The sequence below is a fragment of the Balearica regulorum genome, chromosome 2, assembly GCF_011004875.1.
Source record: "Balearica regulorum gibbericeps isolate bBalReg1 chromosome 2, bBalReg1.pri, whole genome shotgun sequence".
Taxonomy (NCBI): domain Eukaryota; kingdom Metazoa; phylum Chordata; class Aves; order Gruiformes; family Gruidae; genus Balearica; species Balearica regulorum.
Window position 1 is genome coordinate 119686300 of NC_046185.1, and position 287747 is coordinate 119974046.

Sequence of the window (287747 nt, forward strand, 5' to 3'; positions counted from 1 at the left end):
AATGCAAAGTGGCTAATGATAAGCAAAGGAAGTTCCATTAAGCCAAGCGCCTGGCGCGAAGGGGCATCATTGACCCTGCGAAGGATATTTGCTGGGAATGGTCAGGTGGCAGAAACAGGTGCAGAAATAAAAGCAAGCCAACGGCTCATTTTAAACTCCCCAATCTGCAATGTTAATGAACACGAGGGCCAGGGACCACCAAAGAGACTAAAGTGGCCAGGGCATAATTTTTTGTACCCATTAAGTCACAGGCATGCTCAAAACCAGAGGAAAATCAGGAAACGGCTTGCCTGGCGCTGGCCGTTCATTAGCCCCGCACGGCAGTACGCTGGACCGAGAGCTTGCCAAGGTTATTTGGGGTGGGGTGGAGGGCAGGGAAGGAGCACGGGGAAAATTTCCCCGCAGCACCAAGCACCCGCCAAGCTGCGACGCGGTCAGTGGGGAAAGGGACTCTCGTCGGGCTGATAATGAGCCGTCCTCATTATAAGATTAGATGCCAGAGTGAACAACACCCTCTTAATAATGCACACATCACTATGACAACCACGGAGTTTGATACCCGAGGACAACTTTATTGTGCTTGTGAAATTTCCTTATTTTAAAACCACTATTTATAGTTATCAGACATCGATTCGCCATATCCACCCTCCTCCTTGTCTCTTCGCCTGCCTTGTTTCCAAGGCAGGATCGGCCAAAGTGTTTATGTGCCGCTCCTAAGGTTAGCAAACTGCTGTCAAGTATCAGCGCCAGAGTCTGCTGACATAATTATCCTGCTAGCCCATACATAATTAGTAAAGCTAAGCCCAAACTATATTAATACCAGGATTAATTACGGTGGAAGCATAAACAAGGATATTAATGCTATGAAAGTAGCAGTACGGATATTCGACAGCCCATATGCTTGTCTGTAGGACCACTAGGGATTGTGTTGAATCGGTAGCTGTGCGGTGCCCTGACTGTAATGAGAAATGAGAAAACTGCTGAAAAATTGATGCCGCCTGCAGATTGCACAATCCGCTGAACAGCAGGGGGTCGGCTTCTTACATCTCCCACTCTCGGTACAATATGCTAATTTCTGCATGCGTACGAGTGTAAAAGGAAAGAAGAAAAGATTTCACAAAAGGAAAAAAATGCAAATGACAACCACAAAGATCACTGCAGAGAAATCCATGAGCTTTATATGGATTAACTGTGTTGGAGCTAGTGCTCGCCTGAGTTTAACCCTTTCTGTCCTAGATCCTTTGGCAGGTCCTTTTTGTGGTACGGAGGAATACTTACGGCTCCTTTGCGGGGAGGGGGGGAAGGAGGGGAGGGCAGCGGGGAGCTGAAAGGATGGAAAGGATCTTTTTTGCTCTTTTCCATGGCTGCACTTCTCTTGCTTTAACATTGACAAGGAGGCAAGGGTCTGGAAAGGAGATAAAAAGGGGACTGGGAGGGCAGTTTAGAAAAGGAGGCTCACCAAATGTTGGTAGCATTTGAGAGAAGACCACTACGGCCCAGCCCAGTCCAGCTTTAACTGGGGGGACTGGCAACAGACCCTCCCTTGTCCTGCAAGAGCTGCTCCGACTCCCTTTGCCCTTTGCAGCATGTGGCCAGCAAGGTCCTCCTAATAACATGGTACAAAATCCTCATCAAGAAAACAATTACCCCGTGATTATTTTCTACTCCCGATTCACCACGTCTCCCTCCCAGGCGAAAGAAGCAGATGTGCTGCCTTGATGACAAGCCCATCTCTTCGCTGGAGACAGTCGATGCGCCGGCGGTCCTGTGGTTCCCTGGCGCACCCAGAACGTGCAGCATGCCTGCAGACAAGCGGGCTCCAGCAGCGCCCAGACAATCCCGCTGCCATTTGCATTCACCTTGCTCCCAGAGAGAGCCTAACGCTTGCCCTCAGCCTTCCCACCCTCTGCCACCCATGGGACCCAAGAGAACCGCTTCTACCACAGCTCCAGGGAGCAAACCAGCCCCTCTGCCTTGCACGTAGCGCTGCCGGTGTGGGATAAAACCCACGCTCGCCAACTCCCGTACAGATAACGGAGGGATGGGTGTACAACCCCACCCTTCCTTCGGGTGCTGCCGGCGGGGGCCACCCACCCAACAGTTTAAGCCCCTCTTGCAGCAGAACAAGAAGGCAAAAAGCATCTCCTCCCCAGCCTGCAGGGGGGAAATACCTATGTTTCTGCAATAAGACAAATCAAAGCCTTAATTCTTCTCCAATAATTAAAGAGATTAGTTGCTCTCTCTTTAGTAGCAGCAGGAGCAGCAGCAGGTGCTGTTATGCTTGGTCCGATGTATGCATAATGCAGCTTCTGTATGCAATTGCTGTGTCCAAGCATGAACAGAAACCTTAGGAAATATTTGTCATTAAAAAGTTGCCGCTGGGCCTGTGTAATAGAGTAAGTGCTTAGCAAAAAGAAATTGTTTGCTTGTTTATTTTAAATAGTTTTGGAAAGAATGTAGCATTCCCGGAAAAAATATTACTGCTCTGGCAGCCCAGAGCACAAAGACTGGAAATGTCTCTCCCGTGCCTGGCAGGGAGCAAGACGTGCATCCTGGAAATGCAGCTTTGCCCCAACCTGGACAGACACTTGGAGTGAACAGGAGAGGTGGCAGAGGAGAAAAATACGAAGTCTGTCCTGTCTCGCCCTCTGACTATGGCAGAGACTGTGAGAAAGAAGGAGGACAAATGTTTTGGGGGTTTTTGTGGCATAAATTTACCACCAGAAACTGGGACAACAACCAATGACCACCCTGCAGATTTCAGTACCTACGTGAATCTTCAACCTACAGGTGAAAAAAATTTGTATCCCACTGGAAAATCTCCAATCACCTTCCGAATGTCCTCCCATCCACCAACCTTCTTCTTCAATACATCATCTCATCTCCTCCTCCAAGCCTGTTTTACCCCTAGCGCTGCTTACACTAATTGCTGATTTTTTTCAGGGTTTTTTTTTTCCTGATTATGACTTATTAATTTTTATCTGTGATTGCTTGTACACACTTGTATATGGCCAGGTTTGGAGGGGGACACTACAGGGGTGGCTTCTGTGAGAAGATGCCAGAAGTACATGTACAATAGAGCCAATGCCAGCCAAGACGGACCTGCCGCTGGCCAAGGCCGAGCCCATCAACGATGGTGGCAGTGCCTCTGGGGTAACAGAGTTAAGAAGGGGGGAAAAAACTGCTGAGGCAACAGCAACTGGAGAGAGGAGTGAGAATACGTGAGAGGAACAGCTCTGCAGACACCCAGGTCAGTGCAGAAGGAGGGGCAGGAGGTGCTCCAGGCACTGGAGTAGAGATCCCCCTGCAGCCCCTGGAGAAGACCATGGTGAGGCAGGCTGTCCCCCTGCAGCCCATGGAGGTCGATGGTGGAGCAGATATCCACCTGCAGCCCATGGAAGACCCCACACCACAGCAGGTGGAGGCACCTGAAGGAGGCTGTCGCCCATAAGAAGCCCATGCAGGAGCAGGCTCCTGGCAGGACCTGTGGCCCCATGGAGAGAGGAGCCGAGGCTGGAGAGCAGGTTTGCTGGCAGGACTTGTGACCCCATGGGGGACCCACACTGGAGCAGTTCATGAAGAATTGCAGCCTATGGGAAGGACTCATGCTGGAGAAGTTCCTGAAGGACTGTCTCCTGTGGGAGGGACCCCACGCTGGAGCAGGGGAAGAGCGTGAGGAGTCCTCCCCCTGAGGAGGAAGGAGCGGCAGAGGCACCATGTGATGAACTGACCACAGGCCCCATTCCCCGTCCCCCTGTGCTGCTGGCGGGAAGGAGGTAGAGAAATTGGGAGTGAAGTAGAGCCTGGGAAGACGGAGGTGGGGGGGAGGTGGTTTAAGATTTGATTTTATTTCTCATTATCCTACTCTGATTTGATTGGTAATGAATTACACTATTTTCCCCAAGTGAACTCTGTTTTGCCCATGACAGTAACTGGTGAATGATCTCTCCCTGCCCTTATCTCAACCCACGAGCTTTTCATTAAATTTTCTCTCCCCTGCCCAGCTGAGGAGGGGAGTGATGGAGCAGTTTTGGTGGGCACCTGGCCACAACGCTCTTCTCCTACCAAGTAGTCTTCCCACAAAATGGTACTGAGTCTCTTCCCTGGTCTGATGCTAATATTTGTGCAAGAGAAGTCCCTTTAGGTAGATGTTCAAATAGCAAACAAATAAGTAAACAAAATATGAGTTGTTGTTGAGTAAAGTCATCATTTGGAATAGCAATGAATATTTGAAAACAACCTTTAGTGGAAAGTACTATTTAGTATTTGATCAGCTCTACCATTACAATACCCTTCCTGAAGTTACATGGAAAGTCTAGGGTGGCACTAAAATTTCTTCTTTTTCTACTGTTCTGTTTGCACCAGCCTGACAGACTAAGAATATAAATGCCATGCTTTAACCTTGTTGGAGTTAAAAGGTGTTTGGGGGAAGGGGGAAGCAGTGTGTTTATGGCTGTCCCCCTAAACGACAGAGTAGCACAAGAAGACACTGTTATGAATATCATAGGAGGAAAAACCCACGGCTCAGGTGAAAGAATATCTTGTTGGTAGTAATTTAGAGCTGCTATGTTTCAGCAATAAGCTGCCCACTCCTGAAACCCCTCTATCCAAAGCTGTTAGCCAGAGCCACCCAGCTGGAGAAAACGTGGAGAATGGAGAGAGCAGAGAAAAACACCAATCAAACGGGGCAAGTGAGAACCGCCCCACACATCCAGGCATCCTTGCAGCGACCGTGGGGAACGCACCCACACAAGACACCAGCACCCAGGGGCGCACAGGTGCTGCGGGGGTGTGTGTGTGTATGTGTGTGTGTACAGCATGCTGCCAGGGATGGTCCCCCAGGCAGCACGGCAGTGCCCGTGCCAAATTCACCACAATCAGTCGAATTACGTCAGATTAAACCAGCTCATTAAAGTGGCCTCTCAGATTTATAATGAAGGCTTCTCCTTTACATAAGCTAAAGCAGCACCCCTGGTCTATGCACGCATTTGATTTGAAACAGAAACAACGCCTAATTCTCCTCGTCTGCATTGCCTTGGCTGATGAGCAGTTTAATTTTTGACTCCTGCTGCAATTTAACACTATGGTGGCAAATTTCAGTTTAAATCATATTTACCCCTCCTCTCTCTGCTTTTTTGCGTCCCTACATCATCTCTGGGTAAAATCGTTTGCACTGTAAAACCAGCCCTGCCTGATTTATTATTTAAACCTGGATCAGCTCATTGATACAGTCAGAAGCGCAGAGCCACAAGCAATCAGATCGGCTCTGCTGAGGGAGAAGCACAGGGGCAGAAGCCCTTATGCCAGGATCGTCGCTGAGGAGAAAGAGAGAGGAGCCACACACCATCAGAGACTTCTAGAAACACCAAATGCTGTTTCCACTAGGGAAACTAGTATTTTGAAATCTATAGCAGGACAACGCAGGACATATTTTCACCAGGGCATGTCCATTTGAATTTGTGCTGAGCTCAGGAGGACCAGGTGAGTTTGCATAATTAACAACCTGACCTTGCAAACTGAATGCAAATGCAGCTCCCAGTGAAGTCAACAGGAGATTGCTGTGTGTGAAGACAGCAAGGCTCATATATGAGCTTCATATATGGCAGTAATGAATTCAGCCATAAAAATGTTTATGTGACAGTGATATTTCTTTCCTTTTTTTTTTTTTTTTTAAGAGAACTTCTAAGGAATTTGTAGTGGCAGCAAAGTACAGAAAGACTGTGACCATTCCCGTGACAACACTTTGTTGCTGGTGCAAAAAACCCCACATAAATTAGGTTTTACAGAGCACTTGTGGGAGAGGATCTTGCTGCCACAAGCCCCACTGAAGACTCCGAAGAGGGGGATAGCTAAGGAGAAAAGTAGCGAGGCAATGGCGAGATCCCCTTCCGGAGGCTGTGGCAAACAACTCAAGCCACATGAAGATTCACGAGCCCTACCTCAGATGTGCTAATGCTCTGGCTCCCGTCCAGGGAAGCCATCGCACAGCCGAGCATCCCCTACCCTCTCTCTTGCCCGGAAAGTTGTGTAGTGCTGCTGCGTGCGCTGTTAGACAGATGCCCCTCGCCGCTCCAGACCAGGGGAGCCCCGTGCGACATGGGGATGCGTCGATGTGCACAATATGCTTCTGACTGCTGCTTGGTTGTGGCAGCGCTTTGAGTTGTGGAGGGTTTGTTGGTTTTTTTTCTGGATAAAAGGGGATGCGTGAACATAAGTCCTGATTGCTACCCCGGGTTGCGCGCAAGCCCTCTGAGCGGGACTGATCTGTCACGGTGGGCAGTTCTCTGTCTGATGTGACCTGAAGTAATTAAAAGTGGCCCAGCAGGCTGGTGCCTCCCTCCCCCATCTCTCCTCTCGCTCGGTTTGCTGGCATTTACCCAAAACAACAGTGACTGACGGCTCTGAGAGGGCTGTCGCTGCTTTCCCTGCCATGATACGGCCATTGATCCGGCAGCATCTGCCAACTCATCACTGCTTACTCTAATTCCTTGCCTCCAGGTTTGGCATGGTTGGTTTTGTGGGGTTTTTTTTTTTCTCTTTCCCCCCCCAGGTGATAATTGCTATGAAGGAGAACTCCCTTTTGACCAGCCTGATGAGATCTGCCAATTACCACTATGTCAGCACTCAACCTCGGGAGTGCTCATGACCACACACTGATGTTAATCGAGGATGTTCAGCTGGCTGTCAGGACAAAGGGCTGATGGCAGAGTAGAGGGGCGGTTGTTTAGCTCAGCCCCCGACACTGAGCTAAATGACCGCCCCTCTACTTTGGGTCCTTGATGTTAAATCACAGTACGGCCCAAAATAGAGGTGCCTGTTTTGTGTTTCTCCTCTTTCTCCCCAACTCTCCCATCTATGAGGCACGGAGAAAAAGCACATCAACCACCAAGGTGGAGTTATATTCTGGAATTGCAATAATTGCACCAGAAGTCTATTATCAAGAGCCTTGACGTGGCCTTTTTGCAAAGCATGAATGAACTCCAGAGCAAGGAGCATCTGCTGTGAAGTGGGTCTGCTCTGGGTCAGCCCAAGGTGTGCAAGGAAGCGTGAGCAATTCCCCGCAAAGCAATATTCCCCATCGGAGCCAAAAGAACAACCGCCACCATTGATAGGTTGCCTTTCATGCGGCGGGTTCATTATAAATGAAACCTTAGATCTGCAAGTTACATGAGTGGTATGAAAAACTTGGTATGACTTGGCTTGACTCCAAAGGACTCGAGGCAGTTCCGTGGGAATCATTGCAGCTTCTATGGACCAACAGTACCTGGGGGATGCAGGACCTGCAGACAACACCAGTAGGGATGTCAGCCGATTTTCGATGGTGTCCAAGAGTATTTTTTTCCTCTCTTCCCTATTAATGCATGATGTAACTATTACTGCCCACGAATAATGAATATTTCACCATGGTTTTAAATTCAGCACAGGGCCACACTAACCGGAAACCTCATAACACTGTTTTCTTTTTTTTTTTTTTTTTAATTCCTTTTTTTTTTTTCCTCTTGGCTTCTATTTTCAGATGGAGGTGTGCACACACAAAGCAAAATGATACCTCTTTCACATTGTGTAGGTACACGTGTGACGGCTCTACCAGGCACTTGCATGTCCTGGGATGCAACCTGCAGGCTCACTAGCAGGCTGATCCTCTTACACACCGCAGCATGTCAGCCTGCCCAAACCAGGCTTACATGCTGCCACACACCCACCACTGGTAATTGCATCCCTGAGCTCCTCTGCCCTAGGGAGAGGCAAAGACTTTTAAAGCAAGACAAACTTTTTTGGTCCAGGTCTTTCTTTGCTCAGTCCCCACTCACCTGTATGATCAACCTATCAACTTCAGCTGAAAACATCTGACCTTTCTGACCACAGGCATTCAAATATCACCAACCAGATACTCAACAATCTTGAGAGTGCCTTAAATGTGCTGGGATTTTGGAGAAATATTGCAACACGGGTTTGCTACCTGTAGGGAGCTCCTTTTTTCCAGTGGGGAGGAGAATAGGGGTGCTTGGTGATGTCTCTTCTGCTGCTTTCAGCCCTTGCTCCTGAGAGGGAGGGAGGCGAGGACACATCTGGCTGCCGCGCTTCGACCTCGCTAGGGGTTTTCACCAAGTACCACACGCAGCGGCACCAGACGTGCTCGGGACCCACATGTGGTCCGTCGGCTGCACTTTTGTCACCCCGTGGGGCGGCTCGCATTGAAAGGAAACGTCAGCCGTGCCATTTTATCTTGGGCCCGAGAACACTCTGAGAAATCCGAAACTCATGTTTCATCCAGATGCTAGGCTGCTGCGGCAAACGTGGCGGACGCAACCCCGGGAGGCTGACGTGAGGCCACAGGCATCCTGCCCGGCTCCAGCCCGGCCACCACATGCAGACCTGAACGGCAGTTCACTGACTGGGACCGTGGAGCGGGCTGAGCACAGATGACTTGGAAAGGCAGACTGCTCTTCAAGTCCAACATGGAGGTCTTGGGCAGCAGGCAGGAGGACTTCAGACCAGCACCACCCTATGATCAGTTTTTGATGAAATTTTGAAGCAAACATACAGAGATATGCTTACAGGAGATGCAGGAGACAAATGGATTTTTTTGCCCATTTTTGCTGCAGGATAATGAGACATGAAAGAGCCTTTCCTCTGCTTGTGGGTTGGGGTTTTTTTATCCTAATGTCAGGATGGTCCAACACACTGCCATGCCAGTAGGACTTTTGGAGGTCTAAGAAGCATAGTGCTTTCAGGTTATTCAGCCTTCGGTCAAAACATTGACCAAATTTTGTCAAATCTTTATGACCACTTTCTCCTTGCAGTGTGTTTTGGCTGACCTACATGCAGACAGCCACCAAGAGGTGGAGGATCCTGCTCTTAGCCCAGTGTCCGTGTTGCCTCCCTTCTGCTAGCACACGTGGCAGCGAGGTCACCTGGAGCGAGGAGCTAATCCACCTGGACACTACTCCTACCAAAAAAATAGTGATGGCTTTTCAAGTGGATCAGTCCTCTCCTTGGGCAAACCGCACTGGCCGAGAAAGTGCACACAGCCCGTTTCTCAGCTGTCAGAGAGAAGTACACCATAACATCAGCGGCAGTGTCGGTGTCACTCTCACCAAGGAAAACTCCACGTGCCGGGAAATAAAATTAGAGCGAGCAGTTTGGCAGCAACGTTTCTTCTTCATCCCGAATGAATATTGTCATCAAGGTGCAGAGATGGGGGAGGGCAGCAAAATCTTTCACACACACAACTTGGAAGAAGGAGAAGCAAAGACCTTTTAAATAAGTCTAGGCCTACTTACCTTAATTTTTCCTTTTTTAATTACCACCCTTTTGGAATTTAATCTCTCAAGTGGTAAATGTGTTTGTTAGGATTAATTGTGAGCTCCCCTTATTTAGGGATCACCAGCGTGATGGTATCAGTTTCACCTAGGGGAGAAAAAAAATCTTTAATTTATTTTCTAGCACTGGGGCAGAGGCTGCATATTTTATAAAGTTCCCAAAGAGTATTTGGAGACATCCTCAGCCTGGTGAGATTACAAGGCAAACACTTTGTTCAGAGCCACAAGAAGAACTCTGCTGACTCCCAAAAAATAATGTGGTAATAATGAATAGCAAATGTGGGTCAGATGCTCAGCTGAGAAAAATGGGCATCGCTCATCAGTCTTTGGCAGAGCTCAAGTGGTTTACACCAGCGAAGGACCAGGGTTTCTCACTCTACCTGAGGATATCTGCAGAGGATTCCTTATTTGCTGGGGTGGCATAAAGCTGTTATTGACATGAAGCTGGAATGCCTGCTCCACTCATGATTAATGAGGCCACAAGTGAGTTATATTAGTCACCCTGGCATGACTGACACTTGGATTTTCACTGTGCCACACCACTGCCTCTTGTTTATGCCAAAGGATTTACAGACACAAGCCCTAACTCTGAGACTTTATTAACGTCTGCTTTCTTAATCCCTCTACCTATACTGCTAATTTGCCTTAGCAGAGACCTAGGAGGGAAAATAAATATAAATGGTGCATTTTAAAATGTCTAAGCAACTCCCTAAAATGGCAGTCCTGTCAGTCAGTGTCATGATTTTAAAATCTTGTATTTCCAATCTGCCATGGTTGGAAACACTTGCTGTATTCCTCTGGAAGGGAGGATTTCTCAGCCATCCAGTAGCAGAAAGCCTTCCTTTGAAGCACTGATAATGATATATATTGATATTTGTTTCTTACAACTGCCACTGTTTAAGGAACTGAATATCTTACATATAGCAAAACCAGCTAGCAGACTAATTGATTGATTGGTTGGTTGATTTTTGAGTGGAAGCAGGATTTTGTATTTGAAAAGGAAATTTTTGCTGTTGGTCAATGTGGAGAAGCTTAAAGTAAATTGGCTGAGGTATGAAATCTCAGATATACATTCTCATTTACAAACAGATAAATTTGTTTTAATTGGAGTTGAGATTTCCAGCTACATAATCCCAAGGGAATTTGCAGCCAAGACGTTCTCAAGGCAAAAATCTTCCTAAGCAACTAAGGCCAAAGACTGAGGTGATCAAAGGTGAAAGTTAGATTAAGTACAATTTAGCACCTGCTTTGGCAGCTTACCACGTGGGTATATGATCACCTCATAGGGTATAAATACATGCATGCATGCGTATTAAAGACAGATATAAATCTGGGAATAAATTCACTTTAATATTTAAAAGCTTGTCTCTACAGCAAAATTACACTGCTATATACCAAAGTGTGAATCTAAACTCAAATAACTATTAGGGCACTGTACTCTGTGGATATCCTTACCCTGGAGTTGGCCAGGGTAAGGTGTTGCAAGCAGCTGGTAAGACTTTCTGCCGCAGTCAGTTCCTAACTCTTTACCTCAGCTGCAAAAGACAGCTTAAGCGATCTAAACCGCAGGCACAAAACATCTGTTTATTTACACCAGCTGCTTTGTTTCCACCACTGAGTGGAGTTAGTTAAGGCTGAATTGAAAAAGCGACCACTGGTATCTATGGAGATAGTTCAATAAACGTATACTGCACCCACAGCCACAAACCCATTTTCGCTCGGGAGGTGAATGTGCCCAGGCGAGTGGGTCTAAGAGCAGTCTTGACATTTTCATTATGTTTAATAACGGGAAAGGCTGAAGAGAGAGGTCGAAAAGCCTGAGGAGGTAGAAGTCATGTAAAAGCTGCTTCCAACTGTGTGTAAAATGGTTAGCAACTCCGGTGTCATAACAGTTCGACACTGAGCTGGCAGCGTATGCTCTCCTGTATGCCAGTTTCTCGTGGGGCAAAGGACAGCTTTCCTTGAATTGCCAAGCCTGCTCCAGCGATCAGATATTATTGGAGAGGTGACAGGGGCTGGGACTGGCAGGGCTGGTTTGTTTTCAGAGGTATTAGAGGTATTATATTCAGTTTCACGTTAGTGACATCTGCTTGGACTCAGATCCTCATGAGGCTCTTACTCCTGTATATTATTTACAGCGTACTTCTTTTCCAGGGGCAAATGTCTAAAGATTTTGTAGTTGGCTTTTTTTGCAGAGAAACAGCTCTAGCATATAGAATAATCTCAGTGAAATGAAGGATGGAAATGGAGGCAGGAAGGGTTAGAAGGAGAGCAGCTAGCAAAAGATCAAACTTAGCTAATAATAAAACAAAGTGTCCAGATGATTTCTTTTCTTTCTTTCACTGGTGCCTTTTGCCAACAGTTAAATATCAAAAGAGGAGATGGACCAAAACCTGTAGTATTAACAGTTCCTCCCTGCTCCTCTACTAAACTTCAGGGAAGTTCAGCTCCAAACTTTATAGCTTTCTCCTGTTTGATATTAAATAAAAAAATCCTAGCATTTGCCAATGATTACGTTCCTCAGCAAATCCATCTGCTGTTGTGCTGCTTCCATGGAGGTTGAGCTCATCAGCTTTTGCACTTTTTTGATGCCCGTAGGATGTTTTCAGCCAACTTGAAGGCATACCTGAGAAACTGTAAAGTCCCTTTCTTCGGAAATCTTTTGTAGCTCGGTACCTGCAACCTACAAGGCTCACTGCAAGGCTGGTACCAAATCAGTAACTTCAGCTAGAGAAGAAGGGCTGTGCCAAGTTGGAAAGAGTTTAGCTAAGGACTCTATCCTTTGTTATCATGCAAGCACATCATGAACGTGGGAATGAAACTCTAAATTTGTATACTTCCTACTTACTCTCATTACCAGGAAAGGACAAAAGTCTCAGGATACCAAAAAATTGATGTGGGCTGTCCCTCCCCAGGTTTGTTTATTGTGCGCTTTAGGGAATGGTCAGCCTGCTGTCCTGGCCACTGGCACCCCTGTGTTTCTTTGCTCAGCCCCCTCCAGAGCTCATTTCCCTCTCAATTTTGTCAGCATAATTGCACATGAAAGGGCTCTCTAACCCAACTGTTGAAGTGATGAGAGCTACAAAAATAAACGTAGTACTGGAAGTGTTGAGGCTGACCCAGATTACTGTGACAGAATTGGGTTAGGGAGCACCTCCATCCTGCAGTTATGCTGCCAGATACGAAGTGGGGATAACATTTAGCAGGGTGGAAAAGGACAGCTGGGTTATGGGGGTGCTTTGAAACTGGGTTCATCTGAGGCCAGAAGAGCACATTAACCCCTGCTTTAAACAGCACCTGCTGCCGAGAGAGCATCTCGTTTCTTAGCTATGTGAACTCTTCCCTACAGTACAAGCACTCAGGAGGCCTTTCAGTGACGATGGCAGTGAAGCTAAAAGAAGCAATGAAGAGAAAGAGGGACAGCGTATGAAGCTGTTAAGACGTGAAGGTTGTCCTTGCTGTAGGGTCTAGGCAAAAGACTCTCCCGAATTACACACAAGTAAGAGAAAAGCCCTCTTCTTTTGCCAAAACTTTAGTAGGGGATGGGTTTTTTTCAAACCAACAGAAGCTCCAGGCTAGAGGTGAACTCTGACATCTCAGTGAACACCTCTGAACTGAAGTCCATCCCTCACTCAACATTAGCATTTCCCTCTCTCCTAGCACTTGCTACAGCAGCCACTCGAGTCAGTGAATGTCAGACCCTTTCACGTCTCTGCAGCCTAACTCTGGTCACGTGTTAGAAAAGATTATTACAAAGACAGGAACAATTATTACAAAGAAAATAAAGCCCCAGTTTCTTGGAAGCCCTCTTCTGTGGCAGGTTGTTAATCAAATGGCATTAGAAGTAAACATTTTTTTCACAGAAATGGAGAAAAGGACAAACCCTCTGCACTTCTCACTTGGGACTGGGCTGGGTGAAGAGCAGGAAAACTGGGAATGGAAAGTAACCAGCCATCCACCAAGGTGAAACTATACATCTTTGTAGAGAGAGGGTATATGCCAGATCCATTCCACAAGGTCAAGCTCAGGAGAGGAAGAGAAGGTATGGAAAAAAAGGCAGAAAGGCTAGCTCTGTTCTTCAAGACTACCTGGAAGTTTCCTGGCAGGGTGCCTCTGGTGAGAGAGGTGTCCTGCTCAGAGAGCCCCATTCAAGGGAAGTCACCACAGGCAGGCGATGAGGCCAGGGAAAAATCTTCCTCAGCACTGGAACAGAATTAAGACATGATATTAAGTGGAAGCTATTTGCATTTGGTAAACAAGTTGTATTAGCTTAACAAAACCCTGCAATTATGCTACATATTCCGGACATCACCTACTGACCTCTCTGCTGTTCCTCATGAATAATGTGTATATATGGTGATACAAAGCACTCCTTTAACAGCAACTTGAGAACAGTTTGAGGGTGTTGGTTTTGTAGCAACCCCTGGAGAGACTGGGCTCTGGGTCATATTGTAACAGTGCCACTACCTTGTAACTGATAAAAGGACCTCTTATTCTTAGCAGCGCTCCCTCAGGTCTCAACTTTACAATATGATTCAGGTAATGAGAGCAAGGTGATCAGAGACATTAATAGACATCACATCCAGCTGGAAGATGGGAAGCTGAGCGTGAACGTGAACGCCTCCCTTAAGTGAGTTTTGTCTGTGAGCTTGGTGAAAGGACTGAAGTGCAAGGGAGACAGAGTCATTCTCATTTCCAGTAATATTTTATTGATTTACTTCACATAATGCAGTTCAATAACTCATCCCGCAAATAGATGAAACTTCAGCTCCATCTAAATAGATATTAATCTCAAGTAAATTACTGATGAGTCTTAATTAAGCAATAAGATGGAACAGCCCATATAGTCGGGCTGATTAATGGCACACCTTGGACATGTACAGAGGCACAGGGAGGCACAGGGCAAAGTAAAGTGCTTCCAGTCCACTCGTGGCATGAAATTAATCAGCAGAACAGTAACTCCAAACCCACCCTCAGGGTATCGGTACAGTCAAGGGCTTGACTGTTGCTCCAGCCATGATCATGCAACTTCCAACTGTTTGTTTAGAAGAAAATATGGCAGAAACCAAGTCCTTCCAATTCTTCCAAAGCAGCAGACCATGTGATTGCATCGCTGTTTGCATCTCTGTTATGTATCCAAATAAAACACGCCACTAAGAGCAGCAGAAGCACGGGAGAAGGTGTACAATGCAAGAAACTCACCAAGTAGAGAGATGCCTTTGCAAATTCCTGAAATATGCCATGTTCTTCAGCGTAAGCCAAAAACAATTCTGCACATTTCAGAGGGCATCATTCTGATTTTGTTTATGGCGCTGTAAATTAGGAGGGACTCCATGGAGGTCAACAGAACTAAAAGAGTGTGAAATTGATGCGAGGGAGAGAAGAAGGGGAAAAAAAGCTCTGTATGTTTCTCTCCTTGCCCACTAGCATCAGAGTCTGCTTCCTGGTTTATCAAAGCATGCTATAGCCCTTTCTATTTCCCGCTAGAGAAGTAGACTATTAGCATACAGCTGCACCTCTTAGGAGAGCAAAACAGAAAGAACTGGAGTTTTGGTGGAGTGTTTTTCTGGGGTTTTTTTTTTGTTTCTTTTTTTTTTTTTTCCCCCACAACAGGCAATATAAAGCACACAGAAGAGGGAGATACGACAAAGCAGGTTCTCAGCTACACTAATTCAGTGTGGCTTCATTGTAGTCAGTGGAGTTATACTGATTTACACTAGATGGTTAATTTACATCAGTCTCCCCCCACCCCTTCTCTCCCCCTGGGTCCACAGAGGTTGAAAGCAAGCACTGAAGAGAAAACAACATATAAGGCCAAAGAAATTCAAGTGGTAGAGAACCCTGCGGAATGAGAATGCATCAATATTTAACAATGCAAAGACTATGTGCCAGAGGGGGAAAAGGGAGACAGAGGACATTCCCAGGAAACTGGGAGAAGTTTCCAGTGGAAAAAGCATTGCACCTGGACAGCCCTGAACTGCTAGCACCACCTCTGAGCTTCTTCTGAGAAGGGGGAAAAATACATTTAAGAAGGGAGTAAATGAGGGACCCCCACTCTACTCTACATGCTGAGCTTATGGGTTCATAATTATGGGAGCCCACTGGTTGCAGGTTCCCATTCCCTCCTTGCTCAGGGTCTTCCTAGTCTCCTGCATGCTGGGGCTCTGCATGCCTCCATTCCCCCTGTTCTCCCTCTGCCTTACCTGGATCCCTCCCTCCCTCCCACCACCACAGGACCTGCCGGGCTTCTTCTTATGTGTTTTTTCCTCCTTTCCTCCTATGTTCCTTCACCACTGATTTTATGAGCTCTGCTTTCATTAAGGCGGGAGGTAGATGAAGAAAAGAGCCATTGGCCGTTGATTATTAGGCCTAAAGACTTCAGCCCCAAGGACAACTGTCCCTGCTGATTCAAGTGCTGACTGTGGCTATCAAATCACTTCCTACCTTAACAGTACTCTTCCTGTGTGCTCTGTCCACCCTTCCAATCCAACTGGAAAAGTCCAGAGCAGGCTGGAAGCTTTGACAATGAAAACTGTATCTTTTACAGGACTGTTACGAACAAAGCCTTTGTTGGGAACAATTTCTTTGAATCAAATTAATATGGTAGGTTGTTACTTTGGGGCAGCTGAGGAACAACCCGGCCAGTTGTTCTATCATGGCCTGCTTCTGAGAGCAATAAGCTCTGGCTGAGGTGAGGTGAGCAGGCAGAAGGCAGCAACCTCTTCAGCCACATCCACTGAATCCGACTTTCAATGTGAGTCAGCTGGTCTTGAACATGACCGGATGCCCTGCTAATTTTTTTCCAAACTTCAGCACTTTGGGTTGTTTTTTTTTTTTTTACTCAAACACCCAGAACAACAGATTGTATATTTGAACTCTTTTTTTTTTTTCTTTCTTTCAGTATTCACTCTGCACTTCAACTACTCTCCGTGCACACATGCACAGACACACCCACCCACCCCATTTGAGCTACTGGCAGTCCAGCTATGTCTGTCCTAGCAAAGCCCTCTAGGGCAGATGTAAGTAATACCAGCCAAAAGTGCTTTAGGTAATGCACCTTTTAGTCTGGTTCACTGATGTAAATGAACTCTGCCAGGGGAAAAAAAATGTTTGTTTTTATGCTTGATGTTGGTTTAACTGCAGCTGCCATAAAAATCTAGCTGGAAATGTCACAGCAGAATCACACCCTGACTGACAATGAAATACCAGCCAACGTTTCTAGCATAAATCTTGCATAAAGAAAGTACCAAGGTTTAATTTCTAGGGCAAAGGGAAGCAGGCAGACCCAGCAGGCAAGAATTTAAAAGAAAGAAAAGAAGAAAGGCACCGTAGGAGGAAACAATTATATTATTAAATAGATATTCATTCATGTACATTAGCAGATAGTGCTGCATCCCATTAGCAGTCACTCTTACAACAGTAAGAATTTTTCTGTCTGTTTAAGGCCTCTGGATAAAGCTGCCAATTGTTGAATGGAAAAAGCTCCAATGAAAATATTTAGTTTTGGCGGAGACAAGGCCACCTACGAGGCTTTCCATTTCCCTTTTTTCTCATCGTTCTCCTTCTCCCAACCCCCTTGCAGCCATTAATTTAGTAGCAGCAGCTGTGATTGTCTGAGATATGCAGAGGAGCATAAGAAGACCATCCTGCGCCTCATGCCAATGTTGTTAGTTCAGGAATATTATGGGATTATTTTTTAAGATGTTCCTCCTGTTGTATGCAAGGCTGGAACTGAAAAAAAGGAACTTAAGAGGATTTTCATGCAGTGTGTTTGCTATTCATTTTTTTGTTGCCACAGCATGTGGGATTTGTGTGCATTTAAGATACCAACTTAACTATGTTCCCTTCATTACTTGTGTTTGCCAGCTGATGAGATGCCAAGGTGAAGTAACTGAATCAAAGAAGATTTAAAGTAAATACCATTTAGAATATGGGGCAAACAATGTAATACTAGTGAGGTGGCTAGCGAAAGGGGAGAGGAGGGGAGGAAAAGGGGTATCATGTGCCTCTTTAATAGGGGGTGCCTCTCCAAAAGACTAATGAGAGGAGAAACCAGCTGTCCTGACAAAAATCATCTCAAATGTTGCCAAAGACTTCTGTTGTCATCATTCCCTTCTTTCAAAGGACTGCTGCACTCAGGTTTTATTTGGCGATGTCCTTTCCTGTGTTCTGAAAGGGGTCCCAATCATTAGTTATCCTTAGGAGGATAACTACAAATAAACTACAGCATTGTGCAGCAGATAATTTTGTCCCATTTGCACTGCTGCTTTACCAGATAGTGGTACTGCCCTTATCAGTGTATGCTCAACAGATTTTGCCTTTCATCTTCTCGTTCTCAGAGTTTTCTTTGCGTACCAGGTGCCAAGAAGGTAAAGACTGAAAACTAGATGCTTGGGGTATAAGCACTGGCTACATACTCTGTGGCCTACCTCCTTTTTTTTTTTTTTTTTTTTTTTTTGAGACTCCTGTTGAGTTGGATTGTGTGTTATTCACACATTAGAGCTCTACCCAAGGGGCAAGCATCTGACATTACCCTCACTGTTTTCTAGTTGAGAAGGTAAAATCTACTATCACACACCTATCTAAAATTTCATTTGTGGAGGAGACTGACAGTAGCAAATGTTTTAGAGAAAGGAATGAGACATCCTGTTCTTGAAAATAATGAAATAACTTGGATCTTGAACACCTGACTTCTATCAGGAACTCTTACTACCTGCACTTAAGGCACTTTGAAGGTAGGGTCACTCATTTTCAATCTTTTAAACAACAAAACAATATTTTGGGTAGGGAATACACTAGTGTGGAGAATTCAGAAAAAAATCTCTCTATATACCTCTCTCTCCTCCATCCAGATTTTGGAAATGAGAATATTTATTAACAGTGGCAAATTGGAAAAGATATGGCCCAGTGAAGGGGAAAAGTCATTGTTACTCCTTGCAAAAATCTTTTTCTAACAGCTTCAAAACTCATGGACCTGCCAAGACAGCCTTCATTTGAAAGGAAAGGAATGGCTGCTTCTGGGATCACATAAATGTCACGTAAAGGATGAAGAGCCAATAGCTGAGTTACCGTGCAAATGCCTGATTTCAAAACAGCTCACTCAGCGCCCTCCAAGCCTTGCTGCCTTCCGCGTAGCTGCCTTTAATAATGGATTTAGCCTCAAAATGGCATCGGGAAACCGAGACCTCTGACTCCCATTTTACAGCTCGGGAGGGGGTAGCACAGAGACCCAGAGCAGGGCAGGAGATGGATGCAGATCTCCCAAGTGTTTAGCTGGTGTCTCATCCGCAAGCGATACCCCATCCCCTAGACCCCTTTGAGCAGCACATGCCACCCGACAGTCCCAGCTGTCACCGTGCCAGCACGCCGCCGCCGGCTGTGCCCACACAGCCGATTCCAACTGTGCCCATAGCATGTGCCAATATACCTGCCTTTCTGCCGGCAAGGGTAACGATGGCGGGGAAAACGGGGGGCAGCGGGGGCTTTGGCATATATTAGGAATCAAACCACATAGCCAGGATCCCTGGAGTGTTTGTATGTTGGTTGCTAGCAAATGTTAGAGCCCTGGCAGTAACGCAGGCACAGCTGCTGTCACCCACACTACTCAGAGTAATGTAGGACATGATATAATCACACCTTTGCTCTGCTCTGAGGCTTTTGGTCATCGCTCTTGAGTCACAGCCCGGGAGCACCGGACAAGATGTTAGGAGACCTGACTGCACATGGCTTGAGACAGGTCATTCCACTTTTGCGCCTCTGTTTCTCAAGGGCTTACAGCCCTAATGATTAATCCCACATTATCATTGAATCTTTTTGTTCTCCTGTTTACAGTTTACAGCTTACAAGGATGCTGTGTAGTGCTCTCAAGTAGTTTTACTTTTTTTAACCTCTTGTTTACAAAACCCCACTTAAAATGCTGAAAATAAAATTTCTCTATTGATTTCTTTTCTTTTTCCATTTGGCAAGCATTGATTTTTTTTCCTTGTGTTTTTAATGGAGCTTGAAATTAACATGAATCTGTTTGTTCAGATCCTTGTTTGAATTAGTGCAGTTTTAGTAATAAAGTTAGGTAGCAGTTACCTTGGAAACAGAGCTCTGTTTTTACCAAACATTTTAACAAACATTAGGGCCTACACAAACAGAAATAGTAAAACCAAACTCCTCAATAAGAGATTGGTAGATGTTGGTATCAGCCAGTACCTTCAGCCCGGAACATGCTGCCTGCCTGATGACAATCGCGTAAAAAGTGCGTTAACTTGGGAGCTTTGGCTGTTTCACAATGCTCAAGTTTTTTCCCCTTTTCATTGAGCAGTGCCATGTTGTCAGTCAGCATTAAGGATCCACCGCTTTTCACTATCCCTTAATTGCCAAGCTAATCTGAACTACTTGGCTTAGCTGTGTGATCCTGTAAATGTGCAGGCGTACTGTGTGTACCTCTGATTTCACAGCAGTGTCATATCCAAGGTACTGGGCACGATTGTCACGGCAAGATGGCCACAGGGAGCTGACGATTAGTTGCAGGGATATACTATGCTGCTACAAATACGCAGGCTTGAACAGTAGCCCACATACTCAGAAATGTATTAGGCCTTATCTTCTGCAGAAGCGCAGGAGAGCCTCGAGACAAAAATACTGAAATGTGACAGTTCAGAGAGCAGTGGTACAAACACAGAGGCAGAATATATCCCACAGCCGAAAATGGGAAGCGGTTGTCCATATACAACTTCACTGGACAGAACAAAAGACAGAACAGACTGAGCCAGCTGCGTTAAGCTTGATCACTTGAAAATTCCTATTTATACAGGTCAGATAAGGTTCATTTTTCTCAATTTCTTTAGTTTCCAGTAAGATCCAAGTGGAACACCAGGGTAGGACCACTCCCCCCTTTTCTCCCCCCCTGAAGGAGGAAGCATTTAACAAAGACCAAAAAACCTCCAGAACAGCAGAATTGTATCAGCACCTCCTTGAGAGGCACAGAGCCCTGGGAGTGGTGGTAAGGGACTCCAGAGTGTTTTCATCAATCCTCCCGGTCACAGGGAAGGGGTATGAAAGGGCCAGTTGAATCTGGCAAATCCACAAATGGTGACAGGACTGGTGCCACAGCCAGGGGTTCAGCTACTTAGACCATGGGACTTGCTTTGAGAAACCTGGTCTGCTGGGGGCTGATGGAGTCCATCTGTCAGAAGAAGTGGAAGAGCATCTGCGGTCATAGGCTCACCGAGCTGGTGAAGCAGGCTTCAAACTAAAGTTGCTGGGGGAGAGGAACCTCAATCCGTCCCACTCCTACCAGTTTGATGCCAGTGCCAGCAATAGATGCCCAGAGCCAGGAGAAGGATCACAGGTCAGCAGGAGAGCACCTGAAGTGCAGCACAAAGGAATTCCAGCCACTCCAGCCAGTCAGTCAGCTTCATCAGGACTCAACTGAAACGCCTCTATACAAATGCACGCACCACGGGGAATAAACAAGAGGCGTTACAGACGTGCACATGTCTGCAGGGCTATGATGATCTTACTGGTATCACAAAGATGCGGTGGGATGGCTTCTATGACTGCAGTGTTGGGATGGAAGGGTACAGGCTCTTTAGGAAGGACAGGCAGGGGACACGAGGAGGGGGTGTTGCCCTCTATGTCAATGGCCAGCTGGAGTGCATGGAGGTCTCCTGGGGATGGATGAGGAGCTGACCGAGAGCTTATGGGTTAGGATTAAAGGGAGGGCAGGGACAAGTGACAATATAGTGAGGGTCTGCTAGAAGCCACCCGACCAGGGAGAACAAGCGGATGAGGCCTTATATAGACAGATAGAAGTAGCCTCATGTTCACAAGCCATGGTCCTCATGGGGGAATTCAACTACTCTGATATCTGTTGGAGGGACAACACAGCAGGGCGTAAGCAATCCAGGAGGTTCCTGGAATGTGTTGATGATAACTTCTTTCCTCAAGTGACAGAGGAGCCAACGAGGAGAGGTGCCATGCTGGACCTTGTTCTCACCAACAAGGAGGGGTTGGTGGGGGAATGTGAAGTTCAAGGGCAGCCTTGGCTGCAGTGACCATGAAATGGTGGAGTTCCAGATCCTCAGGGCAACGAGGAGGGTGCACAGCAAGCTCACTACCCTGGCCTTCAGGAGAGCAGACTTTGGCCTATTCAGGGATCTGCTTTGTAGAGTACCATGGGACAAAGTCCTGGAGGGAAGAGGGGCCCAAGACAGCTGGCTAATATTCAAGCTCCAAGCTCAGGAGCAATGCATCCCAACAAGAGGAAGCCAGGCAAAAATGCCCAGAGGCCTGCATGGATGAACAAGGAGCTCCTAGACAAACTCAAACACAAAAAGGAACCCCTCTCCTATGAAGACAGGCTGAGAGAGTTGGGGTTGTTAAGCCTGCAGGAGAGAAGGCTCCAGGGAGACCTTATAGCAGCCTTCCAGTACCTAAGCGGGCCTAAAAGAAAGGCTGGAGAGGGACTGTTTACAAGGGCATGTAGTGACAGGACAAGGGGTAATGGCTTTAAACTGAAGGATGGTAGACTTAGATTAGATATTAGGATGAAATTCTTCACTGTGAGGGTGGTGAGGCAGTGGAACAGGTTGCCCAGAGAAGTTGTGGAGGCTCCATCCCTGGAAGTGTTCAAAGCCAGGTTGGATGGGGCTTTGGGCAACCTGGTCTAGTCGAGGGTGTCCCTGCCCGCAGCAGGGGGGTTGGAACTAGATGATCTTTGAGGTCACTTCCATCCCAAACCATTCTATGATTCTGTGATTCATATATGCCCAACTTTCTTTGTCCATGAGGCTAAAGGTGTCTTAGTCATGCTTGCTCAGATTTCAATTAAAAATAAATAAAAATAAAATGCTGAAGGAGAGATTACATGCTGTTCTGCTGAGGTTTGTAGTTTTTTTATTGTTTCTGGCTTCCAATATCACCTTCAAAACCCATAACTTGCAGCTTTGCAAAACACCAACTGGCTGGTTATTTAGCTACGTGCATCTTTTGTGGACAGGCAGCAGAACAATGGAGAAGGAAGGATAATGCTTAGTGTAACCTCAGCATTAACACATACAGCTTAATAGATGAGTAGCCACTGCATTTGAAGAGTAGTTCATGAAGCAAAGTAGAAATGATGTGTGTGCAGGATATAATTACAGCAGTAATGTAATAACATTCCATGTTAGATTATTAGGGGGTCTATTCTGCCCTTGACATGCCTACATAACTCCCATCAATGTTAATTGAGGTTATGCACGTGAATCAGCAGCTGAGCAAATCACTAAATTAATTACATGTAAAGTACCTGTTTCATTTTTTTAAATCCTCTGATACGTTTGGCCAGTGCAAACGCTTATAGTCCAAGAATGAACTACCACCACAGGGTGGAGGAGAAAGGATGTGGAAAAGACTGTGGCAGATTTAAAAACTCCATTAAATTAAATTAAGTTTTGACAAATAGGTAAGGGATAGGGGGAATATTAATTCCTGGACAGGGCTTCCTGTACATTCTTCAGAAACCCTGGGGCTCTGTTTGAATAAGCTAGGAGAGACTCTTGCTTTTCTGTAGCACCTCCTGCAGAGGAGGTTATCTGGAGCTTTTGTAAACAAAGGTGTTAAATACTGGCTCTGCAGGCAAAGACAGCACCTATTGTGAGTGCAGCCATACGAGCAACGACAGGCTTGGATAAGGCATACAGCTACTATTTTTTTTTTTTTTCTGCTTGGCAATCGCAACCCCCACTTTCTGTCCAGGGAGGCTTTGATCAAGCAGATGTGATGACAAGGATCAGTGTGATGACAAAGTCTTTGCATATGGTGGGAGAAGTTTGGGCTTGAAATTCAAAGCGTGTGTTTCACTGAAGGGTCTCATTCTGCAAACGCTTATCCCAGAGTTTGAAGGGTGGAGATTGTTATACAAGAAGGTGAATCAATCTTCTCTCTCTCTTTCTTTGTTTCATTTTTGGTTTAAGCACCAGGAGCTCTTGAGCTTTCAGTACTCCCAGGCTGCTAAAACTGGATGCAAAGAACAGAAAGTGCTTCCTGGAGAAAGGAGGGGGGCAGTAAATACCCTCCATCATCTGTACCTCTAATATTGCCTCCTTCTGATGCTATAATTAGAGCAGAGCTGGGCTGTCAGCCTTTTCCAGAGCAGGAACCCCCTGGAATCCCCTCCTCGGCCAGGCAGGATCTGGAAGGGATTCCCCCACCCGTTCAGCAACCTGAGAAGGCCCGGATGGTCATAAAACCCTGGCACCTGTTTGTGATCCCCCACTGGGAGGGGGGACAACTGCCCCACATTCAGACTTCCTGAAATAGAACAAGATCCATGATACGACCAACAGAACCCCCCTCGCTATAGATTAGAAAGGACGCCTGAGCTTTTAAACCTTTATTTTGCATGGAGTAAACAGCCTCTCCGGTTTCATCTGGACCTCTCGGAAAGAGCAGCTTCTGGAGTGGCTTTAGTTACAGTGAGCTCCGCTGCCCCCACAGACAGTTTGTGGCCCGGGTCCCCACGCATGCCTGGTGGCACTGGAGCATGTTGGACGTGCTTAGCCATGTAAAGAGGCCTGGCTTCAAAGAGTTACGCTTATGGGCTCACTGCCTGCCTGACAGGCAAAGGGGAACTTAAGTTTCACCTCAAGACAGCATGGACACAGCTGCTAAAGGAAAGTGAAGGCTAACCCTCGACAGCTGCACTGAAGATGGGCTTGCCAATTTAATTATCTGTAGCGTTACTTTCTGTAATCCTTAATAGATATTTATACCCATTTATTTGTAATAATTTTCACTTAGGAGTCCCTTGTCATTGCTGGGGGTATAAAGACGGCCAACTGGAGGCATAAGCAAGGGGAGCAGTCACCCAAGCTGGCAGACAAAGGAGAGAAGGTAAAATTTCAGCTTTAAGTGAGATCTCACCACAGTGGCCATGGCATCATCTCTGGCCTCGCACTGGTTCGATGGCAACAGCATAGCTATTCCCACAGGTCCTATCCTTCTCGAGGAATAACGAGCAGTGACGGCTCTGCTGCCTTGGTGTCTAGCTCACTGCTGTTACCCTCCCTCATGGATGAAGACAGACAGCCTACACAGAAATTTTGCTTCCCAGTGGCAGGGAAATGAAGGTGGGACAGAATAAAGGTGTCTAGAGACAGACCATGTTTCTCTCTCTCCTCTCCCTGCTCTCTGGCATGTTGTCTCAATGTTGTCTTGGTGGAACTCCATCAGCAGGACCACAGCAGCCAGCAATGGGGCTGGGGAACCTTTGCTCAATGCCTCAAAATGTTGAAGAGAGATGGTGCTTAAGAAATTGCTCTGCTGCAGCAAAGGAACCCCAGTGCAGGTGAAATGGTCTCCTTTACCTTCCTCTCACCCTGCACTGCATACACTGCTGAGAAATTGGAAGTTGTCATGAAGAAAGGACTGGCCTCTGCCTCAGAAAGCTAAAAAGCTACCACCTTAAAAAAAAAAAAAGAAAAAAGAGTACAGAGAATAGATATTCAGATGCCAAATAAGAATTTTTATGCTTAACTTCAGATGTTCATGTTTAATAATATGGACATATGTATTTGATTGAGAAACAAAATAACTTGTTCATCCCTTGGTTTTATTCAGTTAAGTCTACAGGGGTCTCTGAAAAGCATTCAAGGTTATGGAATTGGTAGTTTAAGAAGGAAAGGTAGACCTTGTGGACATAGGACTGGCTTTCCACCGATGTCTAACATAAGTGTTTGGCTCAAAATTGCAGTTGCTGCCCACTTCTCTTTAAAAATACAGTTACAAATCAAAGAGAAAACAGCATGTGAAAATGCTCACCAGCAGGTTTCATGTTTTTAAAAGAACAGCTATCTTACTGTCCTCATTTCAGAAAGGAGGGGACTGGTACTCAGAGAAGCTGTGAGCAGTCAGGCAACCAAAAATGGCAGATCCATTTAAATGAGCTCCTGTCCCACATCATATTGTGCAAGTTTCATTACCTGATGTGTGTGCATGGATCCTATTCCCATAACAGGTCACATTCAGAGATATCAGAAAACCTAACTCACCTCCAGAATTACTTTTATGTCTTCAGCACATAGTGCCTTTCTAAGACATCACCTAAGCATACAGGCTCAGCGTAAGTATACAAGGTCTAATGATTAAATATCCCTGTATCAAACATCCAGTAATTGGAAATTTTACTCTGCCATTCCACAAATATTAATTGACCTGAACTCTTCTGCACTTTATGACATAATAGAAATCATACCCTGCTAGGGCCTCTTCTTTTGCGTTACAGATTGCACTTCAGCCTAAATATTCAACTCCAGTTCGTTTTGCTTAATAAAGTTCTGGGCACATCCGTGCTGGGAGAGGAGTCATAAATAACATGAATAGATGGCAGGTCAGGCACTGCAAATAGAGCCAGCTGAATCAAAGAGAACTTGAAAGATTTAGACATTGGTGATACTGAAGTTTCAACAGTGGCACACAGAATTGGGCTACGCCTCCCTTGCACCCCGCTGGGCTGGTTATGGAGGCTGCACTTCAAGCCAGTGGAGACTTTTCACATGACTGAGCTTCCACCTCCATGTATACTGATTGCAAAATACAGCCCATAACTGGTATCCTATGTCGGAAAGGGGAATCTTCTCCATGATGTTTTTTCTTCATTGTATTTTAAGGCTGTCTTGCTAAGCCCTATTTTTGGGTGCTCCACAGGCAGTCCCCTGTATTCCCTGCAGTTAATCTCCCACCAGTCCCCAAGCAATGCGAGGGGCCCAACTCAGCACGGCCCATCCATTAGGCCACAAACCCTGGGTCATGGCGGTCAGCGGCCAGAGCACCATGCGAGCCCTGGTGTGCCTCGTCCTCGTCCCCATCCTCACCCTGGGGCCAGCCAGCCCCGACACCCTCAGCAGGGCACCCCAAGCCCCAGCTCTTGCTCGCCCACGGTGGCACAGTGCATGGCAGGAGCCAACATGGTGGCAGGAGCACTGGAGGGGAACCAGTGGGCACCAGAAGTGCGGCGGGTGCCCCACGGAGCCCCACAGCGCAGCCCCCAAAAGGCAGCCAACACCGGCAACCCAGAAATTGCAGCTTTCACCGCAGGCCAGCATCGCTGTATCATGCCCCTCGCGGTACTTTGTTCCTCACTCATCCCAAATTAAATATAAACCCGAGGAGCAGGTGTTACCTTAGATATGTAGGAAAGGGAGGAGAGAAGGAGAAAAAAGGGAAGATGGGGGGGAGGAGGGGGAAATGGGGGGGGGGGGGGGGCAAACCAAAAAACCACCCCACCCTGAGACATGCAACTCTTTCTGCTGACAGCCCTAAGGAAAACCGCGCTGCCTCCCAGCCAGACTCCCCGCCGCGATGAAAGGTCGGGCGCGGAAGGGCTGCGGGGCGCAGGCTCCGGCGCGGGTCCTGCGGGCCGGCAGCGCCGCCGCGCCGCGCTCTTGGAGCGCCAGATGTCTGGGCCTGTGCGTAACGGCAGGGCCGGAGATAACCCCCCGGGAAAACAGGCAGGGCCCCGCCGGCCCGCCCCGCCGCGGAGGCGGCCTCCCCGCCCCGCTGCCTGAGGCGCGGCCGCCACCTGCCGTCCCGCCGCCGTGCTGCAACCGGCCGCCGCCGCCGCCCGGGCCGAGACTGCCCGGCGGGGTAAGGACGGCAGAGGCAGAGGCAGCGGCCTCGGCCGGGTTGTTAGCTGAGGGAAATGCGGTGAAGGAAACCTTTCCGTGAAGGGAAGCCTGGAGCAGCTGGACGGCCGCTGCCTGAGGCTGGCGGGGCACCGGCGGCCTCCTCCGTCTCGCTCCGGCATTTCCTTTGCAAATCCTGTGAAAGGCTGAAGCAAAACAAAGTTTAGCTCTGACGTTCTGTCAGCCCCCGGCTGATTTCAGGCGTAAATTAAGGCAGAATCTGGCTACAAGTGAGTGCAAATCTCCTGGGTGTCTTTGAGCAAGACAAGCCTGGAACACCACAAACAGCACCAAGGATCAGTCGGGAGGAGCTGGAGACGGCCAGTGGAATAGGCCAGGAACAGGGCAAACCAAACCACTTTTTGCTATTCTTTCCCCTTTCCTTTGCTTTTTATGTGCTAATAATATTCATTTTGCAGACAGGCTGATGTAAATCACACCACGCCTTCATAATATCTCCTCATATCGCCTCTTAAACGCTGTAGCCGCAAACTGCTGTCTGCCATTCCCAAGCAGATGTCAAGATGCTTCAAGCAGGGACTTACTTCTTCTCCACTGTTTTTGGGGTAAAAAATTGATGAGGGACAAGTAATTAACCACCACTGCAGTTGAAGAGCAGGAATATGTTGTTACGAGTGAGTGACTGCCAAGCTGGAGCATGGAAAGAGCAAAGACAAGAAGTTTCTCCCTCTCGTGATCCTTCTTTGGTAACAAGATTTAAATGCTACTGCCTCTCACCGCTTTGTTCACATGTCCAGCAGCCAGGATACAGTCCTGTGGGTTTTAGAAAAAGGAAATAAGGCTAGAGAGGATGCTTACTTGGTTAGAAAATATTTATTCCTCTGTACCTGTATTGATTACCTTTAGGTATGAATAGCAATGGCATTCTTGTCCTCCAAATGTTCGTTCTAGTCAATAACAAAATTAATTTGTATACCAACAAATCTGCAGCTATCCAGGAGGGAAATGAGCTCAATATATAATAGAGGAGAGAGTTTTGGCAAAAGGGAGAGTGTAGAAAGAAGCCTGCTTATAAGAATTATTGATAAAAGAATTATATGTTTATAGAATCCAATTCTGTATCTTGAAGCATTTTATACGTTCAGTCCTCAGTGATAACTGCAACCATTTCAATAATTGCTGTTTGCTGAAGAAAATTGATTTTAAAATCTCCCTGATTCATTTACAAATTACTATTATTTTTTGTACTAAAGTAAAAGTACAACTTTTAAAGTAGCACTCTGGAGTCTGTAGCACAGATTAGGGCTCCTCTGGGGTAGGCGCTGTGTAAATGCATAATACAGGGGTATAGGAGTGTTGGCCATTCGAACTATCACCCAGGAACTGCACAGCTCAATGAGATCCATGGGGATGTATTTCTGTGTGTGGTATTGAACGACTGCACTAAAGCCGACACCTGAGATAAAAGCACTTATTTATTAGAGCCTACACAGGCTCTCAAGTCCTGGAAGGAGCCTTTAAAAAGCTAGCATCCACACATTAAAAGTCTCTAACTCACTCAAAACCCAAATCCAGCTGGTGCTGCAGCCACCGTGGACTCTCTGAACTCCTTAGAGGTGCAGAGGAGCTGAGGGAATGGTGGAGCGCCATTCACACACTTTCGGTCTCTGCCTGGGCCAGCCCAAAGCTGAGGGCAAAGAGGACAACATAGGAGGTTTGCAGAGGTGCAACAGGGTGCAAACACCTTACCTCACTGAATTAGAGAAACAAGCTTGCATGGCAAATGCTCGCTCCAGTTCTGCTCCAGAGGTGCAGTGAACAGGTCCCTTCCCTCCCCGTGGGGAAGACTTGCTCAGTGACGTGTTAGAATCAGGGCTGGAGCTGTGGCAGGGAGGAAGAACTAAAGAGCAAATGGCCCAAGAAGTACAAGGAAAAAAATGCATTGGGCACTTGCAATTCAAAAAAACTGCCACCATATGTAAATAGGTGAGTTAGTTAGACACAAAAGTGGTAGGAAAAAAGTATTATTCTCCACATGCTGTGGTATACGGTGAACTGCCAATACGGGAAAATGATATTAAGAACCAGTATTACCCAGGAAAGGTGTGACAGGAGCAGGAAATGATCCCCATTCCAGTGTCCAAATAAGAAGGCTTACCTTCCTCTCAATGTCAGCGTTAACCAGTGGCCGAAACGAATGAAACTGCATTTCAAGGTCGAGTGATCCCTTGCCATGGACTGCACCCACAGGAGAGAGAAAATCAGTATTTTGAGCAATGCAAAGCACAAAGTAGAAACAAATGATGCGGGGGAAATCTGTCCTCAGACAAAGGCCTGTGCTGAGCCAATGCATCTTAAGTTGAAACTTAGGGGCCACATGGGTTCTGGAGCACTGACCTGGAGGTGCACTTCATCCCCCACATACACAACCACAGCAGAAGCTGGGGAATATGCACAAAGAATGCACAACAAAGACAAGGTAGCCATGATCTGGATGCACCAGGATATCTTTGTTGTTTGCCCATCTATCTCCAAAACATGTGAAGGGCAAGTCCTGAGCGAAACAGATGAGCAACCATGGCAAAAGCTACTCTTGACTCTGGTCCAAAGTCCACAGCAATCAAGGGAAGTCCTCCTCTATGGCAATACCCAAAGCATCAGTGAATACAGTCAGTCTTTAACAAGGAAGTATCAAAGATACGTAAAGCAAAGGGTGTCTTCCAGCACCCTGATGAGCATTTCACCATTATGAAAAACATCCTTCTGTCTGCTGGATGCAGTAAAACAATGTAATAGCCAAATATCCAGTCATAATGTTACCAGCGTTCATGGTGTATGTTGAACTTTTTCAAATCTCAGCTTCTGGAAGCATCCTGTGATTATGTGAAAACCCCAGTTTTATTTTGGTTTTGGTTTTGTTTTTACTTTAGCTTCTGTTCTCCATGTAGCTGTAGAGAAAAGCTCCAAAGCCATGAAAGCGGAAGGGCCAAACTCAAACCAAATAAATAACAGTAATAATAATAATATATAAAATATATACATACATACATACTTCATCCTTGACATAGGATTTTTTAGAACTTGAGGGCTTGGCAATACTGTGATCATCAATGGTCAGGCATGGCTTTTGGGGAGAAAAACCATATGAGGTCACATAGCTGAACACTAAGGTACCGCCAGTCACAAAAGTGATGGTGCCAAATTCTTGGCTGCTCGAAACTGGCAGAGTTCCAGAGTTAAATAAATCAGCAGCTGGGTCATGAACTAAAACCTGAAATCAGGGAAAATACAAAATTCTGGGAATGCAGACATTTCAGCTTGCTTCACACCCCCCATCTTTTGTTAAACTTTTTTTTTTTCTTTTTTTTTTTGGCATTTGCACAGAAAACATGCCAGTGTGTCTTTTACAGCACTCTGAGGAAGAAAATTCAAGCTGCTCTGCCTGATATTAAAAGATGTGGCATTTGGTAACATTTGGATGCAATCCAATTGCTAAACTGCTGAACTGCAGTTTGTAACGCAAGCACAGCTTGAAGGGAAAGCAGCAAAAGACAGATGAAAATGAAATTTATCAACAGGAATAAAAGAACATGCGAGCAGAAAGCAGCAGGAGGAATATCCAGTGTCTGAGAATGGAAAGAAGGGTACCAAGCGCATTACCAGTGGTATGACTGATTTAAACACAGCCATGTAATGAAGCTGAGTGCTAGCGTCATGATGAATTGGAGTGGAAGAATGAGCTTTGGAGTGAGTGAGTGGAAGTGTAGCATGTGGCCAAATGTGTGATGACATGTGAAATGAGAGTGACCCCACCTGGAATATGTTAGATGCTAAAGACCAATGCCTGCTACTCACTCAAATGATGAAATGGAAGTTGCAATATGTAAGATTAATACACATTAGAAGAAACAGATTCTCGTGCCGTTAAAAAGATCACACTCTGGTCATAAAAGATGCAGTTGTGTAACCTCCAAGTATTTAGCCTTTGAATGAGTCCAACTGTGTTACGTGCATTCAAGTGTTAATAATTAAGGGTGGGATATCAACCTTAAGCTTTGCATTTTCCCAGATGCTGTCAGCTTACATCTGATTCTTGGCATTGCCATAGCATGTTTTTGCTTTTAAAAGGAATGGTGAGGTCCTAGGAATATCACATCAGCCTTCCTAATGAGAGAACCATAGAAAATAGGGCTGGAAGGGACCTTGCGAGGTCATCTAGTCCAGCCCTCTGCCCTAAGGCAGGATCAATTATACCCAAATCATTCCTGACAGATGTTTGTCTAACCTGTTCTTAAAAACGTCTGGCAATGAAGATCCCACAACCTCCCCAGGCAATCTGTTTCAGCGCTTCACTACTGTTACAGCTAGAAAGCCTGTCCTAATGTCTTCCTTAAATCTCCTTTCCAGTAATTTAAATCCATTAGTTCTTTTTGTATTCCCAGTGGAAACACGAGAACAATTTATTACCTTCCTCTTTGCAGCAAGCTTTACATATCTGAAGACTGGTATCACATTCTTATTCCCTCCCCTGCATCTCCTTTCTCTAGATGTATAAACCCAGTTCTTTCAATCCGTCCTCACAGGTCATGTTTTCTAGACTTCTGATCAATAGCACTACTTTCTGCTGGACTTTGCAATTGGTCTACATTTTTCTTTTTTGAAGCATAGTGCACAAAAGTAGACACATTACTCCAGCTTAAGTCTGAAGCAGAGAATAAGTAGGGTAGGATTACTTCACATTTCTTCTCCACAACACGTTATTTATTGAGCCGAAATTGCATTAGCTTTTCCTCACACCGTGGCCTGCGTTCAGTTGTTAATTCACAGCAGTCACAGATCTCTTCCTGCGTAATGACCACCTGGTCAGTCGCTCCCATCATTTATGTATGTTGCTGGCTATAGGAGTTCAGTGGCAAGATCCTGGAGTGTCCAATGCTTAACTTCCTTGAATTTAAACCTATTTGCCTCAGACTACCTTGTTCAGGTTTAGTAAGGAGCTCATGTATCTATTAGTACCATTTCACTGAGAACGATGGAGTAACATCAGAAAAGAAATTAGCCCAAGCTGCCCATCCAGCACAGAGGAATTCAGCAACGGTTCTTTCCATTAATACCATGTTGAGCACATTCAGTCTGCAATAACCTGAAACACGATGATTTCTTTTCAGAGCAGTTGGAGAAATTTAAAATACAGACAATTAAGCACCGAATATTATAGCTCAGAGGTATCCTGATATGATGAAAGGTCTCCAACCTATCTGCATCCTGATGGGCATAATACCCAGTGAGGGGAGGGCTCTTTCAATCACCAATAATACCCAAATTAGGATGAAATGGGAACTGTTTCTTATCTGCTCCACCTTGGTTAGTTGTCCAGAACTTGGAAAATTCAAGCCCTATTCATATCTGTAATGGATGGAATTACATTTGTCTTATTATACAATCTTGAAATGTGGTGAGGAACCAGGTATCATTTCTCTTTCTGCTCTACAGGCAGATCCTTCCCTGTAGCAGTTGGAGTAATTTGCAGGTACAGCCTCAAGCAGAGAGAGAACAAGGTTCCTCAGAGTAATGGGGCCTAAACAACAACCCAAAAAAGACACCGTGGTAAGAAAAGGGTTAACCCTTCAAGTGCCAAAGTGGTTTTTCACCCGAAATAGAATTACAAGTTACCCACCATTTATAAGCAGATTAAACATTTAGATGAAATTTTAAAATTGCTCTGAATTTGACCTTCCTCTAATTTTGATTTTTACCAAGTATTTGAAACAATTTGGCATGATTAAAAATTAATAGTGGAATACTAAGTAGATCAAAGGAACAAGTCTTCTAGCTCCCGTCAAACTCAAATGCATAATTCCCACAGGTGCCTTTGAAAATCCCTGTTTTGAATGCTGTTGTCCATTGGATGAACAGCTCGAACATCACCAGCTTTCTGCATAAACATGGTTTGCCTGCAATAATTTATGAAAATCGTAAAATTGATTTAAGCTCTTCTCAGTGCTCCATAAATTTTGTGCAGCCCTTAAATTATAAAACTGCTGCTGCTGCTGTGGCACTGATCAGAACAATGCTTCATCTCTTCTCTCAAGATAGTTGGCATGTCAGGGGAGAAAAGAAGAGACTCGGGCAGCTGAATTGTTTGTTTCAATTTAACAGGGCAGAATAAAACAGCCTAGATGCCAGGGCTCTAGTCCCACTGAGACTGCGTGCATCGAGTTTTTATTGCCAAAATAGTTGTTCCAACCTTCCCCTTGGTTTTAAACCAGAAGAATAACTTTCATTGATTTCACAAGAACACTTTTTTTGCACACATCATCAGATTTGTGATACTTGAGATGTTCCCCTTCTAATTTATAATCATCGTGTTCTTGTTCTCAGATACATGACAAGAAAATGCTGCATCTGCCCAATTACACATTGGTGCAAAAAAGCTCTGCAAATCTCACTACATGGTTATCAGATAGTCGCCCTCACAGCCCAAAGCAGTACCAGAACAAATGTAGGCTCTTCGCTTTCACTAAAATTAGCGTTTTTAAGAGTGGATTTTATTTATTTTTTAATCTCTACCTTCTTTGACAAAGACTAAAAACATCATTTTTGGCATTAAATCTAACACAAGGTGAAATTAAAGTCCTAGTATAGAGAAACTATGTTTGAACAGGCTCCTTTACTCTTAAGTTTGGCCTAGTCACATATTAAAACTGCAGACTGCTTTGTCTCTATTGAGATTTAGGGTTGTGCTAGCTAACTCAGATTAAGGGCACCCTTGTTTTTCTGAAGTCTCATCTGGAGTAGCCCAGTTTTCAAAGGCAAAGTGCTCAGGACATTACTGGAATCACTCTTTTCGGTGTTTCATCCTGGGGATCCAAAGTCAGCAGCTGCTATAGTCTTTTTCTTAGCACTGATGCTTTCCAGCTCTTTCCACTCTCCCAGTAACGTTTCCTAGTCTGTCATTCAGACAGTCGTCATTTTTAAGGGATGCGTTTTCAACCTTTCTACGCTCACGCTGTTCTCCCACGTAACCCTGTGAGTTTCATTCTTCCTCATACGCTATGTTTTTGCTCAGAGGTATACAAACCATCTGTGCCTCTAATACAATGTTCTTAAATAGCCTCCAGGCAGATCTCTATGGTTTTTAAGTACTTCTCTTTGCCCTTCAGCCTGCTGTTAACCGTTTTCCTCATAGTTTTATAATCTGCCCTTTTAAAGTTCGTTGTTACTGTGTTGTCCCTAAGGGAACAATTCTTTCATGATATCAAAACTAAAAGCGTGCAGTGATCACCGTTACCCCACGGAGGCTTGACAACACCATCCTCTAATAACTTCTGCCTATTACAAGGTAGCTCCCTCTTGCCCATGGCCTTAACTAATCAGGCATTGCACTGAAGACTGCCACGGGAGTCGAGGAAAAGGAATCCTTTGCCATATGGATTGGAATGGCACCAAAGCCACTTTACATCTCCTGACAGAGGAAAAACTGATTTTGCCAGCTGTTTCATTATCTCCAACAAAAAAACAAACAAACAAACAAAAAAACCAAACAAAAAAAAGTGATTGCAGGGTAAACACTGTAGAATTCAGTCTTGTGTAATTTTCCTGACTGGCCCCATCCATTTTCCTCAGGAGGAAGTTACTTCCCAGGGGCTGGCTCTGCGATTTTATAGGTTCCCCAAATCTTAAGGAAGTCTACAGGACGTTGCAGGCACTCATGTAAAACCCTGTGGTGCTTCTCCCCTGGTTTTAATGGCTACCCTTGTGACTGCTGCCTCTGGAACGCTCTCAAGGAAGCGGGGCGGAAGGAGAGGTCTATGTGACATGAAAAATCTCTCTGCAGATTAACACCTCACTCTAGGAATGGGACTAAAGGTATGATACCGAAGAGGCAGCTCATACACCAGCCTTTCTGTTTGGTGAATGCACAAAAGATTGATTTGTGGCATCTTGCCATGGCAGAAGGCTATAGGTTATTAACCGACTTCAATGGACAAACACTTGCTGAGACCGCATCTCATACCTTTTGTGCTGTACCAAAAGCAATGACTCATCTTCAGGCATGCCTGACGTCCTTGAGAATGCAATTGGCTCTACACAGGCAAGTGAAGCATTACTTAGTTAATACACTACAGCACAAGGGAAACAATCAGCTGAAACGATGACATTGCTACTTCCTGCTTCATTATAAATCTGCAGCTTCCTAACAGGATTATATACTGAAGCACTGTAAAAAAAAAGACATTAAGTCCTGTGATGAAACTTAAAAAATGTGTAATTAAAACAGCTAAATGCAGGCTTCTTGTGTTCAGTGTCTGCAAAACATAGCCTTTGATCCTCCAAATGGTATTTCCTGGAAAAGTGCCAGACACAAAAACCTTCAGAATAGAATTCTGACTCATCCCTTCCTGTTTAGGCCAATGAAATGACTGTTGGCAGTCCAACAAATTTGTTTTGAGAAAAATTAACCTTATCAGAGAGATTAGAAATATAACCAAGGATAGGAACTCCTGGACCACTTGCCCACACATGCATTTTACTGCTCATTCTGTCCCATGTCTTTGCAATTTCTGTCTTAATAATGCAGCATTCTTGATGATTGACCTTGCTTCCTATTACTTAGGGAAAGATCCCATTTCTTCAAAAGAAAAAAGTGACAGATCACACCTTTCCTTATGACATCATCTATTGCTGCAATGCTACCACAATTCACCACCTTTGTTCCAGCTTACTGCTCAGCTAAGAAGAGCGAGAACTACCATGACCACCAATGACTGTTTTTGAGTCTTAATGAACTGGAAAATTTCAAAGATTTTTATTAATAAAAACTGTGCAAGATTCCCATATTAGGTAACAGGCCACAGCTACTTTCACTGTGCTCCTCCACAGCACTTCTCTCATGCTTAGCTGAGCAACTCCACAAGAAAAAAAATACATATACATTCCCCACTAAGGAGGGGAAAAGGACTGGGGATAGGGAAGAAATATAGGAAAAGCCAGGAAAATTGTCCATTCCAGTCCTAGCCCCATGTTCCATGTGCTCACTTTGGCTTCCCCTTTATTAGAAAGTTCTTGCAAATATTATTTTTCCATGACCTGTTGCTTAAGGCAGGTGATTGCTTAAGACAGTTTCACATTTCTTTCCTAAATGAACAAGTAATCGTTCTCTTTAGTCACAGGTTTCATGGAGAGTTGATGGCGTGTGTAATTTTCCTGGTGTGTCACATTAAGAACACTGAATTTTTGACATGACTACTTGACTAAAATGCTTTTGCGCATCACTCACATCTCTTAATAAATATATCCAATTAGCTATTGTTAGGTGAACTGGGAGTGAAAGACAATGAATACAAAAGTCTCCTCCTGGTCAGAGCACTACAAATCACAATCAGAATAAAGGAAAGAAACTGGGTTTCCGTATCCACCTTTCTTTCCCCTGCTGTGTTGCCTGAAGAACAACATGCCTTTCATTGCATTATTTCCATGTAAACCCAATTAATTTATTTGCATTCCAGACATCTGTTAGGAAGTTGTAGGTCAAGGAGCATGATTAAGCAAAAATATTGCACCCAGTATTTTGAGGTAACCCTCTTTTTACTGGACTTCAGTCTCACAAGTCTTTCACTAGAAATAGTAATTTTTCTTTAAATGCAATCACTAACCAGATTCAAACAAGACCTCAATCTTATTTTGAACATGCCAAATCAGCTGCATATTTGGGAGGCCGTCTCTAATTTTAAGGTAAATCCAAATTCCCTCTGATCCTTAGCAAGCATTTATCTCTTGATAGCCACGTCTCCTAAACTGCCTCACAGCTAAAGTGAGGAGCTTTCAGGCTGTGCAAGAAAAATGAGAGCAAGTACATTTTTGTGCTGACAAACAGAACCAGAAAAGTTTAAGTAAGCAGTCAATGGTTAATTCATTCTTTCAGATGAGTCTCAGCAAGTCAAGAGTATTTACTCAGCTGTTGAACTATGCCCAAATATTTCTTCAGTATACTGTAATGCTACAATATTTCTCATGGGTGTGTATATATACCTTTTTAATGGATTCAAACAAGTTTTAAGTATACAAAATAAATGGAAAGATTAATCCCTGGGCACCTTTGATTCTGTATTTCTTCCTATGTTTGATTTTCTTTTTTATATATGCAGAATACAGACAAATCACGTATTTACAAATGTAACATGTCCTCATGGGAATAATCAGGTTGTCACACTGCACCTCTCTGGCACTTCTAATATCAGACCAGTGCTACAACAAGACTTTAATATCCATTTACAGGTCTGGTTTTAATTTTCTGAAAGGACAACACATCTATTCGTTCAGGGTAACATGCACTCACACAATTAGTGTGAAACAGTATGCAGACTTCATCTGATCTTATGCTGCAGGGAGTTGGTATGTATGGAGGTAGGTAGCAGTCATAAGAGGCTTCATTATCAGGTGTCAAAAAAATCCCATTTTATGCACTGAAATTTTCATTAAGGTATCTTTGGACCACTTATTGAAAACATAATTTATTGTTTAATACCAGATTAACAAACCGAAACAAGCTGTTTCACACAGCAACTTCAAATTTGCTCCTCAATGAAGCTTTACAGCCCAAATAATTTTGAATGTCCTGTCACGCAGCAGCAGAACTGGTTTCATTGCGTTGTACCCTGTAATTCTGCAGCCGCAACAGGTCTTGCTTAAATATGGTTACAGAACACACCATACTTCCAAATAATTTCAAACTCACTAGTCCCATTTCCACCACCTTGTTCTCCCTAATTCCATCAGCTCTCAGTGTTATTTTGAATTTCAAGACATCCTGTTACATAAATGGTACAGAAATGGTCACTTTCAGTGTACTGTACACGGGCAACTGAAACATTTGAAAACTGTATCACAGCTATAACATTTCTTGACTTAAATTTCCTGCTTACCATTTCCTACTCCAAGACAACCAAAACAATGCTTTTCCACACCTTAAAGATGAAATATATTTTTTAAAATAAGCTGTTTGAGATCACAAATAATTATGAAAACATATGGAGTTAACTGGAACTGATATACTTAAAAAAAAACCCCACCACCAAACCATCAGTGTGATGGCCAAAGTGCACAATCTCCAAGGGTTTAGGCACCTTTCTTTTGCATTAGTTGATACCATCAACTACAATAAAAAAAATTATATCTTGCTAGCACAATTAATGCAAATTAATTTGATGCTTCTTAGACTGCACTGACCAAAGACAGGATTAAGACTACATGACTTTAGCAACTGCAGGCTCACTTACTGCAAGGGCTCTGCAAAGAACACATCTGCCAAACCACACATGTGAAAGTTAGTGCAAACTTCTATTAAGCTATGAGACAGAAAACTTCAGTCTCTGTTCCACAGCAATGAAGTCTCTCTTTTGAATGTCAAGTCAACAATAAAAGGTAAAAAACACTCAACTGTCAAGTAAGGCCAGTAATTGCAGAGGAAATCAATTTTTAGTAATGGAGGACATTTTAAAATGTATTCATTGAAAATGTATATAAACTGGATATGTACAGGTATATTTTGCTACTCATTTGTGACCTCAAATAGCTTTTACATACATTGTTAAATTCTCTTTTAAAATAAAGACGTGACATACTGTTCATACAGTTCTATCTGAAGTGCAAAGACTTAGCTCTTGCTAGTTTTATACTATGTTTCTCTAGTTGGACTATAACAAAGTAAGAAAAGACTCAAGACACCATGCTTCAATTTCTAGGAAAACACTCAATCTTAAGCAGATCCTTAGAAGAGTAAGTAAAATGTAAAAAAATACAACTCCTAATCATCATTTTCCTCATCATCAAATGAGAGAAGGCTGCTATTTTTTATTTGCTTAGCTGTACTCTGAGGAGTAGTTGCTTCTCTCTTCGTTTTCTTTGCCTCTTTCATCTTCTTACTTGAACTTACATTGAAGTCCAAACACTTCTCTGATGAACGTTTGGCTGGTTTCCTGAACATAATTTTTCCATCAGCAGGTTCTGGTTCACCATCTATAACAAAGACAGTAAAATCAGAACTCATCCACACACATTCACACACACATACAGATCTTCACTATTATCTTCTTGTTTTCCCCCAGAACCAAGATCAGCAAGACCTCTGCTAGAATGCAACAATCGTGAAAATGTATCTTTTGGCTGCCAGGTCTGTATCAATGAATGTCCTTCATGCACACACATCTGCTCCATGGCAATCAGCCCTTGAAGACAGTTCTCCTGCAATTCCTCTTAGAAATAGGTTCTCACTAATCAGAGCTTTAATTTAGAAGAGACTAAGCAGCAGAGCTTTTACCACACAATCCAGCCGCATCCAATTATCAAAATGGAGAGGACAACTTTATAGGATCCTCTAATTCCACTTCACTATTTGTAAAATCCATGACAACAAATGCACTTATTTCAGAATTATGCTAGCTCTTTAAAGAACAAAATGGCACGCATACAAGACAAAGCTTTTCTGGTTTTATTTTTTTTCCTAATAGACCCTGTCCTGCTGAGACAGCTAAAAAGATTATATGGTCATAAACCTGCCTTTTATTATCATATAGGATGAAAGTCTTAGTGTTTCTTTGTATCTGCAAAATCAACAAACTATTCCAACTGGTTAATTCTGCCCCTCTGTATGTACTACAGCAAATAATTTTAAAACCAAGAGAAGTCCCTTCCAGAATTATCAGGCCGAGGAGGGAAGCTACTGCACAAGTAACAGCATCAAGGCAATATTTCTAGGGGAAAAAACCTGTCATTGTAAAGTCATGAATCAGACACAAAGGCTCATGCTGCAGTAGTCTGCAATTTTTATAATGTATATGCGACAGAATGCTATAGAACCACAGGTTCTGTACAAGATATTTTTCCTAAAGTACTTTCATGAAATTCATTATTCAACAGAAATTTCTTAACAAAATGCATGTGTTTGACAAGATTATGTGCTATTTAATTATAAGCAATAAATATCTTTTGTCTTTAGCACGAATTCTTTCCGCAACTCATAGGCATTATGGCAGAAGACTGGCTGAAACACTCTTCAGTGTATACTCCAAACACCACAACGATTAAATCTGGTGTCTTAAGGGTTGTGTGGTACAAATTAAGACCATCAACCTCATCAGGAAACTTCACTTATAATTCCTTAAGTTTCACAGACCCTTTTTTAAGAAGAAACCTAGCTTGAAAAACTAAGCACCAATTCTGTCAATGACTTCTATAGAACGCACACTTCTGCAGTAGTTTATGAGCGAATACTACTATGCAGAAAATAACTAACCAGGTTTTGGGAAAATATTTCAGTACTGGTGCATTAGAGAAGCATTACAGTTACAAGGGATTACCAGCAATAATAAACTGTAGATATGACAAGCATATTTGCCAATGGATCCATTGTGAATTCTGCATGGAAAGCTTAGGTGTTTAGATGCTATACATGGGATACAGAAGTTTAGGAAGTGCCCATGCTAAATTCTGGCAAAGAAAAATAACTATTTCTGAAAACATATCACACCCAGCCAATCAAAATGCGCTATATACCATTTTTCTCAGAAGTTGGATTAAAAATTCAAAATATTTTTCCACATAATTGCCTCTGGTTTTGGGCTCTAAAGTTAAATATAAAATAATTCCCCTTACTATTGTTGGTTAATTACAATGTTCGTTTGGAAACCCAGATCTTCTAACTTAAAGATCTAAGGCACATGATATAAACCAAATTCTGCAAAAAAAAAAAAAAAATGCATCTATAAGAAAAATTTCACTTAAAAGAAGACCCAACTGTCTATATACTTGAGCCAGCCAGCACACAGACTGTACACAGTACCAGTACAGCTGTGGAAATAGAACTTCAAAGTAACCAGTTACCACAGTTACCATATAAGCATGAGAAGCATCAAAAAATCTCATTGGACACTGTTTTAAAGAGCAGTTATTACATTTTCTTCCGACAGCAAATTGCAAAACCAAACTCCACAAAATAAATCAGATAAACAACTATGTACTCACACTCCATGTAAAAATGGAAGTAAAAAATTTCAACTTTATGCCCAGGTCTTCTGCTACCCACGCTGTGAACTGCACAAAATCATTTCATCTTGTCTACCAGATGGAAAAACTGGTAGGTATCTTTGCAATATGAATTTAAACTCTTTATAAGCAAAGTGTATAAACGGAGCAAAGCTGAAAAACTCCACCAAAATGACAACTAGCTTAGCTCTGACCTCCAGGGCCTCTATACTATTTGCGGATCATTCTGCATCGAAGGAATATATTTTAGCTCTTGGCCTGGTCAAACACTGTCAAAATTTCATTATACGCTCAAGGACAGTCCTTTTGGCAGGAATCCCAGGCCAACTTCAGAGTGCTATGATGTGTTGGCAATGCTTGACAAAGAATGAAGCACATGAAGAAATGCAGCAGGCCTAGCCTTACCTAAGCAACTTGTGGAAAGAGGGAGGACAGACTATGCTTTTTGGAAACAATTTTATGTAGCAGCTCAAGAAATTTGTGTTGATTCGTTAAGATTGTCTTTTCCAGCTGGTAAAAGCTTCACCTTTCTAATTTTACCAGACTTTTATGTGTCAGCTCTCTTTTTTGTTTTTATCAATGACCTCCAAAAACTGGCTTGTATTAAGCAATGCAAAGAAGAGACTGAAGAAACAATCTCAGTGTTGGTAGTTTTTAAAACAGAGCCCTGATAAAAGACAAATTATACTATTACAAGTTATGGAAAGCAGGATACAACCAATATAAAAGCATTACAGGAGAAATACTAAAATCCACTTCTGATAAGAGAGTCAAAAAAATAGCAATTGAAATTCCGACTGTTCTTACTCATTGCTGCTTTTACCTGGATGACAAACCTTTACACTGGTCAACTAAGAGGGGCACAATCAGACCTTGAGCTGAAAACTCACTTTACAAGTGACATCAATTTAAGAAGCCACACATTCAGAAATTTTTTTTCTTCTCTTTTAATTGCAAGTTATATATTACAAGAAAAGTAGAACTGAAGGTCTGGAAAAGAAACACTGATCTTCAGTTTACTGTATCTTTTATTTAGTAGTCATTTGTGTAGTTAGCAGCACCATTTTTCAGCAGTTTCCGTCCACATGGGTCAATGCGGCAACAACGGGAAGCACAAACACCACTAAATTGGCAGGAACAACAGCAGGAGCAGGGCAAACAGTATTTCAAGATATAGGTCTATTCAATGATAAAGGTTGGGAAAAAATTACGATAACCTGGAAAATTTCTTAAAGATTTCCAAGGTTAGTAGTTCAGGTCAGACGTTTCAGATGCTCCTTCTAGTGCTTTCTGACCACCCATCTCTATGCATGCCTTTGGAAGCATTTAATACAGGGATTCTGCACACTGGTATCATGAAGATAAGAAGGCCAGTCTTCCTCAGATATTCAGTCTCATATGGGGATACTTGGGAAATTTCTTGATATTTAGATACTGTAAAATTAGCTTTGATTTAGATTTCTGCTGTTCACATGATGAACAACAGCATGAACTCTGTGATATATAACAGCTGCTTAGTTAAGGAAAGAGCTCTGTTACCCAAGACAGCATTGACTCTTCTCTCCTCTCTCCTGACCTCCCCCAACCCCAGCATATAGAATGAGACAAGAAGACTTAGAAGACTTTGAACGAGTAAGGACACCTTCTGCCAAATTTGGTCATCTGCATGTATCAGAGTTTCCCAAAGGCCAGATGAACTAGAAAAGCAGTAGAAAAATCAATTCCATAGACGATAATGAATGCTGGGATAAAGTATTTGCCATCTTTTCTTTGCACAAATTTAATTTCTCATAAGACCATTTTTCTTTGTCTCTGAACCAAGAGTAACGGTTTATAAAATGCTGCATAACAATATTAAACAAAATGACTGTTGATAAACAAATGACTATTTTTATAAAATGCCTCTAAGTCAGTCCTCCAACTGGAGGGGCGTTTTCTCATATAGGAAAGGTTCAATCCTAAATAAAAAAAAGTTTCCTGTGACTACACTTGCAAAAGCCAATGTACAAGCTTCACTAAATTTTGTTCTGACTTAGAAGGCAACTAAGTGATTACTTAGGATCTTTCAAAGTGCCTCCGCATTGATGTGAACATGGTGGAAAGGAAGATTATGAGTTGGGAAATTTACTTCCCTGCTACCTTTTCAGCTTCAGGTAATTTCACTAATGATCTGATTTGGGGCTACACAATGGTCTAATACCTGTAAATTAATTTCACTTTCAACTCTGGGATAAAAATCAAAGCAAGAAGAAATGTAATCAAATGATGGAGCATCAAATTTTCTTTATGCTTCCCATTTTCAGAACTGACAATTATCCAAAAAAAAAAAAAAAGAAAATAAATTAACACGTTAGTCAAAACTCTCTTTATTAAACTGGAAGTAACCAGCTGTCTAAATACTTGTGTCTGACTAGAAATGAGAATTTTAATCTAGAGGTCAGACTGACGGTGCAAAGATGGACAAAGACTCAAAGAAGCCTTCAGCAAGCCTTCACACCTTCATTGAAAATTTCACATCAAGTCCTCTCCATAGCAGAGGAACATAGTAGCACTTACCCTGCTTATTCCCATAAGCAAAAAAAAAAAAAAAGAAAAAGGAGGCCAAGACCTCACATTAACAGCAAAGGCAGATGAACAAATAGTAACACAATAATGTAGAAGAGAGGGCAGCAGTCCCCAGAGTATAGTGATTCAACACTTCTGCTACTGTGGATTTTTTTCCTACAAATCCAAGTTATTACTCAAGGGCTGAAGGGGTAATAAGCAGAGGTGCTAAAGTCTTACAGGGACTCAATACTACTATCCTCACTACATTCAATTGTGTCTTAGGAACGTCTTTTTCCACCAAAGAAGTTCAGTTACTCTATTCAAATACACTTCCATTTCATACTGTGTATTCAGCTTGGTAGCTCTTTTGCACTTTTTTCACAGCATGGACTCCACCTCAATAGATTCTCACGGACAGCTACTCCTTTATGCCCAGCCTTACAAAATCATTTTTCCTCCTACTGTGATCATTCAAAATTCAAGTTGCTTATGTGAAAAGGAAACCAATGCTCAGAAAGAATCATGCCATTTCTTTCCAATAGGTTGAAATTTCTCCCAATACCAGGAGGGTGATCCCACTTTTGAAAAGAAATCATGTGACAACTTTACAAACTGCAACACCAGTACAAACTGCTTACACTTCAGTAACAAGAGACGGGGAAGTGAGCAGGAAGCTGAACACATTTTCTCAGAGGAGTCCAAATTATGTAAACACAGCTCTCAGTCTACTACCTGGTTACACCTAACGCATACGTATCTACCTGCAGAAACAAATCAGATGTACTTTTAGTTTCGAGCTAACCTACATTACAAAAACGAAGAATTTTTATCAACCTGCTTCTCAAAAATGTAAGATTCTTGATGTATTTTCTCCCACTACTGTTACTTGACTTCTACATTTCTACAATTTAAATTTTAACACATACTTCTACATAGGGACAGCACAAACCTGAATTTTCCAATCCAAACAGCAGAAAAAGACAGAAGCTAAGGATGTCATATTGATAGTCACGTGCTAGCCTCTTAATCTGCTCTAAACTCAATTTACAGCCTTTGTAAATAGCCACAATGGCTAACAGAGAAAAAGTCCCACAGCTTCTATGAATCACCTTTCTATTTTATAGTTGTGAGGTTCCAGTTTTTCTTAATTATTAGTACTATCTGTAGTGGAAATGTCTTATCGACCTTTAATCTGTCAAGTTTTCTGTCAGCAAAAAGTAAAAATAAAGCTACATTGTCATGACGGAAGGTTTTGGACTCTCAAAGCATTTACATCAACCATATCTGAATGATGAATACTGACAGAAGTTCTTAACATAACTGTATTCAACTGTTTCACCTCTTTATTGTCTAACTGCAGCAACCTCTCCCACACCACTTCCATCTTTTCATTCTTGAAAAGCCTGTTAAATAACTTAAAGCTTTCTAATTCTTTGTAGCAAACCCCCCATTTTTTCTATACCTTGCTGTTTGTTGGCACTACTGTATCATCTGTTATTTTCAACTATTCCATTTAGTTTTGCTTAATATATTTGCAAGTCACAGCATATACTGGGCATGATTTTAAGCAAGTAATAACATAGACCAGTCAGTTAAGTGAACACATTACTGAGCTTACACACCTGCCATTCTTTCTACTGAAGCACTAACCTGAGTTTCCTCCTTCTGCCCATACACTCTCTTTTATGAACTCAAACAATTACCTTTAAGACATCCACTCCACCATCAAATTTGGCTCAACTAATTAATGAGTTCAAAAATTTCCACAGGTGATGTGAAAAGACTGTGTACGAGGACAATGGCACACCATAACAAAACAAAAAAGGAAAAAAAAAAAGATTTAAGGTGGTATTTAGAGGTAGGATGATGCACAATCAAGAAGCACACAACTGCAACACTATAAAAAGCCAGACAGCATGGATATGTACTCAATGACTTCAGATTATGAATCACAAGTCCAAATTATTTAGCTGAAAAATTCAAAACAACTAATCAAAAATAGTATTAAACAGTAGAAAACTGAGCAAATATCAAGCTCCCTTTTATGAGTTCTCTCTCTTTGGCTATAAAAACCAAGAAATTAGTTTGAAATTCACCTGATTCATTTGACTTTAAAGCCTCTTTGATTTGCTGTTTAATTTTCATTGCTTCTTCGGCAGTCAAGTCCCCTTTTTTCAGTGTTACCACTTGAGGCTGTTCATCTTCGTTGTCACTGCCATTCTCACTATCACCATCTGCAAGTGGAAGCTGCTCTCTCTAGACAGGAGAGAAATAAAAGCAATTCTGATCACCACATTAAATCACAATAGCTAAGGGTGGGCTAGAACACTTTGGTTTCACTTTTGCAGTAAGGTTAGTGAGGAGACCTGGCACAGCTGTCAGCACCAGGCCCTCCCAGCACACTTTGTCCAAATGGCTCTCCAGTTCCATCACCCAAGCGTCACCTAGAAAAAATCAGTATGGGCTCTTTCAATTAAAGACCAAACCAGCAGGAACTTGGAAGGTAAGAAACTCATTCCTTTTTCTTCGTTACCTTTATTATACAAGCACTGCCTGCAATGCAACACAAAGAAAATCTTAAATGTGTGGGCCCAAATTTGAATCTTCTGTGCTGTACTCAAAACAGTGCAAAGGGAAAGGGAATCCATGGTGGCTTTAAAGCTGCCTGACCAAATCTTTGTAAGCATTATTGACACAAGGAAGACTACGTCTTACTTCTACTCTCTCAAACTTGTGCTCTGAGGCAGAATAATTTGGAATAAAATTTTACATAAATAAACTTGCCAGCACGGAAACCTCAGTGTAACAACATAAAGTTTGGCAGTATTATAGGAACTGAAAACGTCATCTATAAGGAAAAGTATAGATAGTATTACCATAATCTACTGAAGTTACCAAGAGATACACAAAATGCAATCTGTCTCAGGAAGTGAAAGTTCATACTAAATTTACTAAAGGCATACTTTTATCTCAAATTCCAGCACATCTCAAGTAACGATGGGCCTCCTTCTTAAGGCAGCCTGTAAAACCTCACAGCTGGCACGAAACATGCATAATAGCACACTGGAAAGAGAAAAAAAGAATGTCCTCAGAAAAGGCCACCTTTTAAAAAGCTGGCTCAAACCCTAAGGCCCCTGCCCTGCCTTCCTAGCCATCACACCAGTTTGTGTCCACGGACCTACATTAAGATAGCATTAATCCCTTTCCAACATATTTTTTTACTATACATTTAAAACATTTTTTTAGTTTTTTTCCTGCCTGGGCTTTGTAAGGCTGGTTAAACTTGGAACGTCATTGCTGTTGCCCCCACAGACCACTCGGGCACCGACAGGTCGGCAGTGGCTGCTCTGCGAAGGGCACCGTCATCACGACGGCGGCCAGTATTAAAAACAGCAACAGGGAGGGGCACCGGATTATCTTTGTTGTTGTTTTGAATCTCCAACACAGAAGCAAAACCAGGTGACAAAACCAATTTCAGTTAATTTTAAGCGGGTAACCACTGTTACCCCTTGCCCTGCAGGGGCAAAGCCTAAAGTGCTGCTTCCCCGCCGCCTGCGACGGGGCCTTTCCCCCACATTCGCTACAGACCCCGGGGGGGGCATCGTGGCAGAGGAAGCTCCGTGGAGAGGGCGCTGCCCCTTCCCACCCCCGGCGAGGGGCCGGCCGCGGCGATGGGAAGGGAAGCAGGGTCCCGCCACAAGCCCCCGGGAAGGGAGGGCCGCGCTGCCCGAGCGCGGGGCCAGGCCAGTTACCTTGGTTTCCACCGTGGGCCCCTCCCGATACCCGACCTGCCGCTTGAAGCGGCTGAGGAAGGCGGGCTCGGCCGGCCGCACGTAGGAGACCTGGTTCCTTTTGCTCATGGCCGCTACCCGCGACCGAGCCGCGCTGCCGCCTCCCCCGCCCCTCACGGCCAGCCTCCCACCGCGCACTTCCGGCCCCAGTGGGCGCGAGAGGACGGCGGCTCTAGTAGGACATAGCTAACCCACCTCCTCCCTTCCCTAACGCTCTCCATGACGTGACGGGGGCGAAGACACTTTCAGCCAATAGCAGGAGAGAAGCCGGAGCGAGGAAGGAGGGCATAGAACGTGATGGCCGCGCGTATGTTGGCTTTGAGGAGGGGGCGGGGCCACGCCGCTTGCCGCTCTTAGCGCCAAATTCAAATGTTCCGCCATTTTGGGGAGGTGGGCGGAGCGGTGTTGGGGTGATAGGGCCGGTGAGGATCATGGCTCCCGGTATACGAGGTGAGGGGGACAAGGGTGGTCGTGGGCCTGAAGGAACCGAGGGATGTTTCCCCCTTGGCCGGGGAGCAGGCGCGGAGCAGGGTGTCTCGGTGAGGGAGGCTGTGCCGCCGGTAGTGCCCCTGGCCGGGTGAGGGACGGCCGCCTCCGGGGGGAGTATCACCCAGGTGTGAGAGCAAATAGGGTCAGGTAAAGGTGTGGCCGCGTTGGTGGGGCTCGGTGCGCCACGGAGGGGCTGGTTCCCTGGGGCTGCCGTCCTGGAGAGCCCCCAGGGCAGCCGCACCGTCCTGGGAGCGTCGGGGAAGGGCGGTGGGGGTGGAGCAGCGGCACGGAGAGGGGTGACCCCCGGCGCTTCCAGAAGCACTTCTGGCTCCGATATCCCCTGGGCTTCTCCGGGTTGATACCAGGGTGCAGGCAGCCCTCCCAAACAGGGAGGCTTTACAGACCCTGTTGCTCTCAGCCGACCCGCGTTTATCAGTTCATCATCTGTAAATTTTATCGAGTTTTAATCAGCTGTGATGTTTCTAACTGTAGTCTCTTATAAACGTTCAAGTGACAGCAGCCTTTCAAAATAGGAGTTAAAAACATTTAGCTTTAAGTAAGCTATAAGTCACCATATCTACCTATGGAGTAATATCTGGCATCCTCTTGAGATGTGAGGCAGTGCACAATGATGCTCATATGTACAGGACAGCTTTATGCATTCCAGAGTGCTCAATACTACTTCATAAATATTACTTTATAAAAGCAAAAGTAATATAGCTTCTCAGTTGTGCAGGTTTAGGAAATTGAGGTTTTTTGTGGTCATGTCAATAAAACTATTTCATGCTGTATTTTTTTATCTGCAGTGAGTTAGCAATTTTGAAAATATAATGGGAATATATAATGCCATTAACACTTATGTTCCTAATTCTCAAAAATACTTGCAAAATCTTATATTCATTAATTTAAAGAGACAACTCATTGCATATACGTTTACAAGTGTGTGCATGCTCACATTGCAGGACTGGAGCTTTTTCTACCTTTGCAATAAACTGCAAACTTTCTGCTAAAGGAAGATAGTTACTAAATATTTTTGTGCAGTTCTGATTCATGTATGAAATAGACATGTATAAGGTTCTCTATTTATCTCCCTCAGTACTGCTTACAGTATTTTCTATTTAAATGGGGTTTTTTGAGCAATAATTTTATCTTGTTTAATGTCTGTGTATGTGTTGCACTTTTATAGGAGATTTACGTGACTCTGCATCGCCTTCGTTGAACTCACCTAGGTAAAGTAGTATTGGCCAGTTCCATATATGAATAATCACATTGCACAAAAAGTGCAAACAAAACCTAGTGTAACTTTTTAAAATAATTTAAAGTTTTTTCTTTCAATGTTTTACTGCACAAGATTGTTGCCTTTTTCTCCTAACTTCCTTATAGGTTTAAAAAAAAAAGTTTTCTTAATAAAAGTGTTGTTCTGAGGGATCAGATTCCTATTGCAGTAAATTCTCATTTGTCCACTAACTCTGCAGCTGGACTCTAGAATTTCTCTGAATATATATTCCATGAGGAACTTCAATTCTTAGGAATTCCTAAGCTAAACCAAAAAGCCCTACCTCAAATATAAGCAGTTTCTGCCACAACTCAGAATAATACTGTCTAATGAAAAAATATCCAGCAAGTTAATGTGTCTTAAATCTAGTATAACATCTTCCCTTTCTCACCTGCTTCCTGTTTTGTTCTTTTTTTTTTTTAGCCCTTTCCTCTGCTGCTCCTCAACCCCACATTTCAGTCATGAAGTCCTTCCCTTTTAAACTATTCTGTTCCTTTCTCTTGTTTACCAAAAGTGAAAATCACTAATGGTTATAACACCCTCATGCTATAATGGCTTTTGGGAAAGGATGAAGTAAAGTAAATCCAAGTTTGCTGCCACTTCATGTAAGAATTTAATTCTTTAATATTGTGGTTTAACCCATCCGGCAGCTAAAACAACCCCACAGCTGTTTGCTGACTTCCCCACCTCCCAGTGGGATGGGGGAGAGAATGAGGAGAAAGGGGGGAAAAAAAAAAAAGTAAAACTTGTGGATTAAGATAAAGACAGTTTAATAGGGCAGAAAACAAAGATGATAATCAAAATAATAATATACAAAGCAAGTGATGAACAGCACAATTTCTCACCACCCCAAGTTGATGCTCAGTGTGGTCCAGCTGCCCCACCTCCCAGCCCACCCCCCCAGTTATATAAGGAGCATGCCGCCATATGGTATGGAATATTTCTTTGACCGGTTTGGGTCAGCTGTCCTGGCTGTGTCCCTTCCCAGCTTCTTGAGCTCCTCCTGCCTTCTCATTTGCAGGGCAGTATGAGAAGCTGAAGAGTCCCTGACTGCTTGGCAACAACTAAAATATCAGTGTGTTATCAATATTCTTGTTCCGCATCCAAAAGACAGTACTATGCTAGGTTTAGGAAGAAAACTAACTCTATCCCTGCTGAAACCAGGACAAATATTATATCGGTATTTGTGCCAGAACTCCTCAAGGCTTTAATAATCATGCACAGTTACTTATTCAAGCTAAATTTACTGGTGCATCCACTGATAAATGTGATGAAATAGGTTAGGGACCTTGTAGAGGCAGGCTTTGCTATCAGACTCATGGATCAAGAATTGATTGTTCTTTCCCTTCATGCAAGCAGCAAAGAAAATGCTGGTAACTTCCTGGAATGTAGCATCATCTGCTCCATTTGTAAAGTCTTTTATAATGTCTAGTAGTAAGAAGGATGCTTGAAGCACATAGTCTTAGAAACTACCGAAACTTTTATTATAACACTGGTTTTATATATCTCAAGTTCACTGTGAAATGTCTTTTTTTTAGAACTGAAGTTACATGCAACAGCAATAAACACCACTAACTTCATGTTCTTTGTTTTTAAATCTGCCACATTGATACCTTTAATAAATCTGTGACTTGAAATGATGTGTACAGCTAGAAGTAGTATATTTTCAGGAGAGACCTTTGTATGACTTCACAGGCTTAATCTGATTTTTGTGATTTAATTCTGTCAAACAGCTGATGTATCTATCTGGAAGTAATCTAATGCATAAATATTCATTTAGTGTTGAAGGTGATGCTATCAAAGTTTATGTAAGGGTACGTCCCCCTTCAGAGGGAACTGCGTTAACCGATGGAGATCAAGGCTTGTGTTTATCTGTTCTTTCATCAAATACCATCCGTCTGCATTCGAAGCCTGAGCCAAAGATCTTCACTTTTGATTATGTTGCAAATATGGAAACAACACAGGTAATAACTTCCAGAATCTCATAATGGTATTGCAGTTTTTCCCCAAATTTTGGCAAATGCTAAAGGCAACTAAAACTTTCTAAAGATGTAATGCCTTAGGTCTTATTTTTTGCAGGGGTCAGATTGGTAATATGTAGTTATAGTGTAGAAATGTTGCATTAAATTCTGCTCTCTAATAATTTGAATGTATTTTTTTAACCATTAATTTCTTTAATTGAAGTTTGTGTTAAAATTGAAGCTTCTATTTGTAAATGTTATGGTAACACCATAGACAGAAAATAACCCCCCTGTTGAGACAAACATATGAAAATAGCTGGAAGTCAGTAGCTAATATTAAAGATGTGATTTGTGTATTAGGAACTTATAAGTTTATATTCTATTTGTTATATTTCCTTCTTATATGTTGACCTTTTAAACAGATGCACTATTCATCTAGGAAAGGTAATACTGGAAGGAAAATCCTTCAGTTTAATTTGCATAATATTATGTTTGAAATTCTGATCATAATTTTAATTCCTCTAAGACTTCAATTCCACTTATGTTTAAAAAAACAAAACGCCCAAAAAACCCCACCCACTGTAGGCTGTTATTTGTAGCTAGGCTCTTCTTGCAGGTCTAAGAGAAATATGTGAGAATAGATGAGGCTAACAGTTGTGCGATTTGTTGAATATGCCACTGTGCAGTGGTAGATGTTGAGTGTCTTAGGCTCAACTTTGACCTACTAATGGTATAAACCACATAACGTAATCAAAAAAAAAACTGGACCACATTTAATATAATGTATATTTGAAAGCTGTTACTATGATGCTGCATTTTATGATTTTTTCTTTGTTATCAACAAGGAATAAATTTTTTCAGAGGGAGTGATTTATGTCACAAAGACTTGGGATATATTGTTTTGCTGTGAGACCTCCAGGAGTCATGATTCATGTCTAACCTTAAGGAATGTGTCTATTTTATACATTATAAAGTTATGGCGTAGAAAACGCTGATAGATACTTAAATGACTGGTGCCAAGTGCCTTCTCTTTCCCTTGTCCCCAGGAGTCAGTGTTCTCAAGCGTGGCCAAAAATATTGTTGAATCTTGTATGAATGGCTACAATGGAACCATCTTTGCATAGTAAGTCATTTAATGGTATTTCATAACAATTGTAATACTTGAGGAGATTGTGTTAATGAGTAGTTGTCACGGTTTAAGTAGTTGCGGTTTTAAGTGCCAGAGCCTGCCTAATGTTACAGTAAGATTTGAAAGTAAGTGCTTAGTGCAGCACGACATAGGGAATGTGACTGTGATATTGAGTAGTACTACTTATTCCTCTTTTGGAGGCTAATAATGTGGATTGTAAACTCATTTCAATTTTACTATTGTTTGTCTAAACCCTAGAAATTCTATTGTACTGTTAAAGAGAAAGCTAGTCACTTTCAATATGTCCATAGTAAAATGGAATGAAAATTACTTTGACTTGATATTTGGCCAGCTCAATTCTTTAGTGAGTTTTAGCTGCCTGGGGGAGAAGTCATGAATGATAATTTTAACTTTCAAAATGTTTTCAAGGTAGAAATATATCCATGACTAGTAGCATGAATATCATATATTAAGTCTCAGTATTTTTTCATTTTGAAAACTGAGTAAGTGCTTTGGTAAAAAATGCTAACTTGAAGGACTGATCTAATAAAACCTTACTGGGGTTTTTAGCCTAGCACAGCATTTGGAAAACTGTGAAGGGAAATCTACTTTGTTCCAATATACAAATGTGGAAAAGTGAAGTGAAATTGCCCTGAATTTTCTTTAGCATGATTAATCAAGAAAAGTGGTTAAGAAACATATATTCAGCTTTAAAGTATTTTCCTCATTTTGGGTTTGTGAGCTACTGAGTGACACAAAACCAAAAAGATTGAGCCAAAAATTCGTTTAATGTATGTATTTGCAAGCCTTCATTTTAATGCTAAGTTCCACTATTTCCCATTCCAACAGAAATAAGGAAGAAAATGGTGGGTGGCAGGGGAGAGAAAAGGTGATTTATCTAACAGAATTTCATGGTCAAATTTGCTGTTCTATTTTTATACCTTTTTAGCTGACTGGTTTCTCAGCTTGCCTCTGTCTCTCTTATCTTCAGTTTAGAAGAATTTTTTTTTTTTTTCATTTTAAGCTATGAATTTGCCTTAAAAGATGCAGATTAATGAATTCAGAGCCAGAATAAAGCTTGATCTGACTTTTGTTTTGTTTTGTTAGTGGCCAGACTGGGTCAGGAAAAACCTTTACTATGATGGGTAAGTGCATGAAAGTGCTTAATCTTTCAGTGGTTTCTTAACGTTTTTCTTGTCTTGAGTTAAAACATCATCTTGATCAAGCATCAGGGTTGATTTAGATTTTTGTCTTCCTGCAGATAACATTAAGGTTTAAGAAATGGTGTAGTCCTCAGTGCAGTTGTTCTTGCTTCATATCAAAAGAGTGAAGTATAGGTACTCTCCTATATTTTTGAAGATAGAAATTGTTCTTCATACAGTGGTGACTTTAAATGCATTAATATTGTACTTGATATTAGAAAGTTACTGAAATAACCAAAACCAGTTTGGCTCACGCATTTTCTAGGGCTACATAGAAATTAACTAAACATGGGGACAAATCCACCCCATCTTTCTGGTTCTTCAAATCGGGGTTAAGGTAGCTGTATTAACATACTTGCACATCTATACATGTTTTCTATGGAATCATAGAATCAGAATGGTTTGGGTTGGAAGGGACCTTAAAGATCATCTAGTTCCAATCCCCTGCTGCAGGCAGGGACACCCTCCACTAGACCACGTTGCCCAAAGCCTCATCCAACCTGGTCTTGAACACTTCCAGGGATGGGGCATCCACAACCTCTTTGGGCAACCTGTTCCAGTACCTCACCACTCTAACAGTAAAGAATTTCTTTCTAACACCTAATCTAAATCGACCCTCCTTCAGCTTAAACCCATTACCCCTTCCCCTTGGAAGTCCAAGTAGTTTATACTTTTTAGACTTAAGTAACCTATGGACAGGTAAAATAAACTTTCATGAGCATCACTTAGACTACATATAAATCTGATTATGGAATATTATCTTCGATCTTGAAAGTTGATTTTATTGCATTACTTCTGTGGTTTTGCCATATGTTGACTAAAACCTGGTTGCTGAAATCTTCTGTAAAGACATCTTGAAAAGATCAACCATTACTCTTGAGTAGTACTAATTAATTTTATTTTTTAATTAAAAATCTCTTCAGGACCATCTGATTCTGATAATTTCACTCACAGTCTGAGAGGTGTAATTCCACGGAGCTTTGAATACTTATTTTTTCTAATTGAACGTGAAAAAGAAAAGGTACATTTATTTTATACTTTTATTGCGGTGAAAGCAATGTCTTGTGTTAAAGATTAGCAAAGGCTGTTTGGTAAGCCAGTTATGTAGCATCTTGCTATCTTGCTTCAAATTTATTAATAAGAAATGCTTGCATCTTGTACTCTACCAAATTATAGTACACTTTCTTCAGACACAAGTGTGCTTATATTTTGAGTCTAAAAATGCATTTAGGTTTCTGGATGTTGGTTGTCATCTGGGCATCAGAAATATATAGTATGCAGAATATATATGCAAACTAGTAGATGTAAAAAGAGACTCCCTGCCATACAATGCCAGACTTAATAAAATCAATCTGTTTATAGTGTAAATTACTGTGTTTTTCAGGCTGGCAGTGCAAAGAGTTTTCTCTGCAAATGCTCATTTATTGAAATCTACAATGAACAGATATTTGACTTGCTAGATTCTGCTTCAGCTGGACTCTTTCTCAGAGAACACATCAAGAAGGGAGTCTTTGTCGATGGTGCTGTTGAACAGGTGTTGTCATCTGCTGCTGAAGCATACCAGGTATTTTTTGTCACTTTGTAATGTTTGAACTATTTATCTGGATGCTTATTTGGTAAATGTTCCTCTTTGATTAAAGTACATATTTTTTGCACAGTGTCTCCGACACCTTCTTCCCCTATCTCCATCCTCCAAAAAACTGTAAAAAAGCTGTTTCTAGGCCATGCTTCCTGACTATCCCACACATGTAAGAAACCATGCATTTCTGGAGGTTGGAATATATGAATTGCAATTACAGTAATCTTTCCTTAATGGTTGCCCTACGCATCTCTGAAATAGCAATACAAAACTACATCTCCTTCTAATTAGGCAGTGTGTGTGTGTTCCACAAATTGTCAGGTTTATTTCTCCATGAATGAGACACATACACATAGTACTTCTGTGACTTTAAATATTTTTTCTTGTGTACTGCTAACATACACCAGTACTGGATATGTTATGCTTATGCTTTCAAATAGCAATGGCACTCTTGAAGGAAAAAAGTGAATATCATAATTCGTGTTTTTATTAAGTTGACTGTAGCTACTTTTTTTCACTTTTAAAATAAAAAAGTAGAAAAGTAAAAAAGTCCTTGTCCTTGAGATTTTTGAAAACTGTTGCACTGAAATGTCTTATGTCACCTGTATGTAAATACTGGGTACAGTCTGGGATACTTGATATTATTTGATGTCTTTTTTCATGCTTAGGTATTAACTATGGGCTGGAGAAACCGTCGTGTAGCATCAACCTCAATGAACAGAGAATCCTCAAGATCACATGCAGTTTTCACTATCACAGTGGAATCCATGGAGAAAAACAATGAGATTGTTAACATTCGGTCTTCTTTGCTCAACTTGGTAGACTTGGCAGGATCTGAGAGACAGAAAGACACCCATACAGAAGGACTGAGGTTAAAGGTTCGTTCTGTAATATGTGTCATCTTCCTAATTCCAATTGTACTGCCCTGTTCCATTCACCATCTGTTCACATTTGTTCTCTTTTCTTTTGTTTTAGGAAGCAGGTAACATAAATCGATCACTAAGTTGCCTGGGCCAAGTAATCACAGCGCTTGTTGATGTGGGTAATGGAAAACAGAGACACATTTGTTACCGGGATTCCAAGCTCACTTTTCTGTTACGGGTAATATATATCCTCTGGATTTTATATGCTATTTGGAAGAAAAAAAAAAATAAATGTTTGGATTGGTTTTTTTTACTCTGAGAAGCTGAACTTGGGTACATTTTTAATGTGTTTCAATATTGGACAGGTGGAAGAAAGCTTGAAAAATACCTTTTTACCTAAACAGACTTCCAGTTGATTTATTGCTGTTAACTGAAGACAAAAAATTTATTTATGCTCATAATCTCCTTTTACATATTTGCAAGTCTTAGAAAGAAGCACATGTTTTCATCCCTATAATTTGGGAAATACTGTGTATCACGATGTAATATGTAGAGAAGTGTTGAAACATTTGACAGGATTTCCAGAATTAGTGTATGTGTGCTAAGTGTTGGTATGATAAGAATTAGATAAATTTATAGTTTCCTACTTGAGAGCTTATGGGCACTTTTCAAGATGAACAGAAAACAGACAGAAGCACTCAAAGATTTGTTGGATGCCAGCACTCACCAAAATTCTGTGAACAATAATGAATAATGTCTAGAGTATATTTTTGTATTGTAACACAAATACTATATTATAACACAGTATTGTTGTGATAAAAAATTTCTCAATCCCTGTTCCATGTATATCTTAGAATCATGAACCTCTAAAGAATTATGTTCTTCTAATGCAACACAAAATACATAGAAATTGGAAGAGAATTGCAACTGTATGAGCCGTTACTTTCTTAACTGGTTATATTTATGTTCAGGTAGTTGTACTGCAAACAAGTCCACAAACATGACCTTCTTTACATGACAGAGAATGCCTTTGAGGCTTGTGGGCTATATTGTAGTACTAGGCTTTTAGAGTCTTAGGTATAACTGCTGCCTTCTCCAGAGATTGACAGCTACTTGTTGAACAGCACGGAGATATTTGAAGACATGCATGTAAAAGGGAGAGGTTCTTTTTATATCCTTGGTCAAGAATCTATTGCTTTGTGATTGTGTTTGTTTGGCAGTTGCCACCAGAAGTTAGGTTGGAACAATCAGCAGACTAGATGATGTTCAAAATAGTGCAGATACTAATCTGCTAATGACTAAGACTGAAGTGAAATACCTACTTTATTCCCTGATTATTTTTTTTCTCTCCCTGCTGTTCAAGTGTAACAAATATCTCAAATTGTTGATGAGCAATAAAGAATAAGGGTTTTGAAAACACAAATAAAGCCTTTATTTACAGTCACATCCTTTACACCCATGTTTGAAAGAAAATTTCAGAAACAAGTAGCATGGAGATTTGTTAAATAAAGTCCCTTCTACAGTTTGTTCAAAGTGATGCACAGTAGCTCTGAGGTGATGGCTTCCTGCTGTAGCCAAAAACATGCAAATAAAGCTAACTTCTATGTTTTTAAATAGGATTCCCTTGGTGGTAATGCAAAAACATGCATAATAGCAAATGTTCATCCAGGATCCAGGTGTTTTGGTGAAACACTGTCCACCCTTAATTTTGCTCAGCGAGCAAAGTTGATTAAAAACAAGGTAAGAGAGTTATTCAATGTCTTTATTATTGCAAGAAACAATTTCTTGTCACTTAAACTGCACGTCTGCAAACAGGACAGCTTCACTGAAATACTCTTGTGCTCTCACTAATTTACATGATTATAACTTATTTTGAAATCCTAAACTTGCTTTCCTAAATGTTTGAGAAATTATTTTTGAAAAGGACTAGTTTGCTTTTGATTATTTAATAGAGTACAACAGCTGGAGAGTAGGTAATGACTGATAATACTGTATGTTCATTGCTTGTCCTCTGAGCATGTAATTGGAAAAAGTAAGTAAATCTGTACTAAAAATAAAATTGTCATAAAAAAAAAATTCAATAGTATTTGAATGCATCTAGTTTTTATGTATGCTAATTCCCAAAACATAATTTCTTATGAGTGGGTTTTGAAAGTAGAGTGGGTTTTGAAGGTATGTTGGCATCTGGCTGGGAACTATTGCCTTTGATGTATACTGCTTATCTTTGGTCAAAAAGTTCCAGAGAAAGTTCTGCAGAAAGCATTAATTTTTTTAACCAATATTTTTAGCTAAAGTGCAATTTACTGGTTTTGCAGTAAATTGAGCATTGCTTTTCCCATGAGTTATTTCTTTCCTAAGATGGAAAACTTCTCGGTAGTTTTGTTGTCTTGCAGTCTTTGACTCTTCTTTTATCCTATAAAATAAAGACTTTTTTTATTTGCACTTCTAATTTTCTCTTAACATATTTATGAAAGGCTGTGGTAAATGAAGACACACAAGGAAATGTGAGCCAACTGCAAGCTGAAGTCAAGAAGTTGAAAGAGCAGCTTGCTCAACTTACTTCAGTGCCGTCTATGTGTGATATTTCCGTATCACAAGGTAAGTGTTGGGAGTGAGGGGAAAGAGAGCTTGCTACTTTTTTAGCCTGGTGTGTTGGAGCCTTACGTAATCCATTAAGTTTCCAAACAATTAATATTTTGGTAGGGACTGATCTACAGAGGTTGTATTTGTCTTATGGATCTCATTGCCTGTATTTGCATCTAATATCTTGCAGAAATCGTTAATGTGATTTTATTTTCTTCCTCTCATAAGTTTATGTACAGGGGTATGTTTCTATTAAAGAATACCTAGAATACTCTTCCAGTTCATAAGAGGTATGCTGCCTAATCCTTTAAGTAACCCAAAGTTTACATGTGATTGCTCATACGTTCATGTTTGAGGGAGGGCAGTAAGGTGTTGATAATGCCCATTGAATCAGCATTATTTTAAGCTTAGGACTAGATTATTTTTTTCCCTTCCTTTTCCCCTTTTGTCCTTTCAGGAGGATCCTAAGAAAGATGTTTACTTTTCAATAAAAGATCAGTTTCAATGTAAGATGGTAATGGGGTTTTTATCAATATGTAGTTTTTTTCTACCAGTAGCTCTTCAGTAGACCACTGTAGCGGCAATATAGATCCCAGTATAGCTTTCTACTATGTATACTTGTCACCGAAATACACTACCTTAAAATGTTTGATTACAAGGTAGTAAATTTGGTCTTGTAACTCTTACTGTGATCCTGAGTCAACCCTTTCCTGACCTTGCCATGAAATAGAAGATACAACAATAGAAGTTACTACAGAATTTAGAAAGACACCTCTAGTATAAAGGATCTATGGTTGAGTTTTTCTAAGGAAAAAGTACTTTTCTGAGCATAGATATTTAACCAGTGAAACAGGGCAGTGATTATGTAGGACACTGAATCACTGTCTGTGAATACACAAATATTAAGAGGGCTGCAAAACATTAGACTTGTGATAGAGCTCTCAGGGAAAGAAAATGATGCTGCTTAAGCACTGAATAGAGGTTTTATGCAGAACCTAATGTGTTAGAGCTGTGTTTAGTCTATGCAGTTAAATCTTGTTTGTAATGTTTGATCACACAAATATGAAATCTGCTTACTAGCTACTTTAAAACCATGATGGCACTTTTAAATATATTAAATTACAATAGGGTAGTTGTTATGCACCTGGATACTATGGCAATTCGTATTCTATAAATAAGTAGTCTTGCCTGCACGAGGATATTCAGGAAAGCTATTTTGAATTAATTTCTGAAGACGATTAGTTAAGCCCTTTTAATCCCTTGTGTGGACACTTTCCTTCCAGATTAAATCACTAATTGTCCAGTTAATTCATGCTTATTTTCCTGAATTTCCTTCTCATAAACCAGTTAGTCCACTTTTAATATGTACAAACTGTAATAATAATGCCAGTAATGGCTTAGTGTTATCAAATAAATTTCAGAGGGGTTTTGCATTTTACAGATATACTTAACTGAGCAAACTGATTCTCTTATTTTAATAAAAGTTCATCGTAAAGCTGTTTAATGCTTGAAAAACTTTGTTAATTATACAATTATGTATATTGACTCTGTTTTTTATCAGTACTTGCAGGTGACTAAGAATTACAGTCTAAATGTCTTTGCTCTGAGTATGGCACATGATCTTAGAGAAATTAGATTGTCTGAAGAATTTATTTAAATTTTCTTTACGCAACTGTCATGTTATGTATTTAGGAAAACCTGGTTAACCTACACTTTAAATACAGCATTTGTTTCTTTGACTTACCCTACAGGTGCTGTTGAAAAAGGGAAGAATACCATAAATTACATGAATAACTTTCTTGAAGCAATGTTGTTCTGGGAGAAATCAGAAGTTGAAAAGAAGGTAAAAAAGCACTAGTATTTCTAAGTGTGTTTTGTGTACTATCTGATGAGACCATATGGAAACTGACTCTCTTCATAATTTTTCTTTGTTTTTGAATAAAAATAGTCTGTCCAAAGGCGATAAGGTTTGGTAGTAAGGGAACTCAAATGACATTTGAGATAGAATCTTTCAAATCCAGACAAGCCATAGGATAACTTTCATAGTATGTTTAGTTTTAGGGGGTGGGGTTTTTACTTGGATTTTCTAATAAGTAATTTGAACAGAAAAACAAACTTTTGTTTTACTTAATTTTAAGTGCACCTTTGAGTGTTTGGATCAACAGTGTGTTTTTTCACACAAACTTCCCAGTCACCCCCATTTTATTATACCATGGCACAGTGCTGAATCATCCAAAATGGATTTTTTTTTGGAAGAAAATTAACTGAAACAGGCACTGTAGGGGTGCATCTGATGTGCTTAACTGAATACTTAGTCTACAGGATCATACTGGAGCTTCTAAGTAAAGTTTTTGCAATATAATGTGTAATTTGTCATTTTGGTATGAGCTGTTGCTCTCTACAGAACTGCTCCAAATGAATGATAGTCTGTGTATTCACAAAATTACTGTTAATTGAGTTTTGCATGATTTGTGTATGTGATATGTGCACCTTAAAAATTCATCTAGTACAACTATCACTTTTTCACCAATCTGTATGTGTTCTTTCTAAGAATTTATTAGAAAAAATTGCTCAACTAGAAGATCTGTGTGCCAAGAAGGAGAAATTTATTCAATCCAATAAAATGATAGTTAAATTCCGTGAAGACCATATTGTTCGCTTGGAGAGATTACATAAAGAGGCTGGTGGAAGTTTATTGCCAAAAGAGCAAGACGATCTCCTCAGTGAATTGAGGGAAGAATTGCAGACACTCAGAGAACAGGTAAGTCTTAGTTTTTCCTTTCTAGAACAATTTTATTTTGTGAGAATAGCTCACGTGAGTTCTGTGATGGGTGGATACAGGCTTTCTGGAAAGACAGGAAAAAAGTGGATGGGTGGTGGGTCCCTTTATAGAAGCATCTCAAACACATGGAGTTTCCCTACAGAAGGGGCAATGGGTGGTTTTAGAGCTTGTGAGTTTATAAGAGGAGAGGCTAGCAAGGGTGATGTCATGGTGGGAGCTTGCTACCGGCCACCTGATCTGGGTTAGGTAGAGGACTAAGTCTCCTTTAAGCAACTCAAGGAAGTCTCCAAATCACAAATCCTCATTCTTATGGGAGACTTTAACCTCCATGACATCTCTTGAAAGGGAAAGACAGCAGGATGCAAGTAATACAGCAGGTTTCTGAAGGATAATAACACAGATGCTAGATGGGCCAATGGGGGTGATGCTGTCCTGGAGCTGCTTGAGGAAGGCAAGTAGCAAAGTACGTACCTGAGGTTTCAGGAGAGGAGGCTTCGGGTTATTCAGGTATCTGGTAGGCGTGCTATCATTTGTGAGGTAGTTTTGAAGAACAAAGGAGCTCAAGAAAGAAGGCAGATCTTTAAAAACAATTTTCTCCAAGCACAAGTAGGAAAAAGGAGTTGATGTATTAGAAGACCAGCTTGAATCTGTAGCTCAAGTGAGCTCCAAAGTGAAGGGGGAAAAGTACATAAGTCAGGACAGTCATTAAAGAACTATAGAAACATTACTATGGCATGCAGGGACAGTGTTAACAAAGCCAAAGCTCAAAGTTGAAACTGAAAAGGGATGTCAAGAGCAGCAAGAAAAGCTTCCACTGCTTTATTACCAGTAAAAGAATAAACACATAAAATGTAAACCCACTGTCTTTTGAGAGCAGATTCCAAGGGGAGTAAGAAAACTAACCAAAAAAAAAAAAAAGGGAAGGGACAGTTAACCACTGTAGGGAATACCTTTTTTCCTCTTCTATTACAATTTAATGCTTATTAAAGGTAGTAGAGCAGCAGCTAGTTATGTATAGCATTGTCTGGAAAATAAAAACTGTTAAATAAAATACTGCTTATCACAGATGGAGCAACACCCACGAATTGCAAAGTATGCCATGGAGAACCATAACCTCAGAGAGGAGAATAAAAGACTTCGTTCTTTACAGTCAGTTAAAAAGGCCCAAGAAATTGATGCTCAGACCATCGCAGAACTAGAAAAAGCTTTTTTGGAAGCTTCAGCCACAGAGAAAAATAGTGGAGGTAAAAATATGCTAATGTTTTTCAGCTAAATAAGCTTCCTGTAGCTCTGTTGTGCAGCAGAGTGAAAATGTTGTCTGTCTTGATGTATTTTTTCCACCTTCAAAGTAATACCTGAAGACTGTTAAAACAGATTTACTTCATTTTATTCAGGTTGGCCTTCAAGCAAACACAGCAATAGGGCATTTGGATTCTTGTGCATCTTGTGAACACTATCTATAATCCACAATTTTGCTGTCCTTAGTTGTCATGAAGACTGCAGTAATACTAATTATTCTACTAGTTTTCATGTAGACTCTTGCTAATACCCATGTTCTTCAATCTCAGTTGCTACTATGCTGTTCAAAAGCCTACAAATGCTTTCATTTTAGTAAAACTTACAATATTTGAGCTGCTCTGTGATTTCAGAGGGTATATGTTTGTTCTTTAGGTCACCATTTATATTCTACCACCATATCAGTGGAAGGCAACTCACTGGCATCTGTTGAAAGGCTGAAAGCACGCCTGCTACAGACTCAAAGTGAACTGGCAAGTTCAAAACAAGAATATGAAGAATTCAAAGAGCTAACCAAGTGAGATAAAACAGTATAGAAATGTCTTTAAATAATTACTTATAATGGTTTTTAAAAGTTAGTCTCAGATCTTGAATATACAGCCTAAGTATGTTCTTTGTATGTAAGAGAGGGCCAGGTTAAGAAAAATGGCATGCACACAGAATATGTTCCTGTTGAACTTGGTTACTCCTAGACTAGGAAACAACCACGATGCAATCTGAAGGCATGTTTGCACTGTCGCAAATTTGTCTTTCCGAAAGCTTTTCTTTACGCTAAGATGCAAAACAATGCTTCATAACATGCAGGAGATGCACATACCCAGAAATTCAGATAGTTGCCTGCTTAATGGGACAGGGAGAGTTTGGCTTAGTTTCCATCTTGAGCAAGTATTTTTCAGTAACTGAAATACTACAGGTGGAAGCAGTGACAGGAACTAAGAGTTGATCAGTTTGGGGGGTTTTGTTTTCAGTGCAACAGTAGTTTTTAATATAACCTCTTTAAGATTGCAAGTTTGAGTCACCATAAATGTAGGATCTAAGCACCCCAGAAAATTTTGGCTAATCTGTTGGTTAATTTTTTGTCTCCACCTCAAAGATTTTTAAGAAGGCAATAGTACTGCTATCCTGGAACTTGTTATTGGAACAAAGATTTAATTCAAGCTAGAGCAAAGACATGGTGTAAATAGTTCATTCATGTCCATTTGCTTTGGCATCTAAACATGAGATAAGGGTCTACTTTGTCCTTACTAATCTAGTAAAGAATTTACTTTTATTGTTCTCCTTGAGGGCAGCATAAGATAATGCAAAAGGCCCAAGTAATACCTTCAGTGTGTGTGTATATATATATTCATATGCAAGTGAATAATACGTGGCTCAACTTGATCAACCCCATTTCTGAAAACTTCAGGTCCTGCTACTGGAGATACAAAAAATAAATAAATAAATATTGCATTTCCAGCAAACATAATGTAAACCTGGAAGGCAAAGGGGACCTGATTTTTTTTTTATTATATTTATTTTTAGCTTGTACCTGACATTGCTTTTTATTGATTTCAGTGAATCTAGACTGTAATTCTGCAAGCATTGGGCACAAGATATTTCCATTTTTGCCTCCCCACTTTTTTGGGTTTTTTGCAAAGTAGCTTTTTGTCCTTTTTGCTTATTCAGGCAATTGTACAAACCTATATTTTTATTCTTGGATTTCTGTGTAGCAAATCCTATGAACTTTATAAATTGTAATATTACAATATACTGAGTTCATCAATTCAGCAATCCATCTATTGTCCTGTATCATTAGTTACAATGATTTATTTATGTCTGCATGTATTAATTACTTAATTTTCCTGCCCATTCGATGTATTCCTATTTCATATATTCCATGTTTTGTGCATATTTTGCTTTTTTGATAGTGTGTAGGCATTTTTATTATCAATTACTGATACTTTCTTAGTGCAGTTCAGTCAAACAGAAGTGTGCCTTTGAGACTCTGGATTCATCTCTGGATTTTACTAAATTTTAGACTTGTTTCCAGTTTGAGTAACAGGATGCTTAATTTTACATGCAAGTGTAACTGAGTAAGTAGAGTAAAATTAAGTTTCACAAAATCAATGTATGCTAATTTTTCTGTTGTCCAATAACAGTCAGACCTAAAGTTCTACTCTAAGTTTTGTTGCAGACGCTAAATTCATGAGGGAAAGTGATAGCATTAAACTACCAAAAGATGAAATAGTATATTCCCTTCTGTCTGTAGACTTTGACCCTACAATTACATCAGTAAGGCCAAATATCACAGTAACAGCATGTAGTTCTGCAAAATACGTGATGAAAATTATTCCTAAATTCCTGCTCAACTGTTGGATTTTAGTTAAAGTGCTCTTAGAGGGCAAAATAATTTTAACAGAGCAGCACTCTAAAAAAAAAAAAAAAAAAAAAAATCTTTAAAGGATTTTCTTTAATCCTGGAAAGCAACAGTTCAGACTTCTCATACAACGGGATAACATTTTTACAGCTTAAAACCATATTGGTATGGGTGATACCACTTTCTCATAAAAGGAATTGCAGAGCGCTCAGCTTATTTCTGACCATGTAATGGATTTTTTTCTGACCCGTTTAGTTATCTATCTGCTTTCTTCATTATGCAAGCACAAATAAGCTTCTTAAGTTTTTAATACTTTTTTTTTTTTTTTACTTTTAATACATCATGGTGGCTTTCTTCTCAAAATAATGTATTTCAACACTTGTGCAAGACTGCAGCTTCAGTTTACTCATTGGCAATACTGCAGTTTATTCTTGCTGATAGAGGGCATACTGATGGACTGGTTTTGACAGTAGGAAAATACTTCCTAAATAGGAAAAAGCATATGGAACTGGAATCAGAGCTTCAATCCCTTCGGAAAGCAAACCAACATCTCGAAAACATTCTGGAAGCAACCAAAGCACACAAGCGCCGAGAAGTCTCTCAGTTACATAAACTACACAGAGAAACTCTGACGGTATGAGAATAAGTTTATTTAAAACCACACATACTTACTCCTGAGGTGTGTGAGAACATAAACTTTCATTTGTACAATCCCTTAACCTAACTAGTGTTCTGGCATGTAATCCATATGTGATAAAGCAGATACGCTGCTTTTTTTTTCTGAAATATTTACTGAATGACTGCTACTGCAATCAGATGACAAATGTGAAAAAGTGTAGTGGTTTAGAACTAACAACTCTGAGCATTTTATTTCATTATTCTGCTTATAAAGCTATGAAATACAATACCAGACAAATTCCATTTTACAGTTAAATAAAGATTGCTTTGTAATCTTTATAACAGAATATAACCACTCCAACAAAGGCTTACCAGCTAAGGTCTCGCCTAGTGCCGCGAATAAGCCCAGAAATCTTAGATTATCGTTCTGAAGATTTTCAGTGTTCCAGAGAGATAATGGATGACATTTTGAAGGAGCCCATTCCCCCACAGATGAATGAACAAGCATATGAGGCCATTGCTGAGGAGCTAAAAGTGGCACAGGTGAATGTTCTGAATAAAAACTGAAGTGTATGTGTAACTTTACTATAAAGTGGGTTTTGGCATGAAATACTTCCCTCTCCCCAAATATATTTTAATTTGCATGGGAAACTGAAGCTCTTGATGAATACTTAGGGATTCATTAAACAGTTCTCTAATTGTACATTGCTCTTAAGAGGACTTGCAATGAAACACCTTGAAAGGGATTTGAGAGTTGAATATTGTAAGTAGTTTAAGATATACAGGGCATTTAAACGTGTACTATTTTAACCTGATAACTTCTTTCTGAGGAATCTTCTTTATGAGTCTCTGGTGACAGCTACATTTAGAACAATACCCAAGATTATTATATAATACTGCATGATTTAAATAAACCTGCCAAATATTGCTTGTCTGTCGTTACACCCTAATTGTATCCTTCCTAAAGGGCAGGGAAGGTCTTTTGTCACATAGAAAAGTGCTATGAAGTTATCTGAACCCTGGCACAACAGCCAAAACCCCTCTTTGATGCTTACCATAGTGCAGAGATCCTGTAAGGAATTTAGCTAGTATATATTTTGAATAACTTCTTTTTAAAGCCTTATATCTCCAAGATAAACGTGTCTGAAAACTAAAAGTGTTTATTGGATTCAGTCCTTGTATTCCCTGACGGATTTTCCTGTGTTCTGGCAGTTTACTTAGCAATAGGAGAAATCAGCTACTTAAGATACCAGTTTATTTTTGAATGTTCTGTTTTCTGTTGGTTCAGGTCATGAAAAAAAGAAAGTTGACATTTTTATATTTAATATGCACAGACTGCCATATGGCATGTGAGAATAACTAGAAGATGGGTGTTCTAATTTTGAGTGTCTGTTGTGTCACAGGAGCAACTGAGCGCAAAGCAGACAAAGCTGGATGAAGAGGAAAGCAAGAATATAAAACTCCAGCAGCATATTAATAAACTGGAGCATCATTCTGCACAAATACAGGAGGTGAGAGAACAATATAATGCAGATATATATGACAAGGTCATATCCACCATACTTGTATCACTGTGTTGTCTAGTGAGATCTCCAGTGGTACTTGCATTTTGACTTTTGAAAAATGTACATAGTTTCATAGTTCAGGGCTGTGCAGGAAGACAAGGACTTCACTTAACATAACACGGCAGGTTTTGGGGTTTTTTTTTTGGTTTTGTTGTTTTAAATGTTGTGATTCTGAGTCTGCTTAATCTTAAATACAAGCAAATAAACACTCAAGATGCCTGTGCTTGGTTTTGGCCAACTTCATGATTTCTGGAAAACAGCAATAGTCACAAGGAAATTTTAAACTTTGGAATGCTGAAAATACTACCTGCTGCAGTTGGAACTGAAGTGGAACATCCTTACTCTATAAAATATTTACAAGTCTTCCTTAATTGCTAGGTTTGATTTAACATAGAAAAGGAAATAAGGCCTGTTTTCTTCCCAGATCAGTCTCATTTCTGATAGGTCTCAGCTCCTAAGCTGTGGTTTGCTTTTAAATGAACTTTTTAGATAAGGTAGTGTTTTCAATTATGTCGATTTGGCTTTGTTGTGTGTGGTTTTTTTTTTTTTCTTGGACTTCCATGGATTTCAGATTCACCAAACATCAAATTTAAAGAAAAATGCATCTTGTATTTATAATCAGCTGATTAAATGCTCTAATACATTATTATTGTTACAGCTCTGTGACTTCGCCATTCCTATGTTTCTTTCCATTTACAAATTTTACTTCTCTTCTCAAGCTTCTTTCATCTGAAAGGAATAACTGGAGTAAAGAGCGCCAGGAGCTCCTTGAACAGATAAAATCACTCGAAAAGCAATATCAAGACAGTCAAAGCAAGACTGATAGTAAGTCTATGTAGCACTAAAATTCCATATGAAATTCAAGGTGTCCTAATGTTTTGAATCAACAATAGCATATGCTGAGTAACTATTTGGGTTTAAGATGTTAAAGTCATACTGGTTTGATTTTTTTTTTAAATTTTTTTAAAAGAAAAAATCTCTAATACTTACAGAATAGTTTTTCTCTGTCTAGTCTTGGACCATATACAATATTGAAAATTGTTCTTTGTTCATTCTGAATGGGAAGGGAGTACACGATAGAGTATTTTATAAAGAAAATATTAACTAAAAATAAAGGGACTATCCTCTATTGGTCTATGGAAATGCAGTGCTGGAATGTTTTGTTTTGCCTGTACTCTTTAGTTCTTAAAGGTCAATGAAACATTGACTTTTCCACTTACAAATCCTTTTTGTGTGTGACCTTCAAGGTTAATTCCATTGAAAATGTATAAAGTTTTGAGAGACTTTCCCAGGATGTTCTGTAGTGTTACATGTCCTGTATCTAGCACAGTTTTCTAAATAACATGTAAAAATATTTGTTTGGGTTTTGACAGTATTAAAAAGTGAAGTCTGTGACTTGCGCATTGTCCTGCAGTCTGCAGACAAGGAGCTGTCTGCTGTAAAATTGGAATATAGTGCCTTTAGGGAAAAGCAAGAGAAGGAAATGAGTCAGCTTTCTGGTAGACATATGGATGTACAGTTCCAGCTGGACAGCGTCAGGTATGTTGGCAATTTGGTAAAATGCCTTAACCTCCCTTCTGGATGCATCCAATGATTTAGTTCTTTTCTGCATGTGAACTTGCATTTTACATCTCTTATTTAAAGTTATTATTTTGCATTTATGTCCTTTGCTTATTTTTTTTCTCAAGTCTTTCTATGACTATTTCAGAGCCATGAGGGGGAACATGGTGAAATTAGCCTAACTTTCTTTTATTTCTGCTTCCTTAATTTTGGTTTGCGATAGCATTTTCCCATTAAGTAGGATATACCTATAAACTTTTTGATCTCCAAAAGTTAAGTGGCTGAAGAGGCATAGTTTGTTTAGTTGTTTTGGTTTTCTTTTCCAATTTAGTCTTAAAATTTAACTGTTACTTCTCAGTCTGGTCACACAAAGCAGATGTGACATAACAGTGCTGCTCTAAAAATACAAGCAGAAAGAAACCATAAAAATAAACTGAAGTTTGACTACTGGAGCCTGAAAAGCTCACTGTGTTGTATGCAATAATTGACTTTATTGGGAGATGAAAATCAATGAGGTTTTTAATCATTAGTGTGACAGTTATGTTGGGTTTTGTTGGTGGTATTTTTTTGTTTGGTTTGGGTTTTGGTTTTGTGGTTGGTTTGTTGTTTTGGTTTTGTGGGGTTTTTCCCTGGAAAGCTTAACTATGTTGTTGTATTATAGTGGGTCATGTCTTCACTGAAGTCATTTGAGTGATGCATTGTAAGACTGGGAACCTGGAATTGAAATTAAATGTTGTGGTTTCATTGATGCCTTCTGTGTTAACAGGAGGACTGACTTTTTGGAAGATCTTCTTTCTATAGGCTCTCCATTAATAACATGATTTGTAACGCTTGTCTAGCAGATCTTCTACCCCTCTTTGCTTTTCACTTTTGTGAAAGATCAAATGAAATAAGTTTTCAAGGCAATAACTTAGAGGTAAATAACCCAAACTTGCTCAGAATATAGAAATATTTTATATGGGATAAATAACCCAGATATCAACTAAGCAGATGACAACTCAGGATCATTCTTGCAGAGTCTTTTGTCTAACAACTGGATTAAAAAATAATAATAAAAAAGGGGGAATTATCAAGACAGTGACTGAAATTTCCATAGAATTTTGTAAAAATTAAATTATTTCTAGGGATCAGTACTCTGCATTCTCTGCCCATGCCACTTACATTTCCTGTGCCGTTCACAAATTTGGGGTTTCTGAGTTTATGAAAAAAATTACCATTTATGTCAGTCACTTCTTTCTAAAATAACTACACTGTATATATTTATAGAATCGTATCACGGAATGGTTTGGGTTGGAAAGGACTTTAAAGATCGTGTAGTTCCAACTCCCCTGCCATGGGCAGGGACACCCTCCACTGGACCAGGTTGCCCAAAGCCCCATCCAACCTGGCCATGAACACTTCCAGGGGTGGGGCATCCACAACCTCTCTGGGCAACCTGTTCCACTGCCTCACCACTGTCACAGTAAATGACTTCTTCCTTATATCTAATCTAAATCTACCCTCCTCCATCTCAAAACCATTGCCTCTTGTAAACAATCCCTCTCCAGCCTTTCTTGTAGGCCCTTTTAGGTACTGGAAGGCTGCTATAAGGTCTCCCCAGAGCCTTCTCTTCTCCAGACTAAGCAACCCCAACTCTCTCCGCCTGTCCTCATAGGAGAGGTGCTCCAGCCCTCTGATCATCTTCATGGCCCTCCTCTGGACTTGCTCCAACAGCTCCATGTCTTGTACTGGGGACCCCAGAGCTGGATGTAGTACTCCAGGTGGGGTCTCACTAGAGCAAAATAGAAGGGGGAGAATTGCCTCACTTGACCTGCTGGTCATGCTTCTTTTGATGCAGCCCAGGATACAGTTGGCTTTCTGGGCTGCAGGATTATGAAATACAAGTGACTGGAGTATTTTATAATGAAACAAACCCTTATCTTAATATTGTGGGTGTTTTTTTAATAAAGGCTAGAACACGAAAAGATTCTTGAAGAAAAAGCAAGCCTGCAGGATGATTATGACAATTTGCAGGAAGTAGCGAAGTTTGAGACAGATCAGCTGAAGCAACAACTTGAAGACCAAAAACAAGAAGCAGAAGCAATGAAAACTGAGCTTTGTGTAAGAAAGTCAAGGCTTTTAAGGGACTTCATTATACAGTTACTCATATAGCCAGATTATTTAATTCCTGTTATTGTATCATTGATAATAGATTCCACAGTAATAATAAGTTTCCTGGTGATCTCATTTAGAAGATGTACCCAGAATTTTTTTTAAAAAACTTACTGCAAGATTTTTGCAACCGCAGGCTACAAGAAATATCCAATAGCATGATGAAGTAGTAGGTATTTTGGCTGAAGAAATTGCTCTGGAAATGTTGAGGGAGATGGGTTAATTAGTAAAGGAATAAGAAACTGCTTTGGAAAAGAATCCTGACATTGAAATGCTGGTGACCTTTTATCTTGATGCTAGCTAAGACTAGCTTACTTATTGTGTCTTTACAAAGGAGTTTCTTAACAATTTTCATAGTGGATGTGATCTTGTTAAAATAATCTATGCCTTTTTTGTGGTGGATCACTGTCCTGCAATTTAGTTGATGCTGTCCTTGAAAGCCTGTCAGACTGCAGTGACTGCAAAACAGCAGTAAGGTTGCTCAAGGGCTTTTGCAAATGATTTTGCCTGCTTTTCTGCAGTGTACACTGTGCCTGCTCAGCAAGTTTGCTACAACTTTTCCCTTTTACTGTTTAGAGGAATACTGACAGACTGAAAATTATCATTTTAACTTCCTTATAGTTTAATATCTTGAACTGCTGGTTAGAATTTGAAAAATCCCCCCAAATTAATCTACAGTTGAAAATTCTAATTTCTCCCTTTAAAGGCTTGGATACTGAGGAACGTTATAGCTGTGTGAAATTATTATCAATGGCAGGTGCAAAGAGCTGATTGCTTAATACGAATAGGTGTTTACTTTTGAACTTGTCCAGGACAAAGCTAAAGATATTTCTGTTTCCATTTAAGGTTTGGGGGGAGGGGCATCAGTCATCTTAAGAGTTTGTTTAGATTTTTATTTTGGTTTAAATTTATTCTGAAGACCTCATGTTGTAACTTGTTATAACAACATATATTTTGATATCCTAGAACCTTTTGAAACTTCTGAAAACAGAAAAAGAACATAATGAAAAACTAACATTACAATTACAAGAAGACAAAGAAAACAATTCAAAGTAAGTTTTAATTAGTGGCAGAGTTTTATTTTCATCTGACTTCACTGGTTTCGTCCTACGCTAGGTTTTTTATTCAAATGGGGATATTGTTTGTAGAGGTGTTTTTCACCAGCTGGGTGGAGATAATTACATAATGGGCTTTTTATTTTATCCAACTTAGAACAACACTTCATTTGAATGTAGTCAATTAACATGACACATGTAACTTCATTACAAGTATAGTTCTTCATGTCAAAGATAAAGTTCCACTACTGGTAGCAGTGTATGGCTAGTAACTAAACTATTAGTCTTTTATAAAGCACTGAGAAGGTGATAGTTAAAGAACCCTTCAAAAAATTAAGTGCAAATAAGAATAAACTTACATGACTTGATTCTTGTTAAAGCTCTCTTATGTTCTGATTATATTTCTCACTAGAAATATGTTTTCTTCTCCAGGGAGCTCTTGAAAATACTTGAAAAAGCACAGGTGGAGAAACCATCCTCTGAAATGATGACACACTGTGAGCAGCAGGTACAACAACAGAACTGAATGTCTAAATCATGTGTTCATGGATTTTCTTGTGCATTAATAGCAATTTATCAGTGAACTGATGTTCTATAGGTTACCAGCAAAATTAAATTTAGAGTTTTCAAGTTTCAGATTGTTTTGTTAAGCTACTGTTTAATTTTTCTGGTAAGGTAAGCACCTTAGTTCCTTCCATTTTTTTCATGGCTTTGTGCTTTACAAAACATACTTCAAAAGTAATTAAGTCTTTTCTTCACAATTATTATTTCTTCTAGGAAACAAAACTGCGGAAATTGGAACAGGACCTGGCTGCTGCTGAAGAGATTATTGTTTCTTTGAAGAAGACAAATGATACAGATAAGGTTTGAGCTTATTTCTGTTACTTATACCCAGTTTTGTGGGTAACTGTGTTTTGTAGTAGTTGAATGCCCAGAGCCTTTTTATGATAGTAATTCTATGCTTCTAGGCAATCCTGGCTGTGTATCTAGGCAAAATAAATCCTACCTTTTACTGGCATGGAGTTGGTAGGGTAGTAGGAAACTGGTATGCATTCAGAGAAAACACAAGATAATTGAAGGTTAAACAAAAAAAAGAAATCAAGGTAAAGCTGTCAATTGGACAAAACATTCGATGCATAATTCCCCTGATGATTAATAGGACCTTCCAGTCAGTGCCATGTTGTAATGGGGTAATAGAAAAGGTACAAAGGGTGATGTAAGAATGTGACTGTGGGTATCTTTATTAATAAAATCAAAGCACTTTTACATGAAAAGATTGCTCCAGTGTTCTGAAAGCTTAAATAGCAAGTTCACATTGTACAAGTATTTATGCTGTACTTAAAACAAGCATAAGAAATAACACAGTTTGTTTGCTATCCAGCATGATGCATTGATAATCTTGCTTTTTCCATGCTAAAACCAAAAATTTTACATGTATAAGGTCAAGAGAATCTGGTATTGTCAGTGCAGTAGTGTTTCTTGAATGTGGCTTTTTCCATTACGAACAAATGTAACCTTAAACTATAGTACTTCTATTCTCCTATTAGAATCCCATAATAGCCTGAGACTAAATCAGAGGGCTAGTCTTCTAACGAACACAGCAGGTTATTTAATTCTTTATGTAACTGCTTAGAACAAAAGCCAATGATTTAACAACAAATTTCCTGGTACTCCTTTACGTGTGCGTATTGAGGCCTCATTTTCAAATAGTTGGTTGAAATTTGGGATGGACAAATTAGACGCTAAAGAAAATACAGTAATAAAATGTATATAAGATATATAGATATAGATATATACTGTATCAGGATTAACTTTTTTTATGTTGCAGGAGGTTGTAACTGACTTGATGAAACAGATCCAGGAGCTGAGGTCTTCAAATAATCATAAGAAAGAGTCTATAGATGGGCTGACAAGAGAGCTCGAGGATATAAATGTATGTTCTGTCATTTTGAAGGACATGGTATAGTTTTTTAGAAATGGAAGGCAATGACATGTCTTATCATGGGTCTCAAACAGCATAAGTCGCTGTAGCATTATAGAAGGAAACTTCTTTGTTTTGACATGTTGAAATCTTCTGAACATTTTATGCCTAAGGCTGTCTTGAAAACTGAACTCTTTCCACGTGGTGGGTAAAGAGCAATATCTCTAAAGGGACCTATTCACATCCTGTAAACTGCACTCAGCTGACAGTCACATTTAGATTTTCTGAGAAATTGGCAATTTAAGACCTCAATAATTGAAGCTGAATTGTAAATTCATTTTCGAGGGAGTGAATTTTTATGTTGTTGATATTACTATGTTCTACATCTGAAAACATAAATATAAAGAACTAAAACTATCTATTTGAATAACTATGAATAAATATGATGCATTTTTATTAAAATAGGTCTGGTTTGCAAACTGATACAGCAACCCAAAGAATGCTTTAGATAATGTATATGTATGAGCTATGTATTCAAAAGGTCCTACAGACAAAATGTTAAGACAGATTTATACATATGGTTATCTGTTTTTTAATAATGGTTTTAGTGGTTAATATGTATTGTGGTGACTAATACATATTAAATTAATAATCTTTCCATTGTTTTGACAACTCATTTCTAGTAACATAATTTGTACAATTTAGCAAGTATGATAAATCATTCTGATTTTAGTCATTGGCACTGGTATTTTAAATGTTTGTAGTTGTCATCATAAGATTTGTGATACACATTTATTTATATTATGTTTGCCAACTTTCCTTGATAACTTGTTTTCCTAAAATATTCTAAAACTTAATTTAATACTTTTTGTAGTGCAAGTATAATCTTGTTCTGGCTGCAAAAGAAGAAAGCAAAGGAATCATAGAGGATCAGGAAAAAAAGATTGAAGAACTGAGGGAAGCCTTGGAGAGAAGACAAATAGCTGATAACATTGAGGTAAAAGCATTAATGGTGGTGTATTATGATTATATGTTCAACAGACTAATTGGATGTGGTTTTGCTTAAAATACTTGTGTAAAAATTTAACCTCATTTTAGTTCAAACTATAGTTAGTTAAGCTGTTCTTAAAGGAACGTTTCATGAGATACCTGACAAATTCTGTTAAATTAACACATTACTTGACATAAATATTTTATAAGCTACTTCATAAAAACCCATGCTAAAAGCCTGGTTTAATTTTGTTAAGGCCACTAAGGAGTCATCAACTGAATTTAATGGCAGCATTAGATGATGCAGCTGAGAAATAAAAATAGGTAGAATATATGTGTTTAACATTATCTCTTCCCCCACTGCTATATTCAGTAACATCTTTTCTTTACTCATAATTTTAAGTAAAAGCTCCACCTGCTGGAAACAGATTTAGGATGCATTGTTGATTCAACTGCAGTTTTGCTTTTTAAAAAGCAGAGTTTTTTAACTCTGTCTTTCCTGTTACTGCTCTCACTGTTATTTTGGTGAACATGTCCATCAGGCAAAGCCACTTGCCTCTCCTTACAAGTAATTGCTACAAGATCATCTGTCATATTAGATATGCTTAGTCCAATCATATAGCACCAATAATGTCTTCCAGAGTAGTGTTTGCTTCTCAAAACCCATTCTTAAATAGATTTCCACTATGTTTAATAAACAGACTATCTTCATTAATAATAATATCTAATTTTGACATACTGGAACCCAAAACTCAGTCACCTGCCAAATAGATCACTTTGTTTTATTTTTTTTAAACTGAAGTAACAATTCTTACTCCAATGTTATCCTTGGGTGTATCTGTCTCCTGATAAAATCATAGGGTTTCTCCTTCTTTGACTTTATACATCAGTTACTAATTTCCTTCATGCTTTCTTGACTGGACAAGAAGAACTAATCCAAGGTGGCATTTAAAATACTAAGTACTGTTTGTTCTTCTAGCTTAACACACCTCATATAGGTATGATGCCCCATCAGACAGGATGGGAGTCTAGATCCTAGAATGAATCCGGAGGTATCTGCAGAATAGCAGTGTACTGAAAAAAGCTGTAATCACTAATTCAGCATGGATTAAAATCTATACAAGCCATTAACCAGTGGTCGACTCCAAATGCCTCGCACAAGTATCTAACTGTAACTACACTGTAGGAAAGTTCTCATTTTTGTTCTGCAACCAAGACAATGGATATGGAAAATGTGCTAAAATAAATTTATCAATGAATGCTTGCTACAATTCATGACAAAAAAGTGGAGGGAAAAGGGAGATGCTTGTAGCTGTTAATCTTAGCAGCAATGACAAAACATCTTGGAACAACTGCTTTAGAGCAATAACTTTAACATTTCTTTCTTTACTCATCCAATGACTTAAAATAGAGAGACCTTCTGTGTGAGGACTTGCATCATACCACTGATCAGCTGATAAGACTGACAGAGGCCTCTAAGAAACATGATTCATTGCTTCGGTGTGTGCAGGAAGACATAACAAAGAAAGAAGCTCTAATCCAGGAACTCAGGGAACAGGTATAACAAGGCAATTCTTCTGATAATTAGCTCCTTGGGAGGGAGCTGCAGTTAATTGTAGCTTCTAGAAAATGTTGTAATTTTAGAGCATCTTGTACATGGTGGTTTTGGTGAAGAGCAATGCTTCTTCCAGAAAAAGCAAAGTAGTATTTCAAAAGCTTCTGAACAAAGGCTAGATAATTTTTTGAATACTCTGGAAATAGTGTCTAGAGATTGCAAAAATGTTTACTCTGAAAGCAGAGTAAAAATTATCAGTACCTACAATGACAGCAACTTCAGGTTATAAGCAGTGTAACCTAGGGGATTACTTTTCCTCTGCTTAACACTTATCCATAAGCAATATAATTATGTAATGGAGATAATTGTTGAGCTCTAAATTGTGCAGTCTGAGAGTGATTTGGAGTTTTTGCAGACCAAATAGCTATGTTCAGCCTTTGTCCAAATTTTAGTGCTAGTTGTCACAACTGTCATAGTGCTAATTAATATATTTTTGTTGGCAAAAACTCTAATAAGGATAGGTTATTTTGGAAAGAAGAGTCCTTTTGTTGTGTTAGCATATTCTCTTGAGGAAACGTTAAATCTATATCAGTAAAATCTTTGTATCAAATCACGTTTGTCAACAAAGTTTGTAATGGCTTGCTAGCAGAGAAAAACTCTTTGAAAGGTAGATTGTGTTAGCAAGGCAAAAAAAAAAACAAATATCAACAAGAACAAAATTCAGATTAGCTCTACAGTATATAGTGTATATATGCTTCAAAAATACTTGTTACATGCAACTATTGAATGATTAACAGTTATTAGGTAAATGTAGAAAACAATTATAAAAGTGAAGTCTAAAGTAATTAAAATAACTTGTGGTGTACTTAAGCTTGCTCAAAATAGAGATCTGGTTGCTGGTTTAATATTTTGTGTGTATTATGAGCTAATTTAATTCTAACTGGGGTTTCTAATAGTTGGACAAAAAGACAGAAGAACTGGAGAAGAGGAAGAATGAATATGAACTAAAAATGAAGCAGATAGATTGCTTTGTGGACTCATCTGCAGTAACATTTCCCGAGGTATGGCATTTGTAAGAGAAACATTTTTATTGTAATGACTGTTAAAACTCATTGAAAAGGACTAATAAACTTTACAGCATGGCTTCAGGCTAGGACCAGAAATGACAGTGTGTTGAGAATGGTCAAATCCCATTCACTCTTTGTAACTTAAATGTATTATTAATGATCTGTCTGCCAGGAATTTATTAACATATGTCTCCAATTAAGTATTAAAACATGTAACCAATACATAGGGGAAACAGTTCTTTACTAATAGTTTGTGGGTTTTGTTTCTTTTAACTTACCAGTGTCCAAAAACTCCTCCTAAATTTGATGTGAATTTGGCAAAGCTCTTGGAAACTCATGAACAAGAAATAGCTGATCGGAGGGCTTCTGCAATAAATCTGGAGCACCTTGTACATGAACTGAATGAAGAACGAAGAGCTAAAAATAATGAAATTCTAAGGCTGAAGGTACTACGAGTAAATCTCTACAGGCAATCTGTAACATTAAAATAAGACAGAATACAGAGCTCATATTTTTAATGAGCTCTGCGTAGTAGTCTGTCCGTTAAAGCAGGAAGGCAGTTCTTGGTTTTCTCTTTACCTAGGCTGGTAACAAATGGTGACAATTTGCTTGAGATGTCCATGTATCTTGTTTTCCCAAGAACTGAGTCGTTTCCTGTTCATGAATATCAAATGGTAACATCATTTTTGCTGAAGAAACTGTACTGATTTATTCTAACTCCAGTTTCTAATGAAACTGTAAATGGAAGCGTAATGCAGATCTTTGCCAGAGAACTGTACTTGTTTTCTGACAAATAGTTTTGTCTTCTATTTTACTCAAAAACATGTTCAACTGGAAAACAGGAATTGCAATTTGGTCTTCAAATAAAATGTCTCCAATTTCACTTGCTTAGGAACAATTAAGTGAGTTGGAGAACTTGCGTCTGGAAATGCAGATATTGGTGGAGAACAACAGGAATTTACAGAGCCTTGTAGAAGCTCAGAGACTAAGCAAGAACAGGTAAAGTAAAATTAAAAAAACCTGTCTTAACTTGAATCATTTAAGAAAGATACACAAATATACAGGTTTTATTTTAAATACGATCTTACATATTGTTTAATTAGAGATTGGCTTAGCCTTTTCTATGAAAATTGTTTACTGGCTTGTAAACTTTATTGCCTTTAAATCACAAATTCTTAAATACAGCAAAGTTTTTTATAAAGGGAAGGGAAATAGAATGTAAAATAATTACATGCATAGACATTGCTGTATATTTTATATTACCATATTACTTGTGCAGATATAGATTCAGTAGATAGGAAATGTCCAAGTGAATTCAACCCAAGTTTTAACATAGATGTAAATGGAACCAGGTCTCTACCTCGTATTTTTGAGGGTAAGGAATTAACTTCCTCTGAAAAGATGGTACGCTGCTGTATACTTCAGACTGGGAGATATCCTGAGGTTTGGTTCAAACCGTAATCTGTACAGCTTAGTTTTGGACAGAAAATATTTTGTTTCATGGCTTACCTTTTTTTGGTTTTTCTTTGTTTTCAGTTTTGTAAAGAATTAAATTATCTGCTGGCTTACATTTTGTGAAAAGAAATCTTAACTGGCAGCAAATAATTCTGTTTATTTAATGACAATTCATTTTTAAAGGGCAACTTAGTAAACAGTAACTTAATGCTAGATAGGATGTTAATCTTTTTTTTGCCTATTAGATGTATCGGTAAATATCTTCCAGAACTTCTGTCTCTATTCAACGAAGTGTCAGTGTTGTCAGTTTTAGAACTGATTTTTTGGTAAGATAAGTATTTAATGTAAAAGAACACTATTAAATTTGCAAAATTAAGTATTCCAATTAGAAGATGCTGTAACTGCAGGTGCCTATGCAACTCCAGTTTGTCATTGCATTATGTATATTATACATTAATCTTCAATTATGAATGGATTCATTTGTAGAAAATATTCTGTGCAGAAGGCCGCCCTGGTGGGTCAGATCATACTGAGTTATGATGTTGTCTCTAGGGCCTTCTGCTTTCTTTGCAACAGACATTTGAAAGCGTGTTGTGAATTGAAATGGAAATCACAGAAAAACAAGAAGGGATTACCTTGACATGCAAAACTGGATTCTGTGGCCTTGTTTTTCACACAGGTTATGGAGTAGGTTACTTGGACCAAACTTTTCACAGAAAAGCATTACTTTTATGTTCCTCATTTGCTGGATTCCCAACTTGGGACCTTGGGATATAACTTGGATAAGCATTAACAATTTCCAGTTGTTGTTAGTTGACAGAAGTTGTGGTTTGAATAGACTGAAGGCTAATAGTATATTGCATGCTCTCTGAAAAATCAGGTTTAGGTATCTCAGATGGGGATATTTACAACAGACACATGCCTCGTACAGCACGGGAGCAGCTGATAGCAGCAGGTAGTAATCATCTTTTGTGTGGCCCAGTGTTAGTGAGAGATGGTTTGATTGTCGGTGTCACACATGACAAAGTAAGGAGATGTGAGGATCTTGGACTGCATCAGAGGATGTTTGAGAATACAAGATGAGATCAAGTGCCTGCTCTCTTTTGGTATCTGGTGTCAGGGCAGGGAAGAGCACGCTGTAGAGAAAAGGTCAGCCTTCGCCTCTGTACTGCGAAGCTGGAGCAGGCTCAGTTCACTACTTTGGAGTTGGTACAGGCTGACTAGTACTAGAATTTGAAAGGCTCGAGCATAACCAATGATTCTAACCTTGGAGGTTTTAAAGTTAGTGTAAGTATCCACTAGGAATAAGTAAACAAAGCGTGTTGCAGTTTTGTCCAACCATTTATAAGCTGGATGAATTTGGGTAGATTTTGGAAGTGGGTGGTACCAAAATTTAACAAGGAAAATAGATTATTTTTATTATAGTTCTCAGAATTTGTTAGACTTTTTAACCTGGCATTTAATTAACATAAAAAAAAAACCCCACCAAACCACCCACACATAGACACACTTACTCTCTGTCTGAGACTGTTTATACTAGATAGGAAGAATAAACTGCCCTAGCTAGGGATGTTGACAAAGATTTTAAGTTACTGAAAATATCAAGGTTTAAACATCCAGAGTTGTTTTATGATGTTCAGTATTCTGAGTATGAACATGTGTCAAGACAGCTACACACATTTACTAGTTTAATCTGGGTAAGAATGTTGTTTTTACAACTGGTTTCCTTTGTTTGTGAGAAACCTTCCTTATTCTTGGATATCCTAGTGATCAGAAACATCCTGATGTTCAGTACCTTGAAGAGAAAGAGGAGGAGATTGCTGAGGAACGACTTGCCAAGGTATATTGCCCTTCTCAGGTCAGTTGCTGTTTCCCTGCTGTGAAGTATTAACATGTTTTCTTCTATTTCATGGCAGTGAAACACTGATTTCTAGTGAATTCTATCAGGCACAGAGCCTGATACTTCTCTCTTAAGGTTTCTGTCTTGGTCTTACACCAATGAACTGTGTGTCAGCTTCCACAATAAGCAAAACCAGATTCAGATCACTAAATCTGACATTTCCACAGAGTTGGAAAGTGAAGATTGTGTCACTTGCTAATGTCAAGGCTCTGCTAAAGGGAAGTTAACGTCGCTGCGGAGGTTGCCGTTGATCTCAGACAGAAGAGCCCCCTGTTAGAACTCTGCCGTGTATGAATGGGCAGAGATGTTGCTGTGGGTCACTTGTGCTGGCATGAAACTGGAAATCCATGCATGAACTTACAGTGAATATTAGAGATGTGAGTTACTGGGCAGTAGGATGATTGTGGTAGGAATGAGATACGTAGCATCAGTTAAGTGACAAATAATTTAAAAAAAATGGATGTATATTAAACGTTAAGAATGTAACTAATATTTTTTAACTTTTACAGAATAAAGCAATAGAGGAGATGCTGAAAATCAAAGCAGAGTAAGTTTAAATATTGTTCATTGAACTGGAGACTTGTATTAAACTCATTAATACCAAAAAGGTATATTTAAGCAATAGAAGTCCAAGGTCTGGAAGTATAAAAGTTGTAGTTTGGAAATGTTGTTTACACTTCTGTGAGACACGTTGAGTTCTTACTCTTTCTCATCAGTAGGTGGTAGTAGCACCTATTACTACATTTTCTAAAAAGGTAGCATTATATCAGGAAAAACCTCTGAAAAAGGTGGAACTGTAGAAAAACTTAAATTGGAAGGGATGTTTTTATTTGTTTAAAATCATCTATGCCATAGGATTTTGAATTCTTTTATATGCACTGAATTATAAGCATATTCCTTTTCAAATGAAATTGAAATACTGTTCACTTCTTTATTAATTTTGTAAATATTTTCTAATTTTAAAATTAATCTCATTTTTTGCTCTTTTATGCTATTTATTTTTTGCGCTTCAATAATGAAAATTGCTCGTTATTAGAGGACTCATAGATAGTGTTTGCATTATTGTGCAAGTAGTCTTAGAAATACAAGTGTATTGCACCTTGAATGGGTAATAGTAAAGAAGTAAAATACTGAAAATAGTAGATAAAAATTAGGTTGAAAATGTCAACCCTATTATTCTTTTCCTAATCTGTATTGCTTTCAGGATTCATAGTGGCTGAATCTCCTAATATTTGAGTTATTTACACTTAATAGCATGCTTTCTATGCAAATAACTTAGAAAGATGAAGACAACTTTTATGAGCATGATCATTTCAAAATTAATTCCATACTAAATTTTACAGAAGCCCTAGTCTTGATTAGGGGTTCTCTTGATATTTGATGCATTGAGTTTTCATACCTGTCTGGTCTTTGAAATAGACTTTTATAGTAGTGTTAGTCTCATACAAACAAATAATGCGCAAAGACGAAAAAGATTCTTTTGTTCATCAGGAAAATGTCTTGACAAATGCAGTAAGTGAATACTGTTTTCATACAGTAAGTTTTAAACACCAGGCTTCAGCGAAACAAAACCGATGACAAAAATATTTTAATTTAGAGTTTAATTTTGAATAGACATGCAAAACGACTAGAATTCATACCATCAGTAGACAAGCTGCTAACTTTGATGGCATGGTTTAATATTCTGTGAGCCTGACAGAATTAAAACATTTTCAGCAAATAAGACTTCTATCCATGGTGGCGGTCCTTCTGTTACCAGGCCAAACAGGCTCAGACCATCTCCGAGATGTTCCTGAGCAACAAGGCTACTGGGGAAAAGCCATATACAAATAAGCGGTTTAGGGGAAACTTGAAGAGCAGCAGAGTTCATCTGGCACGTTTACATGCCTCAGATGAATTCTTAGTGTTCTTGTAGGTGACACGTCTGCTTTCTTTCATGAGTGGACTTGTACGAAAACAGCATACTTCCCAAAAAAAAGCAGCAACTCCAAAACACCGACTGGTTAAGAGATTGTATCAAACTCAAGAGCTGTGAAGCAGCATGTAATTTTTCCTTCTGTTAGCACTGAGTTCTAGGGAAAATAATTTGTCTTAAAAGGATATTTTTAGAAGAGACTGCCTGCATGTCCAAGGATGACTTACTAATTCAGTTGTATGTCATTTATGTTGGATTTTAATATTGTATGATGCTTTTATATTGGCAGATTAGAAGAGACCAAAAATACTCTCAAAATCAAAGAGAATGCTTGTCTTGAAATTACTCTGGAGATGGAACGCACAAGAGCTTTGGAGTTGAAAGCTTTTAATGAAAAAGAAGAAATTAGATCAAAACTAGAGGAAACATATGAAGAGAGAGACAGAATTGGAAAGGTATATTTTATGTATATGTTTTTATATTTTATGTATATTTTTCTTGTCTCTACAGTAGAATCTTATTCAGCAGAGGTACAGCTGTTGCTAACTGGATGATATCCTGAATTAATTACCAATCAAAGACTGCCTCTGAAAATGTTTTGTCTTGCAGTTTAGTTATATTTGCAATGCTATTTCCTGCACTAGTGGAACTCTGGGTACAGAAATCACTGTTGCAATTCGTAATACAAATCAAATGGTGCTTTTTTTTGCCCTTTAGAGGGATCTAATGTAGTACCTAAGGACACATAAGACAAATGCGTATTTCCTGAATGAACCAACTCTTGCATCATATTGTACAACAAACTTAAATGTTAGTATGTTAATAGTTCTAAAGAAGCTATTTCCTCTGAAAAGAGAAGGAGGGGCTACAGTTACGAGGTACACAATGTATTTTATTAATTACAGGAAATGGACTTGCTGAGGAAGCAAGTTGACTCTCTCGCTGAGGAGAATGGGAAATTACTTGGTCATCAAAATCTAAACCAGAAGATTCAGTATCTTGTGAAACTGAAGAAAGATTACGCTAAACTTACTGAGGTGAGTTGCGGGGTAGAATACAGATGGAGAGATATAAGCTTTTTGAGAATGAAAACTAAAATGCTTGGTCTTATGTTGGAGAGTAATAGATACTTTGGATTTTATGCAGTTGTGTAGGTCATGGCTGGTCTGTCTCCTCACAGGCTGCAGACAAGAATCAACCCATTTTATTTCCTCAAGTACACAGTGTATAAAACGTTTGAACAACTGTAGATAACACTTAGAAATACGAAAGAAGTGAGTATAGTTTCCTTAACACCCCCATGTTTTTTCTGTTTTACAGGAGACTGAAAAGCTACGAGTTGAAAATGCTTTTCTGAAAGAAACAAAAAAATGTGACATATGTAGACATCATGATCAGCTATAATGACACAAATAAAACTGCAGAGCCATATTTTTAAAGTGTACAGAATAAGCAAAAGCTAGTTGTCAAACTTGGCTTTTGCTGTGGTCCCAGAATAATCAAGTATTTTAGTTCCTGGATTTTTTTGCTGGTAATAAGTTTTAGTGAAGAATTTTATTCCAGCAAAGTGGGCAGCTTTCAATGACATATTAACACCTTTCTATAACTTTTCAAAACTGATTTTGAGTAGGTGCTGGAAGATACTTCCTTGAAGCCTTTGTACCTTGCCAAGGAAAAGCTTTCCCACTGGGAACACACCTGGATTTTTGTTTCCTTTTGTGCTTTTATTCAGGTTCCTACCTCTTCTGAAATCCTACGTTTTTCACCAGAGCGCAATTTTAAAAACCATGATTTCTTTGTGATTTTTTTTTTTTTAGCTAAACATAGGACGTTTTTACTGGGTTAGTACTAATAGTTAAGAAATTTGACAAATTAGTTTTTATGATTTTCATATTGAAGTTTGTTCAATAAAGCACGAATGTGAATTTAGGAATAGACTTGTAAATAGTACTATAAATATCTTTTGGCTTTGTATTCTTTTCTTTCTCCATTTGAAATTTAAAATGCTTTTTAAATGTTTCTTCCCCAGTATAAACTTACAGCAGACTTCTGTATTAGCATTGTAGGAAATTCTTGGGAAGTATTTTACAACCATTTTCTTACCAAACAAGTTAGAAATGTTAAGAAACAAGACCTGGAAATATGCAGAACGTTTCAGGAGTATAGCATAAGTTCATTTAATCGTACTTAAGATTTATTGCAAATAACTGAAACTTTTATTAGTGGAAAACAAAACATTGGTTTTATATACCAACATCAAACACTTCTGTGTTTTGTCTTTGGTGGTTTTTTTTGTCAGTAATACCATTGTTCTGGATTATGGCTCCTTATACAATACTACTTTTGCCCACAAGCGCAGGGGTAAAAGGGAGTAAGAGACACAGATGTGTGTTAAGGGCAGGATACCTAGAGCTTTTCTTCAGTATTTGAATTTTAAACTACGAATTTTAAAGTTGCCTAATCCGGTGGATTTGTTTCCGCTTGAACTTTGATGTGGAGTATAGAAGCAAAAATCCTGACTTTAAACTGGAGAGGTGTTTTGGGTTTTTTTAATGGAGAAGTAATAATTGAGATCAGAAGTAACTAACAAAGATTACTAGCAATCCAGAGGGGTTTGTCTTGGACCACAACACTGTTGTCTTCTCTGGACTTTTTTGTGATGTTGTTATTGCTGTCTTCTGGGTTTACAGTTGTTCCTTGGAGCACCTGTCTGTCTTGTGTGCCTGTTTCAGGACTATTTCCATGCAGGCATGGCTTTCTGCCTCTCCCGCTTTGGGGAGGCACCATCCCTGCTGTACGCTTGCTTACTTGTGGACCTTTCTCCGTGTTGTATGTCTACAGTAGGACTCTCGTTCTCGTATTCCATCCTTTTTTACAAAGAAATAAAGCCTTTGTACATAAACCACCATCACACAGGTCTCTCTTTTTCTTCTCCCCAGCACGGCCGCCCACCCCGCGGAGGGGCGGTGCTGCGGCGGGGCGCGCCCCGGAAGGCGGCTGCCGCGGCGGGCTCGCAGGGGCGGCGGGCTCGCAGGGGCGGTGGGCCCGGCGGTGACCGGCATGCGGGCGGGCGGCGGGGCGGCAGCGGCGGCCGCAGGGCTGCTGGGGGCGGCGGCGGCGGCCGCGGCGAAGCTGGCGCTGGGGCCGGGCGGGGAGGCGGCCGGAGGCTGGGTAAGGAAGGAGGAAATCAGTGGAGGGAAACGACTTCTGCCTGTGGCCTGCCCCAGCAGATGTCATTCAGCCGTCAGGGCCTCTCGTTGCATCTGTCATGGGGAAGAAGCAGGCTGGTTTTTCCTCCTGCTCTTCCGGGAGTGCCCTGCACTTGCCTTCCGAGGCGTTTGCAGGGAAACTGGGGCGGTCTCGGAGACCCGAGCCGTGACTCGCCTCTTGAGGGAGGCTGGCCTTGTAGCTGCTGGAGGGCTGACTGATGGGTGTGTCGTGGTAATGTACAGAGACAGCAAGCAGGCTGAGGAAGTCTGCTGGTGGGTAAAAGAGAAGAAACCAAGCGTGGTACGGGAATGCCTGAAGCCAAAGGCAACTCTGAAAGAACTTTTGCAGTGGTTTCATGTCAGTTGTGTTTCAAAAGCAGGATGTTATGTTTGAGTATCCAACACTCGTTCTCAGCCCTCTGCTTTGCTAGTGTTGCCCTTCTCCCTCTCGTTCTATTTCTGTTCACTCATGATGAGAGTGGAGAGGTGGAGCAGTTGATTTCCACTGTGCTGCTCAGCCGATGTGCTCATCTGGTGAGCTCTCCTTTGGGTGTTTGCACGGGATGATCTTTATCTCGGTTGTGTTTCTCAAACCTCCTGGTGCTGAAGGTCATATGGGACTGCTGGCCTTTCAGCTCGAGCATACCGTGTCCTTACCTACAGAGGTGAACTCTGGCGCAGGCAGGGTGAATGGGGAGATGCCGAGGCAGGCAACGTACGCGTATCATGAGAACACATTGGGGAGGCTCACTTAGGTATAGAGCAAGGGTTGTTATTCATATGGCAATGTACATTTGGGCTTGAAATCCAAAGGAGAACCCACACGAGAAACTAGATCTGAAAAAAAATCTAGCCTTGTATCAGGAAAGAAAATCAACTTGTGTGAGGGCTGGAGCACCTCTCCTGTGAGGACAGGCTGCGAGAGATGGGGTTGTTCAGCCTGGAGAAAAGGCGGCTCCGGGGAGATCTAATTGCGGCTTTCCAGTACCTGAAGGGGCCTACAGGAAAGATGGTGAGGGACTGTTTATCAGGGAGTGTAGTGACAGGACAAGGGGTAATGGGTTCAAGCTGAAGGAGGGTCGATTCAGATTAGATATTAGAAAGAAATTCTTTACTGTTAGAGTGGTGAGGCACTGGAACAGGTTGCCCAGAGAGGTTGTGGATGCCCCATCCCTGGAAGTGTTTAAGACCAGGTTGGATGGGGCTTTGGGCAACGTGGTCTAGTGGAGGGTGTCCCTGCCCATGGCAGGGGGGTTGGAACTAGATGATCTTTAAGGTCCTTTCTAACCCAAACCATTCTATGATTATTAGAGATGGTTAAAGAAAGCTAAAACTCAGTACTTGCCAATCTTGTTGATCTTTTCCAATATATCAGAAAGGATGTCAGGAAGGAGAATAAAAAAATTTAAATCCTGATATTGTTACCAATCCCCCTAAAAAAGATTGTGCTCTGCACCAACAAAGAAGCAGAGCGTGGAATTGCCAAAAATGTTGACAGCATCTTTTCTGAGTATTTTTCTCCTTTGAAATGTATAGAAATATTGCCTATTTGTTGGTTGGGGGGCGGGGTGTGTTTGGTTTTTTATTTTGGGGGATTTTGGGAGGGGTGTTTGGGTTTTTTTAAGGTGCTATGACAAAGTGTCATGTCATTGAGGTGGAGTGTTGCTAGCAGATTGAGGGTGGTGATCCTTCCCCTCTACTCGGCACTGGTGAGGCCACATCTGGAGTGCTGGGTCCAGTGCTGGGCTCCCCAGTACCAAAAAGAGATGGAGCTACTGGAGAGAGTCCAGCAAAGGGCCACGAAGAAGATGAAGGGACCAGAGCATCTCTCCTGTGAGGAAAGGCTGAGAGAGCTGGGACAGTTCAGCCTGGAGAAGAGAAGGCTCAGGGGGGTCTCTCAACATCTGTAAATATCTGAAGGGAGAGTGCAAAGAGGACGGAGCCCGGCTCTTTCCAGCAGTGCCCAGTGACAGGACCAGAGGCGATGGGCACAAACTGAAACACAGGAGGTTTCCCCTGAACATCAGGAAACACTTTTTCACTGTGAGGGTGACCGAGTGCTGGCACAGATTGCCCAGGGAGGTCTCCATCCTTGGAGATACTCGGAAACCATCTAGACATGGTCCTGGGCAACCTGCTGTAGGAGCAGAGGGTTTGGACCAGGTGATCTCCATAGGTCCCTTCCAACCTCAACCACGCTCTGATTCTGAGATTGTTTCTTTTTTTCTGGACAAATTGGATCCTTCAGCTAACTTCTTTCAGGCCCATTCTAGGTGATAATTATGAACTAAATTAATCAGTTTAGCTGTAAAACTAAGCAAGTTTTAAGTAAATGTTGTAATCTTCCTAGTAGCTTAAATTGCACAGGACCGTAAACACTTAGGTGTTTCAGAGGGCTCACTGTTTGAATCCTACACGCTTGCTACAAGGGCATTTCTGCAGAGCGGCCACAAGGAGACAGACATTCAAGGAGTTTTGTGTTTGAGGAAGAACTACAGAAATCTGAAAATAAGTCTGAGAGCAGCCATCACTTGTGCAGCATGGAAAGCAACAGCAAATGTTAAAAGTGTATTGACAGTTCTAAGAGGTTATGACGTAGGGTAGCAGGACATTTGACGGCAGCGCAAAGATGGATTTCCCGGCCAGAAGGATGTGTTGTGATGGCCCAGCCTGAGAGTGGCCTGACCAGGAGGGGTCATTGCACTTGAACAAAAGTTTTCCTTTACTTTACCCTCTCCCCTGCCAAACTTCATCTAAAATTACTTCTGCCACTTCAGGAGTGATTCTGGATTATCTGAAATGTACACTGAAATTAATCTTCTCTTAGAAAAGCAATCAGAACAGTAATCCTTGACTCACTGGGCTGGCTCGGCTGAGCCCTCGGCAGGGGAGGAATTTATACCTCCCTCCTTCCTTGTGGGGAACACCTGGGGATGTTTCTGTCTCTCTGCCCGCGTGCCTTTGCGATGACCACTCCTCTGCCCAGGACGCAGAGGGACTTGACCTCTCTCTAGCAAACCTTCCTTCTGGGCATATGCCACCTGCAGAGCACACTGCAGCTGATTGCCCTGGCTCTGCAATAGAAGATCAGAAGAAGAACCCATGGGTTCCGGGTCACTTCTAAAGATAACATAGCTGCTGGGATGGTGGGAACTCCAGCACTGATAGATTCACAGACTAATTCTGGTCAGGCAGGACCTTTGGAGGGCTTTAGTCCACACCCTGCTCTGCAACAGATTGCTCATGACCTTCTCCAGTCAAGTTTTGAGTATCTGCAAGGCTGGAGAGCCCATGACCTCTGTTCCAGTGTTTGATCACCTTTGTTTTGCCTCAGATGACTTGTTCCAACATTCACTTGCTGCCTCTTGTCATATCCCAGCGCATCTTGGAGAAGAGCCTGGGCTCCATCCTCTCTACACCCTCTGGTGGGTGGTTGAAAACAGTAACAAGATCCAGAAAAAAAATACACTGAATTTAGGTGAAACCCAGAGAGTTGTCTTCCCCTCTCATCTCTTTGCTCCCGAGTCTGCCTACCCACTAGAGGCTTATGTGGACATACACAACTGCCCCGAGCAAGGTAAAGCTGTCTGGCCACACAGGCTGAGGGGGAAGCCAGGAGGCAAATCCCATCCCGCAGTGAGCCATAACACGGCAGCAGGTTTCTTCCTCAGAAGGCCAGTAGCAGCTGGGCATGGTTGTCCCTCTTACCCCTCTCTGCAGAATTTGCCACAGGAGCGGTGGGAAAGCCAAGTGCTTCACAGGTGGAAATCATTTGGGATCATTTACCATTGCCCTGATAAAGTTGGAGACCATTGCCACAAGCAGGGCAAAATGAGGCTGAACACCTGAACCATCCCTCTCTGGGATGGACTTAGCCTCAGAGAGCTTGCACCAGCTATGGAACAGAGATTTGCTTTACAGCCTTTTCCTTTTAACTTTGTGCTTGCTACATCACTTGCTTCAGAAATCCCTGTGGCCTCCCCTACCTTGTGGTTAATAATTTCTTCTGAGTGGGAGGAGAGCACAGTTGGTGGCCCCCACTGATTTGGGCAGCTGGTGGGGGCTGCAGTGCAGCCATTCCCTTGAGCAGGTGCCACCTTGCAACTGTGTTTGTTGGTGGCTTCTTACCTACATCTCTCTGCTTCAAGATGGATCCCACCATGGACTGAGAGAGGTGACAGGCCACGAAGACATGATCGCTACGGGCTTAGACAAAGCCTTGCTTTCCCTTGCCTTTCTGTGCTTCCAGAGTGTTTGCAAGAGTCAATGATCTGCCTGTGATTTCCTCCCTTGGTGTGTCTTCATGTCAAGTACATGACACCTGGGGGACAGGGAGATGGCCGTGGCCACCAAAACTATGAGTGTGAGGGGAGACTGCAAATTGTGAAGGCTTTTTAGGCAAAACTCTACCCTTTTTCCAAGATGAGGCTGTTACGTATATTGTCAGGTTGTCTAAGGAGAGAGATCTTTCTTGAGAACCTAGTTGGCCTTGAAGGCCCTGGAGTACCAGTTATCCATGAGCCAGCAACGTGCCCTTGTGGCCAAGAAGGCCAGTAAGAATGTGGCCAGTAGGTCAAGGGAGATTCTCCTCCCCCTCTACTCTGCCCTGGTGAGGCCACATCTGGAGTACTGTGTCCAGTTCTGGGCTCCCCAGTTCAAGAAAGACAGGGAACTACTGGAGAGGGTCCAGCGGAGGGCTGCAAAGGTGATGAGGGGACTGGAGCATCTCTCGTATGAGGAAAGGCTGAGAGCTGGGTCTCTTTAGCCTGGAGAAGAGAAGACTGAGAGGGGATTTCATCAATACTTATAAATATCTAAAGGGTGGATGTCAAGAGGAAGGGGTCAGACTCTTTTCAGTGGTGCCCAGTGACAGGACAGGGGGCAACGGACACAAACTGGAACACAGGAAGTTCCATTTGAATATGAGAAAAATCATCTTCACTTTGAGGGTGACCGAGCACTGGAACAGGCTGCCCAGAGAGGTTGTGGAGTCTCCTCTGGAGATATTCAGAACCCACCTGGATGCAATCCTGTGCAACCTGCTCTAGGTGATCCTGCTCTAGCAGGGGGGTTGGACTGGATGATCTCCAGAGGTCCCTTTCAACCCCTACTGTTCTGTGATTCTGTAATGCAGAGGTGGTTTTGTTGCTGCTAAGTGCTGGAGCAGAGAGCTCTCGGTAAACCTGCTCTCCAGCAAGCATGCAAAATAAGGCACGAAGCATCTGAGCTCTGACTTTCCTCCCAGAGGACCCTGGTCTACCCTTGCTGCAGCAGAAAGGCAGGCCAGGTCACAGGAGGTGGTGAGGACTAGTGATTTGGGACCACACTGATCTCTGCCCGAATTCAGAACAGACAGGTCCTGGACCACACACAGCACCATCACGTACATCTTTGGTGCTTGTCTCTGGCAGGGCTGAATTTGACCCTTTTCCATACATCTAGCGATGAGCAAAGGGTATTTCACTGCATTGTGTGTGCACCACGTCATGAGCTGAAGAGCTTCCTGGAGTTTGGCTTCTGGCATGGCAGCTGCTGTACGCTGTCCCAGCAATTCACAGCTTGTAGTCTGAGGCTGGACTCACAGCAGGACGTGCCAGGGTCATGTTCCATCCAGGGCTGTTTCCTCACTCCTGTTGCCTTCTGTGATTTAGTAGATTAATCTTCATCTAATACCAGCTGTAATTCATCTTCGAGCCCACGCTGTTGGATTTTGCTCCAAAGTGCCCATGAATTAGTGAGGATGAATGAGTGATCAGTGAAAATACATAGGGGTTTCCCTTTCTTCCTACAGCTGCCTGCGCTGCTTCGCATCAGTTGCATTGCCTTGGTGTTTGCATGCAATGCGATCATGTGGACGGTCTTTGCAAAAGCCCTGCGACTGTCCTCCTCCTCAGCCGCTGCCTCTGTGACGACGACGGCCTCCAACTTCATCTCTTCGGTGAGTAGATCCCTTCCCCAGGCACTGAAGCCTGGAGGAGCACAGTGATGTGGAACGGTCGCAATGGATGCGTGACCGGCATCACTGACCACAAAGGGAGATGTGAGGTAATCGTATCGGGCCTCAGCTGCTCTGCCTGTTGCTCATGGCAGAGGCTGTAGGACTTTTCTGGGTGGTGCAGGAGGAAGCCTTGCAGCTATGTGGTTTACTGAACTTTTCTAATTGCCAGTGAGAGCTGGAGCGGGGAGCTTTGCTTTGTTTTGCTTTTCCTTTGCAACACCTCACCTGTGACAAGTCAAAGCCACCTTAGCTGGGCGTGAAGATGCACCACCTCTAGTGACAGCAGGAGCATTTTTGGCCGGCAGGTCTTCTCTGCTCGCTTTTCACTCTCAGCAGCTGTCTACCTTTATTTCTATGCTCCAACAACTCACAGCCAGCTTGTGGTATCCAAAACTCAAATCAGTGGGTCCCTTTTTTTATCGACTGGAGTCGCCCAGTTGACGGGACATTTGATTCCCGAGAGGTGCTGGGAAGGCAGCAAAGCACATGTGCATCTGCCAGAATCCTGTTTTGGGACCATGATACAGCTGTGCTTCCAGGCTGGCTTGTAGAGTAGGTCATCTCTGGCATCACCTGCAGCAGCGTTTCTCTTGGTGGTCCCAGCAGGAGTTTCCTCAAGCAGGATTTTCCAGGACCAGCTCTCCCAGCAGAAGTCCCTGCAGCTCTGGCAGTGCAGGAGGCTTTGGCGTGGTTTGGCCCAGCAAAGCTTTGTCTCTGTCTTTTCCTTCAGGCCATCCTGGGGAAGCTTCTCTTCGGGGAGACGTGGACACCTCTGTGGTGGGTCGGCCTGACTGTGACACTCTGTGGCCTCGTGCTGTTGCACACTGCTGCGCCTCAGCCGCTGCGGCTTGTGAGGGAGAAGAAGGAGACATGATGGCTGCTGGAGGGGGCACGGCGCCGTGCTGCCCCTCGCTCCTCGCCGGCCTGCCTCCTGACGGTGGCCCTGGTCCCCAGCCAGCTCCAAACGTGCCAGCCGTGGCCCTGCTGACCCCTGCTCGCCTGCTGATCTGCCAACTTGCAAAGTCACGCTGGTTGCATCTTTCCCGACAGGCCAGCGGTGGTGTGGTGGCAGTGACAGCCTCAGAGGGAGCTGGTCCGTGCTGAGTCAGTATTGTGGAAATCAGGGCCAGAGGCTTATCAGCCGCTCCTCCTCTTCACACCCTGTGGCTGTAGAGCTTTCCCAGTTCGGGGAAGGCTAAAAGTAAACATGGTGGCTGTGGAAGGTGCCTGTGCATCAGTACTTTTCCATAAGAGGACCTATCCTGAAGTAGAAGAGCAATCAGAAGCAGATGCTGAAGGCAGCTGATATTTCTGCTCTGCTGTTCCTGACTTTCCTCTCTGCCTCTTGAAATGGCCCCATGCCTGCCCTAAGCTCTTGCTGCCTGTAAGGCCGTGGAGCCTTTCAGTAATTCCTTCAGCTTCCCTTATCAGTCGCATACACCTTTTAACTTGCCATTTTTATGTGACGCTTGTAATTCCCACTTTCCCATTCCTGACATGTTACTCACTGTAAGGTTGCTGCTCTTTCCTTTAAACTCTTAACGAAGATGGGGTTTTGATCACCATTCCTGCTGTGTCAAACTGTAATTTTGGAAGAATACAACAGGCTGCGTGTGAACAGTCAGCCGCTTTCACAGAAAGCGTCCACGTTCAACACATCCTCCCCCTCCCTGCTTAAGTTGTCAATTGCTTTAACATTTGGTAAAATGGAGTTTCTCAAGCAACAGGTTTTTTTACACCTCTGGATGATGCTGATTCCCATTTGTGTGATGTAATCAAGCAGATCACTGGTACCCACATGTGCTAAATTTTGGATGAGATGTCTGTCGACGTGGCGCATGTGTCAGAAATTATCATTTCTAAGGTATCGACTTCTTTCCCCTTCCCATACATCTTCTTTTACTTGGAATTTTTTTAGTTGCAATCCTGATCAAGAAATATAATGATGCCTATAAATGCATGAATCATGCTGGTGATATCACTTGTTTGCTCTGGGCTTGCCAGGTTGTCTCTGTCTTCTTGTAACCATAGAAAGTGAGTCACGGTTGTGGCATGTGCAGAAAACCTAAGGACACATTTCTGCAAGCCTCCATATCAGAACCTGTCAGGTTTGTCATGACTGGCAGATCAGCATCATGTCCAGCAGAAACGTCAAAATAGACTTGTGGGTGGAAATGCCACTGGAGTTGGGTTTGTGTCTTTTCCTTCTTTGTATCAGAAAGATGAAAAGTCCCCACAAGAGGCCGGGAGCTGTTTGCACCAAGTCCCCTGCTTCAGGAGAGCATCCTAGCTCATCATGTCTGGCAGCCATGTCCCAAGAGGGACAAAAACCTTTGTCTCTTCCCCTCGGTGTGCTCATAAGGCTTCCCCTCCAAAGAAGGGAGCTACATACGTGATGGGGAAGAGGGCAGAGTGCCCCGAGTGCTTTTCCTCCTTACCAACATGGGTCTTTGCCCCTGGGGAGCTCTTTGCTTAGCAGCAGAGACAGAAAAGGTGGGAACACGTCTGGCCGCCTGGGAAGCGGGGACTTGACGCAGTGACCTGGCATCCCTCATAGATCTGTGGAGACGACAACCAGGAACTATGCATTTCTAAGTACATCAAGTCTCCTTAGACCTTCATACGTGATGGAGAAATAATGAAGGCTGCAAGCTTGATTTGTTTGCCCTTGTTATTAACTCTCAGCCAGCTGTAAGCCGTGGCCGCCTTTGCATAAACAACAGGAGAAGGACCAGACTCTCTCCTTTCTGGTTAATTTGGCTGTTGTCCCTCCTCCTAACAAACCTTTTGGAAAGTTTTTTAACATGGACTGTCTCAAAACTGACATATCTGTTACAGTCGTTGGAGGTCAAGGTCTAGGAGATGTTCGCACATGTGCAGAAAGTGAAGGCAACATTTTACTTGGTGATGCTCATTTTTAAGGCAGAAGAACATAGACTAGGGCTGTAAATTTGCTGTCGTAAATACCTGAAGGTGGGAGTGGAAATGAGTTTCCTCAAGTTCCTGTGGGAGGAAAAGATTGCAGAGCAGGGTGCTTTTTTTGGCTGAATCCCTCTCCTCTATCTACACAGGGTTTGGCCGACGTCTGCCAGTGTTGCTTGTCAATGTAGAGCCAGGGCTCCAAGGAGGGCTGCAATCGCTATACGGCAAAGTGGTGGGCTTCTGGTAAATGGTTCATGTGTGGTCATCCAAAATGCATCCAGAGGTGATCTCAAAAAGAGGTGTCGGCATTTCCAAATTAAAACACTGTCCAAAGCTCAGTGGCTGAAATTTAGTATTTAGTACAGATATTTTAGACCATGCACACAAAAGAAAGTGATGTGAGACTAATGAGCAAGCTGTGTTTGACGAGTGAGCGGTTCAAATATGGTAGACAAATAGGGTGGCTGAAGATCATGGCCAACCCTAAGACCCTGGTTTACCCAGGCAGAAGAAGGTGGGTTATCCTTATGTGGGAACTCCAGTAGTGCGCTTGCATGGAGTTTTTGCACTAGAGCCGAACTATTTTTAGAGAAGAGTCTCAAACACGCATTTCCAGCATAGTACACTTTTTTTTTTGTTTGCATATCTCCAAGGCACTGGCTGTAATGAGTCTTTCCTGCATCTTCCCCTCATTCTCAAACACAACACAATTTTTCAGCATCTTGTTCATCAGATTTTCCTTAAGCAGGGCTGTACCATGTCACACTTTAAACAGTAGAAGTAGCAGGGGCATGGTTAACAGCAAGGCTCACAATGTCGCTCATGAAGATTGAAATAAGTATTCTTGAATTAATGGTGGGAAGCGTTTCGAAAAATCTGTTGTATAAACAAGGTCCAAGAGTATTATATTCTAAGGTAAATAATACCTTGTATACATTTACAGGGAACAAAGCCAAATTAAATTATAGATGCAGTTGAACCTTAAAGCGTATTTTGACTGATTAGATAAGGAACTATACATAAAACTTGAGAAATGTCCCTGTTGTCGTTGACAAGGAGCCACTGAAACTTGGCAGGTTTGTACAACATCTTGGCCACAGCATATATCAAAATAACTTGAAGGACAGTATGTTGGCCCGAGCGATGAGTAGTAGGTGCAATAAATAAGATCGGTGTGTTTGTTCTGCTGAGTTTGGTATATTTAAAATTTCCAAGGAATTTTCTTCAGTGCCCTGTGTTGACCCTTCAGACACCTTAAATATTGATCACATTGCAAGGGTGTCTCACACACACACTTAATTCCACTAAAATGTTGCAAGCGGTGGGGTATTTTTGAAGAAGGAAGTCATGGTGATTCAACATACCAGAAGAGTGGTGCCACGGCTCTGATCTTGGCTGTCACAGAAAAAACATGAAGTTATGAATAAATGAGTACTAATCCTGACATGTTCGTGGTGCCAGGTACCCTGCTTGCCTTCTGCAGAAAAGCAGCAGCAAGCTGCCATTTTGGGGGTTCGCGAGCTGCGGAGGGGAGTTGCGCAGGGTGGGAACTCATCCACAGGAAACCACGTGGTGACCATGGCTCACTTGGACAAAGATCTGGAGTGAGCTCCAGTCAGTGGTAAAAGCCTTCCCAGGAGAGCCAGGAGTTTGCCTCTGAAAATCAAGTGCGTGGGACGTTGTGCCACGTCACTATTTAAAGGAAAGGACTGCAAGAAGACAACGTTTCTCAAAATGTGGTCCTGAGGAAGAAACAAAGTATTTTAAACTGTAGAGCAACACCTTCTAGCTTCAGGCAGAAGATGGTTGTTGGGTTAGGTGTTTCAGTGCCCTTTCTAAGGCAGGTCTGTTTCTAGATACTTTAACACCAGGAAAAAAAAAGTTTAGTAACTTACCCATAAAATGTAAAATGGGGTCCTGGGCCATGGGCGTGGTGGGGGAGAGGCCCTGGGGGTCAGGCAGGGGCAGTCAGTCCCGGTGGTGCCCTCAGGGCCCTGACATAGTCAATGGCCGTCCCTGGGCTGTTGTTTCCAGTGCTGGACCCCCCAGTTCAAGAGGGGTGTTGGGAAACTGGTCTGGCTGAGATACCAAGATGGCAGGGGCCCACAGGGAGAGGCTGAGGGATGTGGGCTTGTTGGAGATAGGGAGACTCAGGCTGACCTGATAGCAGCTAACACATGCTTGGAGAGGAGTTACAGAGGTAATGGAGCCAAGCTCTGCTCCGTAGAAATGGCCAAAACAAGCTGAGGCAACAGGCACAGGTTGTGTCTTGGGAATTTCAAGCTGGCCATCAGGGAAAAAATTGTCACCAGGAGGTTAGTTGCCCAGAGAGGCAGCAGTCTCCACATGTGGAAGTTTTCAAGACTCAGCTAGAAAAGACCTCAACTGACCCAATCTAATGTTGGTGACCATCCCATCCGGGCAGGAGGCTGCACTTTTGGTGACTTATGGATGGATTTCATGGGCAACACCATCCATAACTGAAACTGGTTTGCCCTTGTGCCTCCATGTTTGGCAGTTCTCATTAAATGCTGCTGTGCCAGAGAAAGGAGGTTCTTCCTTGAGACACCAGAGACCTAGGCCATCAGAGGCTTCTTAGCTAACCACAGAAACCATAAAAAATATGTGTGTATGCATGTTCGTAGCCTGAAAACGAATGCACTGTTATCAAAGGAGAAAGACCCCACTGTAATCGGCTGTCAATGATGAAGTGCTTTGTGCGTTTGCACATTTGCTGGTTGAGGAGAGAGCCTGCTGAGCACAAAGCTAGTGGTGGCTCCCAGGGCAGGGTAACTCTGACCAGCTGCAGCAGCCTGGCATGGGGTGACCAAAGCACCGGGAGGCCTGGACCTTGCAGTGCTCTGTCCCATAGCTGCATGCAGCACCACAATAACCCGTGCCCAGTAGCAACGCTCGCCGTGTGCAGGGCCCTTTTTGCCCTGCTGAGCAACCAACCAGCCACTCTGTTCACTCTCCAAGGAAACTTTTTGTTTTCTGACTGTTTAATAACCCTCTTAGTTGTTTTGATTTTTCCTTGGGGTTTAAGGAAAAGTGGCTGTGAATGGCTGTACTCATTGCCAAGACTTCCTAAGCAGCTCCTGGGGCTACTGCATGCCTTTGAAGTCCCAAGGGATTGCTGGTGCTGGGTCAATGCCTGGGGAGCTTCTGGGTTGGGCCTCCCGCTCCCGTTTTGCTGGGGGGAGATGATGTACACCCCACTCACTGCTGCACAGATCTTGCACAGCACAGAGGTTCCACTGCGACAACGGAAGTAAGTGGGAGGGGAGGACTGGGAAGAGTGATAGTAAGTGGGGTGTGGCAGATGGTACCACCGCTTTTTAGAGTCACGTACACTTTGAACCCATCGCTCAATCTTAGAGGCTCAGAGGCTGCTACGGGGTGGGGTTTCATCCTGCCGGTGGAAGTTGGGGCTGGGACTTGCCCATGCGAGCAGCTCACCTTGTCCCCTGACGCAAGCAGAGCCTCTTCATTTTTGCAGCAAGAGATAAGAGTCAAACAGATCTGCTTGACACCGTGATGTGCTCTCGATGCGTGTGCACAGCCTGAGCATCAGCCAGGGCTTCAAACCTAATTGCTTTCAGTAAGTTAAGGCTACGCTTTGGGAGAAATGAGCAGTGCCCCAGGGAAGGATGAGGCATTACAAATTCCACATTTCCTGCTGCCAAGCTACTGTTTCCTAATCCAGAGAGAAGGTATTTCAAATGACTCGTTCCCTTCAGGACACTCCTGAGTTAGGCAACTCACAGGCATGACTCTGCCAGGAACCAGTGCTGCACGAAAACGCTTCGTAAGAAACCTTGGTGGGCATGGAGCTACTCCAGCTACCTGCCGAGGCGAGAGCATCTCATGCTGCTGTGAAGGGCAATGGCCTGGATGCTGCAAAGAGGGGTGAGCAGGAGTATGCTGGCTTGGTGGCTTTTAGGGACAATTAACCACAGATCCCTGCCCCCCAGTCAATCCCACCATACCAAGGGGGCTACCGCACATGACCTCTGCATGTCCAAGGGTGGGCCAAAGCCTTTGCACCCACCATGCTTTGGGTTTTCTCCCCTGCGGCACAGGAGCCAGGTCTCCAGCGCTGGGCAGGACCGGCTCCTTCCTGCAAATCCTCCTGGTCCAGGAAGGTTCTCCCTTCCCACCACGTAGTGATTTCAGTCATGCTGCTGGCTGGTGGGGATGCAGCACGACATAATCTGACCTGTAGTCTGTAGACTGTGTACATCTATATGTATATAGACACACACACCCACACAGACAGATGGGAGAAGCTGTTGTACCACCCCTGCAGCAAAAAATGTTACTTGAAGACACTGGCATGCAAGTTTCTGTTTTCTCACTTAGACATGTGCAACCAAACACATATCCTGTAGGTGGGAAGGTATTCTGTCAGTATTTTCCTTGTTCTCTGAAGCTGTTTTTAATATATGGATAAACTATTTTATCCCTGATTCAATATTTGCGCTATTGATTTCCTTGCCCTTTTTTTTTTTTGCAACCCTCTTTTGCTTTTTTTTTTTCCTCGTACCTTTTCATATTGTTTGCTTTAGGTGTAGTCTGTGGATATGTGTCCACACTGCAATCAGCTAGTGTGGTCATACATGCACACTCGAAGCTAGTTCATGGGTCAGTGGCAGTAGGGTGGGTACGGCCCTGGAGTAACTGCACCCAACCCCGTTGGACCCTTTCCAAGCACACACTGCGGGCTGCAGGATCACACGGCGGCCGGGGCGGGGGGGTCCTTCTCCCCATCTTGGGTCTCTTGATGGGGTGGGATGAAGGTGCAAGGAGCGAGTTAGCAGGCTAGGGCTGTTCTGTGTGGAAAAGAGACGGTGGTGGGTTGTAACGGGGGCTGAGAAGACCGTTAAGTTGCATAGAGAAAGTAAGCTGGCAAAGCTGTTGACTGTCTCCTCTACCACAAGGACTGGGGCCACCAGGGAAGCTAGCAAGCAGCAGCTTCAAAGCCAGAGGAGCTTCCTTCTCCTACAGCGTGTCATTCAGCTGAGGAACTCCTGCCTGTGGGATGGAGCAAACGCTGGCAGGTCCCTTGGGTTCAAAAAGGAGGCAATTTTATTTAAAAAAGCACTATTGTCTGGAAGAAGTGATGTGATGGAGATCTTTTTTATCATTTCTTACACAAAATTCTAAAGAAGTATTTTGCTGAGAAGCAGAAGTACCTTATCCTGAGTAATTTTAGTCCAGTATATAACATAATTTTCTCAGCACTGGAGCATTCTTATTTTGGTGTTTCCAGTGCAACAGCTGTACCAGAGTTGAAGGTCATAGTACTGAAATCCCAAGTTCAACCTTTACACATTGTTGCTCCCTATATCTAGACTGATTTTGCAATTTTACCTCTTGCATCTCAGCCACGGAAAGAGAAGGGGATCTTGAAAAATAACTGGAGAAGATATTTTAACATTATAGCATTTTGGCTTGCTGTTAAATCAGCTCTGTATTTTTCCAAGATGGCCTGGCCTAAAACCACAATTTCCTGTGACGACCACAGGAATTCTCTTTCAGGGCAGGGAAAGTGCTGCACGAGAGCATTTTGCGTGAGTAGGGATCACAAGGCCATAAGCTTACATTTGGTATACATGTAGTTGTGGTCTCTGTTTTATCGTTGTCTTTGCCTTCTTCAGGAGCAGACTCCCTGAATGGTGCTGGGTTGGGCACAGAGGAATATGGTTTTCATTCCTTCTGGAGCTAAATGACCAAAGCTAGTCACCTACATCCTTAACTTTAGGTCCAAACCCCCTCTTCCAAGGTTCAGTGAGAAGGAAACGATGGAATTTCTGTAATAGTTTTATTGGCATCAATCACTTCTCTGGTATTTGCCTGTGAGAAACTCGTTACCAGGTAGCTGGGGCCAGACAACTTGGAATCAGTTAAGATCTGGGCTTGGCCATCTTGCATCAACCCCTGACATCTGATTGCCTGCCACAAGTTGGCTCATGTAAGATTCGAAGAGAATCTGCCTGCTGGGAACATGGGATGCCCTTGGGGCGTAGCTGACAGGCCACTGTCACGGCCCATGGTTGGTGTACATGAGTGAGAAGTGATCAGATCAACGCTCCTTTCAGAGTAACAGCAGCACAACATGCTAGGGTCGTTACATGGATGAGATGCGTCTCACTACTAGGAAATTCTTAATGACCAAGATACAAGCGTAATGAAGTGGTGAGGGGAGGACCAACATAGCTCCTCGAATAAGGTGCAGCTCAAAAGAGGTCAACCAGACCTTCAGCTGTTCTCCATCTGTGCGTTTGTGTTCTTTTTATGCCCTCAAATCTTCTCATACTTATCGTTCTCTAGGCTGTGATTCAGGAAGGACTCAACATGTACTAGATGGTACATGTCAGAGCAGTCGTACTGTGGTCAGTGGAAAGTAGCTTCTCGCTGTGGTGCCCCTCAGGACCCAGACATGGGCTGTATGTGTGTGTACCTTGACGGATGCACCCCTTGGCACCTTGGAGCAACTTTGCAGGGCAACTGGAAGGATTGGTTCACCTTTCCAGAGTAAAAAAGAAAACCTGTGTTACTTTTGATCTGTGTTTTATTTTGAATGTTACTCTGACTGGACTTATTAAAAAAAAAAAGACAAACCAGAAACAATGTGAAGCCTTAGATGGTTATAAAAAATGTAGGTCAGTACGTTATTGTTATAAAAGGCAATTTCTCTGTAACTAGACATGAGTTCACCAGTGAATTAAAATGCAAAGCTAAGGATTGTCCTTCCTACTTGGCATCAATGTCCTGTGGTCATACTCTGGAAGTTTGACTTGTTCTTGTCAATTTTGATACGCAAAATAAACAAAACCTGAGACAAAGGGCAAGCTTGTAAATGGGGAGCAGCCACTGGGGAATTCTGATTTTATTTGTTTGCATTTTATTACCTTCTTATGCCAGCTAATAAGGTGACTTACCTTGCAGCAGATAGATGCAGATAAGACTGATAGCCTCTGGTGTCTGATTTTGTAAGCTGGGAAGTGAGTCGCTGAAGTTATTGAAGTTATTCACAGGAGATTGCCTTGCCTGAAAAAAAGATATAATCTCCTGTTTCTGTTAATTAGAAGAGTATACTTTTATGAGATGGATTGAAGTGATTAACTGTTGTAACTGTCTGGGGAAAAAAATTCAAAAGGGCTGGTATTTTCCATAGTTTCAACAAGGAGAGAAAAAAGCCGCGCTGCTGAACCACAGCCAGCCACTCTGGCCAGCAAAGACAAAAGGAGATTTGCCTGTAGGAAGGACAGAGATCACCTGGTGACAACATGAAACAAGCTGAAACCATGTCTTTGAAAGACATTCCTGCAGTTTTAAGTTGAAATCCCTTTTCTCAGACCTTGCCAACAACTGTCTTGGTGGGTATTAAAGTTCAATGGCCTTCCCTGGCAGGGCAAGCTTGTACGAGCCAGGCGAGGAAGCTCGTGTAGGAGTGTTGTACCGTATGCCAAGTTTAGCACCCTCGAATTGAGATACTACCAGTGCATAGAAAAAGATAATGGCAGCAGGTAAGACCAGCAGCTGCACAAAGTGAAAGAAGAACTGAAAGCTAGATGCTGTCTACTGGCATGAAACAAAAATTCCTGTAGACAGCGAAAAAAGGGCAACTACTTTCCAAGATGAAGGAGGTTCATGGCAGGGCAGAACCCACACTTACGTAACTTATACACTCTTTGCCTGAAGTCTAGGTTCAACGTAAGGGTCAGAATGTGCACGCTGTTGAAATCGGCCTTTTGCAAAACTCTATAGGACTGGAAATGTGACTGCCCCTGGTGAATATGTGCCCTGCCTCCACCACTGACTCTCCAGCACAAACCTACATAAAATTTTTTCAGGAATAAAGCGTTACCAACATCAACCCATTCCTGTTTGCAAAAATCTGTAGTTTTTGCTGCAGGACTACTGTATCCACACAATTTAAGTTGCCTCCAACCAAGCATGACTGTTATATACATATATATATATACACACACAAAACAGGTTGAGACTGGATTAGAAAGCTACTCTCAGTAGATAAAGTGGATCATGCCGTTGGTGCAATTAAGTGGAAACCAGTAATATACATTGTAAATGTTCAGATTACGTGTATTATTGGTTATGTTTTTGTACCAACATTCCACATATATTTTACTTCATCTCATGCTGGTTCTAAACAAATATGTCTTTCACCTTCCAGGAGGAAAGAAATGCAGAGTAAAAGCAAGGCTGAAAGGTAAACTAGGGTTGTAGTGGGTTTGGGGTTTTTTTTCAATAGCAAAATATGTACTTGCCAGCACATTGTCTGGTGCTGAATGGTGAGTGATGCTCCATCTACTAAGAACGTTGGCGGTTCAGATGTTCATACAGATGTCCTACGAGATTATAGATGTGCACTGAACCTTCCGTGCCCTGGGATGCGCTAGTCATGCTCTCAAGTAAGGACACCCAACATACACCTGCCAGCAAGCAGTGACATGCCCGAAGGGTGGGATCTGCTAACTCAGCACCTAGCTTGCACCGACATTTCGGCACCAAATGAAACAGTCCTCCTAAAGTAAATACCTAGTTACCTGAATTGATGGAGAAAAGTCATTGCCTTTGAAGGCTTCTACAGGGACATCTTGTTTAGGGGGAACCTACATTTAGATACGCAGCCTTGCAGACTGAATCCTGCTTTGCTGGACCCTGGGCCACTGCCATGAAGGGAGGCATTGCAGGGGCTGAGGCTGCTCCTGCAGCTGAGCGTCTCTTCACTTTCGGGTATTTGGGGACATGTTTATATCTCTTTCTGGCCACTGTGCCCATGTAACTGTTGGCCTGCGATACGAGCTCTCTGCTCCATCGAGTAGACTCATCTCTTCATTCTTTGGTCACCCTGAGGGCCAGGATGACAGTGGGGCCTGTGGGTTCCAGCCACCTCCAGGGCAGAGACCTTTGGTACAGCTGTCAGCAAAGAGCAGCCAGCAAACGGCTCCTGATCCACCACATTTCTTGGTCCTCCTGGGCATGGCCTGTTTCTCCTCTTTCCCAGCCAGTGTTCCCACTGGGCTATCTCCCCTGGCATCTGCCTGACCCTGTGGGGAGCGGGCCAGCACCAGGGTCCTTGGGTTTTCCAACCCACATGTGTAAATGCTGGATTTTAGACCACATCTTAATCTGCTTCTCTCCCAAACACAATGTCAAAAATCTCATTAACTTCAAAGAAAGTTAGACTGCTCCTAATGGGGAACTCTTGTTTTCCTAAGGTTTAAATGTTTGTGGGCTGCCTTGTAAAGTTGGCCCTTGAGCTGCAGTGCCAGTAACCTGGATGTTAGGTCATAGGTGCATTCTTGTTACTCATCTAGCCCATGATTTTACTGTTTGTCAGTGAAGGGTCTGTCCACTTGTCATCTGATTGTGCAAATCCACCTTCCATGTGAGTTGGGATTTAAGTTTCACTGTTTTTCAGGGTCTGACTATGTGCAGAGGGAGTTGTAGCCTTTTTTTTTTTTCATGGGAACTTCCTTTCTCTAAACACCACCCCTTGGCAGTGGACCTGCTGACACCTCAGAGGAAGCCACTGATAAAAAGGGCAGCTCGTCTTCCTTCTCCACGCTCAGAAGCAAGTGGCAGAGGCTACTCAGGAGCTCAGAAGCTGCTGGCATCGAGGCACCTCGGGTCGAAACGCCAACAAGAACCATGAGTGACAACGCTGGTGAGTTTTTATCACTCAATACGATAGCCTATGCTAAATGTGCAGTTTGGCAGGGGACAATGGCAGCTCCAGTGGAGGTGGAGGGTTTCTTACCCCTCTAACTGCCCTGGTAGATATCTTAGGGAAAGGTGTTTTAGTGCCACCGCTGCTCATGGGGGATAGGTTTGCTCTGGCTGTGCAAATTCTGGTTTTGATGGATCAGTAAACCAACTGAAAAATGCTACTCACTTTTCATCACTTTTCATCAACCTGTAGACAACTGGCTCTATTAGTGATAATGGGAAAGAAACGCAGCTTTTCTAAACTTGTTCTGTGTCAAGGAGAAAGCAATTTCTTTCTTTCAGGCTACTCAATCGTGTAGATTATTGCTTTTTTAGTGATAGCTGATACCATCTGACAGAAGTTTCAGAATAACTGAAAAAGGGACTTATTTGGACTTGAGCTCCATCCCATGGGCGTCCTGCCTGCCCTATTGTCAGAAGATCCTGCACCTACATAGAAAGGTGCCTGAGTCACTCCTGTAGCAGCTGCTGAACCACCACCGCTGGCTGTGCTCCGGGGGGCCAGCCCAACCCCAAGATGCCCCAAACCCCTGGGGTTTGGGGCGTAGCTGAGCAGCTGTGGGTGCGGGCTGGGTGGTGCCTGCAGCGGAGCCGGGAGCAGGTCTCTACAGCCATCAGGAGGGGAAGGGTGTCCTGACAGCGCTCCAAGCCCCTCCATGTCACACCTCTGTATTCTGGGTGTGGATGAGCTGAAATTTTCCAGGAAGTCACGGACAGCAGCATCTTTTGGATGTGATCTCATGTCCCTGGGATGTGAGAGAGTGTTTGCTGGAGGTTGGGCAAGGATGAGGAGTAAATGCAGGTGTCCAAATTTTGCTCTCTCTTGCAAAACTACAGTTCCCATCTCACTTCCCTCCTGCCTTCTGAGCAGCTCTTATTCCCACTGAAGCCAGGCATGCTATAAATGCTCTGCTCTGTATTAATAACTTTTTTTTAAAACTATGTCACCTCATCCTCATGGAAAAAAGGCCCCAGATCCTTACCATTTTTGTTCTGGGTGATCGCCGTGCTCTCGAAGCTCTGAACATCTTCCCAGGAAGGTAGCATGCAATGGGGCCAGCAGGTTAGTGCAGGAAGGAGCTTTAGAAGGGATAAATCATGGAACTAGGAGATAAAATAAAAAATACTGTATTGAGATTTCTTCTAAAAAAAGGAAAAAAATATCCGGCAATATTTGGGTTTGCTTCTGGCCTCCCCCAGGAGCGAGCACAGCCAGGGCTGCCTCTTGCAGCTTGAGCCTCTGTCCCGTGAGCGGGAGCGTTCTCGGCATGCTCAGCTCTGCTATAAATCATTAATTCCCAGTGCTGACAAACTGGGGTGCCTGCAGGCAGCCAGGCACAGGGTGTGTGGATGCCTGGCCCCATGCCCTGGGCGGGAGGCAGAGCAGGAAGCCAAAAGCAGCATGCAGGGGCTGTCCAGGGAGGACGGGCTGTGGTCAAACCCCCTTGGATGCGGTGATGGGCGCGCCACCAGCTCGCTCCATGGCATTTCTTGGCGCGGGACACCGCACCAGCCAGATCACAGGGTATCATGGGTGTGTTTGCACGGGAATAAGTGCAGTGTGACTGATGGGCAGCATCTCTGCACTGTCAGGGCGTATTCCAAGGCATCTGTTCTCTGTGGTTTTTCTCTGTGCATCCTCAACACTGGTGATTTCTAGAAACATGGGATGGAAATGCAATCCCTAAGTTAGAAAATGCAGGAAGGATGGGTTCCCCAGGGCCCTTTCCCAGAGCCATCCTACTCATTCAGATCCCACATCCCCCCAAAGCCCTCTCCCATCGCCAGGACTGTTTTCTGGTAGCTTCTCAGCCTGCCATAGGGGTTTCTGTAAGGAACATGGTCGAGCACCTTTGGCAGCTGGACATTTGTTAATGCTGAGAAAGGTGCACTTCCCCTTCATCCTTCTCAACAGGGTTAAGCAATTTCAGCTGAAATTTTCACACACACACACACACACACCCCGTTGCACAAAACATCAGCCTGATGTTGGCATCTGGCAGGCAGCAAGCAAACAAAAAGCACTCAAAAATGAAATCAGTTATCGAAAGGTGATTGTCAACTTTAAGTCTATTTGCTGTACCACTGACAACTGTTATGCGATTAAGATAAATATGGTTTATATTAGTCAGTAAGAAGAAATACACGGAAATAGTAATCTGGTGGGGATCCATGGGCGGTCAGGTCAGTTTACTCAAGACTGCGGTCGCTGCCCGGCGCGGGTCACAGTGGGAAGTGTGCCACTGATTTCAGCCTGCCCTGGACCCGGCTCTGCCTGTGGCATCTCTCATGCCACAGCACCTACCAGAAGATTTCAGCTTCTTTGATGTTAGGGATGGCTCTTGTTGATCCTCAAGTTATCACAGTTGCCTGGTACCGCGTGAATCTGTCAAGACTTTTTATGAACTAATCCCTTTAACCATTATGCCTTTGACTTGCTAATTTCTAAGTTACCATAAGCGGTTTTAAATTTCCTGACTCTCCCATATCTTCGTCTGAATCACTTATGAGCCAAGTGCTTTTAAGACATTGTTACTCCCTACTGTTTACACAAAATTTATCCTGTAAGGATATTTAATGGGCAGGTACAAGACAGGTTAGACACTTCCAAAGAAATATAGCTCTGCCACGTTCTGGCATGCTCCGGCTTTCCCTGTCACACCTGGGCAGCCTGCCAAAGCGTGACACAGTAACCCCCAAATCCCCGTCTTTATTGAAAGCTGAGGGCTTTCTTTTTGCTCAAGCTTTGCTCAAGGGCTTTCCTCTTTGCTCAAGTGTAGTGCTGGGTTGTGCCTCTCGGAGCCCCACACCCCTTTTCCCAGCCCTGTTCCCGTACGGAGTTGCAGGAGGGGAAAGCAGCCCAGAATATGGTGATTTTAAATGATGTGTCCTACAAAATCAGCTGCTGTGCTGGGAATGAATGGGAGCGAGGCACCTGGCAGGGTCCCTTGCAGGAGTCCAAAGCTGTGCTGAAGTCTAACGGCAAAAGCACCAGTTGGCATGAAGGGGGACAGAGCTCTGCCCCCCGCATTTGGCATCCCCCCCAGACAGGCACCATCTCCGCACTACAGCTGGCTCCCGGCCCCAGACCTTCCTTTGGTGCTTGGGTTGTAGGAGAAACCAAGTCCTTGGGAAAAAAAAACCCAAAAAACAGATGAACTTGCACAGATTCACATATGCAGAGTTCCATAAGAGGTTGATTAATGGCACTTGTGATATTATTTGAGACTAATTTTTGAGGGTAAAATACAAAGAATCAGTTCCAGAGTCCTGAAGAGTCACATTTCCCAGGCTCATGGCATCCCAGAGACACTGGGGATCTCAGCAATTGAGGGGAGCCAAACTTCATCACATTCAGCTCACTTCCAGCTTGACTGTGTATGCTGCATTTTGCAAGGAGCAATTAAAGCTACTGTTCATTATTAGTTGATAACATGAAGGATGTGTTGTTCAATGCTAATATAAAGCTAGTCTTTGACCAGAAAGAAATATCCTGAGATAAAATCCCAACAATGAGGTTTAATTTTTAATCTGCCCTGTGTTAGCTGGGGACCACCTGGGAGCATCACCTCTGAGCATGCCTTGGCAAGCAGTGCTTTCTTCACCTGGCTGTATTACTACTACTACTACTGCTGCTGCTGCTACTACTATTACTACTACTACTGTTGTTTAATATCTACAACAACAACAAAACATTTGTAATACTCAAGGAGCTGATGCACCATGCACTCAGCAAGGCACAGGCATGCAGCAAACACAAGTTGCTGTCACAGCCTTGACTTTGACAAGGTGCCACCAGCAAAGCAGCTGAGCAGATGGGGGCAAGGAGGAGAGGTCTCAGAGATGTGGCAGGACGATGGGTGCTGCCCACAGGGATGCTGCGGTGGTCAGGATCTTTGGTGGGCTCCTGTGTGAGATGCTCAGGGGAGTGGAGCTGCCCCGCAGCAGCTGTGGGGATGGGATGCAGATGTGCTGTTCCCACTCCACTTTCAAGGGGGAAGCAAGACTTTTGCAGAAGCGAGACTTTCAGTATTGCAACAAAACTTGCAGTCACGCCATCTTGCTGGCCCGTGGCAGGCTGCGGAGCTGGCTCATGGCTGCTGGCCCCCCCAGCCAGCTGGCAGCATGCAAGGGCAGGCAGTGGGCCAGCAGATGTGGATTTCCAAACCAGTGAGATCCCATTCGCAGACTTTTAGCTGCTGAGGAAGCAGCCCCAAGGGCGTGTGGTGGGCAGCTGCCCTTGCGTGGAGGTGCTGGGAACCCAACTGAATGCCTGACTGCTGGCAGGGGCAGAAATCCTCACACTACATCACCTACTGCTGCTGCCTCCCTCAAGCTGCTCATTCCTTGCTCACCTAGGGCCACCTCAGAGGTCAAACAAACATCTTTCATACTCCCTGGGTGGTGAGGGAGGGAGGCAGAGGCACGCCGCAGCAACCCAGGGCTGAATAGTTGGAGGACAAGGCAGACGCTTGTCCCTGCTCTGGGCAGATTGCTGCAGCACGCTCACCACCACCAGCCTCCATAACCCATCCCAGCAGTATGATTCTCTCTATACTGCTATATACATATACAAAGCATTTATATTATTATATTATTAATATATATATATGATACTGTTATTTTTATATATAGATATATTTAAAAAAAACCCAACCTGTTGTACCATCCATTATTTTTGGCAATCCTTGGTGTGATTCCTTGTGCTAGATTACTGAACACCTAGAGGTTTTGATGACCCACAGGGCTCCATTAAGAAGAAGAAAACTGTCTTTGCTGAGCAATTTACCATCAACCCTCTTTTCTTTTTTCTTTCTCCCTCTCTGCTAATGACTTTCCAGGGACCGATCTGAAGGTCACTGGGATTGACTTTCTCAAGAGCGAGAACTGCCGCCAGCACCACACGGATGCATACAACATCAAGAACCTGGTGGTGCGGCGTGGGCAGCCCTTTCAGGTGCAGCTCAGCCTCAGCAGGGAACTGAAGGCTGCCGACAAGCTGTCGCTGCGTTTCGGCATCGGTAAGTGGGTCCCCCCTCTGTGGCTGTCAGGCAATGTGGGAGAGTCCCGGCAGCCTCCGGCTGCCTGTTCCTGCCACCCAGCACTGCGTGGTCGTTGTGGACCCGTGCAACCCTCCCACATCTCATGTTGGATTTGTTTCCAGGTGAAAAGCCAATGAAAATCAGGGGGACCCTGATGTCTCTGAAGCCAAAGCAAGAGCAGGACCTCGGCGGGTGGCAAATCTCCATGGTCAAGAACAGCGGCAAAGAGGTAGAACCTGTGGGCCATGCTCCCATGTGGGGCAATGCTGGAGGGCAGCAACACCAAGCCCATTGGCAGTGACAGAGCAAATCCTCATACCCCTGTCCTGCTTTCCCTTAGCCCTGTAATTTTAGGTGGGCAGCAGCCTTGCCCTGCTTAATTCATTGCTCCCCCGCTGCACACGCAGGATGCGCCCCATCTGTCTTCCCTCACACGCATCCCCGTGGCCACCACCTTCGGTGCTCATGCTGTCCTTGTGCCGTGTGCCTCAGGCCATGGCGGAGGGTTCATCATGCCATCTCTCCTTGTCGCCTCCCCAGTGCCTGCTGTCTATCACCAGCTCACCCAAGGCCCCGGTGGGAAAATATACCCTGAACGTGAAGACTGGGATGAACATTTACAAGCCTGAAAACAATGCTGTCTACCTTTTGTTCAATCCTTGGTGCGAAGGTGAGTGGTCCTACAACCGGGGGTGATAATTACTGCTGCCAGCAATTGTCCCTGGGAGAGCTTCTCCTTGCATTTTTCCTCCTCTCTTTCCCACATACATTGCTTTTTCTCCCTAAAACACCGCAAGCAGCATCCTCACAGAGCCAGCAGGAAGCTGGGTCATAGCAATGAGCCAGCTCCTCGCTGGAGAAGCCCCAGTGCTGGGTTAAGGGGCATCTCTTTGTCACCTCTATTTGCACCTCTGTGTCATCCCTCGCTGTTTCCCTGGGCCACTGCAAAGGTTAATTGAGATGACTGGGTTGCCTTAAAATCCAGATTAAAAAAAATAACCAGACAAAAAAAGTGTGTTGTTGATTGGCATTGGTCCAGTTCTCTCTGCTGTCTACCTAAGTCTGATTATTCAGAAAGAAGTGGTTTACTAAAATAAAACAATGGTCATATGGCAACAGACCTACAGGAGTCTTAACGCTTAGTCTTATAGGAATTTCTTCCACGATAGGAAAAAACATCTGAGTGCTGCATGGTCATCATTTGGTGTGAATGTTACAGACCACCAGCTGCCCTGATTTAGCATTCCAAGGAAAGTTTCGTATAGTGTGTGTACAAACCACCTAACATCTGAGGGTTTTTCTGTTCCAGCTGATGTCGTCTTCCTGGCTGATGATGCACAGAGAAAGGAGTACGTGCTCAATGATACAGGCTTCATCTACGTTGGGTCTGCATACAACATATACAATAGACCCTGGAATTTTGGGCAGGTAAAACACAGCTGTCTTGTTGGTTTTATTACCTTTATTCGCTCTTTCTCCTCTAGGCTTTTGTCTCCGACCTAAAAACAGTTTAAGTCCATGAGTAGCTCAAAGCACTTGAATAATCCTGCCAGCTTCACTGGCAGGATTCTAAGCTTCACCTGCTTAGAATAATCTGCGTACTTAAATGTTTTCCCCAGCCACAGCTCTAGAAGGGGGTTTAATTGCATGTTTATAATCAGATCATGAGACCCTTGGCAAAGGACATGGAAGTTGGGGATGGAGCATTTCTAGTTGAAAAGATTCCCACAAGGCGTCCTCCATGCTCTCACGCAACACAGCAACTGTTGGTAACCAGCTCGTGAGCAGTGGAGAGGGCTGACGGGGGAAAAATACATCCGATTATTTACCTATTGCATCACGATCGGGAAAAAATAGGGGAAAAGCACCGGCAGAGATTATCATCATTCAAGTGGTGCCTTCACTGGCTGCGAGGTGAACTGTTGGGTGCAGGACACAATCAGCCCGCCCTCTCAGGAAGGGTGTTCCTCCACGCTGCCTCTGAGATAACTCGAGTGGAGTGGAATGACAAACTACTTGGGCTAGAGATAAGAGGTGGATGCCAGAGCAGGTTTATTTGCACCCTGTAGAAAGCACACAAGCACCCAAATGGAGCATCCTGCACCCTGTCCAGACTTCCCCACCAAAATATGTTGGAATCTGTTTGGTTGGTTGGTTGGTTGGTGTTTTTAGTTTGTTTTATAAGTCTGCAATTTCAAGCTGCAAGATACACAGCCCAGCAAAAGTGCTCATGCTGATGCCTTTTCCACAAAGGGGCCAAAGGGCATTGTCCATAGGGCTGTTCCTATCCTAATATTTATTCTGCCATTAAGCAATGAGAATTGATATTCTGCCAAACCTTTTTGGATCGGATGTTTGACATCTCTGTGAATTGGACCTCAGGAAGCTTTATCAGCAATTGCTAATTAGGAATGTTTTGCTGTAATAATCTGCATTTATGTACTTTTTTTTTCCCCCCAAGGTTCATTTTGTACCTATGTCAATAGACTGAGTACCTGTAACGCTCTTAAATTTTCATCACTCTCATGAGTAATTTGCGGGGCTGCAGGGAGATGACGTAGGTGACTTAGGACTACTCACAGGAGTAAAGATTGCTGGGCCAGGTTCCAACTGTGCTTGCAAGACACGTGAGACGGGCTTTTGTCTTCTGAGGTGGGTTTTCATTTAAGCCCTTCTTTGGAGAGAACAGCTTTGGGAAGTCCCGTAGGCTCAAGAATTCAATATCATAAGGAAGTTTAGAAGTTAGGACTAGTCAGACAGTTTCCTCCAAGTACTTAGATAGACTTTGATTGAGCAAATTCTGTTTTAGGGCAGTGTATAAAAATGTCTCCACTTCCTCTCCAAAACAGTTTGAAGAATTCGTCTTGGATGCCTGCATGTATCTGCTGGACAAAAGTAATCTCAAGCTGAGCAATAGAAGGGATCCTGTGTTTGTTTCCAGAGCCATGTCTGCTTTGGTATGCCTGTCTCAGAGAAGTGCTTTGCCCCTGCAGCTTTCCCTCCTCCTTCTTACTTGCTCTTCTTTCCCCAGGGCCTTGAACATCATTTCAGGACACATCTGAAATGGGTTCCTTTGGGAAACCTCAAGGAAAGAGCCAGAGGCATTTTGGGTGGAGGGAAGAGGCGAGCAAAATACAGCATCTCCCCACCTCCAAAGCTTGCAGCTGTCCTAGTGGTTGTCCTTCCTCAGCAGCTGCATTGGCAGGGACAACACAAGGGTTGTGCTTTGGAGGGCAGCTGCTCTCTGTGGTGGGAACATTCTTGGAGCCCTGGGATTTAAGATAACAAGATGCAGAATGCATTTTGGCTGCCCTGAGCAGCGGTGCCACCTCCCTCTAGATATCCAGATAACCAGGGGAGCCCCAAGCCAGCACCAGCACCTTGCTGGGTGTCACAGGGCTGTAGAGTACTTGGGGAGCCACAGGGTGGGCAGAGACCCCAGGGTTTAAGCCTCATTCCCATATTTTTCTCCTCTGCATGTGTGTGTGGCCACAGGTTAATGCCAACGATGACAACGGTGTGCTGCTGGGGAACTGGTCAGGGAAGTACAGCAATGGGACCTCCCCTATGGATTGGATTGGGAGCGTCTCAATTTTGCAGCAATATTACAAAACAAAGAAGCCGGTCTGTTATGGTCAATGTTGGGTCTTCGCAGGAGTCCTCACTACAGGTAAACAGTGAACTGTCTCCTTTCTCTTATACCCTAATTACTGTGCTAGTAAGCCAAATTGCCATGCCTCTGAGCACTGGAGGTGGCAGGGTCTGTCATGTAAGGAGAGGCTGAGGAAGCCAGAACTGCTCAGCCTGGAGAAGAGAAGGCTCAGACAGTCTTATCCATATGTATAAATACTCAACAGGAGGGAGTGGGGCGAACAGAGCCAGGATCTTCTCAGTGGTGCCCAGTGACAGGACCAGAGGTGATGGGTACAATCTGAAACTGTTCTGTCTGTTCTGCTTTCAGCTGTGAGGGTGACAGAGCACTGGCACAGGTTGCCCAGAGAGGTTGCGGAGTCTCCATCCTCTGAGATAATCAAATGCTTTCTGGGCACAGTCTTGGGCACCTGCTCTAGAGGACCCTGGGTGGGCAGAGGGGTCGGACAAGATGAGGTGCCCACCAACCTGAGTGATTTTGTGACCCTGTGTTTTGTCTGTCTGTGCCACAGTCATGCGCTGCTTGGGGATCCCATCCCGCTGCGTGAGTAACTTCAACTCAGCACACGATACAGAGGAGAACCTGAGAGTTGACATTTACCTGAATGAATTAGGAGAAAAGCTGAACTGGATGTCCCTCGATTCCATCTGGTACTGCCAAGGGGGAGCTAAGGCTTCCCACCCCACCACCCCCCCCCCCCCGCCACGTTTCCGAGCCCCAACAGGCTTTCCTTTAACAATTTCCCTACTACTTCAAGTTTGCTGCCCGGGAGAGAGAGTAAGCCTGGGGTTTCACAGGCTTACAGGCAAAGCTCCATTAAGCCTGCCCTTACTTAAGGATTAAGAGAGGAGATTGTGACTATTCTGGCTGTAATAGCTCACCCCTTTTCTTTCCAACCCAAATACACACAGGAACTTCCACGTGTGGAACGACGTCTGGATGAAGCGGGCGGATCTGCCATCAGGGTTTGATGGCTGGCAGGCAATTGACTCAACACCTCAGGAGCAAAGTCAAGGTAGGATTTGCCTAGAAAAGCTCTTCTGCAGCTCCCAAGGGAGGCAGGGACATTTCAAGTGAAAACCATGGTCCTCAGTCAGCAAAGCACATACTCCCCATGCACATCTTCACACACTTGGGCAGTGACATCCTAAAGCTGGAGTTCTCACTCCTGCTGTCTCAGCCCAGGATGGGAGGAACAGCATTTTCTGGCAGGCAGAAAACCAACCTTGTAGGATACCGTGGGGACATGAATGTCATTTCAGATGTTAGAGCGCGCAGCTGGAAATCAGAACTAATTTCTCTTTCCATCATCCTCTGATTTCTTTGGTGAAGTTGAGGACTCAAAGCAGTCTGTAGTAAGAGGCACTACTGCTTTCCTCAGTAAAGATGCTTTCTGTAGAGCTTTCCTGAGCAAGTCATGAGTCCATTCATTGGTAAATGAAAAGTGAATGCCAAAATTGGTGACTACCCTCCCTGCACAGATGCAGTGAATTTGGAGGTGGGAAAGAAAACATTAAACCTCAAGGCTGTGCAGAAAATGGGGTATTGCCAGGAGATCAAACACAGGTGACTCGACTCAGTTGACTCCATCATCGAGCTGTGACTTTCAAACCTTAAAATTATTTAAGAAGTGAGGGAAAACACATAAAAGCTCCTACCAGACCTTGGTCCTCTATAAAAAAGCCCAAACAGCTATGGGATAAATGGGGGCTTTTGGAGTTCATCACTGAGTTGGAAGAATATTTACTACTAAGAATCAACTACCATGGCCACAGATTCCTGCTTGGGTGGGTCTGAGAGTGGAACAAAAATTGGAGGCTCTGTTCGTATTTGGAAAAGCAAATGGTGTTGAATGCATTTTCTAGGTGTTTTCCAGTGTGGTCCATGCCCACTGAAGGCTATCCGAGAAGGGGACGTGTATTTGCCCTTCGACAGCAAGTTTGTGTATGCAGAAGTGAATGCTGACAAAGTCTACTGGGTCGTCAAGAAGGTGAACGGCAAGGACAAGTACATCAAGATTAACACTGAGACCCAAGGCATTGGCGTGAACATAAGCACAAAGGCCGTGGGGCAGGACAAGCGGGAAGACATCACCGCGCAGTACAAGTTCCCTGAAGGTGACTACCACCATCCTCTAAAGTAGTGCCAAAGAGGAGACCCCCCTGACCGTGGAGGTCACCCCACAACTCATGTTTTCTCTAGGAGAAAACTGCAGGGGTAGCTGCAGTGGCAAACCCCGTGTAAGGCCTGGAGACCTGGGGGAGGCAGCACTGCTCCTGGGCGTCTTCATGCCCGCAGTGACACCTATAGGCTGCTCTTTAGGGACAGGTGCGAGCAAGCTTGCAAGCAGTGAAAGAAATGGGCAGAGTGACCAACCTAGTGGTTGGACTCACTGTTGCTTCATTTCTTTGTTCTTCTTTTGTCTTTCCATTCCCCAGAACATGTTGGAAACAAAAAAAACCCACATTCCCTCCCCACGGTTCTCGGATCCAGCCATGTTGTGCTACACTGTTAAACCCTTCCCGGTGAGGAGTGGGAAAATCTTAGCCTGAAAAATTTAAGAGCATCCATCTTCTAAAAGTGTCTCAGGAAATTCTTCCAGTCCAAAATGCTACAGTTAGAATTGTGGAATCATTTAGGTTGGAAGCAAGCTTTAAGATCAAGTCCAACCATTAACCTAGCTTGCTACTTGGGAGAAGACACTGACACCCCCCTGGCTACAACCTCCTTTCAGGTAGTTGTAGAGAGTGAGAAGGTCTCCCCTCAGCCTCCTTTTCTCCAGGCTAGACAAGCCCAGTTCTGAGCCTCAGCCGCTCCTCATAAGACTTGTTCTCAGTTAGATCCGGTGGTAGTGTAAACCAAGAGGGTGTCCTGAGCAGAGGCTGGAGATGTTCTGACATCCTCTCTGCTCAGCAGTAGAAGCATAAATAAAGGGAAGGTGCCTCTGGGTGAGGAGACTGAGATGCAGCTGTCACCCATCTTTTTTCTTCATCCAGGCTCTGAAGAGGAAAGGAAGTCCATGCAGAAAGCTTCCTCCTTCATACGCCCTTCCGGAATGATACCTCGTGCACGCTTTGCTTCAGCTCTGCCCATGGATAATGCGGTCTCCAAGCCTGGGGTCCTGCAAGAGACCATCTCCAAGACTGGGCTCCAGCTTGAGATAACCAATAAAGAACCTTTGTATCCTGGAAATCCCCTTGAACTGGGCGTCACAGTGAAGATCTCTACTCCTGGGAGCTGGACTATCAATCTTGTCGGCTCCTGCCAGCTGCAGTCCTATACTGGGAAAATTGAGGCCAACCTTGGATATGTCAAGGAGATTGTCAAGCTTGAAGGCAAATCTGGTAGGCATGGAAAGCTTGCTGTGTTCTATGGGCTATTTGCTGTGGCAGTCTGGGGTTTCACTTGAGCTGGTTCATAATAGCTCCGCTATAGGTCAGTGTGTGGCTTGGTATGGCGTGAAGAGCAGAAATTGCCTGCCTGCTACCTACCTCTCTTGTTACTGCATTTGGGAGTCTCAGTTATAGACTGGGATCCTACCATAGCAGGGACCAAAATGTGAAGGCCTTGGTCCTGCTGCAGCTTCAATGAGATTGTTAAAAATACATCAGTGTGGGCAGACAGATATTTTCATGGTGCGAGTGAGGTGTGCTGGAACATCTCCTTCCCATCCTCACCATGTAAGCGTCAGAGATGCTACTGCAGGCTTCAGGTGCATCCATTTAGGTCAGATCCCTCACAGGATCAGCCTTTTTTTGTTCTTGTACTTGCTAATCTAATGTTGATGGGCTGGTGGTGATGCTGGTGAATGTTATTTTCTGAATTCTTCGCCCAAGCAAATTTCAACTTAGTGGCTGCCTACCTGGCTGATCCCAAGAGCTGTTTGCTGTTCATTGCATGTCTTTGAGCAACTGGGGTTGCATTTCTGATCCCCAGCAATGTGACTGAAATTTGCTAAACAAGAGACTAACGAGTGATGAATAATTAACAGCACTTGCTCATTCCAAGCGTGAGTCACTCTCACAAAAAAAATATCTTTGCTGATGGTGATTGCTGAGTGTTTTCACACATATACTGTGGCTGTCAAAATGCAGCAGGGTAGGACACAAGGGTAGCTACATACGTTAAAAGATAAATACAGGCTTTTTTAATTATTATTATTTCCAGAAAAAGCCAGGAAGCTTTGTGGCTAAGGCAGCATTCAGGCTCCAGTGCTGCTGACTCTGGGTCTTTTCCAAGTCACTGGAAGTTTGTCCAGGCAATTAAGGATAAAATCTGAAGTGAAAGGAAAGCAGCTAATTTTATAGCAAGTAGTGCCTCAGAGAAACCCCAGGGAACGCGAGCTTAAATGTACCCAACCTCATGCTATTCTGCCTTCTCCCAAGTGCCAGGGCAGCTGGGGACGAGGGCTGCCGAGACGCTGGACATGAGCCCAAGCCGGCACTCGGCGTGGTGGGGAGATGGTGTGGGCTCGGCCGCCCTCCCCACGGGCTGCATGTGCTGGGTACCACTCACTGAGCTGGGGTTTCCCCCCATGGAGCCCCCAGATCTGGCCAAAAGCAGGATGGTCTCAGCAAATATGCCTCATCCTGCACCCTGAGGCACTTGCCATGAAAGCCGAACTTGCCATCCAGTTCATGGGTATGTGGTGAAGCTCCAAGTTCTGTTTTCTCTCCTGCAGAGACACAGGTCCCTCTGAAAATTGAGCCCGATACATACATGAAGACACTGTCCTCGGTGGAAGACGAAGTGTTCATCCGTGTCACCGCCATTGCTGAGGTCCAGGGGATAGATGACAAACTCACCAAGGAGACGACGATGAGCTTTGAGTATCCCCCCATCACCGTCCAGGTGAGGCAGCCGCCAGCCCGGGCTCCTCGGGGACAAGGGTTAAAGCCCTGCTCACTGTAACACCAAGGTGGTGTTAGTATTCTCAGGGGGATCTCCCAAACAGCAGCCTCCGGGGATACTCAGTCCCCGGCATTTTATTTGGTTATTCACCCTCTATTTAAGGCTGAAAGCAGCCATGAAATGAAGATTTCATTGCTCCATCTAAAATGGGCAGGCAGGGGCTGCTGGAGGGAAGGGGATGGAAGAGGACAGTTTGTACAGGGCCCATCTCCAGCCCCACAACTCTACCTCCTGAAGGAGAAAACATGTTGAGAAAACAGAGAGAGAAGAGATGGGGAAACAGCCAGCGGGACAGAGCACGTGGTGCTGTGGGAGGGTGGAAAGGATATGAAGGGTTGTCCCCCACCACGCTGGTGGTGAGGAGCAAACTGGCAGCAGCTCTGGCATCCTTATTACCTCTCTGATGCCCGGCATTTGGGTTTGTTTCTCTCTTTCCTCCTCTGCCAGATGCCAGAAACGGCCAAACTGAACGAGGAGTTCTCCTGTGCCTTCATCTTCAAGAACAAGCTGAACATGCCCCTGGACAACTGCAAGCTGCGGGTGGAGGGCTTGGGCATATTTAAGATGTCAACATTTGATCAGGGGTAAGGAGATGAGCCCAGTATGAAATGAGCATGGCAATACTTTGCTTTGTTTCTTTTTCTTTTTTTTTTTTTTAATTTCCTTTGAAGAAATGGTTAGGGGATTTGGAATAACAGGGCCCTTTGCAAGCTATGTTGAAAACCGCGCCACGTTTGGGGGCAGTCCACGGAGCAGATAGACCCACGCAGAGGTTGGCATGCTCAGGGCATTCGGGCACGACCGGGGCTCTCCCTGTGCTCCTGCTGTGATGCCGGGCGCTGCTTGGCCACTGTGAACGCAGCCGCTCCCTTCAGAGCTGAATTTAGTGTTGCAGCAGTACAGGGAAGTCTGCGGAAGATCCCCAGTATCGCCAGGACCACCAGCCAGTGCAACTCTGCTGAGCCCTGCTTGCTGCACGCTGGTCATGGGAGAAGGGAAACATCCACCCTAAACACACGCAGCAGCTATTTCTTTAGGCAAAAAAAATTCAAAAGCAGCAAATAAGAACCATAACTCAGCTGGGACTATTTGTTTTTTTCTTTCTCCTTAGGGATGTAAAGCCTGGTAGGATCATGAAGTCTGAAATAATATGCACTCCGACGAGACTAGGAGAGAAGAAAATAGTAGCCAAGCTGACCTCGACCCAGATCAAAGGGATCTCTGTGGAGAAGGGCATCACCATCACCGAGTAGGATCGGTGCCTCAGCGGAGTGTAAATGGTGGCCTCGCTAAACGTGTAGCATCGCTGCGTCTCGGGCACTTCTTGCCTCCTTGATTGCTGGATAGTAATCGCAAAGTAAAGAGCAAAAATCCCATTAAGCTAAGGGAATTAACCTGACTTAAAGGGCACAGTTATGTTGATTGCAGTTAATTGTGATTCAATAAAGGTTGTTAAAATCAACTGCGTGACTGGGTTGTATGGTATTGCCGGGTTGGGATGGCTCTGAGCCCATGGGGAGAACATTCCCACCCCAGGCCGGGGATTGGAGCTCACGAAGGAGCGGCTTCAGCCGGCAGTGGCTGTGAGCCCAGGAGGCGTTTTGCAGCTGCTTGGCTGCCCGGGTCCTACATGGGTCCTACATGGGACCCACCCAGGGACCTCGCTGCACCACGGGCTGCTGCACAGCTCAAGGAAGGTTTTAAACAAATCCCTCCTGGGCGATTCCCTCCCCCTCTCAGCTAGCTAGCTGGGGAATGTACTGGCATACACCTTTTTTTTTTTGACTTTAGACAACAAAAAGAGCAAACCTGGTACAGTCTCCTCAAACACCATTTTTCATGCGTCTTTTCCTCCTACCCAATTTCTTTTGGGGGTTTTTGGGCATTTTTGGAAGAAATGCCATCTCCAGCATCATTACCGGTGCTTCCTCAGAAACATATAACCTCTATCCTTCTTCCCCTTCCACCCTGAATGTTGCTGGATTACACACTGGACCTCGATGGTGACGTACGTCTGGAACTCTTCCAGCCATAGTCACAATGAAGGAGGTAACAGCTGCGCACAGCTGGAGCCCACCCAGCCCCCGCCGCTAAGCTGCACACCCCAACACCTCCCAAACCCACGGGTGGCAAGGGATGGCTCTGCTCCACAGCATTGCTGCTCCATGGCCAGCAGCAGTCAGGTGCTGGGGTTTCCAGCTTTTCCACAAGGAAAGAGGAAATAGAGCCACACAGTAGCATAGGGGTTTATTTATTTGCTTATTTAAAAGCTCAAGCGTTAGGGCTGCAGAGTGGACAGAAGAAGTGGCAACTACACCTGGTTATGTGCCAGCCCATAAAAAGGGAGGAGGAAAAAAAAAGAGAAAAAAAAAAGAAGGGAAGAGGAAAAAAGAAAAAGGGATGAGAAAAAAAAAAAACCAGGAAAAAAATATTTTGACCATTTCCTTGCATTTCAAACATTTAGGGGACACCTGGAGGAGCGCCCAGGTGGTGGCTGGGCCACAAAAGGCGGTCAGGCTTCCCCAGCCCCTGTCACCCCTCTGCCCACGGTGTCCCGGTGCCCCCCGGCAGCGCTGGGTCCCACCAGGCCACCTCGGCGGTGGCAGGGCCAGGAGCAGGGACCCCCTCCCCAGGCAGAGCGGGCACAGAGTCCCCATACCATGACCACAGGGAAGGGAGGAGCTGGCGGTCCTTGGCAGATGAATTATTCGTTCTTTAATAAGTACAATAGTGACCAGAGGCATAAAAAGGAGTTACAAACAACAAAATACATATATTTTTTCAAGAGATGTAAATTCTTTACTTGCATAGAAAATCTGCTGTAGAAGACACCAGGTAAGAAGTACAAGAACGCTTTCCACGTCTGCAACGACTTTGTCCATCACGTATTAACGCCTCACGCCGGAGCAGCGTGAGGCATGCCAAGTGCTCTCGAGGAGTGCCTTCCCCAGGGCCCGGCGAGCCGGCCAGGACCTCAGCAGCACAGCCTGAAGATGAAGGCACGACTTAAGAAGAGGCAAGCAGTGCATGGAGGGAATGGAAGGGAAACGGTGGGTTTGGTTTCAATTTCAGTAAAATCACATTTGGTCTCAAGCTACCAGGTAGTCATTAAGGAAGGAGGTTTATGCCAGAGCTGTGGATAAAACAGATTTTTCCAACTCGTGAAGACTTTTGCAATTCCTGACAGTTGCCACACTATACCAAGACCGAGAGGAGATACGCCGAAGGGTACTGGAACTGGGGGGGAGAGGAAGAAGAGGGAGGATGAGGGCGACCAACAGCCAAGAGACACCAGAACAACCAATTTGCTGGACACAGGAAGTCACCCCACCAGGTCCTGGGGGACACCAGAGCCGGGGCTGGGCTGGCTGCCCACGGCTCTGTGCAGGCCACAGGGACACGGCCCAGTCTCTCATTTGAACTAGAGCTGCAGGAGGAGGGGAGATGGCTGTTCTGGCTCTCACCCCCCTCTTCACGCTGCTTTTCCATTTGCTATTAAAAAAAAACCAAACCAAAAACAAAGCCTAGAAATGCCAGCACCTGAGGAACAACACGAGAGGTGGGAAGCAGAAGCGAAGGATGCCTGTCCTCATGATGAGGTGAACCAGGTTTGAGAGTGGAGAAGGAAATAAGCTGCCTCCGTCTGCCTCTGCCCAAAGCCACAGCAATGGGGTCCATGTCCCAAGAAGCATCACCAAAACGCAGGGCGAGGGGGTCTCGCCCAAGCTGACGTCCCCGGGCACTTGCCTTGAGGCAATTTTCAACCATCAGCTAGTTTCTCCCCCCAGGACCCTGTAGCACCATTCCCACCCTGCACACACGGCACTGAGGACTGGATGCAGAGGCCAAGCAGCAAGCCAAAATTAGAAAACAGGAGCTAAAAAGGGCACTCTCAACTTTCCTCCTTCAACATCCCTATTGCTCCCTATAGGAAATCCCTTACAGATCTATGGATGTCCCTGATGTCCCTTTCCCGTGGGAGGCTGACGGAAAAACGTAGGCTGGTGCAGGAGCAGGAGAGCATCTTCCCTCCCTGTCACACTGCCGCACAGAGCAATGACGTTCAACACGTCATGCCTAAATGACATGAGAGGACACCTCAATTCCCCCCAAATGCAGGTTGTTTCCCTTTACTAAAAAGGTTTGTATAAATATACAGGTCCTATTGATGTTTTCTAAATCTCTTTTCAATGGAAAAGAGGAGACATCCAGAGGGCATAGGGGATGGGATGACTCTTTGGGAATACCCCCTGGGTTTTAGCCAAGCTGTGCTCCTAATGGTCACGGCACCCGGGTTGTTCCCAGGCCCTTTGCCAGACAAAGGGACTGCTGTGGCAGAGGACAAGTCCAGCAGAGAATCTCATCCCTCCCCAGTAGCCCTGAATGTCACACCATTAATACATATTAAGATGCCTTTTTTTTTTTTTTTGAGGGGGGAAGGAAAAAAAAAATCTTACACAAATTCCATTTGGTATTGCTTCTATAAATAATAAAAGCTTCATCTAGATCTTTCACAATACTGTGCTTTCATCCCCCAAACTCCTTTCTCTTACTTTTGAGAGGAAGCAATTATCTTTGGTCCATGTTACAGTGGAGGGGGAGACAAAATCCAGCATGTCCTCTGGGACACATTTCTAATATCCTTCAAAATTTACTGACAATTAAGCTAAGGGAGGTGAGAAGTAAAAAATCAATTGAAAAACCGTCTAAATTAAACCGACACTAACTGACGTCTGGAGCATGCCAAGTGTTTGTAGCATGTTGGAATGCAGCGGCTAGCGTCACCTCTGCATGACTTTGCTGCAACTATCGCCACCTGCAGTGACACCTTCCTTGAGTGATGCACGCTCCTTCTGAGCGCTCACCAATGGTCACCAGGAGCTGGCTGCAAAATTAGCCTAAGGAAACCCTGCATAATGGTGAGTACTAATAGGACAATGTTAAACCCCAGGAAGATTAAGAAGCAATACGCATTCTCAACTAACTCTGGCTACTGAGACAAAACAAAACAAAACACACACCACCCCACCCCCCCCAAAAAAAAAAAAAGAGACATCTAAATTAGACAAGTCAAACAGAGAGAGCCAGTACCTCTGTCAGCAGGGTGCTCACGCCTCCCTCTCTTCCTTGACCGCAGAAACACCCCCGGTGCCTGGTCTCAACCAGCTGCCTGCTTTCTGTGCTGCCGAGTTCAGCCAGGCAGCTCCCGCTCCACGTGCCCTACGTGTTCATGAACCGCAGCCCCTGGGCAAAAGCTTCCCCCCACCAGCAGCCCACAACCTGGCCAGTACTTTCCTGCTCTCAGCCGTGCCTGGCACCGCCACCAGCTCGCCGGCCCCGATGCCGCTCAACCAAGCACCACCAGCCTTGGGCAGCCCCACGAGCACAGAGGGTTAAAATTTACCCCCTACATTTTGGAGCTCGAAGGAATTACACCCAGGGTGAGCTCACCCATCTGCTGTGTCTGTAGTCCACCTCTGCTAAGACCTGAGCACCAGCAGCTTTCATAATCCAGAGGGGGCATCCATGGGATGAGCTAAAAAGGATGCGTTTTTCAAGAAAGCCTTTAGAGCTGGGCTAATCTGGCTGTTGCGCGGGGCTTGTCATTTAGCCCTCCAAAAGGCTGGAAGAACAAAAGATGAACCAAACTCCTTAGGACTGCACATTTCTGGGAGCTGGGACCAACCTATCCGACAATTATAGACTTTCCTCAAAGGTCAAGTAAGAAAAGCCCAATAAAGCAGTTGTCGCAGGTCCGAAAAGGAGCTTCTGAATCTCATCACTTATGCTGCTTTCTCTGGAGATTTGCATTGCTTCTGCTAGTGCTGCACCTAGCTTCCAGATAAATACTCCTGCATTTTTTTAATGCACCAAAAGCATGTTAAAACCCAACCCCTTAAACCTCCAGGACAAGTGGTTATTTAAAAAAAAACACCTGAAAGCTGCTGCTGACATCCTAGAGGATGCTTTGCTTATTCATGTAACACTTGGACGGCAACATCTCGAGCGAGAAACTGCTCGATTTCTTCTTGGGTCATTATTGCTGACGCAGGAGCTGCCACCGCCGCTTCGGCCGGCGCTGGGCTCTTGCAGTTCAGGTTCGAAAAGGGATTGAACCAACCCAAGGAGAAGGCACCACCGAAGGCCAGCTTCATTCCTTCCCAGCCGCTGATCTTCTCCCAGGTTGGCTTCTGATTTTTAAGACGCTCAATACCCTGCAAAAGGAGAAGAGTTTTGGGTCGTCTCACGTTTATAACAGGTATTTGTGCACCAACTGCTGTGGCAGGTGCAAAACCTCCTATCTACAACCAGGATGTTATTCAAGTTTTAATTGTCGACGAAGACAGACGACCTGCGTTACCGAGAGGTTCATCCCTGAATTTAACACCAAAACCCCAAACCAAGTCCAAATTCACAGACAATCTGAATCTCAGTGACTTATTTTGGTACGAGTTGCTATTGATTTTTATGGCAAAGAGACGGCTTCTAAAAAGCCATCCCTCTTGCAAACACGGATCTCTCATCCTGATGCTTTTTGAATCCCTTCAAGGAGCAATAAAATACAACTTAAAATTTCACTGTATTTGGGCACATTTACAACAGTTCAGATACAGGCAAAATACTGCAGCTTTTTCCAGCGATCAGGAATTTACCACAGCCACATCTCTAGGCTTGTTACTAGAAGCTGACATAAGAACAAGCTTACTCTGTGCCAATTAAGAGCCAATATTGAAAGATGACAATTTCCATTTAACAAACTGTCAAAGACGGATCACAATGCAAGCCAGATACCCGCTGGGAGGTGAGGAAATCTGGATAGGTGGAAGAGGAGGTCGCAAAGCAGGACTGGAGCCTTGGTCAGTCAATATTCTGATTCGTTCTCCCTCGAAGAACATCACTTTTAGTAAAGCAAGCATTTTGATTGTATTTAAATAACAGGTCCATCAAATTTGGGCAGCAACTGGTAGTCTTCTCCACGTAGAAAGAAGGAACTAAGGTTTGTTTTTTTTTTAAATGGCTACTGCTGTGTGAAACAGGGCACAATTTTTTATGCCCATCTTCTGTATCATGTAAGAGAGGAGTCAGCTGCGTGTGATATGCTCACGATGATACAGAAGTGACCGCGTAGAAACTCTGTTCTTAGAGAAGCAAAAATACTGGATCCAAGTTTTGAGACGCTCAAGGAAAGGAAAAACGAGCAAATTCAGTTAAAACCATTTAAAAGAGCAGTTTCAGAGGAGCTACATGAAAAATACACTTGTCACATTCTAATTCTGCAGACTTTCCCTTTCGAAGCTTTGCGAGGGGGGGAAATGAATGCACACAACAGCTCAGCAGCACCACAGCTGCAGTCGCAGTAAGCCTTATAAATAACACGACACTTTAATACAGCAGCAGCTTGGTTTTGCAATAACATTGAGTCAGCATGAGCTGGCCCAGGAGAAAATACGCCGTAAACTGAAGAATTACGTGCAAAGCTTTTGTGAGCTTCATTTATGCCACATTTCTCATGCTGACTTAGGAGAAATCCAGCAGCATATATGCAGAAAGAAATGATGCAATACAAAAACTTAAGTCTTCGGGGTTGCAATTTTGGGAAAAATTCAAGCCCTGAAGCACAAACGTGCATCTTGCAACGTCAAGCACAGGCACGTGTCCCTTCACTCTGCTCCCAAGCTCGCAAATGCGCGGCCTCAGCTGTTCCAGGGAAAATCCCTTGCAACCTCCGGCCCCTCGGGACGAGGCAGCGGGTGCTGCCGTGCGGGGTGCCCGTCCTCACCTCCCTGCCGGGCAAGCCAGGAGAGGGGCAGCGCTGGCGCCTGGCAGAGCCTTGGCAAAGTGTTTTAGCACTACCACGCACTTTTCCTCTGGGATACTCCGGTTCCAGCGCCCTGCGGCCGTGCAACCAAGAGGCTTTTGCAGTTTAAAACAGAGGAAGACCTTCGGTTGTGGGCTGCTCCTTAGCAAACTGCAGAGGTTTCTAATGCCTTAGTAACAAACCCTCACGGCGGCTGCAGCATTTATTGCGTGTCTACAGATACCAAGCATCAAAACCCTTCCCCGGCAGTACAAGCTTTAATCCTGCCCTCAGTCACGTGCGTAATCTGGTTCAATCCAATCTAAATTAGGAATAAGGATTTTGAACATTTGTGGGCGGCAAGCCCTGTCTTCCCTCCCCCAAAAAAACCATCGCTCTCCTGCTCTGACCAGTACCTGCTAAGCAAGGCGATAAGCGAGGTCAGGCTGAGGTTGCACTAAAGCCAGATTAGGGAGCAGTTAATGGGAGCAGGCAGGGGCATACTTTCTCTTTCCCAGCCCGACCTCACTAATCCTTTCAGGGCATGTGTTGAAAACGAGCAGAAGTTGTAAAAATTGTATCCTGGTCTAATTTCGGCTGCCTGTCTCACAGTCAGTAGGGTGTGAGGTTTTGCCTTAAAAAAAATTTAAGGGGGAAGGAATGAACACACAACTGTTGAAGAGATTTCATTAGTGTCCAGTGAAACTTTTTAAAATACATTTACCCCAAACCTCTCACCATTATTGTAAAAAGTGAGAATTTTGTATTCAAATTAAACTAACAGCTGTCTCTTCCATCATGCAGCTATTTCACTTTCAGAAGAAAAGCACTCAGAAAGCATCACCTGTCACTATTCCAAATCAGGTAACGTTGAACAAATACTATAAAGAGAGTATGTACCTAGAGAAATATAAAACACTGGACACTCCCATTTCAGTCAGAGGTACGATGTTGCAAATGCGGGGACGGTAAGACAAGGCTGACCTGCTCCCACTGGGATGCTGTAGGGCGATACACCCCGTTCCTCCCACTACCGCCCCCGGTATCGGCTCCTGCAAAGTGCCAGGGGAGGGTGCTGGGCTGCAGGGCCCGACCCAGAAGCGATCTGCAGGACAGCTCTTGCGTGTTAGAAAAAATGCATTAACTTCTTTTAATACACTTTTAAAACCCCAACGGTAAGAGCGAACAGAAGAGGCAAGTAATGTAGCAATTCGTCCATTAAGAGGAAGATGCAGGAAGCGTTGCTAGCAGAAATCATGACTAAAGCAGACTTTCCCTACAGCAGTGCCTTGCACGCTTAGCTTTTCAAAAAAGTACCCTGCCTTTGCTCGAGTTTGTCCTGCTAAAACAGAGCTAGCACCTGAAATCAGGTAGTTTTGGCTCAGAAAACACTTTCAATGAGCAAATCGGTAAGTCTGCCTTTTCCATATTAATACTGACCCACATTTAGCATCATTCAAATTGCACCAAGTCGTACAGTGCAAGTAAAACCGAGGAGCCTGGTTACTGAGACACCCACATGACATGTACCAATGGACATTTCTGCAATCTGTGATCACACCTCATTTAAAAAGAAAACAGTTTGACTGAAAACATCAATACTACGTTAACACTGTTTAACAATTTGCATTTGTTTGAAACAAGGAAGAAAAACAACAAAAAAAAAGAGTAATTACACATTTTTTCACAATGGTCAAAATGCCAGAACAACGTAACCAATCCTCCTCCAAAATGCATAGTGAATAAGGGTAATTCAAATAAACCCAAACTGGAATGCGCACCAGTGGAATTTACAATCAAAACAATTTTTAAAGCAATGAACTGTGCAGAGAGATGCATTCACTTGTTAATTGCCTAGGTGACTAAAGCCTCCCCTACATTCGATTTCACGTCAAGGCAGTTTCGGGGCCGGATTCTCTACCAGTTCAAGTTACCACCCGCACACGCTTCACCGGCTGAACTGATCCTGGCCAAAGATCCAGCCCTTACCTATTAAGCTGGGAGCATTCTCTGAAAAACACCATTGCATACTAAAATCAGAGCTACGTCATTTATTTACAATAGCTTTCCACTATCAGCACCACAAAAACAAACCCTAAACCTTTCCTGGACTTTTCTTTGTTAAGGAAATGTGTACGCAAAGGCCACCTTTCCTTCGCAGAACCTTCCTGCCGAGGCACAAGCGCAGCCTGTGGCTCCGTCCGTGCAGCCCTGCATCGCAACGCACTCCTGATGACCTTACCCTAAGCGAGGAGGATTGCAGAAACAGCCTGTTTACACAGCGGAGCAATTACTGACAGCTGCTTCCAAGTGGTGAAATAAAAACCAGTGATTAACAGATCAGTATATTACTGATTAACTAATTTTTAAACTTAAAAGTTGAACATTCGGTTAATTAACCTCTACATGCCCCTGCCTGCTTGCATACGGAAGTGAAAGTTCAGAAAACTGTTCCAGATTTTTCCCAACATTTGAAGTGAAGAAAGAAAATAAGAACAGCAAAGTTTTTGGAAAAGTTTTATTGCATTTGTTTTCCATATGGAAGCATTGACAGATTGAAAAGATGCAGCATTCACATTACTTCCAAAATGAGACATCCATTAAATTTCTTCTTCCCTGATTGCCTTCCCTTCCCCCCCATGGCTTTGAAGCAGTCTAAACAGGTCATTTTCAAAAACAAAAAACAAACAAACAAAAAAAACAAAACAAAAAACCCCCAACCCTAAAACATTTTATTGTAAACCAAGGAAAGAAAAGATTCCTTGGAAATCATGGACACAGCTAATTTGTATTTTTCCTTTGTTTGCAATTCATTTGATGAGCCCATGGGAGTCATGATCCAAAAATATTGGAAAATCCCTGTCTGAACACAAGATGTCAGTTGTAGTTATGAATGGTTTAGCTCTACCCGTTTCTGGAATGCCTTCTGTCCCTCCCACTTTCATCACCACACAGTTCATAACAGTATGCATGCTCCTTACCATCAAAATTTCCCACTTTAAATCACTCACACATATATGTGTGCACGTGTTTACACGCATACACATGTATGCATAGACATGAGAAAAGATTTACAAAGCTCTAAACCAGGGCAACGCTAGGAATATAGAATCAATCACCCTGGTACACCTACGCATCCCATCAGTATTAGTCTTTAGTGTAGTCTGGGAATTCATGTCAGTTTTTCACATTAACACTGTTTAGCAGGCATTGCTCTAACAACTCGTTTACCATGTCACACACACACAAACAAGATGATTCTGCTATTCTAAACACTCAAAAATTAGATTTCTTTCTTTCCTGCAAGTGTAAGGCATTTAATAATCCAAAGAGTCTTCTGAATCTGCCACAGTTACCCTAAGAGGGCAACAATTTCCTGCGCACAAGGGAGGGAACAGACAAAATAATGCCAGAAAGATGGAATCAGTTCTGTGGCTGGGAGGAAAAAGGAGGGTGGGGTGGGAATTGGTGTTGGCAACAATTGTTTTAAGTACTTTAGCTCTCTGCGATCACCAGGTCAACTGGCTCTCTTGCTCTGTCGCCTTCTCGTCTTGAACCTTTTGGTAAGTGAAGTGTCTGCTTCCCCGTTCAAGTTCACTTACGAAAGAGCAATGTGCTCCTTCAGGAAGTCCAAAGGTGTCTGTGTAGGGCTGTTGGCACTCATATGTCTTCCACAGAGCTCATCACAGTCAGGAGACAGCATGAGAATCTACTCAGAAGAGGTGGGTCACAACCGAGAAAGAGGATCCCCTTCACATTAGTTATGCCATACAGAAAGCAGAGAGAAACAAAGGCCAGTAAAGTTAACAAGATTAAAAAAAAAAAAAAAAAAAAAAAAAGAAAAGCAGCAGCAGTTTCAGCCAGAGATATAGAATTACCTAAAATTGTGGAATACAGGGGTTTTTTTTCTCTGCAATTATCAGCCATTTAATAGACATAAAAAAAAGTTTGTTTTGCTTTTTGCTTTAAACATTCATGGAAAATTTATAACAGTAGTGCTGTAATGTGTTTCTATTTTAGTGGAAATGCTGGTCAAGAATTCCTCAGACCACATACTGGTATGGGTCTGCTTTTCCTTGGTCTGGTGTTGCGAATGGGCTAAGCCATGCTATAGAGAACGGATGGCCAAATACTGCTTTCATGTTCATCCATTTTGTTTTTTTAGCCCATCTTCTCTCTTCCTTTTTCAACTGTTCTATTCCCTGAAAACAGAAATATCACATTTTCAGTCAAACACTCAGATTTTGTAGTTCTGGATTTGGGGAAAGGTCTACTCTCAGTCACCCCTTATCCAAATGATGGAGTAAAAAAATAAAAATGCATCTATACTGCCTTTCTTTTTTCTTCTCATTGTTTTATACTAAAAAAAAATATTAAGGATAGAAAGTATTCCTTGGAAATAAGATTACTTTCATTTTGTTCAGGCCTAGATATTTCATAAACCTTTTAAGACCTGCCCTCCAATTGCCTCCTCTGTCAATTAAAAAAACCCCACCACCTAAAACCAAACAAAAAGTATGTCCTTTAATGGCTGAAAGCATAATGTGCTAACTAGACGGAAAAGTTTTAGAGAAAACCATTATAAGCTTGCAGACAAAAAAACCCAAAAACAACCCACAAGCCCAAAGATAATCTCTGTAATGCTCCCAGATTCACCAAGCAAGTTCAGGAAGTGCCCATGGCTCAGTGTAGCTGAGTCTACCTGGTGCCTTTTCATGTTTAATTAGAATCGCTGCTAAAACATGCATGGGCTGACAGCAGGGAGAAAGGGTTAAATAAGATACCGATTTGAGAGAAATCATTGACATTGTTTAGTAAAGGTTAGAGGGAGAACAAAAATAAGCCATCAAGCAATCAGCCGAAACATTCACTAGTCAATCCTTAAAAAAAAAAAAAGTATCTGTATCATGTCTAAAACCCACTAAGTGAATTTGGTCTTTCAGGAAAGCTATGCCTGGCTGCCACAGAAGCAAAATGAACGAGTGCAGTCACTGGAGAGCATTATTCTGCCACGGGTAGCAGCAGCAGGCAGATCACTCTGTTCTTTAACTTCACATCTTTTGCAAGGTAAGCTTCTCCTGACCTACATGTCTCTCCTATGCTATAAATTAGTGTGGTGTAATGCAGCTGTGTGTCTCAAATTACTGATGGTGGGAGCTCTGCAGAACACAACATGGGTCAACTGCAAGAGTTGTGCTGATCCCTGGTAAATGTCACCTCTAGAGACAACAGCAAAATACCAGGGTTCTGGGTCCCTTCGGGCAGAAAGGAACCATCCCGGTGGGACAGCATACACAAGATGGGGAATTAGGTCTCCCAGTGATTGGAAGAAGGAGGTGAGAAAGGGCAAGACACAGCCCTGCCTCTAAAACGTGTAGTAAAACACTGCAATAGACCACACCAAGAAGAATTTCACCTGGAGGTATTCCTCTGCTCAAATCAGATTGTTTGCCAAACACAGCTAGCTCAATGCTAGCAAATCAACAATGAGACGTTCCACAGAGCAAAATCCTTACTGGTATATATTAAAAAAGAAAACAAAAATGAAAATGCACAACCCAACAGGGGAGACCATATTTACTTTGTCATTTTAGATTGTGGCATTGTTCCTTTAATATCTGTGAATTCCCAGAATTTGATGGGAAGGGAAAATCAGGGGACTTATTTGGGTGCCCAGCTGTAGGAAGCAGCTTCAAAAAATTCCTGAAAGGTTTCAAAGATTGAGAAATTCAGATGATGACTTCACAGGCAGCATTGGTAATTTACACACTTATTGATAAACTCAAGCTTGGCAGGATCTTGTTGTTCTGTATGACACTGTACTTCTTTCCTGGGGCTCTCCCCAGCAGAAAAAACAGCTGAAGTCTTCCTTGGAACACAGAAGAGCCACAGAGTGAAGATCAGCCTCTTGCAGAAGCCAAGCATTTTAAAAAAAAAAAAAAAAAAAAAAAAGTACTGCAAAAAAGACTCAGGAGCGATGGGCTCTTACAGTCTGTGATGCCAGCCATAGCTCTCCAACAGCAGCAAAAACACCTATTCCAGCTTCAACTGGCCATGGGCAAACAAGTGAAGGTGAAAGAAAACTAAAAGAGACAGAGGAGGAAATAAGAGTAATCACTCTTAAGATTATCACTTCTCTTCAACCACAGCAGTTAATTCAGGTACCTGAGCATGCTTGGTGAAGGGTGGCAGTATTCACAAGTGTGGGAACATCCCCAGGAGTCACCAGCTCCATCTTTACGGAAGCGGGCAAATGCAGGGATATGTAACGGACTGCAACACTACTATGTAACCTCTACTGTGCCATCTCTGAATTGAGGATGGCACAGTGGCTTTGGAGCAGATTGTACCCAACAGGTTTCCATGAGCCTACTCCATTCCCTTTTCTTTTTCCCTCTGGCAAGAGTTTTTGAACTGTTTAACAAGCAGCTAAAACTGGAAATCTTCTAGACTAAAACGTGTGTGTGTGTGTGTACATATATATATATATATCCCTCCCCCACCTACTCATCTTGGCTTTCCAGCACATAAAGCTGTAAATAGTGACACCAGGGGACACATAGCTGAATTTCAGACAATACCAATGTAAAAGCACTTCATTAAAGGAAAAAGGTTCTCGAATCCACAGGGACAAATACTTTCCACAGAGTAATCCCCGTTGCCAATGCCTACCTTACCAGAGGCAAGCATCCCAGCCAATACACAGGTGTAACCTCCTTCCCACAGTAACGTTCAGAGAGCACAACCCAGCGCTGTGCTAGCTCAGCTTATTACATTAGGTCTTTCCTCAAAGGGTACACATACGCGAACTCCCCGTGCAATGAGGTAAAACCCTTCGCTGTAGCCCTTCGCTGTTTATACAAAGGGTGAGAGCGCCAGGGTAGAGGAGAGAATGTGTGAGACACCCACCGTTTCATCAGTGCAGATGGAGTGTACTTGGGTCCCAAACATAACTGAGGTGAAGATGAGAAACAGGAGAGCCTCGAAACACAAGAGGATGAGAAGAATCACTGTAGTTGGTGGAGAGAAGGAACTGCATTCTGGGAAGACAAAACAATGGAGTTGGACGGGGAGAGATCAGGCAATGTAGCAGCTGCAAAACACCTCCTAAGCTACAAGTTTTCCATACTCAAACTGACAAATTATATAATCACCATTCTCAAAAAGGTGCACAGGGAAGCTCTGACATTCTTGAGGATACTCACCAATGAAATGATCGCTCCTGCAAGTTTTTAAAAAGCAAAACCAAAAAAACCCTGCAACACTTCATGAACGTAACTTTCTTTTCCACTTCGGCGTTTCCCCAGCACACTGGCTAGGACTCCAGTCTACTCCATTTCACCTGTAGCTTCTCTCTTAAACCTGAACGGATGTTCCACAGTGATAAAGTCCCATTAGAAATCTCAAGCTGGTGGTCAGGACACAAGGATCATTATTTTTGTAGCACCAACATAAAATCAGAGTATGTTTCCTTTCATAACTGTTCTAAGTCATAACCTAAAGAACAGCAGATTAAACCAAATTCTTATTTTTCCTCATACTCTATAGTGCAAACTCAGGCAAGAGCTGAAAAAAATCTGAGGATTTTATATCTGAGGATATAAAAGAAGAACAGAAGAAAGGAAGAGGATGGAAAATGTTATAGGGCAAAAATCATAGAGTTGAGTGGTGTAAATGTCAGAACATCTCCAGATTTTTCTGAAATCCAAAATGAGTATCACCAAAAAACCCTGTTTTTGTCATGAGATGTAAAGCTTTAACAGATACACCATAATCGAGGGCTAACACAATCAGCACAAATCCAAGGCAGCTGAAACAGACCCATCTTTCATAACTGCTCTGTTCTGCCACCTAAACCTGGGACAGGTGGGAAAGTGCTTCCCCCACAGATGCAGGCTGAGAAAGTGGGCAAAGGAAACTCTGTTGATGTATTCTTCCCCTATGGCCCTGGCCACTGTAGTCAAATCCAGACATTCTCAGTGACAGCTGGCACCTGGTTTACAAAGTTCTGAACTGCAGAACAACCTTGTCAAATTCAGTTCATATGTGTAAATGTACGCACCCTCTGCAGTATTATAAATTAAACCCGGTCATTATATTGAACGACACAACTGGAATTCCAAGAAAAACGAAGCTAATGCTCTTCCAAAAACATCCATGAGCAGCACATACGTCTGCACACACATCCTTTGACAGCTTGCTGTTTGACTCAGAATTACCTAGAGGATTTCCTGTATCCATTTGTGTCTTTAAAAACACATCTCAGCTGGCTTTGTGAAAATTTACTCACTGGCTGCTCCAGAGTGAGGGCTGGAGTTTTTTGGTTGGTTGGTTGTTGATTTTTTTTTTTTTTTTGAAAGGAATTGTTTGTTCTTTTGAGGGTGGATTTTTGGATCTGAGTTCGCATGTTTTCCTGGCAGTCTTGCAAGAATGATTCACATTACTCTTTTAAAAAAGCGTCCACATTCTTCTTATCTTGTGTTGGCATTCAGGAAATTAGCACTGTGTTCATGTCAACAGCAGATTATTGCACACATACTATCTAGGTGTATTTCATCTCAGCTTCTCCCTAGGCAGTATCACGCTTAAGTTGAAACAGGACTTTCAGGACAGAGATCCCAGCAGGTCAGAAAGAATTATGAAGTTCTGGGATTGATTAAAAAAAAAAATAAAATAGAGATAGCACAGCAGAGCCCTGATAGCATTCTTCTGAAACCCCAGCATAAAAGGGGTTGTCCTACAAGCAAACTACATTATAAGGTCTTATTCACAGGTTAATCTGTTATTTTAATGAGATATTCTGTTAGTACTCACTTGTCCAGTCTTCTTCAAAGCAATACAAAAAGTGAAATCCCACCATGATTAGAGCATGCAGGGAAATCAGTGCTATATACATCTGAAAAATAAAGGATGTAATATAGGTATAAGGTAAGTTTAAAGACCAAAATGCTAAATCTTCCAAACACTTTAAATAAAGCAAAGTGTTAAGACTTAAAAAACAAAACAAAACCAAACCCCAAACCACCCCAAAAAACCACAAAGCCCTCCCACACTCCCTAAAACAGCATCCTGAAGCTGGCAAATGCCAAGACTACACAGACTCATTCCACCCTTACTAACAGCTCCGAGTGCACAGGAGGGAGACTGTTTAATTCAAAGTCAGCTGGACACAAACCCCAGCCTCCTGTGCCCCAGTGCACCCTTCCACAGAGCTTGCTGTCCTTTTCTCCCGAGTACGGTGCGACTTTCAGAGAACAGCAGCTCCCTGACATCGAGGTATCACGTTATGAAAGCTTACATCTTTGCTCTTGAGAGCACTATAGTTTCCCAGAGAAACAACAGCTAATTTGTTTTAACCACAAAAAGCACTTTATCTATTTTCCAGCATGAGTTTCAGAATTATTTTTTTTTTAATAACCTGAGGCAGACACTGGCATGGAAAGTTTCTCTCCAGGTTTACTACTTTGTACTTCATCTTTTTCATTTTAAATTAGGTCTTAGCTTTGTAACAAAAAGCTTTAAATTATATGCAATGCTACACATGTACTACAATTTGCCAAGACATGGCTAAAAAGATGACTCTCCTGAACCTACACTCCAACAAAGGTTGGCAGATATTGGAAGCAAGAGAGATTTTGTCACAAGAAACTCCTGTGGAAGCAGTAAAAAGTAACAGGGGAGTATTTTGGTTTTCCTTGCAAGTTGAGCATGCTGCTGTTCTTCAACTTCCCTGGGTCTCAAAAAGGACAACCAAGAACAAAACCAGCAACTCTTACTTTGTTTCTCTCTCAACTACATTAAGTGTTTAATACAGCTTGCTTGAAAGTAGATGTCAGTTTAACAGAAACAAAAATCCTTTTGATAGATTAAAACACCTAGCTCACTCCTCATGGTGAAAAAAACCTTGCTCAAGGGAAAGAAATGGGATTTGTTTTGTTCTGTAATCCAAATCCTACCAAACCATACCATAGAACAGTTTAGCAGTAAGCCTTTCCATTTAACTGAAAGTCTCCCCCTTTTTACTTGGTAATATGAGAACATTCTTCCTCAAACCTACAGATGTCTCAAAAGATTTCTTAATAAAACAGAGCATCACTGAAACTCAGCCTTGTAACGTTCGCACAACTCCCACTGGATATTTGCAGTTTGCTTTGACGAAACAGATTTCAACCCTTCCATAAATACGTAGTATTCAAGTTTGCACTCCTGTTTTCTTATTCATGATGCCATAGATATAGTACAAAAAGTCAAACACCTCCTTGGTTTTCAGGTACGAAAATAAACCACTTGCAAGTAAAAGGTGGGTAATTCTTGCCAAAGGGGATGCAAACTTCCTTAAGATGTGGCAACAGCTCTTATTATGTGATCCCACACAGGTAGGATCTCATACAACTACAACATTTAGGAAACTTACATATGGATGGCCTGGGACCCTACCAGCCAACAGTACAGCGTAGAAGTATGGCCCAGGCCTCAAAGAGCTCAACGCCATAATAAACTACTCACATTATGAAATAGCATGATAAACAACTGTCAACACAAACCCCTGGCAAATAGTTCCCGTGATGCCTTTTCCCCCGTTGCTGTGTTGTGTGTGTTCCCTAACTAGTGAAACAAAGTCTGCAACAGCTCCCTGTAAAGTTCTACTGAAACAAGAAAAAAAAGAAAGCCAGCCTTCAGAGCTGCCTCACACACTGCATTTCGGTGCTGCCCACTGGACAACCTCAAACACCACTTGCAAAATACTTACTGTAAACAGTACAAAGTACTTCTGGTTATTCTCTCCTACACAGTTATTGACCCACGGGCAGTGATGGTCCATTTTCCGAATACACCTCTTGCATACACTGAAAGAATACAGGTCTTTATTTATAGCACATTTCATACCAGGAACACAAGATTTCACAGGGGTTTGGGGACACAGAAATTAAAGGAAAGAATCAGATGTGAAATTTGAACCTAAATAAATTTACCCGTTACCACGTTTATATTTGTGGTTTGCTCACTTGACTATGTCTGTTCAAAATGAACCATACAATACCAAATCACCATTGTAAAATATAATACCAACTGAGATGTATTAGCATAACATTTGCATCAGTGGTTCTGCGAAAATACAGTTTGAACAATACATTCAGGCAGATGGAAAAAAAATCTGTGATTTAGTTTAGTTTTAACCTGTTTGGTTTGTGAAAATGTCCGCAGATAAAAAAGAAACAAAACCCAGAAAGATATCAAAAACAGTAATGGATAAAGATATTTTTCAGAGTTGCTAATAACAGACTAAGGTTTATTTACTAACATCAGCTGGTAGCAGGAACTTGCAAAAAAGAAAATTAAATAAAGCATTAGTAAAAGATTCTTGACATCAAGGAAAGCCACATACTACCATAAAACAGCTGTGGCAGTCGGTCAGGAAGACAGTACCACAATGTACATTCAACATAAAATTAGATGTTAAAGCAGCACTTCACAAAACCAGACTAATAAAATCAAAATTCAAATTCTTGCCAGCGTGCACATTGTGGCTAGAAGTCAAATAATTAAAAGATTATTACTTTGTCTGAACATCATTCTCTTGCTTACTCAGTAACTGCTTCAACTGACATAATAAAGGAAGTCTTTTTCTCTGCTGCTTTCTCATATGATAGGAGACAAAAGGCAGTCTCCTGATACCACATTGCACAAACAAGCACAGAAATCAAATATGAAAAACACAAAACCCCAAAACAAACGAACAATAGACTCAGAAAGGAAACAGACATTCCAGAACAATTCTGGCAGCACTGAAACACAAAGGATTGAGGGCTCTGCTAATTTTATTTTTCTTCTTATAACAAAAAATATTTTGATCTTAATATAAACAATAAACTTCAACACCCAAATGCTTAAGGGAAACTCAAACAAAAACATACACACATTCTTATGAGCACGTATGAATAAATAATAGAAAACCTCTCAGTCAGAACAGCCTTGCACTCACTCTTCACAGTGGGAGGGGGTAATCCCCAAGGATACATGCCATGCCTGAAAAACAAACGGGTTGCTATAGCCCTGATCCTAAATGAAAGGTTGGCCAGGCAGGCCCCAGCCAGATGAAGAGCTGGTTCTCCTCAGGCAGGGAGGGGTACCCTACTACCTGCCAGCCCCAGGTGCAGTGGACAACAGGAAAAGCCTCGTTTTGCTAGAATAAGCAGCTTGACATGATTTTTGAGCTACATGGGGACAGAAATCAGCTGGCAGAGTAAAAACACATTATCTGCCAGACAACATCATACTTCATATGACAAGTATCAATTACTGTTTTTTTAAGAAAAAAGGGAGGGGGAAAGCGGGGCAGCTGGTGTAAAGCAGGAGGAAGCCTCCCTGTGGTCTAATTTACTTTGTGCAGACATGCACACACTTCCCTTGGGCTCTGAAACAGGTAAGCACCCAAGCAACCTCTTCCGTTGCTCCTACGTCCTAAGCTCCCCAGAAGGACAACCTGAAGCAGCCAAGCCAAAGACAACCTCCGTGAAGGAGGTAGCAAAGGCTGAGAGGAGAGTTTTTATTCCATGTGTGCGTATCAAACAGTTGGATGAGAGACAGAACGTGAAACTATCTGGTGGAAAAGGAAATTCAGAAACTAAGACTGAAAACTATAGGCAGCAGGGATTGCCCATACTCAGACACGCTCCCCCTGCTCAACCACCCAGCTTCCAAATGCTGGAAGGAGCAGTTTGCTGGGCATGGGGGACTCAAAAAATTGCATATGAATCAAAAAGCACTTTGGTCCCTCAGGCATACAGCTAGCTGTACCTCCTGCTGATGCATATGCACAACCTTGATGTCTGGAAGTCCAATAAAACCGCCAACAAAATATTGTTTGAAAATTCTCAATAGCATCAGTGCTCAGTGTCTCAAATTTTATTGTCTCTAAAGTTATCCTAAAGCATAGAAATAAGGACTATGGAGATGAGGTTTTGTGTTTAGCCAAAGAGTCTTTTTCATTTACCTACACTGTGAGTCATCAGCAAGACAGCATTTTACATGCAAAGTGTCATTCATAATTGAAGAAGTGTCAGAGGAAATTTTACGGTAGCATTAATAAGTGATAGGCACGATCGCATTGGTCCTGCTAAATAACCAACTCCTGATTTTGATTAAAATAAAAAACTAACAAAAAAAGAAAAATATTTGCAAACTAAAGGTCTGAAAATAAATATGAAAAATGCACACAGCAGAACAAGTTTGTTCAGCTCACTACCACGTATTCCCCTCCCGCCAAGACCTGTGCCTGAATCAGCAGTAACCGTGATACGAGTTCTCTCAGTATGCATTGGTTTTTGAGTAGGTAAGGAAGGGATACCAGTGTAAACTCATTAACTACTTACTGGAAAGCAGGTTCACTTGTTTTAAAAGCAGAAGAGAATTTTAGGAAGTAGTTTTTTTTTTTTTTTTTTTGCTCACTGCCTTTAGTACTAAAAAGCTCACTACCAGGTACCTTCTTCAGGGAAGTTTATCCCACCAGAAAAAAGAAAGGACATGACAGACCAGTAGGCATACTGATCTATCACAAAGCACAAAACAAAGTCACAGTACTCAAAGAAAATGGGGAAGTCTGAACTCTTAAAAATTATATACGGTTACCTGAACTTCATTTTTAACTTAAATATTACTTCTAAATAGTATCTACAGTTAGACAAATGGGTCTGTGAATAAAAGTAAAAATCAAAGGACACCAACCTTTTGAGAGACATTACATTTCATGGATTTCTATGCATTCTGGTATATAATACCTCTAAGTCATGTTTACATGAAAATTTATGGAATGTCAATTACAGGTTTGGTGTCAAGGCAGCATTCATTTGAGGTGTTTCTCGCTTTGCAAGAAGTAGCCCCAGCCTCCTATAGATGACAACTTGTCAGAAAAGGCCTGAAAGTTTTTCAGAGAAGCTTGAATGTGTCTTGCACTATTGGCAACAGACTTTGGATGCCAATCTCTCAATTTAACCACTCAAGTCTCAGATTCCAATAACAATTTGGATCGAGGCACACTGGATAATTCTTGAGGTCTTGATAAAAGAGTAGTCCTCAGAAAAAACTTTACCTGCAGTGATGTGCTCTGTCAGGTTTGATGCTACAACATTTTGGGCACTTGTAAACCACCTGTCCTGGCTTTAGCTGTAAACTCTCAATGAACTCTTTTGTGGCATTACCTTTGGGTACAGCACCCTGCAGAAAAAAAAAACAAACCAGAAGATTAACCTGTGGACATTACAAGTGCTAAGAACAATAGGATGACTTAAAACCATGGGAGGGGAGCGAAGAGAAAGAAATAAAAACTTCCCTAAGATCAACAGGGTTTCAGGAAGAGCAAGAAGGTTCAGAAAAAAAAAATCAAATGAGGTCCTAATATATGAAACCACAAACTTAAACATCATTTTGGTGGTTTTTGTATTTTTAAATATCAGTAAATCCTCACTTAAGCAATTAGTCTTCTGTAATCCTATAGTAACCTTAAAATATTCAAGAATCCTCATCCCTCTCTTTACCTCTATCAACAAATTTATCATGCCAGTATTTCATATCACAACCAGGAAACCGCAGATGTTTTATTCCAGTAGAAGCAGCTACTTCTCAAGTATCATTGTGTACATTAAGAGTTGCTGGTAAATGCCTCATGCATTTATAGCTATGCTCCCATTTTGTATTTGTTATTTAAATTAGGGTTTAACATTCAAATAGTAAACTCCCACCTGAGTAAGACTAGGCAAAACATTCTTAGCTGTGCAATCAATTTCCACTTTAAAATACCTGTCTCTAAACAGGTAATGTATTGCTGCTGCAGGAGCCTCAGTTCAAGAGTTTCCAGCCTTTCTAGGGCTCCAAAAAAAAGAAGTCATGAAACGTTCTGTATGAAGTCAGTGCTGGTACACTGGCACAAATACACCTCTGTGCAGGTAAGGCTTTTATACTGAAATAAAAACAGGGATGTAATATTTTAACAGATTTCTGATGGAACAGTCTCTTTTTAACACATCTATACAACCTCCCAACAGCAATAAACAGGAACAATACACATCAATGAGATAACTGCATGTTAAAACAGTACTATAAGGCTTTCCTGAGCAGTCTTTGGGGTTTTCCACAGAAACCTCCCAACAGGCCTGGCCAATTTAAAAATTACAAGACCAATCTCCACAAAATGCTACAACTCCTGTTCTCTCCCTTTAGTATGCAGCAAAGCTCAAAACCTTAGGAATGTTTTTAGCAAGAACCCACAGGAAGCAGTTCCTGAAAAGCATGACACACACTATCAATTCTGAAGAATTCAGGTGTTCATTTATTTATAATAAGAATTCTATCTGCTTGCTTCAGCAGTTCTTTCTGTTTCATTCTGATCCTAGACATGCCCCTGCTTCTTCATGACCTGGCAGTTTCCTTCATCCCCAACTCACACTCTTTGCCAGACGTTGCTGCATCCCCTCACTTTATTTTCCCACCTCCATTCTGTTTAGCTGATTTCCTCATTAAAAAAAAAAAAACAAAACCACCACAAAACAAAATCCCACCAGCTCTCATCATCCACACACAAAAATCCCACCACACACTAAGAATTAGCATATCTTTTCCCAATTACTCTGCATAAAGATTGTATCTGCTTCTCCAACACTGCTTGCCCAGCCTGCTTCAGAATACAGCTTTTGTTTCAGAAGAGTTCCTGCTAACTCCACGAAATAATTCCAGCGACCTGAAGGTCCCTAGGCATTAAAGCCACACCACATACAATAATTAACAACAACCACCACCACCACCCCCAGGATATAAACTACATAACAAATTGATGCAACCTTCTGTTCTTGAGTTCAACAACCATAAGTTTCAGAGCCTCAACTACTGCTTACAGTTCTGCGCAACAGCAGTAGCATGCAATGAATTGGTCTTTACCATAAGCTGTGAAATTACCCCAAATGAAGGCATTCCTACAATGCTGTGGCTTCTGGGAGAGCTGGAAACTAAGAAACAAAGATTACACTGAAGTTTTAATCGCACCTAACAAGGTTTCAAGTGGGAAATCATATTTGGAAGGAATACTTAGAGTATCAGAGGCACCCCCCCCATTCCCAACAGCAACAAGAACACTGGAGGAAGGGGTCAAGAGGAGTCTAAGCTTGTTTTGTTTTCCACTGACAAGTGGAGATGGGATTTTAAATTGATATTGTCCAGAGGTTATTAAGCAAAATAAACCATCACAGGCCACTCAGAATAAGCATCATGGTACTAAACTCTATCTTCTCACTAGCTGAAAGACAGGAAAGCAGTAGACCAGGTATCTCACAGAGCAATTTCCTACGGAGACATACAAGGTGGTCTTACAATTACGGTGTTTCCCACCTGCCTAAAAACTGTCAGTTCTTGGCATGCTCACATAGTATTTGTTTCAGCATGGTTCAATAAATTCAACTAAATCGCTAGTATGAGACACAGTACCATGGTTTTTCAAAACAACACACGTTCTGCTCCATTCTGCTGAAGCAATTACTTGCCAAGGCAGACAATCAAAACCAGCTTTTCCAGCTTTCCTGTTTGTCAAGACACAACAAGCCACAAACAGGAGATCTACCATTGGGGACAAAACAGCATCGGACAGAAACGTTCTCCTTCCCAGTGCAAAAAAGAGGAGCTGCTCACACAATGGGAATCTAAAGCTGGGTCCTTGACTTTGCATCTGACTTGAGTGGGATGAGAAATTAGCATACCACATGAGCAGCCTCACTCAGCAGGCTGACACACAAAAGTTATTTAAATCTGCCACTCACTCAGCAACTGAGTTACCCAACATCTAGCAGACAAGAAAAACACCGCCTGTTTCTTTCCGAGACATACAGAGAGAGATATACTTACTGGATCTGTCAGCATAGCACGAAAATGTGAAGCCAAAGCGAGGAAAGCCAAGGTGTTGAACAGTGTGCCATTGATGACACTATAAACATAATCTCTCGATGGAACTAGCATGACAAGAAGGACTACAAAGTCGGCATAGAACACCAGCATCCAGGTAACGACAGCACATGCAATACCACAGCCATCTCGAATAAACCACATTGTTCCCAGGGAAGTGCGGCTAGGAGGTGGAACACACTTTTCTGGCTGGAGGTATTCAGGTTTCCTTTCAATATCTCTGAAGCGGTGGACTGGAGTAATCATCATAGGCTATTATGTCCATACTTGCATCTGTAAGAGAGGCAGAAAGAGCGTTCACTGCTTTGCAAGACACGTAGAGGTCTGTTCACATAATGGCATGGGGATCATGTGGGAAATTCCAAATTACAGAAAGTGAGTTGAAAAAGCAAAAGAGATAAATAAATCAAACACAAAATAATGGATTTAGAAACCAGGCTCTTGCACTTATCAGAGCACTTCTTACTCAGAAGACTCTCTAAGTGCTTTCAAGACTTGCTTAATTAGACATTAAATCCACTGGTGTGCCACCTCCACCCCCCCCAAAGGAAAGGCAACGAGTTTTAAGAGAACAGTGATCAGGTAGGTGCCAACGGGAGCAGCCACAGCACGGACCGAAGCAAGAACTGGACTCTGCCATGTAGGAAAAAAGACTGGGCAGAGCTGACAAGGTCCCTTTTTTGCTGCATCAGACCTGGGAAAGGGAAGGGTCTCTCCTACACATACTGGGAAGCTTAGCAAGTGGACGAGGTTTCCGTTCTCCTTATCCACAGACTCACAGTTTTGGGGTAAAACCACAAAAACACACCACTGCAGAGTTACAGTGGCAAGAACTGCTGAAGCAGCAGGCAAAGATCTCGATAGCAATTTCTAGTCTTGCCTGGAGGATGCTCTTCCCAAAAAACAGCTGTCTCCCACTCTCACCTCCTCCTCTGGATTCACGTCCCTCTTAAACCTTCTGCTTTGCCATCCTTCTCCCACCACCTTTCCTCCATCCCTTGACGGCATTCATTTTACCTGCCCTTTAGCATTCCTAGCTAAGTCCACTCTGCTGCAATAAGGGCACTAACATGACATTTGCTGCCATTGCCCTGTCCTCTCCGCCTCTGCAGGCACCTTGTCTATCCAGAGGGTAAGGTCCACTTTGGAGCCAGAAACCATACTACTCCAGGTATGCACGGCACTTAATGGTAGTCTCAGTGTAACTCTCACCAAACGTGGAAACAAAAAAGGTGCTCATAAGACTCTGGCAGGGGATCAATCAATCTGCACTGTGAATGTACACCACTCGATGCTAGAGCACACCTGGAATGCTACATTTTGAAAGTGGCTCTTTATACACCCAGCAACTTCTTCCAAAGACACTTCTTAACAGAGTATTTGCACAACGCTCAAAACACTACAATCTATACATAGAGACCCACCTTCTACAAAAATGGATACAGTCATTTTGCTACCAAATACACTGAATTGCATATACCTAAACAGAAGGGTTCAGCCTCTTCCTTTTTCAACATGTAAGGATTATTCCCATTTCTTTGTTAAAAAAAAAAAAAAAAGAGTGCATTTTTCCATTTTAATTCAGAGGAGAGCAAATGCTCACCATTAATTACGTTTTCTGCAAAAAAAAGTTCATGCTGAAGTTATTTTTGTGTTTAACTGTTAAAAAAGCAATACTGTTGCCTAGACAAAATGGATAAATTTTATAGAAAAAATGAGAAGGTTGCAAAAGTATTTAGGACCTTAAACTTCTCTCAAAGATTTTATGGCTAAGTTCTGCCAAGTACAAGGGGAAAGCTTTATTTTGCATAATACTGATCTGAAAGCAGATGCTATTGCCCCTATCTAGACAGGACAGGAGATGGTAGCTTGTTTTCTAGTTGTTATTTCAAGAGGAACAAATTCCTAAGAGGACAATTAGTCTCTCGCAACCAAAGATTAAGGCTATTAACGAGCAGGATGATTAATTAAACCTAAGCACAGAAGTGACAAGCTTGTGCATGTTAGTGCGAGTGACATGGAAGAGAGGTGACTGAACTCCTATTGCCACAGCGAGAGGCAAAAGCCAGGAGCGCAAAGTTTCCAGTGCACAGAAGGAGATGAACCAGACCATTCACAATATTTGTTTTCTAACATAACTGGTATAAGTAAACCAGTAAATAAGTAAACCAGTAAATAAGTATAAGAAGAATTAGGTATTTTCTTATATTTTTGCTTTTAGCATTTAGTGAGAGGGTTTAAGATGTTTTATGAATCTGAAGAAAGTTGCATGGACTAGTGTATCAGTCTTGTATTTATACATACATCACACAGAACAGAAAAATCAAGATAAAAATGTGCATGTGCAGATCTCATTTACTTTGGCAAGAAAAAACTCCACAAAAACCCTCTCCTCCTCATTCACAAAATTCACATACCACATTGTAATTACTTTGTATTTTAACCACAGCTATAATTTAGCCTCATGACTCCCGATACTTAGGGAGACAAGCTATGTAATTTTCAGAAACAGTGATTACCCAAACAATCTGGTGGTCTAAGTTCAGATAAATCTATACCTGCTAGTAAATCCATACCTTTTCCCCAGTTTTTCACAATTTCTGTAAGAACGTTTATGTATTCACACTGACTTAACAAGTATTTTAAAGACTCAATCCCTCCACTCCCACAAGGAAACAGGTTAACCTTCATTGCATTATTTAATAATCTTATGAAAATTGTTATGCTGGTTTGCTGGCTCAAAATAAATCTGACATAATTAAAGACTCGTGCCTGACAACAATGTTTAGATGACAGTAACATCATATTGTATTAAAAATAAGAAAGAAAACAGCAATTTAGGTGTTCAATTTTCAAATGGAAATTTTAGACTTGACACACCAGGTACGATAACAAACTGGGATAGTCCTGAACACAGACTTTCAGGATTTTTTTGCCTAGACTCTGAGCCTTTTTTTTTTTCCCCATTGAGATTTTGTTTCCCAAAGCAGAGGAATGAAACAGTCACAAGAAAAGCAAACTCCTCTATTTAACGGAGGAATTAGTTTGGCAAGTCACCTTAAGGGGAGTATTACTAGCAACTGACTGGAAGCTAGACAAATACATAGTGATTATAAAATTGTGCGTTTAGTCCTGAACAACACATTTGAGCAGTCAAATAAAAAATTACCTCTCTCACAAATGCAGGAAGTGGTTTCACTCCAGTAAGAGTTCTACAGCTCACTCTCTGAAAAATATTATTGAGCTAAATTAGAGAGAGAGAGAGAGGAAAAAAAAAAAAAAAAGCAGCAGCGCTATTGCTGTGGAACTGTCTAAGTAGAAACTCGAAGGAGCCTTGAGGCACCTCAGACCAAGTCTGGGGACTCATTTCTGCAGTGCCGTAAGGAAGTGGTTAAGAGGACCCAGCTCAGGCTTCCAATTCTGACTCCTGGCTGGAGGACAAATTTGTTATTTAATGCTTGCTTTAGAGGCACCATCAGGCAACAAAATGAAAAATCGGTAATCAGTATGTAAACATCATTCATTATTTCAGAAATACACATGTGGTTTAGTGTACATTATCTTAAGAGTCAAGCTATAGGAGCTTAGAGTCTCAGCATCTTTTCTACATGACCCGCTTAGTTGTTGGTTTTTTTTTTTTAATTCTTCCTTCTTACATACACAAACATCTGTTTTTGTTTATGTTGTCCAACCTGGCATTTTCATATAAACAATACCAAAAAAAAAAAAAAAAGATTGTAGGGGAGGAAGCAATAACTTGCCCTAACTGGTCTACCCTTGAATCATGCTGCATATGAACTTAATTTATAACACACAGATGGAATATGTCAGTTCCTCCTGCTCTGGAGCAAACAATACGTCAACAACAAAGGCAAAGGGCTTAAGGACTTAATCACGGTGTCAGGCTACAAGAGAGGCCACTAGGTAAGTGTGAGACACAATGACAACATACACATCAATTTAGCTTAACGACATGTCAGAGCAAAGACCTTTTCTTCTTTTTTATCTGGAAGGCATTTGGCATTACGGGAATAATCAAAAAACCATGTAATATACACCTTAGAAATGTAAATAAAACAAATTAAATTCCACTTACTGCTACAATGAACGCTTAAAATATGCTATTACACCCTACATAAATTAAGTAACTGTCTTTTGACCTGCCGTAAGCAGTGTCAAAAATCTATTTTTTAATGGCCTGTGACCGCCAAAGAATGCATTAAGAATGAACTAACGAATGTTGTACCTGAAAGCTACCTGAGGTTCTGATGTTATAAAACTTACACCAAGCTTAATGCCATCATCATTGTCACCCAGCTGATTTTCATGTAATTACTCATGCTGGTGAAATCAAGCACATGGATATGAATTGCAAAACTAGAGTATTACTACGTACATTGCAACCATTTCCTCTATTAGAAGTCCATTAACATTAAACTTTGGGAAGAGGTTACATTTTGTCATATGAACCAAGCGAATTTCAAGTTCTGCCAATTACCTTAAAACAATTTGGAAGAAAAAAAGGAAAAAAAAAAAAAAGACAAGGGCAGATCATGTGTGCATTTTTTGAGGTTTTCATATACTTTAAAGAGATACTTCAGCACAGCTTTTATGACACACACAGAACCAGAGTTCACCGAAACTATTTTGAAAGCTGACAAACAACACTAAAGTTAACTTTTTATCATCATCAAAAAGGAAGCAAACATATATTACCAGTCATGTTATATTCACGACAGCTAAACTAGGGGATCTAAATCCACAGGACAGGATGTCCCTTTAAATAAAACCAACAAACCCCAGACAGATAGAAACTGCAAGAGAATTCATTTTGAAGTTTCATTTTTCTGTACTTAAAACTGCATTGATTAAAACATCGCAATTTAATCTTCCTTTGCAACAGAAATGAGAGGAAGTGTGTTTTCTAACAGGATATTTACCTATGCTTCTCCTGTCACACTTCCACACAGCCCAAATCCAACAACAAGCCTGTCAAAACTTGCCAAATCAAGTTCTAGCAGGGATAATAAGGAAATATCAGTATTCATATATTTTTTTTCCTAACAGCTTCTGCAAGGCCTAAAAAGCTTTATCTGATCAGCAGGAGTGGAACAAAGCAGCCCAGCTATGCTGAGAATTTTTGGCAGTCTCCTGCAGATTCATCCTGATATCCATCAGCATGGCAGTTTCCAACCCCCGGTTTACAAAACCCTGAAGGGTCAACGGGACACTTCTAACAGGTCTGTGAAAGGCAGCTAAAAAAAGCAAGCCTATTATTGGCACGCTTAAATTTGCTATAGAGAGCTGTACTTCCATTGGAATATTTTTGAGAGTCCACACAAGGTTAAAATAAAGCAAAACACAAAAAACCCAAATAACCCCCAATCCAAAAGCCCAAACAGATGAAAAACTACTCCTCTCGCATTGAAATAGCAAAAGCAACAGCGAAGGATCAGGCATGGGGCTTAACGTTGCACGGATGGGACACCCGATGACTCTGAGCAAAATGTCACAGGGCAAAGTCAGTACTGCTAGCCCTACTCCAACAACACCAGGAGCAGGTAACAGGATTATGCCTACTGCAGATAATTTTCCATTTTTCTTCTGGAAATTCAGGTCATATTAAGCGGTACAGTTTCAGCCTAAGTACTACATTACCAGCTACGTGTTTGCTTTTAGTAAGAGGCTCACAAACATCTCAGATTCCCCTGAACCCTTTGGCTACTGAAGCCAGGCAATTTCAACAGTTTCAGTTCCCATACAGAAGAAAAATGGCATAAAGAAATCAGAATGTGAATTACATTAAATCCATTAAAAATAATCTTTAAAAAATTACAAAGCTTAAAACAAACTTGTGTTTTCTGAGGCTAAACGCACAGGCTTGGATTGCCTACCTTGGAAAGAGGGAAAGAGAGCATACAAAACCAGATGGTAACCCAGTTATAACATTTTTTCTATACAGGAAGGCAGCAAGAGCCTATATTACAACGTTGCTTTATAGTTACAGTTTAGAAAACTGTTTACATCATTAACTATTTTCATAAATCATGGGGGTTTTTTTATTTTAAATTTATTTATTATTTTGAGGAGGCCATGTGTGAACAAGACCTTAGTAAAAATGCATCACACTAAAATCACGCTTTTATTATTTTTATTAGAAGCATCTCATTAGAGGGGAAGATTTAACTGAAGTCACGCCTTTCTGAAGAATACATTTGAACTGGAGTTCAGAGGGAGGTGGAAATTACTTCAAAGACATCCATCAGATTTAGAAACTCCGTCCTGAGGATCAGGTCCCCCTGGATTGGGCTGAGACCGACGGACTCAAAAGAGACGCCGCCACATATGGCACAAACCCCACAGTTCTCCTCTCATTTACATCAGCGCAAACAAGAAGCAACTTCAACAGTGCCAGAGGAATTCCGTTAGTAGAACTGTAAGGAAAATAAGGCCACGTTTTCTCAATTAAAAACATTGTTTTCTCCTATGCTAATGTTTGTGGTATGTAATCTCTCAGGACAGATGTAACAGCTTCGGGGTTAACGTCTGTATCATTTCTGTTTAACTAATGGCTGCGTACTGTATAAATAAATAATAATGCAATAAAGACGGACCTAAGAGTCTGAGTTATCTGGTGATTGCACTCCCACCTACAAGGCCTGTCAGCTGCTAGCCTCAGCAAAGGAGAGGAGACAAAGACACTGTCCAAGGTACAGAGGCCCTGGACCATGAAGGATGAGCAACAAAATTGGGGCAGGACAGGACAGGAAGAGGACACAGGTCACAAGGGCAACAGAGACTAAGGTCAGGCTTGGATCCGACTTGGTCTGATCACAAGGTTAGTGATCTCTATAAACTTTTGACCAAAAAGCCAGAGAGATGGAAGGTGTTCCATAAAACCATCATTAAGTACAAACCATTACAAAATAACTTACGGTCATCAGAGCTGCAAGGGCAACAGAGAAGTTCTGTCACTTCAGTCTTAGAGTTTCCTGACAGACTAAATACACATGAGCTACTTAACCTATGTAAAAAGAGAAATATCAATCCTGAACACATAAATACAAACCAGCTTTGTGGCATTGCCACCTATCTGGAGCAAGTATCAGAAGGAAAGAGCAACCCTGCACTGGGAAACAGAAAACAACAAATGGGGGTGTCATGCTTTCCCACAGCACTGGACTTATCCTGAATAGACAGCCTTGTGAGAGACAAAACAGGAGAAGCTGTCCCTGTCTTCTAGACAGCTTTGCAATTTTGATGGTGACTCAGGACTTAAAACAGCAAGCCACTGGATTAAGGGAATTTGAATTCTGAGTTTGTCCTGTATCAACTTTAAAAAAAAAAAATTAAAGGGGGAAAGTTTGTCTATACAACTGGTATTTTTAGCCTCTATTTTAAAAACTACACTGCTTTCATCGCATAAGGAATATATTTTCCAGAGAAGCAGAAAAGAGTTGCAGTTTTAAAGTTTTAATCATAATGAGAAGCTGGCAGAACCAGCCTAGTCTAAAAAAATCCTAAATATTATCTTTCAAGGGAGAAAAAGCACCTTAACTATCAGCCATACCTTCTCACTCAGATGGTCTAACCCAGGAATTGGCTCTCACCTGCTTCTGCTACAGCATCCCCTTTACAAGCACGAACAAGTCAGTCTCTCTGTATTTTATCCCCCACCTGTAGTCTACACTTCTTCCCAACCATATAGGGGTAGGGAAGATACAAGTACGAAGGCAGTAAGGCATTTAGATTTTAAATCTAAATATGACACCTAAGCTGGTATCTAAACCAAACACAGAAAGACACAGGGCATGCATTAAAATAGTGCATTAATAAAGCACGGACCAAAAAAATTATCACCTTTATCCTGAAAAGGCCTGAAGTTAAAGTCACAATTGTCATAATCCACTTTTGCAATGTTAAGAGTTAGCCTAGAAGAAACCTATGCTGCTACTTCAGGGAACCGGAAAAACCTGCAAGTTCAAAGTTGCTGTGTGTTAAAGCTTTTGAAATGTAGTAAAGAACTTCTGAGTTGGCAAACTGAGTATTTCTTGGTTTGCGCGCTGTTGCATTAGCAAGCACAAGTGATCCCTGTCTTCATAAAAAAATACAATTTCTGTGCGTAAACATTAATTTTGTTATCCTTCGAAATACTGAGAGTTGGAGAGCAAAATACATAGTCTATTGTTTATCTATTCTATGCTATATTGGACATCAGTGATTCAAGTAGTCATTGCAAAGAACAAAGACGTATATCACATTACTATCTCCCTTTATCACCTGCTATAGACCTCTGATCTCTCTGTATCTACAGTATGGTACTATCACCTTCCCACTTGGACTGTAAATGTTTCATTGTCCTTTTTTTTTTTTTTAAAAATAGCATAGTACTTCACACTACTTTTATTCACTTTTACTGTTTCAACTTGAGCCCATTTGTTTTAACTTCTGCATGCTGCACCACATTTAAGATTGGTCACCCTTGTCAGTTCTGCATTATTGCAAAACTCACAACTGAACTTCACAAACACGCCATCCACCACCGCGCTACCACCAAAACCATCAACAAGGGCCTTGCATTTCCTCCCATTCAACATTCCTCTCTTGTCCAAGGGTATTAACACTGAGTTTTCTGTGTCCTTGTTTTACTTGCCATTACAGCTTCGGGAACAGCTATATCCCAACATTTTTCTGGCTGAACCCTGCTGCTGTAGCCTTCCTTCTAATTTCTTTACTTTCCCATCCCTATCCTCTGCTTGTTTGTTTTTTTTTTCTCCTTGCACTCCTACCATTTCTCCCGTAACAGCACCAGTTCTGTATGGTCACCTTGTAACCTGGTGAGGTGAAGAGCTATGGGACTACAAACCTAGATAAATCTCTCTCCAGCCTCCAGAAGCTCTCCCGAGCAACCCCCCCACCCTGGGGGCACAGCCCGAAGCAGCTGAAAGGAGTTAACCTGCCAGTGCTCTTGCAGACTAAAAGCCAGTACCTAGTTGCACCTTGCACCTCACTAGCTGGGAACCGCTGCCGTATGAGGTGGCCCTTGGCACCCACAGCCTGCGGAGGCAAGCTGGCTCGCTCTTTTGGACTCCCTCTCAAAAGGAGGATGTGTAAAAAGTGTTACTGGCAGACTTGCTGCACTGCAGTTCCAGTCAAGTTACAGGCTATCTTTTTTTCTTATTGCCTGCACAACCCGGGAAATACGCAGCTCTAATTGGGAAAGCTTTAACTTCTCATTTTCTCTAACGCAACCTTAAGTTTCAGATTAGTTACATGCGCTAGTCAAATACAATGTTCCGGGTACCATCATTCACATCTTGTTTGCCTCAACCAGCTAAGCACAGGACAGGGAATATAAAACCTGACAACTTTCGGCTTTTCTGTCGTATCATATTTTACATTACCTGCTGCCTTCTTTCAGGAAGGCAGAAAAACTGTGTTACAGAATATCACCTGAACTAAAAGGTCATGTCTACACCACAGAGGGACCACAGAAAACCATAAGCTCAAGTCAATTAATATCTGCAGAGACTGGCTGAGCTACAGCCAAGGCAGTTTCAGACTAACACCACGGTGGGTGCCCATCACCTACCCTGCAGTCTCCTCTGCAGGAGAGAGATCCCCTTATAGATGTATGGGAAATGTCTGCACAAGCAAGTTTCCCTGAAATAATGCAACACATGGGTTCAAACTGTATTGACTATGTGACACCGCTAGCTCCTATTCTGTTTGAGATGCACAGCAACCTACTCATCAAGAAAAGTAAATTGCTATTAGGTAAGACAAAGAGATTCACCAAAGCTGAGTTAGCATTGCCCAGGCTACACGCACACTGCCAGACTATCAGCTGTTCTTCTTTGCTGACACAAAAGAAATTGCCCAGAAAAGACACATAACTACTTGGGCACAGCAGACCTGCATCTGCTGAGGAGTTAAGCATTCATCTTCTTGCAACCTGCTCCCAACAGCGGCATTGAATTACATTTTGACATTTTTGTCTACTACCAAACAAGCAATTTCAAATAGAAATACACACCCTGTCTGTAAGTACAATACTTAAAATGAAAACTAAAAAAGGAAGCAAAAACATATAGAAAATACCCAGGAGGTGTTAAATGTTGCAATAAATATTGTAGCTTCCAGGCAGACCTTACATTTGTCCTTCTATAAACCTATAACCGCACAGAGCTTCTGGTTGCACCTTCTAAATCTCAATTAGCATTCAGTCAAACACAACTTACTACCACAAGCAGCTCCCATTGGTGTGACAAATATTATTGCATCAGTGAGACAGCACTAAAAGCTACGCTGACAGAGTCGTCATGTTTGAAGGACCGGATCTTTATTGCACACGGGGCTGCATTTTCAAAAACATACGAATTAACGCCTGGCTCCCCTTAGGATGACTCTTACCACTGAAATGCCTGTAACACTATATAAAAGACTTATTTGTTGCTTTCACTAAGCAAAGAAAAACACAGTAAAAAGGCTCTAAAGTCTTGTTATCTACACCACCAGGCATCGGAGGCAGTCACTCACTGCACCCCGTCAGCCCCTTCTCTGATTCCACCGTATCAGAACGGCCATCCAAATTTAGGCTCCCTTCCTACAGATCTGACACTGCGCACCTTCGCTGCGTCAGGAGCGTGGCATGCAATCTCTCTCTTGCACGCCGGAAAATAGTTTATCTTTCCTAAATTAGGATCAAAAGAAAGAAATCTAAATGAGCTTTGGTGTCCACTCAGAATCCCTCACTGGCACGCAGGCAGCAGCAGACCGCATGAGAGACCAGGCTGCCGCCGCCTCCTCCCCCATGCCTATGTTTTCTTGAAGATTGTTTTTTAACGAGCGATTGCGAGTGCTTGCTTCTTCCTAAAAATTACTTTTCAGAAGTACTCCAGTAATACTGAGAGGCTACTGTCTAGAAACAGCCCAGATTACTTCCTACTAACACGTAACTCGCCATCTGTTCCAACTCAACCCGGCACAGCACAGCGCCATGGTTTCAATACGGATTACTCCCCATGCTGAAGTCGCAGCGGCCCTACGGTCCCATCGGACAGCCGCAGTCCAACGCCGGGTGACCACGGCCACCTCTGAAGTGAGAAGGGTCCGCTCCACTGTCCAGCCGCTCGCTGACGGGCACATTTCATCGCTGCAACTCGTTAACGCGTTACAGGACCCCGTGTCATCACTGCAATCCCGTAACAGATTACGGGACCCCGACGACATTGCTGGAGGCTCCGAGTTTAAATTTCCTGCCGAGGGGATGTTACGCTGCTCTGAACGGACACCGGAGCAGACCCAGATCACGTATTTAGCCCAGCATTATTTAACATATTTAGCCCCGCAGTATTTACAGCCCAGCGCTGGAAGCCGGCGGATCAGAAGGCGGCGAGGGGCGAGCGGGAGCCCACCTCCCCTGTTCCGACCCATGCCAACAGCTCCGGGAGACGCCGCTGCGAGACGCGACGCGACGCGACCGGCCGCCCAGCCCCTGCCCGGGGCCCCGGCGGAGGGAAGCGGGGCACCGAGCGGCCCTTGGCCGGCCGCGCCACCCGCCGCCTCCCGCACGGGGAGAGGGCTGCACCGCGCAGGGTCAGGGGGCGGTTGGTCCCGCGGCGCAGGCGGCGGGCGCGGCCCCCGCCTCAACCCCGGCGACGGGATGGCCGCGCCGCGCCCCTCCGGCGGCCTCCGGCGGCCCGCTCCCGCCCCCCTCCGCCAGCGCACACCTGCCCGCGCGGGCGCGGTGCGGCGGGCCGTCCCCCGCTGTCAGTCGCACCACCTACCCCACAGGCCGCCGCCGCCGCCGCCGCGGGTCCGGCGCGCGCCCCGCCGCCCCCACGCCGCGCGCGCGAGCGCACGCCGCCAACGCCGCCACGCAGCGCCGCGCCTCGCCGGCCGAGGCTGCCCCGCGCGGCGGCGCCGCGCCCCATCCGCCCCGCCGCACCGGGGAGCCCGCGCGCGGCAGCGGGGACAGCTCCGCTCCCCTCCCCCGCCCCCTCCCTCCCCCACCGCCCCTTACGCTGGCTCGGCGAGGAGGAGGGGCGGCCGCCGGGAGGAACCAGGAAGTGAGCGGCGGCGGCGGCGGCGGGAGGCAGCGCGCACCCCTCCCCGTCCCTTCCCCGCCCCGCCGCCGGGCGCGGCGCGGGGGGCTCCCCGGCCCACGGGCGGGCACCGGCGCCGCGCCCGGCGGGGCTCGGCCCAGCCGCCGGGGTGCCGCAGGGCCCCGTGTGGCCGGTGCGCGCCGGTGCCTAGTGCGCATTTACGTATCGGGCGTGCGGGAGGGGAATGCGGGTTTCGTGAGGGAAAAAATCACCTTCCCCCCCCCCCCCGTTTTTAGATAGGGAACAGACGGGCTTCACCGCGCACCTCTGAGCCCGGACGAGTTCGGGTGTTTCTGGTTTGCAGGTACCCCAAACCCTGCGGCATCCACGAGGTCAGAGCATAGGGCTGCAGGTGTCACCGCGCCCAGGCACCCACCTGCCCGACACTCGCCATTTCGAGGCGCTGCTCGAAATTCATCACGGGGCGTGAATTTTGACATGGCAAGGCGGTTCCCTCAGGCTGGCTTTATTTCAGCCAATGCATGTCATCCATTTACCATAATGAGGTTAGAGGAAAAGACACTGCTTTGCCCCTGTTTAAAAAAACCAAACCACAAAACAACAAATAACCAGCGTCCTTTGTTGTGTGATAACCTTCACCGTTGCCTTGCATCGGGGACAGGAATTCGAACGCACTCGGATGTGCTCTTCAGAGCAAGAGGCTGCTTCTGCTATCCCGAAGGAAAAATGAGCCAGACGTGGGCTTCTCCAGCCTTTGGAAAACTGCTGTTTGCGTGCTAGCCGAGCCACTGGACCATGCAAGGGTTTGATTCACTTTAGGTAGACTCCAGGGTGGGATGGCAGAGGGTAAAAAAAATAATTAAAAAAAAAATACCACTTTTTCCTTGCAGTTGGAACCACGGGGTGCTATGAGCTAAGCCGTGAGACAGGCAGGACAGGGAGCCAGAGCCTCACTGGGAACCGTGGGGTGCACCTGCGTTAATGCTTTATTTCAGATCAGGGATTCACTTCTACAAGGGAGTTTCTAACTTCCCCTTTCTGTGGTTAGCTCATGCTGTGGAACGTGAAGACGCAAGAATCACACTGCAGGGTCAGATGAAGGGTCCATCTGTGCAGCATGGCAGCATTGGCAGATGCTGTTTAGGGAGAGCATCTGAACCAGACCCCATTCCTGCATGGTGCTGCCTTTGCCTGGCACTCCCCGGGCTCAGGAAGGAGGCCTGGCCCTGCTCACCTCCTCAGGTCAACGGGGAGGGCGAGCAGCTACCCAAGCCTTGGTTCCCAGCTCAGGCTCCACTGCCAGCTCTCCCCGCTGAGATCCCCACCTAACAATCCCAGCATGCAGAAACTTGGGTCCTTTTGGATGTAGGTAAACCATGGGATACATCCCAGAAACGCATCTGGTTGGCTCCGACTACTAACGGATGCGCAGCCCGCTGATGGCACCAGACCAGCACCAGCCCAAAGTAAAACCTCCAGAACATCTCTCACTCTTCAGCTTTGCTCCCATTGCACCGTGCCACCTGCTCGAATAGGCACAGCCAGAAATGTTCTGCACATCTGATTGAGCAAGGAGTCTCGGAGAGCTAGCAATGCCTGGATAAACTCCGGCAGTGTGCTATGTAACCCTTGTGAGCCATGGGTCATTCTCACCCAAGCAGACAGCAGCTTTTAAAATAATTTGAAAGTTATACACGAGAGTTGTGCGTGAACCTTGCTACTTTAACCACCCATTGTTATGAAACTTTCAATTAAGGCTGTCAAAAAACCCCCCCCTTAATTATTGCTTTAATATATAGCATGAGTTTTTAATTACATTTCACATGCTACTTTCCCAGGGATATCTGGCACAGGACCAACAGCACTCTCCTAGTGAGAGCACTTTGTTTCTTCCCTGTGCCAACCTGCCCCATGCACTGCACCTCCCTCAGCCCTTTCTCTGAGGTAAAAACCTCTGCTTTTCCTCGCTTTTCTTGCGGGATTTACCACTACTCGAGCCCTTCACGAGCACTCGGGTATTTTCACAGCTTCCTTCAGGAGCTTTTACCTTGGCAGAGAGTGCCCCTTTGGTTTACCATGAGTGCCAGCTTCTTGGGAGGGGATGTTTTTCGGGACGCGGGGTGCCCAGCTCAGAAAGCTACTCCCCATGAAAGCCTTCTACGGGGAGCCTAACGGCTGCACACCCCACCTTGCCTGTCAGAAGGAGGAAACCCCCGACCCAGCCGCCCGCTCAGCGACGAGAACAGCAATAATGGCGACCCGGGCGCTTTCCCGCCTCGGGCGCACGGGAGCCGGACAGTGCGCAGGCGCAGGGTCCGCCCCCAGCGCCGGGCGTCACGCGGGGCCGGAGCCGTGCGCGCCTGCCCGCTCCCGCCCCCTTCGCCGTGGTGTAGCGGCGGCCGTTGCCAGTAGCGGCGGTGCCGCGCGGACGCCGGAAGCGGAAGGGCTCGAGCGCGGTGGTAGGGAAGACATGGCGTCCGTGGTGCTGAGCGAGCCGGAGAAGGTCTACATCGTGCATGGCGTGCAGGTAGCGGCGGCGGAGCACCTTGCGGGAGGCTCCGCGGTAGGCGGTGGCCTCCGTACGTGGGGGGAGCGGGAAGTCGGTTCGGGCCAACTCGGCCGTGCCTGTGGCCGGTGGTAGCGCCGCCTTGTGAGGCGTGGGGCTGCCTGTGAGCAGGTGTGGGGCGGCATGAGTTACAGCGTAGGTTGGCGGGGAGGGAGCTTTCCATTACCTTATGTCTGGGGAGGGAAGCTCTGGGGTAGTCACCCAAGCACACTGGGAACAGGACATCTGAAGAGAAAGCAGGCTGAGACCAGGACGTGGATTTGGTGGGGTTTTTTCATTTCTTGTCCTCCTCTTCGCCTTCTTCCCTCGGTCTTTCTCGAGTTTTTGCCGTTGTATAGAGTGTTAGCCTGTCAATAAGCTAAGGAACAGGGAGTGGACCAAGGAAGAGTGAAGGATGTGTGAGGAGAAATGTCAAAGATAAAAGGGCTGTACTTTGCAAAGTACTGAAACTATATTTCACTGCAAAAAAATCCTACTTCTATGGGGATGAGCTGTATAGCGTCTGAGAGTGTGTAATACCTGTTTTTGAAATACAAACAGATGAAAGCATTTGGGTGGCTGGTGGGTTATTTTTGTTTGCTGGATCCTAACTACATATATAAAAGTACAGAACTTGAGTATCCCAAGAAAAATCTGTGTTGTGTTAGGTAAAGTACCTTTTAAAGCCAAGACCTTTCCGCTTTTGTAGTCTGAAGCTTTCTATAGAAACAGAATGGAAGTAGTGCAGGAGTTCATGTCTGTCTGCAGAAAGCTTATTGCAAGCCTTAGATAAATGAGAGGTGAATGGAAAAATACAGCTGGTTCTGTTGTGCTCTTAAATAAAAGTTAGTGATGAAACTGGGAGGTGTTGCTTTTATATTAATTTTACTGTTGTGTTTGGCATAGGAAGAGGAAACTGGAAAATCACAGATTCTTTTCATTGCTGTTTCCCTTAAACACAATATATTGATTGTCATACTTAGGAAGACCTTCGTGTAGATGGTCGTGGCTGCGAAGACTACAGATGTGCGGAAGTAGAAACAGATGTTGTATCAAACACAAGTGGATCTGCAAGAGTAAAGCTGGTAGGTAAATTTCTTAGGGATCCTATACCTTGCTGATGAAACTTCTGGTTTATGTGACCCTAAGATAAGCCAAGGCTATTTGTAGATGGGTTTGTGTGTATGTAATAAAATGTGTATCAAAGTAGCATTAACTGAAACTATGGGTTAAGGAATTAATGACAGGATATATCATAAAATCATTAAGGTTGGAAAAGACCTCTAAGATCATCAAGTCCAACCGTCAACCCAACACCACCACGTCTACTAAACCATGTCCCGAAGTGCCACGTCTACACGTTTTTTGAACACCTCCAGGGATGGTGACTCCACCACCTCTCTGGGTAGCTTGTTCCAGTGCCTGACCACTCTTTCGGTGAAGAAATTGTTCCTAATACCCAATCTAAACCTCCCCTGATGCAACTTGAGGCCATTTCCTCTGTTCCTATCACTAGTTACTTGGGAGAAGAGACCAACACCCACCTCACTACAGCCTCCTTTCAGGTAGTGGTAGAGAGTGAGAAGGCCTCCCCTCAGCCTCTTCTTCTCCAGGCTAAACCACCCAAGTTCCCTCAGCTGCTCGTCATAAGACTTGTGCTCCAGACCCTTCACCAGCTTCGTTGCCCTTCTCTGGATGTGCTCCAGCACCTCAACGTCCTTCTTGGACTGAGGGGCCCAAAACTGAACACAGTACTCAAGGTGCGGCCTCACCAGTGCCAAGTACAGGGGGATGATCACTTCCTTAGTCCTGCTGGCCACGCTACTTCTGATACAAGCCAGGGTGCTGTTGGCCTTCTTGGCCACCGGGGCACACTGCTGGCTCATATTTAGCTGGCTGTCAACCGCACCCCCAGGTCCTTTTCTGCCAGGCAGCTTTCCAGCCACTCTTCCCGAAGCCTGTAGCGTTGCCTGGGGTTGTTGTGACCCAAGTGCAGGACCCGGCACTTGGCCTTGTTAAACCTCATTCATTCAGGCTGGCTTAACCTACTTGAGCTAGATTTACGGTGAAGTACCTAAAAAGTCTTCAATCTGAACCATTTGGTCTTGAAAAAATGAAATCGCTGTTGTGCCTAATCACTGGAAAAAATAATTCTATTCCTTTATAGTGAAGCAGAACTACATCTGGCATGTGTTGACTGTGAAGAAGATAAATATACTGCGCAATATTATAAAGATTCTGCAAATATAGCCGTTTCCAGAACCAAAATGATAGAAAGTCATGGATATGAAGAGTGTGTTTTTAACCTAGAGAAAGCTAATATGTATGGTAATAACTTGAAACTTCTTAGGCTTAACATTGTTCTTCTAAAGCCTTTCCTTTTTAAAAAAACCCAAAAACCTAATGTGATTTTAAGTTCGTTCTGATAGAATGATGGGTGTGGATAACTGAAATGTAGAAATGTCAGCTTACCATAGACTCTTAAATTAAACAAGTAGTTTTGTGAATATAATTCTAGTTGTGTGATATGTTTTTGTTCTAACAGGGACACACCGATATCTTGGTAGGTGTAAAAGCTGAAATGGGGACACCAAAGTTGGAGAAACCAGATGAAGGTTACCTGGAGTTCTTTGTTGACTGGTTGGTATACTAGAAGAGAATAGATCTAATGTTTTGAATAAGTGACAAATTAGATCTTACCATTCTTAAGAAGTTTATACCTTCGTTTCACTAACCTCCCATAAGGCTCTGAGCAATAGAAGCAAATTATTGTTTCAATAGTGGCGAATGTTCATAAGCTTCTTGCTGGTTCTGCAGACGCAAAATAAGCAAAACAATAGGAGTTAAAGGATGAAATCAGGTTAAAAAAACCAAATTGCATAGTATCACTGCAGCTGGAAATGAGTAATGGTTCAATTACACATGCATTTAACATGCCTTCATGACTACAATGCCAGTTTTCCTTTTTACAATGATAGAATAGAAATAATATCTTTCAAAAATTAAGTATTCCGGAAGAAAAGAATTTACTGATACAGATTGTACCTTAACTGTGCTTAAAGGATTTTGCTTACTTTGTCTTTGAAAGCTGTGGAAAAAGTTTGAAGCGTGTTTTGTACAAAACTGTTTGATTAAAAAAAATCCTTACTGTAAATTTCAGATGCAAAAGTTAGTTAGAAAATGTAGTTATCATACTTATTTGTGAGTCAGTATTTCATTAACTAAAATGGCATTTGCTTTTAATCCTATTCCTGGCTTTGTGCTACAAATGGACTGTTGCTTATCCTTACAGTCTTCATAGTGCTTGAGTTATGAAGGAAACAAGAAAACTGAGAGCTCTTGTTTTCAGGTTGCTCTTGAGATCTTTGGTCTTGGCATTTCAAAGTTATTTCAGACTACTGTCTGAAACTACAGTATCCATATCTTGTAGACTTCCTAAAACTGTTCTTTATGAAATAACGTGCTTTGGGAACCTCTCATAAAAGCCTCGGCACTGTCAAGTTAGCCATTTTACAGGTGACCTTTATTAAAAACAAAAAAATGTTGCTACTCTGACATTAAATCAATGTACCATTAGTAAAGCTAAGGTGTAAGAGCTGTTAAGTGTATGTCTGATAATGTTTCTGACCTAAGTGGCTCTATCTGCCTTACCATTTGTGTATCTCACGTTATGCAGCCTTTTCTAAGAGTGCCTCTATACATCACAAAGTACTAGTTAACTGTGGAAACCTAGGGTTTGTAGAGGGAAGGACTCACCTGTGAATTAATGATTTGTCTATGATTACTGTTCAAAAAATGTCAGACAGGAAGATGATTTTCTCAAATGCGGTCCTGCTGTTAGAGGAGATCTGAGCTTGACTGCTTTAGAAAACTCACGTACAAAATATCCTGAATAGTACCTGCTTTGTTCTGGTGCCTTCTATATGAAGGGAGTCCAATGACAGCAGGGACGTTCCTTACTAAAACAAGTGGTCTGTGGGGATGTTGCAAATCTGTGACGCTTCATTTATTTACATATGAATGTTAGAAAAACTTTAACTCATTAGATTAACGTTAGGTTGTATTTTCTAAATGTTAATCTCTGCGTTGTAAAAAGGTGGGAGGGAGATGTGCAGCAATATTGTGCAAGATGGATCTTGTCAGTTCTAGAAATAGATAATCTTTACTTTCTGTGACGACACAGACCAAAAGCCTAAATTTTAGAGCAGGGTGGTCACTTCTCACATGCTTGTGCCACCAGGGAAAGGTGACCTCTAGCCTCCAGAAAGATCCGAAAGACAAAATGTGAGGTGGGAGCAGCTTGTTCTCTGTGAAGGGAAATGAGATGCTGTGGGTACGCCGATGCTTTTCCAGGCTGCCACTGGGTGGTAGTAACTGAGCATAGTTTGATACACTGCATCTCGTGGTTAAGTTCCTGTGTGTTCTACTTGGATTTTATATTGTTGAAACTAGTAGTAAAAACTCAGACTGCAGTGTTTGATATCTTAAAATGCTTATTTCCTGAAACTTTCATGGTTTCTTGTACTGCACTTGCTGCATTGTATATATAATTCTCTGCCCCAAAATTCCATTTCTCTTCATTCTACTCTGAGTCCTTAACCTAAAATCTGAGAAGCACATTTAGTCCCATTTTGAGACGGATGACTTTTGGGGCGCTGATTCTTGATACTAGAAAGTAATTATTGTAGAGCAAGTCCATGTCTTACATGATATCCTTACTGCTCATCAGCACGGAAGAAGACACTCATCTTGGCCATTGATGTTGAAAGACTGCCATGTCTGCTTTCCTCATGTTTGAGTTTTGGGGCTGTTCCAATACTGATTTGTCAGAGTTTTTTAGGGGGTTTTGTTTTTTGACTGAAGCAGATTTATCATTTTCAAAGTGTAAGAAATAGCAAAAAAAAAAAGGCAGATATCTGAATTCCTTGAATGCATTAGGTTTTGTTTGTGGAATTAGGGAAGCAAGGACTATATTTGTCCAAGTCTGGCCATCTGTCCCTCTGCTTTGAAAGCCAGACGTGTTTTTGTTCCAGCTGGAAGAGTGGGCCTACTTCAGTGGTGCCTGCATGGGAGTCTGGATTAGGTAGGATCTTAAATATAGATAGAAAGCGGTTCTCCACATCATGACATGACAGTATTGCAGAGCAGCCACATCAGCACGCTCTTAGGTGATCCTCGGATGCTGTTCCATTGCGTTGTGTGGAGGAAATGTTAACTTAAAACAAATTTTAGTGCCATCATTGAAGATGTCACTTGAATGGTGCTTACAAGAAAGGAACCTTTCTTCCCTCTGTCTCTCTTACCATAAACCTGTTTTCATGGCAACTGTTCTTTGCAAAGGCAAGAGACAAACTAATGAGTTTTGAAAGACTGAAATGCCTTTACAATTTTTTACAGTACTTTCTCCATTAAAGGTGGTCTGTAGTGGATTTAGCTTCGTTTTCAGAGAGAAACACCATCAGATCCTTGAGTAAAAACCATTTCAAACTCTATCAGCAGATGTTCCCCTTTTGGATGGGAAATGTGGTGACAGCGCCTGACCGGGCAAAGACCTGAATCAGTAAATCCATGTTGGCAGAGTTACCAATTTGACTAGACTAAATCCAAACCCTTGTTAGCCCAAATCTTTATAGGGTCATGAGTTCCGATATCATTATAATCATATTAACACAGTTAGACAGCATCTGGACCTCAATTCAGGTCTATATTTCTGGGACTGCCTTGGCAGTCCGGACATGTAATAAATGTGATAACTTCTGGCTGATTTCAGTAAGGGTAGAATATTAGTGAGGTGTTTAACTTACTGCTGATTCTAAAACAGCAAATCTGCCTTCTTGTTTTAAATGATTGTATGCTTCTTTTGGTGCAAGAATAGAAATCTGGTATTGGTTGCTCAAGGTGAATAAGGCTTTAAGTGAAGAATATCCTCTCCATAATGAAGCCTTTGTATACCAGGAAAATAGCTGTAAGCTTTTGTTTAACTGTTTTATCTCTGTTATAATTACTTACATTGTAGATTATAGTGTATTAATGGCCTGAGCAACGGATGGGAAGAACTTAACTACTGTGAGAGAAAGATTTTGGCTGGGAACAGCAAGGGTTTTGGAAGTAGAGATCTGTGGTAGAAGCCTCTGTATGCTGTAGGAGTCTTGATTGTTATGCCATGTGACACTGAAATGGTTTTGAAAGTCTTTAAAATTGCATTCTGTTCAGGAGTAGAAATTCTGTGCTCCACTTGGCCACTACTAAGTTCTTTCTGTGCTCTATAAAAGAAAATGCCAAAAAGCTTGTTTTGTTAGTGTGCTAGACAACCCTTTTTTGAATTTTACCCAGTGTAAATTACTGCAATAGTCTGTGAGCATTGGGTGGCAGTATTTACCATGTAGTTATTATAATAGTTCCCTGCTAACATTACTTTTTTTATTTCACTTTGATTGCAAGGAATTGAAGGATTAAAATAATAATGGCATTAAGATGCAGTGAAACTTGCAATAATATTCCAACTGAGTCTTACATTCTTCTGACTCGCTGTCAAGTCAGTGGCCGTTTATGATTAAAAAACTACAACATTTGATAAAACTTCATGTTTAGAAATAATAATGAGGTATAGACTGAGGTTTGTATAATTCTTTTCAGCTTATCATAGGAATCATAATACTTGGGTAACCATACTTGAAACTGAATGGTTTAAACAGAACAATCTAGTTGCATGAAAGCTGCTTCTGTGGATAAGTGCTTGTTTAATACAACCCAAAGGCCTAACTCAGCATATTCCCAGAATTAACTTCTATTTAGATATGGTCCTATCTTATAAAATTGGTGTCTAATATTAACGTAATAATAACGTAACATAGTAATAATACTATGTCACACTTGCAGTGCTTAATCAAGTAGCAAATGTAGTTTGGAAGCATAGGTCAGTGCTTGATTGGCAGTAATTTTTTTTTTTAAGCATGTATAGTGTGTCTAGTTATAGAAGCAGCAAATAAGTTCTATAAAATTCAGTAGCTGTTCCTGGCATTCTGAGTTTTCATCACTTCTGCAAAAGAACAAGTTGGGAGAATTACTGTGGGGTAAGGATTTCCCTTATAGGCACTGCAGTCTCGTTGACACAGCTGATTTGATGGTTTGAGTCATACTTAGATAAGATAATGTGGATCTTTAGCGGTTGGCTTTTTAAAGGTGAGGGGATTATATTCCAAGACTTCATTTTCTGCTGTATGTTTGCATTCCTGTGGTGTTCCTGTTGGAAGAGCTAAGAGTTTATATCATCATATAAACAAAACATACGTGAGAAATTGGCACTGGGAGGTGCCCAGCCAGGAGAATACAAGGCTTTGCTATTACAGATTTTGAACAAATCGAACTACTTCTGTGGAACCACCCTCCTTTCTTATTTTTTGCAATGAGAAATTAATTTGGGGGAGGTCTGACTAGTTTATTTAAAAAGAAGATCTGCAATATGTGCCATAGCTCCACTGCTTGAGAATGCTCTTGCCCTCTTTCTGTAAACCAGAGGTTGAGTTCAGAATATTTGTTTGTTATTTTGCTGTATATGCACCTCTGGACATTTCTGCTCTATTTCATTGTAACTTGGAGGTGCAGGTTTATTTGGTTTTGGGGGTTTTTGTGTGTGTGTTGTTTTTTCTTTTCTGTAGGCCTGCTGTCTTGTTAGAATTTTGTTCTTAGCTGTGTACAAGCCCTCAGCACCCAAGGACTTTCTTGCATGACTACTCATAAACAAATTTTGTTATGTTGGAATCAGAGAAGTGAAGACCACACGCTTTTGTCAGATCCCTTCTGGAAAAAATGTTCTTTAGATCCTGATCTCCATAAGCTGCAGTTGCTGAAAGTAATGAGCTGCTGTCTGTAAGTGGCTTGATAGCAGAGAATACACTCTGTAAAGAAATTACCAATTAAGGTCAGGCAGTCATGTCACTTTGAAGAAAAAAAAAAAAGCCAAAACATACTCTACTTGTCATATGGTCACATCTTTCTCTTAGCCACTCTCTTATCATATTAATTTAACATTCAACTCTAGCAGGCTGTCTTGTTAGCTGTTTTGAACTTAGTACAGATTTCTCTCACTTTTTTATTTTTGAAAGGGTTGAGATGAAAGAAGATGAGAGTGTTTAGGAAATAATCCCTGAGAGAATTCACCAACTTTAATATTGTAACTCAGGAACTGAAAATAGTAGTGGAATTTAATTAGTATCAGTCTGTAGCAAAATGTAGGTATATTATCTGCATCAAGACATTTTCTTATGCAAAATGGAAATAATTTCTTTACAGATAGGATGCTTATTCTCATACAAATAAATCCTTAGATATTTCTAATGCTTTATATTTAAGAAATGTTCTTTGGCTATTGGCTGCTTCAGAAGTGAAAGGTTTTTTTCCTTTCTTTATCTAGTTCTGCAAATGCTACTCCTGAATTTGAAGGCCGGGGAGGAGAAGAACTTGGCACAGAGATAGCAAATACACTCTACAGAGTATTCAGCAGCGAGAGCAGTGTAGACTTGAAATCACTTTGTATTAATCCCAGAGAGCACTGCTGGGTTCTCTATGTTGATGTATTGGTAAGTAAGGAAATGAAAACTAAAATCAAGGATGTTTTTCAAGGTGCTTACTGACTTAGCATAACCATGTGTATTTTCGTATAAAAAAAGCGTATCGTAATGTAATATAATGCTTCAGGATGGATCATAGAATAGGATGACCATTTGCTTGTGAATCTAGCTGTAATAGTTAATCGCTAGTTCCAGCTTGCTCTTTTTCTACTTCTGTTGCTGCCGCTGCTCCGCTGCAGAGCTAACTGAATACTCCAAATCTGTCTCAGAGAAAAATCAGTGACCTTATACTGACAAGGAAATTGCCACTAAAGAAGGCTAAACCTTTTTCCAAGCTGGATATAGTAGGAAATGTGTCATTCTAGTGAATGTAAGTTAGCATTATGTTACCCCTAACATAACTGTCCATTCTGTCTACCTCTTTGCACTATTATCAGTACTAATTCAGTAAAGAAAAATAGAAGCTTTTCTGGTAAAAGTTACATTTGGCCTAGGTACTTTTTGATGAAAGTTGTATGCATGTATTTAATGTAGAAGAGAAACTGAATCTTTGTTCTCATTGAAAAATGGAAACTGAATTTTATGTGTATAAATCTTGTACATGCAGCAGCTCAATTTCCAAATATGCTGTATTTAAAGCACTCTGTTATGGGAATTTAATAAAGTCTGCAAGTCAGACTCTCATGAGCATTATTTCCAATTCTTATTGGTCCAAAGTTGAATTTCTATTTGTCAAATTTGTAACTGAAAATATGTTGAGGGATCTTACACGCAGGAATCCATTAACATCTATTAAATTATTTGCAAAACGTTAAGCTGTATTGCCAAAAAAAAAACCCCAACAAGGTTTTGTTAAAACAGGAACATTCAAACTAAAGCCTAAATAAATGTGAAATTTAGTCCATTAGGTGTTTAAAAAGCAGTAGCATTAGCCTAATTATAGTAGATATGGTACGTATACACATACAGGATGATCAAATATGTACCAATGCTGAGTGCTTTAACAGTCCGAGTCACCAACTTATTGGAGCTTGGCATAATTTAATAGAGAATGAAGTGTTAGTTCTGAGAAATCACACTGGGGCCTTTAGTTACTAGGTAATTACAAGCAGGGGTACAGAATATTAAATATTGTGCTTATTTAAGCAATGTACTGCTTAACATTGTATAAACACTGCATGAACAAAGACCTTCATAAAGCTGACTGCTGCAGAAGTAGTTCTGTATAGCTTTTGTAGGAGGTATAACTGGTCATTCTTTGATTCTTCTTGGACAAATTTGTTGATTGTCCACAGCTACAGAGAAGAACAGCCTTGGTTTTTTATGCTACTAGTTGTACTAGAATTATGAAGGTCTAGACCTATGATATGTGATGAATTTTACATTTAGCTTTGTTTACAGTGCCAATAAAGAATCTGTTGTAGGTTTATAATTAGGAGTCTAAACTTGATGAGTCTTTTTAATGTCATATTCTGCATGGATTTTGTGTGTGAGCCACTGAAGAGCTGCTGGTATAGTTGGAACAAGATAGTGTTAACATTTGTCTCTTACTATGTCCCCCCCTGCTTTTCTTTTTTTTTTGCCCACCTCAGGCCTCTGCATTTTCATATTTTTGAGGTATTTGTACTATTTCCCCTTCTAAATAGAAGATAAGTATATCAAATGGGATATTTTATACTTTATGTAGGTGCTTGATACCTACAGATTTTCCTGAAGCTGCTCTTGGTGAATTAGTCCTATAGACCTGTATTTTAATAGTACATTGTGGAAGTATGACACTTGGGCTAGTATGAGGCACTGCAAGTCATATTATCCATCATTTGAGGGAGGCAGATTCTAAATATAATAACAATGCTTATTGAGAGTCCTTTGTATGATGTTTTCTGTCAGAATTCCTGGAAATTGTTCATGTGAGAGTTTGTGTTGCATAGTTAAGTTGGAGGGAAAATAAACCTTACATCTGTCATAAGCCTGAAACTACTGGTCAGGTGGGAAGGTACTTATTTTCAAGTTTCTCATTCCAAAAGACAAAAACCCAGAAAGAGTGTTACAAACCTGGAGATACTCTGTTGCTATGTAATTCAGCCATGTGGACTTTGATCAAAGCGTCTATATTCAGCTCCAGTGTGTAAACAAAATTTGAGATACACAACCTCAAAAGAGAAAATAGCATGTTTTGCATAGTCATGCAGCTTATCAATTAAAAACATGTCTCAAACATTTTCTAGTGGTCAGTGTACTTGGGAGGTGCTGTAATTGTGTACAGTCAGACTAGAAAGAAAATAACTTCAACTGTACACGCTACAAAGATGCAGACATATGGACACATATAGATATGTGTCAAAGGTCAAGAATATATACCCTGACCATTCAAAATACTTGCATTCTTTCTTAATAATAGATGGTGTTCAGCTTCTGAAGAGTAGCACGTGAATGTGGAGATACACAGTACTGCAAAACTATAACCCTGTTCTCACCCTCTCTGTCTTTCCCTCAATTTCTTTCCCCTTCTACGTCACTGTGTTGGGGGAAGGTGCGTTAGGTTCTGTTGAAATTTTAGCAATTCACTACTGAGCATCCCTCATAGGATTTCCTCATCTTTTCTATTCCCTCGCCAGTTTGGAAAAAACAACCAAAACACCTTAGAAATCTGTCCTATTGGAGGAAAAATTTTTTTGAACAAGGCAAGGTCTACACTGTTTTGTCTTTTTTTCCACCTCCAATAACTTTTTCGTTTGTGTATCGGTAAAATAAAAGCAGTCCTTTCTAAAGACTCCTTTGCTTCCCACAACTCAGAGTTGTGCAGACTTTCTTAGTCCTTAAATGAAAAAATTAAAAAAAAATGAGGGGAGATCTCAGTACAAGGTGCTTCAGCTGAGAAGAGAGTGTTAATTTCTTCTTGGAGGAATTGTTGTACCATGCTTGACAGAGGCTGTGTTCCTAGCCTGTAGGCGCCACTGTAATATGGATAAGGCTTTAGAACAGCAACCTGAACATAAGCCTAGCAACAGTACAGGCACATCCCATTATTGTGTTTTAATAACAAAGATATTGTGGGGCTTATTGTGTTATCCAGTAAAATCCAATAATGACTGAAAGTGGCAAGTTAACCTCTCTGTATCCAGCAGCTGTTTGCAAAGCAATAATTTGATCACCTTTGTATTTAGCTTTCTATCCCAACTTTTTGTCATTCTTTTTACACAATTCAGTCTGTCTTCATAAAAATAAACTCTTTTTTCCAGAATATCTGATTTATGATTTGCTCCCAGTGCAGGAGTTTATCTCATTCTTAAATAGATTTTGAAGAACAATCAATGCAATCAGTGTTGCAAAGCTTGTTTTGTCTCATCATACAGCATAGATTGATGTAATAGAGAAGCATCCATATGTTCTTGCTGAAGTAGTTTCAAATGCTTGCTGAGGATGTGTGTGTTCATAGAATAGTACTGGCAGCTCAGAGAGAAACTTGTCAGAGAACTAACACTGGACTGTGGCCTAATAGATCTTTGAGTTGTCTGTCAGGTATTAGTGGTTATGGGAGCCCTGCCTTTTTCTATAGTATGCAGTATTGCTGTTCCCCTGATCTTCATGGGAAGAAACTAAGCTAGACTCCCTGCACATACTTTAATTTAAGTGGTAGTGTTAGCAACAAGTCAGGATTTCCTTAGATACTTTTCAGCTACAAGACAAGCCTGCTGATGACAACTCTTCCATAAAGAATAGAGAATAAATCACAATGTGCCTTCAGAACTATACCTTCTGTAACTAGGTTTTCATACCATGTTCTGGGTGACAATTTGCATTGCTGCTTTGAAAACAATTCTACCAATTGTCCAGCTGATATTTAAAAAAGACTCCTCTTTGAAATAAAGTATAGAAAATGGATTGGCTTGATTTAACATTAAAGAATGAATGTGGTGAGTTTATAAGAAGTATTCTGGTCATAGTCTAGTTCAGAGTCTTAGCTCAAGAAGACTAAGAACAGCAGTGGTTTCATTTCAGTTTCTATTATTAAATTTTATCATGAACTTTATTATGAAGTGCATTAACTCTTCTATTTTGCATGTATAATACAGTTAGCTGAAATCTTAATTTCCTATCTGTTGTTTCTTTTCATAGATAGGCTTTAAAGACATCTTTGTTTTCTAAAAACCTGTTGTGGTTCTTAATTTTGTGCCTTTTCAAGTAGGTTAAAGACTTGGTTTAAAGGCACTAGCCTGATTTTCTTTTAAAGAGATTCTTTTTTTCCTCCCCAGTTATTGGAATGTGGTGGAAACCTCTTTGATGCAATCTCTATCGCAGTGAAGGCAGCTCTGTTTAACACAAGGTAAAGCACAGATCTCATTTCATGTGACTGGAAGTAGAAGAGAAGTACTCTCTGTGAGCTAAGCATTTTTAATGCTTAATTACTTAAATAAGAAATGCCCAAGGCAATTTGCATTCAGATACAAGACAGTCCATTTGTATGCAAGTAACATGAACTAATGACTTTAATTCAGTTTGTAATTAAGTGTCATATTGCATTATATGCACCGACAGGCTCACAATATAGCTTTTGTTCTATATCCAGATCCAGAAAAAACTGTCTTGACCGTATGCTTTTGTTGCAAGTAGTTGGAGGTCTTTGTGTTGATGCCTTGTGGGTTTAAAATAAGAAGTATTTACTGATATGTGATGATCCAGAATAAGAAGCCCTCTGTCAGTGTTACTACCAATTTGTAACTAGCCCTGATTTCCCACTTCTGATGTTCTTTCTCATTAACTATTAGTCTAGAGTTCTTTTTAAAACTAAGCGGAAAAAAGGCTGGCAAGAGACTGCGGGGAAGGGGAAATGACATGTCTTTTAAAGAAATTTGCCCCATGTGTTTTAATTGAAAGAATGGAAGAACAAAATCTACTAGAATTAATGTGTTTTAATGATTACATTGAATAATATTTTTTCTCATGTTTTTATCTTCTTTAACTATAGATGAAAGGGAATACAGAGTTTTGTAGAATCCTTCAGAAAGAAAATAGTGAACGGCTTTGCTAAAAAAACTTGTGTAGCAAAAGTAGCTGGAAGAGGTGCAAGAGACTCTTTAAAGACGTAAATGTTTTGAAAGTGGATCTCAAATTGTTCTTCATCTGTAAATTAGAGATCTGCTAAAGTCACTGGCATACTTCTGGCTTATTCATCAAGGAATCAGTGCACAGTACTAGAGCTGGAAAAGTATGTGCAAGAAGAAGAGGAAAATATGCTTTTGAAGAAAGGCAGCATATCAGGATATAAACACTTTAGAACAGGAGAAGGGGAGAGTTTGTCTAAGACTACAACTTGTATATATTGCTGAGAAATTTTCCATGTTAATCAAGTTCTCAACGGTAACTTTTAGCAGCAGATTAGTTTCATAGCATTAAGAAATACCATCACAAATGTAATGGCTTGTGAAAGAGTTGATGACAGTACACTAAAGGGAAGAAATGCCTATGTCTCTGTGGGTGAGCTGCCAGGATGCAGAAGTCATATAGTTAAAACAGTCCCTTCCCTGTGAGTTGTTTTGCAGATCCAAGGCACGTACTTCATTTACGAGACAATTAAGTCTTTTTTCTTATTTCAACCAGAATCCCAGTTCTGAATAAAGAGGGAAGATAGTACAAAAAGTAACTAAAATAATTAAATAAAACCTGTTGCTTTGGGAACACGGGCAACATAAGTGTAATTGTTTTAATGAGTCTGCTTTATCTTTATTCCTCTGAAAACTGTATCTTTCATACAGTCTTTAATCTGTGTGCAAGCCTCCACAGTCTTGTGGAAGTTGGATATCAAATAAAAATATGATATAGTATGACATAATGCAGAGCTCATTGATTTTTGACCTGTGAAAACCCTGTCTATTGATTTGAGCAGAGAATGCTAGTACATCTAATCTCATACGAGCTCAGAAACTCAAGAGGTGAAATTCAAAGTGAAAACCTGTTGTCCTCATTCACTAGTCCTCTCCCTTTCCTTTGGTACCTACTAAGTTTTCTTTGGATTGACACAAGGTTGTTTAGAGTAGCTGCCTGCTCTCCGTAAAATATTACTGTCCCAGCAAGACGTCAGTTTGAAGATCACTTCAGATTAAGTGTTCTGAACTTCGCTTGATGTGTGTGTCCCTCTTTGAGTCTTACTTGCCTTTCATAATCTGTTTACAACCAGGTTTTTGTTATAAGTCTTTTCAGATCTTTGTCAGCCCTGACTGCAGCCTTTGAGCTAAGAGCAGGGAGCTCAGGCTACTGTTTTTTCTTTGAAGCTACAAATGTTTAGATGTTCAGACAGGTGTTTGAAAACCTCAGATTCATCCTTAAAATCTTGCTCTAACCATTTTTGTAATAACTATGGACACATTTTTCTTTAGGGCTAAGTAAATGCAAAATCGTAACTTAGGGAATTTTGCACAAGAATTATGGGATTTAAATCCTTTGTATGTCTGACCTGACTCATCATATCCCCTTCAGGCATGGAACAATGACAATATCACTGTTTTAGGGGGAACATATACTCCTTGGAGTTTTGTGTTGTTCATTATGTTCTAAAAATATATATAAAGATCATGTGCAAAAGAAAGCAGATAGCAAATTTTCTTCTTAACTGTGTCTCCAAGGTGCTTAAGGATGGATTTGTCTATTCTTGAAGTAGATGCTGCAAAATGTGCAAGTAGCTACTGTGTCAGGATGTAACTTGATCCTGTGGAATGTGCCTACTTGCAACTGAGCAACAGAAACTAGGCAAATGACAAAAGCTAGAGAGTTTATAATGCAATAGCGTTGTGGATGTCATGCTTTTTTGCCTGGCAGCGTGGTAGAGACAGAACTGATGCCTCCTTGCAAGGGTAGAAATGGTTTTACAGTTGTGAAATCTGGGTCTGCAGTACACAGAAAAGAGCATTGTTCATTATGTGACTTAAGTCCTGCTGTACAGATTTCTTCCCTGATTAGTTGCAGGAATCAAAACAGAAAAATAGAAGTTGCAAAGTAAACATGTACAGCTAGTTCTTAAGATAAATCTTTACAAGCTGGGAGAGGAAGTCTCTAGTCTTATGGAAATGCTTTGTGCTACACTCTCTTTGCCTAGTTTTTGCATGTATATACCCCTGTTTTATGCAACTGTGATGCTTGTGTCTGATCGACTATCTTTTAACCTCTGCGGTAGTTCTAATTTGTACCTCTCTCATCTATTCTTGGCCAAAACAGCTCCTTGCAGGCATTTTTCAGGTATAAATTCTGGCAACTGTTTCTTGCAAACCAAACATTGCTCTGGTTTCATAGTTATTTTAGGATGGAGTTAAAAATTGCTCAATCTGACAGATTTTCTTGAAGTCTTCCTTCTTTTTTAAACACTGCTCTGGCACATACACTTCTTGTCTAGGCTGTTCTCCAGTGTTGTCCATTGTTCTGTGTAGCTTGACGGTTAGTCACCTTGTGACTTTATTCCATCAATTTTTAATGGAGTATTTTTAACCTCAAAGTAGACTTTGATGCATTTCCAACGAGTTGTTATGTAACTCTGCAAAGCATTTTGAGTTTGATTTCAGGAAAAAGTACACATCGCAGTTCTGCTTACCAAAAGTTACAGGTTTAGCTTGGGTCAGGCCGATGTTCTCATAGGGAATTTGTTCTCACTGATGCAGGGTTGGCTGTTGTGTGTAGCTGTGGGACTGTTAGCCACAAATAACTATAATACTCTTCCAGGGAACAACAAAAATCACTTTGCATGGATGGGGGAATAGTTCACTAAATCATTCCCTATCTCCTCCTCTTTTAAAAAAGATATTTGGTACAGAATATGTAAAATAATGTAACCTCCAGAGTCTAGTTATAAAACACAATGCTACTGCAGAAGTACTAATACAAAAACAGATTGTGGTTACATTCTGCATGGTTACTGAAGATGGCTTTCTAGGGACATCTTGAAATATTTCATGTTTTCAAGTGCAAACGTGTAAAAGTGAGAGTAGTATGGTTGAGGTATGTTTGGGTTTTACTGACCAGTAAAGCAAAGTCTCTCAGTCTGTACTCCCTCCTAGTGGGCACCTGGATAAATAAGGGTATATAAAACATTGAGGTTCTTGGTTTTTCGAGATACCATCTTCTACTAAACTGTTTTAAATTACTTTATTAATTGTGCTAAGAAAACTGCATTAAATCATCCTGTAAAACTCCCATAAAATGGCTCTAACAAATACAATATATGTATCACTGATAAGGAGCCTGTCTACCTCATTTGTGAGAGCTCATCACTCACAATGGAGAAGAAAATATTTCTTGGATTTCTGCCTGTGTTTTTAATCCGTGGTCATTGCTTTTGTATATCCTTAGAACATCAGAGTCTTCTGGCTTCTTAAAGAATGAGAATATCTTGCCAATCTTCCCATCTTGCTAAAGAGAAAGGATTTTAGTAATGTCATCTTTTTCCTTTACCCCAAGTCTCCTTAGTTAGTGTCATTCTTTCCTGAACAGTTTTACAACTTGTATTTGCTACTGATATCGCAGCTTTGCCAAGCAATGCAATTCCTGTAATTCTGAAGACTTTACTGTTGTCTGCAAGGTTGGGAACCACAGTGTGAAAGGATTCAGTCTTGGTAATTTCTCTCCTGTACTTCCAGGCAGATGTACAAAGAATTGTTCAGAATTGCATTGTGCAAATTCTAAAAGAATCGCTCCCCATATATTAGTGTAAAAACCTGTTCAAATTCTAATGGTTTGAATGATGTAAATATGATGATCTTATCCTAAACATCTTCCCACTTATGATGTTTTCTTCCTAGTCTCAGTTAGAGAGTTGTTAATACTTTGATAACATCTGGATTTTTTGCTAAACATTTAGCATCATTTAGAGGAAAGGACATTTCCTGAAGTTGAGACTGTATGACACCTATATTTGTTACCTGTTCTGGAAATGATTTTGCACATTTTGTTTCCACAGAATACCCAAAGTGCGTGTTTTGGAGGATGAAGAAGGTTCTAAAGAGATTGAGCTGTCTGATGACCCTTATGATTGTATTCGACTTAATGTGGATGATGTGCCCTGCATTGTCACGCTAAGCAAAGTAAGCCTGACAAATTTCTGACCTTCTACCTAGAGACTTAAGTTTCTATTAACTTCACCTGCCATTTTTTTTCTCTAGAGATGAAACTTGTGTTACAGAAATGGTCAGTGTCCACTATATTTGTTCATCCCTGGCCTCCTAATTAGGAAGATCTTTTACCAAATAAGGGGGTTTTTCCACCCCTCACAGATTTCCACTTGATTCATTCTTAAAACGCATCTTCTTGCATGCAGAAGAGTTGTTTATTGTTTTTCATCTACTCACTCAACATCCAGAGCAGCAGATAATTCAGTATGTTAAAACAAATGGGTATTGTTGAGAGGCGCAGAGGTTGTGTGATCTGCCTAGAGTTACACAACGAGTATTTGTTGCTGGGAACAGAACTCTGTTTTCATGAGTGCAGTACTGTTCTTTCCTTTCAAACAGGTTTTTGTTTTCCTTTTCCATATATAGCCCACAACTAATGCAGTTGATTTGCTGGATGCTGCATGTTCCAATGCAAGAGTTAATGATTTGCTTAGTTACCTGAAAGTTTGTCTGACATATCATTTAAGCAAGTTTCATAAATAGTAGAAAGGCCACCACTGAAGTGGGGGCTCACCTAAGTCTCAGGATATGTAGTTTTCACCTAGTGGGGAGGAAAGTCCATGCTTGGAGTTGGGGGAAAAAGGGGAATCTGGAGTTTCATATAGATGAAAAGGATGGTCAGAGATTAAAACTGTGTGAAATAGTGACACGCTTATCTCACCTGTGTTATGCATGTACACTTACTTTGGGGTCAGAGGCTGTTTAAGTACTGTGCTGTAAAGTCAGTCACACGGTATTAGGGTAGATTGTAGACAGCCAACAGAGCTACTACTCACAGTTTAACTTCTCAATGAAGAGCTTAGACAACTGTGAATTAGTATGTCGCTTTGTCACTATCTTACAGATTGGATATAGGCACGTGGTTGATGCTACCCTTCAGGAAGAAGCCTGTTCTTTGGCCAGCCTGCTTATTTCTGTGACCAGTAAAGGTGCCCTCACTTCTATGAAGAAAGTGGGGAAAGGTAGCCTTGATCCTGAGAGTATTTTTGAAATGATGGAGGTAAGGAGTGTTGAGCAGTTATTGATGATACTGGATGAACTGGAACTTGAATGTATGAAAAGCTGCAGTAAGGACTTCAAAAGCAGAAATCCTGGTGCTTTTATTAGGTGCACAAGGGGCTTGCTGAAGGTCCTTTGAAACAGAATCTACTATTAGTGGGAGTTACCTAAAACTTTTAAATGCCTGAAATGCATGGTAGTCACAGTTGTTTCAGTCAAGTACCTCACAGCTGTAAGACTCTAAAGCTTAAGTTGATAAACTTTGAGAGTATTTTTAGAGAACTTGTTCCCTCTCTCATTGTTTCCCTTGAAGACTGAAAAGGCAAAGCTTTTAACATGGTAAAGTCCCTATAGAAGTAGAGATGGTACTTTGAACTGCTAGTACATGGTGTTCTCTTCTAGCATAACTCATTTATTTTGTGATAAGCTTACTGCTCTCATTTTACTGTTGTTTTTCTTTGCCCCTTTATTGGGTTTCTGATCTGCCCCTACTCCATGAAAATACTAATATTTGGATGTTGTTCACATCCACATAAGAATTCCATTTTAAACCTTTCTTCAGGCTCTTCTTAAAACTGTCTTCCAGTATAAATTCTCATGCTGGGTTTAGCCTTGAGCATGAGACAGAACTGGGTTTTGAACTTGGAGTCAGAATGAAAATTAGATACTTCAAACAGGCTCTGTTTCCTAGAGATCCAGAATGATTTTCAGCATGGCTGTAGTGAGGAATGCAGAACTTGGAGCCAAGTTTGAAAACAGTTGGTCTCAAGTGGAAACTACATGCTGAGTATATGGGGCACTTCATCATTTTATTATGTCAATTCAGAGTGCTAATCTTGATGGTACTGGTGAGCTTTTTATTTGCATCCAGAGAGGTCACTTATCCCCATTATTATCTACGCAGATTTGCAGAGGGGGGTTATCTCTAATTGACATCCTAAAGAAACCAAACTTCCTGTGGATGTCTGATGTGTCCTCCTTGATGGATTTTGAGTCCAATTCTAACTAATGTCATAGAAGACTTGAGATTTTGAGTCTAGCGCTCCTACAAAGAGATGTGTGCTTAAGTTAGATACAGCTTTGTGGTAGAAGCTGGCCCACATGCAAATTATCTGCAGAAAGCTTTGATTGGAGCCTCTAGTTTGATCACAGGTTGTGCTCTACACTGAGCCCTAAACAGCAGTTGCATTGCATAGCCTACCCACAAAGGCTGTGCTTGGGATTATATAATGCTCACCTAAACACTTAATCAGAGGTGCATATGGAAGGTAACCATGGGAAATCTTCAAACTGTCCTACTCTGATTAAGAACTTTAGTGAACTTGTCCCTACTTGTTGGTGCAAGGAGTTAAAAGCTTAAGCTGATCACCCAGTGATCTGTGCTCGCTCTCACTTGCTTTGGAAGAAGTCTTCCCTCCTAGGTGGTGAGCAGTTTGAAGGAGTGAGGGATAAAGTTGATCAGAAGAAACCAAGATGTTTTCTGGGAGGTCAGAGGTTATTTGTTTGGCCCTGCCTCAAACTCAGCAGGCTGATGAGGTTTGCTTGACACCTCCATTCCGTAATGATTTGGCTGCATGTCAGAGTGTTCAGCTTTCCCTGCCTGGTAGAGAACAGATGTTCCTAGGACATATGTCTTAGGAAGGCAGCTTCATGGGAAAGTTTTGGGGAGCTGCCCAGATTAGGCTTTTTTTTTTTTTTGCTGAGTTTATGATCCAATCCATAAGCTAGGCAAGCAGGAATAAGATGGCAACAGGATTGTGTGTTGTGTCAATACCAGAGCTCTGCACAGTTCCCATTCACTTTGACCTGGTGTGAGTGGTGGTGTCCAGTGTTTGAGGAGAATGCACAAAGTGTATCACCCCCCAGGACTCCAGACTGCTGCTGTGATCTTTGTCCCAGTGCAGAGCTCTAACAATTCTTTTGTGTGCCCCCCTTTATTTAGCATGACTCACGCTGTCTGGGATTGACAGCTACCCTGCTGCATCAAAACTTTTCCCAAATTTCCTTTGGTAGTAGGAGTCATATTCTGTCACCTGGTTCCTCAATTGGAAACATACCTTATTTTAAGGTTTGTGTGCTCATGGTGTTGGTAATTGTCATCAATAGGTGAAAGAGAGCTTTTTGGTCAGCTGTATGGCAGGCATAGGTTTTGTTGCATAGATCAGGAGCTAATAAACTCAGTTTAATATAATCTGTCTTTGGCTCTTTAGGGACAGGTGGGCTCTCTTTGTCCCTGTATGGAGTCAGTATTTCAGGTCATTTAGAGAAACCCTGGGAAAGCTCTAATAGGCACCACTACCTTAAGATCTTTATTTCAGCATTGCCCAATGTTTCCCTGTCCTGCAGCTTCCACAGTACGACTGTGCATGTGGGAAGAGTAGAGGCTGGCATTGGAGCTAGTCCTGGTGGTTTTACCCTGCTGGAGTTTATTTCTGTAAAGAAAACCTTCTGTTAACTCCTTTAAGGTCCTTGCACAGTACAGATTTGCACATCATAATGAAGAATCAGCCCACAGACTGATTTGGCGATGCAACCAGTGTGCATTTTGGGTTTCTCTGGCCACATGACAGGATGCTGAGCTGGTCTAGATTCAGTCTGCTGGTTCTGAGCACATTCAGAAGAGTTTATTGAACTTTGTATTAGTAGGCTGCTTTGCTGGTCAAGTATCTCTTGTCCTCTGGCAGCTAGAATATTGCTTCATATTGTGTGTGCTGGCCAGTTAGTGCTTGTGCCTGATGTGAATTTAATTTGTATTCCTGGGTGATCCAGCAGTGCACAGATCTGGTGTTAATGATCATGGAATGCTTCCCTGATGAATGAGAGCACTGCCTTTATGTGTACATTTTTCCAAAACTTAATCAAATTAAAATGAAGCTTCCACCAACATTATTTTTCTTAATTAAAAGCATGTTTTTATTATACCAGCTGGTGTATATTAATCGTTAAAGGGAAAGTATTTGTCAAAAGGAGGTGTTCCGTGAAAGTTGTCTTCCTGTTAATATGTATATGTCTCAGATTTGTTTTCTTTTCTTTGCATTGCAGACGGGAAAAAGAGTAGGCAAGTCATTGCACATAGCCCTTCAGAAGATTTTGGATGAAGAGGAGAGTTTGGGGACCTCACGGCAGAAAGTTGGATTTCTAGGATGAGTTTTTATTAAATGTTCAAAACTGTTTTTAATTGATTGTGCAATCTTGTCAGTTTGTATATAGAAAATGGATATTTTTTTGTTCCAATACCTTTATCCTTCTGGCTAAGAGGCTTTTAAAATGTTACTAAGCATAAAGAAAGCTACAGTTAAATGCAAAGCAGCAAATTGGAGATGCTTTCCATATGGATAACTGCCACACCTAGGAAGCACATCAGGAGCAATTGATACAGTTGCCTGGGAAGTGCTTGAGTCTGTTTTCAAGAGTGACTGCTGTAGGTTCCACTTAATTCTGTTTGCATGTGTTCCACTTCTGCAGACTAGCTGGTGTGTTCTAGAGTGTATATGGGGATTTGGCCCAAAGCCTGGCCTCTTGATTTGTTGTTGTTGTTCACCAGCCAGATGAGAAGAGTACTTGGTGGTAGTCATTCTTCAAATTATCTTACATTTCTTTGAATAAAATGTGGTTAGATTTTACTATAAATACAACATGGTCCCAAGTTTCCGATTCATATTTTAAACCAAGATTTCCTCGCTCACTAGAGCTCTGCCTGTCCCTTTTGCCAACAGGTACAATAGTAACCTAGCCAAAACTCCTCGTGGTGGCTAAGGAGAAGGGGCATGGCTAAGGTAGAAGGCAAAATAAGTTAATTTTTAAGAGTTTGAAAATTCAGCTGGCAAAGTATAGTGGCTGTCAGTAATGATCCTTTACAGGGAAGGACAGAAGATGGCAGATAAGGTATGCAATCAGGTTGTATCACCAGGTCTTCAAAGCAGTGGGTTCTCTCCCTACATCAGTTGGCTGGCCCAGCAAAGAATAAGAGCTGTTTATTTGGAGGATAGGAATAGATAAGAGATGGAAGAAGTTGAAGGCAAAAAGTTGATTTTCAGAAGTTGTATTTCAGCTGCAAGTGTTAGAAGAACAGTTTTGAACAAATGTTATGGCAAAAGTTACTACAATAATCCAGGAATCATTTAGCTCTTACTTAAGCAGCATTTTCTGAATTTCCTAATACCAGATTAAGAACATTCTCTTGATTGAAATGTGTCTGGTGGGGAGTAGGGGAGGGTTTTTGCTGAAGGAGAGCTGTAGATACAGGACAAAACATATTAAGGCTCACACTAATAATCACGATCACATTAAAAGATATGGCATTCTTAAGGTCCCCAGATCTCTTCAGCCCTTTTCCTAGAGCTCACTCACATAATTATTCAAGGTGACTGCAATACTACTATGTATTTCAGATATGTGTAGCCACTACTAAAACAAGCAGGTTAAAAAAAAAAAAATAGAAAATTTGTCCAAGGTGTCCATTTTGAAGAGGTGGGACTTTTTCAGAACCTTAAGTAATGAGTTAGGTAGGTTATGATAGCACTACGTAGTAATACAGGCAAGAAGTGACAATGATATATATCATCTTTAATCACTCCAGTAGAGTTTTTCTATGTGAAGCAAAGACTAACCTGACATCAGCTTTACAGAAGCTGTGATCCATTCCTTGCCATGCAAAGCTACTTGTGAGAATGTAGAAAGAAAGAAAGAAAACTGAAGGGAGAAAAACTATTTACAGTACCTTAGACTTACCACAGGCAGTTTTTGTTTGGTCATGTGTTTCAGAAAATGGTTAATCTAAACGAGGATTGCGAGTCTTAAACCACAGCCATTCTCTGAATAGCCGTTGCCTGTTCTATTACAGATTTGTGGGATACCAAAAGGCTGCCCAGAGTTACTTCCAGGGTGAATTTTGTAACGTGGTAATAATAGTCTATTTCTATATAGCCTTCCAGCTGAAGGATCTCCAAGCATTTTGCAAGTTACATCATTTAAGATGCTTTTTATCCTCTCTCCAGATCGTTTTAATTTTAAATTGATGATTATGAGAGCTGGGGTGGGAGGGAAGAAACCTCCCTGTGTTTCAGGCATGTTAACTGACACCTCTGTGGAGGTAAATACATTTGCATTCTTTCTCCACTTTTTACTAAGGATGGCAAATAACTAGCCCTTCTGAGATCTAGGCTATGTGCTCAAGACACCTAAAAAGCAAACTCTTGCTACCTGAGCATCTGTGTCTGCTGCTAGCACAGGGAAACCTGTGGAGCAGCTGTGCATACAGAAATGGCTACCCCAGTCACAAAATACTTGGTACCAAGCACTTTCTGAGAGTTTAAGTGTAAATTAACATGGTGCAAGTATCTGCAGTGCCTCCTCTAACCATGCACATCTTCCCCACAGGGCATCTGTAGCTGTGTAAGCAGGCACAGAGTGAATTGGGGGTCTTCAAGGGGCCCTATTCCTTTCACACTCGCTACCTCCCATCTGTTGGCATTGAAAAGCAGTGGGGTGGAGTGTGGCCCTGATTCAGACTGGGGCTGCTTCTACCCCTGAGATACAAATAAAAAAACCCGGCCAAAAGTATTACATAGCTGCTAGTTGGTCTCAGCTGCCCCTGGAGGTTTGCTGCTACCAACTCATATCCCAAATGGATAAACAAAGCTCTGACGGGGGTAAAAGGGCCTACAGCTCTCCCGGCTGATACAACCTCTGCCAAGAAATCTTTGAGACTGTGGTTCTCAGGCATGCTAAGGGCTATGCTGCCCATTTCTATTTTCTTAGCTCTCTTTAACCTCTCCCTTCCATCCCAAGCAAAAATAGCAGTTAGATTTTTAATAGAAGCTTCAACTGAGACTGCTCCTGTTCCCATCTGGGCTGGTGGAAAGTTCCATGTGTTGCTGTGCAGATATTGCCACGTTTTCATTGACTCGAGTCCAGTAGAACTAAGAGGAAACATCTGTGGAGTGGGATAGCTCTCTGTTTGTCCCAGAAATTAATTGCTTCTGCTGGGAGTGTCGAGAGGCTGAAAGCTGTGTACTGGGGATGAGGAGTCTAGCAACTCCTGCTAGGCTTCTACTTGTGGTGCCTAAAGTGCACCCAGCCACAATTTAACTTTTTTTTTTACTTTTTTTTCTTTTCTCTTTTCTTCCCCATGTATTCCAGCCTAAAGGTCTGTTTGACAGGGACAGTCCCCTTGAAGCAGAAGAGGGCAAGGCTGTAGCTCAGTGGACCTGGCTGGTTTGCTTCTTGTATTCCTCCAGATCTGTGTTTATGCTCAGGGTGATGCACAGCAGATTTACCAAGCCTAGGAATTCTATCAGCCAACATTTCACAGCTACAGTAATGGTTCAACATTGCAGTTGGGTAGTTTGGGGAGGAGACGGGAGCTTGTTCTGTCCTGAGGGCAGGGGTTGAGACAGTGGGGAGGAGAGGGGCAGTGCCACCTGCAGTTGGGCTTTATGAAAACTTGCTTCAGTTGTAAAGACAAGTTAGTGGAAGCCAGGAGTGAGCTCATGTGAGACTGGAGTGTGCAAGTCTCCTTTTGAGAGACTCGGCACCTTGGTTTGATGTAGATAATACCTCATGGAGCTCCTGCATTTTCTCCATAGATGGGTGTTAACGGGGATTTACCACCTCCTCTAGGACTGTCTCCAACTTTTAAACTTTAGCAGATGCTGCTGCCCTCCTCAGCAGAGGGATGTTCTCCAGCCTTGCTGTGGCACTGGTTTACTTTGCCTGTAGCAAGCAGCTGCAGAGTGGGGGGAAGAAGTCAGCGTGACTTGGTAAGACCTGAGAGGAGAGTGCTCCAGTCCTTACTCCAGAGCCTTGTTCCCTCCTTTCCTTTAACACACTTGAGCAAAGTGCAGGCCTGCAACTGGAACCGAAGCTCTTCAGCCGTCAGCCTCTGTCTGTTGTTCCTCCCTGTTCCCCAACGCCTCGTCTCCTAGTATGCTCCTGCCTGTTTGCACTCCCCTGTGTGAGGCAGCTGTTCCCTCTGAGGCAAAACGTGGATGTTCCTGTGAGCTGTGCCTCGCAGAGGCGGGTGTCAGCAGCTGGTTTCAGGCTGGCACTTTGTGTCTGGTCTCTCACTCCTTTTCCTTGGCCACGGCAGGGAACTTTGGTATCCATCTCCCCACACTGCGATGCCTCGCTTTTTCTTTGGATGAGCTGCATTTCTAGCTATTCAGTAACAAAGACCCTTTTGCTGCTCCTGCAAAACCACATTAGGATCTCAGACATGCTGCTGTTAATGACTCCCTGGTGATGGTTTCAACCTCAATTTCGTTAACTGGAACACTTTTCAATAAGGTTGTAGTTATCTCACAACCTCTGTGAACACCTCTGTTGCTATCCTGTTCTGAAGATTAGGGCAGGATCAGCAGCACACACACCCCTGAGTTTTCACGTCCGTTTGTAGATCAGATTTGATCTCCTTGATTGAGACTCCAAAGATCGTAGTTACTGTGGCCCCTTAGCTAATACCTTGGGGGGTGGGGGGAAGGGAATGAAATCTCAGCTGCTTTCTGACATACAGAGGCCCTCCTCCACCCACCTGGCATGGTGGGGACCACAGCCGAGCCAGCTGTCCTTGGGTGTTGGAGGTAGTCAGAGCCACCAGCCTGCAGGTCCTCCCTTCCAGAGGAGCACTCTCACCATGCCTTCTTGCTGTGTTTTGGCAAATGGTAAGTTTTGGTATCTCCAGGGTTGGAAACCCATGGGTTGAAAAGTCACGAGTTAAGTCCTACTTCTGTCCTTTCCCCTCAGAGACCAACTTTAATCTGATGAGGCTTTTCAAGGGCATGGATTGTTTTCTTCCTGTTGTCTGATCACTCAACCTTTTCTCTAAATTGAAAAAAATTAAGACATTCATAAGGCTGATGCTGAAATTCTCCTACATCCCTAATCAGCATCCACAGCCGTATGAAAGCAAACCAGCCGCTCAAAGGTGAGAACAATATGCAAGAAGATCATAAGCTGGCAGAACTGCCGTCTGCCTGCCAGTCCTAAAATACTGACTTTAATTTCAACGCTGACTTCACTTGAGCTGATGCCGAGACAGTCGGTTTCGTGCAGCCTGCTCAGCAATCCTACGCAGTTAGGAATTTCTCCAGAGTTTTGGTGTTAGATTTAGACGCTTGACTACAGTTTTCCTTTGGCTGGTTGGACTTCGGGACGCGGATGATGGGCAGAAAAGCAAAGCGGTGAAGACAGCCAGGTTTAACCCTAGCCCACAGGAGCTGCATGCTCCAAGCAGAAGGGAGGGTGAGTCCTTTCATGCAGCTCCTTTTGCAAACAGGATTTTGAATAGCTGACAGCACTTGAACTCAAGTTCTTCACATTTAGGTCCAGTTTAAGGCCCAGGATGTCCTTTAGCACAAATCCTCCTGTCCTGTGACCCTTGGTGAATGTGGGGTAGGGATGTGAGCTGTGCTTGCCATGGGATGTGATGGGAAGGCTTCCTCCTTAGGCTCAGAGCCAATTTCCTAAAGTTGGTGCTGGGGATAACATTTTGGCAAAGTGCTGACTCCTTGGTTTTCCCCATCATTGTCCTTATGAAAACCACCCTTTCCTGAACTATTATCGCATTTCTTCTTGATTGGTCTCAAAAACAATGATCCATAGATTCGGCTCTTTCCATTTTAACCTGTTCTGATGTTTATGCTGGTGGAAATCAGGAATGATGCCAGCATGAGTTCAGGCAGCAGCTAATTAACATCAGAGATTTTCTTCTGTTAGCCCCACTTCCTCTCAGCATGTTTTTTAGTGCCCACCACTGTTTCTCTCCTGTTCCTCTTCGAGTTTACAGCGGCACCACTGAGACGTGGATCCTCCCCCTACAGAGTGGATTCGGTGAAGGCAGCAGAGGTAAGAAACCCACTTTTGGGTCTCCCCTTCATGTTCCTGCTGTCGGTGCCAGCAGGGGAGGCGGGAGCCTTCCCGGCAGAGGGGGGCTGCAGGGAAAGAGCAAGAATCATTTGGCATTGCGGTGGCCTGCCTTTGAACCTGTAACTTAGCCTTGAAAAGCCAGGGCTGGTAATTGCCTATCTTGATAATAACCGTGTGAATACTGTTATCTAGTCCACCCTTCCACTTTCCAGCCATTGTGCAGTGGCGCTGCCTCATTTCTTGTCTTGGCGATACTTGCTCATTTCCTAGGAGCCGAATCAAAATAGCCTCTGATCTCGCTGCCCATTTCCTTGCCTAGCTGGGCACGAAATCACAGGTCTGTATCATTGCCAGGAGCATCCAGCTTCCTTTCATGGGCTTATTCCAGCCACTGTTTTGCTAACTGAAAGCCTTCCAAATTCAGCATTGCAGACTACTTACTGGGTTTCCCAAAGCCACGTAAACTTTTCTGACTGCTTCCCTGCGGCCCTGGGACAGTTTCCATAAGCATACGTTCTACTGCCCTCTTCATCTCAAACCACTTTCCTTGCAGCTAACAGGAGCTACCAGGAGACCAGGCTTGAAACCAGGGAAGTAAAGTGATTTTACTGGGAAGTAAAATCCATAATTGTACAGATTTAAAAAATCATGGACAAAAGCCTGGTTTCTTGGCATAATTATAGCCTTTCTCCTTTTCCTTAACCCTTCCATGAATCAGCTGCTGCTCTCTTTCCTCTGGTGCCCACTGCCTTGCTCTCCAATGGGCTGTACGCGTCCCACGAGCCTCCCAGCTGTCGCTCCTCAGCTCTGACATTTGCTGCTTCTCTTTCAGCCCCAGAGGGGAAGGATTCGTGTGGCCAAAACCTCGCTGCCGTCTTCCAGTTGTATTAGTTCATCTAATAAAAAGGATTACCTCTACCCGCCTCCCACGCCTCCCTTACATAAGAAACGTGAATCACTGGGATCTCAAAAGCATGATATCTGTCCAAAGAGTCAATTTACAAAAGACCGTCGATAGCCCCGTTGTTTAATTGGAACCGCAGCCTCTGCCTTCAGCAGGAGCCCAGGCAGGAGGTGGGCTCAGTACAGGCACGGGCCCTCCAGATTTTAGATGGCCCTTCCCCATAGCATCCCTGCTCTGCACCCCTTGTGGCAACACTTCAGCTCGCTCCTGTCAGGTGGCTTCATGAGCTTTTACAGTGTCAGGGATTTATTTTTTTCAGCCTACATGAGCCAGATGTAGCAAAGTCCCCTGCAAAGAGGTATGACAGCTAGAGACAAGCTGTTTAAGTCTACTTTTCATTTTTCTCTTTTTCAAGAAAAATTATAGTGGCATCCAGCACGGGACCTGCTGGCTGGCGCATGGAGAGAAGCCCTTTTGGTTGCAGACCTTCAGCATGGGGACCTTCACGCTCGGAGAAGAGCTAACCTCCTGCCCTTCTCATTTCAGCTGGGGAATCGGAGAAGCACAACGCTCCCGCAGGTCCCAGCCACCCAGAAACCTGTGGCTGGGGATCACCATCAGACTCCCCATCAGAGCCATCTGTTTCACGTGCAGCAGCAATGGGAACATTTTTGGGTTTTTTGACATCGAGCTGTTGGAGCGAGTCCAGAGGAGGCCACGAAGCTAATCAGAGGGCTGGAGCACCTCCTGTGAGGACAGGTTGAGAGAGTTGGGGTTGTTCAGCCTGGAGAAAAGAAGGCTCTGGGGAGTTCTAATTGCGGCTTACCAGTACCTGAAGGGCCCACAGGAAAGATGGTGAGGGACTGTTTATCAGGGAGTGTAGTGACAGGACGAGGGGTAATGGGTTCAAGCTGAAGGAGGGTCGATTCAGATTAGATGTTAGAAAGAAATTCTTCACTGTGAGGGTGGTGAGGCACTGGAACAGGTTGCCCAGAGAGGCTGTGGATGCCCCATCCCTGGAAGTGTTCAAGGCCAGGTTGGATGAGGCTTTGGGCAACGTGGTCTAGTGGAGGGTGTCCCTGCCCATGGCAGAGGGGTTGGTACTAAATGATCTTTGAGGTCCCTTCCAACCCAAACCATTCTATGATTCTGATTCCCTAGTGTGGCAGAACATGAATCAAAGCAAAGGCAGGCGAGCAGATCTGGAGCCAAGGAAAACTGGGAGGTGCTGAGTTACCATAAGTGCTTTGGAGAGGTCAATGCTACTTAAGTGTCAAGAGAAGGGAACGTATATATGTCTGGCATCTCTTGGGCTCCATACCATTTTGGCATAGTCCAGGCAGGAGAACGGTAAATCCTCGAAATATATATTCTCTGGCTTAAATCAGAGTGAGGCTCTGTGTGTGATAAAAGGGAGAGAAAATCAAACCCGTTCTTCCTTGGCTTCAAAAATTTGGAATGCAAAGGAGCTCTATTCAGGTAGCATATAAGGGCAGGGTTTTCCTTATTCAGCCAAAGTGTGAGGCAGGGTAACACAGTTATGGCCAAACTAAATCACGGCAGCTCTTTTTCCAGCCACACCGCTGTTTATCATCCCAGGCGTAGGCACCTTTTATGTGCCTACAACACCAATGGTTCACACTGTGCTGGGTGGCATCTTGCCTTAATTTTTCAGAAAAAGATTTAAGGTTAATGGCTGATGCCCAGAGCTCTTTGTTCTTCAAAATGCCTTTCTGTCCTTTCCCCTCTCTACACGAATTTCCTCCACTTGCTCAAAGGTTCCTGTTCCTCCTGCAGGCAAGACTCACGTGCTTGTGCTGCAGCTGCTGAAAAACCCCAGCACCCAAAAAATGTGGCAGTGGTCTTGATTTAGGCTGCAGGGCTGCTCTTGGACCAGCTGGACTTTGCTGAAATCAGGCTGAGACCCTGCGAGGGGGACTCGGGGCAAATGGCTCAGTGGGATGTGCCCCCCCCATCCCAAGTCCAGCACATCACGGTCTTCTGTTACAGCTCTGGGGTATTTAGAAGCCTGAATGTTCCCAAAATTGGATGAAGACCCAAATTTCTAATTATTTTTGATTGCCTAACCGCTCAGTTGACCCCAGGGAGGACCCCCCCACATACTCAGCCTGACTCCAGGGTGGTGGGTGTGAAGCATCAACCAGCTTTTCAGAGCTGCCATGCCTCATGAAGCATCTCGGTGCTTTGACAGTCCTGGCCACGAGATACTTTGGATTATCGACCCTGGTGCATGCCAGGTTTCTTAAGTGCAAAGAGCACCTGCAGATTTTGACTCTCAAAGGTGTGAGTACTGCAGAGGGAAGGAGGGAAGCGGTCCTGCACCAGGCAGATGCAATGCACTTGGTAGGGAGATGGAGCAGCCTTCCTCTTAGTTGGGACATCTGCAGTAGCAGGTCAAACATCTTCCCAACTTTCTTCATCCATGCTTTTGCCCAGGTCTGCCAAAACATGGTCCTAGGGGACAGTATGGCCAGTGCAGCTGTCCTCACGCACCCCAGGCACACCCCCCCTCGAGGACAGTGGTTTATGCTGGAGCTGCCCCAGGGCTGGGAATTTGAGCCCGGGGCTGGGAGCTACCCTCTGTCCCCAGCTGTCGCTGCAAGGAAAAGGGGGGCAAACACTGTCCCCAGCCCCAGGCAGGTCCCACAGCTGAGGGAGGGTGCCACCAAGCCACCCCGCGTGGGCATGGACCGAAGCATTATGCTGCAACGTAAATTTGGGAGAATTTACCAGTAATCTCCATGCAGGGCCTCCATCATGCTGTGGCAGGGGCTGGGGGGCTCAGGCCCCCCACATGGTCCCTCCACCATTGCTGGTGCTCCCTGCATCCCTTGCGGGCAGCCCCGCAGGCTGACCCCCTCTATTCCCTCGGCCACCCAAACTCAGTTTCACGCCTCACTCACATCGTCGTTGCTGTCACTGACACATGAGATCAAACCCGTGGCATTTTGCTAAAATCCATAGGAAATCATTCCACAGCCTTTCCTTATGTTTAGCTTAGCAGACTTTCAGTACATTCACTCCCTTCTTCCTTTTTTTAAAAAAAAAAAAAAAACAAAAACAAGCAGCATGCTAAGAAATGCAAACCCGCTGGGATGTTTTCAGCGTTGGCCGGAGCTGCCGGAGCCCCCCCCGGGGCCGGGAGGCTGCCTCTGGCCAGGGCTCAGCGGGCGGCTTTCTGGGACAGCCATTTCTGATTCCAGCCGGTGTTAAGCCGGCTGTCTGAGGGCAGAGCGGAGCCGTTCCACCTCCGCTCGGCACCGGACGGCAGCGGCATGGCGCTCCGGGGAGCCTGCCTGCTCCTCTGCCTCCTCTCTCTTGCCCAGGTCTCCGGCCAGCAAAACTCCAAAGTCCGGCAAAAACCGGTGGCTTCCAAGAAAGGTAAGGAGCAGCGGCACCTTCCCGGCAAGAAAACCTGGTGGGTCTTGGGGGGGATGGAATTAACCTGGTCATTTGGGCAGTTGATAGAGCTTTCATGCAACTTTTAAAAAAGCATCTAAAAACCTAATAAAGTGTCTTCCCCCCCCGCCCCCCCCATGGGAATGAGTGGGTAACCCTTCTGTAAAACAGCAGGGATATTGAAATGTTTTGGTGGGTTCCTACCTTGAGTAAATTGGATAGGACAGGTTGGTCTGAACTTCAGAGGACAACATATTTTCCATGTTATCGCTAAGGTTCACTCCAAACTTTTCCTCTATTAAAATCTCCCTTTTTATGACCCCCTACTCCTATTCATTCATTTTTCAGAAGCAAATTAGTGGCAGCTGACAGGCAGCTGTTGTAGATTTGGAGACAAGAGTAGGCAGATAATATATAATCCATTAAATATCAACATGCATCTTTAGTTTAAAACACTTGCCCCGGGTGTATGTCAAACCGTACGCAAGCTGTGACTACTCAGGCTTACCAGAGGGCAACGCACACAAAAAGATGCTTATATTTTCTTTTCCCTAGTGTTTGGTTTTTGGGGTTTTTTTCCTTCTCTTTTCTTGCTACTGTCCCATCCTTTCTCCCTCCGACTCAATGCACGTTAATTATAGGAGAAGGCAGGGAAGGCAGCTGCTTGCGTTGCAGCCCGGTGGCGTGTGAGCCTGCCTGATGCGTCCGACTGCCATCGCGTGGGCTTGGACCGTTCCTGGCGGGCGCTTGGCTGCTTGGAACGAAGTGGGGAGCGAGGAAGAAGCATCCCAGGAATTCGCTTGGCCTGGCTGCACTCTACACTCACCCGGTGGCTATTTTCATCAGATCCTGTCCTTGAGAAATTTCTCCTTTTTCTCCCATTAGATCTTTCTATGAAATTACCGCATAGCTGCATATTCCACATCTCTGGTCTGTGGCTGTTTTCTAGAGCAAAAATTTCCCCTTGGGCTGGTATAGGGTACATACGTGCATTGCACTTACTGGAGGTACCAGGAGAGAGAGAGAGGAGTTTTTTAGAAATTTTATTTTGCTTTCTGTGTCACTGGAACTGCTGTTTGTAACCCATTGGCAACAAGAAACTGGGAGAAAAATCACCTTTTTGACAGGAAAATTGGGTTCCAATTTAAAAACATTTTTCAGGGTGGGGGGACGACACAATTTTTTTTCTTTTTTCTGAAAATCGAGCCCTCTGCAACCACTGGTGGCAATTTCTCCTGAGAGCTTTGGGGTTTCTTTTCGAAGCCATACAGTGGGTCAGCTGCCCTGCCTTTACTGGAAACTTCCAGCATTTCTTGGTTAACATTTTTCTGATTTTTATCAATGCCAGGGGGTGGCTGGCAGAAGAAGGAGGAAAGCTCTAGAAATCCCCCTCCTCTTTTCCCCCAGCCCCTTGCCACATCCAAGCCTGCCTGCCCACCGGCTGCAGGGGCCGGGGCTTGGCCGCTGGCCCCATCCCCATCCCGTCCCCACTCCAGGCCCCCCCCATCCCAGCTCACCCCCTGCCCTTCACCGGGGTGCATCCTGCAGGGTGAAGCCACTGGAGGGTTGGGGTGTTTGGCTGGATTTATTTTTTTTTAATCTGCGCTGCCAAGCCACAAATGTTAGAAAAGAAAACGGTAATTTGAGCCAAGTTTTTTTTCTCCTTTTCCCCTTTGTCCCCCCCCCCCCTTTTGTTTTGTTTTCTCTTCTTTTTTTGTAATTATTGCTTACATTTGGATCTGCTTCAGAACAAAAATGGTGCTGTTTCAACATCAGAAAGCCAAACCATAGCATTTAGAAAATGCTGAGACAGCATATTCACTCTGCCTGCTGTTGGGGTTTTTTTTCCCCCCTCAAATTGCTCCCCAGTGATTTTTCCAGATGCAGCAGCTCAGCAAACTCTCCCTGAACCCTGATGTCTTGGGGAGCAGATGGGATTTGCCTCCTCTGACAGCCATGGGAGTCTCACCCAAAAGGGTGCCCAGGGCGGGGGGCAGGAGCCACGGCGGGCAGTGGCACCCCCCAAATCCCTGGCTCAGGGGTGCAGGTCGGGGACCTGCTAGCCCTGGGGGGGGGGGGGGCTGCCCTTGGTCATGGCTGCGGCAGGGTGCTGGGGATGTGGGAGGGAACATCTTTGCATAGCTCTCGTGTGTTTTTAAGGTAATTGGAGTCAGCCATCAGAGTCCGGATGCTTAAACCAAGCGGGTAGGGGCTGATGTGGGCACCGCTCCTGAGGCTGCCCCAAATTCCTGTGTAATCTTGGAGTCTGGATGCTCTTCCCAGAAAATGCCTGTGACCATTTGTGTGTTCGGTCCCTTCCTGTGATCCAGGGACAGACTGCAAAACAGGACCCGACTTTTTTGGCCGGGACATTGAGGGAAATACTTGATGTCAGAAGAAATACCGATGGCTGGGGAGGCTTGGTGACAGACATTGTGAACCAGAGCGATGCTCGCCCTGTCGGGAGACAGAAACCTGTTTGGATAGGAACAAACCAGATGACGCCTGCCCAGGCAAAGCTGAACAACCCAGATATAGGTCCAAATTTCATATAGGGATAGTTAAATAATCAAAATGAAGTTCAGAGGGATTCAGTTGTTATTCAGCATGTAATTAGAACAAAGAAAAACGGGCAAGAGCTTCCATTTGCAGTGTCAAATACATTACTGGCCAGGCTTTCAAACCAACGTTGTGACCCACATCCTTCTGTGAGTCTCCTTTTCATCTTGCCTCTGCCCACGCTTAATCCTGCTGTTCACGGTTAGCCACGCCAGGACCCGCTCCAGGTCCCACGGGCGGCATTGGCAGCCCCCACGCTGGCTTCAGTCACAGCAAACCCAAGCTCCAATAGCCTTGATCACGGGCTTCAGGCGGCGAGCCTTGAGGAAATGACAGCGCAGAGACGAAAACCTCTGGCAATAAAACAGAAAACTCGATGTTTGTTGAGGTAGCTGAAGTGCAAATTAACCACTCCTTGTTCTCCTTGCAACGTTCGAATGAACGCACTGATGTAGGAACATCTTGTGGCCCAGGGCTTGGAAACTAGGTTGTGAAAAGGGACGGGGTGCTCTAGGTAGTTATCAAGGAGATGTGTCCATCTTGTGTGACAAGGACCCTCTAGATGGGAACCCACCAGCAAACCAGGCTGGAACAACGTAAGGAGCTGCCCCAGTGAGAGTCATTGGCAGGATGCTGCCATGGCCCTTGGATGTTACTTAAACCTAAGGGACGTTTGTTCTGCTGCAAGAGAGGCTTGCATCGAGAGAAAAAAAAAAAAAAAAGGCATTAATTAGCTGTTTCCCACAAAGTGTTTTCATCAAAGGCATCAAAATAATAACTAGTGCCTCAGTGTTAAGTGAACCTATTAAGGATAATTGAGCAATGAATAAAGCAGCTGAATGCCCTCCTCCTGATGTGTCTGGCTTTTCATATTCATGGCACCATGTAATCTTTGGGTTGGTGGTTTTGCTCCGCATCCAAGCCGCTTCCCCACTTACCTGGCTTGGTGCCTCAGCTCCTCATCTCCTTGACTCTCGAGGAAGCCTGTCCTACTGTGTTCGTGGGCAAATTGTCCCCTTTCCTTTCACCCCATGAGGACTACCAGCAGCTTATGCCAGGCAAGGTAAAGTAATAGGAGCAGCAGAAATAGCATAATGAATAAAACCACCTCAATATCTGGTCTCCCACCACCTCCAAGATGCAATGGTCCTTTTGCTCCTAAACAGGAGAAATCCAAGTACCAATTAATAGGTGGTTGGAACTGTTGCAGAGGCGACACACCTAGCAAGATGCAGGCTTTAGTAGCAGGCTGCAACCAACTCCCCAGCCAAGGAGGCTTCTTCTTCTCGTGGCAGGAGAGCAGCTCTGGCCAATTTTTGGGTACCCGCATGGGGGATGCTGAAGGCAGAGTCAGGGCAGAGGCAGCTGTGATGGTCTGAGGGATGGTGTGGTGGGTGGGCTGAGGGATGGGGTGGCTGATGGTACAGGGGCAGATGTAGTGGAGGTACTGCAGCCCTTCCAGCCCCTTCCTGCCGAGCATCAGCCTGGCAAACAAAACGCTTTCCGTCCAACACACCCATGAGAGCAGACTAACGTGAGGGCACAGCAAGGAGTGCATACAGAGAAAATCATGCATTAGGGTGTTTAAGGAAAGCCAGGAAGGTGTGCTGTGAAGAGAGAGAGAGAGAAAAAACGTGTTTTTGAATAGTTTAGGAAAACAATAAATCCTATTCAGCAGCAGCTTTGAGTTCCCCACAAAACACTCGTGTGCGGCAGGACTCCTGCTCAGGAAGGGCAGCATCATATGGTACCCTCCTGCATTTTGGGAGCCCAGTGCAGCACCACCTGAGATGAGTGCCCTACACAGGGGCTCCACCTTGCGATGCTCATGTGTGCGACTCCCCCCACACACACACACACTCCAGCACTGCAGCAGCTGGAGACCATCTCCCCACAAAGCCCCATGGGGTGCAAAGCCCCAAAAACCAAGCTGGGAAAACTGGGTTGCTGGTGGAACCAGACTAGCAGGCAAACACTCGCTTTGATGGATGTCCAAGCGGGCAGATGTTGACTTTGCAGATCCCTTTTGTTTGTCTTTGAGGGCAGAGAAACGGGGAGTTTTGATGATAGGAACAGCTTCGGCTGCTTCCCCGGCTGACACAGCCGATGTATATGCTCTTCCCTTGGTTTCTCCAACAGATGGTGTGAGCCTCAAAATGATTGAAGACCTGAAGGCCATGATTGACAACATCTCTCAGGAGGTTGCTCTATTGAAGGAAAAGCAAGCACTCCAGACAGGTAAAGGACTCGCTAAAGAAGGCATGGCTTTTGCTTTGAGAGAGGAGCTGCTTATAAAGTGGCTATGATTGCCCCACACACTGTAACAAGAGATGCCCAAGTGCCCTGCGACAAGGAGTCCATCTCAGGGACAGAGGTTGGGGCATCAAAGCAAAGCGTGGACTTGGTGCAATTCCTCCAGGCAGATGAAGCTCCTCAAGCATTTAATGACATGAGTTATGCAGTGTATGGCCCCCCTCTTTATGTGCGAGAGCTTCCCGTTTGTAAAGCTGTGAATATTTCTATGACGCTAAGCCAAATATTCATTTTCCTTTATGAATCAGAGGGATGAGTAATGGATTATTCCATACTTCAGTCAAATGTAGCTTAGCCTTTTGTCTGAACCCCAGTGAAATGGTGACCTGGTCTCTTATATGTACCGTGGTATTACCCAGGGAAACTCATGGAGGTCAGTCTCACCATGCTTCATTGAACACATACAGCGTGTTTGTAAAATGTCCATCTTCCAGCTGTGCTCCACGGTTATTCTGTACAAACTCCACCGACATTGATAGGAGAAGGATTTGCAGAACATGAAACAGAAATGAGATGAAAATGCAAGTTAAGGAGAATTTTCTCCTTAAAAGAAAAGGAACACAAGCAAAATCAAGGCTTTAGTTCCAAGCTCACATTCATTGGTTTGGATATTATTGCGTGGCTCTGATTAGTTATTGTTTGGCTACAGTACTCTGCTCTCTCAGGGTTTAGAGCTTAAAAAATAAATAAAAATTATATTCTTAACAATATAATCAGAGGCAAGTAGAAATTTCCTCTGAAGACCTCAAGCTATGCAAGCACAACACTTCTCATCAAAACCTATTAAAAAAGACATTTTTCTGATGCTTGCATAATTAAGATGGTTGAATTGAAATTGCAGGCTTTTTTTCCAAAACACTTCCAACACCCGGCAGCGCCCATCACAAACCTGACCCCCAACAAACTCCTCAGAGCAAGCATAGCAGCAGCCAGGGAGGAGCGAGGCCAGGGGGAGGGTTGGGAGGACCACGTTGTGCCTCTTTTCCGGCAGTGGCACAGCTCGGGAGGGTGATGGGGGCACCCCGAGGTCCATTTTTCCCGACCGTTTGCAGACGGGGAAGGCAGGTCCCTGCAGCCGTGCCCTGTGTAGGAGGGAGAGGGCACCTGGGACTCCCGTGTTGCCTAAGAAAAGAAGTTTGTAGTTTGGCCGCTGCGTTTGCTGCTGCTGCTACTGCCTCTGCCTGGGTGCTGTTTTTAAAACCAATTCCCTTTCTGTCTTTTTTTTCTGTGTGGTAACCTCTCAGTTTGCCTGAAAGGCACCAAAATTCATCTAAAATGCTTTCTTGCGTTTTCGGAGACCAAGACGTACCACGAGGCCAGTGAAAACTGCATCTCGCAGGGCGGCACGCTCAGCACCCCTCAGAACGGGGAGGAGAACGATGCCCTTTACGACTACATGCGCAAGAGCATCGGCTCCGAGGTGGAGATCTGGCTGGGCCTCAACGACATGGCGGCAGAGGGCAAGTGGGTCGACATGACGGGTGGCCCCATCCGCTACAAGAACTGGGAGACTGAAATCACCACCCAGCCCGACGGTGGCAAGCTGGAAAACTGCGCCGCCTTGTCGGGGGCCGCCATTGGCAAGTGGTTCGACAAGAGGTGCAAAGACCAGCTGCCCTACGTCTGCCAGTTCATGATTGTGTAGCGGCGGGGGCTCCCTCCTGCCCACCCGCAACCCGGGTCTTCCCCCTTTGGCAGCAGGATTATAAAGCTATAGGTATGTGTACGTGTACATGTACGCATGCACGCGCGCGCACATGTTCAAGTAGAGTCACTCTTTCCAAAGAAAGTTGTCACGGCTCGGTATCAGATTAGAGAGCGTTAGAGCATTTTGTTTGGCCACATCCAGCCCCATTAGCAGCTGCATTGTTCTTACTAAGGCACGATTTATAGATATATTTTTTTACACAGGGAATTTATTAGGACGGCTCATTTGTTTCAGCAAAGAACCAGTGCAGCAGTCCAGCCTGGCAAACAGCCACCTCAGCTGCCCGGGGCTGTCACTTTGCAATGTCCTTTCCCATCTTGCTGAGCTTCACTGGGACACCAGCATAGCTAGTTCCCGCTTTCTTCTCCTGTTTTGCTTCCCCGTAAGCCCTGACAGTGAGGTACGTGGGATAGATCTTCACGTCCCTCACGGCGCCCCAATTCAGGCTCCTGGGGATCGAGGTCCTGGCTCGATGGGTAGAAGGATTTACTCCTGCTTTGCACTGAGATATACAATTGGGCTTATTGGCTGAATACCAGCTGCTCAACAGGTTGTCCAACTTGTCCAACTATGTGTATGAATGAGCCAGCAAGTAACAGCATGGGTTGACTTACTGAGAAGGGCATCCTTTCTGGAAACATTCCCCATTTTGTGTCCTTTTCTCATCAGTCAGAAGCCAGTTTCGCTGATTTCAGTGGGAGAGCTAGACCCACTCCGAGATCTTTAAAAAAAAAAAAAAAAAAAAATCCCATCAGAAGCTTTATTTCTGCTCCAGCATCATGGGGGAAGCAGTGATGACTTACAGCATAGTCAGTCAAATGTTTTCTTGGAAATAGAAGGTGAAAATATTAGGTAAATCACAGAAATGTAATGTTATTAGGGGTAAAAGACAAGCCCATTGAAAATAAACTCCAAGAAGACTCACTTTAGCGGCTTTAGGAATCACACACCCTGTTTAAGTGATGGAAACCCAGCTGAAATACTCCAGTCTTTGTTGATCCAGGCACAGTCCTCAGCAAACATAAATCTGCTGAGCGCTGTTTGTGCCAATAAAGTCATGCCCAGCTGAAGGTCTGTACTCTGTAATTTTTTACTGAGAAGAGAGTTAAAGAAAAAAAATAAAATTGAAATAAACAGCAATGATGGGAAAGAAGTGCAGGCCACCCTGACAGCTTAACGAAGCTTTGCTGGCTGTTGGCCGAAAGGTATCAACGGTTCTTTGCAGATCAGAGCTTGGTAATAACCCCTCCAGTTTGGGTCACATCCCCTGCGCTGCCAGGTCTGGTGTGTCAAGACATGGTGCTCCTGGGGACCCCATGGGAGAGGTATTTCAATTTGCTGCTTTGTTTAAAAACAGCACGATGGTGGGTCTTCCAAGATGTCAAGTGGGAGAGCCAAGCTGGAGGGATCAAAACACACACACACAAATGCAGAGTGCGCACTTCAAGGCTGTCACTATTGCCAAACTCTCCGCTGTTCAAATGACTATAAAATAAAATTATATATATATAGCTTGCTGAAGGAATGGAGTTGCGTCAATGTGATTGGAATGCTTGCTTCTCCTTGCATTTCTCTTCGGAGCAGCTCCAGGGACCTGTCAGAGGGTCAGAGATATCAAAGGCAGAGGGGAAAAGCAGAAAGCAAGAGCCTCCCACCCTGGGATATGGTTTACAGGATTTCCACCTCCCCTCTTATCATCCCAGTCACATGCCACATGCAGGATACAGGCAGGGAATCCTTTTATAGGCAAATAAGATTTCCTTCCTCGCCTCCTCTTGCTGCTGGGGAAATGTCACTCCAAAATACGAGCCAACCCAGAAGAAAGGTCCTTCCCTCGCCCCGTTTGGCAGCAGTAGTGGTGCTGGGGGGAGGCAGCACCTCAGTTCCCAGAGTGGAGCCCGCACTTCCCAGGCTGCCTCCCACCTCCTCCGCCACAAGCAGAGCTGCAGTGGCACCAAGCATCCCTCTCCATCCCCCACCGAGGCAGTGATGACTTCTTCCTCCTCCTCCTCCTCCTCCTCCTCAGCATCCTGCAAAGGAGAGAAGGCCATACATGAAGAAGACAGTGCTTCACACCAGTCTAGGAGTTTTCACCTGTGGCAGAACTGCACGTGAAATTAGGTCTCTTCTGCACAAGAGCACAGCCCTTTGTCTAGCTTTACTCTGGACCCTGATCCTGAAGGTTTCCAAGGCTCTTTGCTGTAGGTCATAGTTATACCCTACAAGCCAGCTTGTCTCAGTATGAATCCTCTAGTTCCCTTGGCAGACGATCCCTCCATGTTTTGAGATATACATGAATGCAAAGCAGCAAAGTCAGAAGCGTTTCCAGCTTTGATCCTGACTGGTCATAAACCACAACGTCTTAAAACACAACTGTGTGGTCAGAGAAATAAACAGAGGTCTTTTATGCGAGCCCAGGAACTAAAGAGAGGCGATGTGAAAGCCATGGACCCTGGCAATGCTGAGCTTCAGGGAAGATGCGGGTGCTGTAGCTGGACCATCTCTGTGTGGAGTGCAATGTGAAAAACAGCCATGGAGACGGATGCCAAAGGATATTCCCAGAGAGGACGTTAAAGAGTCAATCTGTCAAAATCTAGAGAATAACAAGTTGCTCGTATCTCTCTTCCTCTCGGTTTTCACATAGCTACACTCCTGCCAGCACCATTCTTCACAGATGTTTTGCTCTTCTGAAGCTGGGAGGAGCAGAGGGAAGGGTGGCTTTGCTCCTGCCCTACTTGTTGGACCCAGGATGCCAAAACTGACCTTGCAGTTTCAAGGTGGCATTTATGAGTTTAATATTATTCTATGTGCTTCTTCTTAATGTACATTATGAAGTACAAATTTTCTTTTAAAAGCCAAAGAAAAAGAAGTTCTAGAAGATTCCTCACCCTTGCTTACCACAGCACTCTTTTTTGTTTCTTTGTCGCCAACCCCATGTTTTGTGCTCACAGTGAATACCAGGGTGGAGGGGTTGAACGGGGCGACACTGGCTGCCTCTACTCCAGCATGGCCCGATGGGAACTGCCTGGAGCAGATGGGGTCCATCTGCTGGGGGCTGGGACAAGCATCACTTTTTTGATCTTCCGTTAAATCTTTTTGGCACTCAAGCCAGAGAGGAACATCTGCTGTCCACAAAGCACGGTCTCAACCAAAGGCATGCAGACTAACGGAGAGAAACGTGAGCTCTTCCCCAAGAAAAATAAATGTGGAAATGATCATGTCTGAACCAATGTATTGTGACGCCTGCAATCTCAAATGAAAAATGGGAGACGTTGTGTAAGATCTTGTGCGGCTGATTGCGCTGCTCAGCTGCCTGCGACTCCGTAATATAGCAGAGGAAAGATGAAGCGTGAAGTGTGCATATATTTGTATAAACAAAAGAAGAGAAGTTACTGGGTGAGCCCCCAGAGAGCATTACCCCAGCACTACGCCATCCACAGCTGACTTCAGTAGAGCTATGCTAATTTACCCAACTAATTGCCCCGACCCCAGTTCACCAAGGTCCTGAAGTACAGGCAAAGGGCCAAATAGTTAAAAGTAAAATGGTTAACCATAAAACGGGTAATGCTTTTCTGAGGTATCCCTCTGAGCAAGGGCCAGAACAGCACACTATTAACACATGTCAACACCCCAGCCAGCAGCCAGGTTGCTTTGGGCTTCGGTCAGTAAAAGGGCAGGTGGGCAGGTAGGCAAAGGTGGGTAAGAATTTGGGAGTCATGAACCAAAAGCTTGTTTTGAGCCTTGAATGCTTTTGTGGGACTTGGTCCTTAGCAGTCTGGGGTTACTTTGGATCAAGAGAGTTCGGTGACGTAGGAGAAGGACCCCAAGCAGACAGAGGGAGAAGATACACAGCCAAAATAAGCACCGCAACCCCACGCCTCTGCTCCTTGTGCCTGTCTGCTCAGCCTGGGAGTTACTCAGACCTGAGTCTCTCACTGTGTCAAATGTAGTCTTTCTCCATCGTCTTTTGCAAGGAACAGCTCCCAAACACCTCTGCTCCTGCCTGCCACAAGGAGAGGGCATTTCCCACCTCTGGCTGTGGGATAAGACCATTGGTAGGATGCTCCTCAAAAGGGAAGGAGCACCTCCACCCTTGCACCATTGAGCCTTGTTATTCCTATAGGCTCTACTGTTTGGTCCCACTCCTACGTAAGCACTGGACTCCAATTCAGCACTTGACCTCTCATCTCTCCTTTTGCAAATAAAATAAAAAACTAAATTAAAGTTACATTTCTCTAGCTCAGAATCCTCCACAGGCAGGGAAGAAACACAGATCTGTGAGGATCAGCAGACAAGGGTAAGCCAAACGACCACTGGGAGCATAAACATAAAACAGTTGGGGGTCACTACACTGATGAAGAGCATAAAAATAATCTCCTTGGGGGCAGAAGATAAAGCAGTGGATGAAATAATATCAGACTATGGTGTACAGAGCGAAAAAATAGTGCTTCATCCCCTTTATCTCCAGTATAGAAGTACCCGGAGGGAGTCCAAAGGTAACAGCTGGGGACTGTTGCAAATACAGCTAAAAACAAAATTACAAACATCTAAGGCATGACTCACACCAAGCAGCCTCGCCGCTCTGTCCTGCTCTGTGCAAACAGGTCGGTGGCTGCATCACCTCCCTGCAACCCCCCAGACACGCACTCGCGGCTCGGGGCATCGGTGCTGGTGGTGACCGTAAGGCACCCAGCACCTGCAGCCTGGGTGCTCTCTACCCAGCACTGTACCCTCGACATCCAGCCTCGCCCGAGGAAGAAGACAAAAACCCACAGGTGACCACACTGCCAAGAGGTGAGGCCAACTGCTAATCACACAAAATACTTGCTTTTCCTTCAGCCCTGTTAGGAAGCTAACCCTGAGCCTGTTGAAGAGAACAAAACACGCACGCCGCTTGCCAACCTTGGAGGCTGGCAATGCAGAACACGTCTCAAGAAGCTATGTTTAGAAAACACTGTTTGGAAAGTGCTATGTCTTATACAAGAAAATGCAAGAGGGGAAATAAAACCTACACCACCTACTGCTTTACAGAAATGCCCCAGGGCCAGCTTAGTTTCCCACTGCAGTAACAGGAATGCTTCTTGTTTCTATGACACCCATCAACAGGGTTCCCAAAAGCAAGGTCTATCTTGTTCAATATTGTACCCCTTTTCCATGTTTCTCAGGACTGGTGAGGCCACATCTGGAGTGTTAGGTCCGGTTTTGGGATCCCCAGTACAGGGAGGCGTGAACTTACTGGAGTGAGCACAGTAAAGGGCCATGAAAATGATGAAGGGATTGGGGCAGCTGTTGTGTGACAGTGGGGACTGCCCAGCCTGGAGAACAGAAGGATCAGGAGGTCTTAGGCATGTGTTTAAATGCCTGATGGGAGCTGGTAGAGAAAACAGAGCCATGGACACAAACTGAAATACAGGAAACCCTGCTTAAACAGAAGAGACACCTTTTTCTCTGTGAGGGTGGTCAGACCCTGGTACAGGTTGCCCAGAGACGCTGTGGAGTCTCCAACCTTGGAGGTACTCCAAACCCGACTGGACATGACCCTGGACAACCTGCTCCAGGAGACCTTGCTCTGAGCAGGAGGTGGGACCAGTCAATCTCCAGAGGTCCCTGCCACCCCCAGCTGGTCTGTGCTGACACAGATACAGACACTGAGCAAGGGATCCTATCTATGTAGCTGGGTCCTCTTCCACAGTCACAGGGGAGAAACGTGCATTTCAGGGGGAGACTGATGATCTCAGACACCTGATGGATGAGCTGCCATGTAAAATCCTTCCTACAGAGAATGGTTATCAAGAAGCTCATAAAATAATCCCATGTGGGATGTGATTTCTTCACTGTAATGTTGCCAGAGCTCTAGATACTAGGTCTTGCTGCTTTGCCAAGTGTGATCAAGAAGACAAGAGCTGAAACTTCATATAGTAATTCAACCGAAAGGAAACTGAAAAAAACTCCATCAAAGCACCAAACAGCAAATGAGATGTATTTTTATATTAAATGATTGGTCCATACACACAATTCACAAGTGGGTGGATGCAGGTGTGAATCAGCTCAACCACCGTGACAGATTTGCTTTACCGGTAGAGCAGGATGCGCCACGGGCAGCTTGAATTTCATCCAGATTCACGTGCAACCTGCACACTACCTCCATCACTGGGAAACCTTGGATCCAAACCCAAACCCTCCAAGCACCGAGCCACGCTGACATGGGGGATCCAAATGCCGGGAGATGCCACAGATCCCACCTGCCCATGCACCAGCCCAGAGGTGCTGCAAGACATATCCATGGAGGTTGGCTCTTGCACTTTGTTCTGTAATATGTCAGAGCAGAAAGCCAAATCCTCAAGTGGGTAGACCTTAAAGCAGTCAACTTCCAGGAAATGGTCTAGAAATAGCACTTGTTATAAACACAGTTAAACAATTGGCTCCATTGAAGAGCAAGGACTTGGAAGGCACTGTGTGGGTGGGGTGATATATACCTACAGTGAGTGAATGACAGTTTTCTACATAACCTAGAAACCGAACTTGCTTTGGAAAAATGAAGCAGAGCAACAATCATTGCTTTTTATTCCTAAATTAAAATGTATGCACCAAAAAGGGATGCAAACACAGCAAGTAATTGTAGTGTATTGCTCGAGAAAGATAAGCAAACCTGAAAGCATGGTACTGGGAGAACCCAGTACTACCATCTTACATATAAAATATGGAAAGCTTGAAAACAAACAAATATAATAGTTAATGAGAAATTTTCCTTCTCTTAAACATTCACAGGAATTGTTATGTCAACCTATACAAGTAGCCTATATTTAAGCATGCTGGAACTGCAGATGTAGGTAGTGACCACAGCCACATATAAAACCGCTTCATGTTTTTTATTAAGTGATTAAAAAGAGACCAGACAGCTCTGGAGGCCATACTGCAGTGAGCAGAACATGCACCCAAAAGCAAAGGCTCAGCCTTTGATCCACATGCTTATCATGGGGCCCAGATGACCCTGGAGGTCCATAGACAATCATGGTCTTGAGACTCAGGAACTGGCTGTATCAGAGGCAAGCTAGTTTCCTCGCTCCCCTCCTATTTTGGGATGAATGAGAGCGATGTCCATAAGCTGCCAGACCTTCCTGCGACATCTACGACTTGTTTTCTTCCTTTACCAGTTCTTGCATGATGGAGCAAGCTGTCCATTGCTGAAATCCCTGGAGCAAATGGGTAGTCCAAAGGCACAGGAAAACTGAGAAGCCAACATGCCTCCTTCCCTCAGGCTCGGGGGAGAAGGACACAGAGGTGGCAGCTATCTTGCTTTATCTCTTACAAAGGTCTGAGGCAGAGCTCAAGGTGCCAAGATATTGCCTTGCCATCACCCGTCCTCTCATCTCCTGCTGTGGAGAAGCAGTGTCTGCCAGCCGCGGGGCTGAGGGCACCACTCCTTTCCTGCTCTCCTTCCCCTTTCCCAGTGCCATGAATCCACACCCCTTGGGGATTAAAGTTGGTTTTTCCAGGCACAGAGACTTGAAGTTGCATAAAAGTTGTCTATTAAAAAAAAGCCCCACACATAATCTGACAGTTTCCCAGTCTGTGTACCAGTTATCCATCCACGGGAACTGCAGCATGCCAGAGCTTATCTGCACATGTCATATTTCGCAGCAATCCCACTACTTCCTCAGCTGCATCCCCACAGCACGGAGCAAGCTGAGATATTTAGCGTAGCGTTGAGGTGCACAAATGCAGCGCTGGCACTTCAGCTAACAGGAGTAACAAGGAATTACACATCCTGGAGTCTTAAGCCATATTTGGTCCAGGAACCCAGTTCTCAGTTAAATTCAAGCCTTCACAGGCAGATAAAAAAGGCAGGGACCACAGCAGCCAGTCTCTCTCACCTCCTGCCCATCTCACAAGTTCCCATCAACTCGCTCCCCAGCTGCTCTTAGCAGAGCTGCAGGGAAAATCCAGCTTCGTCAAAGGAGAGGGAAAATTTAAAAGACTACCACGTCATAACATCTATGTTCCAGCCCTTTGCCATGGTCATGTCCTAGAGACCCTAATGCTTTTTTATTCATCGGGAAAGGTGCCGAGGCTGTGCGAGCATCGCTGTGGGGAGATGGTTTAGAGGCACAGGCTGGGATGAGGCAGGGCTCCTGGGCACCCAGTACCGGGACGCCATGTGCGCCCAGAGATGTCTGCATTAGGGCTGTGATTGTGATGCAGAGGACGCCTGAGTATTACGGATATTGCAGTTATGGGACTTCAGGGTTGAATCCTGCACAATGAAAGACAACACACGCACACACAAAGTAAGAGATAATCGAGCTGTAAAGCGTCAGTCCTTAAAAAATCAGGAAAATGTGAAAATTAAGGTTTCCTGGAAACCTTTCATCACCTTTCTTCCATTATATCATCATGCATTAGCTGTACCAGTAATTTCATAGCAGGGTTAGTATATTTACTGCAAGCATAACAGCAGAAGTAACTGCAGCAAATGCTATTACAGCAGTAGCTTTGAGGAAAAGGATGAAATTTAAGCACCTAGGCAGAAACATGCCCTCCAGCTGGGCAGGAGAGCTGCTCCTCCTTGTTTTCCCCAGCTGTGACCTGGATGTGACCAGTTTCTTAGCCAAAACCCAAAGGGTGGGTTAGGGTCCCTAGTTAGGGTCCACTGTCAATGTTGACAAAGAAAATATCTCACATTCCTACTGTTATATAAAGCTATCTAAATATATTCTACTGGCAAAGGTTAGTGCAGAAAGTGATTTAACTAAATATCATGGCTAGGAGCAGAAACGTAGTCAGAGGCGTGCTAACTTCAACTAACACCATCAAAAGCAACTGCTGGTTTGGGAACACCCAGGGGCAGCACGCTCGGCCCTGGTCATTCCTAAAAGCCCAGCACACCCTGCTTACCCGCTGCATCTATGGGACACTGGCAGGAAAGAGAGGTGGTTGTGATTTTCCAGGAACAGAGAAAGCTTCATGCACAACTCCTGTGACAGCAAACGGGATCCTCCTCTTGCGCCCGTCTCCTCACAATGACAATGTGAGACAATGCAAAGCTTGGCATAGATTATTAATTATCAACAGTAAGAAATACCCCCAAAGTCTGCATTGGACCTAAGTCACTATTACCAAGTGTCAGGAGAACAAACACATCCCCCAAACTCACTAGCAGCTACCACTTGCCACGTTCAATAACTCCACTCCACGTGCCCTTTGTTGTTGCGGCACCACTTTGAAACCCAGCGATCTGAGCATCCTGATCAGAAACTGCTGATGGCACAGTGCAAACTGTTCAGTCATTCAGCTCCTCCATAAACTTGGCTTTCAGAGAAGCTTTTTTTTTTTTTTTTTCCATTTCCCCCCACCCCATCCCATGAGGAGTTTCAAATTTGAAATCTGTTCCTTCCTCCCACATTAGTCAGGTGGCATCCACCTGATGGGCATTCACACCCGATTTTATTTCTACTTATTAGAAATAAATCAAGGAGATGAACTACTAAAAACTGCCTCTGTATCTAGGGAAGGAAGCTGAGGGGCTCCCTTTATGGGTGGTGGTCTTCTCCCCTTACGGGTGGTGGCTTTGGTGGCATCAGGGTGAGGACAAGCATAAAGCCTAGCCTCACGCTGACCCTCAAGAAAAGGCTTAAATCTCAGTAGGATACAGGAAAATATCCACCCTCAGAATAAGGGTTACGTTTCACCCTAATGATTAAAGTTAAAATTGGTACCTAAGCCTCAAATCATACTTTTCTAAAGCAAAGGGAAGCATTATTCCCATCACCTTTTTTCTACTTTGAGGTAGCAGGAAGGGGAACAGCTCCTCTGTGTTGTTCCTTGGTGGACAGAAAGGAACGTGGTGATGCCACGGAGGCATCACCATTGCATCACCTAAACCACAGTGTGAACTGGTGGAGACGTTTATACTATCGTAAATGTTAGTGAAGCAATTACAGATTTTGTAAAGTATATCTTGGTTACTGGTAAAGACATGATTCATTGCACCATTTGTGGACCTGGCTTATCATTCTGCACCCTTCTGTGTCTGAGTATTACTCATAGGAGAGGTCATTCACGTCAAAAGAGAAGCGATAGTTTCCAGAATAATTTGAGGTTTTCCTACCTCTACTCATGTTTTCCCAAGTACTTCTCCAGCTATTTGAGATGTAAACAATTACTTCAAGTGCTGCCACTTCATTCAACACTGAAGCAGCTTTGTGACAGCAAAATCTGGGGACCGAGCTGTAGCAAACCTCACCCAGCAGCTTTGCTGTAACCTCTCCAGCCAGAGGGAAGGGAAGCTGAGACAGCAGAGGCATTTTTAATTTAGATAAACCAAGCAGGTTCAGGTGTGGCTAGAGTAAAAAATACGTTGTAGACAGAGGTTAAAAGTATTTCACTTGCTTGGTGTAAATCTTATAGAGGATATTCACCAAAAAAAGGTGGTTTCTGGAGCCTTCTGTCTTGAATTTGGCTGACTGGGAGCGTGGGGAGAGAGGAAGGAAAGACGTGAAAATACAGAAGTAGGAAAAGGGGATGATGACAAAAATTCACCTTTCAGTCAGTGCTTGGAGCAACTTAATTGACACACAGTTCAACCTCTCCAGGTTGAGTTGTCTTACTTCCAGTGGTGACACATTTCCAGCTATAACCCAGGCACAGATTCCTTAAGACTCTCATCCCACGAGTAGTATCAGATGCGTTGTCATAGAAATCCAGCATCTCCTTTCAGCTGAAGCTGTATCTCACCCTTTGATCCAAACAAGTGGCCACAAAACCATAAGGACAACACACAGGAATTTGACCTGCAGAACTAATCAGCCAAAAATCCAATGTCAAAATACACAAGTATACAGTAAATTGCCCATTTTCCTCAGATGTTTGACTAGCAAGGAAAACATTGAATTATCTTCTAGGATATTAGACATATGTATGAACCTGTATGCTTTCCTAGGCTGGTTTAAGATATTTAGAAACTTGTTCTCCATTAACCCAAAGAAAAGAAATTAAAGAGGAAGATGTAAGGGCTTGCTGCCTTTTTTTTTTTAATTGCTCTGAAAGACTATGCTATAAAATGTTCACAGAGCAGTCACACTAGATTTCATTATGCCATTGCTTACTTTTTAGGTTTACCACTTATTAAATAAAAAGCCAAATGTACTCTCATTAATTTAAGGAAACAAATGAAGGGAAAGTATATGAACCTTTTCAAGCTTTTAAATGGGTAAAGCATTAAGCTGTGGAAGTAATTACCAAGTATCTAAACAGGTTTGATTTGGCAGAATGTAGAACAGTTTTAATTTACTGTGGAAATGTGAAATCTGTAAAGATTCAAGCTTTTGGGTTTGCATCTTACTACAAAGATTATTCTTATAAACACACCCCCACCCCCACCCCCCCAGCATTTATCTTTAAAAAGTCCTCACTTTTGAAGAGATCAGAAGCTGCATTACTTTGAAAAGTAGCACGGCTCTGAAAGTTTCTACAGCGTGAGAAGGTACTTCTGGTGGGTGTGCAGGTCTCCAAGGTTGAAAGCCTTGTGTACTCGTGGCCCGAAGTGCAAACATATAGTTTAGTATGAACAAAACTCTATTTAGCAGCTTAAACTGTAAAGCAATCATTTTTACCTCATTGCAAATGATTATTTGGCTTAATAGTTCACTCTATATTACAAAACAACATTTATGTATATTTGTTTTCAGATTACTTTTTCCAGAATCCAGCAATTAAAAGTAGCACTTTGAGAGAAGAAACACACCATTAATTTGCTTCTCTTTTAATTTAAAAACCCCAACCTTTTAAATAAAAAGCATTTGTGATGATGAATTTGAAGCAGATGCTAAAACAATTAGGCTTAGGGAGCCTGCAGTTCATACTCCTGAGACCAAGCGGTGAATCTCACTTAAGGCCAGGTTCTTCTGTGCGGAAAACGAGATTTATACACACGTACTTAACAGATGACTTGCTGCGACTAACCTCGTGTAGGGAGGAAGCTGTCTGTATGGGCTCTGTCTGTCATTTTATACCTCTTAAAATAAAGATCAAAGGCAGGTATCCTTCTACCGCAGTGGCAAGCAGCAAACGTTCAGGATATCCTAATAACACCTTCAGATAAAACCATGCCCAGGGCTCCTGAGAAAGAGGAACACCCAAATCTGTCCCTCTTTCATTTGAGGAGGTACCCCTGAAATGGAAACCTCCCCTCACCTCTCCCCGTATTCACCCAAACCACCCCACTGGAGGACATGGCCTTTCTGGCCTCCGCAGGCACCAGCAATGGCCTCAAGTAATGTTCAGAAACGAGCACCCATCACTCCTAAGGCCTTTGGTAAATGCTGGAGAAAAGGTCAACTTGACTGTGGGAGAGCTCCAACACACACCCCACCACCACCACCACCACCAGGAGGCATAAGGCCACTCAAAAATTCTACGTATCTGAAACATCACATGTGACAGAATCACAGAATGGTAGGGGTTAGAAGGAACCTCTGGAGATCATCCAGTCCAACCCCCCTGCTAAAGCAGGATCACCTAAAGCAGGTTGCATGATTGTGTCCAGGCAGGTTTTTAATATCTCCAGAGAAGGAGACTCCACAACTCTGGGCAGCTCTGTCACCCTCAGAGTAAAGAAGTTTTTCCTCATACTGAGATAGAACTTCCTGTGTTCCAGTTTGTGTCCGTTGCTCCTTGTCCTGTCACTGGGCACCACTGAAAAGAGTCTGACCCCTTCCTCTCGACATCCACCCTTTAGATATTTATAAGTATTGATGAAATCCCCTCTCAGTCTTCTCTTCTCCAGGCTAAAGAGACCCAGCTCTCAGCCTTTCCTCATACGAGAGATGCTCCAGTCCCCTCATCACCTTTGCAGCCCTCCGCTGGACCCTCTCCAGTAGTTCCCTGTCTTTCTTGAACTGGGGAGCCCAGAACTGGACACAATATTCCAGATGTGGCCTCATGAGGGCAGAGTAGAGGGGGAGGAGAACCTCCCTTGACCCGCTGGCCACACTCCTCTTGATGCACCTTGTCTAAAAAGGTGCTGTGCGCTGATGGGGTATTGCTCTGTTAGAGCATCTTTGAGAGGATGCATCATGGCACTCTTTCTACAGCTATGAGTGACTACAGCGGTACCAGGATAAAGACGCACATCTACCTATAAAATACACACACGCACAAATGAAGCAAGAGACAAAGCAGTTCCTTCAGTTTTCGAAGATTCATCTTGCCTAGAAGCGTAGTGCCTGACTTGTTTGCAGCAGTGTAGCAATTCTTTAATACAAGAGATGGATGCAGCCCAAACCACAAAAAAAATCCTTTTATATGTTAGGAGTGTTGCTAATTGTTTCAATTTGCCATGCTTCATTTATCTTGCTGAAACAACATGCCAGAAATTTCTAAGTCCCTGTAGAAGGACTGTCCCTTTCTCCAGGCTGGATTGGTTTTCCACACCAGAATTCCTCAGTTTCAAAGGAAATTAGGTAACCCACACTTAATTGCTGGGAAGCTTTTAGCTTTTGCTATACTTTATCAAAAATAACCCAAACACTCAGTCGGATGTAGAAAGCCATTTATACTAAAGGAATGAATCTTAATTTTTTTTTTTTTTTTTTAATAGTCTCTAGCTTCAGAGTTCTTGGGGAGACAGATTTGTTCCCATCTTTGTGTACACTGCAGCCCACAATTAGACACTGGCTGGTGAAGACCCAAAAAAGTACTTTCATTTACATTCATAGTAAGTGGCAATTTTGGAGAAGGCCTAGGGACCGGCCAATCCTTGCTGAGTTTCCTATGCCTTCCAAGAGTAGATCTGACTAATTCAACCTAGGATCCATTCCCAGCAATTACTGGGATCCTGAGTAGTGAGGATTTCAAACCCCATTTTCTGTGTGCTTTAAACTTGCCTCAAAATAAATAACAAACCGAGAAAGCAGTCAGTACATACTGATTCCATGCACTTTAATTTGGAACAAAAAAGGGCTTCACACATTTTCATAAAGGTCTCTTCTGGGCTGAATCACTAGTCATAAAATGTACTTTTATGCTATTATCCCTGAAAAGAAATTAATTTGGAATTCAATTGTATGTGTCAATCGGCTGTGAATAAATTACGAACATCATGACCCTACCGAGAAGGCACTGAACCATTTATTTTTATATGGAGAGCTTTAAATATTTTACAACCCTTCTCCCCAACAATCTAAACACATGCCTTTAAAACCAGCAATTAATAGTGTATCACTGGCTATGACAGAAGAACAACACACAGAGTAAGCAGTATATTATCCCAGCAAACTAGGTTCTCTAGAAACCCATGTCTATCATCTAGGGTGATGGCATAGCTATCAACAGACAGCAAAATACTCGAGGCTGAGTTTACACACACACACAAAAGACAGACTAGTTACTCCAGCTGGTACTATAATTATATTTTATTTATTTTTTTTAAAAAAATGAAGTCACAACTTTCTGTTAATGAAAAGTGAACTGGAATTTTTGCCTGAACTCTTAACTCTAAACATACCAAAGTAAGCATAGTAAAAGTCAACCTTAGACTGGAAACAACTGTAAACTAAGGTTTATATTGCCATATCAAAAGCTGAGTTAAAATAGAACAAATAAAAAAACGCAGTCAACAAGCATCATATTCTTCTTCAAAGATCAAGAGGTTGTGAACAAAAGCCCAACCTCCATTACATTTTCTTCAGTTGGTTAGAAAGACCATGAAGTAAAAAAAAATCATCTAAGCAACTGCAGAAACTGAGCTAGAGGGATGAGACAGCCTTGAATTTCTCTTACAGACTTCTTTTTTACTAAAAAGGAATGAGACGTGAGAAACATTGACCAGATGAATGCATGACTGGACTACTATGACAAAAATGTATTGTGGCAATTCAGTTACCTGAGAAAAATAGTTATCAGTATTGCAGAAATCTTTTTAAGTTCTCAAATGACATTAAAATGACCCAGTACACTTTGAAATATGTGATCCCAGTGACTAGCCAGAGATCTAGGAATACATATTTCTATATTAAAAGTGATAAACATAAGCAGAAAAATACCTGAAACAATTAAAAGGCACTTTTAGCTGGCACGTGTTTTGCTATATGCTACAGAAAACCGAGTCAGATACAACATTATATTGAATCTTGTAGTGGTCCAAGCAGCATAATGGTATACACTGTTAAATACACACACTTGACATAGTCAGTTTGCAACGTCAGCATAGTTAACACAGGAAGAAATCCACATTCTTTTTTGATGTAAACAGTAAGGTTTCTAATAAAGACATTTTCATTTTAGACATTATTATTATATGTTTAACATTATTGCCGTGCAACATGTTCTAAAAGTTTTATGACACTTCGGTATATCCTTAGGCAAGAAACAGTCACGATAAGCCATTTGGAGAGAAATTCTCAAGTCATTGGGTCTAGTGCTGCACACACTGCACACGCCAGATGTTTGTATATAAAAAGTAACTTTATTCAAATACCCGTAGTCCTCTGCATGAAGATCTGACCCTCAAGTTTTAAGAGGCACAGAAACTGAGGTGCATGCTAACTACAGCATTTAAAAGTGAGACCTATTATTTTACCTCATTTCAAGAGGTGGCTTTCAAAGACAGCTAGATGACTGAAGTGTAAGTCCCGCTAGAAATCAAGAGCTGTCCCCACCATCATTTCAACATGGTTGTTAAATTCAGACTGATTAAAAAAAAAAGTAAATCTAGGCTTTCCTTATGGATTGACTCTCATTCTTTGCATTTCAGAGAAACCACCTGCTGGAAACAATCTGTTTTCTTTCCCTCTTTTTTTATCTGTATTAACCGAACATCTCTAACAGGTGAAGTGAAAAGCATTAGTAAACAGCTGGATGACCACACCATTATTTCTTCATTGAATCCTTACTCTTACTTGAGTCAAAAGCACAAGATATTAATAAAATGTGAATGCTACAGGCATCTGAACAGAAGCACAAACTGGTTTAGACTTCTGAAATGTTTTTTGTAAAAAAAGCAAAGAAAATACAGTTATGGTGTAGGTTCACACAGTGCTATCCGAGTATAACAACATCAGATGGAAATTAGAGAAAGCCCGTAACTTCTGAACTAGAAGAGCCCAAGCTCAAGCCTTCACACTGATTTACATACACAGCGCTCTTCCAGGAGGCTTACGTGGTCTTTCACTACACTTGCACAGCCACCAGCATGCTAAATACAATGAATTTTCAAGCAGCAAGTGGTGGAAATGACAGCGTCCCCTCCTCTGCTCAGACATTAGCAGATTGCTTAGACAACTGTGCAACCTGGAGCTGCCTTGAGATGGTGGTGTAGGCTACACCTTCCAGGAATCACCAACCAACACTCAGGAAAAAAATGACTTGAGAGAGGAGGAGATACTGGACAAAACAGTCTATTTCCCCAGTCTATTTAAGCTGGCAGTTAGGAATTAATTTTCCTGATGGCTTTATAATAAAAAGCAGGAGTGTACCTTTGCCACCTGTTTCACAACCGGAAGTGCGTGCAGTCCTGGAGTGTCTCAACAGTTTTTGAGTTTGCTAGATATTCACTCAAACTGAAAGCTATCAACAGTTGAAGTTTAAAAAAAACCAAACAACCAAACACATACACAAAATAAAACAACATCAAAACACATTTGATAACAACACTCATCTTCATCTTTTTCTTCCCTAGACTCCTGTCCTTATGGTCACCTGTATTCCACAGGAAACTGCTATACCTGGCATAAAATTACTCCACTAAACCGTCCTGTTCCTTATTTTCCAGCAAGGACATGCTTGTATCTCCATTATTCTTTTCCGTTGTATCTCCATTGTCCTCTGGTTGCCCTGATTTCTGATGAGCAAATGTGTAAGCGTCATGGTCTGTGTCCATCAGAGGTGGAGGTTCCTCAGTGTTAGAAGAGCGTTTAATGTCTTTTCTAAAGGAGAATGGAGGTGGAGAAGGTGGCAAGCTACCAACAGGTCCATCAAAAGGCCGGTACACATCAACTTCTGGAGTGACTGAGCCATTGGATTCCTTCAGCAAGTGCCCGTAGACCACAGCATCATCAATAACTGCATAGACATGAGACTCGTTGTTTTTCCTCTCTTTTGGGAATAAGCCTCGTTTTCCAGGCATCTGGGTATTCACGTTAGAATTGTACACTCCCACCATGGGATTCTGGCTTTTCTTCTTCCTGTTGCAGAGTTGAAATTGTTAACAGTTCAGAACAACGCATGGCTGGGGTGTTTGAACTCAATAACAGCAGCTTCCATTTACCCATCCCAACCACCCAGGCTCAGGCAGCCTACATTGAAGGCTTTACTTGCAGTCTTAGGAAAAACTACTCTTCAGTCTAGACATGTTTGGGTTTGGGGTTTTTTTTGCAAAACAGAAAATAAGTTCACAGTATTTAGTTACCTACTGCTGTTCTGCTGACCCCGAAGTTTGCAAGATTAACTCCAACGGCCTCCCAAGTACAGGGTTGCCAGCTGTGCAGCGTACAGAGTCTCCCAACATCCACAAACACTAATAGGATCAGAGGCCATCAGATCCTCACAAAACAAGGCTGAGAGTTGCTGAAGACCAGTAAGATACTGGGTTCTCTATAAGTGTCGAATGAATTTTTCTAGATTGCACTTTCTGGAGTGACTGTCCCTAAGGTAGGAAGGCCAAACAAAGGCTGAACTGAAGATTTTTAAGCCTGTATTTGTAAAGTCTTTCCCGTGCTCATAACTGCTCTAGTCATCATATTGCACAAATTAATTCCAGCTCTACAGCTTCAGGAGGCAATCACCCTGCCAGCACTGAGCGTACATGTATCAGAAACCCCAAGCTACCGATAGCTTCAGACTCTGCTTGCATGAACAATGCTATATACATTTGCTTTGCACAACCTACTTCTCTCTCCATGGGCTCATTTCATAGAAAAATGCTCCCACTTGATGTGCAAAGTCCAGAAGAAGTTGCTGGAGGTCATGTAGATGAAAGATAGCTCTTAGTATATCTGAGTGAGTTTACAGCTTGTCTGAACAAAGCCTTGTCTAGAGCCACAGGCACAGCAACCACATTCATTGCGATTTCATTTCACAGGAATTGCTGATGAAATCCAACCAATACCTTACTTCCAGGACAGCCAGAAGCCTGTCCTAAGTAAAGCCAATAGGCAATACGCTGGGGTGGAAGTAATGCAACTCAAGGAATGGTGCTCTACTCTTAAAGTCAATCAATTTAGAGTAAAGCAGCATTTTTGGAGGTGCACTACTTCAACCACCAGCACGATGTCCACCTCATACTTCAGACCCTTAATCAAGGGATTTATATCAACACGTGAAACGGGAGGCCCCAGCAGCTCTCCTGAAACGCCTTCTTGAACTGCTGAATTACACATGCCAAGTTACGAACTTACTTCTTCTTAACGCAGCACACAGTGAGTCCAATAGCCATGAGAACTCCAGCCCCAGCCACCACAGCAAGTATCACTCCTAGGTCTGCAAACAGACAAGGTACAAGGACACTGAGCGAGAGAGAACAAACATTCAGCTTTGTCCTAAAAGCCAGCTGGGTTTGAACCTCCTCAAGACTTTCTAAGCATACTAGCTGCTGGCAGAGCAGGAGTTTCCAAGCTGTGCTCACCACAGGGTAACACAAGCCATTTCCAAGAGGTTGGAAGCTAAGCAATGACAAACTCCTGCTGCTAGCAGTGGAGCACACCCAAAAAATCCAACCAAAAAACCCACCACCCACCTCCAAGAATTCAACACAGTTCACTGGCTGCGAAACTTACCTGCAACATCTCACGTGCCTCTGGCTGAATAGGTGGGGAAGAAAAAAAAAGTGCAGAGACAGACAGAGAGGGACTCAACAAAGGAAACAGTGACATTTCACCAACTTCCTTTCAATACAATCCTTTCCTCTGAAACACACAAATTGTGTGGGTTTTGACCTGGAGCATGCTTGTTGACCTGGAGTTTTAAGTGTCATAAAATTGATCAGGAAAGTCCACATGTGAGCAAAGAAAAATGCTGCATGTTAGAAGAACTATACATTGCAAAAAAAGAAAAAGAGGGGAAAAAAAAAGAAATTAATTTGATACTGTTTCAGTTCTAGCCTGTGTAAATACTTCTACAGACAGCAGTCTCCCACAGATGAAGAGGAAGTGCAAATGTGAAGCAAATTTACATGAGCAAAGCCTACCTGAAAAATGCCTTTTTTTTTAATTATTTATGTTTCAGGGAGATGAAAGACACCAAGAATCCAGATTTTGCTGTTAGTAGTCAGTGCACTCTCCGCTAAATTGTCAGAACTGCCCCAGGGATGATTTCTTGCTCATGTGAACACTGAGACTAATTGAACTGCTAACACAAAGTAAAAACTACTTGGATGAATACATTTGCATAATCAAATCCCAAGTTGTTCACCGGGTCTGTGACCCTGGGAGGGGAAAAAACATCACTTGATCTTCTTATACTTTCTGGCTGTGATCTCCAATTTAAAAAGCTAAATTAAATAAAGAAAATAAAATCCAGTCTTACTCCCTCCGAGCCCTGCAATCCCATCTCGAAAAAAACACCCCAACCACATTAAAAGCTCTCGTTCCTCCCCAGCCTGTAGAAGTACCCAGCCATAACTCTCAGAAGTTTGAGGGACAGGTATTTCTAAAGGCAAGGATCTCATAAAACCCAGCCCCAAGGTGGGCCAGCATCCATTACTGTTCCCACAAGGGAAAGCAAGGAAATGAGCGGAAAGCAAACCACCACAACCTTACAGGACTCACCTATCTGCTTGTCAGCAAAAGTCACCCAGAACTGCAAGGTCAGCTGTGTCTTATCCACAGGTTTACAGTTGGAGACATTTACCCAGAAGTTGTGATACATATTTCGGGGCTTGGGCAGAAGCTCATCCTCACGGCGCACGGTTTCCTCTGCCCCCGATGTCTCTTCCTTTATGTTGACATAGGCACGGCCTGTCTCACAAGCAATGCCCATGCGGTCCTTGGAGAACCCTAGGTGGGCAACTTGTTTACTGGGCACGATGACGTGCCAGGATATGGAGACATAAGGAGGTAGACCGTATGGCCAGTTGGGAGTCTGCAAGTAAACTTTAGCTTTTGGATCTGGACTCACAGTGAAAATGCACTCATCTGTAATAAAGGAAAGGAATAAAGGACTGAAAACTTAGTTTTGATATTTACTTTTTTTTAAACAACAAAAAAAAGCTTTCTCTTTCAGCACGTAAAATTATCTGGTCTTTCTTCTCCACAATAAAAATACCAGCGACTAGCAAATTCATAGAGTCAACTGCATCTCAATATCAGCAATACAACTCACCTATCACCCCTTTCACATCAGTAATTATCCCAATTAGCACAGATATATCTGCAGAATTTCCCACAAACAACTATCTGCCATATGGAGCACAAAGGTCCTTCCTTCTTCCAGGAATAAGCCACCTCATTGATTCACATAAAGACTGATCTTAGCAATGGCTCCAGGACTAGACTCTAAAGAACTGAACTCTTATCTTTCTTTGTTGATATGTGCTCTAACAAGCATATTGACAGATCCAACACTGTACAACAAAATAGTACAAACCACTGCCTTACCTTTAATATGTGGCACAAAAGACATTTTCAGATCCTGATGGTTAGACTCATTGAGGAATCCTTTACCAAACGTTTTTAAGGATATGGTGACATTATTCCTCATCTGAATCTTTTCTATGGATCCACCAGGACAGAATATACCAACATTCAACTCCGTCTCTGAGGTGGCACTAACAATGCTGTAACTGTAGCTTGTGTTGCACCTCTGCTCTGGGACGTGCTGCTGAAGTTTCAAGGACGGAGATGTAATTTCTATGTTGATCAGATCAGGAGCCAAGAGCCTCCAAATAAACTTATGCAGTCGAATCGGCAGTTGGGTAATAGCCTTGGGCACCGAAAGGGAATAGATCTTCTTCTGACACCACTGAAGATCAACACAGCCTGCGATCACAAAAACAAGTCCCAAGGGTTGTAATTTTTCTTGCAGAGGAAATACTTAGGAAAAGCAAGTTTTCCTGCGTACCAGAGTACTGTCAGTTTTGTGATACAGACACAGATAAGTGTTTACCCTCTCTTAGTAACCTTTACTCAAACATCTATCATTTGTAGTTAAAGATCTTTCCTTAAAAGGGTGCAGGATGCCAAAGAAACCAACAGACACAAACATACTCAATTTCTCACTCAAGATATTACTTTTGCTGTATCATTGGCTGACTGGGCCACAATTGCAAACTAGCCAAAGTCCAGATATATGCTTTAAAACTCTTTCTCTACTGGTAGTTGAAAGCATTTGGGAAAACTCTACACCAAGTGGACATGAGAGCAGCACAAAATGCATTCCTGGTGGCCACCCTGGTCCTGCATTTTCATGGGCAGATTTACGGCTCTCCTGTTCAGTTTCCCTATTTTACAGTTTTCAGCAAGAAGATTCTTAGGTGCCTTCTGTCTTTTCCCTTCTAGGAATAGCTACGCAGTTTCTATTTTTAAAGGTAGAATGACGTGGCAAACAACAAGGTCATCTCCAGATTCACTGTACCCGTTCCCCAGCTGGCTGACACCTCGTTTCCAACCTCACTATTTAAAGCCCAAATAAAAGAAAAGGTTTGGCTGACCGCTGGGGAAAAGCATGCAAAAAACATTCCCTAGGAAACAACATTAAGCCACTTTTGTCATACCTATGCCTTTTTCAGCTGTGATCCTCAGACGGGACAAGTCCTTGCACAGAAAGGAGATCTTGTAGACGGTGCCAGACACTAAAGTCATGACGCGGTCGCAGGTGCGAGGATCCTTACAGATCAGGCATATCGGTTCAGACATGAGCGGGATGTGGCTGGGCCACCCTTCGAAGTGTATCGTTACAGTCATATTCCATTCCTTGCTCAGGTCAACCAAATGGGTGACATCTGCAATGAAAAACACTCCAGAGTAATTACTGGCAAGAAGTGTGGTGTGAAGCAGAACTTCCTCCATCTCTTCTCACTCCGTTAGAGGAGCAGCTGTTATAACTATTTCTATATTAGCTAAGAAAACACTATTTACTTCTTTCCATCAGTGTAATACAAACTTGGACAGTATTGTATCACTACTCTCATTTAGAAGTTTGAGCCTTTCCACACACAAAACCCATTTCCCCACCACTTTCCAGCTACAACAGGGTAAGACGTATGCTAGCCTCTTTTGCACAGGTCAGGCTATAATGTAAGGAGCTCAACCAACTATGTTAGATTTGTTTTCCCTAACAGTTTTCTTGTATTTCTTTTAAAGTCAGCTCTACCGATCACACAACAGTCGACCAGAAAAAAGGTTCTCCTTTCTCAAATTTTGTATTTATTGCAAGATTGCCATCTCAGCTAACTTTTTGTTAGTTTAGGTTTTTCAGAGCCAAGCTGAAGAAAATTGTCCAAAGTCAGTAATTAAGCACATCTGGTTGTCTGGAGTCAGTAAAGATTAAGCTAATTTAAATGCAATACCAATATGGTTCAAAAGGGAAAAAAACTGCCAAGTACTGTAGTTCAGCAGAAGTGCTGGCAGTCACCATGAAGGTCACTGGAGCCTCCAAAGACACTTCCTAAAAGTCTCTTCTGTTTGGCAGTTAAAAGCATACAGAAATGCCACAAATTATCAAAATCTGTCACCATGCCGGTGGGAAGGCTGAGGACCAAGCCTTGCTAGACTGCTTGGTTTCCTTCAACGGCATGACTGAACTACCACACTGCCCTTCTATTTAATTGCTCAAAATCATTCTTCCAGAAACATTTTCTGACTAGCTGTAAAAAGCAAACCTGAGGGCTGGCAGAGATAACACTGAAAAGTAAAGAGCACCTTCCCCTTCCTCAACACTGGCCTCCACGTCTCTTGCAGTCCACCTGTTTCCCCATACCCCACCACACACCAGCTATAACGCCCTCTGACCTCGCTGGTCCTGAGGTGCCCGGGTGCATACAGCAACCATTGTCCCTGGCACCCTCTCTCTAACGTTGAGATTCAACTCAAAGATCTGCTTAAGGAGGCATGTACCAAGGCCAAAACTGCTCAATATTTTCACTAGCGGGACAGATGATGGGATGGAGTGCACCCTCAGCAAGTTTGCAAGAGTGGGGCTGGAAAGCAGGTTTGCAGAAAGACCTGGGGGTCCTGGTTGACACCAAGTGGAATATGAGCCAGCAACACGTCGCTGCAGCAAAGGTGGCCAACAGCTACCTAGGCTATGCTTGAAAGCATCAACAGTAGGTTGAGCAAGGTGACTCTCCCACTCTGCTAAAGCACTGGTGAGACATCTGCAAGTGCTGGGTCACGTTCTGGGCTCCCCAGTACAAGAGAGACATGGATGTACTGGAATAAGGCCAAAGACGCTTAAGGGATTGGAGCACCTGTCATACAAGAGGAGACCAAGAGAGCTGGGACTGTTTAGCTGAAGAAGGTGGCTCAGGGGGATGTGTGTGCACGTGTGTGTAAACAATATGGTGCCAGACTCTTCTCAGTGGTGCCCAGTGACAGGGCAAGAAGCACAAACCGAAATACAGGAAATTCTGCTTAAGCATAAAAAAAAAAAAATATCCAAAAATAATGCAAGTGTGGTCAAACACTGGAACAGGTTCCCCAGAGAAATTGTGAAGTCTTTGGAGATACTCAAAGCCCAGGTGGACACAGTCCTAGGCAACCTATTCTATCTGTCCCTGTGTGAGCAGGAGGATGGACTAGATGATCTCCAGAAGTCTCTGTCAACCTCAGCCATTCTGCAAGTCTGTGATATCCTAGATGACTTGCTACAGCAAGTCAGAACAACAGGGGTAAGTAGGGATGACAAACACCTTCTCCCACCTAAGCTAATGACAGCTGCAAATACTTGCAACATCTGGAAGGGGGAGAGGAAAGGAAAGAGGGGAAAAAATTCCAAGACCATGGCCATAGCCTAGTTCACAAAGATTAACTATATCTGATTGACACAGCATCCTTATGCTGTTAACAAGGCATGTGTGTCTGATGTCAAAGAGAGGACAGATTAAACAAAATATATATATATATACTTCTTACTCTTAATTTTATATTTTCATCTATGGATCTCAAAAGCATAAATAGCAGGTGAATAAAATAGCTTTCTTCTGTATGAGAAATCAGGCACACAAAAAGACAAGAGGTGAGGTGGAAAATCTCCAAGCCATTGCCACAACCAGGCACAGAACCTAGGATTACTACCATAGGGTTATTCATTCTTCAGAGTTTTTTATTTTTTTGCAGCAGCAGCTAAACACAGAGATGGTTAGATCAAGAAATTATTTTGATTTGAAAGAGCTATACTTTCCTTTTATTTAATGATAAGCATTGCAGACAGCTGTTGAATACCCAAATGTTCGGGAAGCTTTGAGAATATGCAGATAGCAATGCATTTTTAATAAGTCATGTTTAACTTGCACATTGTAGACAGGATTTTTTGTTTTTCTTTTTTTTAAATAAAAGTTTCAATATTATCCTGAGGGCTGAATTTGAATCTTTCATGGAGCTTATATAACTAGGAAATCACTCCTGAAATCCTATAAAATCCCTAGAGAAACCACTGTTGTCTCTCAAATCCAAGTGGTTTATTACTTGCATTTCATTCCATAAATGACAACCTGTTTTTTATTTTTTTAGGTGATTATCGTCCTATCTACTGGTCATGAATATATTAAAATTCCTCTTTGCTTTCCAAAGTAGAAGGGAGATAAAGCTGATTAAGTGAATGTAATGTTTTCACTCTGTTTGGCTTCTAAGGTGCAACACAAAATAAGTGTAAGCAAACATGATTTGGTTAACAACAATTTCAGGAGGATTTGCAGTTCATGAACGGAGCCAGACTAGACAAAGAACTGAGGATTACAGTGGTGAGATGCTACAGACCCTTTCTGGATACGTGACTTCAAGGTACAGGCTATTCAAACTCCATTCCCTCTAAAATGACTTGAAGCTGCTAAGTAGCTCCTGCTGCAGTGGTAGTCCAGAACGTGGACTTCCCTCCACCTGCTCCTCTCAAGGGCACCTTGACTATTAACCTCCACCATGAACTGAGGTCAGAGCTAAGAACCTAGAGGATAAATTACTTATTTCACAGCTCATTACCTAGCCAGGCCTTTTATTTCTGTTTTTCGATAGATGCTGTGGTATTACAAACCATTTTGTTAAGCCTGTCTGAATTTAGGGCAAGAAAACAGGAAAAAAAAAATTTTCTTAGTGTAGCAACAAGCATCAAGAAACCTAAAGAACATCCAAATGTGTAGGGGATATTATCATTGGAGTATCTTATTGACAGCTTCCACGTCTAGAGTGACAAAGTCATGCTAGAAGATGTTCAGGCTTCCCTAGGAAGCGAAGGAAGGAAGCGAAGGAAAAATGCATATTGATTCTCTTAGTAATATGAAGACAATTTTACATCTCCAATTTTACTAGTTCATGCTATGGATCCTGACCAGCTGTGACAGCAGGTTTCACCTGGCTTATCGCAACTGCTTATGTACAGAGCAGAAACCTGGACTCACATCTTAAGAATTATCTTTAAAACATTGAATCTTACAGCTGAAAATAAAACTGTCCAAGTAAGCGTGCACTTGATTTCTGTACTGGAGAACAGGCAGCGACACGTAAGCCTGGACAATTTCGATCCAGCAGTTATGGTCCTTGCCCGATACCTGGATCGGAGCCCCAGAGGGGACACAGTCGCAAGGAAAAGCTGCGCGGTGCTTAGCTTTACTTATACAACATGCAAAACCTGATACTGCAGGTGTAAAAGGTATTTTTCAATTACGTGATGCGAGCACTAGAAAAGGAAAGGAATTTTCCACCTACAAGACACATTGTAAAATCTGCAATGGAGCTTTATACCCCATTGCAAATTACAAATTTCAGCATCTCCATCCGCCTTGCCATAAAGACGGCTGGTGGTACCCAGGGTGCCAAAACAGGCCTCAGCAACCTACCTCCTTAAACTCAAGGAAGGTCCAAAGTTCAGGAAAAAAAAAAAAAATTACATAAACCATAATTTATCTTCCTTGTGCTGCTGAGCCCAGGCATCTGTAAGCAAAAGCAACGGAAGGGGCAGGCAGGTACTTACTCTCATCAAGCTGCGGGTGCTGAACGATGACTTGGAAGAGCAAGCGGAGGATGCCCGGGTTCTGAGCATCCTGATCGCAGCCCTGCAGGGACAGGTTGAAACTGCCAGCAATATTGGCAGGCTGGCTGTCGCTCAGCTTGAACACCTCTGGGTTGCTGAGGGAGCCGGGGATGTAGTACTCCACCCTCTCCTCTTTCCTTTCGCAGTTGGAGAGGCTGTAGTTGTGGAAAAAGACACTTGCTCTCATGTTGGAAGGAACCACAAACTGCCACGTCATGAGCTCGTCTTCTGGAAAGCCCAGTGGATAGTTTGGGGACATCAGGGTGATTGAAGACTCTCCCTTCAAAATGGATTCAATAATGCATAACCCTAAAACATGGGGGAAGAAAACCATACCAAAAAAGTTGCAATTAAAGGAGACACATTGGCACATGTAGCATCCTAGCAGCAGAGTATTTCTATTTTGACAGTAAGATCATCCACTTCAGCTACAGGTTAGCTTATTATAAAACCCTTCGACTAAAACATATACTTGAGTTGATGCTTTTGTCTTCAATTACAGAAAAGGTAAGGTTATATTCATGCTGTACTTTCAGTTAAGTGGGTTCACCTCGCAAGAAGGTGAACAATCTTTTTTTTTTTTTTGAAAGATGCTAGTTCCAACTTCTGCTCCTGGCTTTACAAGAGCAAACACGCAACCTGACAACTACTTCTGCTTCATTAGGTTTCAAGAAACAAAAGATGCGAGCTTTTATACCAGCATGGAGCTCTCCATCCAAAAACCTCCCAGATTTAACAAAAACAATCCAGCAAAGAGCCTCAAATATGCATGACAAAATATGAATGTGAACCATGGAGACTGTGTAAGACACTTCATGCTTTGCAGACTCTTGGCAGTGTGAAGTTGGGTACACAGAGATTACAGTCCTGCTCTAGGACTCCAGCGATGATGTGCAACTGTGAGGAGTGCCAGGAGTTACAAAAACTCGTGTTCTAGAAGCTCGAACCTGGACAAGATCCCTTTTACAACTGATGGCAACAACTCCAGAATTCAAGTAAAGAGCAAGAACATCTCCCAAAGAGGGTTTGTCACAGGATCACCAAGTAACCCACTGATTGCTATATAATATTCCAGGTATTTTAATAAGATTATTACACAACGTTTTATGTTACTGTGCAGGTTGAAACAGATAGCTGTATTTAAGCAGCCTCATGTGCCTTCCAGGCACTGCTTCCCCTTTGTCCCATCTTCCTCTCTTGAAGGGAGGCACTGGTTTAAGACTCCAGCAAGTTAAGGAAGCTTTATTTAAAAATAAACAAACCCAACTACACACTGCAACCAGCAAATAACTCTCTTGGCTCATTCTAATTATGCTATTTAGTCTCACCTAGCTGAAAGCACAAAAACAATAGAGCAGGTACGTTTAAGTTTTAGGTAGTTTAAAGACGATTGAAAGTGAGCAATGTGCACCAAAAGCAGCAACACAGTAGTTTTCATAATTATTAACCAAACTGAGATATTTTGACCCCAGAAGAGCTACCAAACTAGAAAACACCCAACAACAGCTTTTAGACAAACATGAAGTAGAAGGGAATTAGGGATAGCATCACCGAAACTAGAAGGTTACCCGAGAAGAAAGTTTTGAAGAATTGTGCCTCAATCTGCACGAGATGGCTACAGGTGAGGAAACACTACTCCGCACTTACGTTTTATGGAAGCCCTGTTAGCTATGTTGAAGCCCGAGCTGGTGAGAGATGAGTCCCATGGGAGGTGCAGAGACATGACGACTCCTCCCAGCAGCTTGACGCGAGACACCGAGCCATTCCTGCAGAAGGTGCCAATGTTGACTGTGGCCATATCGATACAGCTGTTGATGTTGTAGCTAATGGAATCGGGGCACCTCTCTCCTGGTTCAATCTGTCTTAGCCACGGGGTAGAAAATTTCAGTTCAAGTCCAGCCTTTGTACTGGCCTTCACGTCCCAGATGAAAGTCCTGTTAAGGCGAGGTAGCCCCGGTGGGTAAAGGTAAACATCTCCAAAGGGACACGGGCCTGACACACAGTCTAAATGCAGAGAGAGAACAGCCATGATACACTCTGGAAAGCATTCAAGTAAACGAGGAATTTGACACTTTCCTCTTCATTGCTATTTTCATAATTTTTAGGTTGCACTTAACGTCTCTTCTCCATACATTAAAAGACACTCCTGTAACATGGTCACATGCTATCTCTAACCAGGACTCCTAGCCCATAGAGTAGACAGGATAAACCTGCTTTAGTCAGGTTGACTAATGGAAGGAATTAATTGTCTCTAGTATTCCCACCTTGTTTGCTGAAGAATTTAGAAGGTATTTAGTGAATAGGGTAAAGCACTGAATGGGCAGAAGGAAGAAGTGTAATGGCAGGACAGCTGGAAATTGTGGATCTAAGGAACCGATTTTATCCCATCTTGCTCAGAGAACTCCTGGCAAACCATTCATCTTTCAGTTCTCCACTGCTTGCCATGAACTGTATCTTTGTTTCATTGGTGCCCTGATGAACAAGCTGGGCTCCAGATTTTGCAGAGGTCATGAATAAAAACAACTGCCACTGCAGGATTCTGGGGAGAACTTAGAAAATCTTTCTCTGAAAAATCCAAAATTATCGGTATTTCAAGCTGGACACTAAAAATAAGCATACTTTATGTCTAGGCGCCAACCTAAAGAAGAAATATCACAAGTGCATCTTACAAATATATCATGAAATATTGTGAACACTACTATTTACATGAATCATATCAATAAAACTCAAAAATGTGAAGACAACTATCCTTGAACACTGCCCCAAAAATAACAGAGATGTTACCAAAGACTAGATGCCCAATGAAGTTTGAGATCTTGTTGAGAAGTAGCACGTGTTCGTACCTTTAAAAAGTACATTAACATACATACACCAGGGAGAACATCCAGAGTAAAAAAAAAAGCAAACAAAGCTTTAGTTACAAAACTTGCAAATTTTCAGTTTATTGCCTTCAATAATGTTTATTAAATACGAGGCAACACGTGCATGTCCTCAATGTTTCTGTTGCCCTTATAGACGCAATCAAGCTGTTCAACAAATAATACGGCTAATACATCATTATCAGTGCTCAGAGGCTTTTGACAGGAAAGAAGATTCTTTCATGGGTTTATAAACTGTGGGAAAAGGGAATGTAGCAAGGAATTGATGCAACAAACTATCATTTAACAGTTTCCAAACCAGCCAAGTTAACATTAATTTTGCCAGCCCTGATATAGGCTGCTTTAACTTGCATAACTTCAGTAATTCAAAGTTATTTATCAGTGTTCAAAGATTTCTTCTTACCCAAGATTATAGGGGATACCTTAATATAGTAACAAGAAAAAAAAAACAGTATGTATTTTTACTGAAGGAAAATTACCATTGGGGGGGAAAAACCCCCTGTATCTTACCAATATTTTTCTGAATTTCCATGGTGAAATACTTCTCTGGATTACCACAAGTGAAGGTAAAAGTCACGATCTCCCCAGGCTTTATCTTGAGTTCAGACACGCTGAAATTTTTAAGACGAATTTGACAGGTTGTTAAAACACCAGGTCTCATTTTAATCTTAACTGTGATGTTATCCACCTTATGAAGAGAGATCGAAAAGGAAGCTAAGAAAGAAAAAAAAAAAAAAAAAGATAGAGGTGTTTTGTCACTAGCATATATGAGTATCGCCAGCCATCCCCATAGACGCCACACTGCCGGAAGAAATATTTGCATCTATATTCTCAAAAGTGTCTGGTTTTGGACCTACAGAAAACACCTTGGCTCTCCCAGCCCAGCACAGATGATATAGAAATGCGCTTGCTGCCTGTGCCCGGAGAGAGGTATACATGGAATTTGCATAGGACCAGTTCTGCTCCAGTTTACTTTCATCTGTGTTATTTATTTTATGTTAAAAAAGTAGCTCAGCTTTTGTCCCAGTTTTGGGTTTTGGTCTGTTATGCCTATCATAGAGCCTGCTTCATTCCTGAAGGCACCAATAAAATTGTGACTCAATTCAGGAAGTTTATTCAGCAGCCAAACAACAAAGCAAACCTCAACTTTAGCTGCACCCAACGGTAACAGGTGAATGTCTGGGTATACCTCAAAAATTACTGCAGACCAGGCAAGGTACTCCAGCAATACCAAAAGCACATACCAACAGACACTTCAGAGTTTCAGCTATTCCTAGTTATTAATGCAGCGTTAGCTACTGCACAGTTTGGTTTGCTCTATGAAAGCTTTTGCTTTCCAGTCCTCAAGACAAGGAAGAGACAAGCAAGAAATATCTTCTTACAGATGACATCTTTGGCTAAGAGAGAATTGGCTGATAAATATATGTGGTCATGGCCCTCTCCCATCTGCCCCACCTTTTACAACTCATTCCCTGAAGGTACAGGGCATCCATGCAATGTTCCTCAGCAGCACAGAAGGGATCTGTGGCCTGGGACGGACTGTGTGTGCTTGGATACCTCTTCTTCATCCCTGACATGACCATCATAGACTCAATGGCTTTTGGGGAATACATAAAAGCCTCAATCTTCACATATTTCAAGCCATCCTCAAGGACTACCAAATGCAGGAGCTGCTCTCACCGGAACTGGATGTTGAATAATCTTCTAATATTGGATGGGTAGTGGTTTATCAACAAATGGACCAAACCTGAATGTCTTTTAAAAGCATACACACAGTATAAGACACCAAGGAGCACCAAGTGGACATTCAAGATGACTAGAAAAGTTATTAGCATCAGTTTGATGCTTAGCAAAGATTGACCCCAGTCCTGGCTGACATGAATAAAGTTTGCATTGAAGTCAACCGTATCCCAGCCCCAGGTGAAAATCTGAGGACACACCAGTTGGGAAGTTTTCTGCCATTGGTTTTCACTACCCTCCCTTCCTTATTTCAGTGTATGGAAGATAAAACCACAGTGTCTACAGCATTTGTGCCTTTTGTGTTTATGGGAAAAAAAAAAAAAGTTATGTATACATAAAAAAACCCCAAGAAAACTAGAAATACGGGTACCCCAAGTTCTGTTCAAAAAGGTCTGTTCCCTGAGTGAGACATCAGGCAGGGCTGCATGGCAAAGCTCTGCCCATATGCCAGGCTGGGAATCCTCTTGCTCATAAACCCCAATAAAGAGAGATTTACCCTAATGAACCCAGCGGCACAGCACCCTGGGAGAGCCCCTGCAGCCATTCCCATTGCCAGGCAGCATGCCAGGAAGGTGTGAGAGAACAGCTGGCTCAGAAATGCACATCTGCAGAGTGCCCTGGGCTCTGCCTGACTTCTCGCCATCCCTTGAGCACCTAAACTTCCAGCCTGGCCCATGCCAGCTGCTATCCCCACGGTGGTGGTAGGGAGGCTGGCCAAAGCCCGGAGATTCAGGGGCTCACCTGGTGAGGGCTGAGCACACCTTGGGAATCCTTGATTGGCAGAGTCCCCTCACGGCAGATGAGCACACCAGAGACCCTCAACCAACCTACCCACCCAACTCAAAACTTTTGCCATTGCAGCTGCAGAGAGAAGCATACAGCATTAGTGACTCAAGTTCCCACAAAAGCCACCTGTCCTATTTTTAAACCTCCCTTTTTAAAACTCCTGATTTTTACAGCAATCTTGTGGTTTGCAGGGCCTGACTTTCATTGCAATGTTTTGCAAAAGCCCTGGGGACTGAGCAGCCAGCATGGGCTATCGTCCTTCCCTGCCACTGGGAACATTGCAGCTCCAGGTTGGCAAACACCAGGCGTCAAAAATATCACTGCTAGGGTAGTGGCAAGTAGGGCAAGAAGAGAGTACTCAAACAGAAAGCCCATTGTGCTTTTATTTGAGTTTTGTTGGTCTTGAGTCTTTTTTCAGCCTTTCCAGCTTTTCTACACAATCTTGGAGTCAAAAGACTTAGCAAGCCCTTGAAACTGCCTTACCTATTTGCCTCCGGGATCAAAGGCTGTAAATGAAAACCTCAAACACCACGAGGCTTGCCAAATTTCTGCACGTACTTGTAAAAATGAGTTTATCAATCCTCTATACCATTAGTAAGAACCTGGTCACTTAGCAACTTTCAAATGATGGGACAGCCCTCTTCCCTGAGCGCCTACACTGAATTCCCTCGCCTCTGCCAGTGGCTGGCACCACTCAGCATCTGCGTTTCCGCTTTAGAAACGCTTTCGTAAAGGTTTTCAATCTGGGTTTTCCTGAGGGGAGAAAAAAATAGTAAAAAAAATTTAAAAAAATAATACCATATAGGCTAAGAACCATCCTGTGCAATGACCTTCCAAGCACACAAGGGACAATCCCTGGGGCAATATCCGAGGGGTGGGGAAAAGAGTAAAGTGAAGTCAGTACCCAGCGCTGCTCCTCCTCGTGCTTCAGGAGGAAGCAGCTTTCAGAAAAGAAAGTGAAACAACTACTTCCAGCCTAGCCCAGAGTTTTATTTTCCACACCACCAGACACTTTTTGGGTTCTTTGGGGGTTTTTATTTATCATGTTTAGTGCAAAAAATATCCTTTGACCACGATAGTAATAATTTTTCTGATGTTTATGTCATCCAGTTATGAAGTGTTAATAGCATAATACCAATAATTAATAACTACAGACAAAAAGAGCCTTCCTTCTTATATACATTAATTGTCACGTTCACCTACAGTTTACAAGTAGGACTGAAAAGTCTGTTCCTCACTTTCTTGTCAAACACAGTTATCACTGTTCCTTCTCCCATCCCTGGGAGAGCACAGCCGTACGGCCAACCTGGCAGGATGGAGAAATGCAGCAGGGTCACTAATAGACGGCACTTCTGCACTAAATGCTCATGCACAGCTCTAAGACCATTTTTAGTCATGAGGATTAAGCTTAAGCATAACCTTAAGCACATGACTAGCTTTAAAATAAAACAAATACACGCCCTGAGCTGAAACCAAGGAACATAAATTTTCAATATGTTGTGAAATAGGCAAAGCCTTCCTACAAGGGTCAAAACAAAGCATCATCTTCCCCGGCCCTTGAAAGGCCTGACTTCTGCTGCCTGGGTTTTGTGTCCGTCTGTCCCTCCCACCCCCTCCAGACTTCATGACCACGTCATCATTCATTTGCTCTCCCTGCAAGAAGATCAAATCCTTGTCAGCCCAGTATCACTTTCCAGCATGGACACGGCCCACGCCTCAGCTGTCCAAAACAGGACCCACCCAAAATTGCAGAAGTGCTGCAATGATCACCATCCCAGTAGGCAACAAGGATGCAGATCGTATAGCCAATTCTGCTTAGCAAAGCTGTCCACTAGAAGCCTGCACACGGACAAACACCAAGCCAGTTTATAACATAAACAAACAGCTTGCTAAGATGAAACTCCACACACAATCATTTTGGTCAAAGAACAAGAGCAGAGTGCCGTCACGTCAACAGCAGCCAGCTGCTAGAGATGCGCTCAGCAGCATTAGACTATCAAACGCCATTTTCGTAGGAAAAATGGAAAAAGAGAATCATGCAGAAAGTATATCCAGTGATCCCAAAGTCACTAAAAATAAATGACTAAAATCATGAGGGGGCTAAAACCCCCAAAATATAGCCACACACATGCAGCGCAATAGAGAGACTACTTAATATCACCTCATTGCAGAGCTTTTATAAACATCAGTGAGTCTCTTCATGACTCACACTGATCTGTCATTGTCTATGATTCCCACTGCATGCCTTTTTATTAGGATTACCAGTAACCGTACACATTTCTTGTAAAGAAGGAATTTCCACGCCTCATTAATGCTGCGCAGGGATGACACACAGGATATCCAAACCAACAAGAGGAAGCATTGCCAAAGCTGGATCTACTCTCCGTCTACACAACAATGAAATTGTTGGGCTAGAAGATGTCAGAGATGAAGCCACCGGTCCTGAGCTGGTTCACAGGCTGACGTAGATATCTGATCTCACCCTAAATTTTTCTCCTCTAAGCAATTAGAATTTTGCAGCTTCCCTTGGCTATTTCCTCAACTGCTCTAGTCTTAGTCTGCATCTTCCCTGCAACTGGATTTCACTACTGCTCACCCTTGTGTAAGTCTGCACCTTCACGACAGTTGTCTCATCACAGCATCCCTTTACCACTCAGTAACGCTCCTCTCTGCACAAAGATACCTTGGCTAGCTTTTTCTCACCAGTATGACTTTCCCAAACTTTTAACCAATTTTATTGCTCAGACCTCTCCAACCTGAGTTACAAACAAACTGCATAGTGTAAAACAAGTCGGATTACTCCACACAGCCTAAATTTATCTACTGTGGGTGCACCTGACACTAATCTCCTAGTATTTTTGTAGTATGTATACGTAAATGTCAAAAGGTCATTTTTTCCTGTACAAGAGGAGGGTGCAATGTAGCAGACAACTTGAGGGTGGCAGAACCAGTGGCACTCACAGTCAGTGTGCATACATACGTACAAGGAAAAGACTTGGCAGGACAGCAATTTTTATTGCTATGTACAGTGCCTTGTTAAACAAATCAGGAGTGAGAACAGAGTCCAACTAGTTTTGGCCAGATAGTTGCCTTTTATTACAGCAATTAATCCATAATGATCTATAGATTGTTTCACGTAACTTCACTGGATGAATTAAAACAATAAAAAAACCCCCAGACCGACCAAAAAAACAATGCCTACAAGAGTCACCACCAAAAAAAAAAATCCCAGATGTTAATTTATCCCAAAATAAGGTACAAAAACTGTTGGTTTGCTCATTCTGGTTAAATCATGGGCTTGTTCCCCTACAGCCATTTTTAATAAAAAACAGTTGGATGGGGCTGACTCAGACACTGTTCACGAGCCGGCGGCAGCTGGAGGAGACGGGTTGCTGCAGAAGACGAGTAGCAGCAACACTTGCTCCGGATATGAAGTACGTGGATCCAAACCCCTGTTCTGCCCGAGGGGGATCTGAACCCACACAACCAACACATCGCCCAGGAGAACGGGCTCGTCCACCGCAGCGCTTCGCGCCACCGCCTCGGGACAGGGATAGCACCGCAGCACTGTTTGCCTCTACAGCTCGGCAGGCTCTACCTGGGAAGCTCACCACCTCTTCTGAGCCCTCGCAGGGATGCCGGCCTGCAGGCACGCTCGTAACCTTGCTGAGGTTGTTCCACTACACTATCTACTGCAAAGGTCAAGGCAAGACAGTGGGAAGCAAGGAGTATGACTCAATAACACAGTGACCCAATCATAAGCAGAACGATTTCAGTTTCAAGCTGTAGGAACTCCTGTTTCTGATCTAATGGACAGTCTCGGTGCAGGAGACAGCAGCCTTGGTAGGACACATTCAGAGCAATCCATCCAAAATACCCCTTTGCTAGTGAGGGGACCTCAAGGATGTCTCCTGCGTGATGGGGACTGCAGGCTCCAGCTCCCACATCCCAAGTGAACGCCCTATGGCTCAGCTAAAAGAGACACACCAACAGCTACACCATCATCTCCAACACAATTCATTGCAGTTGACTCAAATTTGCCAACAACAGGTCAAAGAATATTTGAGAGAGTAAATGTTTTCCTGCTTTGCTGACTCGAACATTTTGTACGTGCCTTCTTTGTCAGTTTGAGTCCAACTGTCTAATTTAATGACAGCACCCAATTGCCCAAGCATCATCACTCCTCCAGTTCCACCAGCAATACCCATCCAGGTAATTGCCTTCACATTCTTCAAGACCTTAGCGAAGTTAGTCAGGGACCCAGACACCATTTATACTCTTCTCACCTACAAACGGTGCGGTGAGCAGCAAGCAGAAATCACAAGCACAATCACAAATGACAGCCAACCCTGTTTGCTGCAAGCTGCTGAAATCCTGTTGGACTTTATAAAGCAAACAGGTTTTCTGTTTACATTTTAAATATAAACTAATTGCTCTCTATATGGCTCAATGATCTCCTTATGTTTGGACCTGTCTTCCAACGCCACGTTTGCTTGGGATACGAGGCCCATGTTTTGTGAAAGGATTGCTTTCAGGGAATGACCCAGAAAATTAAAGCTTAAAATCCGCAAAGATTGTAAACACTTAGAGATAGACACTGCTAACGACTATGATGCCAGTGTGATCATCCACATCTCAGGAGAGGGCACCTGGGGGAGAATATCCATTCCTCAGCTGCCACAGTACAACCCCCTAATCTTCACTGATGGTTTAAACCGATAGCCAGGATAGGATGGGGATACGAAGCAGGCAAGAGGTCACATATCCCATTTTCCTCCTCATCGGGAAAGAAGGGTGGACACTTCTGGGGTAGCAATGTTACAAGCCAGCACAGTTCAGAGGAGCAGGTCTGTCAGTATGCTGGGCCAGCAGGGGTTGTTAATTCAAAAATTGTTAATTCATTAAGTTAATTTGTAACACCTCACAGGAATAAAAGTACCTTCAGTTTAAAAATACCTTTAAAAAAAAAATTACAAATTTCAGTACTTCACCCCTTTCTCTAGACTCTTTTTAGAAGGATAATTAAGACACTCACGTAACTTGTGTAGAAGACATTTTTAAAAGAAGCTTTTTTCACCAAAAGCAGTGAAAAAAGATACTGTGAGACTTGGAAAGCTTAGCTGTAACTAAGGGAGAACGTTGGCTGCCTTTTCTTAATTATTACTTTACAGATATGAAGTTTTGTAGCTTCTAAAAGGCAAGATAGCTGTCTGCAAGCTGACTGCCAAGTGGCATACAACATACAAAATCTAAGATACATGGGTCATGCAACTTGTCGGAAAATGTTGCACTGGCACGAGGAACGCTAAGACAGCATGCAAGTCGCTGCAGGAGCCTCCCGTGATCAAGAGGGTGTTTGCTTGCACAGTTTATCCCTACCTCGATGTAAGCCAGCGAGAGGACAGCATCATGGAGCATGTCTGAGCAGCTCTTTGGTCTTGGCTCTAGTTAACGAAGGTGGAAAAGCCCGTTTCACAATCAGTGGTCCCTCCCATGCCAAACATCCTGCCAACAGCTTTGTCTCTCACTTCTGAGGAACTTCAGATCATCCCTTTTCACGCCTCGCAGTTTGGTCTCTGTATGCTGATCTCTCAGCTCCACCCACAGACCCAGAAGATCCAGGGCCAACTCTGAGATGCCGGCATGATCGTACCTCTCAAAATAAGCATTTGCTCTGACAGTGAGTAACCGCGCTCACTTTGTTCCCCAAAAAAGTCAAAAGGCACAGCTCTAAGCAGGCTGTCCCATGGCCCCCTTGAGGATGGTTGTTAAAAGGTGTCCAATGGAACAGGCACAGGTGAGACTTTCCCCCCAAAACATGAGATAGGTAAAAAAAATTAAAAAATACCTGTTTTCCCACAGTATTGGCAGCCTGAGCACTCAGAAGCAGATGAAACTTTACTAACGTACGTGAAATGCACATCTACCAGATGTTATGGCACAATTCTTCAGCTGGGTCTTCCTGAAGGTCTTCCAGGAGGTCCCATCAATACTGTCTACACGGGGCAGGTTCAGCTACAGGCGGCGAACCCTTGCCTCTGCCACCAGCTAATACAGAAACAAAAGATTTTGCTCTGACATAACAGCCAGCAATCAACAGTTTACTAAGTGCAGCACAACCCAAGTCCTTCATGCCTTGGTGGCACAAACAGATGTTGAACAAAAGGAATCTGCCTGGCCACACCTCCATCAGATTAAAGAAGTTTTTGAGTTGAGGGATGGTGACCAGGCTCTATTGGCTGAATCCTACTAAGAGACCACCAAAAGTCACCAGGTGCTCTAGGGGAACTGGCTAATGGTTTGACTCCAACAAATAAATCAACACCACTGTGCTGCAGCGGGTGTGTTGTCTGCTCCAGAGCTGAGGTTTGACAGGGATACCTGAACAGCCTTAGTGGGATGGCTGATGTCCCTGAAACTGCTTGAAGTGCTGTTAAGGTTATATCTTTAGTCTTTCCACCAGTCAGATAAAGGTTTATAAGTTACAAAAATTATTAAAGATGTATAATTGTAAAAAAGTTTTAACAGCAACTTAAGAAAAACAAGGGCAGAGGAGATGAGATTACCCAAAAAGAGACCAAAACTGGCATCCATGACCTGTTTTTCCCACATCCCATGGTCTAACACACACTTTGCTGCAACTGAGCCTTTCTAGGAGCTCTTGCGTGGAAACTGTGGCCAGAAAGCACCCAAAAGGCGAGCTCAAAGGAGCACCCAGAAGACAGTGAGAGGACCCTGCCACAGGTGTAGTACACAAATCGTTGCTCAGTTCAGTAAAGCACCCTGCCAATGACAGTGGTCAGCAACACCCAGCCTCCCACCACACAGCCCCAGCAACAACCCAGCACCACCAGCAGCCCCGCACCGGCCACAGCACGAAGGGGTACGACTCCACGCGCATCCACTGCTCTCAGGTTGCATTCGTCTACAGCTGGCCACGACCCGAAGGTGGTCACGTTTAGCCATCGGCAATGAAAATGAAATTCAAATCAATACAGAGAAGCTGGTGAAGAAGAAAAAGAGTTAGTCACCCATGATCTACACTCATTTGCAAACACATCACATCCCTGTCACCTATAGCTGTAGCAGTCAACACAGGTAAGGCCAAAAACTTCTTGACTTTGTTCTCAGCAAAGGATGGCTCCTCATGCTATTTCTAATATGAAATATTTCTGGCATGAACTAAGTGCAAAGTTTTTCAGCAAGTACCTAAGACTGAGGATTCCAAAGCTTTTTATTTAACACATGTATACACATGTGTTTAAATAAACACATTATACACATGTATAAATATCAGTTAAGCTGGGTGATAAGGGCTATACCAATAAACCGAGCCCTGGCAATATTTATTTGTGAAATTACTGCTGCTACATATTTCAACAAGTCAAAACTTATTTTTTTCAGTAGCTTTCCTCCTACTGTCTTTTCTATCCGATATTATTTATAGATAAGATTAATTCATTTAAGCAATTAACAAGCCTGAACACAACTGACCCAAAGGACACCTGGTATCTGGTAGGGGAAAGGTTCTTCCCTTATTTCAGAAAGCCCTGATTTCTGTCTTGAAACTCCCATTACAGTGTAGCGAGAAATGCACACAAGTCAGAATAAAAACAAGAGGAGGGGAATCCTCTAGCTAAAGAATAATTTCCTCCATGCCACAGGTCCATGGTACCCTGGACATGAGCTTCAGCAGCCTCTAACCCGTCCAAGCCCTGTTCCTCCCCTAGTCAGTCCTTGGAGTCCATACCTTGAGTGAAAATATAATCCTTTTCAGTCTGCTCCCCCTTAATTATTTTTTTGGCTGATGAGCCACCACAGCTCATCAAATGACAACCCCAGGGATAAAAGATGCGCCAGCCACCTAAGGAGCCATCCTCAGGAACTGGCCCACCACATCACATTTCTTCTCTCTTGGGCCACTCCTTAGCCAAATAACTGCTATTTGTTGGTGGGTTTGGCTTTGCATATGAGTAACCCCATAACCAAGAGTATGGCTGTTGGAGAAACTTTGTTCACACATGACTCCAGAGACCATGACCTAACTGAGGATCTCCAGTGAGGGCATTCGAACTGGTGATCATTTGTGATGCTGCGAACAAGTGCAATTCAGTGTATTAATACTCAAATATTTTCAAGCCCCCACCACCTCACTTCCCCACTTGAGCCTTCACATTACCTCTGCATCCTTTCAGATTTTAAAAGGACAAACAAACGAAAAAAAAAAAAAGTCACGAACAAGACTCACCTGTTAAAAACAAACATCTCTATGCCCCAAAAATCTGGAATTGAAAACAAGTTTTAAGGGTACTTCCTGGTGGAAAATTAAGCACCAGAACTGAGACATACAATAAATAATTCATTCACTATACACACGTTATTTTCTAGAGAGTAAAAACTAAGCACTCCAGACTAGTAATGGCATAAGGCCAACAAAAAAAAAGGTACAACCAAATGCTCATGCACATTAACTGTGGTCTTAAAAGGAGAGGTCTCGATCAAGTGAGCAAAACGGTGATTCAGAATGGAAATAATACAGCTTCCACCAATTTTCAGAGATTATAAATAACCGGCCTGTTTGTGCTTCTGTCAGAACAGAAGAAAGACCCTGCTAACAGCTTGGGTTATTTTTATTTTATTAAAAGCAACAGCTTTACATGTTAAGACTGACACATAACTCAAATCAGTCAGTTGCCAAGAAGAAGTTAATTGGAGGGTAAAGCAAGAAACAACACGACATAATCTGCAAATTCACTTATTATACAATGACATTTTAAGATGAACCCCATAACACATATGCAGATTTTATTACATAAGGATACTTTAAATCTGAAATACTTGTTTATGTTTCATAGACATCATAAAAGTCTGATTAACTTCATTATTAGTGTTTCAAAGAAACATGGTTTAGTTGGAAAACACATTTTCAAAGGTCAGATATGCAATACTTCGTTCAGACTCCCACGTCTATGCACAGCTATCGCACCAAATACTTCTTTCTGCAGTTTTCCACCTACAAGTTAACCAATGTTTCATTTGATAATTTACGTTATGCATAAAGTTGCATCTGAAGGACAACCACAAGCTCCTCTGAAGACGTGACCAGCCATGCTTCACCTACATGTTCCTACATGACAGTAAGCACAACACCATAATACTGTACCTGCTGGGAAAGAGTGGAGGGAGGAGGAGCGAGAAGAAAGGATTTCATCAAGGACGACAAGAGACAGCTTTAGAGATAGGCACACCAAGATTTATAGCTGTCCCACCAGAGCATCACCAGTCCCTCAGAAGAGGCACGTGCGCCTCACGGCCACCTCGTGCCCGGTTCTGCACACCCAACCTAAACGTGGCCTCGCTGAAAGGAAGATTGCTGCAACCTGCGGCCAAGACGCAGCAACAGCGGAGCCAGTACCAACGTCAGCACCAGGGCAACTCCTTAAAAATTACAAACTACGTAGGATTGTGGGGGAAAATCTCAAATCTGAATTATCTTGGGTTTTCAGGACAAAGCTTTGCTGAGGGAAATGTTCCAACTACAGTTTTGGCTGTGCAACAACAAAAGCAGCTCTCACTGGGATGAGGGACACACCAGGCACACCACATCTGCCAACAAACCTGGGAAGGCACTGCTCCCACATTGCAACCTTCAGCCTGCCAACCCGTGCCACTAACGCAGCCAAGATTGAGTCACCTCTCTTTTGGTGGGGCTGGAGGTCCACTAAGAGGAAGATGGCACTGAGAGTTTGACAGGATGACAGAGGACCTGGCACACAGGAGCGGTGGTGCTTGTGCAGGAGAGGGACAAGTGGGCAGAAGCATGCAGTTGGTAAGGAAGGAACTGAAGGAGGTAGGAAGAGGGACTTCCAACAGTGGCAGCAAACCGTTGGGTCTACCAACAGCATTTTGTGCCTCTTCAATGTTACTAACTTTGCTTTACAGAGCAACTTCACTGTTTGCCCAAAGACAAGGTCACTGGCTGGTGAGAACTCTCTCCCCAGTTCCTCTAGATGAAGCCAAGAAAGCCCCAGACCACACAGACATCTTGTTTGTAGAAAAGGTTTGCACAATAAGGATAGACTAGACATTCTTCATCAGACTTGTCACCTTCCTTCATTTCCTGCACTGTCCCATCTGATTAGTTTTGCCATCTTCCTGGCAAGAGCTATTACAATCACATGCAAAGGAGACTTGCTTGGCTCTCTGGGCACACAGCCTGCACCCACAGCTGCCACACAACCAGGGTCCTGCTCACGACTACACCCAACCAAATTAATGATGTGGGCTCAACCTTGCAGAAAGCAGGTATAAACTATTTTTTTTTTAAATGCCAATGCAAATGCATAATTCATTTGGATGATTTACACATGAGAGAGGAGAAGAAGCTGGAGCAGACGATCACAACAAGTAAACGTCAAACACATTGGCTCAAAAAGAGCTGTACCGTACCACAAAAGCAAGCCCGTGAAGTTTAATGTGAGGCATCAAGAAGATTTGGGGTGGTGGGTGGGAAATAAAAGGAACAAAGGATTTTGATAACACAGTTTGACCAGAGGGTGAGAAATAATGTGTGAATGTATGATTAACAGGCTGCTGTGTCTCCCTGTGAAAGTCCAGACCTATGAATGAAGAGAGATGCAATTGAGGATTTTTTCATTTGCTACTTCAACAATACAAGATCTTTGGAAAGTCTAGCTCGTCTCCTTCTAACACTGACCCATCTAAGGTTTTAAAAGTTTGTTTTCTTTGAAAACAGCACACAGTTAACCGCAGCAGAACACACAGCGTAACATTCTTTCTTTTCCCTTGGAAGAGGCATAGAGAGGCAAATAGCTGTCATTCACTTGACTCTGAGGCAATGCATTAAATGCAAATATTTAATTTAAAAGATTACATAGCTTGAAACTTAAACCTCAGTGCTGTCCAATTTCACAGTCAACGTTTAGACTGTATTGTTTATAATAACAATGGCTGTGAGCCACACTTCAGCATAAGCAGGGCAGTTCAAAGTAATAGAAACGTTAAAAGTGCACAAATTTCACATCTGACTCTTTAGGTTATTAATAGTCACTCCAAATAACTTGGCAATCATTTTGGCTAGAAGGACTCATAGTTCAAGAGTCTTTAACAGGACTAATAGCTATAAACCAGACTGTTCAGATTTGAAGACTTTTTTTTTTTTTTTTGCAATCAAGCAGCTTTGGAAATTGAGGGAAACCCCACATGCTGTCTCTGCATTTATTAACCGGAATTGTTTTGGGGTCACAGACAGGATTTGAGAAAATTATTTGTGGGTTATATACACAAGATTGCATCAAGCATCCAGGAACCTCAAGAGAAAACTCAGAACTCGCAGTGAGGAGCGGTCTCCGCTTAAAACTGTGGCACCCGGCTGAGCGCCCCAGCCATCCCGTTTCCCTGCACGTACAGTTCCTCCATTGCTCCATATAAATAATACCATTCTCTGTGCTTCAAAAGCTTCCACGACTGCACGGTCCGACACAGAGCGCAATCCTGTGAACTCCTGCTCCTTACAGATAATTCGGCTGCCTCTCTGGCACGCAGGGAAAAGGACTTTGTGAAGTTACTTGCACAATCAATACTCTAGCGAGCGAGGATGTAAAGAGCAAACAACTTACCTCGTTGGTATTTATTTCATAGAGAAAGAAAAAGGAATGTTCAAACGAGAGGCTCTGACAGCGGATGTCCCTATTTCAACGCTATTTTTAAGCGATGTCCGAGCCCCCCGCAGAGCGGGACGCCTTTGCCGGGCGCCTCCCCGGGACGCGGAGCCGGGCAGCGCCGCAGTGAACTTTCACTCCGGGAAGGAGACCGAGCACCGGCAGACGCGAACCCCGGGGCTCGCCCCGCCTGCCCACACGGCAGCCAGGAGACCCGCACACGCTCCTGCCGGGGGGCTGGGGCTGCCATAAAGCACCGCATGAACGTTACAGATGCGATCCTACCCCATCCCCCCTCGCCCCTTTCAACAAGTAGTAGTTACCAAATGCGCAGCAGCACGCGGAGAGGAGACAGAGCCACCGGTCTCTCGCCTACGGTGCGGCCAAGAAAAGCAAGGTAGGGCTCAGCCGCGCACCGGGCGGGTCCCCCCCCCTGCCCGGCCAGCCCCAGCCGGAGGTGAGGGGCAGCCGCCCCGGCGCAGCCCCCGCCGCCCCGTCCCCATCCCTACCTTGCTGCTGGAGGAACTGCGCCGAGGCGGCCAGGAGCGTGGCCAGGAGCGCGGCCAGCGCCCGGCCCGCCGCCATCTCCCCGCATGGGCCCGGCGCCGAGGCGGGCGCGGGTCCCCTCCGGCGCCACCGCCGCTTCCTGCTCCACCTCGCACCTGGCGGGGCGGGACGGGGCAGGTGAAGCCCTTCCTCTTCCTCCCTGGCGGCGGGGAGGGCCTGGGCCGGGCTGATGGGCTGGGGGCGGCCCCGGGCGCTGCCACCGCCCCGGCGCGGCGGGGTGGAGCCGGCTCGGTGCGGGTCGTAATGGGTGAGAGGGTGCTGGTGCTGCGGAGTGTTATTTCTGCTGTTACACCTTGCTCTAACGCTTTCCTCTCCCCATTTCCGACGTTATTAACTCCTACCGAAAGAGTTTTGAATTTTTCGCGATGAGGGTGGTGAAACACCGGAGCAGGTTGCCCAGAGACGTTTTCGATGCCCCATCCCTGGAAACATTCACGGTCAGGTAGGACGGGGCTCTAAGAAACTTGGTCTAGTTGAAGATGTCCCTGCTCATGGCAGGGGGGGGTTGGACTAGATGACCTTTAAAGATGCCTTCCAACCCAAACTATTCTATGATTCCGTGTTTGGAAGTGCCATGTTTCACAGAGAAGTAGGTTCCTCCCTGTGAGCAGCGGTTTGTATCCTGCTTGTTAAATGTTTGGGGACTTTAAAATAAAAAAACTCTGAGCAGAAACCATCCTGAAGTAGTGAGGAGTAGATGTTTGCCCAGCTTACTAAGGAGGGACAGCTCAGCTCCTAGCAATTCCACACCATTGCTTTGGAGCATTTGTTTCCCTGGCAATATTGTTGCAAAAAATCCAGTACGTTTATACTAACCCACAACAGCACCTAGCGCTTACAAAAACGTACACAGCAATATTCATGTTCCAAGAAGGAGAAAAGTCAAAATTATGTCAGAATTTTTACAGATTTAAGACCAAGCTTTAGACAAGGCTGAAGACTGAATCTTGCTGATTTCAGCTGGCAACAACACACTCAGCTCTCCTGGGAGATCTTTACTCCTCTTTTGTAAGTAAATCTACTTTCACTGGTCTTCTACGTAGTATGGCTTTTTACTCATCTCAATGAAGAGTACACAATTAAAAGAAAATGTGTATGGCAAAAAAATTCAGTCTTTAGGAATGGAAATTAATTGTTAATAAACTGTTAATCAGAAAGTAATTAACTGGTTATCTGACTGCAGAGAAATGAATGGATAGGCATGTTGTACCACATGAGGAGGAACAGAATGACATCATAGGCTCAAATCAGTTCTGATGCCACTTCATTAACATAAGGAAATAAGAAAGGGCTAGGGTTTTTATTTTCTCCTATTGGAGAAATAGGAAGGCTTTTGGCCAACTCACAGCTTTTAGTTTATGTTAGGTGTGTTTTATCAAGTTTCACATCTTCACAGAGTTCAGTACTTTCCCACTGAAGGCAATTCTTATGTCAGCTTTATATTACCTTACAGTTCCCTTTTTCTTTTTTCCAGATCAAAATATGAAAAAAGTGTGGTTGACTTGCCAAAACAGATGTGGGTTTATGTCCATGGTAGTTCTTAACAGTATTCTGTCATTTGTAATTCTGATGTAGGAACACAGAACTGTAATCACCTGCCTTCTGGCTGCTCTTCTGTTCTCAGTCACCCCTCTGGTCGCCAGCATTTCCAAATGAGCCCATCATCATCTCATTCCCTTTGTAAGCTCTATAGACATTAGCTAGCCAGTCTAACAGTGTCCCTGTGAGACAGCCAAGTTCAGTTCCCTCTGATTTGGAGATGATGGACCGAGGGACAGATGGTCCTTATGACTTCTCCAGTGTGACAGGAGAGCGAGTGCTCCTCTGCAGAGTTGTGAGGGCTGTGTAGTGACAGACTGGCTAGTTATGGGAGTCACTTCCTAGCAGATTTGGACATCTACTGTTGCATAAACAGCGTAGATAGCTGGATTAAGATGCTTAAAATATTCGGCATGGGAAAGCATGCAGAAACGACCACTTCAGGTCAAAAAACATTGACTGTACACATAACTCTATGGGAAAAAAAACAACACAAAGCGAAGGCATTTTCCATTGACTTCGTTAAGATTAGCACAGCTAATGCACTTCCTTACAGCAGTAGCAATCCCGGTTGCTGTAGTATCAGCTACGGTGAAGGAGTCGACCTCCATCAACACCTTTTGTCTGGACATGCCGGGATGCTATAGCAGAGCCCCAGGGGTCAGCAGGGTTAAAGACCCCAAAACACCCTGGCCCTCAGAGTACAGTGCAAATGGAGCTGTCCCACTCTCCATGATGATGCTTCAGCATCCAGGAGGTAAGAAAGCGTGCTCTGAAGGTGAATGCCGTTAAATAGGTACCCTGCTAAAATCAGACTTTTCTCCTTCATCTGCAAAGAGTAAGGCCCAGAGGTAAAGAATTGTCAGTCTAGTGGCAAGAGTCGATCTGCTAAGCATAAAAGTAACTTAATCCGCTTCGCTATGACTTTAATTGCTTCAACTTTGCTTTTAAAGTGAAGAAAAAAGGGAAACAGGAGGAAGAGACTCTCCTCCTTTCACGTGTCTTTTAACCAAAATTTCCCTTGAAATAGCTATTGACTTTCACTTCAGTGTATTTTCTTGAGAAGGTGAATACTCTTGTGATACTGTCAATTTATCCACGTGTCTATTTTGGCTGATGCAGCTGATGAACAACTCCCTCAGTCAGTCTTTTTATTGAAGACAAAGAATTTTTTAAAATTGTCCCTTCTTCTTCTTTGTGTGTGTGTGTGTGTGCTTGAGACATTTCTGGTTTTCCTCTCTTTTTGTTTATGCTTATATATTGACAAGTGATGGGAAAGATCCTGATTTGGTCCTGATGTGGGTTAAATGTGAACAAGCCTGCAAGCAGAGCTACCATCCTGCAGGCAGCTCTCTCCTCCGTCTCAGGCTGGAGGTGAGGAGGAGCAGCGGGTATCATTTTACATTCCTCCTCTCTGGTCTACAGTCATTTCCTCAGAAAAAAAACAGGAGTCAGCCCGGTCACATTTGGGGGCAAGCTTACTGGATCGGCTTCATGTGGTATGCAAGTCTATTGATAGAAGCTCCCATGGATTGAGAAATAATTGCTTCTGCAGTCAGAGTGTGCACACACGCAATGAAAGCTCCATCAAAACCAGCTAATTTGGCTTTCACCTCTCATTAGCTTAATGCACAGTGCCCTGGTCCAGCTGGAAGCAGTGTAGAAAATCAGGGTTTAATCTTCATTAACATTGCTTGTCATTTTTATAGCATTCTTCTTCCACAAGACTTGAAGTGCTTTGGAGCAGCCATTTGACACGGCCCATGCATCGTTGTTCGGTGGTGAGCTTCACTGACCAGCTGACCACAGTAATGTCCATACACTTCTGAGGAAGAGCTAGGATTAATCGTCTTGGAAATGTGAATTTAGCAAGGAAGCCAGGGAAGAGGTAAATACGGGATAAAAAAACCAAAACACAAAACAACACAACAAAACCGAATCCAAAAAACCCACATGTGCTGGTTAGCCAAAACTATTCCTCTCCTTTGTCTACAGGAATCATATCCTTTGCCTGGAAATGCCCTGTTAACTACACAGAGCAAGTTACAAGAAAACACAGAAAAGTTGTAAATGGAAGCACACGAACTCTAAACCATGCTATATTTGAGGAGTGAATCTCCCACTTCAGCTTCCTTATCGCCACAGTGCGTGTAACATTGCTAAATGAACACATCAAATACTGAGCCAGCGTTGTTCCTACCAATAGCTGTCAATGAAAGATTCCACTTCCTACTTTTTTTCACCTAAAATGAAATCATCAAAGTAATAACCATACAGGCACATGGGCACAGACCCCCACAGTCAGCCTGGGGAAAAATCAGCTGAGAAAATATTCTGATAATCTCACACCAGGAGAGACACACGTAAATGTGCTCTTGTCCTAATGAGAGAAAGTTCACTCGAGTAATTTTTAGGCTGGTTGTTTTTACCTTGCTCTGACTCTCAATGGCAAAACAAGCTCAGCGATCCTGAAATGACACGGTGTGTATTTAGTGCAGATGTCCATGAGGCAGGTGGTAGAAGAGCCGATGCGGCCTCAAAGAGAGTCATCAAGATGCAGTTCATCGTGCTTGAAACACAGCTGCTGTATGACACAGCACTTGCTTTCGCTGTGTACACCAAAGCAGCTTTCAGCCAGCTGCGTGACACTCATCCAGCTGCCCGAAGAGCACCAGACAAGTACCCCACATGGGTGAGAGGGCACCCAACGGGTTTTCTAGCTGAATTTCCAAGTATTTCATCTCCTCTGTTACTAAAAAAGGTCAGATTGAGCAGCTGCTTTATGACTATATACTGTGGTGATGCCTAAAGGCCATACCTACCACAGCCAGCTTCACCCAAGGTGCCGTGCCGACACTGAGAGCAAGCCTTGCTCCACAGAGCTTGCAAAGACATAAGCAAAAGGCTGCAGAAGCCTGTGATGGAGAAGAGGACGTGTTAGAGGCTGCAGAACCTGGGGCTGTTGGTATCTGTACACACCAGACTCGGGTGAGTGCAGCTACGCTTTACTGGGATCTGATGTACTGGGGCAATTGTTATGTGCTGGCTCTCCAGTTCTGCTGCTGTTGAGAATAGCAATGATGCGGAGCATCTGCTTCCCTGTGCAGCTCAGTATAGTAGGGGAATGGTACAAAGTACAGTATCTCTTGCAAGAGCACAGGAAATACCACATTTTTCAAACCTAGCAAATTCCAGGCATATATTTTTTTCACTGTCTGAAGCTTATTAGTGGAATAAACTGAAGGTGCTACCTTCTGACTGAGGTAGACATGGAAATATGTAATAGCTTATTTAATTTTTAAGCTGGTTTTCCTTGCCATGCTTTATGAAAGTGACCTATTTCCTTCCTGCAGTTGTTGCATCATCCTAGCAGACCAATTAAGACAGAGCAGATTAATATTAAAGGAAAGACCACAGAACTTTCTATGTTCCCTTGTCTTTAGTCACTGTAATGTCTCCTTCAATCCTAGCAGGAATATCCAGCTATAGTAATACAGCACATCCATCATGGCACTCATGGGATGCAACACCTCTCTGCTGCTTGTGGCAGCTGCGTGGAGAAGAAGGAGTTGGAGTCTCATGACTGCCTCAACAAATATGTAAGGAGATGGGATTTTTATTGCCTGCTGGGCATACAGCCCCACGCAGTCTTCTGCCTATTTGTGAAAATGAGAGCCATACGAGCACGTTTCTGTTTGTTTGACAACTTCTTAAAGAGATTCTTCTACTAAAGAAATTCTTCTACTAAAATGATTCCACAGGGTAAGTCTGCCCCAGTGCCCCTGACCAGGTCTGGTGAGTCACTTCTCGGGGGAAGGAAGTGACTCAGGAGGAACAAGGGAAGGCAGCGAACACAAATGCCAAGGTGCATTAAAGTCAGGGCCCTTCTGATAAATGTAGGTATGTACTTAGATAATTTTGTAATCGGCATGATCAATGTCTTACTGACACTGGCTCTAGTCCACTCAACCCTCTGGACACAGGATTAAGTCCATCTCTGCAGGACAGAACAGAATTTCCCACAACAAAAGACAATTATTTGCATGTACTTAAATTCCATTGATTTCAAGTTGGGCACGTGCTTAAGGATGTTCTCAAAATGAAGTGTATCTGTGCTGCAGCTGTAAAACACCGGCTTGCTGCATTTGGGAGTTACTCTATTATAGTGTTTAATAAGGATACATATGATGCTAAATAAGCAATACAGCTCTGCATGTCATAATATATGCATTGTCGATCATAAAAAAATGGAGGAAAGAATTTGGCCCAGCTATAATAATGATCCATGGAATATTTTGGAGGCAACAAATCAGTCTTCTATAGACTGAAGTCACGCAGCATATAATTTTGGTCAAAAGCTTAATTATTTCCAAGTTATTCATGGTGGTTAGATGAATTGTGGGAAGCACAGGGACTGCTTACAGCACTTGAATGCGGATTCTGATTAGTTTTTGAATATGAGTGAGATTCAGCGATGCCTGATTGCAGGGCTTTGAGTCAAGGCTCGTTACCTGAAAATACACCCATGAAGCACCCCGATAGCTTAAAGAAAGTTTTCTCTCACGAGAACATTTAAAATGCTCTCGTTGATATCTCTGATTTGACTTGGCAGGTACATGGCACAGTGAGCGCAGCAACATTTGTTACAGTTTGTTCAGTGATTTTAAGCCGCAAAAGAAAACAGCCCCCCGGCTGACCGGAGTTACCTTTCAATCCATTAGTTATCATGGGGCTTTTTTCTCATCATAGCAGTGAGGCAATTCTGAATTGCACCCTGGTTATTAGACAACAAGGCTTACCTTAAAGATTCCAAGTTATATGTGAAAGGACTTACCCTGCGATCTTTTTGCCCTTTGCCTGAGACTTCACAAGTGGGGATGGATGGAGCGGCGAAGTGGGGAGGGGACGCGAAAAGCTGCACCCTGAGCAAAGGAGGAGGTGGGTCACAAACTGCGTGGTAACTCTGTCCCTGGCCAAACTGCTCGTTTAAATAAGAGTTACTCATTCACCTAAAGAAGACGAGCAGGATTTATCCCCGAGCATGCGTCAGTAAATAGATAGCTTGCAATTTTCCTGTGAAACTGGGTGTGAAGAATGTGGTGCTGTTACAGTAGCACGGAAGAGAAATTGCTGCCTCCGGTACGTTTCATTTCTCTTTGGTATAAAGTTATTGTTTTCTTCTTGTTCCTATTTTAAAGGGAGCTTACTCAGGAAAAGAAATAGGACTTCATAAGGAGCTGCCTGCCCCCCTTCTGCATTGCGCTGTGCAAAATGCAGGGGAAGAAAAAAAGCATAGCCAGAGTGGCTGTTTGGCTGGTTTGTATCCATCTGCTCCCAAACGGTGGTCAGGGGTGGGTCAGCATAAAATGTGTTGCCTTACCATGCGAGACATTGTGGCCTGAAAGGAGTGACCTGCTTGCGTAGGAAGGGAGCGCTTGTCATATATCACACAGACAGGCAAAGGAGACAGCAGAGAGAGTCTCGAGGCTCAGGCATTTCTGAGGCTCTGGGAAGAAACCCAATTTTTTGTCAGGAAGAAGTCATATTCCATCATCTTTATCTGTCTCTAAGTGAAATCATAACAAACCAGCTTAACAGCAGGAACATTCCTCGACGCTTAAGGGGTGGTTATTTATTGCATGCTGTATGTATCTGTCAGTTTATACAGACATCTCTGGTACAGATGTTCAAGCTCTGATAACAAAAGATACAAATAGTAGGTGTGGTAAACAACTTGTAGAATAGGATGCCTCTACCAAATAACACATATGCCTATATGTATACTTAGCATCCACAGAGACAGCGTGAGTCACATAAGGGACTCCATGGAGAGACCAGTGCTTCCCCATGGCTCTCATGCTGGCATGTATGCAATGGGTCCTTTATATGTGGGAACTATTGGTGATGTGCCTGCACTATTAGCTGTTCTGATAAAACCAGTAAATTTGGAAAGAGCTTGAGATATTGAGGTTTCCTCCCTGAGTTGCGTATGTGGTCTAATATTCCCGTGCCTTCATACAGGTCTATGGCTTCATTAGGAAAGTGAATCAGGTGCCTACTGCATAATATTCTGCCTTTAAATGGGTTATGTTAGGTACTAAAATGATCCAGTTCACACAGACGCCAATTGTGCCTGGCACTGACAGTCTTTCCACCGTGGATTTGTAAAGGTCCCAAGCAGGGGGACTGCATCCCAGGATTTTCTGTTGTCACTTATACCCAGTCCCATTCTGGCGAAATATTTGCCATCTCAGGTGGACAAGAAAAAAAAAAAAAGAGAAAGAAAGAAAAAAAAGAAAGAAAAAAAAGGACTACGCCAGTGATTAAAGACAATTGTGGACTTTAATGGTATTTTGTGGCTTCTGATGCTGCCGTAACGATTTCTGCAGGCTACAGGACACTGACCTAAGAAGTTGTCATCTAGATTTGAATTCAGCCTTCCAGGAATCCATGGCATGTAGGTCCAGCATCTCAACTCAGGTTTGTAGAAACAGAATGTGGTGTTAAGAAGCCTGCTCGGGAACGCGAGCACAGCAGTCAGTCCTTACACTTGGCAGAAATTAGACATCTGCCCGTCATTTTGCTGTGCACCTCACTAGCCCTGCTTCGCCAAGCTTCCCAGCAGGGTGAGTTAACTAGGCGGAGAACTTACTGGGCTGTACTGGGTTTTGTGTCATGCTCTTTAGATCCTGCTGGTTGAGAGCTGCTTTGTGTTGTACAGATGAAGTTTAAGGCTTTCTGTGCCTTAGTTGCCTAACGCTTAACAAAGAAAAATAGCAACACCTTCTTCATTAGTGCTAGAAAGATTAAATGCATTCAAAAGTAGGCCTGGTGGGGTGTTCTCTGATGCTGTGGCAATGGAGATGTTACAAGTGTGAGAAAATTTACTTTCAGTTGAAGTTACGGACTTCAGTAGGTCTCTTGTTTTCAAAAGCAGCTGGAGAAGAGGCTGCTTTGCCCTCTGGGGAGAGGAGCCAGGTTTCAGAAAAGCTGAATGCCCCCCCACCCAGAAGATATACCTTCTTTCAGCCTGGATGCTGAAAGGGCACAGATCAGCAGAAACTTTCTGAGGAACCTGTTAATACCGAGAACATGCAGCCCCGAGGCGAGGTCTAGGTCTATGTTGTGTCCACAGATCATCCGCTGCTCTCTTGGGTGCTAACTTCATATGCTGCACTTCTGCCACAGAGGTGATACATTCACGAATCGCCAGGCTTGTACATTAAAGACCAAAATTCAGGTGAAAGGCAAGGTAGCGGTCATTACTAGGAAATCGTCAATTCTTATAAGATAATTGCCACACATTGCCTGTGGTGATTATACAGACACTGTGGGATCTGAAAATCAGAATGCTTTTCCAAGAGCAAATAGCGTTTCCAGTTAAGAGAACTTCTCCCCTAGGATTTTAGAGGTGGACTTCAGAAAACATCCTCTTTATAATAAAAGGCTTATCAAATCCCTAGGAGAAATACAGTCTAGGTAAAAAAATAATTTACAAATACAATTACAATACAAATACAATTTATTGGCCAAGGAGAAGGCGCTGGTGATGGCAGGTAATGTAAGATCCTCCTGCCTGAAAAGCCTCAACATCTTTTTCTTTCCTGATCACTGCCTGTGCATTCAAGCTCAGCAGAGGGCACCGGGCCCTCTCAAATGAGCCCTTACAGACCGAGCCTGTTACCTTCTTCCTAACAAAGCTGTACATAGAACAGGAGGAGAGAGAACCTATTTTCTAGGACACTGCATCTGTACCACAAATTAATTTCAAAAATGGGTTGGCTCTCACTCCACATTTAGCAAAACATGAATTCACATCTTCCATCTCAGAGAACTATGTTGAGGAAAGTAGATGCAGAATGTCTCCATTTAATTCTGTAACAGGACATAGCATAGGCCCTTGGTGTATGCTTTAAATTATATTCTTTTCCATGCTTGATTTCATTTGACTTTTCCTTTGTGCTGTCAAACATTCCTGCTGTTCCGCACAGGTCGAATCAGCTGAATGCAAAAGTCACCGCTGCTGAGAGACCACGCACAAACCTATCCCCTGCTGGAACCTCAAGGCCCCTGTCAGCTTTTCACATCAGGGAATTTCACATTCATGGAAGAGAGTAGGGGCAGATCCTGGCACGACATTTAGACCTATCCCCTGCTTAAGAGCTTAAACTTTCGTGACTTCAACTTCTGCACATTTGATTCTGCAAGACATTTGACATAGAGGTTACGGCTGATGTCCTGCAGAGCTAATGTGACTGAGAGACACCAGGTTCTGTAGTAAGAGCAGCACAAGGAGGTGTTGCATCCTTGAGTCCCCAGAGAGAACAATGGGGTAGTCAGGTACGTACAGAGCAGTTCAGGAAAGGCTTTTGGTGCAGATTTGTGGGGACAAACAAGGAGATGAGACACCTTTGCTGTCCCCTCCTTCCTGGCAGTATGCAGCAAATGTAAAAAATCCCTAGATATAGAGCTGGGATGCAAACTCGGCTGAAAATCCTAGTGAGTGTTCCTAAAGCTTAGCCACTTGGGAGCATTTGGTACACAGATGCTAATTGCCTCCTGAAATATTCTTGAATATCTTTGTGCTGTCAGATGGCTTTTTTTTTTTTTTTTGTGAGCTACACAAGATGTCACAGCTTACAGCATCCTTTTATGTCAGTGGTACCTCCTGATCATGCAGTGATTCCTGCACTGTCCCCAGGAAATCGGTGAGGCCAGCAGGTTTCCTGGAAGAGAACAGAGACTGTGGGGGTGATTCAGACTGATTGCTCTGCCGAATGCCACATTCACTGTGTGGAGGCTGAGTGCCCCTCAGGTTATTTCAGCAGAGCGATAACTTATGTAAAGTGGTGGCCAGTTCATTTTGGAGGGAGACTACGCTAAATGGAAAGCCAGTTCCTCATTTCTCACTAGACAACAGCTGCAAGAAGAAAAAATTATTAGTGCCCGACAGTTCACTAGGACATACATGTCTTTGCAGAAGTCAGAAATCTTGTACAGGTAATATAAACTAATGCTGGCTCTGCCAAGGGCATACTTCTTGCGTGGGGGAATGCTGCTGCTTTAATAAAGGTCCCTGCTGAATACCTGAAGATATAACTGTACAGCAAGGAAATAATCATTACCATCATCAGAAACAGCTCTATACCATAGGAGGTACCCATAATATCGTATGTGGCATTTAATGGGATATATGATATTCATCCATTACAGATTGGGAAGGGCACCTCTAGTTAAGGTTGTCTGATGCTTCCCTCTCTAAAATTGTTTTTGATTGTTTGTAAGCTTATCATGCTCTTTGTGCCAAAATTTTTCATGCCAACTATCTACCTCAACCTGAATTCTCTGAGGAAATTCTAGCCAAATTGATTCAACTGATTCAATAAACTCATCATTTTATTACATGCTACGCCTGTAAAAAAAATATGGTGAGCATTTTTTTTCCAAAGAGCTCTGCTGCTCACATGCTTTGGAGCAAGGACTCGAAACACTGTGGGGGCAGTGTGTCCGTCTGTCTGTCTGTCCGGGGTTTTCCAGCAGTCTGAAAACTCCTCGGCTCTTGTTGCTGATGCTGTGTAGTTTTCAGGTGTCCCAGACTGCTGAGCCAACAAGCTTAGGGCAACAAGCTCTCGAGGTGACATGAGAAGGGGAACAAAGGAGGAGATGGGGCAGTGCTTTCGTAAGTCAAGGTAAGATGTTTCTGACAGTCTCTCAGGTTAAAGCAGTGAAACCAACATTTTTGACAAAAGTTTGTCTTACCTGAAAATTTCATCCAACCAGATCCCAAAGCAAATACCAGAGAAAATCCCAGGAGATCTGCAGCTCTATCTTCAGAACAGTGCCCGGCGAGGAAGGCATGCAGCTTTGCCTGTCCCGGTGGGGAGAAAGCAGGAGGATGATCTGCTGGCACTTACCTGAGCGCCATCCCTGCTGCCTTCTGTGTTCAACACCTGCTCCAGGAAAGAGGTCTCAGGAGCTCAGGGACCACTGCTGCGAATTGGCAGCTATCGAAAGCTGCAGGTTACACGTTGAGAAGTAGAAGAATCTTAATTTATTTTTACTGCACGGTTCTGGATCCCCAGGTCATGCAATGTTTCTACTTGCACATTGCTGAGGATCAAACCGGCTCACCAGGCTGCTGCAAGCTTTATTTGCAGCCACACACACATGCACCTTCTGTAGAGAGTAGATTTGCCATTTATCATTGAACCTTTCCAGGGATCAAAGCTTGCTTTATTTGGTGTAATTTTTCTTCCAACCAACATTTTAATCAGTCAAGTTTCCAAAAACCATGTCTGTTAGGAAGGCTCGCTAGTGCTGTGTAGAAGGGTAGAAAGAAGAGAGAGAGAAGAAAAAAGCAATGAACAAGATCTCCCCAATGCACTTTGAAATGCTCCCAGACTTTCCAGTTTGTTCCCCAGTTTTGTTTACTTTGCCATTGTAAGGAGAATAAGCAAAACTTGTCATCATTCTTCCCTCCCTGAGACAGAATATTATCAATACTTCCTGCAGCCAAGGAAATAATTAAAAATGAATAATTTATGCAATTAACACAGTCTTTTCTCCCATTTATACAATAACTGCCAGAGGATCAAACATTTCTTTTCAATTTATTCCTTAGTTAAGTTTATTTGATACATCTTAATGATCCTACTGCTCTGTAGATTGAATGTTAATTTTAAGTAATTATTCACATTCGTTAATATGCATATTGTTTTCCAGTGGCTGGTCAAATAAATCAAGTGATGTCATTTTTGTTCCCTGGCAGAATAAATCTGCAGTCACTTCCAGTATAAATGTTCATAAACATGAATTCGATGCCTATACTTTTGAATAGTCAGGCATACAAACTTTGAAAATTTTCTTCCGAGTTTATTTGAACTTAGTAACCGTGATTTCTCCCATATCTGCAAGCAAAAGAACACAAAAGGCATGACGGCACGTCTAGAGTGAATGGATTTAAAATTCAAATGGATATTGGCTTGTGGTTTGTTTATTTGTACATCTTTTTCCAGTCCTTCAAGTGCAGCTGATGCATGCAGGCCTCTGCGTCAGACTGCTATATAAAAGACATTATTCCCTCCAAATTCTGGCATCTTCCTCTCTCTAACGCATTCCCAGCAGATAAACAGCATCCTTTTGTACTGCTGATAAGCATTTAAGAGCTTCTTTAGCCAGTCCCCAGCAGCAAAAAGTATGTAATGAGAAATAAAAATTACTTTCCTGATATTGTGTGGCCAGACCACAACTATCTGCTTTAATACAAACTTTTCTTTTGACTTCACTGGCAGATGGATCTACTCCTGGCTCCTTTTAGCAGATGGTTTTTTCACTTGGAAAATCAACATTCCTTTAGCAGCAGCGTGCAACCTTTATCAGAGGGAGAAGGAAGGGTACTCACCTTCCCAAAGTCTCTGTTGTCTTTAAGAGACAGTAGCTTTTTAGTGTTGTATCAGTCCTCAGTAAAATCCCTTCTCATCATGGCACAAAGCTCCTGAGAATGTCATAGTAGCAACAGCACCTCGAAAACTAAGGGTTAAGCTGTCCTAAAAGCTGAAGCATCATTACTGGATTTAACCCTTGTTCTTTGTGAGAATTTCAAGTGTGACTTTAAATAATTTAGGTGCTTAATGTTACTAAAAAAAAAAAAAAAGGTATAAAACCCAATATAATACAATAATACAACAGTAATCCAACCAATATAGTACAATGCAATATAGTATAATGCGATACAATATAATGAAATCCAAAACCTATACCACCAAAAAACTATTTTGACGTGAAATCTACAGGTACTGTGGATGGGGAAAGCCCTCCCTCCGCACGCCAAAATACTCTTTGCCTGAGAAGTATCTCCTCAGAAGCATGCCCAGATTAATGCCGCATATTGCCCTGTTGTGAATGCTGGGTACTGCTGATGTGGTGGGAGGCTTTGCTACTCTGAAAGAGCTAGGACAGCTACAAAATTATTTCCATTGCATTGATTTACAGGTGTAGGCTTGAGGACAGCTGGAACAAGTTCTAGCGGAGGAGCACTATACCAGGAGGTGCTACGCTGGCAGGCAGACATGTAAAGAATGATCATTATAGCCCCAGTTCATGGGTTGCCATGGTTAGCGCAATCTACTGCCCAAAAGGAGCAGCTCAGAGGCATGGAGGTACTTTGTGTTCAAGCCAGGATTTTAAGCAAGGGCTGCGGGGTGCTGAGCTCTCGCCCTGACTTCAGCTTCTCCTTCCCCACCGGTGCAGAGCTCTCTCCTGGCTTTGTTCCTATCTTTCATTCTCTGCGGATTGTTGCTTTGCCACAGATATTATTCACCTGCCCAGCCTTTGTTTTCCCTTCTATTTCTAACATGCTCAAATATCCGCTTGATAAAACACTTTCCCTCTGATTCCACCTCCTCCAACTGTTATTCACTACATCCTGCCTTTCCAAGGGTATCCTCAATTTAACTGAGGTGCCTCCTGGGGTTAATCTTGGGAGATAAGCAGGACAGCCTTGCGAGCCTCTTCATCATCTCCTTTGCAAGTCTGATTGCCCTGCTGTTATTTGTCCATTTTTTGCACTTCAGCTCATCATTATTTTTTCATTTGTTGTTGTGAGTGCCAAAACTATTAAGAAAGGCTTAATGCTTGTTTAAGCAGATAAACTAAAGGAGTTTTCTGTGATAATATTCAGGTATTGATAGTTTTAATGGTCTGCTTGGCAGCCGAGACAGACTAGGAGTGACCTCCGTGGCAGCCTAGGTAGGCTGAGCCCAAGGCAGAGTCTCCAACCAGCTGGAGACAAAGCTGGGGCTCAGTCCTTCTCCCACTCATTCCAATCAATGTCCGCTCCTAGGCTGAACCTGTGACAACTGCCATAGCAACGAGTTTGTGAAGAAGTTTGAGGATAAAGTCTGTTGATATAAATTGTTCTCTAAATATCAAGATTAGTCAGATGAATAAAAAAAAAAAAATCCAAAACATTATAAAAGTCAGGATTATAGGGGAATCATTTGATGAGCTCAGGAAAAACTCACTCTAAATACCAGAGATACTTCTTGTCCATGTATAAAATGAGTAAACAGCCTTGAGAAGAAAACAAGCACTTTTTTTAAAGCAATTTTGTGCAAATATCACAGTAAATATTCCACTTTGCACAAATGAATACCATTGACTTATACATAGACATCAGTCTCTCACTCTTTGGAAATGTGCATTTGGGATTGATTTAAATAAAACTCTTCTGTTTAGTTAAAAAAGAAATCAAAAGAGGCTATTGGACACAGAGGTAATCTTTCCCCTGATGTTTTTAAACAAGAAGGATTTGCACTAGGAAGGAATCCCTGTGCAAAGCGCTTAGTTTGCATTTTTTCATCTGGGGGAGGGAAGCGTTGCTTTCACACGGGGAGCTGCATGCATCAGAGCACCAGCAAGCATGACTGTTTGTACTCTGAACCAGACCGCTATGGTCTTTATTTTTTTCTGAAGAAGGTGCTTGTGCTGAGGGAACAATTACAGGGTTAGCAGGTCTCTAGATAGTGATCCTGAAGGAAGCTTTTAGCAGAATAGATTTCCCGTTATTGTAACGCACCTATTCCACTGTTATACTTGTTCCAGATAGATCCAGTGCTTTCCATTATGCATCACTCAGATTGCTTTGATAAACAAAGCATTTGCTCATGTTGATTGTAAAGTGAGAAGGAAACTCACACCCTAATCCAATTTAAAATATAGCCAGGAGGTGGATGTTGATTACGGTTTGAATATAGCCACCATCACATTGTTGTAAGCCCAGTCACTGGATTAGAGACCAGGCAGCTTGGTACCTGCAGCGATGGGGGAAAGGAGCGGTACCTGCTCCCAGAACCCCTGGGAGACTTAGGGGTATTGATTTTCCTTAATCACCCTTCCTTACCCACTAGAAACGTGCTTCTCGGTGCGTTCACGCATTCTGCTTATTTCAACCACCTAGAGGTGGGATGGGAAAAATAAATTTGGGTTAAAATGTGAGCACAGAGCAGTTTGTGAAAGAAGTGTGTGATTTTACTGGTTTGCCTTGCTTTGAAAAAACTCTGATAACTGAAGGATGGAAGAGAAGGAAAGCAGGAGCAGTGGAAGAGAAATAGGGAATTGAGGGAAAGAGGGAGGAATGGAGACAAGCAAAAGACAAGGGTGGGCATTACTGGGGAGCAGCATGAACATTAATGGGAAGTGATAATCCTAACCCCCCCCCCAGAGAACCAGGATTCATGTTCACAGATCAGACCTGTTAGAAATAAACAGGCTCTACCCTTTGCTCAGTTGCTTTCGTTTAAGACAAAGAAGCAGGTGGTCTCAGTTCGTTTCAGGTCTCATTGCAGATTCCACATCAAAAAGCCACTCACCAGTGGCCTTTTTGTTACCAGCGTAGGCACAGATGTCAGGAGCTGCAAGATCAGAGAGCCTTCCTCTTGCTACAGGCTCTCGCATGGCCTCCATCCCCGTAGTGCCTGTGTGGAGCGACAATCCCATCTGACAGATGGGGAACGGAAGCAAACCGATGCTCGAGTTCGACCAGGCAGCCCGTGCAAGAGCGGGGTTTGAATCCCCCCGGCCTAAGTCCAGTCCTCCTTTCAGCCATCCTTTCTTGGCGATGCATACATGCGCTGTAGCCTCTGTGCCTTCTCCTGAAGAAAATAGGGCTGGTTCTTCTCATAGACCAGCAAGGCACCAGGAGAAGAGACTTGTTTTCTGCTTTTCTAATAGAGTTTTACTTGGGGGTGGGAGTTGGTTTTGGGTAGCTGGATTACTGCAAACATTATGACCTTCAGATTAAGGGAACTGCCTTTGTTTTGCTTAAGAAATAGGTTTTTAAAACAGTGTAGATAAGATCCCGTGAGACCTAATGGCTCGACTGCAGGCTAGATTAAACTCTCAGCTGATTTAAATGGAGAGTAACCCAACTGCTGTCCATAATGTCACTGCAAACTCGCTCTCGGGCAGCAGAGGTCAAAATCTGCTCCCCGATTCTGCCTCAGAGTAAAGCCAAAAGCAGCATGCTTCCAAGGAACATGTAATTCCCCCTGTAATCTCATGGCCAGCTACTCCAGGTTTGAACTAGACATGTCTGAAAAACATGTTTCTATAAGAGGCTTGGACTAATGATAAGATTACATGCTTTTTTTTTTCCAGGGAAATGTTAGCTTGCCTTGGTGGTGCTCTGAGCCAGGCAGAAATAATGCAGGGCAGTGTTGGACCTACGCTGGCTACAGCCCCTTGTAGGACAGTGTTTCTGCACTGGACTCAGCTCCATGCCAATTGCAGCTCTCCATCTTCCACCTCAGAGCTGACTCCGAGCGCGGGCTGAGCTCAGTCGTGTGAGGCTGCGAAGGCCATGGCGATGCATTCCTGAACAAAAGCATGGGAAAGAAAAGCAGAAGCAGCTGGGAAACTTTTGCTGCACCTCATAGATTAACATGTGTGCAGCAACCTCTGTGTTGTCCCCTTCGGGCTGTTACTAACACAAAATATGGCTCCACCAGAGAACACTGACCAAATAAGTGCAGACCAGAAGCCTGTTACCTTCTGCAGGTCAGGATACAGCCACGGAGCAAGACAGTAGAGACCTAGGGTTTAATTTTCCCCCACAGGATCATCCTGATCTGAGACACCACAAAACAAACTGTGGTTGGGCTTAATGAGGCCCCATCGACCAAGACCAGACAGGTTGAGCCAGCCATGGGATGGGCCTCCTCAGCAGACAAGGCCAGTTTGCAGCATGCCTTCCTGTCCTTGGCGCTGGCGGCTTCAACACTAAATCCGATACCCAGTACAGTCATTTTGCTGGTACAATACCAGAGGCACGAATGGTGCTTGACTAACGTGAAGCAAGGCTTGGCCCTGAGGCATTCATAGTCTAAGACTTCAATTGCGGCAGGGAAGAAACGGGCAGATTCCTGGCCTAAACAGATTTTGTGACAAGGTACGAGCTGGAAAAGAGCGAGGGAGGCTAAGAGTCCAAGTGAGATACTTCAGCACTTGGGGGGCATCTCTGGTTTTATCGCTCCCTATCCAAATAATCTTCTTTTCCCCATTTAGCCCATCCTGAAAGATCAATAGATCAGTCTCTGTGGATGAGGATCTGCATCACCTCCCGTCGAGCAGAGGCTGCAGCAAAGCTTTGGTCTATTCACCTCTTACATGGCGTCTCCTTGTGCGACTGTGGATCTTGATGCTCAGGAAAACAGGAGGAGAGAGGAGGACTAGGAGTACAATGGTAACTATCAGATTTGCTTGTTGTCTCTGGTTACGGCGTCAAGTAGCATGATTAGTTTGAGGATTTACACCAAGAAAAGCAGTGGATTTGGGGGAACAAAGTGTAGAAGGGGGATTAGACTGCAAAGTCCATCAGAATGGTGTATAAACTATATAAACATACAGACACAAGCACACACACACATATATAACATAAAAATCCAAAGCAGTCAAAAATGGGTAATAAAAGACCACTGAAAATTAGCAGAAGTGCATTTCTGAAAGCAGGGGGACAAATGTGGGAAATGCTTAGTTATTAGCACACACAGACTCTTTGCAACACAGTTCTTCACAAAGCCCCCAAATAAACCTGTACCTGGAATGGGAATAAATGGAAATATTGACTGTTCTCTTATATTTTCTCTGTCAGCTTCATTTCCCAAAGTGCCTTATATTTAAAGGACAAAAGATTTGACCCCAACATTGGCTTAGTAGGATGAAGATCCTGTCTGTTAGCTGGCTTTGGAAATTCTCTTTTTTGTTAGGAACTGAAGAAGCTTAAGATGCAGAGAAAAGCTGTAAAAATGGTTTGGATAGACTTAATTTCAGTGCCCGTTGCTTTTTTCTATGTTTTTTTTCTTTGGTGGGTCCATCATTTAATATATATTATAGGATAAAACAAACCCTGGCCAGGTAATGGTTGCTTACTTACCAAAGAGGCACAGTTCTGGATACCACCTGAAATTTCAAGCTTCCACATACTGCTCTGCAAGCCATTTGGGTAGTCAGCCTTCCTGACCTACAAGCTGTCTGTGCAAAGCTGGAAGCCACAACACCTGTACCACATCCCTCAGAGAACCAAGAAGCCCTGGCAGTGGCTCACGGATGAAGGATAACTACTTCTCCTTGTGTTTATCCTTGCAGCTTGCAGGACAAAGCAGGGCTGGACATGCCATTAGATCCAGGAGCAACCTCTTGATGTTTGCAGCAACCTTCCTTCACACAGCCTGCACAGGGACCATCCAGCCAACCGCCCTAGTCTAAGGTTGTATTAGGGGAGCCAGCCTGCACTGATGGCTCATTTTTGGCCTGCTCAGAAGCCACCATTGCTGCACAACAGCATTCTCCAGTTTCTAAATCCCAGCAGTTATTAAATCTTCTCTACCTGGCGGTTGTTGCTAGGCAAGAGGTATCCTGCAAGTGCTCCATCACTGAGGTCAATTAAATGCTATCCTCAAGCAAGCCGCTTTGAACTGAAGCCTCTGTGTAAACAAAGAGACAAGATCCTTGTTCTCTTCATTAAAGAATGATTTGAGATGTTGATAGAGACGAGCTTTAGTCACAGCTTTTAATTTCCTCAGAGTGGAAAGGAGGTTTGGACAGTAATTTTTAGGACTAAGCAAGGACACTGAATTTTTAAAGAGAAAGAAAATGCATCCAGGATAATGTACATCATTTGAAACAGCAACGCAGAAAGGTCCGCCCACCCACTCCTCCCATGCATCACTTTTTCATCTGAAATGAGCGTGAGTGTTGAATGACACCGTAGTTCATGCCCATGTAAATGGCAGGGTCCCTAGTTCTACCAACAGAATGAGGCACATTTCTCTTCAGATTTGGGATTTACTGCAAAAGAAGGAGAAAGATAGGAGGGTTGCTAAGGTCTGAAAGAGACAGTGAAGCAGAGAAAGCAAGAAAAGGAAGGAAAAGATCATGGGTAGGCTTAAAGGTAAGGATGTTTTCTCACTGATAATAAATGTGCCAAGAAGGCTGAATTCATTTAAAAAGGTCATTGCAAAAAAGTCGGATGAAAAATGTTTTGATAATTGAAATCAAGTTTTGTGCATATTATTTCATCCTGGGTTTCTGTCATCTCAGGCAACCAGCTTCCGGGTAAGCAGCGCTGCAGCTCGTCAAGGAGCCTGCCTCGGAGCCAGGACCCCTGCACCCCCACTGCATGCAGCCCTCACAGCACCGTCAGGCAGACACGGCCAGGGAAGGAGCCTTGGACCAGCCAAAACAGTTCAATAACCTGGGGAACTGCATACCCTGGGATTGGGGGAATACCCAGGGCTCAGATAAAAAAAGCTGGAAGTGGGATTGTGGTTGGGGTTTCCCTCATTTCCAAGCCCCTGGATTTCCTTTCAGACCAGCAGGCAGAATTCTATTTTTAAAAAATTAACATGTAATGCTTTTTTTTTGTTTGTTTTGAGAAATTCCAAATCCAGAATGTTAATGTAACAGACTACTCATGCTTCATTCAATCCTAGTGGGTACCTAAATTAATTTTTGTAGCAAATAATTTTTTTCGTCAATGAGAGACAGTTTAGGAGACACTATGCTTATTCAAGTTTCATGATGAATTTATTGAATAATTCAGGCAGAAACAAATATTTAGAAAATGTCAGATCATTTTACTTTGAGTTTTTGGCGTTTCATTCTGCTGCAGCACTGTAAAGCTAAGGAAAACAGAGGAAAACACTTGGTGGTGTCAATTCCTTCGCTAGATTGGGCAGCGGTGTGGGAAAATCCACATCTTACTACTCAGTGAATTGGAAACTAGAACCCACCTGCCCTTCACATGCTGAGCCTGTCACCACCGGGTTACGCAGTTGCTGGCTCAGGGTGATTTCAAGTATTTTAGCGTATTTTTAAAGAAATGTATTTTGGAGCTACAGCATTCACCTCAGAGATGAGGAAGTCCACCATGTCAGTCTTCAGTATCCAGAACAAACAGTGTGATGCTGTGCCTGGATATAAAAAATTTTGGAACTTTTTTAAAGAAACAGGAATCTCACCTTTCCTCTTGCTCTCTCCCAGCTGTGTTCCACCTCCTCCTGCTCAGGCTGCAGCAGAAGCTGCCGAAGGCATCTGTGAAATGGTCTATAAATTATTTCATTTAACCTGAAACACAGTTTCACAGCTTCTTCTTTTGGTGTGAAAAACAATGTTTGATTTTGGGTCAGTCCAAAATGGATAACTCTTTATTGTAATATAATCCTACAGCAATACAGTACATTATTTGATTCCCCCCTCAAACAGTTTTCCACCAGGAAAAAATGAAGCCCTTGTTTTGATTTCTGTGCAGGCATCCTGCAGGCAGTAGTAGGCAATTTGCTATTTGTCATAGGATGGTAGCATCTTGAATACATATCTCAGCTGGTGAACCATTTGTCTTTTCAAATCTACGTTCTGCACCCTCTGGGTACACTTGACACCCCAAACTAACATACTGGAGTAACAGGGGCTGCCTGCAGTCATATCTGCATTGCCCAAAATGCAAAATATTTGGATCTGTGGGCTTGGTTCTGACCCAAAAAGCATGAACATTTTTCCCCCCATCGTCCTTCCCCTCTGAAGGACCTTTCCCAGATTGCGGTGGCTGTGTCATGTAGACGAGAAGGCATCCACGAATTCTTTCAGCCAGGCCCAGTGCCAGGAAAACCACGGCAGGTATTTCTTACTGACTTCCTTTCTCAGCAGTAGTTTTCAAGGGTCTCTCCTCAGTGCTGTGGAAGTCCCTACAGGTGATGTGCCACAGGAGACCTTCAGGCCACTGGAGAAGCCTTACATAGAAGCCAGTGTGATTTTAGAGCCAGAGTTCAGACGTGGTTTGTTCCCATTTCTGGGGCTGCAATCCTGCCCTCGCAGGAGAAGTGACAAACATTGCCCATGAGAGAAGACTGTAGTACACAAAAAATCATTGGGTAAGAAAACAAATGTTAATTATGTAAGCTAAAAAAAACCAACCCACCCAGTGCACAGAGGAAATCACAGGCAACTGCTGAATTTTCCTGCTACTGCATCTCACTTCTTTTTATTGCTAGAGCTTCCCATAAGAAGAGCCAAGCTACTCACGTATGTCAGGATTTGCCAGGATTTTCATCTTTTCTGCTGTGCCACAGGGGCCAGTGGCAAAGGAGCCTGACAGTGGTTTTATCCAGCTTTAACATGAAGTGCAACAATATGTCCTGGCAAGGATGCAAAATGGGGGAGTCAAGTCATCACAGCATATAATTTCTCACTCAGCTTCCTCCTGCTTCCCTTTTTTCCCTCTCTGGACAAGCTACTTAACTAGAGTCATCTTTAGTTGCCTTATTTTTGTGTTAGAGACAGAAATATCTGTGCCACGTTTCCATGCCTACTCATATTTACAGAGTTTGTTCTGAAACCCTGAGCTGAAAAATCAAAGGAAAGGGTTGCTAATAACGCGACAGCAAAGCAGTCCACCTCCTGCATCCCTTGTTTTGCCCTGAGTCTTATCTCCCAGGAGAACAGTTATTCAGAAAGGGAGGTCAATAAAACCCTAAAGACAAGCTAACTTAAAAGTTCGTATTTCTTATAGTCTTTAATGATGTTCAATGACATGAAATTGTTACCATGGAAACTAGTTTAACAAAGGTATTATATGTGCTCTTTCCAAGGTTTAGACGAGGCTCCTGCCTCTACCGGTGAAGTTTCTTAGAAGAAGGGATGACTTTTCAATGTCTTCATGGGTCAAACAACAGCTATCTGAAAATCTGCAGGCCAGTAATTAGATGTTTGCCTGACTTCACTCAGATAGGGCATCCATTGTTCCCAGCTCCTTCCTTTTTAAGTAATCAGTATAAATTTGAAATACTATTAGTTGAAGACTTCAGGAAATGCTGGAAATGAATATAGCATGAAACTGGACCTACCAAATCAATTATTTTCTATTGCTTTGCTGCAGGCTATTTTAGAACAGAAAAGACATGAACCGGACTTTTAAGATGGAGTTCATCACTTTTGTTGGATGCTGAGAAAACAGAACATTCAAAATCTTTAGGGGTTTGATGATGGACCTACTCTCATTGTCAAAAGATATATTTCTGTGGAGCATGCTTCTGAATTCCATCCGGAGTGTATAGCAGGAGATTTATTCTTCATAGAATATAATTCCTGTTAGGTAATATTCCTATTCTGTTCTTCATAGAATTATATTAAATAGCATGAAGAGAGAGTGAGAGAGGAGGCCTTTGGCAGTCAGGATTGAGAGATTTGCTCAGGAATTCCAACACCAGCAGTGGCGACGAGGTAGGAAGAGCGGCAAGATCATCTGTTGTGCCAAGGCGAGCGCAGCCCTGCAGGAAGCCTACAGAGGCAGAGGGCTGCTCCGTGCAAGTTGTGTAGGTACGTTATACCCAAGGATGGACTGCCTTGGGAAGGCCAGCTTGATGAAGAGATCCCCAATGACACAAATATGAAACTCTAGAAAATAAGACCTGCAAGGAGAAATGGAAGGATGGGTGGTTCTTTAGCCAAAGAAGACAGCATGGCGGAGTGATGCGGGAAGGGTCTTCAAATATTTCAAGGGTAGCTATAAGCAGGAAGGGACTATTTGTTGGGGGGGGGGGGGGGCAGGGTGTGCGAAGGACAAGGAATAACGTGTTCAAATTACACATGGCAAAATTCAGATTTGGCCTTATGGGTAGGATTCATCTAAGCATATGTAGACATCTACCATGTAAATACCCCATCTAAGCTTCAGCCATAACAGTGGAAAGAAATAGTCACTTACAGAGCACAGATCATCTCATCCTAAAATAGACATCTAAAATAGTGCTTTCACAACACCTCGTGCTTTTCACCCACAGCAATGCAAACCTGTTTCTTGCACCCAGCACTTCCAAACCAGTTCCTGCTCTCACAGCCCTAAACGTTAAAGTTTACAAATCTGCCGTGTATGCAGGACTAGGTGCCAGGGGCTGCTAACCCTGCCAATCCTAGTTTGCCAGGAGCAGGAGCAGGCCGAACTGCTACATCAAATTAGCGCTGTGACCATGAGCCCGTATTTAGCAGTTGTAGCACACCACTGTGAGCACTAATGGCCACGTTAGAAAGACTGCATGTTTATGCAGGATATAAATGTCCCTGTTTCCTGCTGTCATATGCTGGGAATTGGCTCTGGGTCGTGCTTCCTATGAATCCTTTCAGGAGGACAAGGGGAAGAAAGGAAGAGGGAACATCATCTTGGTGAAAGACAGGTTTTCGCTTGCAGTCCAAGCTGACTGCGTGGCACAGATGTCCGTGCAGCATCATGGTTTTGGAGATGTGGAGGATTAGTGTGTGATGACCAGGTTTATATAATCGAAGCAAAATTATAGCTTGGGTTGTCAGAGGGTAATAAATTAAATGACTGCATCGCTCAGAATAATACCTTCCCTTCACCATATTGAGTTCTCTGCCACAGACACTCCTTTTCCTTTCTATGTAATTCTTTATTCCACTATTACCCATGCAAAAGGCCAGCAGTGAAATTTTTCTCCTTGCAGCGAGCTGACATACACAGACAGACACAGACACACTTATCTGCTCCTTGTTTCTTTTCCTTTGATAGTTCCTGTAAAAAAAATGCAGGGATGCTTGTAAGGGGTAATGGCAAACAGTAATAAGGGTGCATATTGGTATAGTATTATTATCTTTAAAGAGAAAAGCAAATTGCAACAGCTGTATCATGAGGAAAGAAAAAATCTCTCCAGCCAGAGCAAATGGAAATGACTGCGCTGTGCCCATCTCTTTTCTAAACCACAGAACTCGAAAGGGCTAAAGGTTGGTTTTAATGATCTCTTGATGAAGTGTAATGAAGGATACTTTTACTGCCCAGAAAGTACAATCCCACAGCACATTTTACTTACAGAAACACTCTGAATGTTGAGCCATGGATAAGCCACCCTGCCCTTGAGACTCTGACAAGCTTCTGTTTATTTTAACAGATACAATAAATAAACACCAACCAAAGGAACAAAGAAACAGTCAGGGTCAGTACACAGAAATCAGGTCAGCCCACTGGTACTTGGAAAAAACAGTAAACATATGTTACACCATTAAATCAATACATGAGAAGATGAGGTGTTATCAGGAGGCAAGCAGCTATAGATATCTTCTAGTTTAATTGTATTTCTGCACCGCTGTAAGCTATTAGAGGTGAGTAAATATGCCAGTGTAAAGGTTTAATGATGACTTACTCTAGTGCTTCTGTAATACTTTCCATCTTCAGAATGCCACCCGTCTGAGACATGTAGGTAAACATTAACCCTTCTCTACAGCTGACTTATTTACAAGCTATCAGCAGGCAGGTTATGCTGGCAGACTGCAGAGACTAATTTATAGCTCAGCCATGGGGACTCACTTGGTTTATCTACACCTCAGAGTAACTTCATACCGTCACTTGTCCTTCAGCCTGCGGATGGAGTTTCCCTCGTCGACCAGCTCCTGCAGTGGGAGGATAACGGAGAGGTGGCTGCAGGACCCCCGCCAGCCTCTTCCCCTCTGGATTTCATGGCTGCTCAGGTCCAGTCTCCTGGGCCAGTTTGTCTGCCAGCTTCTTAGCAATTGCTAGGAACAGCCAGGGGCACTTTATTTTACCTTTGGAAGAGCCTTCAGTTTACTTGCCAGAGAAAAGAAGGTCCTGACCTCATACTCGCAAGCATAAATCTGGAGAAACAATGCTGAAACCACTGGGGTCGCAGCATTAGGGCCAGAGTGCTTACAAAGGAATCAATTCCTTATTACGTACTGATCACGCAGAGGATCTGGTTCTTGCTGTCTTACAAAGAGTCAACCAGAGAAGAAAGGACATTTCATTAAGGAAATAAATATTTGGTGTGGATTGTTCCAGAGGCTAGGAGACTGCATAACAAATGATTTATGGCCACTTTTAACATCTTCCCTGGTAGGCTAATAGCACCGTAACACACAACATCTATCACTTCCTAACTCACTGTAACCAGTTAAAAAGCGGGTCTTTAAAGACAAATAGGTGATACTTTCCGGACGACGGCTTATTGGCATAGCTGTTCTTGCTGTCTTGGGAACGGGAGGCCACTGGTGATCACGGATGGGCTTGCAAGGTCTGTGGGGTGGATGGCACACAGCACAGCCACGTGCAGGGAGCTGCTGTGGGCAGCCCGGCTGCGCGGAGCGGGAAGCAGCTGGCAGAGCACGGCAGGACACAGCTCTGATCCCAGTGGGGAAAGAGCCAGCGCCGTGATTCAGTTTGCAGGCTAAAGCACACACATTCTGAGGTAATAAAACTGATTTGGTTAAGTCTATTTAGCCTGGATGTACTGAGATGTTAATGGCACTTTACGGCACTGTGCATTAATGGGATGGCTGGTGAACGCACATGTTCATTCCCTTTCTGCTATTTAACTTGCCAGTGAGTCACTTCTGCTCATTGCACAGGCCGGTATTTGATAGCATCATTAGACAGTGTGATTACATCATAAATCACACTGTGTTAAAGCAAATCTCCAACTCTGTAGAACAAACATAGACGTGCTTTGTGAGTACCTGTATGTCTGTGAGTCTCTGTCTTCCCTGACAGTACTAGTTATATTTGGTCCCATTCTTCTCTGATGTACTTTACCCTAAGAGAAATCACTCATTTTAGTTGCAGGGGCTACCTAAACTTTTTGTTTGCTTGTTTTAACTTTGTGAATTACTTACTTACATCCAAAATGAATCACTATGACGAGTCTTGATGAGGTTGAGAAAAGCTATCTGCACTAAAGGAACAAGTCCTTCAATCTTCCAACTCTCCTATCTGGAAAACGTACTCAAGACTCCCTAGAGTCAGGTCAGAGGCATGGTACGGCCACAAAGCCAGCAGTGAAGGACACAGTCAGAAATCAAGCAAGGTCAGGTGAAGTGGGCAGGAACAGAGAAGCAGGTTGAAGCTAAAGGGGTTCAGAGGCAGCAGCAGCATGCAGAGCCAAAAAGTGGGAGACTGAACCAACAACCAGGAGCAAGAATCTGGAGCATAACGGCAGCCCAGCATCGGGCCAAGCAAAGTCAGGGCATCCCAGCAGCCCCCAAGGACAGTCTGGGGGCTGGTGACCGACTGCAGCTCGACTGCCTGGGACCCACAGGTTGAGCTCAGAAAGTCCTCGACATTTTGGCTGATTAAAAGACTTTGGAGCAAGAGGAGTGGTGAGCAAGTCGGAGACCTCCAGCACAGCAGCGCAGCAATGGCACCACGGCGCTTATGTTGCACTGTGGTGAGCTGGAAGGGAGCATCAGAGCTGAAAACTCAGTGGGGTTCCTGTGAGCAAGCACGATGATGCCACGTGCTGAGTATGCTGCTGGGCCATGGCCTCTGCTGTTGACGTGCGCCTGCAGCACGTCAGAATGGGCTTGCTGAAGTTTGTGCAAAGAGGCACTCATGCTAGCATTTGCAAAGGCTGTAGTAAAGTCGTACACTGCCTACACCCTCTCACGGTCATGGTCAATTCTGCGTGAATCATGTTACCATGCAGATACTGTTGTAGTTCATCACAGAGGCCCAGTTTTCATTAATATTGCCTCCAATTATTATTCAAACATGTGCTCTTACTATCCATCTCATACATTTTTACATTAATTTTTTTTCATTTCTTAATATGCAGAAGGTAACCTGATTACAACTTTGACCTTTAAGACAAGGCATAGCTTGTTTTTTAAATGCCATTTTCTGTATAATGTACACATAAGAGTAACCTTATTAGACAGGATTTCTGGTTATTAGTGACACGAAGCATAAATATCCATGCACAGAGACTATAACCAAACGCACTGCTGAATTAAAATACCATTCATGTTAGCACTAATCACTCAGACCTTTGGGCACAGGCGATGCTCACATAACAGCGTTAGAGCCAGGAATGGATTCCTCTGTGAGAACAGTGGTTGTTGGTTTATCTTGCCTTCATCTTCCAACAGGACCTCCGAGAAACGAAAATTCAGGATATGCAATGAAATGCATGGCAGGAATATAGTCTTACTCAAAACCACTGTGCACGGAGTATTCTGATACATGGGTCAGTGAAAAGAAGAAACCGTCAAAGTTGTGGTGGAGTCTAGAAGCCAAACTACCAAAGGAGAAAAATAACTTACGGAGGGAAGCGTGAAACCTTGAAAATACAAGAAGGCCGAGTACTGGAACAGGCAACGTCAACACAAATGCCCTTCAGCCATGACATTTGGATTCCATTTGCACAGCACCTTAAGGTGCAAACAACTGCAGAAAATCTTACTTGATCGAAACGCTTTTTAAAAATTCTGGCTGCCACTAGTAACTAACAAACTGAAGACTTTGTTTTGGTGATTAATATTTGTTAAACACCCAAGGCACTCCTTGGGCAATGACCTTCAAGAGTGGAGAAGAGCAAAAGTCAAGAAAACATGACTGAGCACACAGAAACTGGAGTCAGAGTAGCTCCAAGTGCCTCTTTACACCAGCCACAAGAGGAAAACGGCTTCTCAAATTCACCCCAGCCATTTCCTTCATGGACACGTGCCCACGGCTGTAGGGTTCTGCCTCCGAAGCGGCACAGAGGTTACCTTGCAGCGGCAATAGTGAGTGCTGCCGTCGGCTTGTATTCTCACAGAGGTTTCACCCTCCTGTCCACCAAGGAGAAGGCTCAGCTGTCTTGGCTTAGCGTGGTTAACCGGTGTCTACTGCAGTGCTGTGGGGTGACTCAAGGCATGGTATGTACAGAAAGCTGCTGCGCGCTATTTTCCATCACAAGTGCTCTTCATGTGACCTTTCAGTGTATATATATGTATATATTTTTCCTATACTTTCTCTGAAGTAATGCACAACTCTACATTTCAGTTCTCTGAAGTCACTCAAAATCCTACAGTAATGTAGAAACTTACATCCCTCAACACATTTATTTACTAAATTCATCCAATTCTAACAACTGCCAAAGCTTAAATTAAAAACAGGGGAGCTGATACATCCTCCTTTCTTTATGCTTTGTCCAGACCTTGACTTCTCAGCACCTTGAACAGATGAACAAAGATCAATTTCTTAAAATAATTGCAGTGAACATTAATTTCATTCTTTTCTGAAGTAGTGTTCCATACTTTACAGCAGGCAATGCAAGGAAACCTCCAGCACCCTCTGTTCCCGTGCTAACTCCAAGCCTGGAAGGATTAGTATTGCCTGTAGCGAGTTTTTTGCTGAATTTTGCACATATTACATTGCTTCCTAAATAACCACAACTATAACCATGCTGAGCATAAACAGACAGTACAGCAGCTGTAGGAAATAAAGGCAAGCAAATGAAGATGGTCAAAGGGAAAGAACATTTTGGACCTTTTGAACCCTAATATTCAAGACAGGCTTATAGTTAGATGAAGTATGCTTGTATCATTGAGGTACTCAGAGTAGTAGTTTGAAAATTTTTTATGCGCATTTTCATGAGTAATTTGTTTTACCGTGAATGTGGGATTGGAAGATATTAGGAAGTAGCTAAGCATAACTATTATTTGGCAAGTAATAGAAGACAACACATGCTTGGGAATTTGCGGTGAAAGCTTTCTGTTGCTACAGCCAACCCGTAGTCCTTAACGCTGAGGATTTTGATATTTTAAATACATTAAAGAAATGTATTAACTCTTTGATATTTTCCACTTTACGAGTTCTCTGAATAGTGTTGTTAGAAGGATTTAACTGGGATTTTAATCAGTTTTTTGGTCAGACGTCATGAACTTCTACATTCATCGTCATAGGTTTCTCACTATCTTTTTATATGTAACAGAATAAAGATAGCAATAGAGACAACTTGATAGAGGTGAAGATACTAAAGATAGTGCAGTTATCAGCTGAATCACACATAATGTGATGAAATTAATTGGGAAATTTTCACAAAGTGATCCTATTCCTGTCACTATGGTGAAAGACCTTCCAATCACACAGTTACGCTGGAGCTGTTCTCATGGCAATCAGCAGGAGTCAGATGCACAGAAAACGGCTCTTGGTTTTGTTTTTGAAGAACTGGCTCATTCAGAATCTGCTTCAGGGGTTTTGTTTTTCTTACAGGGGTAAAGTCACTGATTTCTGCTTTGCTATGCTTTGCACATGTAGGAAAACAGATTAGGCAATGTTGTTTTCTTTCTGTATCCTGTGTGCAGGAGGATAGCAAATCTCTCTGACCCATTCCACCCACCACACTTTAGTTAGCACTGGGCAGTACCACTATCAATCTCAACAGCTGAATTCAGGGAACTCAAAATTGTCTCAGGCATGAAACATTCCAGATGTAGGAGGAAAATAAGAGTTGTCTTCCTCTGTCTTAACCCAGCATGGGCTGGTGTCTGTAAGCGTTATGGTGGCAGTCTCACAGGGAGAGGATATAAGTAGCCGTTTCAGAACTGGAGATAACTAAGTGACATTTTGGAGGATGAGTGTTGTCACGGGCAATCCCCTCTCACACCGGGGTAGCTAGAGCAAAGCCTATGGAATTACATTTTATATGCATGGGAAAGGGGTGTTCCCAAGGCCGTGTCTACAACAATTCCTAGTTAAACTCTGAAAAAAATAATAAATCAAACCAAAAAGGCCTGCAAAACTTTCAGTATACATTGAAGACATCAGTACATGGCTCGTATAGACACTCCGCAATGGCACAGTTAAAGATTTTTTTCTGCTCAAAATGGCTTTCAGGCTAAAGCCTCACTCATTTCCTAAATTGTGGTTTCCCTTAGCTGCCCCGCATGGACCTATGGAGAAGTCATAGCTGTGGAGTGGTCCACTTGGCAAGGGCTGCCGTCAGCTGAGGGCAAGAGGAACAAGAGGTCTGCTGGCAGTGGTCCTCTCCAGAAACTGTAACCTTTACAGCTGTATTTATTTTTGTGAGAAACTGCCTCTTGCATGCACCTGCCGTAAATGTATTCCCACCATAATTGTGCTTCCAGGACAGAAGGAAAGGTGATATAGGGCTGGGGTAGAGCACAGAGGCACAAGGCCTCTGTCTCCGTGGTCCTAGCCCCTGAATGATCCTACAACTAGATAGAGGGGGTTGGGGCACCACAAAAATGCCGGTCTTGGGGAAGAGAAGGGATGTTGCAAGGCCACATCGGACACGCTGTGAGGTAAACATCATGCCTCAAAAACGGGCTTCTCTGGGTTAAGAAAATGATGTGACCCTGCATTGTTAAGCGCTTTACATGTCCTGGAGGAAATGAAAAAAAAAATAATCTCAAGAATTCATAGTAAGTATTGCCTGAAGAAAGTAGTTTCCAGTTTCCATTTAGGAGCAACTACACTGCTGGCATAATTAGGCACAGCTCACATTCCCCAGAGAAAATGTGATGAAACACACAGTGCAAGGAAAGAAATGAAATAGCCCCATGATTAAATCTCCACCAGCTACCGCCACACCAATTTTTTCGTATATTCACCTCCTAGAAAGTATTTCTTACACCTTGGGGGATTCTTTCATATACTTTTGGATTAATGAGAATCTCTTCCAGTAACATTCATCACTTAGTAATGATTTGTTTTTAATATATCAGCTCACAGCAGCACCTTTCAAATGGGAAAAGCATTTCCAGAGTACAGCTATTGCCTGGGTAAATTGTGGACAAAATTGTCCAGAATATCTTAATTTAACAACACAAGGCTCAAACCATGCCCTTAAGTGTGAAAAAGAACAGAGAAGGAGTAAAATCATGTTCATGTTTTGCATTTTTATTGTGCATCACATGCTCAACACACCAAATGGGATTTAGCTCATTAATCCTTTCACTACCAGTACAAGAAGAGTAAATATTATTTCCTCCACTGCTAGACATGTTGTTTTCAGAAGGCTTGAGCACTCACAGACTCCAGCGTGAGCCATATGTATTTATCATCTTACAGAAGTAGGGCTGCAGTGAGCTGGCCTGGCCACTCAGCCATCTACCAGTGAAACCAGAACCCTACTAGACCAGCGCTTGAAAAATCTGCCAGGGCCCTCTCCTTGTACAACTTTTCCATCTGCCAACATCCAGGCAAGGGTCTTCAATTTCTGCAGAACCCAAGGTTTAATTGAAAAGTAATGGCTTTTGACCCCATAGTTGCATACATGAGCTGAGTGTAACTTTAAATGCTGATCCGCTCCTAAGTGAGATCATCGCTTCTCTGGCCATGCAGAGCTTCGCCAAGGGGTGAGAGGCCTACCTTCAGTTAGAGCAGAAGGCAGCGTGAGACGCGTCCTGACGTTGCAATCGAGGGTATGTGGGAAAGGTGGTATGTGAGGGCTCCCATGACTCATGAGACAGGGTTTTGGGTGGGTGCATGAGTAGAGGGTTATTCAGAGAAAGGACTTGGAGGAATTAAGGTGGAAGGAAGCTCTTCAAATGGGTCTGCTTCTCATTTACCAGAAGAAGCCACAATAACTTAGGGCCTCAGCTCAGGGTCTAGGGCAGAAATGTGGAAGAAATCCTGTGACCGCAGGACTGGTGGGAGACACAACTTTGCACTTGGGTTTTGCCCTCAACACAAGGTTTCCTGTTCATCTTTGCCTTGTAGGTGTCACAGACCAGAGAGAGGTAACAGTCTGAATGAATGGCATGAGAGGTAACGGTCTGAATGGATGGGAAGCAGAGTGGAAAAGCAGAAGAAACTGATAGCACAGTTTCCAGTTTTTTATAGCTTGATAATAAAAGATATTCTAGTGGGAAAGACAGGTGAGAAATCTGAAGACAGAAAATGTCAAGATAAAAACATGCTATGGAAAGAGAGAAGGGAAGAGGGAGATGGTAGTAAGAAAGAACAAATCTTAAGAATGATTGATTTCAGTGACAGAAGACAAATGGAGTGAAGCTTTGGAAACAGTGAAGATAGGGACAAAAAAAAAAGGAAGATTATGTAGGTAGTCTTTAAAATGTATGAGTGAGAAAGTATTGGCAATATAGATCAGAATGCTACAAAGAGCATACCAGCACGTAGCCTTGTCAACCGCAGTGGCCCAGCCTGGGACATACACTCACACCAGCATTACTTTGGTTTAGGTGAAAAGCTTTAATACAGTTCTGATGAACATTCTTGTGCTGGATAATAAGAAATGTATATTTGACATGGCTCAAAGCAAGATATGATGGAAGAACCATATCCATTCCATAACAATAACTTTTAGCATGTTTTCCTTGCAACATCAGACAACATCTGAAGCAAACCCAGTGTAGATAGTATACGCAAAGAGTGCCTTGCCATTTTGTTGTTTGGCTTCCAGCAATATGTAGAGTGATTTATTTTCGCTTTTTATTTATGGTATGGTGGTTCCATGCCTAATTTTTCTTAGGCCTTCCATTTCTTCCCAGGCTCTTAGTCTCTTTTGCCATTACTTTTGCCATTTGGAGCCAAGACAGCAATTATTTATTCAAGCAGACCACTGAAAATTTTGATTGAATATGAAGTATGGAATCGAGTTCCTAATTCATCTTATGTCAGCTTTCTTTTTTCCTTATGATCTTAATCGCTGCCTTTTCCTAGTTAATACTTCACAATTTCTTTACAGAACACGCTGGCACATCTACTTTTTTTTTAATGCTTTTTCTGTGTCCTTTGTTTCCTTTATTCCTCCATGCTCTTCCCTGTATCTCTGTTTTAACCACTTCATGTTGCTTAGCAACACTCAGAATGACACCAACAAGGTAAGGTCCCACTGCTTCTAGCAAGCCTCACCTTACAAGGAACAAAAATATAATTTAACTTCACACTCCCAGTGAATTCACTTCCTCAGAACAGCATTGATCTCAAATTCATGTCCCATGAATTGGATGGTTTTCTACAAAAGCTACATACAAGGCAAACACACAGAAGCACACAACGTTTCAGAGGATATTTGGGTCTTCCAGTTTTGCTCTGACATTGTTAAACTGTTGACATAATAAGAAAACTAAAATAAGAGATAAGGATTTAGATCCTGGCTTTCCTGACATGCAGATCCAGAGACTCCCCTGTCACAGAGATGATCAAACTGCTACGCTCAGTTATGAATCCAAACTTTATAAAAGTTGGAAGTTTGGATTGGGACACTTAGTCTGTCCACAAACCTAATTTAACACCATCCAGACATTTCTAGTAAACTTTTTTAATATCCCAAATTTTAGACCATGCTGCTTTCTCCCTTGGCAGAATAGAACAGAAACAAAACAAATGAGTAAAGCTACTTTTTTTTTTTTAATTTACAATTGTTTTGTACAGCTTTTTAAACCAGAACTATTATGAAGGAAGGACAAGAAATGTAGTTCCTTATCTGTCACAAGCTGTGATCAATTCCAAATCATGGAACAGAACACTATCCTTAGAATATGGCTATGCATCGAGCAAAAAATAGCCTTTAAAAAAATGGGGGTGTTCCCCCACAATATCACTTTTGCAAGGTAAAACACTCTTATACACTTCTGATCTTCATTGAAATGTTCTACTTTTGAGGGGGGAAATGGAAACCAATGTTTTTGATTAAAAATATGCTTTTCAAAATTATTTCCTGGTGAAAAAGATTTATGTTTTGAAATCTGAACACGTTTGGGATTTGATATTTACACATCTTCCCATAATCACTAAAAATGTTCTTTTGAAAAATTAAGGGCTCTTCCTGAAATATGTTGGGGGGAAAAAAAAAAAGAGACATTTATTCAGTAAAATTCCTTGGAAAATAACTAGCATTTTCACATGAGCTTCAGAAAAAAGCTAATTTCCAAACTAGCAAGCCCTCACACTGGACTGAGAAATCCTGTCTCTGGATTTCTAATCTATGTGTATAAAAACCAGAGAGGAAGAAGAATGCAATACTTATTCTTATATGTAGATACATATCTTTAAAATAGATTCTTTGATCTTTAGTCATACAAAACTTCAATTAACTTTAACTACTTGATTTCACTGGGCTTTTGTTCAGCCCCTGGGATCACGTAATGTCAGCCCTGGAGACACTTTTATTCAGCAAGCGGAGGTCACGATGAATAATACTTACTCAGCTAAGTAAGACTTTTAATTAGGTTTTTTTAGGGCCTGGTTCAGTAGCCCTTACTCATATCGAGTAATTATTCACTGCACAAATAGTTCTGCTGTTGCAGTCATATTAATCATCGAAAGCACTCCAACTAAGCCCTCAATAAGTAACAATTCTCACATTTATCCAAGTATGGCAATTTTGCCCCAAATATCCACAAAACTGCTCTTGATTACTGATAAACAATTGAACAAAAGTATGATTACATAATACAAAATTATTATTACACTGTACATTTTTATATTTTTATTATGGGAATCAATGTGGCACCAAGTAACAGAAAAACTGTGTCTGTGCCAAAACTCCATATTCATCTATATACTTTTGCTTCTAGTATATCTATAAAACATAACTAAGCAAGTACGTGAGGAAGAGAGATTAAATTCTGAGGTCTGAATATACAGATAAAAATGTACCAGCCTAACACTAGCATACAAACCTAGTACCTTAGTACCTCCTAATGCTAAATCTCTCTCTGGAGAGAGTTCCTGGTTCCTGGAATGAAAGAAAAATCTGTAAGGTAGTTGAATTACATAAAAAGGAAATCAATAAATTACCTCTGTTTCTAGATATCCCTTGCTTTCCAACAAACACATGTACATGTACAAACACATAAAGTCAGGATACCTTACCAAGGAACAGGATCCAACAAATAGTGAAAGAAAACCAGTATTACTTGTTCAGTATTATTTATTTCTCACCATCCTTTTTCTCCCTCTTGTTTTGACTTTGTTGTACACAGTAAGTCTTCACGTATAGAAGTATGTATATATATGCATATATATGCCCTCCTTGAGTACATGAAGGATTATATACGGTGACTAATCCCACTCTTGTGCTGACCCTCCTACCAACTGGTTTTAAAAATAAATCCAAATGAATAAAAATGGGTTAGAATCATCCCCGGTAAAGAGACAATAAAAATCCATTGCCAGTGAAAAAGAAAATAAATACACATTTTGGTGTCTCAAGTTGAAATCTGAAACCAGCTGGTGTGGAGATAGATCATTTTATATTGCTCTGGGCTTGACTCTGCTGGGGTTAATTCAGATTAAATTCCCATGGATGTGGGCAAAAGTTGTGTGTGCCTTTTGTTACTCAAAATTATCGGCTGCTTAGAGTCATAGTAACAGCCACAGCTGTGGGCGCGGGGTTATTGGCGTTAGATGTAAGAGTGACTGAAGAAAGCCCACGGTCTGCGTAATGCATTTCTGTAACGACTCTCCAGACTGTGAAAGCCGCTAAGTCACTTCTCCGTTAACTCGGGGCCGAGGATGCAGCTATGCAGAACAGCTAGACAGCTATCCAGAATGGCTGCGTACACCAAAGTTTGCAACTCTGTTCTTTACAGGAGAAACCCTGCTGCCACCTCACCGAAACCCGAGGGTTCAGGGAGTTAGGTCCAGGCTAAACCCTGTATGTACATCACGTAATCTCTGTGCCTTCCGCTGTGCCTAAAAGTCCTCTTTAAGGCATGGAAAACATGAACTGTCATCTCTCGACGAAGGGAACGTGCTTACCTTGATGGTTACTGTGATGTAAGGAAACACCTTCCCTAACTGGGAAATGCTCTTTGCATTTTGTATCTGAGATCAGTGCTCCCTGAAAATGCTGTGAGTTTTTTTTGTATTCTGGACAAGATTTGCCTTTTGGGGTTTGTTTTGGGTTTTGATTTTTTAATACCATCCCTGTGTTTTAAACATTTCACATTTTAGCAGGTTTTCAATCACAGCTCCACTTACAAGCATATTTATAGAACTATAAGCAAATCCTCTCTTCTATCACACTTTTTAAGTGAAGCAGCAAAATATTCTGTTCACAAGGTTTGTATTCAAGCTGGTATTGGCAGAAGTTAGAAGACATACCCCAAAACCATTCTGTACCAGCTTTATTGTTCTTGGTAGATATCTGTAAGAACTGCAAATGAAAAAAACTTTAATATCTGAAGCTGCCTGTTTCAGACAGTAACGCCATTATTTTGCTATGTTGATGCAATTCAAGCAACAAACAACGGCAGGTCACTGGTGAAACTAGGATAAGCAAAAAAAAGAGATTTCAACCTTGAGTTCAAGCACAGGCTCCCTGGATAACAGTGAGTACTATACACTATACACTACAAAGCCAACAAAACTTCCAACAAAAGTTAATTCTCTGCCTAAATGTATCTCATGCAAAAGAAGAAACTCTCTGCCTAAGTGTATCTTCATTTAAAAGAAATTCTTTCCTGGCATGGCAACTCTTCTGAGGTTTATTCCGTATGTAGAGCATTTCTCTTTCAGGAGGGTGTTAACATTAGCTTGGTGTTCTCTTGCTAGCTTTGCCTTTCAGTACAAAGAGGGTTCTCTGTCACACGGTGCGTTATAGGCAAACAACTGATCTCTAGCAGGTCGCACATCTGCGCACAAATTTGCAGAAGGCGGAAATGATGCTGTGTCTTTCACATCAAGGAAAGAAAAGTGGGGCTCTGTAAACTAAGCATATGGGGGAAGGTGCCCTTCAGATCAACAAGTCAAATGAACACTTCTCACAGTGACTGGATCCTCTACTTTCTGAAAACAACACTACGTGCCCGTTAAGAACAATAGCAGAAACAGTGGGTGTATCAACAGGACAAACAGTGGGTGTAGAGGTAGCCCAGTAACATGGAACATTTTAAAATCTTGATTTATTTCTGCTGTTTGTCAATCTTTTTCTCTCTGCATTTTTTCCAGATAGCATACACATAGAGCATGCATTTATTTTATTTTCTTCTCAATTAAAAAAATAGGAATCCTAAGAATTTAATCCCTCCAAACTTTTCATCCAGTTATTTCCACCAAATCATATGGAAGAAAACAACATTACACATACACCAAATTAGCCTCGAGTGAGTTCACATGTCCCTAATAAATTAAATACATTGATGTTGACAAAGGAAGGAAAATTCCTATTGCAAACCTTTCTTGCTTAGTTGACATTTTGGTTTTAAAAACTTCAGCCGGACTAATCATGTCTAAGGCAAATGAAACAACTTCTTGTAAGGCTAAACAGTTGGAAGTATACAACAAATGATATTTCAGGCTATGCAACTCTCTGCTCGAACAAGAAAGAAATCTTGCAAAACTTTCTTCCTTGCACGCTTGCACAGCGGCAGCTGTAATCTAGTTCTGGACCAGCAGCTCCTGCCTTCTCTCCACCCGACAGGCACCCTGCAGACTGGCAGATGAAAAAAAAGAGGTACGGTATTACCATACCTCCAACAAATACACTGCATCTGGGTTGTTTTGGAGGAATGCACTTTGTGCAAGTCAGAGACTTGCCTCCGGGCTGCTTTTAACACATCTCAAAGAGCGGGTCTCATGTTCCCAGGACTGAAACCACCCGATGTGAAAAGGAGGAGAAAGCATTAGCCTGTGTAGCAGTGCTAAGTAAATCACCTTGGAGGATCTCTGGCACAGACACCCCACCCCCCCCCCCCCCCCCCCCCCCCCGATGTAAGCATATAGACCTAGATCCAGAAAGGGTTTGGGATTCCCCTTTTTCCACCAACAACCGTGGTAACATCACCTCACGGTGAAAGAAGAGATTGGTGGCCGGTTTGCAGATGGGGAGGCCGTCCGAACCCTCCGTTCCACGCTGGCGGACACAGATCAACGACAGGCTACGGGGGCTCCAGAAAGAAAACCTCTGTATTAAAAGCCAAATAACGCGGAGCTACAATAATAAATACACACTATCTCAACTGGGAAATACAGTGTAAAAGGTTCGTTAAAGTTCAGCTTCAGCAATAACAATATATATATACTGCTTCAGTTCTTGATCCTGCCAAAAAGAGACTTTCCTTTCTGCAAATAAAGAAAAAACCCGCTCAAACTGTATTCATATACAAAAAAGCTACTCCGACTACAACAAACGCGGTTGAATGGGAGGATCTTTTATTTCCTGCGTTGATTTTTTGGGGGGCTTTTTCTTTTTATTTTTTTTTGTTCTTTTTTACTAAAAGGTTCGTTTAAAACGGGTATTAAAGATATAAAACGAGCACACAGGATCTGGTCGTCTCCGGCGGCGGGGCCGGTGGGCCGGAGGAGCTGCTCTCCCCTCAGGGCGGGCCGGGCGGCCCCCCGCGCCCTGAGGGGCCCCCCCGCGCCCCATGGCCGCCCGGGCACCTGTAACACGCTTTAAACAAACAAACAAAAACAACCCCAAACCAAAAACAACAAAACCAAAACACGACAGAGTCCGGCCCGGCGGGAGGCGGCCGCCCCGCGTCCCTCCACACCGCACGACGAAGAGAAGAGGGGGTATGTCACCGGGAGAGGCTACTTAGCGGCGGCGGCGGTGGTGCCGGCAGCGGTGCTCCGGCGCTGCTCCATGCCGTTGGGCAGGAAGCCGGCGATGATGGGCACCGGCCAGATGAGGGCGGCCACGCTCCACACGATGATGACCAGAGTCATGAAACAAGCCACCAAGGTAGACTCGATGGGCTTGCGGTTCATCCGCCAGCCCGGTTCTCCCTTCAGCTCCTCCAGGCTGAAATCCAAGCAGCAGAAATTCAACGGTTCCCCTTGCAGCCAGTACTGACCGGGCTCCGCCGCCGGCGGGTAGGAGAGCGAGGAGGAGGAGGAAGAGGAAGAGGAGGCGGCGGCGGCCGGAGCGGCCTGGGGAGCGGCGCCCCGCAGGCGCCCGACCCGCCTGCCCCGCACCCAGCTGCAGCCCACGCAGAGGCGCAAGTCCTGCTGGGCACCGCCGGCCGCCAGCCCCAGGTGCTCGATGAGCAGCGGCGGCCCCACGCGGTGGAAGGCGGCGGAGAAGAAGGCCCGCCCGTGGCTGTTGGTGGAGAAGAGCAGGAGGTCGCACTGGATGCCCAGCGGGCGGCTCCAGCGCACCAGCAGCGAGCTCAGCATCTGCCGCTGCACGCTGATATTGCAGTGGGGGTCCTCGGCGGGCTGCGGTTGCCCCTGCGGCTGGGGACGCTGCTGCTGCTGCTGCTGCCCGGAGGAGGTGGGAGAGGAAGGGAAAGGCTCTTGGCTAGGGGCAGTCGGCGTGCCCGGGCTGGTGGTGCTGCCTTCCTCCTTGCTTGCTGCCCCGTCGAGGTCCATCTCGAGGCTGGCCAAAGAGCGAGAGGAGGAGTTGACATGGGGCAAGAAGAGCTCTTGCTCCTGTTCCTCCTGCCCGCTGGCAGCCGCCGAGGGGCTCCAGCCCTGGCAGGGCGGCAGGCAGGCGGCCAGCAGTGCCGGGAGAAGCAGCGGCAGCATGGCATTGACTTAGAGCCGGAGAGGAGGAGGAGGAGGAACGGGAGGCTGCATGGCGCTGCCGCCTGCCATCTAGGAAGGGAGGCACACTGCTCTCGCCGAGAGAGCGAGAGAAAGGGAAGGAGGGTGGGGGCAGGCGAGGGGGTGGGAGCGGGGCTGGGGCGCCGCGGCTGCGAGGCGAGCGAGCCGGGAACCTCGGTGACGGCAGCGGCTCCCCTCTTCCCCGCCTCCTCCGCCCCCGGCCCGGCAGCGCCCCGGCGGGAGGAGCCGTGCGCCCGGCCGGCCCTGCTGCCGCGCCCTGAGGTGCCGGCCAGGCGCCCCCGCCCAGCAGCCGGGCAGCTGCCGTGGCGGGGGGGGCAGTGCCTCCCTCCGCTGGGGTACCCGCAGGCGGTAGGCGGCCCTTCTCCCCTCAGGCAGGGACCGCCACTGCGCCGGTTCCCCGCACCTCGTCTTCCGTGGGGGAGAGCTCAGACCCCCCCCAGCTCCGCCGCCGTTCCCGTGGCGGGGGCGAGAGGTTCCCCGGGGACTGGGGAAGGGAACGGCGGGCGGGCGACGCCCTGTGCCCCGGGCCGGCTGGGTCCCTCCCTTCCCGCCTCTCCCGGCCGAGAGGGCAGCCGTGGGCGGCCGCGGGGGCTGCCGTGGCAGTCCCCTTTCTCCCTCCTCGGCGGGCAGGGGCGAGGGAAAGAGGATGGCTGTGGGCAGCGCCCTCTTGCCGCCGCCCGAGGCTGGGCTGGGCTGGGCTGGGGGGCGCAGATAAGGGAAGAGCCTCCACCTGCTGCACAGACTTTCATTTCGACTTCATAGGAAGGGAAAGGGACGCGGGAGATGTGGCGGAAGGGAGTTTGAACTGTCAGAGTGCAGTGGCTGGTTCCTTTCAGTGGTGCTCTGCAAGTCCGGGCTCAGCCCCAGGAGCTGCTCCCGCAGCCGGGTGCCCACAGCCTGGCCTGGCCTGGGGCACAAGGCATCCCACAGCAGGGCGCAGTCCGTCCACGTAGCAAAGATTTAAACGTGGAAACTTATTACAAGGAGCACAAAGCTACCAAGTGTAGTAGCTGTGAGACTTGGCTGCATTTTTCAAAAGGCTGCTTTAAAAGCATGATAGTTTATAATCAAGCTAGATACTCCGGCCTGTTTCATGACCTTATGCTGGCTATAGTCTTACTCTGGACACAGGCTGAGGCTTGCTGTGTTGTATGTTGATGTTTGGAGGGGAGGGACAGAACTGGATGACACAAATAATGAACATTTCTTAGCCTTTACCGTGGGCAGAGTTACGTTTTCCTGGCAAGCATCCAGAGCTGGGACTCTCTTCTTTGCCTTTGCAGCCCTTTTTGGACAAATACACAAAAGGGAGACACGAATACAAAAAACTAGGCTTTCCCAACTATATATGGGACAATTTATGTAAATGATGGAACTGAACTCCATAAAGTGCTCCTTCAAGGCTTCCATGTCAGACGTGGTCCCACGTTAAAGTGACACAAGGACACATTCTCACTTGGAGAATGAGTTACTGTAATCACTCTTTCAGAGGAGTGAGGGTAGTGAATGAGGGTAGAGAGTAAATTTTAGATTTGCTGTAATTCAACATGAATGAAGGTAGTGAATCAGTTTTCTTTCAAAACCCTTGCCTAAATATATAATGATAAAACCCAGATTTGCTTGCCTTCTACTCAAAAGAGACCAAAATGGACTTGTGTTTGGTCCCAAATTAGCCCAAAGGGTATTGTCTACCAGCTGTCTATAGTTTGGCTAGGTTTTTAGTTTGGTTTATTACAGAGAAACGTGCCTGATTAAGTGTTCAAGCTGTCCGGTTCCAGTTCTGGGTTTTTGCTCAGATGTCACAATACAGTTAGTATGATTTTTCAGTGCTATTTCAATGTCTCTTGTTTAAGAGTTCTTTGATAGTTTTTATTGTCCCTTAAATGTGTCTCTACATGCATCTCCTGATGCCCTTTGTCATATCCACAGTCCCACGCATTTGTGTGGCTCCAAGTTTTTCTGTTGTAGTATGCCTAGAGACCCAAAATCAGATTAAGAAAGGGCTAGCCTGTAGCAAATAATGCCAAAACTGTGTGACCACTTGTGCACAAATTACATTGCACTGGGATTTTGGCACGAAGGACTGGAAATGAAACTAAGCCTCATAAATAAGATTTAGCTCCTGCACACTATTGAAGTATGTGGGTGGCAAATGTTCTCAGGCAGAGCTTCAGTTCTTTTGGTTTCAACTCCCAGCACCCAGCTGAATGCAGTCAGGGGTATTTGCGAAGAAGTTTGGGGAGGCAGAGTTGAGCTAAGTTTCTTTTCCTGCAAGGAAAGATAACCTGCCCCAGGAAGGTTAAATGCAATTAGCATCATTTAGACTACCATGGCAAAGAACTAAAAGCAATTTATTTCAGGTTGGAGATGCATGGGTGCCTCATATCTGTTCCTCTTCATCAAGGAATAATCGAGCAACTGGGTAGAAGAAGCAGAAAGTAAGTTAGATCGTTGCTTGATAGCCATTTCATTTATAGGTCTATTGGATATAATTAATCTCTGCATGGATTCAGTCATTCAAAGAGGTTGCAGCACACTTGAAAAGTCTTTGTAAGTAGTATTAATTTATAGCTCTGTTCTGTGGTTTTCAGCCATAAATCTCAAAGAACAAAGTAGGTTTATGGCTGGGGAGACTGAAGCATAAAGAAATCAGGGGCCAGCCAAAGGTGACCCACAAGTCACAGGCAGATCAGGATGTAGATTTTGCAGGTTTGATTCTATAGATAAATAGCTAGAACTATAACATGCACCATAGGTCACAGTAGCATTTGTCAGTGTGGTAGAGGAGGTGTGAAGTGGGCTATAATGATAAAATTTTAGAAGGGAATAATGAGGTAACAAGACAGTAGGAGTTTCATGAGACAGATTGCAGAGCTGTTGGGAGGATGAAGACTAATGGGAAAGGACAATCAGAATCTTTGAGAGTTGTTTCAATGACGTTTTAACTAAACATTTTTTATTAAAGTATCGCTTGTGAAATACTTCAAGGAAGATGAAATCAAGAAGTATTTCTGCCCAAGTGCCATTAAAATTGCATCTCACGAGGGTGCTGTTTTAAAGCCTGAAGTCTCATTGCAGCTAGCGGAAACTGACCCTAAGCAGGTACAGATTCCCGAAGGACATCCATAATTACATCCAAGTCAAAAGCTTGTGATCCTCAGGCAGCGTTTCTCAGTTCGGCAAACTTACGTTGATCTGCACTGAGGAAAAGGAATAACTGTGGAACATTTCTCAACAGAGGATGTGCTTTTGAGGTTGTCATTTCTGAAAGGAGTTGCATGTGGGAGAGAAGATGGGAAAGTAGCAGAGTAAAGGGTTGGATACCCAGCTATAACATCATAGAGATATTTTTCTGTGGAAAGACACCTACTGTCAATTCAAGGAAAAGATGTTAGGAGCAAGTAAATATAGCAATTATAAAGTAAGTTACCTTTCTCTGTAGAAGTGCCAGGTAAATAAGGAGAGTTTCACGGTCAACAGCTGAAGAGGGAGGCAGGGTCAGGAGAAAGTTGGTACTTGACTCCTCTCAGAAAAGAGCAGTTTCAGTTCTGTGAAAGGAGTAGGATCCAATCATCCTGGGGATTGTCCTGAGAGACACACTTATTCCCAGCTGAGGAAAAATGTTTCTTGTGATATACTTTAGAAGGCTTCATTGGCTAATGGTTTCACAGCTGATGTGGGGGGAGAATCTCAGAGTAAGGTAAGAACTGATCTTATGATGGCTGTGGAATACACTTTTTGAAGAGTCATTGATAATCAGTGGTTTGATGGTTGAGGAAGGAGCTAAGGGATGTTTCATACTGCCCACCAACGTGTTGCCTTGATTGTGAGCACACTGATCAGAACCTTCACTCTCCTCCTCCTCGCTTGGTATTCTTGTGTATTTGTCAGAAATTATTTGTTATGAAACACTTAAAGGCTACTGAAGCTTCTGAAACAGATAATAGGAGCTGGTTGGACTAAGCGGCTTGCTACTGCTACATGACGTCAGAAAGATTTATCTGCAGAAAACAGAGATCATGTGCTTCACAGAACAAGCCAGGGTTTTGTACCACTGTTTATACGAATATCAGAAGCCCAGACAAAGGGAACAGCCAGTTGGCAAGGAGGCTGGGAACAAGGGCATAATCTCTGCAGAGAAGTCAACACACCTATCTCAGCAAAGACACTAAGCTCATCATTCGACATGCATTTCTATCAGCAGCAGATACTGCCTTCGCACCACCATCTCAGTTATACAAACACAGGTGTCCCTGAAGCCATAAAATGACCCACGTCAAAGAGCTGGGCAGTCATCAAAGATAACTGCTGTTTTAAAATACCTTTGATATATATGCCCTTTTTCATTAAAATACTGTAAACTTTTTCAGTCCAACCTTAACTCAAATCTTTAACCCCTTATCCAGATCACCGCACACTCCTGCAAAAAGCTGTACCTGCATAGCTGAGGGAGTGGGGCAAGGTGGCAGGGGAAGTGAGAGGGTTTGAGCAGTGAGGACCAGGCTAGGGCTATTTAGCTGCTGCATGTCAAGATGGGCTCCACTGGGGCTCCGGTGGTCTGCAAACCCCACAGCTGATGGAGGGTGGGCCAAGAGCAAACAACTGCCATCAGAAATCCAGAAGAAGTACTGAAGAAGAGTTATCATGGCAACTACTACAAAGTTTAATCCAGCTGCAAATACAATTGCTAGAAATTGGGAAAACTTTGTTCAGAGCATCAGGTGGTTTCACTAAGATGAAGGCTCTGGGAGCTTTGGGGAGTACCTAGGAGCCCATGTCCAGAGCTCTGTTAGACTCTGTGCTGTACTAGCACAAACTAAAAAGACTGCATCAAATCTAAAGATAAGTGTGAAATATATGCAGAGAATGCTAAGGGGAATGTATTAATAGACTTTCAGAGCTTTTTTTGTAGCATGCTTTATATAGGTTGAGGCTTTTAGACAAAGATCAAAAAGAAATGACAGGAAAAGAAGAATTGGTGGAAATGGGTGTAAGAGAGAAGTGGTCCAAAGAACAAACTTTGTACCTCCACAGCTGAAAGTGATCTTAAAACAAGACCAAACTAGTTTGAGGTAATTGCAAAATAGAAAAAACACACTATAATACAGGTTGGTTAGATCTAGTTGGCCTACAAAGAGTAATGAATGCAGTACTATCATGTATTCCATTTATACAATGAAGTTTTTAAGATGGGTTTTGAGCTGAAGCAGTGTTCTAGGAAGACTGGATTCAGGTTCTTACCTAGGTTCCCACTTGCAGGTTGAGTAAGACTCTCGCTCCTGTGAGACTTTTTCCAACTGGACTTCTAAAGCTTAGGCAAGATTCAGCCCTGGACTGTATTTATTTTGTCTCATAACTACCACACTTGCTTCTTTTAAATTTTATTGGCCAGGAGCCTGACTATAACTAGAACTTATTTTGCCTCATATTTATTTCACCAGTAAACCAATCCAGTGTTGGAGCTTGGCTGAAACTGGCAAATTTAGGATCTGATATGGTGATAGAGATAATGAATCCAAATTAAATGATCTGTGCAGGCAGAATTGAGATTTAAGAAACCTCAGGTAGGGTTAAAGGGCAATATTACACCTTTGTGTAACACCAGAGTATACACCTTGCAGGACTTGGGGCTACTTTCTGCCAGGTTGCTAAAGACTGTTGTAGGGTGAGTTTGACCAGCTGTCAAGCTTTGTGTGTTCATGAAGCACAGATGTTCTGAACATCTGAAAGATCCCCGGGGTTCTGGGCAAACCCTGACATGCCACAGTTGTGCTTGAAGGAAAAGAGATGTCAGCTAAAGCAGTAGTTGTTTAATGCCGATGCTGTGGAGGTACTAGGAATGCAAAAAGATTTTGTGTGATTACATATTAAATTGTTCTGCAAAATATTTGTACATAAAATAGCATTCCTTAATGACTGTTTTATGAGTTTGTCTTTGGAAAATGTAAACATTTACTACACCAATACATTGAAAGATAGCTCCCTGGAAAGCATTTAGTTCTGCAAATACTTTGAGTGTTTCCCAGCCTGTTCTGAACATGGCCCTAGAGCTTGCCTTTACTGATGTTTGTATAGAAAAGGGAGACAGGTGCAGAAGTCTGGTATAAGTCTGGACGAAGCAGACATAGGTTTGGCACTCCCATGAGCTTCCAGTGTGCCCTTGGTCTCTCTGTGGCTTTAAAACCCAGCTATAAAATACAAAATCCTGCTTCCCTGGGAAGCTGTAAGACACTTGGACTGTGAAGCAATCTGTTCCACAGGAGAGGAAGACAAGCTAGTTAACAGGTCATTTAAGAGTTGTTTGGCCGTACTGCACAGAAGACACGCAAAGAGAAGACGTTGTCAATGACAAGTCTGTATCCTAATGAACTTTTCCAGAAATCAAGGAGAGGTTGTGATACAGACTGTGTGTGCAGCTCCTTAGCCAGCCTGCAGCCCTGACCATCCTCTGCCTTGCTGTTATTAGCTGGTGCTTCAATGCTATGTGATACATGGCAGAGACGTCGCAAAGGAGTCTACAGCAGAGGCTCTACTGGTTTCACTGCAGGTTTTTGTCCCCAGTCATAAAGGGAAGTGCAGAATTGAGAAGCAAAAATGGAGGCTGCAATCGACAAAGCAAGGGTGGGTGGAAGGATAATGAATACCAGGACTGGGATGAGGCAGGATTGAATAGTGAAGTGCTTTGAAAGTGAGAACAAGGAGTTTGCATTTGGAGCAGTGGAAGAGGAGAAATGAGAGAGAACTGTGGAAAACTCGAGTGATGTGCCCAAATGCATGAACTTGAGACAGTTCCAGGAGCTCTAGCCAGAGAGGAGATTACAATAGGGAAGATGCACAGGCCTTGGCTAGGACTTTTGGCAGAGCAAGCTGAGATGAACTGTAATACTTTGGAGATGCTGCATAAGACAAATCAGTGACATTTAAAGCACAGCAGTATCAACATCATCAGTAAAAAATAAACTCCTCCCTGCCTCCAGACTGTGCATGGACACCCTAGACTGGGGCTCCCAGAGCTGCTGTACCTGTTGGTGTGCAGAAGTGGAGACCCTTGAGTTCAGCACTTGGGTACCACCTGCGGTGGTCTGCATGCTAGTCACATGCATGCCCCTGTTTGGGAACCCTTGCCTGCTGTCCCTTCTCCGGTGAGACATTTTTGCTGTATATCAAAATGGGAAAAGAGATTCATCTGCCTCTGTGAGTCAGCAGAACCGCATTAACTCTTTCTGGAAGTGTCCAGGCCAGTGAGTGGGGCTTAGTCATCCAAGCAGATACACTAGCCTCATGCCCACCCATCCCTTCATCTGGGAAGCAGTCCTAAGGTGTCAAAGAGAAGGTGGTTACGTTTCCACTCATCAGTCCGGCATCATAATTATTTGCAGAACAACAGACAGCCTGAACTTCAACTAGCAGATTCAAAGAAACTGTCAGCTGTTTCTGGGTTAGATAGGAACCAGATTCCCTTTGTTTCTAGGGAACTCACTAGTTCACACTGCTTATTTTCCCAGCAATGGCCACAATCAGTATGACATGGCAACAATTGTCTGAGCTATAATTAGGCACTCAGAACCCAAGACTAGTGCTCAGACATCTCTGTTGTACCTTTGCTAAACTGGAGTAGCTTCATGGAAGTCAAGGGAGTCAGAACTTCAATTCCTAACTTCCAAAGCGCCCATGTCCTGATCCAGCAAAGTTATTACATGAACAAGGTGACTGATTGCTTTCAGCAGGACCACTGCACTCAAATGTGATTCTGTATGATACCAGGGATTGGGTCCTTAATGCGGGGGGGTACAGAAGTAAGAACAAGTGCAGGTTTCTGCCTTTAAACCTGATGCGTTAAATGAGCAGCAGAGGAACATGGGCTCTTCAAAACCAAAGATTTTCTATTTTCATGCAAATATTCCCAATGTTCTGAAGCAGAAGGAGATGCTTAGAAAATACATGCTGTACAAACAGCTTTGTCTCTGAAAGATCAATATTCACTCATCATTACCTACTCTTTTCATGAACTAATAATCACAAAACAAGTAGGGAATATAGCCTCTGATGTTATGTGCCGGGTTCTTCACTGAACTGACCAGGTTTAAAAGGTGTGCCTGGGTTTTTACTATGTCTTGGCTTGATTCTGCAAATTAAAGAGGGACACGTATCAGCCTGAAGATGTGTATCTTAAA

At 43.3% G+C, this 287747-nt stretch overlaps 8 protein-coding genes and 1 long non-coding RNA gene across 21 annotated transcripts; 5 read left to right on the forward strand and 4 right to left on the reverse strand.

Annotated features, from left to right (window-relative positions):
• Window positions 1–35726: 35726 nt before the first annotated feature.
• On the reverse strand, window positions 35727–47491 carry KIAA1143 (KIAA1143 ortholog). The gene is made up of 3 exons (XM_075745596.1): window positions 47284–47491; window positions 45628–45787; window positions 35727–38959 (listed from the first exon to the last, which is right to left on the reverse strand). Exons 1-3 carry the CDS (start codon window positions 47389–47391, stop codon window positions 38748–38750), a joined length of 480 nt encoding a protein of 159 aa, XP_075601711.1. The 5' UTR covers window positions 47392–47491; the 3' UTR covers window positions 35727–38747.
• A 164-nt stretch (window positions 47492–47655) lies between these two features.
• KIF15 (kinesin family member 15) lies at window positions 47656–85486 on the forward strand. Its single transcript, XM_075745568.1, has 35 exons — window positions 47656–47772; window positions 48998–49040; window positions 50868–51051; window positions 52095–52171; window positions 53285–53322; window positions 54303–54400; window positions 54764–54943; window positions 55627–55836; window positions 55934–56059; window positions 57439–57561; window positions 58296–58419; window positions 60156–60247; window positions 60956–61165; window positions 62253–62430; window positions 62858–62999; window positions 65331–65472; window positions 65802–65999; window positions 66860–66967; window positions 67741–67846; window positions 68395–68560; window positions 70531–70681; window positions 71699–71784; window positions 72220–72295; window positions 72565–72651; window positions 73616–73720; window positions 74583–74705; window positions 76110–76256; window positions 77210–77314; window positions 77602–77766; window positions 78213–78319; window positions 80543–80615; window positions 81185–81222; window positions 82880–83045; window positions 83496–83627; window positions 83911–85486. Exons 1-35 carry the CDS (start codon window positions 47754–47756, stop codon window positions 83992–83994), a joined length of 4209 nt encoding a protein of 1402 aa, XP_075601683.1. The 5' UTR covers window positions 47656–47753; the 3' UTR covers window positions 83995–85486.
• Window positions 85487–85615: 129 nt separating this feature from the next.
• On the forward strand, window positions 85616–119545 carry TGM4 (transglutaminase 4). Its single transcript, XM_075745567.1, is given in 17 exon segments — window positions 85616–85761; window positions 91591–91737; window positions 104171–104369; window positions 104372–104416; window positions 109320–109499; window positions 109643–109749; window positions 110061–110190; window positions 110830–110948; window positions 112370–112477; window positions 113016–113190; window positions 113684–113822; window positions 114084–114187; window positions 115038–115289; window positions 116169–116516; window positions 117854–118023; window positions 118531–118667; window positions 119195–119545. Coding segments are annotated over 17 exon segments (2613 nt in total). The 5' UTR covers window positions 85616–85650; the 3' UTR covers window positions 119337–119545.
• A 1230-nt stretch (window positions 119546–120775) lies between these two features.
• Window positions 120776–157112, reverse strand: ZDHHC3 (zDHHC palmitoyltransferase 3). Of its 8 annotated transcripts, XM_075745590.1 has the most exons (8): window positions 154851–154999; window positions 142769–143098; window positions 139971–140095; window positions 136632–136728; window positions 134696–134777; window positions 132791–132921; window positions 124019–124298; window positions 120776–121070 (listed from the first exon to the last, which is right to left on the reverse strand). In XM_075745590.1, exons 2-7 carry the CDS (start codon window positions 143072–143074, stop codon window positions 124056–124058), a joined length of 984 nt encoding a protein of 327 aa, XP_075601705.1. In that variant the 5' UTR covers window positions 143075–143098; window positions 154851–154999; the 3' UTR covers window positions 120776–121070; window positions 124019–124055. The 8 variants fall into 8 exon arrangements, with proteins under 8 accessions (XP_075601705.1, XP_075601704.1, XP_075601706.1 ...); XM_075745589.1 differs by lacking the exon at window positions 154851–154999 and adding an exon at window positions 156941–157112 and having other exon boundaries at window positions 120776–124298; XM_075745591.1 differs by having other exon boundaries at window positions 120776–124298; window positions 154851–154992.
• A 141-nt stretch (window positions 157113–157253) lies between these two features.
• On the forward strand, window positions 157254–179797 carry EXOSC7 (exosome component 7). Of its 2 annotated transcripts, none has more exons than XM_075745585.1 (8): window positions 157254–157420; window positions 158422–158523; window positions 159984–160078; window positions 165852–166017; window positions 170265–170335; window positions 174953–175076; window positions 176008–176163; window positions 179205–179797. In XM_075745585.1, the coding sequence occupies exons 1-8, from the start codon at window positions 157364–157366 to the stop codon at window positions 179307–179309; spliced, it is 876 nt and encodes a 291-aa protein (XP_075601700.1). In that variant the 5' UTR covers window positions 157254–157363; the 3' UTR covers window positions 179310–179797. The 2 variants fall into 2 exon arrangements, with proteins under 2 accessions (XP_075601700.1, XP_075601701.1); XM_075745586.1 differs by having other exon boundaries at window positions 157285–157420; window positions 160006–160078.
• A 9283-nt stretch (window positions 179798–189080) lies between these two features.
• Window positions 189081–197456, forward strand: CLEC3B (C-type lectin domain family 3 member B). 2 transcript variants are annotated; one of them, XM_010298781.2, is made up of 3 exons: window positions 189081–189333; window positions 194050–194148; window positions 195468–197456. In XM_010298781.2, the coding sequence occupies exons 1-3, from the start codon at window positions 189228–189230 to the stop codon at window positions 195866–195868; spliced, it is 606 nt and encodes a 201-aa protein (XP_010297083.1). In that variant the 5' UTR covers window positions 189081–189227; the 3' UTR covers window positions 195869–197456. The 2 variants fall into 2 exon arrangements, with proteins under 2 accessions (XP_010297083.1, XP_075601712.1); XM_075745597.1 differs by having other exon boundaries at window positions 189082–189333; window positions 194047–194148.
• Window positions 197457–210044: 12588 nt separating this feature from the next.
• Window positions 210045–239923, reverse strand: CDCP1 (CUB domain containing protein 1). 3 transcript variants are annotated; one of them, XM_075745599.1, is made up of 10 exons: window positions 239699–239923; window positions 228708–228814; window positions 225493–225696; window positions 223751–224107; window positions 222044–222412; window positions 217635–217862; window positions 216520–216900; window positions 215692–216057; window positions 214324–214405; window positions 210306–213111 (listed from the first exon to the last, which is right to left on the reverse strand). In XM_075745599.1, exons 3-10 carry the CDS (start codon window positions 225641–225643, stop codon window positions 212664–212666), a joined length of 2382 nt encoding a protein of 793 aa, XP_075601714.1. In that variant the 5' UTR covers window positions 225644–225696; window positions 228708–228814; window positions 239699–239923; the 3' UTR covers window positions 210306–212663. The 3 variants fall into 3 exon arrangements, with proteins under 3 accessions (XP_075601713.1, XP_075601714.1, XP_075601715.1); XM_075745598.1 differs by lacking the exon at window positions 228708–228814 and having other exon boundaries at window positions 210045–213111; XM_075745600.1 differs by lacking the exons at window positions 228708–228814; window positions 239699–239923 and adding an exon at window positions 239148–239291.
• A 7733-nt stretch (window positions 239924–247656) lies between these two features.
• LOC142600521 (uncharacterized) lies at window positions 247657–253112 on the forward strand. 2 transcript variants are annotated; one of them, XR_012834053.1, is made up of 4 exons: window positions 247657–247775; window positions 249287–249635; window positions 250875–250984; window positions 251076–253112. It is a non-coding gene; the product is annotated as an uncharacterized LOC142600521 (long non-coding RNA). The 2 variants fall into 2 exon arrangements; XR_012834052.1 differs by having other exon boundaries at window positions 250882–250984; window positions 251076–253111.
• Window positions 253113–277950: 24838 nt separating this feature from the next.
• On the reverse strand, window positions 277951–279771 carry TMEM158 (transmembrane protein 158). The gene has a single exon (XM_075745601.1). The coding sequence runs from the start codon at window positions 279532–279534 to the stop codon at window positions 278599–278601; it is 936 nt and encodes a 311-aa protein (XP_075601716.1). The 5' UTR covers window positions 279535–279771; the 3' UTR covers window positions 277951–278598.
• Between the last annotated feature and the right edge of the window lie 7976 nt (window positions 279772–287747).

Bases quoted from the DNA above. Each gene is read 5' to 3' on its own strand.
- KIAA1143 (XM_075745596.1), bottom strand. From the start codon at position 47,391: ATGAGCAAAAGGAACCAGGTCTCCTACGTGCGGCCGGCCGAGCCCGCC. The intron at 45,788-47,283 runs GTAACTGGCCTG...TCTCCTGTCTAG, and splicing joins GGCCCACGGTGGAAACCAAG to AGAGAGCAGCTTCCACTTGC. The intron at 38,960-45,627 runs GTGAATTTCAAA...TCTTTGTTATAG, and splicing joins TTTAAAGTCAAATGAATCAG to ATGGTGAACCAGAACCTGCT.
- KIF15 (XM_075745568.1), top strand. The intron at 65,473-65,801 runs GTATGAGAATAA...TCTTTATAACAG, and splicing joins TACACAGAGAAACTCTGACG to AATATAACCACTCCAACAAA. The intron at 67,847-68,394 runs GTAAGTCTATGT...GGGTTTTGACAG, and splicing joins CAGTCAAAGCAAGACTGATA to TATTAAAAAGTGAAGTCTGT.
- ZDHHC3 (XM_075745589.1), bottom strand. From the start codon at position 143,074: ATGATGATTACTCCAGTCCACCGCTTCAGAGATATTGAAAGGAAACCT. The intron at 140,096-142,768 runs GTAAGTATATCT...TTTTTTCTGCAG, and splicing joins GTGCTATGCTGACAGATCCA to GGTGCTGTACCCAAAGGTAA. The intron at 132,922-134,695 runs GTGAGTACTAAC...TTGTCTTCCCAG, and splicing joins CTTTGAAGAAGACTGGACAA to AATGCAGTTCCTTCTCTCCA.
- EXOSC7 (XM_075745585.1), top strand. From the start codon at position 157,364: ATGGCGTCCGTGGTGCTGAGCGAGCCGGAGAAGGTCTACATCGTGCAT. The intron at 157,421-158,421 runs GTAGCGGCGGCG...TGTCATACTTAG, and splicing joins ACATCGTGCATGGCGTGCAG to GAAGACCTTCGTGTAGATGG. The intron at 175,077-176,007 runs GTAAGCCTGACA...ACTATCTTACAG, and splicing joins GCATTGTCACGCTAAGCAAA to ATTGGATATAGGCACGTGGT.
- CLEC3B (XM_075745597.1), top strand. From the start codon at position 189,228: ATGGCGCTCCGGGGAGCCTGCCTGCTCCTCTGCCTCCTCTCTCTTGCC. The intron at 189,334-194,046 runs GTAAGGAGCAGC...TGGTTTCTCCAA, and splicing joins ACCGGTGGCTTCCAAGAAAG to CAGATGGTGTGAGCCTCAAA. The intron at 194,149-195,467 runs GTAAAGGACTCG...GTAACCTCTCAG, and splicing joins AAAGCAAGCACTCCAGACAG to TTTGCCTGAAAGGCACCAAA.
- CDCP1 (XM_075745598.1), bottom strand. From the start codon at position 239,774: ATGGCGGCGGGCCGGGCGCTGGCCGCGCTCCTGGCCACGCTCCTGGCC. The intron at 225,697-239,698 runs GTAGGGATGGGG...TTTCTTTCTTAG, and splicing joins GCAGTTCCTCCAGCAGCAAG to CTTCCTTTTCGATCTCTCTT. The intron at 224,108-225,492 runs GTAAGATACAGG...CTCTGCATTTAG, and splicing joins GGAAATTCAGAAAAATATTG to ACTGTGTGTCAGGCCCGTGT.
- TMEM158 (XM_075745601.1), bottom strand. From the start codon at position 279,534: ATGCTGCCGCTGCTTCTCCCGGCACTGCTGGCCGCCTGCCTGCCGCCC.